The sequence below is a fragment of the Lissotriton vulgaris genome, chromosome 2_1, assembly GCF_964263255.1.
Source record: "Lissotriton vulgaris chromosome 2_1, aLisVul1.2, whole genome shotgun sequence".
Classification (NCBI taxonomy): domain Eukaryota; kingdom Metazoa; phylum Chordata; class Amphibia; order Caudata; family Salamandridae; genus Lissotriton; species Lissotriton vulgaris.
Window position 1 is genome coordinate 306,000,954 of NC_141687.1, and position 270,053 is coordinate 306,271,006.

Consider the following 270,053-nt stretch of genomic DNA (forward strand, 5'->3'; position numbering starts at 1 on the left):
AACTATATAGACACTCACAAAGAGGTGATGGCGTCCGAAATCACGGTGTACCCGACAGACATAAACAACAGACTATTCCCTTTAGCGTCACGCGAAATGGAAATAAATCAGAAATTACAAATACCGACTAGGGGAATACACAATAACAAACATTTATATTAGTGCGGCCACAAAGTATGAGAACCAGATAATCATCACCTACAAATAAATAAGAAGTTAAGGACACGTTACCGCCCAGCAGTGCAAACGGCGGCCATAATGGAGGCTTGATATAATCCAAATGAGTCCAGAAAATAAGTCCTGCTCGCCAAGTGAATAAATGAGGTGTGCAAGTTGGCGAGGGTGTAATTAGCACCAAAGACCAACAAAGAATTATAAATAATGACAATAATAAGTAAAGAGTTTAGTACCAAAAACTAACAACAACATCAGGTGCTGCGTGCAATACATGCCAACAGCATTTAATGACTCGCCTGACATGAAAAAAGAATAAGTACATAAAAAAGTGGATATATAATAGAGGAAAAGAGAGGAGGAAAGAAGGGACAGGAAACACCAACATCATATGTAAAAAAGAAGAAAAACAAAAACATTAAAAGACATGCAATTTTGTGGACATAACCTGTCACATTCATTGTTTTACATTTTAACATCGTACCACCGAAGTCCCATTCCGGGTTCTTATGGTATAGGGTATATCCCAAAAATTCAATTTGAATTTCACTAGGCTTTAACTTGACTGCATCAATTATCCTCCCATAGGTACACATTTGATATCAGAGAGGTAAACGGGGGGCAATACGTCTCATGTCTAGTTATGTCCCCTTCTATAAAGAAATGATACAATCCCCCATATTGTGCATGTACTACACATTTACTGCTTCTTACCCAAGGAAGTAATGTAGTTCCTTATCCGTGTTGTGACCCATTAGGGTGGCCTTCAAGCGACAAATCCACATGGCCTCCCTTTGTCTGACCTCAAGTTCACGATTGCCACCCCTGGTCCCAGGGGGCACGTGGTCAATTCCATGAAACCAGAAGGAATTGTCATCAGGATGGCATTCCATATAATGAGCAGTTATGGGATACCGTCCATCACCATTGAGTATAGCCCTACGATGTTCCTGAATATGAATCTTCAATGTGCGTACCGTACTGCAGACATAAATGATGTTACATTTGCAACCCACAATGTAGATTACATGAGTGGTGTTGCAGTTGATAAAGTGTAGAATCTTATACCTCTTGTTGGTATTGTAGATAAACCCAGTGCATTTGTTCCTGCCATATGGACAAATGTTGCATCTACCACAAGTATAAAAGCCTCTCGGTTTAGGAGGTAACCAGGTAGTTTTAGGAGTAGTTACACAACTTGCACAAAGGACATTACGAAGGGAAAGCCCTCTACGGTATGTAACCAAAGGGTTAGTAGGCAGGGGATATTTGAGGCTGGGGATGTCCTGCAACAAGTTCCAATTCTTCTTGAGAATCTTATATACCGAGTTACTGTTGGTGTTGTATTGGGTGATAAACCTGACTTTATTGTTTCTAGTTTTATTAACTCTTCCATATTTTGTCCAAAGAGTATCATCCCTTTTCAGAGTAGAAGCTATCTCAATGGCCTTATCCAAGACATCTGTTGTATAACCAAGTTTTAACAACCTTTTCTTTGATTCCAAAACATTACTGTGGTATGTGCTGTCCTCACTGTAATTCCTTCTTAAGCGTGTCATCTCCCCATACGGGATGTTGTTGACAACCGACCAGGAGTGAGCCCTGTCAGCGTGCACGCCGTCTCTTTTCTATATAGGGTGCTAAGTATAGTGTCACCCTTAACATAGAAATGTATATCGAGGAAATTGATCTCAGTTTTGTTGAAAGTCATTGTTAGCTTAACGTTGAAGGTATTCGCATTAAGATAACCATGATATTGGGATAGTTGTCCATAGTGACTGACCATAGCACAATGATGTCGTCAATGTACCTCCCCCAGAACACTACATTCTCCATCCAGGAGGAGGCACATCTATGCCAGGCATACTCCCTCTCGAACCACCTCATGAAAAGGCATGCGTAACAGGGAGCAAATTTTGAACCCATTGCAGTACCAAGTATCTGCTGGAACCAGTTGGTGTCATGTAAGAAGAAGTTATTGCTCAAAATGATGTCAATCATTTCTACAATCATTTCATTGAATTCATATTGTTCGGCTGACTCTTAGATAGGGTTTGCATCGTAGAAGTACACCTGATTACTGCCATGTATCGATATGCCTTCATATATATACTGTTTTAGCACCATGGTAGATTCTTTTATTTATGTCAGTGCTTGTAATCTTATATATCTGTTTCTGTCTAATGATTGTTGCAAGAAACATGTTTTATACTAGAATGACGCTGGCTCAATAAATGCTTATTGAAAATGTCCCCATCGTTTATTTTGTCTATCTCTCTGAGACTGAGTGAACACGAGTGTCTGATCGAAAGGTACTATACTGTTTCCATGATCCCCGAAGGATCCAGGGTTGTCATGTTTGATAGTTTCCAGAAACTATTTGACCCTTGGTAAGATTATGGGGCTTATGGTGTCACTGTGAGCTAGCTGGTCTAAAGGCTAACATATCCTCTGGGGGTGTCTATAATCAGTCTGGACACCTGTCCCTTAGTTTATGTTGTATAAACACGCAGATCCTATGTATTATTAGGAGCTACTTGACATGGCACCACTAACGTTGGCTTGGTTCTTCTTTAACGGTCAAATCTGAGTAGTTCAGTTGTGCTTTCTCAGAGACCCATTCTCACATTTACCCAGAGAAATCTAGAGTGGGAAGGAAAAATCAGTTGCAGTTGAGTAGGTATATCATATGTATTGGCTGTAGGTTTGTTCAAGCTTGAAGGATTATAGTTCCCTACATTGTGCATAAACTTTTTTAAAAAATATTTTTATTTGCATATTCAACCAATACAAAACAGCTAGCATGTAACAAATAGTCACAATCGCGCCAAAGCACCCAAATACCACCCAATTCAAAAGACACATCACCTCCCTCATTCCATGAACCAGGGAGACACACGGTCTCTTCGTAGGTCTCTTCGTAGGTCCCAGATCTGGCAGGTTCCTCCCCATCTTCCTTGTCTTCCCCGAAGGGCGGAGACACAGGCCCAGCTGCCCCCCAATCCGGAGCCCAGTTAGGTCCAAAAACCGTATTATGCTAGTCCGCTCCCAGGCGTCAATCCAATCCATGATATTTTCCCCATTTCCTCCATATCCTACGGAACTTCCGGGGGTTTGTGCATAAACTTTATCTCTTTTCTTAAATACTTCCTCTCATAATGTCTCAGACTGGAGCCGCTGGTACAAGTGGTACTAGTCCAGAGGAAGTTGAGCAGGAAGGTGCTCTTAGCATTTCAGAAAATTGCAGACATACACCTACTATGAAATTATTAGACTATGGGGTCACATCATTAGGTGAGACCATAACCAGTGTGGTTGAGGCACACAAGGTATTCAGAACAGAGGTATTCTATTTGTGAGTTAAATTCCCACCTGGAGATGCACACACACATACGTTTCATACTTATACTCCAGATGAACCACCAGAAGAATATTCTCCTTATGAGGACATAGAAGTCCAGTTAACTTACCACGAACAAATAAATTGGTGTAAAGTCACCAAACCCCATACCACAGATAAAGTGAGACTCAGCCCGCTCAGCAGAGACGTAGCGAGTTGGCAGTTCCTAGCTGCTTAGAGATGAGAGATTGATATATTGCCAGCAGCAGACTTACATCCACTCCACAGAGAAATAACAAAACTATACCAAAATCTTACACAATTTGTAATGCGAACATGTACCATTCAACCTTCAAAGGTCACTCAAGCTGGTCAACCACAGAGACTGCAACAAAATCACCCCATTAACGCTGAATGAGGTTATGGGAAGAATGCCCACTAGACGTGAGCAAATGCCATTCTGGATAGCACAGAAAATAGCCCAGCTTGAGGCGTTATTTCCAGATATGGGCCCAAAAGAAAAACACAGAATCCCCCGATAGAGGATTGTACCACTTGGGGTACAGTTTTCGCTGCTGTTTAAAACAGAACTCATGGTACACCCTCGATAGCGGTTATACCAGAAGTACTGAAATAAATTCAGAATGAATGTGGGGCAGAACCTGCCCTGGACTTAGGGATGAAATTACTATGGAATTTTGCCCAGGTATCAATAATTATGTTAGTATACATAAAAGGGGAGGCAGCAGCGGTGGTTATACGCCAACACATGATGGAATGCACTCCTTCACAACAGGAGCGAGAACTACCTAAGATTATCGAAGATAACTATGCTTCGCTGGGTAGAGCCAACTTGGTAGCTAAACCTGTGAAATCACAATTGACGAGTAATCCAGAAAAGGACAACTCAAAGCAAGTACCCAATTCTTCTACAAAGAAATGGGACAACACACAATCAAAAAATATTAAGCAAAATGCACCACAATCACAGGGTATGTCTCCCCAACAGGAGCCCTCTGATAGAAAATATAATCTTAGGAACCGTGATAATAATAAAAAAACGGACAGGTATCAGGATACTGCTACATGTTCCTCTCGTTCCTTTCAGGGTTCATCAAAATACTCAGAGAGGGAAAGACGGTCAGAACGCAGATCAGAAGAGCGAGTAAAGCCAAGAGACACACATCGCACTTCAGACTACATTATCAAACAAAATGATAAACCCAAAAGCTAACCTCAATTTAAAAAGAAGAAAGTAGCTGGCCTTAAAATATGAAATGCCCAGGCTACTGAGGACTCTACTACTGAACAGGGAATGGACTCTGACGATGCTAAACAGCGCAGCAGAAGTAACAATAGCTCGCCAGAACCTGATAGAATTTCTGGTGACAGCAGCGTTGAATAAGCATGTCACGGTGGAAACACATGATACTAGGGTAAGTGTCCCACATTGGTTATACGAAATAACACTCCAAATGGAAGGGGACATACAGAGAAAAGGAAAGAGTCAATCAAACATACATACGCCCAAGAGTGGGTATTAGCGCTAGCTCCCAATTTATATCACAATCACATAGGATGGGATGCTGAGTCCCCTGACCATGAAATCCCAGTTAAAACTACTCCTACACCACAGAGGCAGTACTCAATAAAACATGACACAAAGAAACAAGTCAGGAAGATATTATATCAACTTGTATACCAAGTTGTGAACGAAAATTGCACCTCCTCCATGAATAATCCTTTGTTTCCCTTAATGAAACCTGATAATTCATACCATCTAGTTTTAGAGTACAGGCAATTGAAAACATGCACAAAAACATTTGTAGTACAGAATGCACTCAGTGACACATTGATGAATAAAATTGTACAGAAGAAACACAAAACATATCTCAAATGGATTTTTGTGCTTAAATATAGCACATGAAAGCAGACATTTGACAGCATTTTCAGCCCTCAGCTCTCAACGCCAATTATGTAGACTGCTCCAAGGCTATAAGAATAGCCCCAGGGTATTCGCTGCAAGAGTAACAGAGTTACGTTACTTCGAAATTGTGAGGAGGAGGTATTGTCCTATGTAGATGATATTTATCTGACGGACGATGAATTATTGGATCACTTACACAGGGTGAACAATATAATTTTGGGGTTTGCCACTGTGCGCTTCAAATGTAACTTTAAAAAATCAAAAATTGCCCACCTCAATGTCCTTTTTTAGGATATAAACTAACGAGTGAAGGGAAAAGCCTTGCAGCTGATTTTTGAGAAAAATGCACGCTGCTCCAACCTCCAAAGACTCTGAAAGGATTATAATCCATTTTAGGATTCCTAAATTTTGGCAGAACATACACTTTGGATTACGCAGAAAAAGTCAAACATTTTTATGACCGAATCAGACCTGATTTTGCAGTTCGACATTGGACACAGGTACACATAGAAATTCTCAGTTTCATACAAACTGGCATGATAGCTTCCAAACACTTACACACACAAGTAAACATCACTGATTTGGTGATCCATGTAGTCACGGGTCAATTAGGGCACACTTACCTAACCTTCAATGAAGGCAAAACTGTACCCATTACATTCAAATCACATTTGTATACGAACTCTGAGGTGCGCTTTGCATTCACTAAAAAAATGCAGACAGCAGTACAGACTGTTGTAGTGATAGAAAGAGCACTAGCACAGGGGAAACGCATAATTGTCGTAACTCCTGTGCCAGCCTTAGAGGCTGTTACCAAAGCATTTTTTTTCAAAACGCAAAAGTTTTGTATCCCTGATGGATACAATGGGCTAATTATCTCACTGCAACAGATGTAGACTTCATATTTGATTCTACATTAAAAACACAAGCATTTCTGCAGTATGAACAAGAATATCCTCTCCCGGAATGAAATAATACCTCTAGATCAGTATGAATACATAATTTACACTGACAGGTCTGCGAGCCTGCCGTAGGTAGTAAACAGCAATACAGCGCAGCATGTGCGATTGTGAAGGGATGTATGCGGGATGACAAGTTCCGCCCTAGCAATACACAGACACAGTCTCTAAGAGACTGCACTGCACAGCTGGCAGAACTAAAAGCCCTGATACTGGCACAAAAAATACGGATCGGGAATTCCCCATACTCATTGTGTGCGATTTGTTTTTACCTTGTCCAGTCATACAATGAATATCTACATTATTGGGGACAGACTGGGTTTCGAGATTCCAAATGTTGCACAATAAAGCACAAGTTGCTTTGAGAACAAGTGGCAGAGCTGAAAAAATGCTTGCTACTGGCTCATGTAATTCACACATTGAGTCATCAGAGTGTTGGTGTGCACTTTGAAGGGAATTCGGTAGCTGATGAAGCCGTCAAGGCGACAGTGACAACTGCTGCCGTTGCTGCATTCACTCGTTCCAGTACGAGGATTGACGGACAGATAATAATAGCTGAGAATGCTACCAGCAACAACAGCTCAGCTTTGCCAAACCGTTTTTCACTCAAGTACTCCTACAAGTTAGATGCGCAAAACATTCCGTATACTCAAATTTCAGGAGTGGGGGATAGAGTAACACCAAACATGGATCCCAGATTATCATTAATTCTAGCTGCACACAAGGGTCTGGGTTCAGCACACGCAGGAATAGCTGCAACTATTTCATTAATGAAGCTGCATTATTGGTGGCCAGGTCTTACTAAACAGACCAAGGGTTATGTTCCTAAGAGCGACATATGTCAGCAGATAAAAGGTTCCACCGTTGCGCACAGTGACGGCTGGTGACATTTGAAAGTGGTGGGGTGGAAACTGATAATCATACTGCACCATAGCAAGCAAGCGTAGCGAGCATGCCCGAACCCCCTAAGGAGGGTTCGGGGGGATTGCCCCCCTAGAAAATTTTGAAAAAATAGTGGGAAAATGGTGCATTTCCAAGCAAATTTGAGGAAGCAGGAAGGGTAATAAAGCAATTGTGAAAGTGCAGGTATTACATTATTAAAGAGCTGTCATATGGATGTTTGTGGGTTAGTGCACAGCACACCCTGGCCTGCATGATGAGGCCTTAATACATGAATTGCTGTCAGTGGGCACCCTATCCAGAGCCCTGGCCCTGTGTCACGCTCGCGTTCTGCCTTTCGCACATTTCATCCTCATCCTCCCCCTCATCCCAATCTTTATGAGGCGAGTTCTGTACTTCATGGCCGGAAACTCTCTCACTGCCTACCAAACAAGCCATTCAGAACCCCCACTGTTAAAAGCCAACGTAAAAGTACCTAGAGTGCAGTTAGCGTTTGCGCTAGAGCTGGCGATTTTGAAAAAGGAGAATTGGGTTTGAGTCCCTGCGCCCTGTCACAAGATCTCTATGATGTTGTATGCTTGGCTATGGGGGTTGGTTGGGGTGTCTGAACAGTTGCGGTTTGTGGAGGATGAAAAGCTGTCCTATGTTGGGCTCTGCATGGGGGGTTGCTATTCAAGGTTCTAGGCAGTGCTGTGGGTCTGTACTATCCAAGTCTGATCTTCCTGCTGGTTTCTTCTATCCAGGCGAGGGGTGCGGGGTCTGTTTAGTTCTGGGCTCTGGGTGTGGGCAGCAGGAGGCCTGTTTGTTTCGTCCCACGCCCTGAGGGTCTCGTCTATCTCAGGTACCGTATGGGTGCCGGGGTCTGTTCTAAGCAGGGTGGTGGGTGCAGGGAGGTCTCTCCAATCCTAGGCCCTGGATACAGAGCCTGTTCTACCCCTGGCTCTGGGTTTTGATGGCAGGCTCTGGGTTCTGTGCAGTCTTATGGACTTTGGGCCCTGGGGGAGGGAGTCTGTTCTGTGTTAGACTCTGGGGGCAGGAGGCTGTTCTATGCCAGGCGCCGGCTGCTGATTATCTTCAATGCTACTAGGCCCTATTACAGGGGTGTAGAAGGCTGTTGGCCCAAGACTGTGGGTTCTAAAAGGCCTGATCGGACCCCAGGCATGATGTGTTTGATACAGCCGCGTAGCTAGGGGGGGCGGGGGGGGCGGTCCGCCCCAGGCGGCACCTTTTATGAGGCGCCACCTTTTCCGGAGGCGGGCCAGCATTCACTTTGATAATAAACCCGGCAATAATCGGCTGTTGTTGTTGTTGTTGGGCGCCCCCCAGCCCCCCCCATGGCCTCGCTCACACTAGTCCAGGGCCGTCAATCAGTGGTGCAAGCGCGGCGCACGCGAGTGGAACCAATGACGGCCCTGTATGACTTTTTTGTCCAGCCCCCTCGCCCCACCGTAGCAGTGTGAGGCGTTACGTGCTCACTGCCCCCTACGCTCGGCTCGCTCGCCCCGGCCTCGCCCCTCGCTGGAGTCGGAGTGTGTGGACGGTGGACTCGGAGCCCACCATTCTGTAGTGTGACTTGCTGGCAGTGTGCAGCTTAATTCAAGGTGAGACAGACTGTGAGAAAGAAAGAATCCGTCCATGGGGGTGGCCCAATTACAAAGATTGCACGATGGCACCAAGTTATACTCTTAGAGTCTTATTTCCAAACAACAAGCGCTGACGCATGCACCGGCGGTCCGGCGCACCCAGACTCGTTTTGCACTCTGCCGCGGCCCGCCTAGCGGCTGGCCTCCTTGTATTCAGTGAGGATGCTCATTCTTCGGGAGAAATGTAAAGACGGCACTTGTCAATAAAGTGAAATCAGGCTCTCTCTGTGAAGCAGCGAGGTTTTAAGGGGTCTCCGCGAGGGTTTTGGTGAAAGCAAACAGTTTCCCTAACCTTTTAGCAGAGGCTGTTATCTGTTGATGTGAATTAACGTGTCTCAAATGACTAATAATCACGCGGGGGGCAGCTGTCAGCTTGTAGATTGGAATAAGAGGGTCTGAGCACATTTGCATGCCTCGATGTGCCGGTGCTAAGAAGCTAATGTGATAGGGTCATACACTAGGCCTAATGTATGAAAGACTGACTAGGATGATTGCTGGCCTGATCATCATCAAAATAGTGTACCTGTTGGGGATATCTGAGATGCTCAGGGGGTAGGCAGTAAAAGGGCAATTTCTAGGTCAAAGAGTAAGAATAGAGTAGCGATTAAAAAAAATCAGAATCAGATTGAAAATGGTAGTCGGGCTGAGCCAAGGAGGGCGTCGAATCCGCACCCATAATGTGACAGTTTGGCTTATCTTAACAGTACAAGAGAGGAGGGCAGTAAGGGATACTAATGCGATAAAGGGAGGGAACTGCAAGAAAGGTTTACACAATACTGAAATTGTAAAAATAAATAAATCAATAAGTGCTGGGGATCAAAATTCTTGTTAGGAGCAACAGTTTTTTTTCTGATCCAAGATGGAGGACGTCACTTGGTATAATAAATAAAACAATACATTTTGGATAGTACTAAACCACATTTCAGCAAATGGTGCAGGCTGGCAAAAATGCAAAGCTGCCGTCCCCTTCAAGACATAATTAGAAAAATTTAAAGTTGAAGAACTGCGAGGGGTGGCCAAGCAACAGAGGCGTACGAGAGGATGTCACAGGGGAATGAACTAAAAATGAAACTAGGGTTGAGTGGGGGGGAGAAGGGATAACATTGGGAATGATTAGCATAGGCGTGAGAGAGCAAAACTGAGCGGGGGTGAATTTGATAGGAGAGAAGCATACAGGAGAGAGCAGAAAGCGAGCTACAATAAACACAGAGCGTGGGAGGGTGGGGATTTGGAGACCTGGAAAACATATGCACTGTCATGGATTTCTTAATTAAATAGAAAAAAGTACTTACCTAAAAATGATCAGCGCAAGAAAACAGGCCATCAAATCAAATGTATTGTAAAAGAGCTATGCTCCACGGGAGAGGCAAACAGAAGAGGAAGGAAATCCACTGACTTAAAAAGCAATGAAATAAGAATGACCATAAAGCCAACAAATACAAGTAATCGCTGGGCTCAAAGACTACTGTAATCTTTATGGATAACTCACAAGTGAAATATCTCAACCAGTGGTGTCTGGTAGGGGACACCTAAAAATGAATGCTAAGGCAGACTGTACATTCATGGGGGCAGATATACAAGCCTCATGCGACACTTTTGCGCCGCCATTGCGTCACTTCTGTGATGAAGCGGTGGCGTAAAGCTAGCGCCATGCTGCCGGGGATTTACAACATGACGCATCTAGGGAGATGCGTCACTTTGTAAAGCCCTGCGCCACATGAAACCTGCGTCAGGTTTCATGTGGGCGTACCAGCGCATGGTGGGCGTTCCAGCGCAGGAACGCCTCGGAAAAGTGCCTGAGTGAAATCTACAAGGGGCGGCAATCTGAAAGGTAGCCCCGGGCGCCACAAGCTCTAGCTACGCCCCTGGTTTGATAGCACCTGATTTGAGTCTTAGCATCATTCTTTACTGTGGGCGCTTGATAAGTTCTCCAATGGAGTCCTTTGAAGTTTTTTAGGTCGAGCGACCTATCTCAATGCGCATGCGCATTGAGCGGGAGCTCGATATATAGCAGCTTAAATAAGCTTTACCTAGACTGGCGATTGACTGGCGATTTGATGCTGTGCCCATGCGCTTTTATGTCAATGCGCAAGAGCATTGACCTAAAATGCGCGTGCACATCATCAAATCGCCAGTCAATCGCCAGCAGCACTCCTCCCCTGCTGCTTCACACCCTAATGCCGCTCTCCCCGCTCCGCTACCTCCCCTGCCCGCCTTGTCGCATTTCTCCTCCCCCCTCCCCACAGCAATGCCCTCCGCCGGCCGACTCCAACCATCTTCCCGTCACTTCAAACCATTCTTTCTCTTCCTCCATATCCCGCCACCCCAGTGCCCTTGTCTTTCACTTGGATAACTCGTTCTTTGAATCCTTTTCCACCTCCCTCGTGTCTCTCACTTGTGATAGGTATAGAAAGGGAGACATTGAGCGCAACCTGTAAATTTTACACAGACAGTGAACACTGTGTCAAAGAAATGCAGAATTATGTAACGACGTGACAATTGTTCGTGTGTTTCTTTAATCTGTTGTGAAAAGCTCTCCCGCCCGGGGTGTTTCAAGCAACCTGGAGAGCCTATGACTGATTCTGACTCCCCTGGGGGTGGGGGTCTATTGTGCGCGCGTCACGCCACCTGAAAAGGAAAGCTTTATTTGACCATTTTGTAAATAATTATCTTTTGTTCGCATCTCCTCTCCTGGAAGGGAAGGGCCAATGGAGCCCTATGGCGGTGTCTTGTAGATGTTTTTGTTATCGGCAGGCTGAAATCCAATCCCCCCCCCTTTCATTTTGTCTCACGCGCTCAAAAATACTTACATTCTTACTTCCCCATTGGCTTCATGGATTTGCTTTGCCTTCATTACTATAGAACGAGGGGCGTTAATTGTAATTTTAATTTTCAATCATATGCCTGCCGAAAAGTAGAAAGTGTTTTTTTTAGGGGCACATCTATCAACTGTATAGCAGGTGCAGTGGCACCGGCTTCCACAGGTGAGAGCGTCTCATTGGACCCAAATAATTCTTTATCCTGCAACTGCTGCGGGCGTGCAGACCTGTTAGCCCATGTTGTGTGTTTCCACTACGACCCACAAACTCTTGCTTCACAACTGTTTTTCAATTTCATATGGAGGGGAAAAATGCCTAAAATGCCTCTTGATGGGGCCAAGTTGTATATTTCGCCATAGCGCCCTTTGTTTGAATGACTCCGGGGACAAACACCAGTGTGCTCATGACACATCACCCTATGAACAAGAGCGCACTCTTAAGAACAATTCCCTATAGCCAGGGTCGCTTGTTCGTGTGTTTCTTTAATCTGTTGTGAAAAGCTCTCCCGCCCGGGGTGTTTTAAGCAACCTGGAGAGCCTATGACTGATTCTGACTCCCCTGGGGGTGGGGGGCTATTGTGCGCGCGTCACGCCACCTGAAAAGGAAAGCTTTAATTGACCATTTTGTAAATAATTATCTTTTGTTCGCATCTCCTCTCCTGGAAGGGAAGGGCCAAGGGAGCCCTATGGCGGTGTCTTGTAGATGTTTTTTGTTATCGGCAGGCTGAAATCCAATCTCCCCCCCCCCCTTTAATTTTGTCTCACGCGCTCAAAAATACTTACATTCTTACTTCCCCATTGGCTTCATGGATTTGCTTTGCCTTCATTACTATAGAACGAGGGGCGTTAATTGTAATTTTAATTTTCAATCATATGCCTGCCGAAAAGTAGAAAGTGTTTTTTTTTTTAGGGGCACATCTATCAACTGTACAGCAGGTGTAGTGGCACCGGCTTCCACGGGTGAGAGCGTCTCATTGGACCCAAATAATTCTTTATCCCGCAACTGCTGCGGGCATGCAGACCTGTTAGCTCATGTTGCGTGTTTCCACTACGACCCACCAACTCTTGCTTCACAACTGTTTTTCAATTTCATATGGAGGGGAAAAATGCCTAAAATGCCTCTTGATGGGGCCAAGTTGTATATTTCGGCATAGCGCCCTTTGTTTGAATGACTCCGGGGACAAACACCAGTGTGCTCATGACACATCACCGTATGAACAAGAGCGCACTCTTAAGAACAATTCCCTATAGCTAGGGTCGCTGGAATTATAAACCAAGAGAGGACCAAACTCAATGACCCCCTCACCCTCATACCCCCTCACACCCCCTCACACACTCACACCCTCTCACCCTCACAACCCCTCAGTCACACCCCCTCACCCTCACACACCATCACTCACCCTCACACCCCCTCACCCTCACACCCTCACCCACCCTAACACACCCTCACCAGCATAGCATAACAAAACATAGCATAGCATAACAAAACATAGCATAGCATAACAAAACATGGCATAGCATAACAAAAAAAGCATAGGATAGAAAAGCATAGCATAACAAAACAAAGCATAGCATAACATAAAGCATAGCAAAACAGCATAGTATAACAAAACATAGCATAGCATAACAAAACTCAACAAAAGATAGCAGAACATAACATAACAAAACATAGTGTAACAAAGCATAGCATAACAAAGCATAGCATAACAAAGCATAACAAAGCAAAGCATAGCAAAACATAGCATAACAAAACACAATACAACATAGCTTAGCATAACACAACACGGCTTAGCATAGCATAACAAAACAAAGCTTAGCATAGCATAACAAAACAAAGCTTAGCATAGCATAACAAAACATAGCATAACAAAGCATAGCATAACAAAGCATAGCATAGCACAACAAAACATAGCATAGCAAAACAAAGCATAACATATTAAAACGCAACAAAGCATAGCATAACAAAACATAGCATAACGTAGCATAGCATAACAAAACATAGCATAGCAAAACAAAGCATAGCATAACAAAACAAAGCATAGCAAAACATAGCATAGCATAACAAAACACAATACAACATAGCTTAGCATAACACAACACAGCATAGCATAACAAAACAAAGCTTAGCATAGCAAAACAAAGCTTAGCATACCATAACAAAACATAGCATAACAAAGCATAGCATAACAAAGCATAGCATAACAAAACATAGCATAGCAAAACAAAGCATAGCATACCAAAACATAGCATAGCATAGCATGACAAAACATAGCATAGCAAAACATAGCATAGCATACCAAAACATAGCATAGCATAACAAAGCATAGCATAACAAAACATAGCATAGCATAGCATGACAAAACATAGCATAGCAAAACATAGCATAGCATACCAAAACATAGCATAGCATAGCATAACAAAACATAGCATAGCAAAACAAAGTATAGCATAACAAAACATAGCATAGCATGACAAAACATAGCATAGCAAAACATAGCATAGCATACCAAAACATAGCATAGCATAACAAAGCATAGGATAGCATAACAAAGCATAGGATAGCATAACAAAGCATAACAAAACATAGCATAGCATAACAAAACAAAGCATAGGATGGCAAAACTAAACCTAGTGTAGCAAAACAAAACATAACATAAGATAACAAAACATAGCAAACCACAACAAAACATAGCATAGCAAAACACAGCACAGCATAATAAAACACAACTAAATATAGCACAGCGTAACAAAACATAGAATAGCACAACAAAGCATTGCATAGCAAAACATAGCATAGCCTAACAAAACACAGCATCGCATAACAAATCAAAGCATAGGGTAGCAAAACATAGCATAGCAAAACAAAACATAGGATAGCAAAACAAACATAGCATAGCATACAGCATCATTCAGCACCACCACAGCATCACTCATTCAAATATGTTCTCTCAATGTTTCAAGCTTTATTACAAATGTCACAAAAAATGTTAATATTTCACTTCTGTTCTTGAATTTTCATCACAATAAAATACACAAAAGTTATTTTCAAAAGTTTAAGCTATTGCCATTATAAATTACATTCACTTTCATTTAAGTATTATTTGAAAAAATTAAAAGCCATTGTTATTTGTAATATCAATACATCTAAGTCACGTAAATACAAAACATGTTGCATTACAAATGCTATAGGTGTCACATTCGCAAAAGTTATAACTATTAGCATTGTAAATGACAAAGCTATCAATTTAGCTATTTTAAAAACCAACACATAAATAAAATAATTGTCATTTACAAGACCAATAGCTCCAACTTTTCTAATGCGAGACCTATTGCATTTCCAATGCTTGTTTTATATGGCGCAAACTCGTCCCGAATGTGTTAGAGCGCCTTTACATCAGCACATGTAAGGACTGGGGTACAAGATGCCTGCAGCAGTCGAGGGTGGAGGTTTCGAGCAGGAGAGGCTGGGGGAGGTGGGAAGATCGATGGCAGGCAGGCACACACCGCGGAGCAGAAGCCTCGGGCTAATTCCAGGCAGCTCAGCTCTATTTACTGGCCTCACTTCTAGCGCGCTGTCCTTTGCAGTTTTTTTTATATGGCGCAAACTCGTCCCAAAATGTGTTAGAGCGCTTTACCAGCACGGGTTCCATGTGGGGTACAAGATGCCTGCAGCAGTCGAGGGTGGAGGTGGGGGAGGTGCTGGGCAGATGGCAGGCAGGCACACATCGCGGAGGAGAAGCCTCGGGCTAATTCCAGTTCAGCTCTATTCACGGGCCTCACTTCTAGCGCGCGCACACATTACGGGTGATTCTGATCAAGTGTCAAGTCACTTATTCGTCCCGTCGTGCTTATAAATTAAAATAGACACAAATAAAATCATCACTCATCAAATAAACTCAATGTAGTAATTTATTGGTTGCTGGTCATAACTTACGTGGGTGGGGGGGACGTGGTCTCGATGTCACACTAGGTAGGTCCAGGCAGGCGGTCCGAGTCCAGTGGCAGACACCAGTGACATACACACACGTCTGGTCACGACGAGTCCAACAACAACAGTCACGCGCCCACTGACTCTCACTAGTATGACTCATCATGAAGATCACTTCCACTTTCACTTACTAGTTGTTGTTGTTGTCGTGGCATGATTCCAGCACGCGCAGTGTGGCCAATCACCGACGACAATGGCTCAGAGCAGCCAATACCCACGCGTGGCACCATCCTTCTGGAGGAGCCAATCCTGGCGCGGCGTTAGCAGCGCCACTGCGCCAGGATTGGCTAAGAGCAGACTGCTATCTGCCCATTTTGAGACCTGGGGCCCCGGGTCCATGCCTATGTCTACACTACTGGTAGAGGGGGGGGGGAGGTCTCAAATGTGCGCGGGCCAGTCGAAATCTCGACTACTCCGGCATTTTACATGCGCAGACTGAGACTAGTCAGTCACCCCTCTGCCTGTGCGCTGCCTGCCTGCCTGGCTGTCACTCTCTGGCGCAGCCCCACCCCCCACACCGCCGGCCCACTTCCCTAATGCATTCCCGATCCTGTTGGGCGTTTCTCGGGCCTTAGTGCGCTCGGCTACGATTCTTTTTCTAATTTAAATTAAATAAAATACAAATACTTATTTATTCAACTGCAGTGTGGTCGGCGGTCGGCCAGGCTAGTGGGGAAACGCCCCAACGCCCCCAATGGACGCACCGCCACTGGTAGCGCATCCACCAGATACACCATTACTGATATCAGACAGACCTCTCGCCTGTGTCTATTTGGACACTGTGGCCTCTTACAATCTGACGGGGCTCACAGATACATACTGGTAGCAGTAGATTCATGCTCTAGATTCCTGTGGGTTTGGCCCCAGCGCACGGCTGACACTCGAACTGTTATGAAGAATTTGCGTGTCTTTATAGGGACATACGTAATTGCCACATTACATGATGACCGTGGCACTGCGTTTAGCTCATGGGCTTACAAAAAAGCCATTGAAAGTTTGGGTGTTGCATTGCAGTACTCCTCTCCATATCATACAGGGGGAAATTTGATTGTGGAGAGGAAAAACCGGGACTTAAAGCAATCCTTAACAGCATGGGTATTAGGATCAGGGGGCAGTGGGATCAATCATCTATATGGGGTCCAGAGGTCACTTAACAACATACCAAGAAGTTCCCTGGTGGGCCATACTCCATTTGAAATCCTGTTCAGGATTAGCTTTCGGGTGCCTGGCCTCGACTGTGGCAGCACAGTGGCGGATAAAAAAAACATTTGACATCAATGATCGTTTGGCTGTTTTACAGCAACTCAATGAATTCCAGGCATTACAAAGCAACATCCAAGTAAAACACACTGCCACTGGGGAAGTGAAAGCTGTACCGGCAAGATCTGCCTGGATCCCGAAGATTGGGAACCTGGTCAGAGAAAAGATTGTGGATAAAAATGGAATTTGGGCTATCTAACCTGTCCTGGCTGTCTAAAGAACAATAACAGTACTTCTTCTGTCTCTTGCCGGCAAGAAAGAAAAAAGATTTGTCTCAATTGATCAGATCAAACCACAGGCCGATACGCAATAGTAGGCCACGTGGACTCCTGGGTAGAACCATATCTCCTCTCACTACCATCTAAGAAGTTCAGACAGAAAGGTTAATAACCTTTGAAGATTCTACTCTACGAAGTAAGGGAGTTACTAACAACAGATCTCCACCATTTTGCCTAACACCGACTTCTATGTGAAAATGTCCCAAACTGAGACATCTGCCAGATTTACGAAACCTGCTGAGCTACCAAAGATAGATCGAACTCCATCTGAATATTTCATTGATTTTAATACTTTCTCATTCACTCAGTCAGTCAAGTAATCTTTATTTCGGTCATTGACCATAACAGATACATAGTAACCATTCATAACAATGCAAAAAAACACGAACCAATGACAATAAATATATATAAAATATGAAAATTGAAAACTATACAGCATTGGGAATACATGGATTACAATTCATATGTGATTTCTACAGGCTAAAAAATATTCTACAAAAAGCATCTTCTCCTGCGCCACATAGCATCAATAAAGCGTGAGACTGAGAATACAATAGGGGTAGAAGTATTACTCTTAACCCCTTTAGTGCTAAGGCATTAATATTCTTCTCATATAATTTCCATTGAAATCAATGGAAAATCCATGACGAGTTACCCTTGTCATTAGCAGCCAAGAGGATAAGTACTCTTAGGGCCTCTTTATAATGTCTAAATCCGAAGTTTTTGCACAGTTGGATGAGCCAACGTTGCCGTATATTTTTTATGAAGGGCAGAAGAAAAAAACATGGGACTCAGACTGTTCTTTGGCCCCACACACCGGACATTCAACTAACTTGTTCAGGGACCATTTGTGGGAGAAGACCCTAAACGGAAGTGTACCATATCTAAATTGTAAATAGTATTTCCTCACTGTAGTAGGTAAAATCTCATCTAAGAATGGCTCTACTAAGTAATCGTCTTTCATATTAAAAAACTTGACAGTAAGTGGGCGCAGAGAAGAATTACCAAGGGTAGCCAAAATTCTGGACCTGCGATTCAAGTTAACTTAATCAGCGCGCGACAACTGTGCGCAAACCACTGCAGGATCAGACCAAAGACCGGGTAAGTCTATTCTTATACTCTCCTTTTTTATAAAGGCGAACCACAGCAATTTCTCAATTTCTCTTCCAATGCAAGTCTAAAATGTATTAATTCAGGGGTTACCCAAAGTCTGCGCCAATAGGTAACAGGGCGTGGGCAACTTCATCTTGAATTGGTCTGATACCTATGTCCATTCTCATGGGTGTGAGAGGGGTGCTAGATGGCAAAGCCAGCAATGATCTTAAAAATTGATTTTCCGTCTTACTGACGCCATCAACCGGGCGTTGGCCCCAAAGTTCGGCCCCATATAAAATTGCTCCCCTCGCTTGTGCTTTATACATTTCTACGATGGGAGCAACTGGCTTAAAAGTGGATTCTCGATGTAATTTTAGAATACCACCCGTGATCTGGGCTATTCTAAGTTTAGCCTTTGCAAGTTGAGGCGCCCAATCCATTTTATCAGTAAGAGTGATACCTAGATATTCAAAAACAGTAACCCTGTCCAATGCTATGCCATTTAGAGAGGGATTGGGACGTATGGTCTTAGATGGATTACAGATAATAAACTTGTTTTTTTGGGTAGTTATCTCCAACCCCCTAAAGAGGCAGAAATTTGCGAAGCTGTCCAGGGCACGTTGAATACCCATGGGTGTTTTTGACAATAGAAGAGTGTCGTCGGCAAACATCAATGCCACCACCTGTTCGTTTTTCAATTTAGGGGCTTCGATGTCCTTGACCCCCTTAAGGTGGGCAATCAATGCATTGACGAAAAGACAAAATAGGGTGGGTGCCAACACACACCCCTGTCTAACTCCTCTATTGACAGGGATTTTAGATGTAAGACTACCCCATTTACCACTCCTGACTTGAGCAAAATTATCAGAGTGGAGTCTCTTGATAATGTTAAGGAGGTATGCTGGAACCCCCATATCCTCCAAAATAGCCCAAAGGGTTTTATGGGGCACCAGATCAAAGGCCGTTTTGAAGTCAACAAAGATTAAATAGAGGCTGCCACCCTCTACTCTCACAGTCTTCCAGTAAAGAAGTTGGAACCTTAGTAACTGGTCGACCGTGGAAGTCTTTTCCCTAAAACCGGCCTGAAAGGGCTGAGAATCTGATGGTCCTCCATCCAAATCTGAAGCTGATCGAGAATAATACATAAAAAACATTTTGGGCTTACGTCGATCAAACTGATCAGACGGTAATTAACCGGAAGAAGTGGAGAACCTTTTTTAAACACCGGTAAAATCTCAGCTCCTACCCAGATAGCAGGTAATTTAGAGCCCTGAAGTATAGCATTGAACAAGGTATACAAATAAGGAATCCAGATCCCTAATTGATCTTTAAAAAGATCGCCAGGGATTTTGTCAAGGCCAGGTGCCTTGCCAGGTGGGAGCCTATTTATAGCAAGTTCAAGTTCTTTCATTGTGATTTTGGTCTCTATAGGTATGTTGTTAGAAGAAACTATAGGGGAAGGTCCAGGTTACTGTTTAGTTCCAAGCCCTGTAATGATAGCTGTTCAGGAGGGCCTACTGGGAGACTTTCTTCAACCGGAGGGGCGTATAATTTCTGATAATGTTCGACCCATCTCTTCGGTGCGATTTTAGAGACATCAACCATTTGACCATCCTTACTACCAGAGCGAACTATACTCCAAAATTCCCTCATATCCCTACACCCAAGAGCATTTTTGATAGCGGACCATTTGGTATTCTCCCAGATATGTTTGGCCTCAGACTGGGCTTTTCTATACTCCAGCCTCTTTGCTTTTATTAATGGTCTATTCATGGCTTTGATTGCAGCCAGGAGAGCCACCTTTGCTTCACTGTAATCAGAATCATACCATGAACTGACCTTCCTGTTTTTCCTTAATTTACCCATAAGGGGGTTAAGTATTTGTGTGAGAGCGGTCACTAGACCTGTATGAATATTTTGGATTTGATTAGGAGATGCTTCCTGCCCCTGTTCTAATACACCACTTAGATCATCAAGTGCCCGTAGCAGGACTCGGTAGAGGGCACTCATTAATTCAGGGGATCTTTTCACCATTGGCCATTTAAGCCTTCTTCTGTCTATACTACTATTATAAAGAGAGAACTTGCATCTTTTGGCCAGGTAAACTCTGGAACCACAGCACCAATCACAACACCCAATACAGCGTTGGAAAGGGCAGTTGCAGCAGAAGGACATAGGCTATGCAGACGCCCACCATATACATTTAAAATGTAAAAGAACCGTGCCAGCAAAGTAGTCCCTTGTGGGCGTGTCTGCATTGTGCTGTGGCTGTGTGCTGGGGGCGTGACAATCGCTGGGGGCATTCCGTCACGAGTGTTGTTTTTTCTTCCCAGGTTCTATACATTCCTGCTCCCTTTAAATAGTAATTCAGTGGAGGTCCCATTCTCTTAGAACCACCCCTAGCACAGTTATGGGCAAAAATACAACTAAAAGGCCCTGCAAAGCATTATGGGAGAAGCTTAGCATAATTTTTAGCATTCATGAAAGGGTTTCAATGTTTTTGGATTTTACTCATCAGGGACATCTTGGGACGACGAGGTGAACTGCAGCTTGATGTATAATATTTTTAATGCTATTGCATTTGCCTCATCAGGGACATCTAGGGACGGCGAGGTGAACTGCAGCTTGATATATAATATTTTAAATGCTATTGCATTTGCATCATCAGGGACATCTAGGGACATGAGGTGAACTGCAGCTTGATGTGTAATATTTTAAATGCTATTGCATTTGCCTCATCAGGGGACATCTGGGGACCATGAGGTGAACTGCAGCTTGATGTATAATATTTTAAATGCTATTGCATTTGCCTCTTGGGGACAACTGGGGAGAACGAGGTGGACTGCAGCTCTTTGTAGAATTATTTGTATACTATAATATTCTCTTTCCACTGCTAATTTCATCCCATAATTGTTTGCAGGGGCTTGATCTCAAAATCATCACCTCTCTCACTGCTTGCTGGAAGCTAATTTCACTTTTGTGAAATGACTATATGCATTTTAGCATGTAGAAATACTTGTTATTTTACCTTGAATATATGAGGTTTCTGTTTTAATAATTGGAAATCTGACGGAACGAAATATTGTGGATTTATTGTACCAAGCTTGCGCCAATTCCGCCCAGCCCTACTTTAAATACCCCTGCACCCCATAATCATAACCCACCCTTACTCTATAAAATACCCCAACACCCATAAACACTAACCCATCTTAACCCTATAAATCTACCCTGTACCCCAAAACCCAAACCTATCCCTAAACCCTAAAGATACCCCTGTACCCCAAAACCAAAAACTAGCCCTGAACCCTATAAATACCCTTGTACCTCAAAACCCAAACATACCTCTGAACCCTAAAAATACCCCTGTACCCCAAAACCCAATCCTACCCCTGAACCCTAAAATACCCCTGTACCCCAAAACCCAAACCTAGCCCATAACCCTTAAAATACCTGTGTACCCCAAAACCCAAACCTACCCCTGAACGCTAAAAATACCCCTGTACCCCAAAACCCAAACCTAGCCCAGAACCCTAAAATACCCCTGTATCCCAAAACCCAAACCTAGCCCTGAACCCTAAAAATACCCCTGTACCCCAAAACCCAAACCTAGCCCTGAACCCTTAAAATACCCCTGTACCCCAAAACCCAAACCTACCCCTGAACCCTAAAAATACCCCTATACCCCAAAACCCAAACCTAGCCCTGAACCCTAAAAATACCCCTGTACCCCATAACCCAAAACTATATCTAAACCATTAAAATACCCAAACACCCGAAAACATATACCTCAGTACCCCAAAACATATACCCCTATACCCATACTTGCCTTATCCAAACATTTTTAAAAAACATGCTTTTACCATTCATGCATTTACAACGAATTTCGTTGTAAATGTATGCTTGGTAAAAGCATATAAAATGTAATGCCATGCGTTATAATGGTATTGCGGAGTCATGGTACTTTCGTAATGAAAGTATGCAGAGTGATGGTATGCGGAAAGAAATTTGCGGAATAATGGATGTTTACCCTCCCCCGTAAGTACATTGGTGGCACGGCGGCCCACATCTCCAGCAACATACTCTTATTTTTTCACCACCAATTGGAAAAATGCACAGGTCTCTCTCATTGATGCCCAGCACCGACATACACTTTTAGACACACCTCCCACCACAAGTTCTAGAATTGCGAACTTTAGAGATGGGGAGCTACGTTACAATCTCGGCATCAGCTCAACATCCTGTGATTCCAGGCAAATCGCTTTGTCTCCCCGTGCCTACCACAAATCAATGTGTTCTTCTGTAATGTAAATTGTGCTCATGCCATGTTGTCGAGTTTGCGCTATATAATATTGCAAGGAAAATAAAGTAGGGAAACTCAAGTTCACACACTACTGAACGCGCACTCTTAAGTGCATCAGCAGTGCACTGTGAATCGGAGCGTTTCACAGGCCTGTCACAGATAAGAAATGCTATCAAAAAGAAATCCTACGAAACAATATACTACTGGCTGGCAGCAGTTCATACCCGGACAACGTCGGGACGGGCTGCTAGTTATTAGATAATGATGGAGTCTCCCAGTTGTCCACTTTTTCACCCAAGTTCAAGCCCATCTCGGGAAGGCCTAAGTCGAGTACCAGGGCATTATGGTCACTATCGAGGCGTGGGAAAACCACAAAATCAATGACCTTAGACCAAGAACTAACCTCAACCAAAATGTAATCAATGAAGGAGGACTGTCCTGGGCGATTGAATGTATTGATACCCTCTAAATCAGATTGAGTACGACCATCACAGGCTCTCAAAGAGTGAGCCAAAGTAATAGAATTCATTTGAAGGGCTATAGGTGTCCATGCCCTAATCGGGGGTACTTGCAAATCTGGAATGGACCATAGAGAGTCCTCAATGCTAGAAATGGGTTCGATCATGCCCGGGAGCGGTTCATACTGACAATTAAAATCTCCTGCAACAATCAAAATACTCTCCCCCTTTACCTTAGTGATAAGATTATCTAAAATATCCAGGTAGGAGATTCTTTTCCCAGCCTAGTGGGTCGAGAGTAAACATTAATACGGATCACACTAAATTTGGGTGTAAAAGAAAGTCTAATACATTGAAGATCTGACGAGGAGGAATTTAATTGCGTCAATGTACATCCCAGATGGGAGCCGACAAGGATGGTCATTCCCCCAAATGGTCTTCCCCTCACACCAATCGAGGCCAGATTATTAACTGACAAGAATCCCAACCTATGGAAATGGGTAATGGACCCTTGCTGGATGGTACATCAGGTGACCTTGGTGGGGATATTACAGTATTTAAAACTTCCCACCCGGTCTGTCAGTCGACGTCCTCCAGTGCAGCGAACCAATTAGATACAGGGATACTAAAACAAGATAAATTTGAATACAGAGAAGTAGATGTGTTGTAAAAATTCTTAGCCGGTCTATCAAGATCATTTAGGGGCTGGGGAAAACACCCGCCCTCCATGGACCTGGGTAGAAAAAATCTAGGGTAAGGGCTCTAATGGGCGAAGGATGATTGCTGGAAAATGAGGGAAGTGACACTACTCTTTGGGTGATATCTGGATGCCTAAAGTTGATGATTACACAATCACCACCAATAGACGTCTGAGTGGGGCCCACCCATGCAAGCCTCCTAACCATCAAAATCTCTCCTGCCTTGTCATACGGAAACTACTTATTCTTCACAAGCCAAAACAGAATCTTGTTGCTCAGTTCTAGCTGGGATTCTTTGTACCCTTCCTTAAATTCCGGGATTCCCGCCAGGATAATTACATAAGGAACAGCCTCAGGGGGAGGTTAATAATAGGAAGAAGGGATTGCCAAATCATACCGCCAGCCTACATTCCCCTCAGCATATGGCAAAACGCTCCGATCACCATCAGTTATATCTTTACCAGATTGGGTTTTACTCCCAGTGTACGGCAGTTTGGGATTATCCCCCTGCGATCCTTGGGTTAACACTAGTCTGGCGGGACCTTGATCAGGAGCTGGAGACCCTCCACTGCCTGTTATATTACTAACTACAGGATTTGAAGGAATCTGGTTGTGGGACACTTTACCAGCTTTGGGTGGCTGGGATGGCAAGCTCAAAGGTGATTCCTGAGATGTAAGAGGCCCCGCATTAAATGGACTATCAGTCAAGTTAAAAGTGGCTTCCTTACTGGGATGTATTTGCAATGGATTTTTAGAGGATATAAGGTTTTGGAGATGTTGGAGGATAGGCTTAATCTCTTCCCTTACCATCATTCTGCACTGGGCCATAAAATCAACCATCATAGCCTGGGCCCAGGGGGGGTAGATCTGGTCTAGCGGGAATTGGCTAACATTCGACTGGGCTGCGCCACTTTTAATTGTCTTCTCAAGACCTCTAACAGGCCCCCCTTAATTTTTTTCCCTTGGGGCCCCGGTTACTGCACACATTTCTTTTCCTAGGTATACGGGCAGTAGGAGAGGAACCCTCAGATCTAAGATCTAAGCTTGGCATAGTGAGGTGTTCATTGCTGACTGGATCCAAATTTTGGCATGCATTTTGTTCCGGTGGACTAATTACATCAGTTAAAAGGGGTGATGCTGGTAAACAACAATCAGGTGTAATTGAGAGGTGTCTTTCAGTCAGTTCGATTTCAGAAGTTACCACTCCTATCGCCTTTTGAAGCATTAAGTCAATTGCTGTAGACTGTTGGTGATGGAGGATTGGCCTTTGATATAGAGCGCTTCAGTGCACATGCGCGTTTCCCTTGTGCACGTAGGGGAGTTATTAGTAGGGCCATCACAAGAATAATAAAATCAAATGCAACAAGAGTCAGGACTACAAGGGATTTTGATAGTGTTCACAGTACCTTATATTCCGCAAGCAGAAACAGGTCCCAAGATTCCAAGTTTTAAAGGGGGGTGGCCCAGCCCAGCCTGCTCCGGCCGATGACAGGCAAGGACGCCGCAGTTCTTTTAAAGCCCCTCCAGGGACTGTCCTCAAAGTGCTGGGTGCATTCAAGCAGGGCAGGGACTCGTGAAAAAAGTGCTCAATGCTGCTTCCTCGGTTTGCGGTCTCCCGCGAAGCGGGACCGCAGCTGTTCTTTTAAAGCCCCTCCAGGGACTGTCCTCAAAGTGCTGGGTGCATTCAGACAGCGCAGGGACTCGTGAAAAAAGTACTCTATGCTGTTTCCTCGATTTGCGGTCTACCGCGAAGCGGGACCGCCGCCGTTCTATTAAAGCCCCTCCAGGGACTGTCCTCAAAGTGCTGGGTGCATTCAGGCAGGGCAGGGACTCATGAAAAAAGTGCTCTATGCTGCTTCCTCGGTTTGAGGTCTCCCGCGAAGCGGGACCGCCGCCGTTCTTTTAAAGCCGCTCCAGGGACTGTCCTCAAAGTGCGAAGGCATTCAGGCAGGGCAGGGACTTGTAAAAAAAGTGCTCTATGCTGCTTCCTCGGTTTGCAGTACTTTCTCATTGGATCCCAGTGAACCTGAGTTACCGCCACCGCCTGTTTCCCATAAACAACAAATGTGTGATTTCTACCTTTTGTTGAAAAAGACTTAACTTGTTTCTCTCTGACTACAGCTCTGGATTGCTAAAGGTCTACAGTTCTTAATCCTCTGGATAGGTGTAGTGACTTTCTTTTTCCTGCTCCTGAAGGGACAATACCTCTGCAGTACAACATGTGAACTTGATCCTATAATCTCATACAAGCTCGCCCCCATCCGCAACCCAGACAGACAGCACAGCAGGAAGGCCACCTGGTTCACTGCTGGCCTCCAAGAATCCAGACACATGTGCAGACGTCTCGAGAAGATTTTGAGAAACATCAAAACTCCGGAAGACCGCACCACATACAAGAATGCCATGATGGAATACCACCTACTCATCAGATCCACCAAAAAGACCTCCATCTGAAACAAAATCCACGCCAATGCCAGCAATACCAAGGAACTCTTCAACATCATTCAGGAATTCACCAAACCCCTAAGCGAAGCCACGGACATCACACCGTCCTAGGACCTCTGCAACAAACTCAGTGCCTACTTCCGCCGGAAAATAAGATCCCACTACGACAACTGCAATGAACAGACTCTGAACACCAAATCCACTCCTCCCCTCAGCAACAGCAACAAGCCCACCATCTCATCCTGGACCCCAGCCACCACCGAACACACCCCATCAACCATGAAAGGCATTCACTCCTCAAGAGCCCCCACGGACTCCTGTCCTCCGCACATCTTCCACAGATCCACTGTCACCATTGCACCGGAGCTACGACGTATCATCAACGCCACCTTTGGAGCTGGAACTTTCCCCAAGGTTTGGAAACGCACAGAGGTCAAGCCCCTCCTCAAGAAGCCCTCCGCAGATCCGAAGGACCTCAAGAACTATGACCCATCTCTCTCCTCCCTTTCACGGCCAGTCACAGAGAAAAGCGTTAACGTCCAACTAACTAAATTCATCGAAGACAACTCCATCCTTGACCCCTCCCAATCCGGATTCTGCAGCAGCCACAGCACCGAGACTGCCCTACTCGCTGCCACAGATAACATCCGCACCATCCTCGAACTAGGCCACACAGGGGCTCTGATCCAACTTCACCTCTCTGCAGCCTTCAACACCGTCTCCCACTGCACTCTCACTGTAAGACTCCACAACACCGGCATATAGGGGACTGCCCTCGACTGGCTCACCAGCAGAATCCAAAGAATCAGACTTCCACCCTTCCTCTCCGAACCCACTGAGATCAACTGCGGAGTACCCCAAGGATCATCACACAGCCCCACGTTCTTCAACATCTACATGGCCCCCCTCGCTGCCATCGTCCGAGAGCACGGACTCAGCATAGTATCCTATGCTGATGACACCCAGCTCATACTCTCCCTCACCAAGGACCTGCTCAGCACCACACTCAGCTGCCAGGAAGGAATGAAGGACGTCGCATCCTGGACGAGCAGCAGCTGCCTGAAGCTGAACTCGGAGAAGACAGAATTCCTCATTCTCTGACCCTCCCCCTCTGCATGGGACAACACCTGATGGCTCACTGCCCTCTGCAGTCTCCCACCCCCACGGACCACGCCTGGAACCTCTGCATCATACTCGACTCCTCCCTCACGCTGACCCGACAGATCAGCGCTGTCACCTCCTCCGGCTTCAACACCATCCGAATCCTTTGCAAGACCTTCAAATGGATCCCCCCCTGAAACAAGAAAGACCGTCAACCACGCACTCATACCCTGCAGACTGGACTACGGAAATGCCCTTTATGCCGGGATCAACAAATCTCTGCTCCGCAGGCTCCAGACCATACAGAACACCGCAGCCAGATTTGTCCTGGGCATCTCTCGACACAAACACAACACTCAACACCTGCAAGACCTCCACTGGCTCCCCATAGAGAAAAGAGTAAACTGTAATATACTCACCCACGCCTACAAATTCCTCCACAACACCGGCTGCCAATATCTCAGCGAAAGCATCTCCTTCCACATACCCAAGAGAATGCTCTGATCCGAGGACCTCGCCCTCGCCGAAATCCCGTGCATTCGCAGAGCCAGAACTAGTGAAAGAGCCTTCTCCTACATCGCGGCTAAAACCTGGAACGAGCCCCCGATCATCATCAGACGGGCCCCAACACTTCACATCTTCAGGACGACCCTCAAGACCTGGCTCTTTGACTGACCGTAGCTGTACCCGCCACCCACACCCTCAGTGCATTGAGACCCTTTCGGGTGAGAAGCGCGCTTCACAATTCCCTGATTGATTGATCATCACACTGTGAACAGACAGTCCTGTCCTTAGTAAGCATTATAGCAGTTCCAGTTCCTGAAGGAATCCTTTTGGACAAGGTTTCATATGATGTGTATGGTCCAACTGAACTTTTAAAAATACCAAACTTATTTAAAATTTCTTTAAGTGACATCACCACCTCCAGTACTTTCTATGATGATTGGGACTTTAAAACTGTAAATATTATGCTGTCTGATTTAGAACAATCTGCTGCATTTTCGAGTGATGAATTGTTTGATGATACATCTAACTTTGATACTATGTTCTGGTACCAATACTATGGTCAGCATTTCTTGCACAAAGCAAGTATCCCACATAATGTTTTCACTTACCATCAATGGGAACATTGCCTAACACAGCCAAAAAGTAGTTCACAAGCGTTTGCACAAAACTTTGCTTATTGTTCTGCGTTTTATGCTTTAGATCTGATCTCCTAATATTATAAGCTTGCATTACACCTGCAAAGAATATGCTCACTAACACGAAACAGATAGACTCTGCTTTCTTTCTTGTCCAGCTGTCTATACAGGGTTTCGCCTTTTGGAGGGACACTATAGACACAAAATCTTACTGGAGGGCTAAAGAATGGCAAGTTCAGGGGCCTGAGTCCGTATTCAGAGCATACCTCATTCCATATCAGAGAATCTTCCCGAACAACACAGTGCAACAGACTACCTGTCTTGGGTTAGCCAAGATAAAGGACTTGAACATACCTCTGATTCCTTTGTTTACACACTTTGGGGGCTGGCAAAATTACACACAACACAGTGAGGATACATTAGATACCATACTACGAAATGGATCATACAATTCATCAGATCCCCATTGGAAAGGATGATAGGTTTGGCCTATCAGCACAAATAACTGTCAATCAAGATTCAAGGGTGACTCTAAAGGGTTTAGTGCCCATAGACCTTACCAGGTGCTATGTACAAACAAAACACTTGGGGTGGTGACATCTTACAGTGTTGGGAACTGATGCCTAGAGTAGCTAAAAACCTCAGCACTACCCCACGTGAAACAACTTGTCCTTACTCTCAGATGACATGGATCTCAAGGATTTTTTTGTTAGGAACGCTTCTTATACTCTATTTACAATGAGGTTTGGAAAATCTCAACAGAAGCTGCTGAGAGATTACGTGAAACTGAGAGGGTTAACCTATAAAAGGCTTTGGCAGTGGTGGACAATGGTATGACCACATTATCATCCAGAATCTATTCACTGGGCAACATTGTGTCTTCAGCAATAGATATAACGGAACAAGATTTGTCGATATTACAACATGAACAATCACAATTGTAATCCATTCTATTATAAAGCTGGACGCTACACTTATTGTGCTCTGGTCACGACTGTTTCCTGCGTATAATCTAACAGAAAGACAGACAACAATGGCACAAACAGAGGCAAAGTATACAATGCTGCACATTGAAAAATTGGAACAATTACCTTCTACCGTGGCTGAGTCACCTTTCACAAAATGGTTAATCAATGGCCATATTACCATCCAGTCACGACATTCCAATTTCAATACTGTCTACAGTATCACCATGTAGGCACTTATGAAGCGTTGGGATAGGGAGACTTACATGAATCTTGGGATTTACCATACAGATTTAAATGCAGGAATGGGGACACTGATTTTTTTTCAGCAGTTCAGACTGTGAGGGTTCTTTAAGTGGGTCTCTAAGTTGTCAGGATATTTTGCTTCAAGGAGCCTGTAATGCTTCGGTTGCAAATCTATTGTGTCACTTGGGATCCCTGGCTGCTGTGATTCATCCACTGTTCATACTGCTCTCGAATGGGAGCTATTTGATATTGAATGATGAAGGTTGTTGTGGGATGGAACCAGGAATCACATATCTGGTCACAGTAAGTTCAAGGGTTACTTGTATGCAAGTATTGTTTCCACTGACCCATTGTCAGGACATGCCTTTGTCTAGCCAGTTACCTGAGGAGGACGAGGGTCAACTGCCCCCTTATGTCTCACCTGTTCTTTACTTTCAGTCCCCGAAAGACCCGAAACTTATGGAAGCAGACGGTCTCTTTAAGAGCGACCGTGCTTCCGATGACGTCATGTCCCATGTGATCGCATCACATGCTTTCGGAGGGGAGGATTCTTCCAACGCGCCGGTATTTGAGCCTGAAGAGGAAGCAGAACGGCGCGCTGCTTTGTCGAGAAGACGCCTCGGAGAAGAAGGAGAAACTGGAGAAGAGCCCGACACCTACTTCATCCCAACCATTGGTCCTCCATTCCAGACCATCTGGAGCGGGAGCAGTGGATTCCGACAGGACCCCGAGGAACTGGAGGTATCGCCGCGAAAGGGATCCGAGGACGGAACCTGAAAGCCAGCGCTTTCCACCGGAAAGGGAGCTGGACCCGTTCCGGTACCGCGAAGACGCCAGCCACGTACACGGAGGTGCGTGGCTCCCTGAGGTACGTGCAACGGTATGCGGGTGGTTTAACCGACGGTCCACCGGCAATGTTCGCTTCGGGGTAGAGGGAGGAGACTGTTGATTGTTGGGTTGTCTCACTCTTCATTTAAACCAGTAGGACACACTTGGTGACGGTACGGGTGCACTCTCCCTCACACCACCACTCCCAGAAAAGAGACTCATTATAAAACGAGAGGATGAAACCCTAAAACTTTCTTTTCTTTCCGTTTTTGTTTCCAGAATTTGCGGTCCCTGAGACATTTTGGGGCATGTATTTCTTCTGTTTTAGATGGTGACGTTTTGATGTTCAGTTACTCATGTTTGCTTTATTTTATCTACTAATAGACTGTTAGATGCACACTGTTCTTTAACGTTGAATTTGAGGTTTTCTCCTGGAAAATTACAGTGTGGAACACTGATTTCACGTTTTCCAAATGAGAACCTGGGTACAATGTCACAAATAAGTATTACCTTTTGTTATAACTTTAGACTACCCCTGTTAATTAATATTCCAGCCATGAAGAAGTAGTAGGATGACTAAACCCGAAGACGAAATACGTATTGGCTGGTGTGAAATTATCTATTAAAGAGAAGATTTGATGGACTTGAAGACTACTGGAGAACTCTGATTTGGATTAACCCCTTCGAAGCTAATGACGAGCTGGGCTCGTCATGGCGCTTACCTGCCGTGCGCTGATGACAAGGCCAGCTCGTCATGAAATAAAGAGAAACAACAAATTGCAGCGCAGGACGGGAAAACGCCTAGCAGCCATGTGGTTAAAGAGTGCATGTGCTCAGAGTTGTTGTTCTGGTTAATATGCCTGCTGCAAATAATGTGTACAAGCATATCACATAACTGTATTTTATGCTGATAGTTCAGTGGGTTATTGCTTTTGTCACAGAGATCCTTTTATTATTTGTGGGTAACCCGCAGCTTGTGCTGAGGTGAGGGTTGGGTAGGGTGCTGTGCTGTGCATTTAGAAATTATAGGTTCAAAAGCACCTTCTACTGAGTTCCTTAGAGTTTCTCGTTGAACAAGTTGGAGTAATTTCTGATATTTGTCTGGTTTCAGGACCTTTATTGCATGCTTTTGCTAATGAGAAGGTTTTACTCTAAGTGTTACACGTTTAGTCGTTGAATGTCACTCATAAGTGCACTGAACCTATGAAAATGTCACAAACAAGCAATCAAATAGGCAATCTTAAACCTTGGCAGCTATGGATATGAGATCACAAAATGAATGCTAATAATCACCAAAAAACACTGCGTAATACAAAACGTAATACAGAATAGTGAGGCAGATCAATTACACAGACCTTTTCTGTTTTTCTGCTTCACCTTCCTTAATGCAAGGAATAGTGCATGTACCAAGGTTGGGATACTCCAGTCTATGTTTAAAAGCTCACACACATACACACAGCTTTTTAGATTTTGCAGCTTTCCTTGTGAAATCTATTGTTTTTTAAATAAACTTAAAAGCGGTTTACATCCCACCCCCTTGTTTTCCTGGCTTTTCATTGGTTCCTGTGTGCCACATAATTTTCCTCGATTTCTATTGGCTGTGGCATATTTTCCTGCATTTACCAATGCTTGTTATTAACCTGCTTCTCTGACCAGTTTCCCACAACCGAAATACTGTTAACATCCGCTTTGGTGGAACTACTTTTTATAAAGTTTTCCCTCTTTGCCTTTCAGAAGATTTATAGCACACTTTATCACCCATAGAGTTTTAGTGATTTGCCCAGAATCACAGCATATTTTGCTTGTGATCCCAAGCTCTTGAGTCAGCACCTTTGGCCACTGCACCATATCCTCTCCACTCCGCTTATCACACAGGAAACACCGATGCATTACCAATGCTTGTTAAACTATGTTATGGATTAGGGTGCCTGCTGCACAAATTTAATGCAGATATGAGGCACTTGAATGTTTTTAAATATTCCACGAATATATGTTCAGAGCTGCTTTAAAAACCACCTTGTTTTCTAACAAACATCTTCATTAAAATTAGCTGTTTTAAAAAATGAAAATAAAACACTGGTGGGAGAACCCCCGTATGTGAGTCTGGCTCGGTCGCCTAGCTTGCTGGTTGCGCAAAACTCATCACCTACTTCTACGCCCATCACTTGGAAATGCCACTAGCCGCCACTAGAACGCGCCACAAGTCGTCACTTCGAGGTCCCTAAAACCCTGGAATACACCAGGCACCTGCTCAAAACCAAAAACATATTACATTGGGATGTGCACCAAAGTAAAGGAATAGATGTGCCCAAATAACGCATGGAAAACTAGGAGAGATAGACACGCTTTAATAATTTCGGTTTACGCTCAAAATATAGCTATCAGCTACTGCAAAGGGTTTAGTGTAGACTCTAAACCATGGTAAGATGGCTGCCAGTTCCAACTTTAACCAGAATGTTCCCCTAAGATGGCCGTCACATCTGCGCGCAGGGTTTTCCTCAGAACGTCGCCTAGGTCTGACGCCCCACCGCGACGCTGGTACCACAGCAACAAGATGGCTGCGCTCATGCGGGGCATGTCAGTGGCACTGTTGGGTAGCTTCTGGAAAGGTGGAGCTGTACAAGCCCGACGGTCGGTGAGAGCGCTGCGAAGGCGACCAGTGGAGGTCTTACACTCTAAGAATGATGAAGCCTCAGCCACGCAGAATGCGGGAGCCTCTCATTTTAAAAGTGAGAAACAGAACCTGAAGCCAAGGAGACCGGCCCTGCAACGGGAGATGAATGACTCCCTCAGCCACCTACGATCAGGATCGTCTTCCTCAACAAGGGAGAAACCGGGCAATGGGGGTATTAGGGAGGCTGACACCCTTAAACCTATTGGAGGAAGGAAGAGTCGTGAAGGAATCCAAAAGTCGGGGACTGTTGCCTTTGCAGGTGGGAGCCAGGATTCTGGTCAGTCCATAAGGACAAGGTCCTTGGCGCGAGGAGCATCACCAGGCGTAAGCAGAGATCCAGAGTCCTCATTGGAAGGGTTACGTTACGAAAAAGCATTGCCTGACGACAGAAGACTGGGGTAAGTTTGTTTTCTACAGGCTGCACTTACCACACTGCAGCTTATCTCTTCAACATTCTTCCCATGGGAGCCATTGCCAGTCTTTAACCCTTGACCCTACGCCCACCATGGCACACGAAGACCCTGTTTGGTCCCGAGTTTTTTATTGCTTTTATACATCTCGCGAATATAAACCTGAGAAATGGTAATGACCATTTAAACGTTTTGTAACGCGTCTGTGTGAGTAGTCACTTTTTTTGTTATACATGTTTGATTACCCCTGCCTTATACTACTTTATCCAGGGATACTAAACTATGTGGCAGGGACGGACCAAATAATGCTGTGGGAAAAGGCAAATCGTGAGGCACAATGCAGAACTTTTTATGGCATTGTTTTTACACATATTGGGCAAAAAAGTTTCATCTCATTAGTAACAGTTTTAACACCAGAATATGTCAATCAGCAATTGAACGGTGATACCAGTTAACCTTTGGAAATTACCTTCTTCTGCAAAAGGCTTGGTAGCATTTTTACTAACTTTTAATCCGACTGATCTAGAAGCAATTTTTATTTAATATATTGATTGTGTCAGTTGTGGCACAGCCATAATTATTTAGTAAATATGGCAGTCGTAAAGTCACAGAATTCCAATGTTGGTGACTTTATCCTAGACTTCTGCGCTAGTTTACTACGGTGCTGTTTAGTCTGAGTCTGGTATGGGACCTCTTGCTAGAGCCATGAGCAGTAACAATAGTCTCATGACAACCTAACATGACTTAAAGGGGTTCTCTGGTGACTTCAATACAAGTGCAACACCTCCTCTTCTAATTGAATAGGCACCAGCTACCCCCCCTATTAAACCCTATTACTGTCTCATGTCAAAATCTACAAAACAGTCAGACAAGTGGCTATGTGGTTTTGAGCCCCTATGTTGCAGAGTCATGTGATGGTGAGCAGTGTATGTTCCTTGCAGTAAGTCTGTTGGCTCCTTAGATGTGAACTTGATACCATTGGCACTTATAGGGGTACTAGAAAAAACCTATTGATTGACCACATATTTTTAAAAACAGGTCTTGTAAGATCTTTCATTCCTGGTGTGCTGTAGGCTGACAAAAAATCACACCAATTAACATTAACCCGTTCCGTGCTAGTGACGGAACCACTCCGTCACAAGCCACGGGCGTGCTGTGCTCATGACGGAGTGGTTCCGTCACGCCGCGGCCGCTCCGCCCACGCTGCATCAATTCTGCGCCTGTGCGGCTGAACTAATGAGCAGGCAGGACCGTGACGGAACCACTCCGCCATGAGCGCAGCGCGCTCGTGATGGAGTGGTTCCGTCAAAAGCATGGCGACCCACCCTCCCCCCCCCAAGCTCCACAGCGGAATTACTGCCGCGGCCAAGTGGTTAATGTTAAGGTGGAACAGGCGATAAGGACTCAAAGTCAAGGGTTTTTGGGTGTTTTGGGTGTACCATGAGTAGAGAATTTTTTTTTCTACCAAAATTAATATCTCCTAGACCAATGGGTACCAAACGGTGGTCCGCGGACCCGCAGGGGTCTGTGACACATTCCCAGGGGTTCATCAGGCATCAGTTTAATAAGCACTGCAAAGGTCCTTGTATAATCAGCAGTTTTTGGGGAACAGTAAGTGTCACGATAACGCCGGTGATTAATGTACCTATCGGAGAGAGATGGGAGTTTTGTCCAGTGCCAGCTTTGACTCACCTAAAGTAGTGCAGATGATTAATATACCTGATGCAAAGATCTTGTACCATGTAGATGTGCATAGCTCAGTGGGTTACTGCTTTTGTCAGATTCTTTTGTTACTGTGCAGTTTGTAGATTACAGTCGAAATCTAGCACTGTGAGCTATGAACTGCCATCAGAGAGCTGCATGCAAACTGCCTGGGAAAAGTTAGTAAGTTATATTTTTTTCCCCAGTCTTTCAGTATCCCGATGCTGCTAAAAAAATGTTTGTTGGGTAGAAATACATTCTTATTTTTAAAGTCCGCGGAAACCACTGTTTTATGAAGCCTCAGTTTGTGCTTCTTCAGACCAAGCACTCTTAAAAAAGGCCTACCAGTATGGATGATGTGAATCCTACACCTTCCCTTTAGCTTATGTAACATTTTCTATACACAAATTTACACACGCATGATTCATTGTCTCTGTATGTGTGTGATGTTAAGTGCTCTGACACACTACACTGGTAAGAGAGCCTCCTCACAACCCCTCGCCGCTCCCATGCCACATAAGAGCCATTGCCCGACTGGAGCAAACACTCCTCCGGCCCATGAGCCCCCCTACAATCAAACAAGACAGCTCCTCCCCCAATAACCATCAGGGCTTCGACACCTTCCACTCCTTCAGCAACCGTCACAACAGGGACCCACCCTCATCCCCCAAGGGCAACGCTGCCCCAGACACCCTCCCTCCCCCCTAGGATCTACCTCCCTCCCCCCGCCCTCCACCCCCCCTTCCCCGCACCTTCATGGGCAATGCCGCCCCCAGATACTCTCCCTCCCGCCTTGGATAACACGGCGCAACGACTCCTCCTCCTGGTAACGCAGCTTGAAATCCTGATCCGAGGCCTGAATGAAACCCTATCAAACCTGGTCAGGACCCAAAGCCCATCCAGACCCCACCGCGCAACCTATTCCCACCCAACCCAATCGTGACAAGGTACCTCCCGCCAGCGAGCCTCATGTTCCCCCCCCCCAGATCCCAGAACCCTGGTCCAACAGGAAGGGGAATGATAAGCGCTATGAAAGACCCAGAAGAGCAACAACCTCACTTTCCTCTTAGGAAGTGGCACATCTAGCCTCATCTTACGACCCCCTCTGCGAATTCCTCCCCCAAATCCATGATCCAAGTAATTACGGGATTTAGAAAAGAGCACCCCCCTATGAGAAACCCTAGACCCCAGCCCACCTAGCCTGCTTACCTAGAGCACAATCCACTGAGAACAGGAACAAAGAAGGGCCCCCCATCAACTGCATGCTCCTTAACTGCAAATCTGCCTCTAAACACACAACCGAACTAGCAGAAGCCTTCCTTTTCCATGATATAGACATAGCCTTCATCAGAGACCTGGCTCAACAATCTCTCCTACCCCAGCATGGACATGCTGGTGCCTCCTGGATTCACAATGATCAACAAAGACCGGCAAGGGAAGAGGGGTGGGGGCATCGCAATCATCCACAAGATCAACATCTCCATCACGGAAGCTACCTGCTGTTTTTACAGCTCCTTTGAATGTCTCTCAGTCAACATTAAAACGCACGATACCAGGCCTACACTTGTCCTTCTATTCTACCACCCCCCAGGTAATTCCTCTGAATTCGGGGTCCACCTTTCCGACTTAATTCCTCACGGCCTGGGACCCTTGACATTATTTGTGTCATCCTGGATCAGTATCGTCGTACTATTGGGCAGTCCCAGAGTATTTGTAAAAATATGCCCTCGATCCCACACCCCCTAAGACAAAGAGCGTCCTTGGCTCGTCCCTAAAATAGACAAATGTCCTAGAGTAATACGACCTGAAACGCTATGCCTTGAGCCTGCATAGTTTCAACTTGTACACTGTACATGCCTACTTTATTTATTGGCGTCCTCGCTGCTGGTTCCTAAAACAAAATTAAACCAAATTAAAACAAGCTAGATTTAGGCAAACAAATGTATTTTAATTTCCTCCCGACAAGGTTTTTCCTGGCAAAACATAGTAGCAATCTGCCCGACAAAACCTTGATGGGCCAAGGGGCAACTCTTATCCATGTAGGTCATAGGTAAAAAGATTGTCGCTCCTGGAACAAAGCAATGACATTTTTAAATAAAAAGCCTAATTTTTCAACATGTAAGTACTAGGAACAGAAAATCAGGACGGCAATGTGGCCGAGTAAAATGAGAAGGAACAACTCACTTTTAGAGTACCTTTTGGGTTAGTGTGTTGGTGTTGTGCACATGGATTGGAACTGGAAGCAGAAGGTTAGCGAGAATGGAACTTAGCAATGAAAGGGAACAGAAAACACTACAACAGAAGACCAAGTCAAAGGATGGTTGTTCAGTTTCCCCATCTTTATTTATTACAGTATAATTGTTACTGCTCAGGTTCTTACACGAGCAGCTATTGGTGTGCGGTGTTTGCTTATTTTATTTAATTCTCATGGCTGTGGTACTTTATATGCCAAACATGGGCCCGTTATCCTACAGCTGGTAACTGCAAATGTTGCCAAACGTTACATAAATCTACATAGGTGGGGGACATACATATGTACACATATGCATAAAGATTAAGAGCAGACCTCCAACAGCTGGGAACATGAGTGTCCCAGCCTTTTAGGGCCCCCCTGATAGAGCCTGCTTCTATCTGCAGAGTCAAAGCCATGGAGCACTACCTGCAGGAAAACAAGGACTCTGTAGACTCGGCACAAACTGTTTGGGAAGCATATAAGACTGTTATCCGGGGAGGAAACTCTCTCCCTAATAGCCTGGAAAAAGAAGGAGACAGGCTGACATTGAAAGAGTGGAAGAGGATGTGGTGAAGTAAGAAGAGGAGCTGGCGCGGGCGGTTTCCCCTGAGGGCCTTCACCTTCCTAGATTGAGACAAGATGAGTTCCATTGCATAGCTAGGGATGGAGCCAGGGCGCAGAGTAGAGCAATTCAAAGCAAAATTTATGAACTTATGAACTTTATGAGACAAAACGGGAAAATTAATAGCGTGGCTGGATAGACATGAGTGGGGGGTCAAGAATAGTGCCCGAGGTTTTGGGGCAGGACTCCAGTCCGGTCACGGACCCGCAGGCCATAGTAGACACATTTGCTGTCCACTACCATACAGTATATAGTACGACCGGTAGATTTACGGAGGAAGACAATGTGGAACTGTTAAGAGATGTAATACTTCCGAATCTCTCAGACGAGAATAAAAACTATCTAGACTCTCCTCTGACCGATGACGAAGTGGCGCAGGCTATCTGTGGTTTGAATTCTGGTAAACCAACAGGGCCTAATGGTATTCCCATTGAATTGTATAAAGTAAACTCCAACAAACTTGCTCCTCATTTCCGAGCTTTGTTGACAAAGAGTAGGGAAAAAGGTCTGCTTCCTTACAATCAACGAGTGGCCAACATAGTGGTTATACACAAGGAAGGCAAACCCAGAAATAGTTGCACTTCCTATCGACCAATATCACTTCTAAATGTGGAGCCTATGGTCTTTGCCAAATTGTTGGCGACACGTCTGATTAAAGTAATCGCCACGCTGATTCACCCAGATCAGTCGGGTTTTATGCCGCATCGGAACACAGCCGTTAACTTACGCCGCTTTCATGGAGTACTGAGTAGAGCATCTACCATACTGGAGCCAGGAGTCCTAGTATCATTAGACGCCACTATGGCATTTAATATGGTGGAGTGGCCCTATATGTTTGTGGTATTAGGCAAATTGGGCTTCGGACAGGAATACATTACATGGGTTTGCCTCCTGTATTCCGCCCCAATGGCCGGGGTAGTGGTAAATAATCGCAAGTCCTCTGACTTCCAGCTTAGCAGGGGCACTAGGCAAGGTAGCCCCTTGTCTCCTCTCCTCTTTGCGCTGGCGGTTGAGCCCTTGGCGGGGTGGATCAGGCAAGATCGATCAATCAGCGGATTGAGGTGGTTCCTAGATGGGAGGACAAAATATCTCTCTACGCAGATGATGTCCTTCTGTATCTTACGAATTCCAGAGGATCACTGATCTGTCTCCTAGATGTATTGGAACTATTCGGCAGGTACTCTGGGTTTACCGTGAACTGGCTTAAATCAGTAGTTTATGTCCTTAGGGGTGAACTGCCTGTGATACCGTGTGGTTGCCCAATCCCGATTGTCTCTGAGGGATTCTGTTATCTCGGAATCTTCGAAGCACTAGATCCGAAGCTCCGTTATGCTCGTAACCTGGACCCACCAATGCAGAGACTTAAGACTGACGTAGCGCATTGGAGATCCCTCCATCTTTACATGTTAGGCAGGGCGGTCCTTTTCAAAATGATGGCCCGCGTCCCTTTCTGTATGCGCTCCAAAACACAATGGATCGGGTCCCAGCATCCTACTTTAAAGAAATTGAGAGTCTCCAGAGACAGCTTTTATGGGAGGGCAGACCTCGAATAGCATTTACTAAATTGACGCTTAATTGGTATGATGGTGGAATTAGTCTCCCAGACCTAAAGAAGTACTACTGGGCATCTCACCTGGCAGCTATCAACCACAGGATATATAGACATCCGGGTGATCCCCCGATACGCTATGGATAGATTGCAGTTCCCCGGAGGCGACTATAATAGAGCGTTATATGCTAAGCCTCGTAGGTACCCACTGACTGGACCAACTGCACACGCCGTCCAAGTATGGCACACGTCGCCAAACACCTAAAATGGAACGACCAACTCACGCTAGCCACACCACTGTGCAACTCCGAGAAACTGGGAAGCCTCTGGAAATCCAATGGTTTTGATAAATGGGATCTTATAGGGATCTCCCGCATCAAAGACATCTGGGGGGAGGGAGTGGTGCAATCATTTGCGTCACTTAAATCCCAATATGAATTGACAGACAATGAGCATTATCATTACCTTCAGATCCGCCATGCCTTGCTTACTCATGTACCTAGCGGCACAACGCTTCCTGAAGCCTCCCCACTGTACGACAGAGTCCTAGATGGGCTTCTCACAGAAAAGACCATCTCCTTAATATAAAGGAAATTGATAAACAATATGAAGGACCCGTTACTGGCCCTCGGAGGGCAGTGGACCGGGGATGGTCTAGAAATCGATGATGAAGACTGGCAAGAGGCGATCTCTTTCCCACGAATAGTAGCAATCCCAGCCAGGTTGAGACTAGTACAACTGAAAATATTGCACAGGATATATGTAACGGGTCCTGGCCTGATTTGAATGGGATGGACGGAAAGTGGCGAGTGCAGGAGGGGGTGTGGGGAGTTGGGGACGTTCATGCACATACTATGGCACTGTCAGCGGATACAACAATATTGGAGGGACATCCACCGCACAATGCGATCGGTATTGGGGTAGATCTACAGCCAGAAGCCCAATGATGCATATTAAATATCTGGGAGCCCACAGATCTCAATACATACACCAAACCGTGGGTAAGTTTAGCATATATGATTGGGAAACTTAATATTGCAGTGGGGAGCTTGTCAGCCGCCCCAATTGAAGAAATGGAAGGAGGATCTGGACTGGTGTATGTACAGGGAAAAATCAGTCTTCACAGCCAGGGTATGCCCTGGGAAATGGATTAAAATATACGGAGCATGGAACCTTTATAGAGGAGATATTTGTCTCCCACCAAGTTGTCAATTAGACATTATTGACACCCCTTGATTTGATTTATGTAACAATGGAAATATATTCTGTATTTTGTTCGATATCGCTGTGGCACCGAAGTAGCCTGCATGTAATTGATTGATGTGCTTTGTTTGAACTGTTTAATAAAAAGAAATATATATGTATATTTTTTAAAAAGGTCATTGGTAAAACTAAAAAACTGATTTATGTGCTCAAAGTGCCCTGGATTCAATCCTCATATTCAACAGAACGCTCTTACAAACTCAGATGGAAAGAGCTGGTGAAAAAAACGAAGGTGGCAAGCCACTTCAGATTATAATTCAAGGATAAAATATCCAGAAAATTTAAATATGAATTCGTTTCTATACCCACTTGTTTTTTTTTTTCTTTGCATTTCGGCGCTTAAGTCCTACACTAGCGCAGAGCAAAGGGAACAAAAACAGACAGTTTTCAGAACAGTCAGAAGCTATTATTGTACAGTTTCAAAACTAGGTACACAAACGTTTAGGTTACTGTTCATCAAAACCATCATAGCTGAAGAAAAAAAACCATTTTAGTTAAGATGACATTTTCAGTTCGAACCCTTACGGAGACATGCAGCAGGAAGCGAGTAGACTGGAAAGCCTTCATATACACACACAAATCACAGATCTCTTACGAAGTTTAAGAGGGGGTAAACTGGGGCGAAGCGGTGCAGCTTCCAACTCCATAATAAAGTACATCAATGTGATCTTCCGTTTTGTCTGTCACAGATCAGCCCTAAATAATGACAGTTTTCTTCTGCCAGTTCGAACGTCGATACCAAAAAAAGACAGTTGTTGTTTTACAACCATGCACAATGTAAAAATGTGAACGTCCAAAAACCTCAATAAAAACAAAAGAGAAAAAGTTCAGAGCACCCGGAAACGTGAACCAGACAGGCCATGTGTAAATCTGAACGCAAGGGTTTAAACAGTGTTCTTGCCACCTGCACCGTACACATAACGCTCTGAGATAGATCTCTCGCAAATAAAAGTACAACGCTCTATGTTTAAGCGATACTTAACCTCATAAGTGCTGCGCCCAGTCCAACGGCCGACGGCACTACTACCTCGGGAGTGCTGCCGTCGGCCGTTACAGCTGCACCTGCGCAATGGAACGTTCAGCACTGGAGCTGGACGTTCCATAGCAGCTAAGGTGATATACACGAAAATCAATCCATGGGAAACGAAGTAAATCTGAGGCAAGTAGCTAAATAACAGACTTATACAGGGTTGTATTGTATAAAGCTATTGGTGGATTTGTATAAATACACAAACGCATGCAACATATAGACACAATTCATATAGGTGAATATACATACACAAAGTCTACCGACAATGATGGCTCTAACAGATGTACAGCCTCACTTCCTCTAAATGCATTACTTGCTCTTATAAAAACATATATTGTATCCATTTACACGCAAGACACAGCAAGGCCCATTATGGGACAGACCGAAGATGTGCACGTGGGGACTGCATTTACTGGCGTTGAGGAGAAAAAGTCCCCAGTGTATCACGCCACCAGTAAAGCATCAAATCCCCCCATGCACATCTTCTGTCTCGTTTGTCACTCCGCGTTCACGCTGAAATCGTATCGATTCCAAAAGGCCTCTGCATTGCAGAGCCGCGCATGTGCTGCTTTCGCCAGGCCGAGACCTAAAAAGGAGACCAGTCAACCTTTGCAAGGGCCTTCTACTGTGTTGCAAAACGTGTTGCTGCATTTTTAGTAACTTTTGAACTGTTTGCGCTAGAACATTTTTTTTGTTTACATCTGCAGATTATGCAGCAAATAGATTGTGGCAAATGCGGAAACTCTATAATACTGCAAAAAATTCTGCTGCAGTGGGATCGCGTGATTCTTGTTTCCTTGAGTATAGTCTACTTCTTGTGTTTGTAATGTTGGGAAGGGTCAAGTTTTTAATGCTTGCTGGAATTAGAGGACAATGAATGAAAGGAGATAAGTACATAAACCGTTTTGGATTCGAGTAAAATTAGAAAATACTTCCGGTAGTTAATAATAGATAATAATGAGCTAATCTCCATAATTTTAATAAACTATGAAGAGTAAACGAAGTGGAAAAACAAAAATGTTTGAAAGCTGTAAATACAGGTTTTATGTGTCAGTACGGGCGTGGGTCAACTGGGAAAGCTGTCTATCCTTCTGGGGTCTTGGGAACAAGAGAAGCGACCTGCTGAGAGGAGTCCGAGGTGCGAGAGAAAAAAATCTCCAGTTAAACTTCAATTCATGGATGTGGGCTGCTGAACAGTCAGAGAAAATCTCTTCCCGCGACTGTGCTCCAGATGACTCCAGCACACTAATTATGTGGCTGAGGTGAGAGCTCAGGGGACACTGAGACTGAAGCTGGTAGGCAATTACTCCAGAGAGGCAGCAGTGAATCGGAGTTGTCTGCATTCTGGTCCCCCTGGAAACCCTGACGTTGTGGTGCACGGCGTTGCTGGGAGGTAGAGTTGTGAGGGGTGCATGTGGTGTTGGAGGCCAAAGAACCTTGAAGGCAGCACCTGTATGAGGGCTGTCTGGGTTCTGGGGAGACGGATAGGAGAGTACAGGTTGTCACCCAAGACAGACGATGGAGTTAAAGAAGGATTAAATACTTTTTAAACCTGAACACATTTTGATCTATGGGAGATACTAAGAGGTTTGATGCTAGGAGCTTGTGTGACAAAGCCCATCACGTAGCGAGACTAAAATACAAAAAAAGTTGCCGGAATCCCATCCTACCACAAGGCCCATAGACAAATATATCTCAACTGTTGAAAGGACACTTTGAAATGAATATGAGGCTGACAACCGAACACATGGAACAGAGTGCAACAAAGGTCAATGCTGTTGGGTTGACAGATGTCAATTTGTAGTCCAATAAGACCGTTCAGGATAAATTCAAGGGAGCTATTTTAAGCACAATTTTAAAACAGTAAGCCATTGTATCTTAATGCAACTTTTGATGCTTCATGACCCTATCCCCCCCTCCCCCCCCCCCCGCATATTGGTTTCCTTGTACCATGAACTGTGGGAATTCCCCCAGAAATGTCTTGTGTAAGCAGATTTGGAGACCATCATACTGCAGGGTTACTTTGGCACCTATGTTGTGATGACTCGTATATCACTGATTACATTATTTTTGGCTAAGTCATCCTTTGCTTTCAACTGCTTGTGTTAGTGGAAATTGTATTTCTGTAAAAATAAAATAAATATCTTGGGTATAATGTACATTTAACTATAAACTCTATTTCTTTGCCCTCTGGCTTTTTAAATAAATATCTCGAGTTGAAGAAATGTGTAATTGTGATATTACAGAATATCAAGTAGCTTGTGCACTCTTTCGATTTCATATTTGGGCTGGTGATGTAATTACAAGGACAACCGTCACTTGGATGTATAATGCCAATGAAGTTTTTAGTTTAACATCAAACATAAACATTTGAAGCCTGTATTTGATTCGACATGTTTAAGCCCAGAGTTGATTTGACATGTTTAGGTCTTGTTAAATAGAGGAACGGCATTTGCAAAGACCCATAATCTTGAATATTGATTAAAGCATTTCCTCTTTAATTTACCTTCCCCCCCAAAAAAAGATGTATTTTTTTTGTGTGAATTTAAACAGGAAGGTGGTTACAATTGCAAAATCCAAGAAATTTCGAGACAAGCATGGCAAAATTCTTCTGGAGGGTCGGAGATTGATAACTGATGCCTTGGAAACTGGTGCAGAGCTTCAAACCCTGTTTTTTAGCACAGTGGACCACCTGAAAGAGTTGCCATTGTCAAAACTGAAACACGTGCAACTTCTAAAAGTGAAGTTTGAAGAAATTAAGATGTGGTCGGATCTTGTAACGCCTCAAGGTGTGATCGGTAAGTGAACAGGAAATTGTCCTCGAATTTGGTGGTAACAATACCTGAAAACCAGTAACTGTGCCAGAAATTCTTCTGCAAAAGCTTACCAAGTGCTGTATAAAAGAGACCTATGACATTTTAACCATTGGAATGCCTCTGTGACAAGCGTTTGCACCACAGAGCGCTGTTTAATTGTAGTCAAACATTTGCACACATTTATGTATAAGGCTTCCATTCAATGCAGTTCATCTCGGGGCATACCAACATATACACCAGTAAATAAAGCAAAATTGTTTTCCATCATAGATGAACAAAAGTTGTCATTTTAACAACCTACTCCAGAAATAGGCACGTTTCTCTCTTAAGACGTGCTGTGGAACTATGCCTCTTTCTTTCACGTTTGTTGACTACATTTGTTCTCCCCTTTTTTCTTTCTTTCTTAAAAAGAGTTGTCAAAGCACTGTGGCTTATGAGTCAGGTTTGTGCTACCTTATCCACTTCTGTGTATGAGGCCTGATTCACAAAGATGTTTCCGTATGTGTGTCTTACTCCTGATTCATCTGTGCTTACTTTTGATTTTTCTGGTGTCAGTGATTCTCGTAGAAATAAATCTGGCCATGAGTGCCCACCATATGTGCTAGAGAACCAGGGAGCTCTAAAGTGTTCACCAGGCAAATTCGAATTTTGCAATTAATAGAAGACCTAATCATGTTGGTTTACGATTTAAGTTATAGTTGATCAGTGTTTAAAAGCGAGAATATGCTTTAAACAACAAAAGAGTGTCAAGCTAAATGTAAGCACAGGAACAGAGAAGGAATCCACCTAAATAATTCACACTGGAAATCATTAGGGATTTTTTAGAAGCCCTCACTCACCACCCTGGGTGGTGACATGCTTCATCATCGGGCCCACCAGGAGAAGCAGAGTGCCTCCCTAGTGTGCTACAACGCCAGAATACTGCAGAGCTGGTTTTTGTGACAGTGGTGTGAAAAACAGTGGTTTAAAAATGTCAAAGAGCTGTACCAGAAGAAAAACTTTATTCAGTGGTCAGCCTGACATGATTAAAATTGTATGTGTTTGGAAATCTACCAAATATTATTTTGGATATTTCCACTTAAAGTGGGGTCGACATGTTTCTGCCCTTATGTGTATAGTTTTACTGGGCTTTCTTCAGGACCGTTTAAATGTGTACCTCAGCGGTGTGGGCGCGCTAAGGCCCACCCTTACCAGAGGACGTGAAAGTTAAAATTAGGTGAAAAATAATAAGTGCAAAAAACAAACCAACAAATAGTGGGATTTACCTCAGTATTTGAGGAACCTGTATAGTCTGAAAAATAGAAAAGACATACATACAAAAAAGACAAACACATAATTAGTGCGGTCTGTCTGTAGTGTTTTCTGCAAGAAACAGATCTCTGAGTGGAAGTGCTTAAGGCTAGTCCAGTTGCGTGACCATGGTGTTCTCCAAATACATTTAGTGCAAGAAAACGCTGTTCTGGGATCAGACAGGCGTGTGAACATGCACTATGGCAAAAGATGACTGGCCGATTAAAAGTCGGCTGATATGGCATCACTCGTGGGTAGCGATCAATGGGCCAGAAATTAGGGCCAAAGGTGATGAATTCACACATAGGACCGGAAAAATGTTAAATTTACAATTAAAAAATAATAAAAACATATGGAGGATTTCTCACTTGTAAATTAAAAGATCCACACCCCATAGGTCTCGGGAGGGGGGTGGAGGCGACAATGGCACACCCTGCAGGGGGACATTAAATCAAGATATGCATAAATGAGGATAGTTTACATTGTAATGGTAGAAAGCAGATTACTTGGCTCTGTAACGGTAGAGGAAAAAGGATATTACGGCCGCAACGCCCAACACCTGTTTGCCACCTAGCGTATCCTGCAACCGGACCTCGTAGATGTGGTCTCGGAATCGGCAAACGCTAAAGTAAAGGTGTCGGTAGGGGCGGGGTTGGCCAGCGACGCGCTGCAGCCAATCTCACCTTTTTCATTGAGACGAGGCTTGGAACTCAAGCTGTCCCCTTGTGTGATGTCAGTGGAGTGAGCCTCCAAACACCTTTCAGAGTGGCAGCGAGGCTTGAAACTCAAGCCTGTATCCTTGCTTTCCGATGGAGAACAAAAACTTTACGCGATTAAAGGCTGGACAAAGACGGCACTTCAACACTCTAGGGGCAATCGTAAGGGATGTAAAGAGTAGAAATGCCCAATAAAGTAATATCAACCGGCATAGTGGTTAAATAGTATTGTGACAGATCGTCACGGGTGGGAAATAGTCTGCTTGCATAAAGTTCAGTACAAAAGGGGGGTGGTGATGGACGGAGCATCTGAATCAATCAAACACTCCCACCCAGTCAAAAGATCTGGGTTTAATCCATCACCGTTCTTTAGCCCACTCTGCCACCCCAGTTCAGACATGGCTATATGCAAATCAGTCTGACCCTGTGCCTCATGGGAACAGTCCAGCCCGAACCACCAAGCCATGTCTTCCCTGGACCGGAAACAAGCTTCCAAGGACCGGTTTCTGGCATTCCAGCCGTTTTCAGGCATTCCAGCCGGCTTGCTTGAATCCAGTGGCATAAAGTTCAGAGCACAATAGTGATCAGGTGGTCACTCAGTGATTGCTCCTAGTTAAAGTTATAGAAAGTTCTTAATAAGTACATAATCAGAGATCAAAATAAGGTTTGTCAGCACGTTGACAGATGGAGACTGTGCTTATATCGTGGGAAGGTCTATTCTTCAAGGATGACTACAAGGTTCTGCCACTATCAATTGGTATTGAAAAACGGGTCTTTCCAGTCGCACAGTTACGTGACTAGCGTTTGAGTACAGTAGACCAGGGAATATGGTCATTCAGTCCATTCAGATTCGTCCCCAGTCTATATACCCAGCGTTGTTCTTTTTCAAAAAGGACACCGGTCGTGTTCCTTTAATTGGTGATTTCCTCAATAATGGTCCAGCGAAGATCATTTGGGGTATGGTTGTGTGGGATGAAATGTTCGCTCATCTTGGTAGTTGATTTCCAGCATCTGATGTTACTGCGATGTTCGCAAATGCATTGTTTGACTTTACGGGTGGTCATTCCCACATATCTTTTTTCGCAGGGACACGTGATGAGATCGACCACATGGTGGAGTTGCAGTTAGTATGTGTTCTCTGTGTCCATGTTTTGCCAGGTTCAAGGGAAAGTTGTTTGGTGTGTAGTCAAATGGCATACACTACAGTTCGAACATGGGTAGTGTCCAATAATTGGTGGTAGACCCCATGCACTAGTAATGGATCTTTCTTTAAGTGAGTTGGACGTCTCCGGTGTTGGTCGTGTATGTACCAAGGAGTCCTTCAGGCTCCTAGCTTTCTTGAATGAGAAGAGTGGTTTTTCCCAGGTTCTTTTGTTGCTCGTGATGATCTTCCAGTGCTTATTGATTGACTTCTTCATGGCGTCTGATAGGCAGCTAGGTGGTAACGCATGTCAATGGCATGTCTTTTGGTTCCTTGATGGTCTCTTCCAGGTGTGCTTCACGCAGTTGATTTCTTGCACGTTTGTTTCCTTTATCGAGGATATGAGATGGATAACCTCTTGATTTTAATCTCAGGGTGAGGTCGGTAGCTTGGATTTTATAGTCCCTGATGTCACTACAATTCCTCCGTATCCTGAGGTATTGGCCGTAGGGTAGGTTCTCTCTGAGCGGTCTTGGATGAAAACTGGAGAACTCCAGTAGGTTGTTCTTGGCTGTAGGTTTGTAGTGTGTCTTAGTGGTTAAGACTGTGCCACTCACTTTGACAACTACATCCAGGAATACTACTGCTTCCTTGCTGGTGCAGTGGGTACATTTTAGATATGGGTCTAAGGTATTTACCCAGTTTAAGAATTGTTCTAGAGTAGTTTCATTGCCCTTCCAGATGAGGAAAATGTCATCAATATACCTCCTCCATAATCCTGAGGAAATATAAATTTTATGGTCAAGTTGTGTTCCCTAGCGTGTACCCCACCGTCTCCATGTACGAGTTAAAGTGCATGTAACTTCCCTCCTGTACCAGCTATGAAGACGCAAATACATTTGCGTCCAACGTTAACATGTCCTCTTTCAGACCCACCCTGAATGGGTTGAATGGTCCGTTCCTAAGTATGCCATGCCAACGTCTTTTTGTGGTGTACTTCCCCGTTTTTCAGCTCTAGCTGAGTAGGCCCTGAATTTCTGCCACCGAGCCTCTTTCCTGGCCTCTGACTCCAAGGGCCTCTGCCCAGGCTGCCTCTGTACCCGTGAACTCTGACTTACTTTCAGCGCGGCCCCTCGCGCTCAGCTCAGCCTGCTGCCTGCCAAGATTGACTATAACCTTCGAGTTATCTGTTCCGCTCCCCGAAAATACATTCCTGCCTGCTAGCTTCAGTAAACATCCCCCTCAGCTGCAGAGCCAAAGGGCCGGCCTGTCTCTGTGCAAATAATTCAAGTAATTCATAGCCCTTGTTGCCATGCTCCCATGGAAGGCCCGTGCCCCCACGCTTCTCATGCAGACACTTAGGCGCTTATACACGCATCCACAGTTAGTATAGAATAGTTTCTGCCCTAGAGACCTTTCCGTCCAGATAGCCCAGTTCCTAAACATCAGATATCAGATATGATAGAAGTACGAGTTGATCTGACATGCCAGACTTCTGTCTCTTTCCGTCGGTGCAAATGTCAAGTCCCCTGCACCCTCCATCGCACGTCATCACACGTCATGCAGCTGCGCGCGCATCCAAGTTTCCAATTTCTGCTGACATTGCAACATTTCTGTTAGTGCCACCCCTTTTGTGACACCTATCTGTGACGTTTCTAGTTCACGCCTAGTCCACGCCTTCTGATTACGTACTAGTAACACGTGTATACTGTTATCTTGTCTTCTCTCAGCTGTTACGCCTACTATAACTGTTTCCTATGACATGAATTAAGTATATAAGCTATGTAATGTAATAAAAGAGCGCTCTATCCCTTCTGACACCCCTGTGGTGGTCAGAACATGATATCCTGGTCTTGACCATTCCTTTTTAAGGAATAAAACCCCTAAGAACTCTAACACCACGGACTCTGTTTTCTTTCTTTCCGATTGAGTTATTATTGATTAAGTACTTACCTGCATAGAAATTAAGAGAGTAAATTAATTATTTACGTCATTTTGGCGCCCGAACAGGGACCCCTCCCCCACCTCACGCGCCGGTTGGTGCGTTGCAAGCTATGTCCCCTGCCATCCGTTAGATGGAAACTACGCGTACCGGCAGGATTTCCTGCATCTCCCTCTGACCCACGGAGGTGACGAAGACTGCGATCAGTACCCAGACGAGGCGGTGAGGAGTGCGGAGGATCCCGACCAGAGCCTAGCCGAAAGAAGCAAGGTCCGAGGTGTCAAGAGGCCCACCAGGTTCCCGAAGTTTTCCGAAGTTTCGAGTCGAGTCCAGTCGAGTTTTCCGAGGCCTTCTGTTTCCGTGCTTCCCGGTGAGTACCATTGCTGGGACGTATCTAGACGGGTTTGGGTACACAAGTCCGGTCTGCTCTGTTTTTAGGCAGTGTATCTGTACTGTTTAGCAGTATATCTAGTATTCTGAATTTCTGAATTTCTGCACTGTTACACCAGTGTATCTGTACTGTTTAGCAGTACATCCAGTATAGGGGGTAGTCATCTATGTCTCAAATGTCTTTTCATGTGATTAATGTCGTGGTATGAATGTGACCGTTTTAATGTGCATTATTGTGTTTCTTGTATAAATTAGCTGTACCCAGTATTAAGTAAACCAAGGATTGAGCATTCAGTACTAAGTAAACAAAATGCCGTTTTTTAACAAGTTAAAGCAGATCGGAACTAGGAAAGGGATACTGGAGGAAGAAATTCCTATTCCCCCTAGGGACACTCCAGGTAACTTTATGTACCATAAGCATGGCATAGACGCCATATTATATCTCGATTTATGGGCTGACTATACCAAACATCTAGACGAAAGACACAGATGGCCCGTTAACGGAACATGGGATGCCGAGTGCATCATGAAGGTAGAGGAAGCATTATGGAAAAAGAAAGCCAGACAATCTCAGAAAGACGCCATAGAATTTTGGCGTAAGGAATCACATAAACGTGCTGAAAGAGCATTACGTAGAGAAGATAGACTAAAAGAATCAGAGAAAGCCCAAGAAAACGAACTAGTTACCGAGGGGATCCGAGTAAAAACTGAACAGATAGACCGCGCACGACATAATCTCGTGAACGGTATGTATCTTGCGGCCGAGGGTACACCTGAGGCCCTATCAGAAATACCGAAAAACTTACCGCCACCATTAGTTCCAACTAAAGTAATGCATAAGACTACTAAAGATATATTCCTAAATTCTTATCTAGAGGATGTAGCACCGGCTTACACCAATCTGCCTGTTCGTGCCCTGCCTACTGACAGGGACGGGGGTGGCACCCCGCCCCCAGATCATGTTCCGCCAGTACCGCGACAGACCTCCCCCGTTCCGCCAGCCCCGCCACTTCCCGCACCCAAAATTGACCTACCGAAACAACGTTTACCTGATCCAACTAAACGACAAATTCAAGTTCAGATACAGACTCCACAGGGAGATAATGCACAAGCCTCCGCTCCAGGAGGCGCGACCGCGGGTCCTCGGACCCCGCCATTAACACACAGATTCAATCTCGGGGATATGCAGAGTCCTCTCACGTTCAGGTCACCCCGCCTTGACGCATTTAAAGAAAACATTTCAGTTTGCAGATACGATCCAGTACCCGGAAAAGACGATCTAATGATATTGGCATCACTACGGTTAAGATCTGCTACTGATATCTTGCTATGCTATGTAGGAATGAAGGACCGTCCAGATAGAATATATGAGTTTGTTCAGACAGGGAAAGACCCTGACAGTATTAAGGAGGCCATGGAGAAACAGAAAGTTGACATTCAAGCACAGATACTACGTTTTTTCATAAATTGCCTAATAAGAGAACGAGACAGGCCTGGAACAGATCAGAGTGAATTAGATGCACTGAACAAGTGGGGTCAAAATATAGCTGAAGGAAAACATGACAAGGGGACTTGCATAGCCAGTATGTGTAGAAAAATAAGAAAAGCAGTGATAGCAGTACACCAAAAAGAGAAAGAAAAAGCTTCCTCCGAGGAGGAAGAAGAACAGGAAGAACCAGAAAAGACTACAGATATTATAGCGTATGTAGGTAAGGGAACTTACCTTAGGAAGGGTATCCGTCCGGAAAACAAGAGAGTTTTTCTCTCTGCTTTAACAAATTCGAATTCTTCTGAACATCAGTTCCAGGAGACTGATAAAAGACTACGAGAAAGAATGGGGTACCATGTACTCAATTCTATGGATGAACAAGAACTAGCCCGATCAGCCATATTATGGGCCGAAAATTCAGACATATATAATGATGATACCTTAGCACAGACGTTTCTGAACCTCTCCCCAGACGAGCAGAAATTAGCAGGAGTATACATGATTCAGCACCTTCTCATAAAATACAGAAACCAACATTCTGATCCAGGTCCCTTACACGAAACATTAGAAGCACTACTTATGGATAGATGGAGAGGTTTCAGTACCAAGTTAATACAAATAATTCTAGAACAACGACATAAATATAACACTTTTGTAAGCTCTGAATATGTTCCCGCCCCGCCTCCAGAAAGGAAAATGTACCACATGCAATGCGGGAGTGGCATTGAAAGCCAGAACCCTTTACGAGAAGTACACCCAGTTATGGGTGCGGATCACCTCTTGAAACGCGTGTATGTTCACACTCCTCTGACTAAATTAGAGCTGTTAGAAATGAAGAAACTAGTCCCGTGTCATGATAAAGACCCTGCAGGTTTTCACAGAGAGCTTAAAGACATGTTACTAATGGGGGATTACACGTATGAAGATATCATGAAAATGTTGAAGGTACTGTTGCCCACGGGCATCTACGAGAAATTAAAAGAAAAAGACTGGGAGGTGGGAGACACAAAGATTGCATGGGCAGAAATAGAAGACGAAGAAAATAAACGTGTCCCAGGGGTAGGCCTTGGGGACAAAACTAAAGCATTACCAGGTTTAATAGTACAGGTTCTGCCCAGATTATTGACAACTAGAAAGGAAGATTGGGACGCGATCTCGTCCTGTAAACAGAAACATGATGAAGATACCAGTGACTTCTATTCAAGATTCGAGAAATGTTTCATTATTAATAGTGGCCTCAAACCAAGTAGCGAGTCATATCCGCATCTTTTTGTATCAAAACTAGTCGAGAACTCCCTACCATTAGTTAAAAACCGAGTGTACAAAGTTGAAAGTACTTGGCAGGCAAATACGCCATCCCAGATGTTACAGATGCTCCAATATCATCAGAACAGAATTAGAGAAGAACAAGATCAGGAACAAAAACGCATGAAAGACACGAAGATGAAAATGTTAGTAGCTCAGACGGTCCCAGCCGACGGTCAGAGAAAGGGTGGGACCCAGACAAGTCACACTACAGCTCCCGTTAAAGGGACATGTAATTACTGTAAGCAGCCAGGTCATTACGTACATGAATGCCCAGTTCTGAAACATAACATAGCAACAGGTAAAACTAAAGAAAGACCGCATCCGCCTAGACAAGACCATAACCAGCATCAGTCTTCACAGAATACACAGAATACACAGCCTATGCATGCTTCTTCACCTCCAGCACAGACCGTAGCGGTACCACAGCCACAGCCCATTGCCGCGTCTCAGCAAGTTTCACAACAGATGTACCAGTATGCCCAGTCCGCATACCCAGATTACCCCCGATATACATGAAACAGCCTAGAGAGGGAAGGTGGCTTGCCTCTTATTGAAATTCCTGTAGATCAAGAAGGTCCTTATGTACACAGTCGCGTATTGGGAAAAGATAGAAAGTTTTTAATTGACACAGGGGCAAGTCGCACCACAATCAGCCATGATGAAGTCCCAGGGGCACCCCTCTCAGGCTCACAGAATGTTTCCCTTGGTTTTTCAGGACAGCCCATTGTAAATGAAGTATCAGAACCAGTCCCCCTGGCTGTGGGTCCATTATCACGCGTTACAGACTTGTTACTTACAAAATCATGTCCAGAAAATCTGTTAGGAATTAAAACATTGAAGGCTCTAGGAGCTATAATCTGCTGTTCCCCGGAGGGAGTTAGACTCTTTCTACGGGATTTCAAGGGTCATTATGTTTTGCGAGAATTCGACGTCAGATTGAAAAATGTACCAGATCACTTGTGGGCCAAAGGCCCAACTGATGTAGGTTGTATGCATATCACACCATACCGTGTTACACTCAAGACAGGAGTTGTACTACCCCGAATCAGACAATACAAGTTACCACCTGATGCTGTAGTGGCTTTACTGGAAATCATTGAAGAGCTCATAGCACAAGGAGTGGTCGTAGAGACCGACTCCAATATCTGTAATTCACCCATTATTCCGATTCTTAAACGTACTGATCCCAATGCACCGCCAGTATATCGGCTGGTGATTGATCTTCGAGAACTGAATAAATGCATTATTCCACAGTACCCTGTGGTTCCCGACATCTCATCCTTATTGACTGCTATTGATTCAGAAGCAACGTTCTTTACTGTAATTGACCTCAAGAACGCCTTCTTCAGCGTGCCTATTGATCCAGAGAGCCAATATCTCTTCGGATTCAGTTTAAATGGACGCAGTTTCAAATTTTCACGCGCACCTCAAGGATTCACAGAAAGCCCCAGCATCTATAGCCAAGCATTGAAGAGACAACTAGATTGTATTCAAATGCCAGTTAACACCGCTTTACTGCAATACGTCGATGATCTACTGATCACCGCACGAAGTGAGCCCGAATGTGAACAAGCATCGCTGACAGTTTTACATTTTCTGGCCGACAAGGGACACAAGGTGTCTCCTTCGAAGCTACAATTCTGTGTTCAGCAAGTTGTGTACTTGGGTCACTTGCTGTCCAAAGTGGGGACGCATCGCATTCAGTTAATTGTGAATATGCCGCAACCCCAGACACAAAAGGAAGTGCGGGCCTTCATAGGCCTCACCTCGTACTGCAGACAATGGATTCCTCAATATGCATTTCTGGCCAAATCACTCATCCAGTTAACGACACAGGAGGCAGTGACTTCGACTGTCCTCCCTTGGACTCAGGAACACACACAAGCTTTTGAAGAATTAAAGAAAGCCTCATGCCAAGCACCAGTTTTAGCGACACCATGTTACAGCAAACCGTTTACACTTTTTGTTACAGAACGTGATGGTACAGCGTTGTCTGTCCTCACTCAAGATCAAGCAGGCTCACATAAGCCTTGCGCTTATTTTTCAAGTACATTGGATTCAGTAGCCCAGGCACTCCCTGCGTGCTTGAAGTCAGTAGCAGCAACAGCGTTAGCCATCAGACAGAGCGATTCAATTGTTTTAGGCCATCAATTAACAGTACAAGTTCCACACTCTGTAGAGGTTCTGTTAAACAGAACCCAGACTCAGCACTTGACTATAGCACGACTGACAGGTTATGAATTAACGCTATTCCAGCCACACATAGAAATCAGGCGCTGCAGCATTCTGAACCCCGCAACACTGTTACCTACAATTATGACAGATCCAGCCCCGCATGATTGTATAGAAATCATTAATGCAGTAACAAAGCCACGACGAGACTTAACAGATGTCCCACTGACAAATCCAGACCTGACACTTTATGTGGACGGTTCATGCATGAGAACAAGTACAGGAGAATTAGTGGCCGCATATGCAGTGACCACTGAAACTGAAGTTAAGGAAACACATCGTATTGACACACTGTCTGCTCAAGCAGCAGAGCTCATCGCTCTGACCCGAGCTTGTATACTAGCCAAGAACAGAAATGTTAACATATACACCGATTCCCGTTATGCGTTCGGAGTCGTACACGACTTCGGCATGTTATGGCAAGAACGAGGTTTCCTGACCTCTCATGGTGCCAAGATACAACACGGTCCTCTCATTCAAGCACTGTTAGAAGCAATACATTTGCCCTCGGGCATATCAGTCATGAAGTGTAAAGCACATACTAAGGTCACGGATTCTGTTTCCCAGGGTAACGACCTGGCAGACCAGACAGCAAAACATACAGCACTGACTCACACCCAGACAACCGATGTGACAAAGACAATAGTACCGACAAAGTGTATGGCAGTCAAGGATCCCGCTCTAGATGTAATTGATATTCAGGCACATGCTACCCCAGAAGAAATAAAGAGATGGATTGAACTAGGAGGGATCCAGACAGATCAAGGTTGGATGACGAAGGGAAAATCTACATGGTTTCTCCCTGACTCTATGGTTCAAGTCATGATTAATACAGCACATAGCCCAGCACATCTAGGAGAGAAAGCGATGTTAGACAGTTTACAAAATCGTTGGAACAATAAACACTTACGAGCAGCAGCGAAACAGAAAGTGCGTACTTGCCTGATCTGTTGTCAGTTCAACCCAGGTAAAAGCGTCCCTGTAGAGCAAGGTGGATTTCATCCTCCCGATCACCCTTTTGAAGTCCTCCAAATGGATTATATCCAGATGAACCGTTGTCGAGGATTCAAGTATGTCCTTGTAGTTGTTTGTGCTCTGTCCCGCTGGACCGAAGCATACCCAGTCTCAGACTATACTGCTCCGACCACTGCCAAGCAGTTGGTTCGTGAATTCTTCCCACGATACGGTTTGCCTCGTGTCGTGTACTCAGATAACGGACAACCTTTCTCGTCCGAGCTAATGAAACAAGTTTCTTTACTGTTAGGATACCAGTGGAAATTTCATTGTGTCCGACATCCTGAAGCCGCAGGCCTTGTAGAAAGGCATAACCAGACACTAAAGATCCGCCTTGCAAAGATATGTCAGGAGAAAGGGGTCGACTGGATAGTCGCCCTGCCCGTGGCACTGTTCTACATGAGGATGGTCGCCCACTCGAGATCAGGGCTATCCCCGTACGAAGTGGTTTTTGGCAGACCACCGAATATGTGGGGGACGCCCATTCCTAAAAAGATCACTGATGTTGATTGTAATATGTTGACAGATTACCTTGCCTCCTTGATGTCTGCACTCCAATCATGTCGTTCACAGGTTGCCGCAGCCTTCCCTGACAACACTGATGTAAAGCCGCACGATGTCCGTCCTGGTGACCTAGTATTGGTGCGAAATTTTGATAGGAAGAGTCCGCTGGAGCCCCGCTGGAAATCTCCGAAGACCGTCCTTCTCACCACGAGGACCGCCGTGAAGATCGAAGGGAGAAAGGGGTGGGTCCATACGAGTCATGTGAAAAAATTCCATTAACTGAAACCAGACCGAGACTCGTCCACCCCCACCAAAGACTGGTTGAGCCAAAAGACTTTACGGTTACCGAACGAGAAAAAACTCCCCAAGAGGAGTACCGGTCGAAACTCCGATCTAGCAAGTCAGACAGTTTAATTGTTTAAGTCCTCCCCTAGGTGAATCGGTTAAATAGTTTCTGACATGTATCCCCTAGATCGAGATAGAGAGAGAGAGAGAGACAAGTTAAGAAAAGTGCATATTGTAAATCACTTCGTAGTCACTGTATAGTGACACTATTAATCATGTTTATTCTGAGTATCTTAGTTATTGTTGCTAGCATTCTGCTACCTATCTACTGGCCTATTTTCAGGCGTGAACAATCTGTTTACAATGTCTCTGCTGAACACACTTTTAGTGAGTTACCTCCACACGAACTCTCTTACAGACTTGCGCTGCGCAACAACACATTCATTAGTATGTTACATCATTCCCATCAGACTAACAATGCTACAGACTGCTGGATATGTGGCCGACTCCCTCCCTACCAGAATTACAAGGGAGCTCTGCCCCTCTTTCCGTACCCGTTCACTCACAACGGCTCCTGTGGTGCATGGTTTAAAATAATTAATTCCTTAGATCCTGATATTGCTGTTTTCGATGGGGGCTGGGTTTGGGGAAACTTGAACTTAGTCCTGCTCGACGTCTGTTACCCTGATAAGGAGGGACTCCCCACTCGAATAGGAACTGATCTAGAAAATGAAGTATATGGATTAGGTAACTACACAATTAGCCTCATGATCCTTACTGTTGAATCCGAAGCTGCACCAGTCCTGCCCCATATGCTAGTATTACCAGTCACTGGTGAATTATGTGTCCGAAAGAAAGGTTCAGTACACTTAGGTCATAGTAAATGCACTACTGTGGTCGAATTCAGTGATCATGGTAAATCGTCCTTCAAAGCTATCAGTCACTCTTATTTTGTTTGTGGTCATACCGCATACATACGCTTGCCTCCAGATTGGGATGGTACCTGTTACATTGCATTCCTTCTGCCACCTGTTTTCCTAGCTCCCCCTGATTACCATAGAAATACAAATCTAGTAAAGAATAGACACAGAAGAGATATCCCACTTGTCGACTACACAGAAACGGCATGGGAACAGTACACTGATTTTAATAAGGGATTCTTTTTCTTTTTAGGACCCGTCCAAAACAGTAAATTAATACGTAGATTAACTAGAACACTTGAAGCTGTAGTACATGAAACTGCCTCCGCCTTAGGTAACCTAACAGAGGAGCAATCTGCTATGCGGGTTGTTGTCCTTCAAAATCGTCTTGTTATTGACGTCATCTTGGCAGATAGAGGTGGAGCCTGTAAGGTCATCGGGTCAAGTTGCTGCGTTTTCATCCCACAAAACGCGCCATCTGTCTATCAAGCTATTACCCGTCTGCATAAAATTGCAAATCAGATACATCAGAATCCAGGCACCTGGACTTGGTCCGGTTGGTTCTGGACAACGTTAACTGCTTGGGGATGGAAGATCCTATCCTTCCTAGGTTTTGGCCTTGTCATAGTATTCAGCTGCTGCCTGTGCCTACAGTGTGGGCCGGCGATATGTGGACTGTGTGCCACTTCGTGCCTTGAACATTCCAGTTTTTTCTCAAACAGACAACGGAAGAGAGATGAACAAATTATGTTACAAGAACAAACTGATCAATTTATGATGATCGATATATCATGAAGGGTCCGTAGGGAACAAGGAGGGAATGAGGAAATATAAATTTTATGGTCAAGTTGTGTTCCCTAGCGTGTACCCCACCGTCTCCATGTACGAGTTAAAGTGCATGTAACTTCCCTCCTGTACCAGCTATGAAGACGCAAATACATTTGCGTCCAACGTTAACATGTCCTCTTTCAGACCCACCCTGAATGGGTTGAATGGTCCGTTCCTAAGTATGCCATGCCAACGTCTTTTTGTGGTGTACTTCCCCGTTTTTCAGCTCTAGCTGAGTAGGCCCTGAATTTCTGCCACCGAGCCTCTTTCCTGGCCTCTGACTCCAAGGGCCTCTGCCCAGGCTGCCTCTGTACCCGTGAACTCTGACTTACTTTCAGCGCGGCCCCTCGCGCTCAGCTCAGCCTGCTGCCTGCCAAGATTGACTATAACCTTCGAGTTATCTGTTCCGCTCCCCGAAAATACATTCCTGCCTGCTAGCTTCAGTAAACATCCCCCTCAGCTGCAGAGCCAAAGGGCCGGCCTGTCTCTGTGCAAATAATTCAAGTAATTCATAGCCCTTGTTGCCATGCTCCCATGGAAGGCCCGTGCCCCCACGCTTCTCATGCAGACACTTAGGCGCTTATACACGCATCCACAGTTAGTATAGAATAGTTTCTGCCCTAGAGACCTTTCCGTCCAGATAGCCCAGTTCCTAAACATCAGATATCAGATATGATAGAAGTACGAGTTGATCTGACATGCCAGACTTCTGTCTCTTTCCGTCGGTGCAAATGTCAAGTCCCCTGCACCCTCCATCGCACGTCATCACACGTCATGCAGCTGCGCGCGCATCCAAGTTTCCAATTTCTGCTGACATTGCAACATTTCTGTTAGTGCCACCCCTTTTGTGACACCTATCTGTGACTTTTCTAGTTCACGCCTAGTCCACGCCTTCTGATTACGTACTAGTAACACGTGTATACTGTTATCTTGTCTTCTCTCAGCTGTTACGCCTACTATAACTGTTTCCTATGACATGAATTAAGTATATAAGCTATGTAATGTAATAAAAGAGAGCTCTATCCCTTCTGACACCCCTGTGGTGGTCAGAACATGATATCCTGGTCTTGACCATTCCTTTTTAAGGAATAAAACCCCTAAGAACTCTAACACCACGGACTCTGTTTTCTTTCTTTCCGATTGAGTTATTATTGATTAAGTACTTACCTGCATAGAAATTAAGAGAGTAAATTAATTATTTACGTCAATCCTATGGAGGAGTTGAAGGGATTATTAGAGGGTAGAATATACTTGGCCTCAAAGTCGTGGACATAGAGTCCGGCTATGCTGGGAGCAAATGTGCTCCCCATAGACGTTCCAGTGCTCTGGAGATATAGTTTGCCTTGGTATTCAAAATAATTTTCTTTTAGAGCTATCTTGGCACATTGTAGTATGAATTCCTTGGCACATTGTAGTATGAATTCCTTTGGTGTTTTGTATTCCCACACAATTGAGTCTAAGGCAGTCTCAACGACCCTGAGGGTTTCGTCCTGAGGGATGCTCGTATAAAGACTCTCAATATCAAGAGTCACTAAGATAATAGAGTCTTCCTAAAAAGTTACCTGTTCCAGTAATTGCAGGAGATTTTTGGTATCTTTCAGATATGTGTGGGTGTTCTGTATCAGAGCTTTTAGATAGTGGTCACAAAACGTCGAGAGGGGTTCTAGGAGAGAACCAATCCCCCGACACAATTGGTCTGCCTGGAGGTGGGGTTATGTTCTTGTGAGTCTTTGGTAGCGTATAGAAGTACGGTGTAGTGACTCCACCTGCCATTAGAAATGCCGCCTCATGTCTGGAGACCTGTTCATTCTCCTCTGCTTCCTTAACTAGGTTATGGATGCGTGCCTTAAGTTCTGGAGTCGGGTCTGTTGTGAGAGGGGTGTAATTGGTCCTGTTGTTGAGGAGGTTGAGACATACTCTGTCGTAATCTGATGTATTTTGGATCACTATGCCACCACCCTTGTCGGCAGGCTTGATTGTGATTCCTTTGTCGTTCTTCAGGCCCTCAAGGGCCTGGTATTCTAGGGCAGAGCAATTCTTGAAGGGTGTTGGTGCTGGTAAGGATTCCATGTCGTTGAAAACCGCCTTTTCAAATGCTGTTATTTCAGCTGAGATAGTGTGTGGAGGTGGCACAAAGGTTGACTTCAACCTTAAATTGGTGTCGAAGATAGGAGGAGGATTCAATGTGGAGTCGTCTTGTCTCAAAAAATGCTCTTAATTTCAGTTTTCTGAAGAACTCTGATAACTCGCAGTGGAGTTTAAATTTGTCTGGTCTGGCAGTAGGGACAAATCCAAGTCCTTTCTCTAAAACCTTTATTTCCGTAGGGTTTAGTATTTTGTTAGAGAGGTTCGTTATTAAACTCCCTGGGCACTTGTGCCCGGTGTCGGTGTTTTGCTGCGAGTGTGATTCCCCACTGGGTCCTCTGTTTCCCAAGATACTTGGTTGTTGCCTCGTCTCCTTCCTCTTCCCCTCCCGCCTCTCTCTAAAAAAGGCATCCTGTGTTGGTTTTGGGGAAAGTGGGACTGCATGCATGGATTCCAACCCATCATTGGGAAAGGTGGTGGGTGTTGGAAGAAAATCTCCATCTCCATCGGAAAGCAAGGATACAGGCTTGAGTTTCAAGCCTCGCTGTCACTCTGAAATGTGATTGGAGGCTCACTCCACTGACATCACACAAGGGGACAGCTTGAGTTCCAAGCCTCGTCTCAATGAAAAAGGCTCGCCCCTACCGACACCTTTACTTTAGCGTTTGCCGATTCCGAGACCACATCTACGAGGTCCGGTTGCAGGATACGCTAGGTGCCAAACGGGTGTTGGCCGTTGCGGGCGTAAGATCCTTTTTCCTCTACCGTTACAGAGCTAAGTAATCTGCTTTCTACCATTACAATGTAAACTATCCTCATGTATGCATATCTTGATCTAATGTTCCCCTGCAGGGTGTGCCATTGTCGCCTCCACCCCCCTCCCGAGACCTATGGGGTGTGGATCTTTTAATTTACAAAAGAAAAATCCTCCATATGTTTTTATTATTTTTTAATTGTTAATTTTACATTTCTCTAGTCCTATGTGTGAAGACTTCACCTTTGGCCCTATTTTCTGGCCCATTGATCGCTACCCACGAGTGATGCCATATCAGCCGACTTTTAATCGGCCAGTCATCTTTTGCCATAGTGCATGTTCACACGTTTGTCTGATCTCAGAACAGCGTTTTCTTGCATTAAACGTATTTCATCAAACGACCAGTCATCTCTTACCATAGTGCATGTTCACACGCTTGTCTGATCCCAGAACAGCGTTTTCTTGCACTAAATGTATTTGGAGAACACCATGGTCACGCAACTGGACTAGCCTTAAGAACTTCCAGATCTGTTTCTTGCAGAAAACACTACAGACAGATCGCACTAATTATGTGTTTGTGTTTTATGTATGTATGTCTTTTCTATTTTTCAGACTATACAGGTTCCTCAAACACTGAAGTAAATCCCACTACTTGTTGGTTTGTTTTTTGCACTTATTATTTTTCACCTAATTTTAACTTTCACGTCCTCTGGTAAGGGTGGGCCTTAGCGCACCCACACCGCCGAGGCACACATTTAAACGGTCCTGAAGAAAGCCCAGTAAAACTATACACATAAGGGCAGAAACATGTCGACCCCACTTTAAGTGGAAATATCCAAAATCCAAAATAATATTTGGCAGATTTCCAAACACATACAATTTTAACCATGTCAGGCTGACCACTGAATAAAGTTTTTCTTCTGGTACAGCTCTTTGACATTTTTAAACCACTGTTTTTCACACCACTGTCACAAAAACCAGCTCCGCAGTATTCTGGCGTTGTAGCACACCAGGGAGGCACTCTGCTTCTCCTGGTGGGCCCGATGATGTAGCATGTCACCACCCAGGCTTCTAAAAAATCCCTAATGATTTCCAGTGTGACTTATTTAGGTGGATTCCTTCTCTGTTCCTGTGCTTACATTTAGCTTGACACTCTTTTGTTGTTTAACGCATATTGACCTGGGGGACTGAGAGTGTCCCTGTGTTTCCCTCTCTCTCTAATTGTTACTACTGATTGAGCAGCGTGTAGCTGTGAGAGCAAGAATTGGTATTTACTGAAGAAATATACCATCAATTTTTCTTCTCCTTTTTAAAAATGGCGAACTTTGGTCTCACCTACTCCGAAGCAGAGGTGGATGCATTACTTGCAGATCCCAATCTCTTTGCGGATCCAGCAATATCACAAGCTATCTCCCACACTTCGGAATGGGAGAAAGTAACTGAACAAAAACGCGACCGAATAAGGACAATATTACTGAAACAATAACTAACACCGCACCAAGTGGTCTTCTTGTAACCAATGCCCGCGTATCTTCCTTAATGACGCCACATTCCGAAAAGAATGGACAATGATAGCATGGCACTGCACTCGAGATTGGTTGGTTTTAATTATCAAAACGTCTCTGCGCTTATCTGAGGCACTGATGGTAGAAATCCAAAAAACAGAGTCCCACTTTAAAACAACCATAACCGGCTACAAAAAGAGGTTGGAAGAAATCAATAAAGAACTAATTGAATACGAGGACTCATTGATACAATCAAAGGTCACCAAATTTCAAAAAGACCTTAAGAAATTTGAGTTTAACAAGGTATACCCTTACGCAGATCCTGATTATACTGCACCACGCAGAGAGTCGAATAAATCAGATGACTCGGATAGCAACTCTTCCAATAGTAGTGCATCTAGCAATCGCAGCCAAAATAAAAAGGACAACGAGGTGGTAGAGGCAGGTCCAATTACCATAACCAACAACCCAGATGGCCACCATATGGGACACAAAGTAACGGACCATCTCCCCCTCTTTTCTTCCAACGCCCACCACCTTTCCCAATGATGGGTTGGAATCCATACATGCAGTCCCACTTTCCCCAAAACCAACACAGGATGCCTTTTTTAGAGAGAGGCGGGAGGGTAAGAGGAAGGAGACGAGGCAACAACCAAGTATCTTTGGGAAACCGGACCCAGTGGGGAATCACACTCGCAGCAAAATACCGACACCGGGCACAAGTGCCCAGGGAGTTTAATAACAAACCTCTCTAACAAAATACTAAACCCTACGGAAATAAAGGTTTTAGAGAAAGGACTTGGATTTGTCCCTACTGCCAGACCGCACACATTTAAACTCCACTGCGAGTTATCTGAGTTCTTCAGAAAACTGAAATTAAAAGCATTTTTTTGAGTCAAAAGACGACTCCACATTGAATCCTCCTCCTATCTTCGACACCAATTTAAGGTTGAAGTCAACCTTTGTGCCACCTCCACACACTATCCCAGCTGAAATAACAGCATTTGAACAGGTGGTTTTCAACGACATGGAATCCTTACCAGCACCAACACCGTTCAAGAATTTCTCTGCCCTAGAATACCAGGCCCTTGAGAGCCTGAAGAACGACAAAGGAATCCCAATCAAGCCTGCTGACAAGGGTGGTGGCATAGTGATCCAAAATACATCAGATTACGACAGAGTATGTCTCAGCCTCCTCAACAACAGGACCAATTACACCCCGCTCACAACAGACCCGACTCCAGAACTTAAGGCACGCATCCATTTTTTTTTAAATTCAATTTTTATTGCAGAATCAGAATTGTACTGCATGCGTGCAATCTTGCCCGTCTCCGCTTATCACCCACCCCCTATAGTTACTTCAACATCACACAGCCATTCAGCCCACATCCCGAAGGCAGGGCGGCGAGAATTAAGGATCCGGGAGTAAACCAGGTGATAAGACTATAATGTTAACAGTAATTCGACATCAGTTTATGCGGGCTTGTTGAATGGATCTGCTTTTTTGAAACTTACCCCCCCCCCCCCCAAACCCCCAACCAACAACTCGCCCTCCCCGGTTAGCATTGAGGAATAATGAACAAGGCCAGCGCCCTCACTCTACCCAAGGAAACTGGACCAAATAGACCCATCTGCCTGCCGCAATCTGCCGTCCACTCACACAATAAGCATCCTCACGCCTCCCTCGGGGCCCCCCAACCTCCCGCCCACCACCCACTCCCTGAATTGTCACTGGTGTGAGCTAACTGCAGGACTGTAATCTGTCATTCAGGAGCTGAGGGAACAACACTCACGCAACCGTGCGCCACCCGGGAACCCATTATCGGCCTCACTCTGCTTGGTCCCCGTCCTGTGACAGGTACTCAATCAGCGCTTGCACCAAACTCTCCCACGCCCGTGCCACTTCCAATCCTCTCTCATCAGCAGTGCGCGTTGCCTGTCTAAGCCGGATCATACTTTCACTCCTGGCCCACTTACTCAATTCCATCGCCCAGCGCCTACTGGATGGGCCCTCCTTCGACTTCCAGCGCCAGGTGAGCTCTCTCTGAGCCAAAATTAGACCTAGATCGATAAACTTGCTGGTAACCTTCGTTTTCTTCGTATGAGGAAACCATAGCAGCAGGCAGGCTGCCTTGTCGAAGGTCACCTGTCTCTCCGTCACTTCATTCAAGAGCTCTCCCACTTCCGTCCAATATGATCCCAGTTTCGGGCATTCCCAAAACATATGGTCCAACTCCGCCCCTGGGAGGAGGCACCTCTGGCATGCCGCCCCCTCGACATGGAAATGCCTCTGTATCTTGCCTGGGGTTAGATAGGCCCTGTGAACCACAAAAAAGTGCACTTGCTGGAATCGGGCATTCCTGCATCCCTTCCCCGCCCTCTGCAAGAGCTGACCCCATGTTTTATCTGGTATGGGTTTCCCCACACTCTCCTCCCACTTCAGCTTCAACCCGGTAAGGGGTGTCAGCCCTTCATGGAGCATTCGTGAATGCAGACACGTAATCGCCTTGATCGACCCCATGGACATCACGACATATTGGCACGCCAACGTGGTCGTTGGCTCCATCTGCCCTTCTCCCCAGTGCTTCTTAATTACTGCCGTGACGGCCATATACAAGAGGAAGTTCCCAACCGGGATTCCAAACTGATCCTGCACCGCTTGGAACGGCAACAGTTCTCCCTCGGCATACAAATCGCCCACCATGTGGAGCCCCATCTCCTCCCACTCCAGAAGGGGGGACCAGTCTCCTCCATGTGGTAGCGCCGTTAACACGCCCAGAGGTATTTCCGGGGCATACGGGTGTTCTACTCCCGCTCGCTTCCGACTTCTATTCCAGCATAGCCGCAACGTTTTTTCCTCGAGCGTCAGATCCCGTACATCAAGCTGTTGGTGCATAATAATGTAAGATAAGACATGTCTCGGGATCCCCCTCCCTCGGTGCGAATCAGGTCCCCGAAATTCCCTAGCCACGTGTTGCGTAAGGATCTGTAGCTGCGCTGCCAAATAATATAATTCAAAATCTGGCACCGCCAATCCTCCCTCGAGTTTCGGCCGTCGCAACGTGTCCAACGCCACCCGTCTCCTCCCGTTTCCCCATAGGAACCCAATGGTGAGGGTCCGCAGTTCCCTAAAAAACCTAGGTGGGACCATAGTGGTAAGGTTCTAAAATAATAAAGGAGGCGCGGCAAAGCCACCATTTTGAGCAGCGCCACTCTCCCAACCACCGATAGCGGGAGCGTGGCCCAAAATGCCGTCGAGCCCCGCAGGGCTCTCATACACCTACCTATGTTCCCTTCCAGCAAATCTTCAGGACTATGGTAGATCCTCACTCCCAGGTAAATAAAACAGGAGTCCTCCCAAACCACATTTGCCGGTAATTAAGGCACGCATCCAAAACCTAGTTAAGGAAGTGGAGGAGAATGAACAGGTCTCCAGACTGAGGCAGCATTTCTAATGGCAGGTGGAGTCACTACACCGCACTTCTATATGCTACCAAAGACTCACAAGAACATAACTCCACCTCCAGGCAGACCAATTGTGTCGGGGATTGGTTGTCTCCTAGAACCCTTCTCAACGTTTTGTGACCACTATCTAAAACCTCTGATACAGAACACCCCCACGTATCTGAAAGATACCAAAAATCTCCTGCAATTACTGGAACATGTAACTTTTGAGGAAGACTCTATTATCTTAGTGACTCTTGATATTGAGAGTCTTTATACAAGCATCCCATAGGACGAAACCCTCAGGGTCGTTGAGACTGCCTTAGACTTAATTGTGTGGGAATACAAAACACCAAAGGAATTCATACTACAATGTGCCAAGATAGCTCTAAAAGAAAATTATTTTGAATACCAAGGCAAACTATATCTCCAGAGCACTGGAACGTCTATGGGGAGCACATTTGCTCCCAGCATAGCCAGACTCTATGTCCACGACTTTGAGGCCAAGTATATTCTACCCTCTAATAATCCCTTCACCTCCTCCATAGGATTATGGAGGAGGCATATTGATGACATTTTCTTCACCTGGAAGGGCGATGAAACTACTCTAGAACAATTCTTAAACTGGGTAAATACCTTAGACCCATATCTAAAATGTGCCCACTGCACCAGCAAGGAAGCAGTAGTAGTCCTGGATGTAGTTGTCAAAGTGAGTGGCACAGTCTTAACCACTAAGACACACTACAAACCTACAGCAAAGAACAACCTACTTGAGTTCTCCAGTTTTCATCCAAGACCGCTCAGAGAGAACCTATCCTACGGCCAATACCTCAGGATACGGAGGAATTGTAGTGACATCAGGGACTATAAAACCCAAGCTACCGACCTCACCCTGAGATTAAAATCAAGAGGTTATCCATCTCATATCCTCGATAAAGGGAACAAACGTGCAAGAAATCAACTGTGTGAAGCACTTCTTGAAGAGACCACCAAGGAACCAAAAGACATGCCACTGACATGCGTTACCACCTAGCTGCCTATCAGACGCCATGAAGAAGTCAATCAATAAGCACTGGAAGATCATCACGAGCAACAAAAGAACCTGGGAAAAACCACTCTTCTCATTCAAGAAAGCTAGGAGCCTGAAGGACTCCTTGGTACATACACGACCAACACCTGAGAGGGCCAACTCACTTAATGAAAGATCCATTACTAGTGCATGGGGTCTACCACCAATTATTGGACACTACCCATGTTCGAACTGTAGTGTATGCCATTTGACTACACACACCAAACAACTTTCCCTTGAACCTGGCAAAACATGGACACAGAGAACGCATACTAACTGCTGCTCCACCAATGTGGTCTATCTCATCACGTGTCCCTGCCAAAAAAGATATGTGGGAATGACCACCCGTAAAGTCAAACAACGCATCTGCGAACATCGCAGTAACATCAGATGCCGGAAATCAACTACTAAGATGAGCGAACATTTCATCCAACACAACCATACCCCAAATGATCTTCCCTTGACCATTATTGAGCAAATCACCACTGAAAGGAACACAACCAGTGTCCTTTTTGAAAAAGAACAACGCTGGGTATATGGACTGGGGACGAATCTGAAGGCCTGAATGACCAGATTCCCTGGTCTTCAGTACTCAAACGCTAGTCACGTAACTGTGCGACTGGAAAGACCCTTTTTTCAATACCAATTGATAGTGACAGAGCCCTGTAGTCATCCTTGAAGATTAGAGCTTCCCGCGATATAAGCACAGTCTCCATCTGTCAACGTGCTGACAAACCTTATTTTGATCTCTTATCATGTACTTATTAAGTACTTTCTCAACTTTAACTAGGAGCAACCACTGAGTGTCCATCTGATCACTATTGTGCTCTGAACTTTATGCAAGCAGACTATTTCCCACCTGTGACGATCTGTCACAATACTATTTAACCACTATGCCAGTTGATATTACTTTATTGGGCATTTCTACTCTTTACATCCCTTACGATTGCCCCTAGAGTGTTGAAGTGCCGTCTTTGTCCAGCCTTTAATCGCGCAAAGTTTTTGTTCTCCATCGGAAAGCAAGGATACAGGCTTGAGTTTCAAGCCTCGCTGTCACTCTGAAAGGTGATTGGAGGCTCACTCCACTGACATCACACAAGGGGACAGCTTGAGTTCCAAGCCTCGTCTCAATGAAAAAGGCTCGCCCCTACCGACACCTTTACTTTAGCGTTTGCCGATTCCGAGACCACATCTACGAGGTCCGGTTGCAGGATACGCTAGGTGCCAAACGGGTGTTGGGCGTTGCGGGCGTAAGATCCTTTTTCCTCTACCGTTACAGAGCTAAGTAATCTGCTTTCTACCATTACAATGTAAACTGTCCTCATTTAAGCATATCTTGATCTAATGTCCCCCTGCAAGGTGTGCCATTGTCGCCTCCACCCCCCTCCCGAGACCTATGGGGTGTGGATCTTTTAATTTACAAGTGAGAAATCCTCCATATGTTTTTATTATTTTTTTATTGTTAATTTTACATTTCTTTAGTCCTATGTGTGAATACATCCCTTTTGGCCCTATTTTCTGGCCGATTAATCGCTACCCACGAGTGATGCCATATCAGCCGACTTTTAATCGGCCAGTCATAGTTTGCCATAGTGCTTGTTCACACGTTTGTCTGATCTCAGAACAGCGTTTTCTTGCACTAAACGTATTTCATCAAACGACCAGTCATCTCTTACCATAGTGCATGTTCACACGCTTGTCTGATCCCAGAACAGCGTTTTCTTGCACTAAATGTATTTGGAGAACACCATGGTCACGCAACTGGACTAGCCTTAAGCACTTCCACTCAGAGATCTGTTTCTTGCAGAAAACACTACAGACAGATCGCACTAATTATGTGTTTGTCTTTTATGTATGTATGTCTTTTCTATTTTTCAGACTATACAGGTTCCTCAAATACTGAGGTAAATCTCACTACTTGTTGATTTGTATTTTGTACTTATTATTTTTCACCTAATTTTAACTTTCACGTCCACTGGTAAGGGTGGGCCTTAGCGCGCCAACACCGCTGAGGTACACATTTAAACGGTCCTGAAGAAAGCCCAGTAAAACTATACACATAAGGGCAGAAACATGTCGACCCCACTTTAAGTGGAAATATCCAAAATAATATTTGGTAGATTTCCAAACGCATACAATTTTAATCATGTCAGGCTGACCACTGAATAAAGTTTTTCTTCTGGTACAGCTCTTTGACATTTTTGAACCACTGTTTTTCACACCACTGTCGCAAAAACCAGCTCCGCAGTATTCTGGCATTGTAGCACACCAGGGAGGAACTCTGCTTCTCCTGGTGGGCCCGATGAGGAAGCATGTCACCACCCAGGGTGGTGAGTGAGGGCTTCTAAAAAATCCCTAATGGTTTCCAGTGTGAATTATTTAGGTGGATTTCTTCTCTGTTCCTGTGCTTACATTTAGCTTGACACTCTTTTGTTGTTTAACGCATATTGACCTGGGGGACCGAGTGTCCCTGTGTTTCCCTCTCTCTCTAATTGTTACTACTAAAAGCGAGAATAACCAATATATACATATAATTGAAATAGAGTGGGTGTCCAAGAATATGAATGTTTTCTAGAGAGGCCTTCCAAATGAATCCAATGACTGCAAGAGGGTTGTTTTGTCTTGGGCTCCTTAGTGATGTCACTTGGTATCTTGAGGTGGTAACCACTACTCCTTAATGCCTACCTAAAATTTTATGTTTGGTACTTTTTGGCTACTGTATATGAAAAAAGAAAATCCCCTTTTTTCGGTCTCGCATATGCAGCGCATGCGCTGTCTCTTCGAAATATGCTGATACCAACACTAGTCTGGGGCTTCAGAGCAGTAAGGCCTAGCCTCAAATAACTATCCAAACAAAATGACAGCCATTACTGCCACTCTATTTAGGGTATTTTTAGAGGAACGTATTGACCATTAAACAATATGTACCTTAGACCTCTTGTTCTGTCTGAAATAAATCAATTCTTTTTTTTTCTCTATTTCACATAGCAAAAACAATTTTTTCTTTTTGTTTATATTTATGTCATCTTAAGATATACATTTTAACCTTATAATATCCTAGAAAAACATTCTCTCTACTTCTCTCACTCTTCTCGTGCATTCCAACACTCACAGCCACACTCTATCTACAACAATTATTTCGTAAACCACATTACAATCTATACATTTCACATGAATATCAATATTAACAGCTATGGAATTGCTTTTAATAATTTTCATACTTCATAACATATATGAATAATCCTAAAGCTGTGTGAAGAACTGGTCTATGCATTTCGAACTCCCTGGGTTAGGGGGAGTTCTCTTCAGGACCGAATAGCTTATAACTAATGAGCTCAGTTGCTCTTGGAGAAGAGGTGTCTTCTAGGACTTTCTTTCTATTTCGGTTGGAGGGGTGCAGCTTTTAATCAGCAAACATTTGTGAAGTTGTTTCACTGTTTCTCCGAATTTAAACGGACCATGTACCAGTGCCTTTAGCTTTGACTCTGGTGCTGTGTAATCCTTTCGTTTCTCCTCCGCTTTTGTTTACCTGTGGCGTCTAGTTCCTCTTTTGTTCGTGTGCCACGTGGAATTGATTGATTTCAGACTGAACCAGAGGTCTATGGTACATATTGTTTAATGGTCAATACATTTTAAAAATACCCTAAATAGAGTGGCAGTACTGGCAGTCATTTTGTTTGGATTGGTATCTAGAATATGGGCATTAAGGACTGGCCATCTTTCTAATTTGTTCCTTGGGACCTGCGCACCAAATACAGGCACCTGCTGCACCAGGGGGACTTCAGCCCCCAGACTGTCCTGTTCTCACTCCTGGAAGCATTACTTCACGCGCCCTGAGGCGCATAAAGCTACTCGCGGCTCCTGCTTTGCGGGAGCGCCCGGGCGGGCCCGTCCTTGCCCGTAACTGACCGGAGGTGGCCGGGCTGGGCCACATCTCTAATATCTGGCTTTGGATATTACTACCTCTGATCCAACAAGACTTCCACTGTGAGTAAGGATCAGTTCATAATTAACTTTTGGGGACTGTGCAGGGGGCCTGGGGGTGTTGTGTAGTGGCAGCAAGAACTTTCAATTTGCCTGCTTTCGCAGCTTTAGGTAGGGGAGCAATTGGATAAGATCGTTGCACAAGTATGTCATGGGGAAAAGGAAGTGCGCTGCCACTGGCTCATCACTGGACATTACCAAGGGCACTATTGACTCTTTTTTTGTTTTTACCAAAGGCAGTGGGAGCTATCTCGAAAGAAATGTACAAAGCCAAGAGGAGGCTCTCACTGGGCAGGGCTGGTATAGCAGCATTGCCACCGGATGGGAATATGGCACTGGTAGAGGAAATGCGACCGGAAATGGAGCAGGAGACCTTTTGAATCAGGGAGATGAAGCAGAGGATAGTGGGGGCCCAAATCAGAACATTAGTACCAGTTTAAATAGTGTGTTGGCTGCCCAGGTGAAACGGAGCAAAGCCACGTTGTCTATCCCAAGTTGTAGGGATCAGAATGGTCCACCAGCCCCAAAGAGACCGCGTAAGGCACAGAACCATGCACTCTGATGTTTGTTTTATTCCTGTTTTTTCACTAATAGGAAAAGTATGTATTGTGCAATTTATAGTGCTTGCTCCCAGCTGTGGCAAACAACTGCTTAAGATCGGAACTTTTAAACTATTGTGTAGGTGTTGGTGAACCAATAATGTGATTGTTGTACTGTAAACGAATTGCAGATATGAAGTGTTCAAAGCATGGCCTAGGTGTTGAAGGATAGATTGATTTTTAACCTTCTAAAGTTCATTCTGCCCTTACTATAGTTGATTGTTCATTGTTCCTGGTAGTGAGACACTTGACGATAATATTTTTTATTTTTGCTCAGGTATTGATACTCTTCCTCCTTTGGGTTAGATGGTGACCCTGGCTGTACTGCTATGTTTGGATAATCCTGAGCACTGCTATAGTCACCTTCATTAAATGCTTGCAATAGCAGTCTTGATGTCCACAAGCCTTGGGGAGAACATGACCAGTTTTGCCATTAGCAAGAGCATTTCAGGAAGTGAAACGAATGCTCCGTACGAGAAGGATAGTGGGTTCTGTTTTCATCAAACCAGGTTTCATTTGTGTGTTTTAGGAATTTTTGCACGACCCGATCACTCAAAAATGAGCTATCCTGCATCACAGGTTGACTGCTCACTGCCACTGACACTCATCTGCGACAATATACGGGATCCAGGAAACCTGGGCACAATCCTGCGATCTGCTGCTGGGGCTGGCTGTAGCAAAGTGCTGCTTACCAAAGGTATGTTCTGATGGCAGGTTGGCCATATCCCCGTGGCAACTGCAAATATTGCACAGTAAATATGTTTCTAAATATGAAGTCTGTGGAGGCAGAATCCACAGACAAAAGTACTGACTGACAGCTGGAAAAGGAATTTCTTGAGTTGTGACTCGTGCTTCAGTGCTAACTGATTCATTTGTTGCAAGCCAGTAAGGATGTCTTGTTTACTGTTTTCTGTTAAGTACTTTGAGTCATAAGGGTCCAAATCTCACAGACTGCTTTAGAAAGCCTTAGTAAAAACAGAGGACTATATGTTGGTGTGTGTTAAAATATAACATAAGATTCCCTTAACTAGTGACGTATTTTTTTTGAAAACAAGCTGCCTTATAAAAGAGGTGACGCTTGTTTTCTCTATTAGGGGATCCTCCATTAGAGCAAGAGTAAATGTAATCATGTCACAACAATAAAGAAGCCCAAAGGGCATACCTCTGCAAACTGTGTAAGGATCAAAATCTAACAATACTTTCAGTTCTGAATATTTTCCTAATATGTACTCGCACAGGAATGGGGTTGTTTCTTGTAAACGTACTTATGCAAATAATCCAGTATGCAATTGGTTCCATTAAAATACCAAGAGTTACATTCATCAATCTATTTATAGTATTAATAGTTTATTGTTCAGTTAATTAAAAGTTACAATTTGTCTGTCACTCTTACATAACCATATGACACATCATAACGAAATATAATTTAAAAAAATTGTTTTAAAATGGTCAATCTTCGTAATATATTCAAAAAATCCAAGGTAAAACTTAAAGTTGAAACATTTCAGAAAGTCTTATTGCACTTAATACACCCATTGCCCCTTAAATATCCTATTTACACCGTTGTGGATTAATCCACAATTCCCTTATTGCAAAATAATCAAAGTGCCACGTGCCTGTCTCCGATCCTCTGTTTAAAATGCACTTTAAAACTGCTTCAAAGAATAAGAAAATTATTCCATAAATTTCCTGGCTTGTGTCTATTTTGCCCACTTTCTTCTTTAACCCCTTCTGCGCTCGCATCGGCCGCTGGCTGACGCGAGCACTACCTCCCAGGTGCTGAACACGACCAACGGCTGATGCAGCCCCACTCACTGCTTAGAACGCCCGCACCGCGGCGGAATGTCCGCCGCGATAAATGGGTTAAGAATTTTAAAGTGCTTTGTGCCCATATTTGTAAACATCATTGTACTTATTTACCTTAGAAAACGTATGGTGAAACGTAACATTTACAATGACGCACGCCTTTATCCGATGGGCAACCCTTCCTCTGTGTATCTCGTTCCCCTCAGTTCGAGCGAGTGTAAATTGTATAATCAACATCATAAATTGTTATTATACGCATTTAGCTAGTTTGCCCTCTGCTACTTCAATGAACTTTAGTAATTTACCAGTGAGTGATAAATCTTCTCCCAACAAACCAGCTTGACGATATGTGTGAACCGCATATTCGTTAAAACCCTCTCTTAGCAGGCATCTACATTCTCTTGATAGAGCCAGACCATTACACGCTATATGACAAATGTCTTCCCTGTAATAATTACAGAGGCGACATGACGTTGAATTGCCCACCCTTTTTCAAGCTGGCAAATTACTACAAAATTGAAAATTACCTAGCCGGAGACTCCCTTTACTTTAAGACCATTTAAGTCCTCCAGATAATTCTGGGGTTTTAGTTGGCCATATGATGCAATTACCATTCAAGCGTGTGATCTCTTTGCTAGGGCCTCTCTATCCATTATAGACAATACTTTTTTTTACTGGTCCCTTTAATCAAATGCGCCTTGTGAGAGGGGTAAAAACCATAGCTGTTCTGCACTAAAAGTAGTCATGGCAAGATTAAAATATTCATGGGCTACAGTATTTCTATGGTCCCTTACGGCCTGTCTTACGGTTGTTATTTGAGTGAAGTTGATATCTTTTTTTAGTTTATAACAACATTTTAAAAATGCCCGAGACTTATTTATATTTTGTCTCTTGAGGCCAAACTCTAGTCGAATATGTGCAGGCGAAGCCTGTTTTGGGAGATTACATAGGTGCCGTTAGGTCCCTGCCGTAAGGTTATCTATTATTTTATTGTCTTTCCCTCTGAGTCTAGTGATTAGCTGCCATGATTTGTAGTAGTGGTTTAGGAGACCGGCCTCTAAGGATGTTCCGAAGTGAGGCAAACGCTACAGTTAATGCTTTGTTCCTTCTTTGCATCGCCACACAGTGAGACTTGAAAGAGACTCTTGCAACAAACATAACCCCCAAATATTTGTACTCTTGTACTGACTCCAACTGTAGGCCTTCTATATACAATTCTGGTTGTATTACTAAACCGTGTGTCACTAGCATTGTTATTTATTTTTCTGTGTTGTGTTAAAAACTAGAATCTTACCACAGAATCACAAATTATTATCTCATACATATTAGGTATTTTACATTGCTATTTAAAAGCAGGATCATTGACGTGTTAAAAAAAAACATACATGCTGACCAAAAAAAACAGTATTATATTCCCCATTACATTTATCACTGATCTGCTCATTTAAACAATTAATCAATTCTTTTGAAAAATACTGTAATCCAAAATATGAAAATGTTATTTATCTTAATTTATTTTGCATCATTTCAACAGAAACCACATTTATTTCCATTGGCGCATTGTTTCAGTGGTACATGATCTTCTTCACCTACTTCAGGATAAATGCATCAAACGTTTGTTGATAGATGCATTAAAATGTGGTACCTCGCAACGTATCTATATAATTGACACCATATATTATATATAGAAAAATGTTAAACTATAAATTACCCGTAATAAATTAATATCAAGGGTGAGGAGGAATGCATTACGGAATGTGCATACATTCAAAGCCACTACTAATCTTGCATTATGCACTAATATTGTGGTATAAACGTTCTCCAATTCTGCTAGATGTATAATAACATGTATACAGTCTGACCTGTTGATATCATGGTTATACATATTTTCTGTCTCAATTGTATTGACATTTTCTGTCTTGAAAGTCTATTTTCTTTACACCGTATTTTTTAGCTGTGCTAATTATTCCCAATTCAAATGGGTTCTCAATTCTCAACATTCTCTCAAAAGGTACAATCTGTTTAAATCTGAATTTAAAAAACTTAATTAACATATAAAATATACCTCTATCACATAATCTGATTCCTAACAATTTATAGTAGTCTGGTTTATTTATCTTTATATTAAAAACTCTCAATCACTTGCAGATCTAAAAATATGGACCCTATCTGTATGTGGCTCTACTCTCTTTGCTGTGTTTCAAAAATGTTCCTGTCTCTCTTATAATAAAATATGACAATAGAAGCAATGTTAAGTGTGAAATAAAATTAAATCAACCATATTAGACCAATATAGCGAGTAAAGTACTCCAGAGCAAAAACAAGTCACCTGCCGTTAACAGTTTACCCTCGCTCCTCTCCCTTGGGCTGAGTGGTCGCTCCCCAGTGTCCTCCTGCTGTGTCACTCGGTATCGTTGCTGCTTTCATTTGTTTATATTTGTGCCTAATAATTGCTGCCTGCTGTGTGCCTAGCTGCCTAGCTGCCGCTCTGATAATTTAGCACTTTACAATTTAAAAGCGCCGCTTTTTCTGTTAGCGCGTTTCCGCTGTGCTCCCCCCTCCTCCTCCATTTTGTTGGTGTTGTTGTTGTGGTCATCGATAGCCCGCCCCGCCTCCCAGCTGAGACGCCCTTCCACTGACCATTACAGCGCTCCACCACCGGAAAGCGCTGTGACTCGCTCCTCTCCCTTGGGATGAGTGGTCGCTCCCCAGTGTCCTCCTGCTGTGTCACTCGGTATCGTTGCTGCTTTCATTTGTTTATATTTGTGCCTAATAATTGCTGCCTGCTGTGTGCCTACCTGACTAGCTGCCGCTCTGATAATTTAGCACTTTACAATTTAAAAGCGCCGCTTTTTCTGGTAGCGCGTTTCCGCTGTGCTCCCCCCTCCTCCTCCATTTTGTTGGTGTTGTTGTTGTGGTCATCGATAGCCCGCCCCGCCTCCCAGCTGAGACGCCCTCGCCCCTCCCCCTCCACTATCCATATATGACAGGAGTTCCTGCGCGCAGCGTCTACGCGCAGCGTTCGCGCCCAATCCGCGCCAAAGGTAAGCCCGTCTACGCCCGTCCGCGCCTGGACCGCGCCCAGCGCCAGACCCCCTGGCCCCCGTCCCTCCCAGCCCCCCCCCCATTACCTACGATGCCGCCACCCTCCTAGCCCTTAGCACCCAACTGCGTCCAAGCCGCCCCTGGACAAACGCATGGACGTTTCTCCTGCTTCTCCTGCAAATTCAGCGGCACCCTCAACATCTCCGCTACGACCACACCACAGATTCCCGACCCCAACCACCTACAATGCATCCTTATCAACACCCGATCAGTCCACAGGCACGCCATTGACCTATGGAACCTACCAGACACCATTTCGCCGGACATCGCCTTCCTTACGGAAACATGGATGAATGCTTCCTCCGCACCAGACATCACCATTGCCATCCCTGAAGACTATAAGATCACTCGCAAAGACCGTACCAGCCACACAGGAGGAGGAATCGCTATCGTCCATAAGAAATCAATCCGCATCTCAACCAGCTCTGACGCCAACCTCGCCAACTCCGAACACCTTCACTTCCAGATCCACATCGACCCCCAAAACCACACTCAGAGGCAGCCTCCTCTACAGACCACCAGGACCCCGCGCAAAATTCAGTGAAGACATCACGGACTTCATCACCCCACACACGCTCCCCTCCAAAGACTACATCCTTCTGGGAGAACTCAACTTTCACCTCGAAAAGATCAACGACTGCAACACCGCCATCCTCGTGGACAACCTCGCCAACCTCGGACTCAAACAACTAGTCACTTCCCCCACCCACATCGCAGGTCACACACTCGACCCCATCTTCACATCCAGCAACCATGTCTCCTTCAGCCACACCACTGACCTCCTCTGGACTGACCACAGCTGCGTTCACTTCACCTACAACAAACCAAAACCCAGCATCCACCTCCAACCTACCCTGCAAAGAAACTGGAACAAAATCACCACGAACCAAATCTCCGCATCGCTCCTTCAAAACACCCCAGCCCTCTCTTCTAACGCTAACGAAGCCGCCGCCAACCTCACCCTATGGTTATCCAACACCGCTGACACCTTAGCACCACTGAAAAAACGTCAAAACAAACCTGGCAGCAAGAAGGCCCCATGGTTCAACGATGATCTCAAGAAGTCCAAGAAACTCTGCCGCTCCCTTGAAAAGGCCTGGAAAAAAGACCCAACCACCAACACCAAGGACGCCTTCAAAAACGCCACCCGCATTCACCACCAACTAATCCGAAAAGCCAAGAAAACAGCATTCAAGGATCGACTTGACGACAACGCTCACAACAGCAAGGAACTTTTCAACATCGTCAAGGAATTTTCCAATCCCTCGGCCAACTCCAACGACATCACCCCCTCTCAAACCCTCTGCGACTCCCTAGCCTCATTTTTCCACAACAAGATTGCAGACATCCACAACAGCTTTGACAACCAACCCGGAAACCAACCCACCCTACCATTTGCTGATCATCTTCCCCCCGTGAACACCCTTAACGACTGGAACCCTATCTCCACTGAGGACACCATCCGCCTGATGAATTCCATCCACTCAGGATCCCCCACAGACCCATGTCCTCACCACATCTTCAACAAAGCAGACTCCGTCATAGCACCGCACCTCCGAGACGTTATCAACTGCTCATTCAACTCCGCCACCTTCCCGGAAGACTGGAAACACGCTGAACTCACCGCCCTTCTGAAAAAACCCACAGCGGACCCCACCGAACTCAAAAATTACCGCCCCATCTCGCGTCTTCCATTCCCGGCCAAAGTCATCGAGAAAGCTGTCAACAACCAGCTCGCCGCCTTCCTCGAAGCCAACAAATCCCTCGACCCCTCACAATCTGGCTTCCGAGCAAAACACAGCACTGAGACCGCCCTCATCGCAGCAACAGACGACATTCGAACTCTACTGGACAATGGAGACACAGTCGCCCTCATCCTCCTTGACCTCTCTGCAGCATTCGACACAGTCTGCCACAAAACCCTTTTACAACGCCTCAATAACATCGGAATCCAAGGAAAAGCACTTGAATGGATCACCTCGTTCCTCACCGGAAGAACCCAGAGAGTCCGCCTTCCACCATTCAAGTCCGAGGCCTCTGCAGTCATCTGCGGCGTACCACAAGGATCCTCACTCAGCCCCACCCTCTTCAACGTATACATGAGCCCCCTCGCGGCCATCGCACGCCAACACAACCTCAACATCATCTCTTACGCGGATGACACTCAACTGATCCTTTCACCAATGACCACAGCACCGCCAAAACTAACCTACACGAAGGAATGAAAGAAGTTGCCGAATGGATGAAACAAAGCCGTCTGAAACTGAACTCAGACAAAACAGAAGTCCTCATCTTAGGTACATCCCCCTCTGCATGGGACGACTCCTGGTGGCCGGAAGCCCTCGGAAAAGCACCCATCCCGACAGACCACACACGGAACCTAGGCGTCATCCTGGATTCTTCACTCTCAATGAACAGACAAGTCAGCGCCGTATCCTCTTCCTGCTTCAACATTCTTCGCATGCTCAGAAAAACATTTCGCTGGATCCCCTCCGACACAAGGAAAACAGTCACCCACGCTCTGGTCACGAGCCGACTGGACTACGGAAACACCCTCTACGCAGGTACTACCGCAAAACTCCAGAAGAAACTCCAACGAATCCAAAACGCCTCAGCCAGACTCATATTAGACATCCCACGCAACGAACACATCTCTGGTCACCTTAAAGACCTCCACTGGCTACCCGTCAATAAAAGGATCACTTTCCGACTGCCTACCCACGCACACAAATCACTCTACAACATCGGTCCAGAATGCCTCAACTCACGACTGTCCTTCTACACCCCCTCCCGCCAACTACGTTCTTCCAGCCAAGCCCTCGCCACTGTACCTCGCATCAACAAGACCACCATGGGAGGCAGATCCTTTTCATACCTGGCTGCTAAAACATGGAACTCACTCCCCGCTTACCTTCGCCTTACCCAGAACCACCTAGCATTCAGAAAGCAACTTAAAACGTGGATATTTGACAAGTAATCCTCCTCCCCTTCCTAAGCGCCTTGAAACCCTCTGGGTATGTAGTGCGCTATACAAATTATATGACTTGACTTGACTTGACTTGGAGAGTAATGCATAGTACTCCTCTTTTTTTTTTTTTTTTTTTTTTTTTTTTTGGTGTAAGAATTTTATTGCACTTTTTTATCACATACAAGACAAACCGATAATCACCTATAGTGCGTTCGCCTACAACCGCAATGGGCCGGCGTCCAGCCACCATGGTTATTAGCAACAGTTCTATACGTACACAGCCCATCAGCCGACATCCTGTGGACCGGCGGCGTATTATCAGATAGGATCCAGTCGCGTGTCAGTGCTATGCTCGCTGCCTGATACATCAATAATCTTACATTTTCACAGTTTTTTGATCCTTTTAACTAAAACTTAATTTAACTGTACATTCCCCAACTTGTAGTTCTCCCCCTGCATCCTCCCCTCTGCATCACAGCATCCTCCCTCCTAAGTGCCAGCACTGTACATTTGTTTGTCCCGTGTTGTCACTATCAGCTGTTCATTCACACAACTTCAGTTTCTGAATCTGACGTGCCATGTGCAAGTAAATAGTCACGTAAGTACCCCCAGTAGTCTTTGGGCCTAGAGCCGATTGGCAGTTCTTCCTCGTATGTATTGAGCGTGTCTCGGCAATATACCATGTCTTCAATCCAGCGCTTTACCTCTGGTGCTCTTTTACTATTCCAGTGGATTGACACCCTTCTCTTGGCTAACAGGAGTGCAACAGCACAGAATTTACGCTTCAAGGCTCTCAGGTGCGGAGTTATACCCAATAGACAGATCTTTGCTTCGCATGGCATGTTAACCCCCAACATTTCGTTCAAAACCTGTATGACTTGTTCCCAATATCCCGCCACCTTTCTACAGTGCCATGCTAGATGCATGAAGTCAGCATCTGCCTGTTTACACCTGCTGCAGTTTGAGTCTTCCCGTAAGCCATGCTTGTGCAGTCGCTGAGGGGTGTGGTAGACCTGATGCAAATACTTGTAATGTATTATTTTCAAATTCCCGTTAGGTGTCAGCATACCTGTAAGCATGCATGCGGAGTCCCATTCTACTTCTGTCAGGGGTTCTGCTAGCCCAGCGCTCCACCTGTCCCTGGCCTTGTGTGTGTTGTTTCCCACCGCCCCCTGTGTACTTGCATAAAGCTTGGACACCATGTGAGATGCTTTGGGTGTAGTCAAGAGTAGTTGTAGGGGTGCTAGGGTAGTCGGCTCTTCTGGATATGTTGGGTAGTGTTCTCGTACTGCTCTTTGCAGCCTGTAGAAGTTGAAATTAAACAGTGGAGATGGGTTTGTGATGTAATGTAGTTTATCTAGAGTCTGGAATTCTCCATCTCTGTATAGGTCCCCCAATGTGTCTATTCCGGCCCGCCGGAACAGATCCATGCCAACCTTTTCCTGCGTTACCGAGAGGGCTGTGTGATGTGCCAGTGGGAGTGCGGGTGCGTACAGTGGCAGGCAATTTGCCTCCTTGCCTATTAGTCTCCATGCCTCAGTGGTCGCGTTGACTGTGTTAATATCTCGGTCATGTAGCCTGGTGCGTTTGTGCGTGAGTATATTGGCCAAAGGGATCGGGTCAGTGTCGCCCGCCTCCACCGCCACATGTGTCAGGAAGGGCACCTCATGATACCAAAAGTGTGCGTATTGCGCCTGAGCGCATAAGTAATACAGGTAGAAGTCTGGTACTTTGAACCCCCCCCTGGCATATGGCAATGTCATTGTGCGCAGGTCCATCCTCGCCTGCTTGCCCGCCCACAGCAAATTTAGTACTTGCGTCCTGATATTGCGGAAGACAGCAGCGGGAGGTTTTATTGGGATGTTGTTGAATAAATATAGGAATTTCGGTAATAGCACCATTTTTACTATCGCTGCCCTGTCTGCCAACGAAAGTGGAAGTCTGTTCCATTTCTTTATTTTGTCTTCCAGGGTTGCGATCGTCCGCCCATAGTTTGTCCTAATGACCACTTCAGGGTCTCTGTGAAACCATATTCCCAGATATTTTGTGGGTTCCTCTTGCCACTCCAACGGATAGTCTAGTTTAGTCGGCTGTGTGCTGTCTGTTAGCGCCAGCACCAGGGATTTATCCCAGTTTATCTGTAAGCCGGCTTGGTGACCAAATTTTATATATTCCCTCAGGAGGGGATTTAGGTGTTGTTCCGGGTGTTTAACATACAGCACCATGTCATCCGCGTACAGTGAGATGTGTATGGGTCGGGAGGGCATTTGAATCGCTGAGTGGTGATAATGTTGCCGGATTTTGCAGGCTAGAGGCTCCAGCACTAAAGCGAAAAGCATCGGTGATAGTGGGCACCCCTGTCTAGTACCTCTACAGATTTGTATGGGTTCTGATATGTATCTGTTCACTCTGATGCGTGCCGTCAAGTTTGTGTAGAGCATCGCTATCCATCCCTGGAATATCCATGGGAATCCCATGCGCACCAGCACCGCACGGATAAAGGGCCAGCCAATAGTGTCGAACGCTTTAGCAGCGTCTAGAAGCACTGCCACAGCTTTCGTTTCTGGAGCTAGATAATGCGCTAATGCGAACAGTGTGCGGGTGTTGTGTGTGGTGGCCCTGTCTGGGATGAATCCCGACTGATCCGGTCTGATTAACATTGGCATGAGTGGCTTTAGCCTGTCTGCCAGCAAACTAGCTATGATCTTGGTGTCTACATTTAACAACGACAAAGGACGGTATGAATCGCATTTATCTGCGTCCTTGCCCGGTTTCAGCAATGTGATGAGTAAGGCTTCCCTTAGCGATGCCGGCAGTGTCTGGGCCTCATGCGCCGTCCCGTACATCTGTACTTAGTGTGGTGCGAGTAGGTCTGCGTATGCCTTATAAAATTCCGCTACAAAGCCATCTGGCCCCGTTGCTTTGTTAGGTAGGCGCCTAATGGTGTCCGTGACTTCCTCTACAGTTATGGGGCGTTCTAGGTATTTCCTATGTCCATCAGCTAACCACGCCATCTCAATATCCTCCATGTATTTCAATAATTCAGGCCGTGATGGCGAGGAGTGTGCCTCGTATAGCGTGCCATATGTTTTCATAAATTCTCGCAGTATACCCTTGGTGTCCGTGACCACCTCCCCGGTGCTGGTAGTTATGGATGTGATATTTTGTGGTGTTTTGCCTGCACATATCTTTGCGGCCAGCTCCCTGCCAGGTCTACCCCCTTCTCCATACCTCCTCGCAGTAGCTCGTTTAGTCACATATTGCAGCTCATCCGTTGCAAATTTAGCATGTTCCGTCAATAGTGACTGGATATCCCCCAAGATTTTGGTGTCTCCCGTCTGTGTGTATGACTGTTCTAGTGCGTGAATGGCTTGTTCCCGTGTGTGTAGCTGATGTCTGATATCCTTGAGGATGCCAGAGGCTGTACTTAGGCAGACTCCCCGGATTGTAGCCTTGAAGGCCTCCCAAAGCAAACCTGGGTCGTCCGTGGTTGGGCCGTTAAGATCGAAGTAATCCCCTATTGCCTTATGTATTGTGGTGGCGTACACTGGGTCTCTCAATGCTGCTGCGTTAAATCGCCAGGTGAAGGGTGGTGGGTCGTAGTGCGGGATATTTACCTCCAAAAGTACCGGACTGTGGTCCGATAGTGTACGTGGCAAGTGCGCAACATCTAACACCCATGAGAGTACATCCTGAGTGCCCAGCCAGTAATCTATCCTGGACCAACTGTTATTCGCTGCGTTTGTGTGTCGCTGTCGCCACCCCTGGGTTACGTACCCTCCACAAATCCACCAAATGTAGATCCTCCATGGCGTCTCTCACCATTGTCCTAGCATTACCATGTTGTTCCAAAGTGTGCGCTGCTCTGTCTAGAGCGTCTTGCATCGTGACATTGAAATCCCCTCCCCATAGCACATGAGGCATCTGCATGTTTGTTATGGTGTGCCATACCTTGCTAAAAAACCCCGGGTCATCCACATTAGGGCCATATGTGTTCACCAATAGAATCTGTTGCCGTCTAAGCCTGCCAGCTAGTATCACGCTCCGCCCAGCTGTGTCTCTTTGTACGTCGGTAATGACAAAGCCCGTACCCTTCCTGATTAATATGCTCACACCTCTTGAGTATGTGGAGTAGCTAGAGTGAACTACCGTTTCTGCCCATCTTGCCCCCAGTGTGGAGGTGCCATCTCGTTCTAAGTGCGTTTCCTGCAAGAAAACAATGTTAATTTGCAATCTATCAAAATAAGCAAATAGTCGCCTGATCTTCTTCGGGTTGCCTAGACCCCTCACATTCCAAGTGAGAATCTTCAGCGTGTTACTACGTGACATGTGTGCATAGTTGATGATAACCTGTCCACTTCAGACGTCTAGTCTGCCCGTCATATCGTGTGTGCATGGTGCTATACCTCACTTCATTTAAAAGTGACAACGTCATTTGCTGGTTACAAACATTATTGACATGACAGTACATTACTAAGGAGTTCGCCATGCTTCTCAGACACAGAGGTTGCTGTTGGTTAGATTCTGACTCTCCCGCTCTCCCCCCACCCACTTTAGCGCCCAAACTTTGCCAAAGCCATCCCTGAATTAACTTTAACTTTAACAGTAACTTCTGCGTCCAACATAGTTCGGGGTACACCCTCCTGGGGGTTTCACCAGGTTCACACATCTCCATCCACATAGTGGATGTGGACGGTCGCAAGCGTGTGTTGTAGTGATTAACTTGCATGTGACTTCCTCCAACCCCGTTCCCCCACTCAACATAGTTAGCTTTGCTGAAATGCCACATCTCCAGTACACCATACTCCCCTTCATCTCTAGTTCCAGTGCCTATGTGGGCGGCGCTATGTAATGTATGCAGTTTCTCTCGCTCAGTGATCAGTCAAACAACAAGGCCGGACGGGGCCGCAGCCACTTGCCCGCTGCCTCACAGTTCAGTAGCCGGCCCCCCCGTCCCTCCTCGCTTACAACTGCCTTTCACATACTTACAACTTAAGTAGTACCTCCGCGGCATCTGAGGCACAGGGACAGTACTCACAGTGAGTTCGTAAGTGTCTTTCCAGTTCAGTTGCCGTCACCCCGTAGCCATCATGGTCCATGTGATTGTCCGCAGGCAACAGTGAATATAGACAGCCGTGACTTGACCTCGTAGTCCGTAAATCCGCCTGGCCGGATAGCGTTCTACCTCACTCATTCCACGTCACTTGTTGGTTCATTCCGGTCATGCTGTTTCCTTCGCTTTCCTTGTTGCTTGACATAGTCCTGTGCCGCCTGCACCGTTTGTAGTATGACAGGTTTCCCGCCGGTGATGACTTTGAGTTTCGCCGGATATAACATGGCGTACTCCAGGCCAAGCTCTCTTAGCTTCTTTTTGACAGGAGCGAATTCTTTCCGAGCCTGTTGCACCGCCATGGTGTGGTCTGGGTAGAACTCTAGCGTGTTCCCTTGGTGAGTAATTTTCCCCAGCTCTCTTGCCAGTCTCAGGACCGTGTCTCTGTCCCTGTAATTTAGCATGCAGGCAATGACCATGCGCGGGGCAGCTCCGGGCTTCGGCACAGGCGCCAGTGACCGATGTGCGCGTTCCACTAGGAACACTGGAGACAGTTTGTCGGCTCCAAAGATTTCTCTCAGCAGGGTTTCTATATAGGTCTCCATTTTCCCCGTGTTTGTGGATTCCGGCAGGCCCGAAATCCGCACGTTGTTCCGCCTGGACCTAGCTTCCTGGTCCTCCACCCGGGCTCGTAGGCTTTCCACTGTTTTTTCTAGGCCCCCGCAGGTCTTGGTTGTGGTCTTCTGTTCATCCTCAAGCCTCGAGATTCGCTGCTCTGCTTCCGTGAGGCGCCGCCATGTTGTCGACTCGTTGCACCACGTTGTCGAGCTTTCCGTTCATCTCTTGCAGACTCTGCTGTATCGCCCTCAGTACCGACTCCATGCCCGTGCTCTCTGGTGTCTCCTGGCCCCCGTCCACCTCTGGGTCAGTCGTGTTAGTTTTACCTTGGTTCCGCTTTTCGAACTGGAGCTTAGTTTGATTCCGGTCAGGCTTCCCCATTTCAGGGTGCTGTTTGGACGTGTGCTGTTCTACCGTTTTAGGGCTGCCGCCCGATGTTGTACTGGCTGTGGAGATGGCACGAGGTGCCGTTATCGCAGCTCCCCCTCTAGCTGTCCGCGTGGTCATCAGCGGGCTACCGAGAGCTCGAATGCAGTCTGGCTTCTAACGAGGTCTTTTCCGTCAGGTGCGGCAGGTGTTGCCGTTCGCTGGTCTTCTGGGGCACTTTAAGGGCAACAGCCCATATTCTCACATTCCGCTGTGGGGGGGTGCAGTCCCCGTACAGTTGGTGGAGCCGGCGCTGTGTTGATGGCAGTGCGTGTAGATAGCAGGCGCCGTCGTGCGCGATATACCTCGTCTGCGCCCCTTCGGTACTGGATTAATCGCTGCTCCCTTCGTTATCCCATGCGGGGACCCAGCTGTCAGTGCGCCGTGTACGTACCCATGTGTGGCACGATCAACAGAAAGCGCCGGGATCCTCCCACCGCTGCCGGTCTACAGTTGCGCTCGACTCGGACTGTCAACGAAGGGGGTTTGTCCGGCGGGAACGTCCGCTGTTGCCGCCAGCCTTGTGCGTTCCACGGGCGCCGCCATCTTGCCCTCAGTGGAACGCACGCCGATTTTCCGTGGCGCCGTGTCCCGGGGACCTACATGAGCCCTGCAGAGTCCGCGATGGTGGTTAATAACCACTTACCAAGCCGCACCGGGCGTGAGCATGTGTCCCGCAGCGCTGGATGTCTCAGGAGGCTCCGTCCCTTCGAACATTCGGGGCGGCCATTTTGCGATGCTTCCGCGGGGACTCCGGGATTTAGGCTGGATCTCTCCTTCCTCGCCCAGTAAGCCGCTTATTTTTGTTGCGAGATGTCGGCCTTACATTCCGATGCCCATATTTACAATCGCCGCTGCTTTTGGTGGGGTTTCAGGGGGTTAAAGGCCGTTAGGCGCGCAACCGTCCGGCGGAGCTGACACGCTAGCCAGCCATTCCGCAGTGCGCCCTCTAGCGCCCCCCCCATAGTACTCCTCTTTAGTTGTTCCCATACAGTATTCTGGGATTCTCAGTGAAAGGTTTAAACGTGTTGATGCTCTTCCTTTATAGAACTTACTGAAATAGCCTGCACCAAAACCTTTATAAGTAAGAACTGTACATTTTAATATAGTCTACTCCCAATTGCTGCGTAGAAAGACTTTACCAGGGCTTCATTGGATTTTCCTCTTTTCTTAATGACAACAGCAATGATGTACAAAAACAACATTTCATAGTACTCCAGGGTAGTAAACGTCACAAGTCTCAAGACCAATTGTTCTCTTCCAGGGGATCCTCATCAATAGTCATAAGCACTAGAATATTACCGCCCATGGGCGGGACCCCGAAAACAAAATCATATATGTGCCCCTCATGTGTGTGTGTGTGTGTGTGTGTGTGTGTGTGTGTGTATGTATGTATGTATATATATATATATATATTATATTAGCAGCCCGCCCCGACCTTGTCCGGGAGCTTTCAGGCTTCCGCCTGCCCCGACATTGCTCTGCTCCTCACCGTTGGCTCGCCTGCCCCGTCCCCCGCCTGGCCCGACACCCGCCTGCCCCTACAGCTCTGCTCCTCACCGTTGCCTCGCCTGCCCCGACCCCCGCCTGCCCTGACCCCCACCTGCCCCGACATTGCTCTGCTCCTCACCGTTGCCTCGCCTGCCCCGTCCCCCGCCTGGGCCGACACCCACCTGCCCCTACATTGTCCTCGAGCCTTACCTCAGCCGTCGGTCCGGTCCTCGCCGCTCTGTTCCTCACCGCCTGTCCGCTGCCGCTCCTCCCTCGCGCCATGTCCGCCTCTCAGCTGCTGGTACCGCCGCTGTTCCTGACTTCACCGCTCCTCCCCCGCGCCAAGTCCACCGCTCCTCGGACGCCGCTCTGACGCCGCTCCTGACGTGACCACGCACGTCGCGGCCGGCGCTTCTTAGGACGGACTACTTTTTAAGAAATATAAATTTTTTAAATAAGGTTTATTTTTTTAATGTATATAGCCTATAACCATCTACACACCCTGCTGATTTCAACGGTGTATCGGGTGTGTAGATTTGCGCTGTGGTTCGCGAGTTTACCCGCCTCAAAGCCTGTAAGTTACTACTTTATTATAGTAGTATAGATATATATATCAACTGCAGCCTTATATACACCAGAGCTGAATAATGCTGTAAGGACTCCCCATTATATCATAAAAGCATACATTAGAAACAGGGAAAAACAGCAAAACATGTTTTGAATCTGTTTTAATGCTTATCCATCGGAATAAACTCTCCTGTAGGACTGAAAGCTTATACAGCACCCAGGCTGCATTGCAGAAACATAGTCTAAAAAGACTGAAAAGCTAACTCATAGCAACATAGAAATAAACTGGCACCGTGCCTTTAAGGCAGCCATGACCCCCAGCTTCCCATCATGCCTCAGGGGTGACAGGCCAGTTGTTCTTTTCGGCTCCTTCAGGAAGGACCCTGGTTACACCGCTCCACTTCTTTCTGATTTTAGTCAGAAATAATCTTCACTTTTTTTTTAACTCTTTTGACTTACTTCGAAGTTTCTCACCTTCTGAAGTAAGGTTCTGTCTTTTTTTGGCAGTTTTGGGCATTTTTTCCCACTCAAAATGCCTTCACTTTTTGACCCCTGCCCTTCTTGTGGTCGAAAGAAGGCCAGGTCAGACTCTCATAAAGTCTGTATCCTTTGTTTGCCTAAGGACCATGACCCTTAGGCTTGTCCTCATTGTCGGACTCTGTCCAAAAGGACTTTAAAGGACAGAGAAAGAATTAGTCTAAATGGGCTGGCAGAAAAGTCTTCAAGAGGCAGGTCACCAGTGAAGATGGGTTCCAAGAGGTCTAGATCTCCATCCAGAAGCAAGATCCCTCACCCTTCTACCTCAGTGTTGGGCTCGGCGCTGAAAAATCTTCCACCGGTAGGTCATTTGTCCAAGAAAAGGCCATTGACGGCGGGCTCACCGTCGAGAAGACCTTGACATTCAGGTACGACGCGAAGACTTGTGATCTTCTGCCGTCGTCAACCTGGCGACAATCGGCGTCGAGGAACAGAAGCCCTCCGCCATCGTCAACTCGCCGACGATCGTCATCGAGGAGTATCAGCCCCTCGCCGTTGTCAACCCGGCGACAATCGTCGTCCAGGAGTAGAAGTCCCCCGCCATCAGCACGACGTTCGGCATCGAGGGCAGGCTCCCCTCCGTCGCCGTCAGTCCATTGGTGGTCGACGTCGAGGTGCAGGAGTCCTCCGCCGTCGTCAACCCGGCGACGATTGGCGTCGAGGATGGGAAATCCTCCGCTGTCGTCTTGACGGCGGTCTGCGTCGAGGATCGACACCCCTCCGCCGTCGTCTTGACAACGATCGACGTCGAGGAAGAAGAGCCCTCCGCCGTCGTCAACAAGACGACGTTCAGCATCGAGGAGCAGAGCCATTTCATCTGGATCTGCACGACGACGTTCGCCGTCAAGTCGACGTTCGACGTCGAGACGAAGGGATGTCCAGGCGTTGTCTGCAAGGGATCCGACGTCGAGGAGTAGAGAAGCATCAAGACCGGTTCCAACATCAGACCGGAGATCTATGTCGAGGAGGAGGTCCAGTTCGACGTCGAGAGGCGCACGCCCAACGTCAAGGCCTACCTCATTGAGGTCTAGATAAGGATCGGTGGTTCTGGTGACGGAATCCGCGTCACACCATTCTTCCTTTTATTTATTTATTTATTTATTTATTTATTTATTTATTTTATTTGCTTGTATAGCGCAGGACTCGACCCCCAATGGGGTATCCCCGCGCTTGTGTTCTTCCAGAGAGCCAGGCCAAAATCATGAAAGATGCGAAATTACGCTGTCAGAAACAGGTGTGTCTTTAAAGACTTACTGAAAGCTTGGAGATTAGTATTTTGCCTAAGGGTGAGGGGCAACGTATTCCACAGAGTGGGACCCTTGTAAGACAATGCTCGACCGCCCTGCTTTACCCTCTTGACACGTGGGACCTGGAGCAGCAGTTAGTTACTAGAACCCAGGGAACTACCAGGTTTATAAAGGTTGAATTGTTCTACCAAATATTTGGGACCTGAACCAAACAGGCATTTATGGATTATGCAGCAATCTTTAAACTTGACCCGCTGGCGAATGGGTAGCCAGTGGAGTTTGTCCAAAAGGGGGCGTGAGGGGGACCTGGCTGGAGCATTAAGAACCAGTCTGGCCGCGGTATTCTGGGCCACTTGCAGTCTGCTAAGCTGTTCTTCATTGGCAGATATAAGAAGCCCGTTGCAGTAATCTAGTCTGCTAACCACAAGCGTGCTCCTTTAGTAGCAATGACTGGTCAAGCCGTACCCCTAAGTTATTCACTACCTGCTTAGGGCAGGGAGCTGGTCCTAAATCCAGTGGCCACCATTCAGGTGGCCACAGGAGAGGGGCCACCCCAAAAAGCATTACCTCCGTTTTGCCCACGTTACATTGTAGGCAATTGGAGGCCATCCAATCGGACACTGCTCTCATACCTGCGGCAAATGCAAGTTTGATTGCCGGTGTAAGAGTCTGGAAAGGAAACAAAAGCTGAGTATCGTCCGCATGTGATACTGGAGTGAACCCACATTCTCTCACAATGTCAGCCAAGGGGGCCACATACACATTAAAGAGTGTGGGGCTTAAGCATGAGCCTTGAGGGACCCCCTTGGTGAGCTCCCTAGAGATGGAATGATGGGAGCCCAATCAGACACTTTGTGAGCGGCCCGAGAGAACTCTCAAGCCAGGACAGAGCCAAACCGCCTATCCCCACCTTCTGCAAACGACCGAGAAGTATATCCTGTGATATCGTGTCGAAGGCAGCGGACAAATCCAACAGCACCAGAATCATCAAGCCCCCTCTATCCTGTGCCATCCTGATGTTATCGGTCACGGAGAGGAGGGCTGATTCGGTGCTGTGATTAGGTCTGAACCCAGATTGCGAGCGGTCCAGACCTCCCGCTGCCTCGATGAAATTAGACAGGTGGGTGTTCACATTCCTCCAGACATCCTTCCACGAGATCAGCCTCTCCAGAAGGGCTTTCCAGCAGACCTGCTCATAAGTCTCCATCACACAGAGAGGCTTCCCCTGCTGTGCACTTGTCTCCAAGATGGCTCCTCCCCCTGCATCACTGGGACAAGGATACGGGGGAAACACGGCGGATATAGGAATATGCCAGTCCCATCCATAGGCCACCTTTACAAAGGTTGGTGCAGGAGGTGGACAGATCGCGTTCCCCCAGAGGTGAGGAACACACAAGCAGGTCCTGGGAACGAAGACATAGTTCCCATCGCAGAAGGAGAAGGACACCGTCGTGGTAGTCTTCTTCCACCAGATCAACTCACCTCATCTTTCATTCCCTGTTTCCAAGATCTCCTGGCTACTCTGGCGATAAACAATTCGTCAGTTTTAGTCTTAGGGGACCTTAATTATTGGCCTAACGACCCTGCCGAAACCTCCCACTCTAAGGATTTCACTGATCTTATGATTAGTCTCCACTTTGTACCTTACATTCATAGCCCTACTCATATTCATGGTCATACACTGGACCAAATTTGGGTCCTAAATGTCCCTACAACGCCCCCCATTATCTCTCCCTGCCCTTGGTTGGACCATTCCCTCATCTCCTTTTCCTTTGCACTATCCCCTGAGATTAAGCCCCCACTCCCTAAGAACATCTTGATCAGGAAATGGGGCAAAGCCGACATGCCGGCCGTCTGCTCGTCCTTGTCCGAGACCAGCCCTGACCTCTCAAGCCTTGCAGCCCCAGTTCAACTCGAATCCATTAATAATTGGCTGACTCAATCGGGCGACGAATTCGCTCCCCTGAGGCGGATTACGGTCAAGCGGGCCCATGCAGCTAATAGGTGGTTTAACTCTGACCTTAAGGCGAAAAAACTAGCTGCACAGAGAGCTGAGCGAGCTTGGAGGAGAGCCTATTGTCCTTTACTAAAATCCGCATACCACTCTGTCTTACAGACTTATAAAAAAGGCATCCTTGAGGCTAAGACAGAATACTACTCAGGCAGGATTTTAGCGGCAGAGTCCCAATCCAAAGAGATCTTTGCTACCGTCCATGAATTGGCAGCATCTGACAGAGCTACGGCAACGATCCCTCCCGCTCAACATCTGTGTAACTCGCTAAATGAGTTTTTCATTGAGAAGGTCGCACAGATTAAAATTAATATTCCACCTCCTTCGTTAACATTTGTTAATCCGTCCCCTCCCCCTTCTACCTCCAAATTGGCTAGCATCCCCTTGCTGACCAAGGACTCACTCCTCCCTCTGCTTCGGCGGGTGAAGTCTGGCTCCCCCTTGGATTTTGGTCCCGCCTATGTCTTAAGAGATTTTTTCTGCCTGCCCCACCCCTCCCCTTACGTTCCTTAATGACTCACTAAGCAATGGTGTTGTTCCCACCCATCACAAATCAGCTGTCATCATCCCGATTTAAAAAAAAAAGCTGGCGCTGATCCCTCGTCCCCATCTAATTACCGTCCCATTTCCCTTTTGCCCTACTTGGGAAAGGTCTTAGAAACCCATGTTACGAGTACCCTGAGTGAGCACTTATGTGGAGGCAAATCATTGCCTCTCCTCCTGCCAGGCGGGCTTTCGACCTCTGCACTCCACGGAGAAGGTAGTGATCTCAGTGATGGATGGACTCCGCGAGGGTATTGACACCAACCTTTCGCAAGCCCTTGTCCTTTTGGATCTGTCCGCCGCTTTTGACACGGTGGATCATTCCATCCTTCTCACTCGTGTCAGGGCGGTGGGCATAGAGGGCTCTGCCCTCTCCTGGCTCAAATCCTTCCTGTGTGATAGGGCACAGGCTGTCCATCTCGCTGGATTTGCTGCCTCTTCACGAAAGGTGGAGTGCGGCGTCCCTCAGGGCTCTTCTTTATCCCCTCTTTTGTTCAATTTATACATCTATCACCTCATTTTTATGTTGCAGCAGCTCGAGGTCACGGTGTTTAATTACGCCGATGACCTCCAGCTTATTTTTAATCTCTCTCACTCCCCCTCTTCTGTTCAGAACTTCCAAACTGTTATATTATTCATCCAAGATTGGATGAACTGCAACCACCTCAAACTCAACCCTGACAAGAAAGTTGGTCTTGACAGGAGGTGGTTGCAGTCCCTGGTCCCCCTCGTTTTGGCCCCTATCACTTGGTGCGCCCCCCCCTCCCGGTCCCTAAAGTTAAAACCCTCGGGATTTTCCTTAACTCCCAACTCTCTGTAAACCCCCAGGTCAGTTCGGTGGTTTCTTCTTGTTTTTTCTCCCTCCGGACAATTAGGAAGATATCCCGCTTCTTCTCCCTTCCGGCACTGAAAATAATTGTGATGGCAATGGTGCTCTCGCGCCTCGATTATGGGAACATAATCTATAACGGCGCACCGGCCTATGCCATACACCGCTTGCAGCTAGTGCAAAATCAGGCTGCCCGCCTGATCCATGGGTTGCCCAAATTCCATCGAGTCACCCCATTGCTGAAATCACTGCACTGGCTGCCTGTGAGGGAGCGGGCCTTATTTAAATTAGGCGGCCTCACCGTCCAGGCCAGGATGGGCACTGCCCCTGAGTTCATACGCTCAGCCATCAAACCTTACCTGCCGGGCAGAGAACTCCGATCTACCCACATGGCACTCCTGGCCACACCCCGCTTTAAGAAAAAGAAAGCAGGCGGGGCGAAATTCGCGGCCCTTGCACCTGTCTTCTGGAACTCCCTCCCTATGACACTTAGATCCTCAACCTCCTATTTGGAGTTCCGAAAGAACCTAAAAACCTTCCTTTTTTCCAGAGCTTTTGCCGTCTAGCCTGTCTTTTTTGTTGCTGCTGCTGCTGGTCGCAGTCCTCAAAGCGCCATGCAACCGCTGGGTATAAGCGCGCTCAATAAATGTTTTTAAATTCAAATTCAAATCATCGAAGAGAGATTATTTCCCTACCCTATCGAATAGCTCTGTATCGAGAGTATTTCCGATAGATGACATCAACACCTACCATGATGTGCTTCAGGGAGGGGCTCAGAAGCTGAACATCGAGATGTCTGCCCCTCAGGTGGCAACAACGGTTATCTTTGAGACTCTGCATCAGAGGGCAGCGTCTCGTCCATTACTTCCCTTGGTTCCTGGAACCTGTGATGGACATCTTCCTGTTGCCAGCTACGATCAAGGCCGCACCGAATTCAGAAAAAATACGAGCCGGCTTCCTCAGACCCTGCCTTCTTGAAGACTGATCCGCCTGCAGACTCAGTGAGCACTGCGGAACCGTGGAAAACTCATGCTGTGGGTGCGTCTTCATTGGTTCCGTCCAATAAGGAAAGTAGGTCCCAGGACTCTTGGGAACGTAAGATGTGCAGCTAGCAGCTTCATCATTAAAGGTCTCTAGTGCAGCAGCCTTATAAGGTCGCTATGATAGGGCCTTGTGGAACTCATTGGACTGCTTTAGAGAGAAGCTGCCAATAGAGGATCAGAAGGACTTTAAAGAGATCATCCCTGAGGGTTCACCAAGTGATCAGTACGGCAGCGGGCGGCGCTACTCTATCGGCGCATTCATATGTCCATGGGGTTTGTGCCGGGAGATCCTCCTGGTTGAGGCTGACAGCACTCAAGCCAGATGCACAGCAGAGAATCCTAAATCTCCCGTTTTCCGGCTCCTCTCTATTTGGCACCCATACAGATGAGGAAATGGGCAGGATGAAGGCGGAACTCAACACCCTCAAAGCCGTGGCCTTGGAGTACAAACGTCGCTACAGGCCCAACCAGCGCAAGGGATACCAGCAGAGGGTTCAAACCTCTCAATGGTCCCAAGGAAAAAACCAAGGCAAGTCGCAGTATCAGGGCCGTAAATCTAACAGAGGTAGAGGTGGTCACCAGCAACAGTCCTCTACCACGTCTAGATCGGCAGGGAAGCAATGAGCAGGAGCTTCCTCTGGCGCAGTTGCCCACTCCAATGGGAGGAAGTGCTTCACATCATCTGGCAGAGTGGTGCAGCATTACACAAGATCGTTGTGTGCTCAATATACTGCGCAATGGATAGGCACTATGTTTTCATGTGCTTCCAAAGGACATTCCTCCAAAAAGATCTCGTCCTCACCAACTAAAGTTGCTCCGGCAGGAAGTGGCAACCCTTCTGCGAAAAAATGCCATAGAAGAGGTTCCTTCCGCGCAGCAAAGGAAGGGAGTCTACTCCAGGTACTTACTTGTGCCCAAAAGAGACCAGGAGCACAAGTTCAGACTATCCTGGACCTTCGCCTGCTGAACCAAGTCATCGTGAAGGAGAAGTTTTGCATGTTGGCCCTTCATCAAATATGTCCACATCTGCAAGCAGAAGATTGGATGTGTTCGGTGGACCTCCAAGATGCGTACTTCCATATACCCATTGCTCCACTTCATCGCAAGTATCTACGGTTTGTGGTCGGAGAGCAGCACTATCAATACTTCGGGCTGAAGTCTGCCCCACAGATCTTTTCCAAGTGCATGGCAGTGGTGGCAGCCTCCCTACACAGAAAAGGTCTATTCGTGAACCCTTACTTAGACGATTGGCTCCTCAAAGGGCCATCTCCTCAACAAGTAAGTAAGGAGCGATTTCTAAGTCTGTCTACAGAAACTACACAAACTGGGTATTCATGTCAACATGGAGACGTCTGTACAACAGCCCACCCAGACTATCCACTACCTGGGATCTACTCTGGATACAAACCAAGGAAGAGACTTTCCTCAATGCAGCAGAAGTGCAAGGCTCTGCTTCAGACAGTTCGCCCAGCAGTCAGACAAGTGACATCTCTGCTAGGGTCGATGGCCTCCAGCAAATTTCTCATCCCCAACGCCAGGCTGAGAATGTGTTAGTTGCAACAAGATCTAGAAGACAAGTGGGACCAAGCAACGGGTCGCTGGGAGGATCGGATCGTGCTCTCCCAAGCGTCGAAATCCTCTGTCAAGTGGTGGACTCAGCCACAGAATCTGTTGGTGGGAGTCCCTTTCCATCAACCAGTTCCAGTGCAATCATTGATAACAGATGCATCTCTACAAGGATGGGGAGCACACATGGGGTGCCTTCAAATGTAGGGCCGGTGGTCCACGAAAGAACAGCCCTACCACATAAACATGTTGGAGCTACGAGCAGTCCATCTTGCTCTGAAAGCTTTTCTGCCTTCGATCACGTGCAACTCGGTCCTGATCCAAACAGACAACACGACCACCATGTATTATCTAAACAAACAGGGTGGTGCGCGCTCTCGCCCTCTCTCCCTGGAGGCTAAAGCAGACGCACTCAGTCGGCACTTCGAAGATCAGCCAGACTGAGTGATGCACGACGAGGTGGTGGTAGACATTTTCCAACGGTGGGGTCGTCCATCAATAGATTTATTTGCAGACGACAAAAACAAAAAATGTCACGCCTTCACATCCAGATTCCACCTTCCAGGGACCAGGGGGAATGCGCTTTTGATGGACTGGTCAGAGACATTTGCCTACGCCTTTCCTCTGCCTCTGATCCCGAAGGTGGTGTCCTAGCTCATCAAATCCAACATGAAGTGCAGCACCTGACGTGGAAGGCTGCTTTACTGGTAGCAATAACATCAGCGCGCATAGTAAGTGAGATCCAAGCGCTGTGTGCAAAAGAACCTTATACTGTGTTTCACCACAACAGGGTAGTGTTAAGGGCTCACCCTGCCTTTTTGCCAAAGGTTATATCCGATTTCAGTCTCTCTCCCTACCGTCCTTTTTTCCAAACCCCACGATTCATGCGGAGAGGTCGCTACATTCCTTGGACCTCAAAAGAGTGCTTCAATTCTATCTGGAGGGTACCAAGGACAAAAGGAAATTGGATCAATTGTTTCTGAATTATGGTGCCATGAGAACAGGTTTCACAGCCTCCAAAAGATCCATTTCAAGGTGGATAGTGTCCTGTATAAAATTGGCTTCCCAGTTGGCACATAAACCCTTGTTGTTGTCTCCTAAAGCACACTCCACTAAGGGAACAATAACTTTCTTGCATGATGTTCCAATGTTAGAAATTTGCAGGGCTGCAACCTGAAGATCGATTCACACTTTCACAAGGCATTATTGTCTAGACTCCGATTCCAGGGCTGATACTCAAGTGGGCCAGCCCTCCTTGAGGAATCTATTCGGATAGTAATCTATCTATCCAGGCTTAGTTATCTGAGATGATTGGTTAATTTATCATTATGTTTCCTTTGCCCGCAGGTGGATGAGGTGAGGCTCGCTATTTTATTCTAATACTTATGACTATTGATGAGGATCCCCTGGAAGAGAAGAATTAGTTACTTACCTGTAATCCTAGTTCTCTTCCAGGGGTATCCTCATCAGTCATAAGCAACCCTCCCGCCTCCCCGTGCAAAAGATCATTGTGTTTTAATGAGGTAATGTCAACTCTTTGTGTCATGGCTTTTGAGTCACCGCAAAGAACTGGCCTAACTGTCACCCCTGAGGCATGATGGGAAGCTGGGGGTCATGACTGCCTTAAAGGCACGGTGCCAGTTTATTTCTATGTTGCTATGAGTTAGCTTTTCAGTCTTTTTAAACTGTTTCTGCAATGCAGCCTGGGAGCTGTATATGCTTTCAGTCCTATGTGAGAGTTTCTTCTGACTGCTAAGCCTTAAAACAGATTCAAAACATGTTTTGCTGTTGTTTTTCCCTGTTTCTAATGTATGCTTTTATGATATAATGGTGAGTCCTTACAGCATTATTCAGCTCTTGTGTATATAAGGCTGCAGTTGATATATATATATATATATATATATATATATATATATATATAATCATTTGATACATATATGTCAAGCCCATATATGATTGTGTTTCCGGGGTCCTGCGCATGGGCGGGAATATTCTAGTGCTTATGACTTTGATGAGGATACCCCTGGAAGAGAACTAGGATTACAGGTAAGTAACAAATCCTTACAGGCAAGTAAATTGTTCAGTACTTTTCACATTATGTGTGAGGTGAGGTCACACTTGTGAATTTCCTCATATTATAGTTCCCAAAACGGGAGGGTGTTCATGCGTGATCTTGTGATGTATTTAGGTAGTTAACATTGCCTTGCCTATGCCCTTTATCTGCTTTGAGCTACCTTTCTCGTCCACTGCTGTTGTGACTCCTTACCAGAAGAACATGTTTTTGAACAACCGATGGTCCACTCTAGTTGGGGAAAGAAGGGTTTCATTAAATGACAGAAAGTAAGACAAATGCACAATGCTTCAGCTATTAATTGATTGATTAGAAGATGTTGTTTTGTGTGCAAAAAGGTGGTCCCGGAGTAGCGTGCTACTCGCCGAAAAAGCGATTCGACGCCTCGTCAGGGGTAGTAAGCGCTATATAAATGCAATTACAATACATTACATACGTACTGTGCATTTATTAACTTGTAGTCCCCTTTTACCAGAGAGGCAATCCTGGCAGATGGAAATATTTGAAGAGTGAGTGAAGACCTTTATATATCATGGAATGGGGTATCTCTATATTAGAGCTGACTGTTTTGATGGTTGTGCCTAAATAAGTGACTAAACAATGTTCCTAGGTAAGTTGCCTTCAAACGTATGTATAAAATAATTTAGTCAATGTCCTCAAAGTGAAATGATATGTTCTGACAGATATGGAAAATGGTAAGTGTTGTTGGCAAACAAACTGTATGGTGGGATGTGAAGACATTTCTTATAAGAAATATGGACAAAGGTCAACATTCTATATTACTTGTTAAACCATTTAAATACATTTCTGAGAAAATATCAAGTAAGAAGAGATTGGAAATCTTGACACTGAAGTCCAAAATCTGCATTTTTACATAATTAATTCAGTATATGAAATGGAAAAAACATAATCAATGAATTTGAAATAAGTTACTTTGGTAACTTAGAAATTTAGTGGGAAAACTTTGTGTTTTATGTAAGATGCACATGCATACTATTGATGCTTCAGAACACTGGGAGGAGATGAGGACGACTGATTGCTTCTCAAGTCATTTGGGGGTGTGCTTCATGTGCAGTAGGAGCAGACGTGTGAACTCTATGCTCTGCCCAAAAACAAAAGCACTGGTTCAATCCTGCAAAAGGACATTGACCAAAATGGGGAAACGGGGACTCAAAATTAGTAGACCTGTGTGTAACACAAAATGGAGAGGAAACCAGGCCCACCAAGGGAGAGACTCCCTTGAGCTCGCTCTTAAGAACGTTCCCTTTCCCTACTTGGCCAGTGAACCCGTCATGAAGTATCTTTGGCCTCGATTACGATGTCGGCAGGATCTGAGTGCGTCCAACATAGTTTGGGAACTGGAACCGAACGACCTTCTGTTGTCAGTCCCAACAAAGCGATTAGGATGCGACCGAATACTGTTCGGTTGCATTCCTTTTCTTTACAATGGGCGCATGCATACTGACCAGAATACATGCTCTCATTACAAAGAGCTGAGGTGCAGTTCATCTGTGCACCCAGTGGCAGGCACCTCAAGGCCTGCCCCATGGATGGCCTTACACTCATGGGGCCCTACTGGGAGCCCCCAAAGTGTGATTTCCACAGCCTTTCTGTGACAGAAAGGCTGTGGGAACCTGCCATTGTAACTGAAGGTTTATTGGAGGCTTTCCAAATGGCAGAAAGGCTTTCTGAACTCGTTTGGGGCCATTCGGAAATTCTGTTCGGATTCCTTTCCGACCAACCCCATCAAAATGGGTTAGTCGGAAAGGAATCCGAACTGCCAATTACAATGCCATATGAACGGCTCTGACCATCTATCGGAGTGAGGAAATCCCCAAAAATCTTCATTCTCAGGGGTCTTACTAATATCAATGAAGAACTTGGCACAGAAGCTGAAATATGAAAAGACATCTTTATTAAACTTAATTAAGTGAGGCTACGTCACCCAGCTGCCTTAGCAACTGAATGAGGCAGTCTGAGGAATACAGAGAACAGAGGCCTTTTATATGCTTAGGGTTACAAAACTCAGCATAAAAATAAGGGGCAGTCCTAGCTTTTGCAAGCATGCAAAAAACTCAACATTCCTTCTTACACAAGCCGGACAAACCCATAATAAAAGACCACAACCCATATCGTAAACAAGCCATAAAAGGAAGGAACAGAAACAGATGAGAAGTAGGATAAGGGGTGTGTATGTGCATACCAAACTTACAATCTCCTGTGCTCTGATCCTTGATCTTGATCAGCTACTGGGCAAGGAACTGGTCTAACAAGGTCAGCTTCAGGCAACCGGGTCAGTTCACTCAGGTCATCCAGAAGTCAGTTAAAGTCATTGACCTATGTGAGGGCAACCACAAAATGGCTGCCATGCACAAAATGGAACCCAAGGGTTCAGAACGAAATCTTCAAATACACAATGAATCCATCGGTGTAACATGACGAAAACGCTCATACTTGCTGAGCTCACTGTTTACGGTTCGCCGTTACCAAAATCATAACAGAACCACGACCTATATGACCCAGGTTCAGAATTCACGGAACCTCAGACCTCCTTTTGCCCTTACATAGGCAATAACCTAAACTCGCGTCAATCTGAATTCAGGTCTATATTCATCAGGTCATCAAGATGTTGCTGGAGCATAATCCCGTTACTTAGCAACTCTCTCTGGACAGGGCTCCTTACACACGTAGTAGCACAAAGGCCACATATGGCAGGACCAAATAGCGAATACCTCTATCTGTAGTATGTGGCATAAGACCACACACCCAACAATTAGTGATGTTCACTACTAACTGTTGTTGATGCAGAAGCTGTACAAAAGAATTGTTTACGAATTCTGATCTTCTAACCTGCTCATGTTCAGGAAAAGGGTGAAAAGAATGCAAAGAAGCAGTAGTAGGAAAAGACATAGGTTGGGAAGTGGGTGCAGAAGTCAATTGAGTAGAAAAAACAACCACATCCATAAAGGACAACGTCATGTTTAAAAAAACACTAGAAAACACGTTTTTAAGAACATATAAACAACAGGAGAAAGTAATGACCTCTATTACAAACAAAATTATAATTTTTCACAACCCTAAGCAAAAAGCAAATCCTAAAATTATCTAGTAACATTTTTATGGCTCCTATGCATTTCAGTAACCCATCACATGTTCAGGTGAAACAGTGGTGATCCTCATCAATGCTCTGAGGTGAAAAAGGGGATACTCTTCCACAGAGAATGGACTTTATTCTGCTTTTACTAAACAAAATAGTGCTTTAAAACAATGCCAGCAAAATAAGAATCGGTCTCCTAACACCCATTCTATGTAATCTCACACAGGAAATACCCAGAGTCCGTCCAAGCCTCTCCGGCAGGCTTCTGTTGTCCATCAAATCTTCTTTTGTTTTCTTCCGCATGGGCCTCTTCATTCAGGCCTTTCATATAAATGGTGCTTCTCAGTCTCCGTTGGCGTGCCCTCCTGGCAAACACTCATAGCTCATTCGAAAGTCTCAATGTCTCAAGGCAGTGCACCAATATCTCTCCTCTGCGGCAGGCACTACAGGTAGTGTGCTCTCTATTGATCAAGGGCACAGATCATTTTATGCAGATCCGGGCCTACATTCTCAGGCTCCAACACTCATTACTCAGTGTCAGAGAACGCTCAGGCTGCTCTTTCATGGGCACCATAATGTAATGCCTTTTGCCAATCTCTAATCCTCCGGTGCACTGCACTTCCGTTGGAGCAAAGGAAAGGGGGGTGCGTGTGGCCAAAACTCAGGCCAAGGGGCTCAAGGGACTGCACACTGTCAGAGTTTACCAGCACATGACAGGCGCTCTTTTGCACTGAAATTCTGGTTCTGTGGCAAAACCAGCTCCTCCTTCTTTTCTGCTGTTCTACGCCTTCTGATGAAGCAAGCACAATACTCTGGAGATACCATTGATGGCACGCTGGCGATCGCTGTCTGGGTGCTGGGACTTTTCATCTGTTAGCTGTCACTAATGGGATTGTGGGTGAGTTCCGCAGGTTATTATGACTTAATCCCGCAGAACCTAGTGACGTAGGAGATGTGACACAGTTGTTAATTTCCTTCAATTAAGTACAAAAACAGTTCATTTAACAAAGGGACTGCAAACAGGTGGCCTGCAGTCTTCAAAGGAGTGGCTATACGCCATAGGAATTCTATCTGAATGGATGTCCTCACACATGGTGGCATTGTCTAATGGGGTAAACACATTTTTCTCTCAATGATTACGTATAGGTGTTCCTAAATTCCTTATCTAAAACATCTCAAAAGAAATTGAGTCAGTTAACCAGTCCATCACTACCCTGACAGTCAGACTGGGAAACATCAAAGTAGGCCTAAAGAAAATTATTTTAAAAAAACAGTCTGGTCATACAAAAGGGAATTATACATAATATGGCGGTCTCTGGTACATTACTGCAATCTGGAAGTGTGAACCTGAACAATACATCAACAATAATAAAAACTGACTAGTAAAGAAATATGGAAAAGAGAAATGGGACTAGGTCACAGCTAAAATCCCCAATAACTAGGCATGATGCGACATCAGCCAGGGGAGAAGTGACAAAAGAAAAATATATATGAAGAACAAGAAATTACTTGGGCAATAGTCAAGCATGTGACACAATACCAAGAGTGTGAGTGATACACAAAAAAAAAAATCACAATAATTTAAAAATTTAACTCTACCGCTGGCCGCTACACCATATACGGTAACCTCAGCTAATGTTCCAGTTCCTTCTTTAGGGAAAAAAATGAAACCTGGTTTCCTTTATGGTACAAAGCCATACACTACTTAGGAAGCAGAACAAAACTGACTAATGCAATATAGAAATTAGGTCACCATGTACAAGAGTCACAAATCTATAATTTATTCTTACGTCCAATCAGGATACATACATTTAGGGCTGCCTGTTTCTTTAAGGGAAGAGGCGGTTAGTGACCGTGACACACTTTGATCCTGTATATCTTTTTTTTATTTTTCTTCAAATACCATTATGGCCAAATTTGACATACACTGATGAAGTGTTGTCTGTCTATTTGTGAAATGTAGTGGCTGAGCAAATCCACCCAACTGTTGTGCAGGATACACATCGTCATGTATATCCCTTCACAACATAGGTAAACTTGTAATAGTATCAAAAGCAGCAACATAACACAGCCACCAGATATACTTGCTGTATATCAAGCACAAAAAGCATAGACAAAACAATAACATATGTGAATGAGCGGTGACACACAACACCATGTCATGTACTTTACGTTACTGTGAAATTTGGGCCTGCTTAATTTGTCAGGTTTAAAATCCTTACCCTCCTTTTGACAGTAGATCACCAGTTAGCGGACATCTGCTGTCAAATACAACTTTCTAACATACAGGACCAGCAAGAACAATTTGTGATAGGACCACATACACAAACATAAAAAACACATGAACATTTCTTTCTAAAGGAGTTACGCAAAAACACATCTCCTTTCAACCAACCAAACTCACGTGTCTTGACTTTCTTAAAATCACCCAGAACAATCCATGAATGATCTGTAGGCAGAAGCAAAAAAAAAACATAGACAACACACAAAAGAGACATTTCTCATAACAAACAAATATCAATTATAACTTTTAATCAGAAGGCAAAACCTGATACACATTAACAAACACAAAAATTAATTTCCATTACTTAACTGTTACCATCTTGTCAGTCAGCTTGCAACATCAAGTCACCTTAGTTTTGCCTTTTTAAAAGTAAAATTGTTACACTGACACCCCAGATTAATTTGGCACTTACAATTTCCCACTGTAAAAAATAATTCTTAACTGACAAATCGTTCTCACTTAGGCATGTAGCCTTCAAAATTTTAGTAAAGGGCTGTATCTTATTTTTTTGCCTAAGACTTAATGCAACTCTTCGTTTTCTGTCAAATAAAAGCAACTAGCAGACATAATTTTTTTTCAGAGCAGAGACACAAATGTATCCGTTCTGCAGAGCATTTAACATGATGTTGGGACTTTCAAAGAAACCTTTTTTTATATTTTTTCTTTGGAATTAAGTTCTTTAATTGTATTGATGCTCTTATGGAGAAACCAGAAACCCCACCTTTTAGAGGCCTGCATTCCACAGAGACAAGGCCCTAATTTAAAAGGTCACAAATGTCAACATGAGAGCCTCCTTCCATTGTTTACAGGGAAACTAAAGATAGCATCTCAGCGTGACTTGAGCTGGCCTCTGCAGCTTCTCTCAGCCCCCAGCTTCTGCTCACTGTGAGGCTGACAAAGTCAAAAAGCCTTCCTAATTTTTTTAACCTGCAATAATTCACTCTATTTAAAAAAAAAAATTCTCCTTTTTAGGCGCTAAAAAAATTATCTCTGTTCCCAGATTATTAAACCACATTTACTGTGAATAATTCACAGAACCCAGTAACACACATACCAGTTTTTAGAACAAATGCTTGTTGCAATGGTACTCATTAAATGGATCTCACCGGGCTATTTAAAAGTAAACCCAAATGGGGGCAACCTGCTAATTTGTATTATACCTAAATGTATGCATTTACTGAAGCCTAAAGCACTTTAAAGCTATTAAAAATGGCAAGAATGCTGTTTTATATGGTCTACATTACCCAAATTCGACTTTGTTATTAGGGGCACTTAAAAATAAATATTCTATAATTGTGTTACATATTAATCATCCGCAGAATATTCTTTACAAACTGCAGAGATTGGACATTAGACATATCTCATGTAAATCCTTAGAAAAAAGAGTTTTGTACGCCTGCGCTAAGTGAAATTCCATATGCTAATGTTCTTATTATGCAGTGTAACACAACTTAAATTAAATTATAATGCTAGGAGGTCACTGTATGAGCATTAAGCTTTATGAATAGTAAAAAACAAATTTTGTAGCACTTATTTTTAATAATTATTTTTCAAAATGTATTATTTTTAATATACCCAATCATTTTTGATAATTCCACATATAAAAGCGAGCTGCATCCCTTGCCTATCATTTTAGACGCATTCATTTATAAGCCTAAGCACAGAAGCCTAACTTATAACATGACAAAATGTTTGCGACAATTTTTAATTAGCAACAGACCCAAGAATATACTTACAAAATTTTGCTTAATAGACTGAAAACAAAAAAACCCACAAACACACATTTGAGCTTGTTTCAGACATAAACAGAAAAGGGGTCAAAATACTCAGGACACACAATACAGCGCGCTTTAGCCATGCATTTCGTGAATTGCGCCATCGCTATTCACGTACAGAAGTTGCACTAATGGGGAAAACCACATAGACATTTAAACACACATTTGACCCACAAATCAATACTCAGAACAAAAACAAAGAACAGCCCACAGACTGTACTTGAACCAAACCATTTGCAAATACTAGTTGTAAGTCATATTTACAAGAAACGCTTCTCAATAGTGTTCCAAAAGACTGCAAAAACAGCCCAACAGACTGATGTATGCCCAAAAAGCGAAAATACACTCAATTCACTAGCTTTGGCTAGCAGAACACCTAACAAAATCGTTCTGCATATCTTCATTCATAAAACTGCGCAGAACAAAGGATCCTTGTTTTGTATTATGTCATATTTAATTCCCTGGGGATACAAAATCACCAAGGAAGAAATATGTTTTTAAATCTAACCTATTTAGATATTCCCTTTAGGGGAAGCCAGCTAATTTACTTCACATCATACTATGGTACCTTTCAAAAAAGCAACACATTTTTCATGTGAGCTTAAAACAGGCATGCCAAAAATACTGTGGAATACGCAAGTATTATAATCAAAGTAGTGCTTAAGGTACTTTTCCTACGTGCACCGTTCCTAAGGACCAAATAGAGAAAATTCTCCTCATTACCTGTCTACACAAATTGCAATTTGCATATCCAAACCTATACAAACCAAAAGTTGGCCAACACAAATTCCAAAGTTCCAAAGCTACATTTCCAAATTTGCTAAGATCAGGCATCTTATAGCTCACTAATCTAGCTTCAAACTTCAAGGGGTTATCTCTACCAATACACTCGCAAATATACGAGCCCCTCGGCTATGGTAATTGCAATAACCAAATCTAAAACCAAGAAACCAACCCCTGGGCTTTGGTAATTGCAATAACCAAATCAAAGACCAAAAACTAAGGACTGGGAGCGACCCACTTATACTTCACTTTTACTAATCAAAAGGTTATTCAAATTCTAACTGTCCAGTTCTACATGACCTAACGGTCTTTTTAGAATACTCACGCCAAAAAGGTTCTCAGTCAGGAGTGACATCATGTGGAGGATCAAAATAAGGAAGATCAGAAATATACTGGGCTGCAGAAACAAAGAATCTCCAGAATTCCTGTGCACAGAGTACCTTCTTAGTAGAATCCTGTTCTGTCCTCCTCAGTAGATTTCAGTCTCCTGACAAGATCACTCCCACAGAAAGTCACTTCTCTGATGAGCCCCGCGTTGGCTGCGCCATTTCAGGAAATCCCAAAAAATCTTCATTCTCAGGGGTCTTACTAATATCTATCAATCAATCAGTGACACTTATATAGCGCGCTACATACCCGTAGGGTCTCAAGGCGCGGGGGGGGGGTGCCGCTACTGCTAGAACAGCCAGGTCTTCAGCTTCTTCCTGAAGGAGAGGTGGTCTTGGGTCAGGCGCAGGTCGGTCGGGAGGGAGTTCCAGGTCTTGGCGGCCAGGTAGGAGAAGGACCTTCCTCCCGTAGTCGCTCTTCGGATGCGGGGGACGGCGGCGAGGGCGTGGTTGGCTGATCGGAGGTGGCGTTTGGGAGCGTAGAAGTTGATTCGGCTGTTGAGGTAGCTCGGGCCTTGGTCGTGTAGGGCTTTGTGTGCGTGGGTGAGGAGGCGGAAGGTGATTCTTTTGTTGACAGGGAGCCAGTGAAGGTCTCTCAGATGTCCGGTGATGTGGCTGGTTCGTGGGATGTCGAGGATGAGTCTGGCTGAGGCGTTCTGGATCCGCTGGAGTCTCTTCTGGAGCTTGGCGGTGGTACCGGCGTAGAGGGCGTTGCCGTAGTCCAGTCGGCTGGTGACTAGGGCCTGGGTGACAGTCTTCCTGGTCTCGGTGGGGATCCACCAGAAGATCTTCCGTAGCATGCGTAGGATGTTGAAGCACGCCGAGGAGACGTTGTTGACTTGCCTGGTCATGGAGAGGGAGGAGTCCAGGATGAAGCCCAGGTTGCGTGCATGGTCTGTCGGTTTGGGTGCGGTGCCCAGGGCGGGAGGCCACCAGGAGTCGTCCCAGGCGGAGGGTGAAGAGCCCAGGATGAGGACCTCCGTCTTGTCAGAGTTCAGTTTCAGGCGGCTGGTCGTCATCCACTCGGCTACCTCTTTCATCCCTTCGTGCAGGTTGGCTCTGGCGGAGGCGGGGTCGTTGGTCAGGGAGAGGATCAGCTGGGTGTCGTCGGCGTAGGAGATTATGCTGAGGTTGTGTTTGCGTACGATGGCCGCGAGGGGGCTCATGTAGACGTTGAAGAGGGTGGGGCTCAGAGATGACCCTTGGGGGACGCCGCAGATGACTTCGGAGGCCTCTGACTTGTACGGTGGTAGGCGGACTCTCTGTGTTCTTCCGTCGAGGAAGGAGATGATCCATTCCAGCGCCTTGTCCTGGATTCCGACGTTGCTGAGGCGCTGTACTAGGGTGCGGTGGCAGACAGTGTCGAATGCTGCGGAGAGGTCTAGGAGGATGAGGGCCGCTGTTTCTCCATTGTCCATCAGGGCTCGGATGTCATCGGTGGCGGCGATGAGGGCGGTCTCGGTGCTGTGATTGGCTCGGAAGCCGGACTGTGAGGGGTCGAGGGATCCGTTCGTCTCGAGGGAAGGCGGCCATCTGCTTGTTGACGGTCTTCTCGATGACTTTGGCTGGAAACGGGAGGAGCGAGATGGGGCGGTAGTTCTTGAGTTCGGTGGGGTCCGCTGTTGGTTTCTTGAGTAGAGCGCTGAGTTCGGCGTGTTTCCAGCTCTCAGGGAAGGTGGCGGTGTCGAAGGATGTGTTGATGATGTCTCGCAGGTGGGGTGCGATGACAGCGTCGGCCTTGTTGAAGACGTTGTGAGGGCAGGGGTCGGTCGGTGATCCGGAGTGGATGGAGTTCATCGTGCGGATGGTGTCTTCGGTGCTGATCGGGGTCCAGGCGTGGAGGGTGGTGGTGGGGGGTGGTTGTTCGGTCATGGTGTGCGTTGGTTGGTTGTTGAAGCTGTTGTGTATGTCCGCGATCTTGTTGTGGAAGTATGAGGCGAGGGAGTTGCAGAGGTCTTGCGATGGGGTGATGTCGTTGTTTCCTGCGCTGGGGTTGGAAGGCTCTTTCACGATGTTGAAGAGCTCCTTGCAGTTGTGTGCGTTGTTGTCCAACCGGTCCTTGAATGCTGTTTTCTTGGCGGCGCGGATCAGCTGGTGGTGCTTCCGGGTGGCAAGCTTGAAGGAGGTCCTGTTGTCCGGTGTAGGTTCCCTTCTCCAGACTTTCTCGAGGGCTCGGCAGTTCTTCTTGGAGCTCTTGAGTTCGTCGGTGAACCACGGGGCTTTCTTGCTGCCGGGTCTGCTGGGCGGGGTCCTCAGCGGGGCGAGCTCGTCCGCGCAGATGCTGATCCACTTCGTGAGGTCGTCGGCGGCCTGGCTGGGGTTCGCTGAGCTGGCAGGAGGGTGCTGGCTCAGGGAGGTGGCGAGCTGGTCTGCTGTGATCTTGTTCCAGCTTCTGCGGGCGGCCTGTTGCTGGTGGTGGTGGGTCGTCGTTCTCTTGAAGGTGAAGTGGACGCAGCTGTGGTCCGTCCATTGAAGCTCTGTGGCGTGGCTGAAGTCGATGTCTGTGCTGGAAGAGAAGACTGCGTCAAGTGTGTGTCCGGCGAGGTGGGTGGGGGTGGACACCAGTTGCTTGAGTCCAAGATTGGCGAGGTTGTCGAGCAGGGTGCTGGTGTTGCGGTCGTTGTTGTTCTCCAGATGGAAGTTGAGGTCCCCCAGGAGGATGTGGTCAGCGGAGGGGAGGGCATGCGGGCTGACGAAGTCGGCGATGTCCTCGCTGAATTGTGTGCGTGGTCCAGGGGGTCGGTAGATCAGGGTGCCTCTGAGGGTGGTGTTCGGGTTGGTGTGGATCTGGAAATGCAGGTGTTCGGCGGTGGTCAGGGTGTTGTCGGTGCTGGTCGTGAGACGGATGGTGTTCCTGTGGATGATGGCGATGCCTCCTCCCATCTGGTTGGCGTTGCGGTCCCTCCGGACGATCTTGTAGCCCTCTGGGATAGCGATGGCGATGTCTGGAGCTGAAGAGGCGTTCATCCAGGTCTCCGTGAGGAAGGCAACGTCAGGGGCTGTGGCGTCTAGAAGGTTCCAGAGTTCGATGGCGTGTCTGTGGACGGAGCGGGTGTTGAGCAGGATGCACTTGAGGTGGGTGCTGCTGGTGTTCGACTTGGCGGGTGCTGGTGCGAGGCAGGTCCGGATGCAGGTGAATTTGCAGGCGTGACAGCTGAAAGGTCCGTGGGTACGTCGTGGAGTGGCTTGAAGGCATTCTGGGAGTCGGCCGGTGTTGAGTGCGATGAGGGTGGCGGCGGAGTACGTCAGGCGGGTCGGTCGGGGTCTTCGGGGGCCAGGGGTCCTGGCGCTGGTCGTGATCAAGTCGCGGACGGGCGCAGACGGGCTTACCTTTGGCGCGCCTTCGGCGCACAATCGGCGCGCCCGCTGCGCGTGACCGCTGCGCGTTCGCACGGTCGCCATTTAAGGCGAAGTGCACGGGTGGGCGGAGCAGCTGGGAGGCGGTAGCGGGGAGGGAACAGAAGAGAAAAGGGGCGGGGCAATAAAGAACTTGGCACAGAAGCTGAAATATGAAAAGACATCTTTATTAAACTTAATTAAGTGAGGCTACGTCACCCAGCTGCCTTAGCAACTGAATGAGGCAGTCTAAGGAATACAGAGAACAGAGGCCTTTTATATGCTTAGGGTTACAAAACTCAGCATAAAAATAAGGGGCAGTCCTAGCTTTTGCAAGTATGTAACAAAACCAACATTCCTTCTTACACAAGCCGGACAAACCCATAATAAAAGACCACAACCCATATCGTAAACAAGCCATAAAAGGAAGGAACAGAAACCGATGAGAAGTAGGATAAGGGGTGTGTATGTGCATACCAAACTTTACAATCTCCTGTGCTCTGATCCCTAACCCCTTCAGTGCTGATGACAAAGCCAGCTCGTCATGGGCTTTACCTGCCCTGTGCTTATGACGAGCTGGCTTTGTCACAAACAATGGGATCTCAAAGGATCCAGCACCCAGCGGGAAAACCCCTAGCAGCCAAGGTGTTAATCTTGATCAGCTACTGGGCAAGGAACTGGTCTAACAAGGTCAGCTTCAGGCAACCGGGTCAGTTCACTCAGGTCATCCAGAAGTCAGTTAAAGTCATTGGCCTATGTGAGGGCAACCACAAAATGGCTGCCATGCACAAAATGGAACCCAAGGGTTCAGAACGAAATCTTCAAATACACAATGAATCCATCGGTGTAACATGACGAAAACACTCATACTTGCTGAGCTCACTGTTAATGGTTCGCCGTTACCAAAATCATAACAGAACCACGACCTTTATGACCCAAGTTCAGAATTCACGGAACCTCAGGAGTGGTTTCCTATCGCATTGTAATCGGGCCCTATGTGTTTCACACCTTGGGGAAACCATTGGCAGAGGGGCAGCTTATAAGAAAAACTCAAATAAGAGCACGTCCTGGGACCAGACCGTCTGAGTAGGAGACACTGCATCTGGAGGGGCAAGAGGCCCATAGAGCAATATGGTGATTTTCAGACAGGACCATAAAGGAGTTGGATGCCCCGAAGAAAAGCTTTTCTCTCTCAAATAAAAGGGACCCTGAACGGAGCCATTAGCTGCTAGCTGAATTAAAGTAGACTCCATTCTGCAACTAAACACATTACAGCCCTCACTTCCACCACATAAGGTCAGGATGGATACATGGGGAAGAAATAAATTCATTCAGCAAAGACTTGCTGCAGCAAGTTGAACCCGGAAAAAATACCTTCAGGATTCGGGTGGAAGACCTATAGAACTAAATCTGGTAAGTTCTCCTTTCACTCCAATTGAATAGGATAAGACCTGCACAAAAACCTTTCTGAAACCATTCTCTAAATCTCTCGGTGAATGATGTGAATCAGTAGTACAAAGAGATCATGAAATGTGCTTTTGGGCCTAGGCGTCGGGGTGTAAATCTTGGAAGAAATAGTTGACCATAGAATGCATGAGCAAGAACAATTACTTGGAAGAGCAACACACAATTCTCCAGTGAAAACAATAATATCTTGAAGCAAGCATTTGCAATGCAATAGGTCTCGCATTTACAAGAGTTTGAGCTATTGGCATTGTAAATGACAATGCCTTTTATTTGTGGTTTTTTTTAAACCGATATTTGAAAGGCATTGTCATTTACAATGTCTTTCACAGTTTAAATTCTTGCAAATGTGAGACCTATTGAATTACAAATGCGTTTCGCGCCCGTGCTATAATTTTATTTTTTTTAAAAGCATTAGGTGAGAGCGGGTCCTGCCTGCAAAAGCAGACAGGCCAAAGATATTTGATAAAATAGTGCTCAGAGGCTGTAAGTAAAGCATACCGAGTAACAAAACACGTAACCAGGGGTGTCGCCATGTGAGGTTACAAAATGAGACAAGGTGGCACTAAGGAGGGACTACTAAACCTATTGATCGATGAAAAGCCACAGTTTACAGTGGACAATGACACAAGCCAATAAAAAATATTAGCGGAGAGTGGGCAGACCTTCAAGTCCCTACCTGAATACAGCATACCACGCAGAGCAGCACATGCAGGATAGACCTAAAAAGGAGTGCTTGTACCAGACCTGCCAACATGCAAACAAAACTCATTGTGTGAGAGGAGTTAAATGTGGATAGGACGGGGCCTTTAGCCTATTACCTCCATAGCAGTGAAAGTGCTTCTGAGGGGCGTGGCCAGTAAGAACGCTTTGTTCGCCATAAGTTGGCAAGGTATGCTCAGACGTGAGTCTCTTGCTCACTTTGCCACTGGATTCAAGCAAGCCTGGCTGAAGACGGCTGGAATGCCAGAAACCGGTCCTAGGAAGCTTGAATCCAGTCCAGGGAAGGCATGGCTTGGCAGTTCGGGCTGGACTGTTCCCATGAGGCACAGGGTCAGACTGATTTGCATATGCCATGTCTGAACTGGGGTGGCAGAGTGGGCTAAAGAACGGTGATGGATTAAACCCAGATCTGTTGACTGGGTGTGAGTGTTTGATTGGTTCAGATGCTCCGTCCATCACCACCCCTTGTTGTCCAATAAAAAACAAGCACTGCACAGTAATTAGGCTTGGAGCTAGCAAGGCAGACTTTTGGCTTGGTCAATGCATTTTGTTTTTCATGATTTTTGATAAACTTTATTGTTGGAAAAGCTGCCAGACCGTTGTCAATCTAAAAAAAAAACACGTCTATCTAAAGGCAAATATTTTTGAGGTCTCAAACAGTACACATTGCAGACGCAGCATTGGCATTTAAAGAACATTTTGTGTGTGGGTGTCCTTTCTCCCTGTGAATTAGCCAAATGTCATGAATCAAGGTAAAGTTAGCCAAAGGATAAAAGGGGTTAACCTAGTTTCCCATGTTCTGTGCTGTGGGGCTGGAAAAAAAATTGACTGACACTATCAAAGAAGAACAGCCAAAAAGAGTCAATAAGTATATTATACATATAATTTTAGTAAAAATCCAAAAGGTCCGGTATTAGCCTGTCTAGTTGACATTGGTAACAAAATTAAAAGTCTACTGTACCAAACTGAATCCAGCAGAGACTTCTATACCTGTATCAAATAAGAAAAACGAATATGCACACACAAGTTGAACCCCACAAAACAGATCTTTGCAAGTGGGTCATCTCGATGCAGCTAATAATGAAACTGCAGCAAAACGTTGAATAATATCAGACTTTACTGAAAACACCTCTAACTCCACAGCAGCGACTATTTAATTTAAAGTCTAGACTGCACATACTTGACTTAAATGCATCCTTTGACCCTGAACAATGGACCTTCTGAACCCATAGGTTGGTGAAGAGGCTTTGCACAGCACAACTGGAGTCTAAGCCCCTTTCAGATACTGGAGCTGTAAGTCTAGGCAAACAGAGCCTTAATTAAAAAAAAGCTCAAATGTGTCGAGCTCAAAGCTGCATAGGCGTGTGTATGAAATCTCTTACACGGTAACAGTAACAACTAGAAATTATTCAGAAAACCTAAGCAGTCCGTCTCTCAATACAACTCCATCCACTGACACAGTGGCCGCCTGACAAGCTCTTCTAAATACAAGATAAAACCTCTAGTAGTCATGTTGTCATTACATTACAACATAAACTGAAAGGGAATGGATAGAGTAATTAGACCATTGTCACTATGCAATTCCTCCTTTGAACTCGATGTCCCGTCTCAATGAAGGTTTGCAAAGGAAACATCAACAATGGTTGCAATAAGAGGGGAGAATGCGCTGGTAGATAGAGGGCAAAGGATGAGCAAAGGGGTAGGGTATAGAGCATTGGGAAGCAAACAGAGAGGGAAAGACTAGAAATAAATGTAAACGAATAAATAAATACACACAAAAACAAGTGATCGCGCCCGTGGCACGCTACTCACCACTGTGCTCTTCCAGGAACCGACACGCGCCGGGACAGTTGTGAGGAGACCTGGGAGGGCGGGGGCTGTCCGCGCATGCGCGCCATTCCACTTTCGTTGTGAGGAGCGAGCCAGCTAAACCGGAAGTCCCGGGTCCCAGGATGGGGCCCGGGTGAAGACCAGCGGATACCACTGCGGTCTCCCATGCCTAAGGCGAGAGCCCGCTGTGTCTGCAGAAGAAGCCCTGGGTCAGAAATGGCATCGGATGAGGCCGTCGATGCAAGTGCGGGGCTCCCAGCCCCGCGTAAGCCAGGTAATGCGTGTTTGTTCAGAACTTGCTTGGGGGCGGCGGCGGTGTGTGCTCGTGTGTCCCCGCGTATGCCAGGTAATGCGTGTGTGTTCAGAACTTGCTTGAGGGGAGGGAGGGGGGGCGGCGGCGGTGTGTGCTCGTGTGTCCTCGCGTACGCCAGGTAATCATACATGCCAATGTTTTAGGACAGGGACGTTGGAGATTCAAAATAAAAAATCGGGAGAAGGAAAATTCCCCATTGACTTCTACTGTTGAAATTGCCATTTCAGGCGGGAGACCGCTAAAATAAAGCAATTTTTGACTTGGAATCTGAATCGGGTCTATTGGCATGTATGGGTAATGCGTGTGTGTCCAGAACTTGCTGGGGGGGGGCGGCGGCGTGTGCTCGTGTGTCCCCGTGTATGCCAGGTAATGCGTGTGTGTGCAGAACTTGCTTGGGGGAGGTTCGGGGGGGGCGTGTGCTCGTGTGTTTGTGTGTGTGCGGCGGGGGGGGGGTGTTATCTATGTGTGTGTGTGTGTGTGCTTGCCTGCGCATGTGTCTGCTTAGAAGGAGCCAAGAGAGACAGGAGATGGGGAACGCGCGCACGACCTGATCCGTTTCCACGCGTGCCCATCTCTTGTCTCCCTTGGCTCCTTGTAAGCAGAACTAATCACAATAGGCCTCGTAGCAACGATCGCTTCGCGATGCGTTTGCAGGTGCGAGACCTAAAAAGGATTGTGTAGGAATAAGTGGACTCCTAAAATGGGCATAAGATAGGACATCAAGTATGTACAGGAGCTGCACAGCACAATAATGGAATAAAATGGCACCCTCACGATGAAACTTGAACTGGGAGACCTCTTTAAATGTTTGAGAACTGTGGTGTGCTCTCATTTCCACTGGCCCATCGAAGTAACGATCTCCCTGGGCTCTGTTCGCAGTCTCCAGGTGTATTTGGAATTTGTCAAATCGCGTTCTACCCAAGGGTGTCAAACTGTTAGCAGTAACTGAAGAAGCTGTAAGGTGAGAAAGTGAAGCAACCTAATCGTTACCCAAGGGAGAAAAGCCAGGATTTCAGTTTCTTACAACAAACAGTATGAGAAGTGGTTCCAGCGATGCAGAGGGTTAGCGTATTCCACAGCCTGGCTGCAGCTACCGAAAGAATCCGTCCTCTCCATCTTGCTTTCCGAAATCTTGGTGCATTCTCCTTCCTGAGCGAAGACGTCCTCAACAGTCTATTGGGATTATATCACCGGAAGGCCGTCGGGGCAAGCAGTCCTTCCAACTGCAGGGGGGAATGAAATGAGCAGAGGGCTTTGAAGGTCACACGCTTCCTGACTGGCAGCCGTTGGAGGGCCTGAATGCCATCCGTATACGAAAGGCGTTTAGGGACATCCAGAATTAAGTGAGCGGCCGCATTTTGAACAACCTGAAGCCTATTCAGAGTAGATGTATTAATGTTTAAAATCAGAGAATTGCATTAATCCAGCCGAGAAGTATAAGCGTGATAACTACTACCACTCTAAGCTCGGCAGGAATAAAAGGGAAGATATTTTTAACATTTTATTGATAAAACAACAGGCTCTCATGAACCTCTGGGCCTGGGAATCAAGATGGAGTGTACTGTCAAATATGACACCTACATTTTTAGCTTTAGTAACCAGACTGGGTAAGGGGTCGTAGGTCTTTGGCCACCACAACTCTGACCATAACAACAGTTGCTTCCCAAATATCAGGATTACCGTCTTGTCGGCATTCAGTTTTAACCAATTCACTTTCATCCAAGGGGATAGTTCAGTCATGCAGCATTTTAATCTGTCTGATGCCTCACATACGTCATTTGTAATAGAGACAACAATTTGGGTATCATCAGCATATGACATTCCTTGGAAACAAAAAAACGTTATCAGTTGAGCCAGGGAGGCAACGTACAGGTTAAACAAAGTAGGGCTGATAGAGAAGCCCTGCGGACCCCCACAGGGCGCCTGGAAGAATTCTGCAATAAAATGCCCATAGTTCAGTGTTGGTCCCATTTGTGAGGAAGGACTCAAGCAGGGCCAAAGCCTAGTCCTTTATACCCATCTGGTGCAATCTATGGACCAAACAGGAAGTGGACACCGTATCGAATGGTGGAGAGGCAGGGACCCTGTAGCCTTGGTCGTTGAGCTCACCGTGACCCTGAGATGGATGAATAGTAGATGGCAGAATAACTAGCAAGATTGTAAAAATAGGCTGCAATTCTCGAGTTGCCGGGTGCCACAGAGGTGAGCGGGAGAATCATGCTCACTGAATGTATGTAGGCAAGACTGCATTAATGACCCCCATTGAGAAACAGAGGTTAGGTAGTTTGACGTGGGTGATTGTGAAGCAGAGAGTTGGCCTAACGTGCTTGGAAGCACCTGGCCCATGGGAACCGGGAGTGCGGGGAGGGGTTCATGCAGTCTAAGGGGGTAACCTCGCAGAGAGATTAGGCCTGGGGTGGGGGTTTGTCATTGGTACCAAAAGGAAGCGTCACAAGGCATGCCTGGGGGCGGGTCCCGAAGAAACGTGGGACGTGTACGAATCAGCAGAAATATACTAAAAGCAGGGCACGCCTCTATATGGTGCTATACTTGAACAGGCAACACCTATAACAAAGGAATACAAAAGTGAGTGAACGTCCGTAGCTCCTTTGAATGTTGTGCAGTAAGTTGCACTAGCTATGTGAGCGAACAGGGACAAAAAGTGGCAAGGAGGGCACTCAGACGGCGCAGTGAAGAGCCTATACAAATGTTGACATGTATATTCTAGAGGGGCTAAAGGAATGCCCTACATGACTGCAAGCTGACTAGCCTGACATTGAACCGCATTTGGCCTCAACCTGGGTCCTGTGGCATAGGGCACCAAACCAAACTCGAGTGATGCTATCAGGCAAGTGAAAGATAAAGTACAGTCTTAAGAGATGCTATCCAGACCTGGGTCACAACAGCAAGAAGCAGCATGAAAATAGGCCACAGAACAGTGGAAACCTGCTCCCCAAGGCGCCCCCTTCCCCCCCAACTCATTCATGGAGGATCTATTTCTGGAACTGCAGGAGGCCCTAAGAGAGGCAGTGAACAGTGGTATCCAAAGCCTCAAGCAGAATACAACTGAGTTGAGAATCAGGGCCTCCTTGACTCGAGAAAAAAGAGGAGATGCAAGAGGTTCTCTCTGAAAGAGCAGCAATAGATTTGTAAACACACCTAGAGGATATTGAAAACCATGTGAGGAAGTAAAACAGAAGGATAAAAAATGTTCCAAGAAATACAGAAGGAAGAGTCCATTCCTTCTATGACTTGTAGACTAGGAAATTCTGCTGGACCATGTGCCTTGCGCAGGTATGGAAAACTACCCCCCTCCCTTCCGACTGCTGGCCCACTCCCAAACCGGCCCCAGCTTCCACAATATCCTAACCAGTGTCCACTAGTTTAAGCAAAAGGAGGACGCATTAGGAACCGGCAGAGAAATGGGTGAAATTGTTTCAAGATCACGGTTTTCCATGATTTCTCGACATCATCCTGCAAAAATGTTGAGTTTCGAATAGTCACTATCTGAGGAGCAAGGAGATCAAATACATATGGGGGAATCAATTCCACATCATATATATGGGGACCCTGGTGGAGATCTTGCTGCGTCATGGGGCGAACTACGCCCCCTACAGAGTCAAGTCACATAGCCATCTAGACAAAATAAGTGGAAGAAAATTAATTTTTAGCCTCCAATGTCAAATTCCTTCACATTTACAGAACATTTTATATTATAATTTATACTTTTTGCTTCTTTACGTATACCTTGTTAATCTGTTAAATTATTTAATTTTTTAAGCTGTCGTGTGCCCCCTGAGCAGGTGTCTCAGTCCTCCAGGGGTTCCCGGACCACGGGTTAAGAACCGCTGTCATAACACATAAAAAGCTGATGGTTACACAATGGCCTTCTTTACAGCGAATATAGGTAAGAGCAAGTTGATCGAGCCCTTACATTATGCTTTAAGGAAAATAAAACAACCCAAAGAGTGTGCAATCCCATCCCTTTTTTGCCAGAGGCGTCTATTAGGGGAACAATTATTTGCCTAGCAGCAAAGATCAATAAAGACAAAAAAAAGCAGCAAGAGCTTGAAGCAAAAGTGAAAGAACAGGAAGAGACTCACAAAGAAATAGGGTCCCAAAATATTTGACATGTTCCAGTTCAGTCTGATCGGTGAGGAGCGAAAACAAGTGAAGAGCGAAAACATCCCCTCCCCACTTTACAGCTACGTGCGAGCACAGAAAACTGAGTCTGTTACACAAGATGGAGTCAGCACAAAAAATGGAGTCAGTTATGCAAAATGGAGTCAATGGCCAATATATCATTCTTAATAGCATTACACTGGCCCAAGGAACAGTGAACACTGAAGCAGCCGTATGACCCTGCACCTCCAACCATTGAAGCAAAGGGGCCGAAGTCCGAGACAACAGATTCCTCAACAATGACTGTAGGGGATGTGGCTAGCCGCCGACCGGAATGGCCACTCGGTAGCTTTGCTCCTGAGCGCCGTTCCCAAATTATCTGCAATTCCTTGGCTCCAGCTGGTCTGATTCTCGCCCTGGTGACATCGGAATACCGCTGTGGTGCCCAGCGATCTACCAACAGAGTTTGGGGTCGTTTGGCGCCGCCGCCTTGCAGGTGATCTGCGGACCGGATCCTCGCAGGCGACTTCGCCGTCAGGAGTGCGGCGGCACACCTGGAGCGCACCACGCAAGTCTGCTGCTGCGGCCTATCCCTGTGGAGCTCCTCCAGTTTGTCGGTGAGGCCACTCTTTGCGCGACGCTCAGCTTGAGGACTTGCGGCACTGTTGGGGACCCTCCCTGAGGCCCTGGAAGTTACGGGCCGAGTGTGTGGTGCGGCGGCCCCTGCTGTAAATGTAAGAGCGGGCCAGGGACGGCTGGCGTGCGTGGGCCTGAAGCATCCCTGAGACCCAAGTACATGTGCCGGAGAACGTGCTGAGGGTGGCCTCGTGAGCGGAGGGTGTGCTGGGGGCCCCATATTTAAACACCCCAAATACATGCAGCGCTATCCTAGAGCAGACTGTTGGGACCCGGAGTAGGGACCATTAAACTACAGATCGTTGCTGGAGCGTTGCGACCTGGGCAAAGGCTGTTAATAAATGTGCAAATAAGAGAGGGCCGGAGACAGCTCGTGGGTGCTGGCTGAAAGCGGCCCGACGCTTGAGTACGGTCTCCAGGGGACACACTACTGACGGCCTACTGTTTTGAAGGGGCAATTTGGTGACCTCCGGACTCAGCAGCGCCCGGTGTGCACAACGTCTGGTCTGGGAACGAACTATTGACACCCGGATTAGGCACCAGTAGATCACCGTTCATAGCAGGCCATTTGGACTTGGAGGGGGCTTCTGGAGGGCCCCGGGTGGTCGGCAGCAAGATTGACCCCCGCAAGATAAGACGTTCTACTTCCAGATTGCTTCAGAGTTAGTGGATCTGCTTGATCATCGTTGCACCCGACACACCTTGAGGAGGCACTGTCGCCCTGGGGGTTCATGAGACTTCTGTCTCCCTCCACGACTTGCTTGATACACGGGAGGGGCGAGACGAGAAGTGGCGAAGTAGTGGTTCTGTCTGCTGAGAAGGACTGGAACTGATCCTGCACCGGCCGTCCACAGCTAAGAAACTGGTGTGCATGGTCTTCACTGTTGCAATTGCAAAGTCACAGATCTGGTCATATACCCCTCTGAGGTTACTTGCTCCTGAGGCGGAAGCCGGGAGAAACGCTCGAATATTTTAAACTTGTAAATTGTATTTGTTGTTTACTCACCCTGCTCTCTTCTACTTGGGCAATTCCCCCCGAAACCATTCGTGCCAGCTACCCCCGCGCAGCGGATCTTAGCGCTGCAGCGGGTTGAAAACATCTTTCGCCGCCATTCCCCACAAGACCACAGGCCACGCCCATGGCCGTGAGGCCACGCCCCCTTCACTTCGCAAGTACATAAGTCGCGCTGACTCCTAGTGCGCAGTAGAGGTAACTTGCTCCTGAGGCGAGGGGCGTGGCCAAGCAGCATGGCCGACAGGACGTCAGCTCCGTCCCGAAGACCGCTTAAATCCTGTTAATTATCCTGCCCGGACCCTCCCGTTCCCGGGAAAGCGTGTCGGAGGGGCAGTAGTATCCCGCCGGAACTCCTGTGCCTGGTGGGATGGACCCGTGATCGGCAATCCGCTGTGAGAGACGGACTGGCTGTTCCTGGAGGCGGCGCCGGCGTGCTCTCTCACGCTGCGCCGCGGCTTGGGCCTGCACACTGGGCCGGACGGCGAAAGAGGCGAGCGGAGACCCCAGCCTGAGTGCGCCCTCTGATGTCCGCCGGTGGCCTGCCTTAGGATCCCCGACCCGGGACCGGAGGACTGTAGTACCGGAGGCCCGGGAATCTCCTAGTGTGCGGTGAGGAGGGGAGCGGGAAGAAGGTGCCGTCCATTTTGGGCGGCCTCGCTGGGCTGGAGAGCGGAGGGCCCCCACCACCCCCTTCTTGACTACTGCTGCACGACCGATCGTCGGAGCGCCTACACTTGGGAGTGGGGGATGTGGATGCCATTTGCCCTGGCCCCCCCCTTGAGACGCTAAGGTGCGAGTGGGGCCCTGGACTGCTGTGGGCCTGCCTGGGTCCGACTGCGGAGCTTTTGCCGTACCTGCACCTCCTCCCGCCGGTCTGTATCCTGCGCCCTGAGGAGGATTGGGATCTCCGCTACCGGTGAGGCATCTCGGAGAGGTGTTGCTGGGCCTGAGGACGAACGGCGCCCCTCCCCAAACTGTCAGCCATTTTGTGGCTGGTCTCGAGCGGCCTCTTGGGGATCGGTGGCTGCCGTTAGAGGAGTGCATCTGTGCCCCGCTTTGCCCTGTTCTGTGGATTATCAGCTTAGCCCACGACCCTACGCGCCGGTGGAACCTGATCTGTGGCCTGCACTGCCGACCGTGGTCTTACCGGGGCCCTGCCTACTGGCCCTCCAGTGGGGCTTAACAGACGGGACCGGCCCCTACGCTGTATTGCCTCTTGGTTTGCTTGACCCGAACACTGCTTGTCCAATTTCCTCCGGCGCTGTGGTGTCGCATACCCTGCCTTGCTTGGGTGGCTTCTGGGGGACCCTCCTGATAGCACCGTGCGGACCCCTAAAAAAACACCTGAAATGGCGGGCCGGACTGGACGTGGCCCTAAGGCTACCCAACCCAACACGATTACGCAGTACACTACCCCTCGCCTGCAGCCCCAGAGGATCACGCGCCAAACGGGCGCTGGAGATGGGGATGGGGAGCCGCTGGAGCCGTCCAGGGCGGACCTTCTCAAGGCTATACAGGGTTCACACACTGCCCTGGAGCGCCAAATTGAGACGGTGTCCGTGGATGTGAACCTTTTGAGGACAGACCTTCGCAAAGTAGCGGATAAAGTCTCGGACGCGGAGGGCAACATCACTCAACTACAGGGGGAGGTTGCGTCCCTACAGAAGTCACTCTCCCAACTTACCTCTACTACCCGAGCACTGGAAAGGCGCGCCGACGATGCAGAAGGTAGGGCGCGCCGAAGTAACATACGGGTCCTGGGGGTACCGGAACGGCTGGAGGCGGGGAACCCTGAACGATTCCTAGAGACCTGGATCCGTGAACAGCTGTGTCCGAGTGGATTGTCCAGCGTCTTTATTGTGGAACGGGCGCACAGGGCCCTGGTGCCCCCCCACGACCTGGGGAAGCCCCTAGAGCCCTCATCGCGAAAATCCTGAACTATAAAGACCGTGACTGCATCCTCAAGGCGGCGAGGGAGTCGGGGCCCCATATGATTGAGAACAGTCGTGTCTCAATTTACTACACCCAGCAGGTGCAGGAGCAAAGAAAATCCTACTTGGGGGTCAAACAGAAGCTGCGCGACATGCAGCTACAGTATATGCTTTTATACCCTGCTAAGCTCAAGGTGCTCTCCCAGGGCCGGGCACACTTCTTTGAGACGCCAGCGGAGGTGTGGGAGGGGCTCGAGATCAGAGGAGGTGATCTGCCCCCGGGTGAGAGAGGGGGCTCGCGAGATGTCTGGGGGACCAGGCCGCAAAAACAACGGCGTGGCAGGAGAAATCGCCGTTCTGGATCCCGTGGTCCTCCTGAGACTCGGCCCACGGTGGGACCGGATGGGGCCATCCTGATGGAAGTCTCGCCTGACAGGAATGGAATAAGTTTGCACGGGGCGGCCGCACCTGATGACATTTTGGTACCAGATACTTTGCAGGAGATGCCGGTGAAGGCGGATTCTGCGGCCCCGGTGGTCCCGGAGACGGCCTTGCAGGGCCCAGACTTGGAATGATCCTTGCCCTGCCTCCATTGACTCTGCGGTGCGATTGCTGTTATTGAGTGGCTCCATGTGGCCCGGCAGCTCTTTAGATCTCTGCTGGTCCAGCCTTGATGTTGAGGACGATTGAACACTGATCGGTACCTCGTACTTGGTGTCTGGGTTGGTTGTACTCCGAGTGGTGGGAGATGTGAGTGGGAGCTGTTCCACCCGCATTGCTGACTACGGGGGGGAGGGATGACCGGGTTCGCATCGATGTGAGCATTGGGTCATGCAGGGAGCTGGGGGGAGGGTGTGTGCAGTTCATAGTTGTGTGGGTGTGTGATGTGTTGTGAGGGGTGTGTGGGGAGGCTGTGTACGTCCTGGCACCAGCAGGGGAAGGGTGGGTTGACAGGTTGGGTTGTTGTCGCTATCCTGCTCGTGGGTGGGGGAGAGGGGGAGAGTTATGCAAATGTTGCAATTTTGGGGGGGCGAGGGGGGGAAATGTTTAAGAATGTTGGTATAGGCATCATGTGTATCACTGTTCAGGCCCCTAGGAGGCGGCATATAGGCAGCAGACTGCATGGCCCGGCTGGGCGCTTACAGGAAACATGGGATACAAATTCTTAACGTGGAACGTGCGTGGGTTGGGCACATGTACCAAACGATATAGGGTCCTGTCCTTCCTTAGGAGGTATGGCATTTCGATTGCATGTTTGCAAGAAACGCATCTGAATGAAGAGGGGGCGCAAAAGCTGGCTAAAAAGTGGCGAGGTCAGATCTTTCACTCTTCCTTTTCGACGTATGCGCGTGGGGTCTTGATCTGGGTAGCGCCCGGGGTCCCCCTCGCGGTACAGTATGCGGAGGCAGACATTGAGGGCAGGTACCTGCTCCTGAGGGTGAAGTTGAATGGCAGGGACCTTACACTACTTAATACATATGCGCCTAATGTGGACGACGCGACCTTCTACTCACAAATGCAGGACGTCTTAGTGTCGGACGTGGACAGCCCTCTCCTGTGGTTCGGAGACCTTAACTGTATCTTGGACCCCGTCCTGGATAGGCATCCTTCCTGAGTGGGGACGAAACCTCGCATGCCGGCGAGACTGCGCGAGGTCATGGCGAACTTGGGGGCGGTAGATGTGTGGCGTCAGGGTCACCCGTCACAAACTGTACACCTGTTACACTCCTACACACGACACCCATAGCAGGCTGGATAGGGTCCTAGACGCTAATATGGATGCGTCGTATTCCCTAAAGGTCACCCATCTGGCCCGCTTCCTGTCTGACCACTCCCCGGTGTTGTGCGCTACGCGGGTAGTCGACCAGCCTTGTCGCCCCGCACCTGGCGGATGCCTACGGACCCGCTGGGTAGAGATCATGTGCAGACAACACTCACTAATTACGTCGAACTGAACTGGGAGGGGGACGATGTGCCCCTGTCGACGAAATGGGACGCTCTGAAGGCAGTGGTGCGGGGTGAATGTATGGCTCTTACTTATGGGGTCCGCCAACAGCTGACTCGCGACCTGCGGGACGCTGAGGACGCCCTGCGGACTCGCCAGGCCTCATCAAATCCTGGGGAACCGGAACTGGCCTTGGAGCGGGAAGCCCAGGAACAAGTACACGATATACTTACGCGCCTCGATAGATTCACGCTAGGTCAATTTAGACAGCGTCTCCACAGGGAGGGGAACAAATCCGGCCGATTATTGGCCTGGATTTTGTAGAAAGAAACAGCCCCGGTTCGGATAGTTGCCCTGAGGGGCCCTGATGGGGTCATGGTGCATTCGGAGTCCGGTATTCTGCGTGGTCTCAAATCCCAACTCCAGCAGGTGTATACGGCGGATCCGCTGGTCACGGAAACATCCTATCAGCCTTACCTCCGAGGAGTGACTCTTCCGGCCCTGTCGAGAGAAGCAGCGGAAGAATTGGATGGGGCTTTGACCCTCCATGAAGTGCGGGCGGCTATGGCCGGCCTACCGAAGGCGAAATCCCCAGGAGGAGACGGGTTTCCTTCTGAGTTTTACCACACGTTCGGAGACGTCCTCGGCCCCCTCCTCCTCCAGGTCTTCCTTACGGCGCTGGAGGATGGAGCCCTTCCGCCCACAATGTACCAGGGAGAGATCTGCATGCTTCTAAAGCCGGGTGGTGATGGTTACGACCCCGCGGCATACCGCCCTATAACCATGATTAACACGGATGTTAAGATCCTGACCAAACTCTTAGCCGCTCGGTTGGCGCCGTTCATGGCCCGGTTGGTTCACCAGGACCAGTGTGGGTTTATCCCCGGACTCAACACCGCGATGAATCTGCGGCGATTAACCCATGTCATACATGAGGTGCGCGGTAGGGAGGATCCCCAGGTCCTGGTTTCGATAGACTTGGCCAAGGCATTTGATACGGTTAGCTGGGGGTACCTGTCAGAGGTGCTTCAACAGGTGGGATTGGGGCCCGTGTTTCGCAAGTGGATCCAGATATTGTACCGGGCGCCTCGAGCCAGAGTCAAACTTGGGGCCGCACGCTCTGAAGGCTGGGCGTTGGAGAGGGGCACCCGTCAGGGATGCCCCCTCTCGCCGCTCCTGTTCGCCCTGGCGATTGAGCCTTTGGCGGTGGAAGTCCGTACCACGATGTCCCAATGGGGAATCAAAGTGGGGAGTAATGTACACACGGTGTCCTTGTATGCAGATGATGCTCTGTTTTATTTAACATCTCCGCGAGACGCACTACCGGTTTTGCTGCGGCTGCTGGACCGTTTTGGTGCAGCCTCGGGCCTGCGTATCCATGCAGGGAAGTCCCTGATCTTCCCGCTAGCGGGATGTAATGTGGACGCGCGCCGAGACTTGCCACACCTGGGACTGCGGTGGGAACTGGAAGCCTTCCGCTATCTGGGGATACAGGTGGCGTCGTCAGACGAACAATTGCTGACCCGCAATGCGGATAGGGTGGTGCACTCCCTACAACAATCGGTGTAATTCTGGAACACATTGCCTCTCTCCCTGATGGGCCGTCTGGCAGTGGCGAAAATGGTGATGCTGCCGCGAGTGCTGTATGTGTTGCAGAATTCACTGTGCCCACTTCCCCCGCGGATATTCCGCACTCTTGATACACTTCTTACGTCTTTACTCTGGGCGGGCAGGCGTAGCAGAGTTGCCTTGCGCACGGTTGTCCGGAGCTGGGAGGAAGGGGGGTTGGAAGCGCCGAGATTTGACCTTTACTACTATGCAGCTCAGCTGTTGCCAGCAGCCAGGTGGTTCGCGGATGCGGACACCTGGGAACTACGGCTCCTGGCGGGGAGTGCGGATGAGAGAACGGTACAGATGGCCCTGATGCGCTGCAGGGGCGCGGATGCGGCTCTGCCGTACATAGTGCGCCACACCGCAGCCATTTGGCAGCGTGTTGTGGAAGAAGTCCTACGGAGGGCCCCCTTTCACAGAGAGCTGCCGATATGGATCATGGCCCCAGTGGTGGACATGGAGGTACACATGCCATTCCATGACTGGAAAGCGGGTGGGTGCGAGTTATTGGCGGATCTCTACCCGGACGACACGTTTCTATCTATCGAACAGGCGACGGAGACGTTCGGACTCGGTGAGGGGCAGTTCCTACACTACAGGGGCCTCCATGCAATGGCGCGGGATACTTGGCCGCAATTCCCTGATGCGCCCCCTGTGTCCCATACCCTCAATATTATCCTTTCCTGTGGTAGGGGCAAGAGGCTGATAACCCTATTGTACTCAGCCTTGCGGCAGGACTCCGTCCCACCGGCGTGGGCGGCCTGGGAGGCTGACCTGGGGATTGTTTTGGACCCGACACAGCGCAAACGCATTGATACCCTCACCCGAAAGGTGTCGTGCAATGCACGGTTCAAACTGATACACTTTAACTTTCTACACCGCACATATGTGACACCGGTTGCCTTGAGGCGTATCGCCCCGGACAAGCGCGATGACTGCCCTAGATGTGGCGCGCCGGGTGCCTCCTTCCTTCGGTGTGGGACTGCCCGTTAGTTAACCCCTTCTGGCAGTTGGTGGTGGCGCACATTCGCAAGGTTACTGAACTCCGGATGGAGCTGACCCCCCTTCAGTGTTTGTTAGCCTTGGTCCCCAAGCCCAAGAAATGTATTTGTCCTACAAAATGTTACAACTACTTTTAGTACTGGCAAGGAGGAGGGTGGCAATCACATGGATGGGACAGAGGGCCCCAGAGATGTCGCAGTGGCTTAGAGATGTGGGGGAATGGTCCCTGGCGGAGGAAACCTTCATGCAAACCGTGCGTAGAGATGTAAAGCTACAGGACGACCTGCTTGCGTGGAGAATGATGCTAGTGGTGGGGGAGGCAGCCGAGGATTCAGATGGCACCAGTGCGGAGTTGTTCACCCCTGGGGATACAGGATCTGAGGATGAGGGTGACGGGGAGGGAGAGGGAGGGCAGTGAGTTGGGGGAGTGCCTGGCCGTACACGCACGTGTTGGATACAATTGGGAGGAATTGAGTTTTGGTATCTGGAGGTTTCATTCCTAATCTAAGTAACGATTGCTGTACTATCTGCCGATAGGAGTGCCATAATGAGGTGAACGAACTGTATACACATGTCTTAGTCCTGAATGCCGAAGTTTTGGGGGGGGGGGGGGAGGTTCCATTGGGGAGTTGGGGGGTAACCTGTTTAAAAATAAAAAATAAAAGCAGATCAGAATATCCTGCAGCGCAATTACATTGCTAGGTTCATGGCCTGGCTACCGCCGCCCGGCCTTCGGGTTGTGGGCTGATGGGCCGTGTGCACAGAAGTATGTTATTTGACGTAATGTCGTTGCTGTGTTGATGCTGTCGGCGCAACTGTTATATACTATCATTGTCTGCGACAAAAATAAAGAAAAAACTTGCTCCTGAGGCGGAAGCCGGGAGAAACGCTCGAATATTTTAAACGTGTAAATTGTATTAGTTGTTTTACTCACCCTGCTCTCTTCTACTTGGGCAATTCCCCCCTGAAACCATTCGTGCCAGCTACCCCCATGCGGCGGATCTTAGCGCTGCAGCGGGTTGAAAACATCTTTTGCCGCCATTCCCCACGAGACCACAGGCCACGCCCATGGCCGTGAGGCCACGCCCCCTCTCCCCATAGCTATGTGCATTCCCCGTGCGAGCAGCGGACGAGCGCAGCGGGCGTGCCGAAGGCATGCCCGTCTGCGCCCGTCTGCGACCGGCCGGGACCAGGGGCCACGCTCCATGCTCCTGCTCTTACTTATACCTCAGCTCAATTGCTTTCTTTTAATGCGACTCAGCCCATCGCCCCTTCCCTGCTTCAGCGCATGGACGCCCTGGGTATCTCTGTCCCTTTGCCCCCCTCGTCTGGACCTACGCTGTTCACTCCCAGGCTACACGTTCCTCCCCCTCCTCCCCTTTCTCCCCCCATCACGGCCACTGCCTACCTGCTAAACACTAGATCGGCCGGCAGGCACCAGCTCGAGCTCTTTAACTAACTGGACACCAACGCCCCTGACTTTCTGTTCCTCACAGAGACTTGGTTCTCGGCCGATTCCCTCCCTAATCTATTGTCCACCCTCCCCGACTCTTACTACGCCCTTCGGTAAAGCTGGTGGGGGCGTGGCGATAACTCGCTCCAACTTTCAGTTCCAGCCTCTTCCCCACCCTCCTATACTTGGTGTTGATTCTTTAGTTGCCCGCACAGTTAACCTTTTGGCCCCCCTCACAATAGTCCTTATGTATCGTCCCCCTCAGAACATGCCCTCTTTTGTGCCTGCTCTGCAGGAACTCCTGGCTACGCTTGTGGTCAATAATTAATCTGTGCTCCTTTTGGGGAGACTTTAATTATTGGCTGGACGACCCCAGGGAAGACCAGCCCTCCAAGGATTTCTCGGCCACTCTCCAGTGCCTCAACTTCCTCCCCCACGTCCACTCCCCTACTCACGTTCATGGTCATATCTTAGACCAAATATGGTCAGCCAGCTACACTATCCTCTCCCCTACTGTCCTCCCATGCACCTGGTCTGATCATTTTCTGATCTCCTTCTCTATTGAGCTTGGAGCACCAGAGAAACTCCCCTTACCTAAGAATATTTCGGCTCGCAACTGGAATCGGGTTGATCTCAACTCTCTCGGTGCTTCCCTCGCTTCCTCTCCCCCCGATCTTCTTAACCTTTCCCTTGATCTTCAAGCAGACGCCGTGAATCATTGGCTGTCCTCTTCTTGTGACCTGGTTGCCCCCCTCAGGAAAGTCAAGGCTTGCCGTCCCCATGATGCCCAAAAGTGGTTTACGGACGAGTTGAAAATTCTTAAACTGGACCTCAGGCGCACTGAACGCCATTGGAGGTGCAACTACTGTCCTCTCCTGCAAGCTAAATACAAGTCTCTTCTAGCTAACTGTAAGAGGGCTATCCTCTCAGCTAAAACCACTTACTTTTCTGAGAAAATCACCTCATCAGCCAATAAGCCCAAAGAGATTTTTTCCATAGTTCGCAACTTAGTTGCTCCTGACAGGGCCAACCCGAACCTCGTCCCCTCCCAAGCTCTTTGTTTGTACCTGAACGAATTCTTTTTAGAGAAGATCGAGAAGATCAAATCTAACATCCCTTCTGTATCTTCGCCACCTCTTTCCCCTGCTCTTCCTCCGTCTTCTTCTTCTCTTGACCAGTTTCCCCCCATCTCTCTGGACTCCTTTCTTGCTTTACTCCAGAAAGTGAAGTCAGGCTCCCCGGCTGACTGTGTTCCAGCTCACATTCTGAGAGAGCTCTTCACTCACTGCCCTGATCCCTCCCCCCCTTTCCCTTCTTAATGCCTCTATCTCCTCAGGCCTAGTCCCGAAATCCTTCAAATCGGCCATAGTTTTCCCCATTTAAAAAAAGCCCGGCTTAGACCCCTCCCTTCCGTCCAACTTCAGACCCATTTCCCTTCTTCCATACCTTGGGAAGATCTTGGAGAGTTATATCACAACTTGTCTCTCCACTTTTACTGAGGACAACCATCTTTTGGCCTCCCACCAAGCGGGTTTCCGCCCGGCCCACTCTGAGTCAGTGGTCCTGTCCGTTCTAGACGAGCTAAAGAGCAAGGCTGATTCCAACCTACCCCAAGCCTTGGTGCTCCTTGATTTGTCCGCTGCGTTTGACACGGTCGACCACTCCATCCTTCTCGGCCGTGTCTGCGCAGCGGGCGTTCGGGGCACTGCCCTCTCTTGGCTCGCCTCTTTTCTTAAAGAACGGACTCAGGCGGTCCATCTTTCTAGTTTCATTGCCCCCGCCCGCTTGGTTCCATGCGGGGTCCCCCAAGGTTCCTCCCTGTCCCCTCTCCTTTTTAATCTTTACATCCACCCTCTTATTCTTTCTCTTCTTGACATGGGGGTCTCCGTGTATAATTATGCGGACGACCTCCAGTTAGTATTTGAACTTTCCTCTCCTTTGGACTCCCTACCTAAATTCCACTCTACTCTAGCTTTCATCTCTGAGTGGATGAACCACAACCAACTTAAACTCAACCTGGACAAGACTGAGTTGGTCCTGACTTGCCCTACCACCTCCCCCTGGTCTACCGCCTTTTGGCCCCCCGCCCATACCAGCGGCCTCTGCAAAGACCTTGGGCATTAAAGTCAGTCTGGACCTCTCCATGCATGCCCAGATTAGCTCAGTTGTCTCCTCCTGTTTCCTTTCCCTCCGGATTATTCGGAAAGTATCCCGTTTCTTTTCTTCCGATGCTCGTAAACTTATTATTTTGGCAAAGATTCTTTCCCATCTTGATTACGGGAATAGCTTCTACGTGGGCATTCCGGCCTATGAACTACGCCGTCTTCAGGCTATCCAGAATCAGGCCGCCCGTCTTATCCTTCACCTTAACAAGTCCCTCCACATCACTCCTGTTTTGAAATCCCTTCACTGGCTCCCCATTTGCCAGAGATTCCTTTTCAAGATGGGTTGTCTGGCCTTCATGGCCCGTGCCCGCACTGCCCCGGCTTTCATTAATTCCCTCATCAGTCCCTACACTCCCAACCGTGCCCTCCGCTCCTCCAATCGGGCTCTTCTCAATGTTCTGCGTTTCCGTAGATCCAAAACTGGAGGCACTAGATTCTCTGTGTTTAGCCCCTCGCTTCTGGAACAGTCTCCCACTGTCCATTAGATCTATTCCAGTCTACTTACAATTCCGCAAGGCCCTTAAGACCTTCCTGTTCTCCCAAGCGTACTCCTGCTGATTTCCTTCTTGGCAGAATTCAATTCTTCTCAGCCCTCAACTTTAGCGCCAGGAAGCCGCCTTGGTCACAGTGCGTTCTATCAAGAACTTTTAACTTCAACTTCAACTATATAGGGTGCTCTTCGCGAAAACCCACAGGCCGAGTGAAAATCTTCACTGCAGGCAGCGGGGAGTAGCGCCCTGATTCCGAGTGGTGCCAACGTGACAGAAGAAATGACGTCCAGACGCAATAACCGGACGACGACCCAGACCAAAGTGGAGAAAGTCGCATGGCAGAAGCAGCAAGCCTAAGACCGAACTGAGACGATGACACCGGGTGACACATAGGAAACCTTGAACAAATATCTCCTCGAGGCAATCACGGCGTAAAGGACCTCCCTCGAATTGTGAATCGACACAGTGGCCACGGATGTAGTACTGATCTGAGAAGACATGAAGAAAATAGCAGAGAGAGTGGGCACAGTAGAGAACCACACAAAGGAACTGGTCACTGACACTGCCCTGCTCAAAAAACAAGTTACCGAGCTGCGCTCTTCCCACGAGGCGATAGCCCTACAGTTAGACGATTATGAAGGTAGAATGCGGTGGAACAACATCCGCATTATTGGGGTTCCGGAACGCGCAGAGGGACAGGCAGCGGACCTTGTTGTTGAGGAACTGGTCCTCAAGCAAATACAACCCAGAGGACTCTCCAAATGTTTTACGATCAAAAGAGCTCACCAAGTGCCGGGAGGCCTTCCAAAACCGGGAGCCCCCCTAGAGCGCTCCTTGCTCGGCTATTTAACTTTCAAGACTGTGATGTAATTATTTAAATTGCGAGAGCGGCCCGCCACTCACGCTTGAGAACAGCAAGATCATGTTTTTTCCGGACTTCACGTTGCGAGTGCAGAAACAGCAACGTAGCTTCCTGGAGGTGAAACGGGTTCTCTGAGACTAAGAAATTAAATATGCAATGATGTTCCCCGCCAAGCTGTGAGTGGAAGCCAATGGGAAATCGTGGTTTTTCACTCGCCCGAGGAGGCCTGGGACTGGCTGGAAGGCTGGCACACGGTTGTGAAGAAGACTAAGATTCTCGGCGGCAGATGAACACGCAGACTGGCGCCAGCAGAGGCGATCTCCGCCACATCTGACTCGGACTCCCAGGGACACTCAAGCGGGCGCTGATCTGGCGATTGGCAAGACTAGATGGGCTAAACCATGGCCCCTCGAGGCTCTCCAACACCTCTACGTGTGGACTCGGAGACACGGCTTCTGACACGTAAGATCACTGTTGGTTGGATTTGGGTGGGGATGGGGGGATCCTGATGCCTTTGTGATGTGACTGGTTCTAGTTCCGGGGATGGTCTTAGCGTTTGAATGCCTACTTGTGATTTTGGTAGATACGATCGCTCAGCATGTTGAACTGTAAGACAGTTGTTGTTGTTTTTCTTCAGAGATTCGCTGTCGCATTATTCCTAGGGCATGGGCACCACAAGAGGAATGCTGGAGGCCGCACCAGGCCTCTGTATTATACACTGTTTTTGGGGGTGGGGATCGGGCTGGGGGGCGAAGCATCTTCTGATTCATTGTGGATTGATGGGGAGTGGGGTAGCTCTCATTCCCTGGAGTTTGTTTAGGGGGGGGCGACAGGCACTCTGCATGTTGGGGGTGGCGGGTGATTCTAGTCCTGTTAAGCAGGGAGGGGGGGTGAGTTCTCAGAGCTAGGGGTAAGTTTGGGTTTGTTTTTGTTGGGGAGGTTGTAGTGTTGGGCATATTGCAGCAGGACTAAGTGACAGCTTGTATATGCATATCTTAGCTGGCATCTATATTCAGATTGCGGAAGCAAAGTTTCTATGCATTGTATTTGGCAATGAAGGCCTAGAGGTCGCCCAGACGGAAGCAGTGCAGGGTATGCTTTATTATATATCCTCCTTGACTACCATTGTATTACCATCTGAAGCTAATGGCAAAAGGTTAGAGGCTTAAACTTGCTACTTGCATATCCTGTGGGACTGCCCCCACATACAACAGTACTGGACAGACGTGACCAGACCATTAACTAGGACTTGTGACACACCTATACGTCCAACTCTCACATTATGTCTCCTCAATATCTGGGGGCAACGGACCTCACACAAGCCGAACAATCTTGGGTCACTATGGGGTGGAGTATAGCAAAATGGAACATTGCTCAGAAATAGGGCGTATACACCATACCACACGTGAGAGATTAGGCAAGGGATATGGACCATGGAATGATTGCTGAAAAAACAGTGTATAAAGGGAGAGGATGTCCACGTAAATGGGATCACAAATGGGGGCGGCGGAATAAATATAGGCGGGAGATATGTGTTTCTCCGATGGTCGAATTGAGGAGGGAGAAACTTTTCGTGCTCGAGGGGGAGGAAGAGTAGATTATGGCGCATAACGAGGGCAACCAAGATTGGGTTAGACCGATGTGGTTTCCTGTCATGAAGACGTGGATGCAACCCTCATAAAGATTGTTACGATGCTACTAGAATGTACTCCGCTGGGCTTCTGCTGGGTTGATGGCTGAAAATGTAATGCTGTTATCATATGAACCATTTGCCAAAGATGTCAATGTCATTTCATTATTGCTGTTTCTAATAAAAACTGTTTAAAAAAAACAATAACTGTAAACACAGCATCCTGAATACAGGGACTAACACCTTGCCCAGAACAGAATAGAAGTCCGCCCCTATAAAGGACCTCTGGGTGGCAGGAAGAAGATGGCACTTACGAAAATTCAGGAGAATGCAGTGGTCTTCTAGCGTATGTATGGTCAACTGCAGATGCTGAGACATGACCAGGGCAGAAGCAGCCTGCCGAAGCCAGTTACCCAGGTAGAGAAATACAGACCCTCCCAAGAGATAAAGACTGGTCACAAGAAGAGCCACTACTTTGGTGAAGACCCTGGGAGATGAACGCAGGCCGAAAGGGTGGACACAAAACTGCCATTGACGACCCTTCGGGTAAAACCTCAGAAACCGCTGGAACTCCAGGGCCACAGGAACATGTAGGTACAAATCCTGAAGATCCAAGGTAGACCTCACCCAGCCAGCCCGAATCAACGTTATCACCCGCTGCAGGGTCTCCATTTTGAAGGGAATCCTCTGGCCAAACCTATTCAGAGGTCGGAGATTAATCACGATCTGAAAGCCACCCGTGAACTTAGGCACAAGGAAGATGACCGAATAAGTCCCCTGACCCCACTCTGATCAAGGTACAGGCGCAATCGCCTTCTTCTGAAACAGGGTTTGAACCCTGTCCAACAGGGCTTCACAACACTTCTTTCAGCATCTGAGACTGCACCCTGCCCGATGCAGGCCGAGGGGATATGAACTCGATCCAGTAACCCCGTTACAGCAGATCCAGGACCCACTGTTCCGTCGTTGAGAGATTCCAAGCCGCCAGGAAATGGTGCAACCTCCTACCAACCTCTGGCATCACTCCAGCTGGAACGAGCCGGGAGGTGGCATAGTCCGAGACGCTGATTACCAGAACCTGCATTGGGAGGAGGCTTCTTCTGAAACCTGTGTTGGAAAACCTTCCCGGTGCCCTTCTGGTTCCTGAACTACTTCTGCTGCATGCGAGAAGGTTGTCGAAAAGACTTCGCATTGGAAAAGAACGACTCCTTACGGCGTAGCTGATGCCAGAAGGACAAGGAATGTTTCAGTTTTTTGAACACGTTGTGTAACTTCTCAAGGCCTTTTCCAAAAAGCCAATTACCAGGAAAAGGCAAACGCAATGCCATGGATCATTAAACCGCATCATTGTTCCATCCCTTTTAGTTATAAGTTCTCCCTGGCAGCAATGGACAAACCACAAGACATGGCCGCAGCATGAACAGAGTCAAAAGGAATTTTAGAAAGGAATTCAGCCTGATGCTTCATAGACGTCAAGGCAACTACCACCTTCCTGCATGGTGGCAAACCAGGTCTGACAACACGGACTGAGCGATATAAGACCCATACACCCCAGAACGGATGGCGAGATGCGACCCCGCATAGGCCTTCTTCAAAGAAGAGTCAATCTTCTTATCCACACCATCCTTGAGGACATTATCGTCACCCATGGAACGACGCCCTAACAGACTGTCTACAATAGAGTACGCATGAACCGACTCAGGAATGGTATCCTCCATGTCCTGCAAGGGGCATAGCTTTGACATGAAGCGAGGCATCATAATGTGGCCAGGATCATTCAATTCCTTCAAAAGCAGAGCCTTCATACCCTGCTTCCGAAACTGGGGCAACACTGTATCCCTGGATGTGCTGGCAACCTCCCCATCAGGGAAACCCATGTTATCACTGACATGGGACAGAATGTCTGGCAACATATCCTTAGAAATATATTTCCCCTTAAGGTCCACCTTACTCGAGGAACCATCTGAAGAGTCCGAGCTGGAAGTAGAGGTCAGGTCCCCGACCAAGGATCACACCAGCAGTCTTCCTGGAGGATTTTATATCAGACAAGCTCTCCAAAATCAGCTTTTTCAGACAAGTGTCATTACCCAATTTAGTCCGCTTTAAAGGAGGGGTGGAATCCACACTTACCCCCTGGAGAAGACGGAAAAGAAACAGGAGAAACATATCTGCGCTTCCGATGATTTTTCCCCATAGTGAAACAAACGCAAGTGACCATGGAAACACCATTTGTCTACTATGCAAGGAAATATTTCCCCCTATTTATGCAAATGAACCATGAACCAAATCCTCTTTTTTTTCTTTTTCAATCTGCCCTAAACCAGTTATAGTGCGCGTCGCAACAGGCAGCCCAACCCAGCTGACAGCCGACGCAAGGAATGGGAGGTATGAAGCGGTCGTGGCTTAGGACAACACACTGCAGTAGAAAAAAGAATAGGATGCAGCTGCCGAAGGCCACACCACAAGAGGAGGAGCTCCCACTACCACACAGACCCAGGCCAGAACAATCCCAAAACAGCCTCCTCCCACCGGTAAGCTGAACACATGCGTGTCTGAAGGCAACCAGCCAGGAGAGACTCGTGCAGGCTCCTGGCCAGGCACCCATGAGACCCCCCCACTGCCCTCCCCCCCCCTCACATTCTCCCTCTCACATTCCCCCTCGCTCTCGCCATACTGGAGAAAGGGACTCCACGAGGAAGGCCAGTACATGCCGACCCAGCGGGGACCAAAGTTCAACAGACGTCAATAACCTCACCGTGCCAAAGAACATCGCGGGAGGTGCTGACACATACTGGAGGTACACCACAAACTCCTGGCTAGGCACCGATGAGGTTCCCACCGCCCCCTCACATCCCCCCTCGCTCTTGCCGTACTGGAGAAGGGGTCTCAACGAGGAAGGCCAGTACATGCCGACCCTGCAGGGACCAAAGTTCAACAGACGTCAATACACTCACTGTGCCAAAGAACATTGCGGGAGGTGCCGACACATACTGGAGGTACACCACAAAGTACTCTTCACATGAATCACACAGATGGTGTCCACCAGCCTGCAACAGAACCAGTTGGGCGGGAACAGGACAGGACGCCTCCGTAACAGTGATAATACCTCACAGTAATGAATGCGACTATCCAGAAGGAAGAGAAGGAAACCGAGGCCCGACAAGACCAGCTACCCAGGCACCCGGAGCCACTCACCTAGTCCAGGAGGCCATGCGTCCCGACACCAGCTGCTCCCCCAAAGGTCCAAAGGCACCCCCAGAGCCTAGCAAAGGAGGTAACCAGAGGACATCCTCCAGCTAAGAGCCCAGCAATTACCTTACAACGTTCCCCTTCATGTCCACCGACTGGAAACAAAACATGAAGTGCTTTCTGCTGGCTACGTTGTTATGGCCCCAGGCAGGAGGGTGGGTGGAGCCTAAAAGCATTTCCTATTTTGTTTCCGGTCAGTGGAATATACCTTAATTGTTATGACTGGATCGAGGATGAGAGACGTAGAGGTAATGATCCTAGCTCTTCATTTGTTTCTGCGGGTCTCAGTCTTTGATACTTTCAGCTACTATTACTCAACTCAACTACACTATACTGAGAAGTTGCAATGAACAGAAAGCGGAAAGCTTTGGTGCTTTATTGACCATATGATTGCTTGGGTGCACATATTAAAGACTCCTTGGCTTCCCAAGAAGTACATGGCGCAGTTCCCGTACTTCTCACCAGTAATAAGAGCCACATTGGTGGCATGGGACACAGTTCTGATTAGGAATTTAGGAGGGGGCTTTCCACCATCCCAGCACCTATTACTCCTATCATCTGCAACCCAGACTTTACCCCAACATTAAAGGGAATGGAGTTTATAACCTGGCTGGAAGCTGGATGTGAGAAGATTGGCTATCTTTTTGACCATGAGGGTGTAAAGTACTTTGAACAGGTCAGGACCAACTGTGTCATGAAGGGATGAGGGGTTGAGTTACCGATATTAAAAAATTGGACACTTGGTAAACCGCTGTACGTTCAGGCCAGCCGCAAGGAGCTGAACATGGGTGTTCCGGGCAGTTACTTGAAATAATAGTTTGGATCTGTAGCCCAGGACTGTCGTAGGCTTTGTGTAGTAAGATGAGGATTTCATTTTGATCCTATGTTAGATGGTGTTCCAGTGGAATGGTTTTAATGCCTCAGGGTTATGGCAGAACCTTTCAAGCCAAACACGAGTAGGACTGCAAAGGTTTGTAGTTAATGAAGTTTCCTCAAGTTTTAAATGGGAGACCTCCATATACTTAACAGTAGTTTGTGTGGGAGGCCAACAGAATGACAAGAGCAATTTGGTTTAAGGTCATAGTTGAAGGAGTATCTCGTGGATGTGGCGGAGGTAGAGAACTAAGTTCTTGGTGACAAGGATAACATGAGTGGAGAAGGATAATTAAGTGTCCATGAACAATCATAGGGTTTCTGACCTGTTTAGAAGTGTGAGAGCAGTGTCAAGATAGGCCATATCGTATAAAGTTTCATGTGTTTTTTTCAGTGCTAATAAGGATCTCTGTTTTACTGCAGTTATGTTTTCCCTGTAATAATGTTTTTCCCCAGGTACATTGGCAAAATTCTATTGGTTTTCAGAGATAATTTTTTTAGTGACTAAGAAAGATGTCATCCTCCTTCGTACAGCCTCACTCCCAGGGCACGGACCCTGGCAATTGCCAGGCACTTATCCCCACAATTTGAAGACCACTGCCCTAGATGATTTCTCCCACAACAGGCTCTTATTGCTGTGGACTCCTGATGGATGGAAAATTCCAGTAGCAGTTTAACTATGTTTTTACGGTCCAGTTCTAGTTCTGTCTTAATTAATAATGCTAAGTTACGGCATGCCTTGATTTCCATGTTATCTGTTTAAGCAAATTAACCAGTTTTGATATATTGTTTTCCTGATGAGCATGTGACAGACTGAGTGGAAGAAAGAACAAGGTCCTCCCAAGTTTAGTTTACCCAACACATTGCAATGTAAGACATTGGGCCACGGCAAAAGACGCATGTGCTTTTTTAAAATGTAAATCCCCTTTTCGAAGCTACTATTTCCTTGTGCCTTGAATTAGTGCAATTGGTGGTACTTTTCACTTAAGTATTGTGCCAGAAATATTTCAGCAAGTGCAACTTTGAACTTTGTTGCATGCGATTCCCAGGTAAGGGTGATGGGTAAGCTTACCTTTTCTTGCATGTTGGGGGAGACGGCAGAAGTGGGGCCCTTCTAGCGCCATAGAAGGAGCGCTTTGAAGAGAGGTTTTCCTGGAGTAGAAAGCAATGTGGATAGATTAATTGTTAATATTAATTAACGTTCGTGTACCTCATAATCTTACTAGTATGGAACAGCAGCTCCTTTTATGAGTCTATGGTGTGGACAGTCCACAGCAGATCTGGTGTCTGAGTGAGTCAGATGGTTGTGTGTTGTCATATGTATGAGTCGTGAAATTGTCGCATTGAGACCTTGGGGGCTTTACCAGATTGCTTACGTATTTCCTATGTTGTTACCAGTGCCCACTGCCGAGCAAATGTAAACATGGGATAATTAGCTAAGCAAGCAAGATTTGAGCTTTACTTTTCGTCAGATTTTTGCTTCCGGCTTACATTTCGGGCCTGAGTTTCCAGGATTTTTATGAGCTAGTGCGATGCGTTCTTCATAAGGTGTAACTTACTCCTGAATTTCCAGAAGTACGTCGTGTGTACTCAAGGAAAAAATTCTGTGACCTTTGTTCCTTTCCATCATCGTGCCATTGAAGAGAAGATTGTACAGATAAACCTGGGTAATCCTTTTCTTGCAATGAAGCACTTAAACTAATTTCATTCAGTATGTGGATTTCGGGCACCATAAAAACCTTTTGCTATTTTTTTTTTTTTGTATTCCTTACCAGAAGATTTGTGACATGATGGAATGACAGAGAAGCATTGTCCGGGGTTTGGCTGCATTTCTAAATCCATTTTGTTTCCTCATTCTAGGTTGTGTTGACGCATGGGAGCCCAAGGTTCTCCGAGCCGGTATGGGCGCTCATTTTCGCATACCGGTCATCACCAGTCTTGAGTGGGACGTTCTTCGCAACTACCTTTCAGAAGACACTCGAGTCTATGTGGCAGACAACTGCAGCACAAACACCAGGCACAACATGGATAACAAGCGAGTAAACGACCAGGATTTAAACAATAGCACCGGACTCAAAGGGAACAGCCTTTCTAGAAAGGCCAGTGATTATGGCTGGGTATCCACCCACCCAAAGAAAATGAGCGCCCATGAGGATGATTATTTCTCTTCTGGTGATGAAAGCGATGAGAGTGAGGATGAAGAGATGCTGGGCAACGCCTCCCTCCCAGAGCTTAATGTACAGAGTTACCATGATTGTTGGGCGCAGGATCCAGCCGCCCTCATCATTGGTGGAGAGACCCGGGGTTTGAGTTTGGAGTCCCTTCAGCTGGCAGAAAGTATGGGTGGAGCCGTTCTCCTCATCCCTATTGTGCCGGGTGTTGAGAGCTTAAATTCCGCTATGGCAGCCAGTATTCTGTTGTTTGAAGGAAAAAGGCAACTTCAATTAAGGAATAGCCCAGAAACTAGAAGCAAAAGACATTCTGTGTTAGGATGAAACGAAACGTGCAATATTGGACTCTAAGATGTACTATCAGGTAAAGCACTGTGGTGCAGTTGTGTGTGTGTGAGCACAGATATGAAAAAATAGTGTCATGGGAATTAAGAGTCTGGGAGGACCAATCAGAAAGTCTTCTTTGTATGATACAGTCGTGCCCATGCTTCTCGTATTGCAGGCGTCCAGCTGTCTAATGGGAGGTGATCAGCTGCCCACCGGATGTCAAGTCTGACTGCTGAGACTTTTGTTTGCACTAACATTTACAACGGTTCAACTTGTGTTCTCGCACTTATAACATACTCATACTGATATTTAATTTATGTAATCCTACAAACCTCGTGCTAAAACTTGCTAACTTGAACGTGTTGGCACGCCATTAAGAAGTGCGGCAATATTTTCCGTAAAACTTTACCCCTTAAAATAGTTCAATTTTGAACTCCAGTCTAGTCAGGGAATGTTTTAATTGAATTTTCTGTTGAAGGTGGAGCTAATTCCGATTGGCTCTTGAAGTTTAAAAGTCGTACCCTAAATGATGAGAAGCATCAAATCTCCCTGTAGATTGTGATCACTCTTCTGACTAGATTTTGTAAGATGATTGGACTCTCCGATTTTGCCATTGTTGTCAATTATAAAATCGCTGCTTTTGTGAGCCATCGTCTGTAGAGCAAGGGACAGTTTACTTGTACGATTACTTTGCTTCTATCAATAACTGTAAGTATTGCTGGCATATGTGCATACACCATTTTGTAAATAAATATATTGACCCTGCAGTTCCTCCGTATATTGTAAAATTATTGTGATTTTCTTTTAGCGCGAAATATTGTAGAGTATCGGTGCTTAACCTTTTGACTTATGTGGACCCACACTGAATCACTACGGGAAGCCGAGGACAATACCATCCACCTCCTCAGCAATTTCTACGATTTGAAAATCAAAACAATACCTAAAAATTAAGAAACCAGACTATATCAAACAAATGATGAAATATTTCACATAATTTATGGACAAAAAAAGACAAACTTGAAATTTTATTGGGAAGGTTCGCACTTTTCAAAATTTAGTTCTATTTCTGAAAGCCTAGCTTATTTCTGGAAGTCACTAGCATATTACTTTATCGTTTTTTGCACCTAATGCATACTGTCTTTTTGTGGAGACATAGCAGTGCTGCTTCAAATGAGAACACCATGTGTTCATACTAGATTCTGTGTGCTATATTTGCACTGCTCTTTTGACTCAAGTTGAGGATACCAACTTAATTTGATTCCAGTTTCAAATTCCTTCACATTTACAAAACGTTTTAAAACATTCAATTTAGCTTTTTCCGTGTATGTACTTTATTAATCTTCTCATAATATTTACTTTTTCAATTATTAGTAGGACATTCCTCGAGTTGGCGTTTCACTCCCATTGGGTCTGCAGACCACAGGTTAAGAATCACTGTTGTAGAGTATACGTGTGTTTCTTTTTAATGAGAAACTCTTGCCTGACGGCATGCACCTCTCCAAAATATACTGTACTGAATGCTACAACCATTAGCTATATCTATTGAATAAACAGATGAATCGTGAAGCAGGCACAGCCATACTCGGTGACACCTTCCACTAGATGGCATACTTCTCGCAAACAAAAATATTTTCTATATTATTACTATACCATTTCATGACAGCATGAACATTTCTTGTGTTTAAAATATCAAAAACCTCAGAGCTCCAGCTCGTGTTGTCAGACGCAAACCCTATTATGAACAAATAACAGATCCGTAAAGCATTGCAATATAAATGAGACAGTATGTTACCTGGCCTCAAAACCATTCAGACTGTCAGTATGCCTTTTTGTCAGCGTTCATAGTGCCACCAAACAAGTGCTCCAGACAGTTCCTGTGAGAGAACTCTGAAATTGTTTCCATCCCTACAAATCAACATAGATGCTCCTTTCCCTCCAGGATTTAACAGATCAGCCAGTCCCCACTCTGCTTTCATCAAGTATGACATACAGAGAAGTAAAACCCTTTTCACTTCCACTGTCTATCTGATGTGACAATCCATCTTCTGAATCACTACTCAGGCCACAGTACAAATACACTTAAAGGGACGCTTGCAGCCTAGCTATGACTCAGTCTTGATACTCATAAGGGGAAGCATGTAGGTCAAGGTCTAAGTGTTGGTGTTCCATTGGGAGACAACTACCAACTCTGCCTCCACTACTCCCAGGCTTTTCGCCAAAGAAAGGGGTTGTTACACTGGGTAGTTTTGAAGGCGTGATTTTTAGGATGGCCTATCCCATTAGATATAAAAAAAAGACTATAGGTGGCGCATGTATTGTACTGTAAATGCATTTATATAGCGCTTTTTTTTACTGCTGACGAGGCGTCAAAGTGCTTTTTCAGCGAGTAGCATGCTACTCCGGAACCCATAAAGGATTAGTGGCGAATTAGTATAGTGAAATATGATAGTAATTTGAATTATGGATATCTTAGTCAATTATTTGAATTGAGAAGGATAGTGGAGGGATAGAAGAGGGGAAAAGGTTTGCATTTATATAGCGCTTGCTACCCCTGATGGGATTGTGAAGTGCTAAATCGGCTAGTAGCACCCATAAATAGGGCACAGACAAATAAGTAGTGATAAAGATGATATTGGGGGGAGAGGGTAAGGGCCAAGGAGAACATGGAAAAGCCCCATACATCATGGATAAGTTAAGGAAGTATGGTGGCATGACCTGTTTACAGTAGGACCTGAATTTCAGACAGCACACGGAAGTGGCAGACAGTAAGTTGTAGGACAAGGGAGCACCTGATGAAATCATGATTTGGTGGAGATAGTGAGTTAAAGAGTGGGGTGCGTTGGAAAGCTCAAGGTAGAAAGACCACTAGATTACTTGGTGTATTCTCAAACTTGGCAGGGTGGTCATGGTCTAGGTCAGGGGAGTGCTCTGCAACAACTCACAGCCAGCACCACATATTGGAACCCTAGAGAGCCGCAATTTCAGTTCCCTTAGTGTTTGTAGGAGTGTGCTTCATCTTTAGCCATAGTTAGGAGGGGAGGTTATCCCTCCTGTCTGTAGATACCAGTCCCCACAACAGCGCTCCCCAGTGTTCTTGTGCACCTTTTAATGCTCTCATGTAAGCAAGAAACCACTTGTCACTGTCGTGCCTCACAACAAAGAAGCCACATCTTTGTGTAAAAGGGGATGCGGGACCTCCTTGCGTTCACCTCACTGTCGCTGCCACCGTCTTCTTTGGACTGTGCTGGTTCTGAACAGGTCTTTTGCTGCCGCAAGGCCAGTGTCTACATCTCTAGTATCCTCATTTCTTCCAGGGCCATGGCCAGCCTCTCCTTCTCAGGGATCGTGGCTGGCTTCTCCTTCTCAGGAGCCTGCCTCTCCATTTCCACCAGGGCCTTATGCTCTCTCTCTACCTGCTTGTCCTTGAACTCAATTGGCAGAGTGCCAACTCGTGGGGCTCATGCTGTTGGCAGAGATCACACTGCTCCCAGTCCTGCAATGTGCACTGATGATTCATATTGAGAAAGGTTGTCGCCTACTGCCTTTTCTTCTGGTTCATTCTCATTCTCTGCTTCATTCTCCTCTTGAGTGATCTGTGCTTGGTGGGCATCTTTCCAGGGCTGTAGGGCTTTCATTTATTCCGCCTTCTGTGCCCTGTGGCTCAGCTTCTGCTCCCTCTCCTTAAGCAATGGCCTTTATCTGTCTGACACTTAGGTGAACCTGGGTTGTGAGATCCACTTCCGTGCTCATCAAGGAAAAAGATGCAAAAAGTTGTAGCCAAAAAATGTAATTTTGAAAAAAATCAAAAATGACCTGGTTCAAAATTTAAATACCAATTAAAAGTCAAAAACTAAGTTTGTGCTCTAAAAATAGGATAAGAATTTATTTATTTTGAAAGTTTTATATAGCGCGAACAAGATCTTTGCAGATAACAGAGCGCTTTACAAAGGCATCAATGAGTGGTAGGGTGGGTACACGAGGGAGCATAGTTAGGAAGGTAAGGTGAGGTAAGGTCAATGCAAGTAGTACAAAGAGGGGGATCAGGAACAGTCAGGTAGGTCAAAAATACAAGTAAAACACATGTGCATAGGAATCAAACAAATAGTACAAAACGACGCAAAGTCTTAAAAGCTCAAGAGTAGTAGTTCAAGTGTATTTAGCCATGAGGATAGCTGTAACTTCTTTTTTAAAAAGAAGAGTGGAGGAGATGAGTCTGGTTTCAGGAGGGAGTGAGTTCCAGATCCTAGGCGTCATTCCTGAGAAGGAGCGTTTGTAAGTTTTTTTCCTTCCGGAATCTTCGAGGCTTCAACAGAAGATTGTTTGTACTTCTGGTGGTTCTGGACCCGCCGGATATTGTCAACTTCTGAGTGAGGTAGCCGGGTGATTTCAGGTGAATAGCCTTGTGCGTCATGCAGGCAATTTTCAGCTGTATTTTGGCTTCAAAAGGTAGCCAGTTCAGGGATTTAAAGTCAGGGGAGATATGTGAGTGTTTTTTAGATCCACTGATGAGTCTTGCTGCCGCATTTAGTGAAGCTCTTAGGGGTGCTGTTGTAGTTAGGGGGAGACCACAGAGGGCGATGCTGCCGTAGTCTATGCGAGGGATGACTAGTGCTTGTACTGCAGTTTGGAAGTCCTTGGCTGGGAGGAAGGGTTTAAGTTTCCTGAAGGTATTTATTTGGAAGTTAGCTCCCTTAGTTGCCTTGTTGATATGCTGCTGCATGTTGAGATTTGCTTCGTGTTATGTCTAGAGATTTTGCTGAGTCCACGATGGTCGGTTGGACATTGAGTGCAGTTAGGTGCTTAAGCCAGGTTTGAGTGGTGGAGATTTTCGCGGGAAGAGAGATTAGAAGGAACTCAGTTTTCATAGCATTGAGTTTGAGGTGGTTATCGGCCAGTCAGGATTGAGTGTTTCTGATCGTTGAGTTCAGACGCATAATGTCTTTGGGGGATTGTAGTTTGAGATATAGTTGCGTGTCATCGGTGCACATGTGAAAGTGAACATTGGATGTTTGTAACAAGGTGGTGAGAGGTTCCATAACTAGGTTGAACAGGGTAGGGGGTAGGCAGGATCCTTGGGGGACACCTAACGAAACAGGTATTGGAGCGGACATCAGGTTGTTGCTCTTGAATTTTTGAGATCGGTTGTGTAGAATGGAGGTGAACCACTGAAGAACAGTCCCTGAGAGACCCAATCTTGTTTTTAGGAGTTCGAGTAAGCTCTCATGTTTCACAGTGTCGAATGCTGAAGAGAGATCAAGAAGGATGAGGAGGCATGTATCATTTTGATCTAAAATTTGGAGGGCGTCGTCAATTATGTGAGTCATAGCAGTTTCGGTGCTGTGCCCTGCTCGGAAGCCTGATTGAGGGTTGAGGAGATCAAACTGTTCTATGTGCTTTGTCAGTTGTAGTTAAACGCATTTTTCCAACAATTTGGCGAGAGTAGGAATGTTGGTAATCGGACGGTAATTGTTTAGATCAGTGGGGTCGGCTGTTGGTTTCTTTAGTAAAGGTGTAACTTGTCCAACTTTGAGGGAGTCAGGGATGGTTCCTTGTTCAAGTGAGCTATTGTAAGAATGTTTGATGGACTTTTAAAATTGTGTAGCAATGCAAAACAGAAGTGCACATCCCACCTCTGAGCATGTATGTAGGCAAGTGGATTATTATTTGAGGTGAGTAAATGTGTACATCAAAGGATATGACCCCCACCTGCTAGATCTCCACAAATTAAAAAAATAAACATGCTCAATCCCTGGTAATGTGACACGGCACAGTCCGGCTTAAATCAAAGGCAATGTATTTTAAGTAGTCCATAAACAGTAGACAAAGTCGTAAAACATAACACAACTCCACAACCAATTTAAAAATTCAGGGAAAGATGTAGTGAAAAAATTAGACCAAAATGACACAACTCCAATGAAAGGAGCCAGAGATATGATTTCTTAAAGAATTAAAGTGTAACAGCACTAAGAAAAATAAAGCGCTGGGTGTGTGCGTAGGTGTTAGAAATGGGATTTCTGGTTGGCTAGGGTATGCACCTAAGCGAGGCAGAGCCCACCACTCTAGTCAGGGCAAATCAGATACACACCAAAGATACCCTGTTCCCCCTTTGGTAGCGTGGTGCTGAGCAGTAAGGCTTATCAGAGGCAATGTAGAAAGCGTTTGCACAATACACTCTCACAGAAGAAACACAATGAACACACCACAGAAGACTCCACACATGATTATATAAAAATATAGTATATGTTATATAACCTAGAACCAAAATGAAATGAATCAAATATTGTGCATACTAGCAAATACTGAGATAGTACTCGTTATCCAAGACAGTGCAAGAATCAAAACATGTAACATAACATCCGTGCATGTAGTGCCTTATAGGTTAGAGCAGGGTTCTTCAAACTGTGGGGCGCGCCCACTGTGGAGCGCGCACCATCCCAGGGGGGGGCGCGCGCTCCACTCCGATCTTCCCTTTGTGCCCGTTCCTTTGTCTGGGTGATTCTCCCAGGAGGGGGCCAATTCATGGAGTCGACAGCTTCGGCTGCAGTGCAGGCAAGGAGTCTCCTCTGCTAAAAACGAAAGCAAACAAATAGACACGCTTTCAGCTTTAGCAGAGGAGACCCCTTGCCTCCCACTGCAGCTGAAGGTGAGGTCTGGAGCCGCGTTACACATCTCTAATAGCCCATTAACCTGTCAACCGTATATAAGCTGACGCATCCTTCGTCCTTATGCATAACTTCCTGCGCCTGCCACTGCAGAGGCTAGAAAGATTGAAATAAATAAATCTACACAAGGTTTGGAATCCTGGCTTGACAGGGTCCTCTGCAGGTGGGGGCACAGCCCACTTACGCTTAGCACACAAGCGTTTGAGTTCTAAAAGGGCAGGGCACGTGATGTGCTAAAATGTGATGCAAACAGGACGGGGATCACACGGTTTATGAGGCTGCTCGCAGAGAATAGCTGTGAATGTGTGTCCCTTCTGGGCTCAGCACTGCCGCTGTTGCTGGTTCTCTAGGCACTGATAGGGCCACTGGAATTAAGCAATTGTGCGACAGCTGTGATTTTTGCATAATTGTAGATTACCACATTTGACACAAAATCCATCATCTGCTGCATAATCTGCAGAATTTAACAACAAAAACAAAATATTTTTTCGAGCTCAAACGGTTTAAACGCTACTAGGAAACACAGCAGCCCGTGCTACCCGGCAGTGGAACGCCTGATAGTTACCAGGAGTCCAGTGACTGATAGTTACCAGGGGTCCAGTGACTGATAGTTACCAGGGGTTCAGTGACTGATAGTTAACAGGGGTTCAGTGACTGGTAGTTACCAGGGGTTCAGTGGCTGATAGTTACCAGGGGTTCAGTGGCTGATAGTTACCAGGGGTTCAGTGACTGATGGTTACCAGGGGTTCAGTGACTAATAGTTACCAGGGGTTCAGTGACTGATCGTTACCAGGGGTCCAGTGACTGAAGATGTCGACTCCGTGAATTGGCCCCCTCCTGGGAGAGTTAGCTCTTCCCAGAAGGGAGAGAAGGTTTCCGGAGAGGGTTTGAGGCACGGGCGGGGTGGGTTCTGGCCCAGGGCCCCACCCTTTCAAGGGGGGTGGGAGTGAGGGGGAGGCGGGAGTCCTTCAGTTATTTTGGGAAGGGAGGGAGAGGTTGCAATCCGGGTTTGGGCCATGAATCGGGACAGTGGGCTCTGGTCTGCGGTCATCAACTCATGAGGATCTTTGTGTGGGGCACCGAAGTGTCTGTGTTCAGGGATGTTGGTCTGCAGATTCGAATTTGAATCATCAAATGTGTGAGGGATGTCGGGTGGAGCCGGCCACCAGACGTCCGTTATGTTGCCATGTGGGTGAATAGATGTATGGGTGGAGTGGTGGATGTATGGGTGGAGTGATGGGTGGAATGGTGGATGTGTGGGTGTGGGGGTGGATGGATGAGTGAGGGGGTGGATGGATGGGTGAAGGGGTGGATGGATGGGTGAAGGGGTGGATGGATGGTGGGAGAGAGGATGGATGCATGAGTGGAGGGATGGATGGGAGTGGATGGATGTGTGTATGGTTGGCAGGGTAGGATGAGTGGGTGGATGGGTGAAGGGTGGATGGAGGGATGGTTGGCTGGGTGAGAGGGGAATGGAGAGAGAGGGGGGGGATGGATGGATGGATGAGTGAGGACATGGATGAATGATTGGCAGAGTGGATGGGCAGGTGTGTGCATGGATGGGTGAGGAGAGGAGCATGGAGATGGATGGGTGCAGTGCATGCATGAGTGGGGGGAGGGTGGAGAGCGGGAGGGATGGATGGGTGGGTGGGTGGATGGATGGATGAGTGGGGGTTGAGTGGGTGGACGGATGAGTGGGGGGTTGAGTGGGTGGACGGATGAGTGACTGCGTGGATGGATAAGTGGGTGGGGGGATGGCTGGATGGGTAAGTGGGTGGTTGGATGGATGAGTGAGTGGATGGATGGGTGGAGGAGTGGATGGATGGGTGGAAGAGTGGATGGATGGGTGGAAGAGTGGATGGATGAATGGAGGAGTGGATGGATGAGTGGGAGGATAGCTTGGGTGAAGGGGTGAGTGGTTGGTTGGATGGATGAGTGGGTGGATGGATGAGTGGGTGGGTGGATAGATGGGTGGAAGAGTGGATGGATTGGTGAGGGGATGGATGGATGATGGGTGGACGGATGAGTGGGGGGTTGAGTGGGTGGACGGATGAGTGACTGCGTGGATGGATAAGTGGGTGGGGGGATGGCTGGATGGGTAAGTGGGTGGTTGGATGGATGAGTGAGTGGATGGATGGGTGGAGGAGTGGATGGATGGGTGGAAGAGTGGATGGATGGGTGGAAGAGTGGATGGATGAATGGAGGAGTGGATGGATGAGTGGGAGGATAGCTTGGGTGAAGGGGTGAGTGGTTGGTTGGATGGATGAGTGGGTGGATGGATGAGTGGGTGGGTGGATAGATGGGTGGAAGAGTGGATGGATTGGTGAGGGGATGGATGGATGATGGATGGATGGGTGAGGGGGTGGATGGAGGGATGGATGGGTGAGATGATGGATGGAGGGATGGATGGTCGATGGGTTTGCAAGTGGTTGAATGGGTTTGGATGTGGATGGGGCACAGATGGAGGGACGGAATGAATGGTGGGGGAGTTGGTGGATGACAAGGTGTACATGATGGATGGGGAGGGTTTTGATGACTTCCTTTGCCTTGGAGGATTGTGTTTTGAGCTGTGTGGTACGCCTCTGTCGTTTCGCCACACCCACTCACAGGCCTGCGGTTTGCTAGGCACTCTTGTTGTGTTGAGCATTGTTTGCCGGATATGGCCCGTGGTGTGTGCGTTGCAGTCGATCATGTGGTGTGCCGGATTCCCGAGGTTTCGGTCGGGTGGTGGGGGGCCCAACATCTGGGGGAATTCATCTGGGGGAATTCAGCTGGGGGGATCAACCTGGAAAAGTTTGAATACCTCTGGGTTAGAGGATCAAACCATAAATCCCCAATATCGCCATGAGTACATGGATCACAAAATATCGCCATTAGTAAAAGGTGCAGCGTACCTGCACTCCTCCTACCCTTTATAGGGTCATCAGGCATCCCATGAAGGGCAAAGGAGCACCTGCACGCCTACTATATGTACTACAGTAATTCTGCTCGAGTCCTCAAGTCATTTGGTTTTCAGGTACTGCCCTGCGCCGTTCTCGGGGTCCTCTCCAGAGGTTTCCCCCACTATTAAATAGAGACAGCAATGCTCTTGTGATTCATTCCCCAGGGGAGAAGCACAACTACAGGGCCACGTCGGGAGACCTTGTCCAGCTCCCCCTTGTACAATTTACTAATGCAGCTGTCTGCAGGCGTGCAGTGCAGCAGCTGAAACAAGTGCAGCCTTTTTCTTTGGAATGGACTGGGTGATCACAGCGGACTCTGCAGGGCCCATTTGCAAGGCACAATACCTTCTTTCTTGCCAGTCGAGGTCGTAGGCGAGTGGCCACTGGGGAGAGAGTTGCTGACACAAACTGTACGAGCAGAGTCCTCTCCTCGGTGCTGCGGCTCTCAGTAAGAGGGACGTTCCCTTGGGGCAATGGCAATTGTAGAGCGCGGGTGCCTCGACACAGCACTTAGCTCAGAGGTCGGGCCGTGCTGGAGAAGATACATGCCGCCCTCTTTAAGAAGTGGAAATCACTCGAAAGGCGATCCCAGGGCTTCCCTCAGTGCTACATCCCGCACGGGATACAGAAACCTCTGCTGTTCTCTGCACCCTAAGAGGTGCTCCATATGTGCCGTTCTCCCCAGAAACGAGGCGCTCCTTGTCAAAAGGAGCAAAGCGCTTAACACGGGCTGTCCTTCGAACCAAAGAGCAGTAAACGGCACTCACCACGAACTGGGATAGAAGTGGCAAAGAGCAGAAAACAGCACTTGCCACGCGCTGTGCTCCTTGGAGAACACTTTTTTAAAATAAAGTTTTATTAAAGTTATAACAAGAAAAGAAAAAGAGAGCATGGCATTACAGTGCAGCATTCAGCAACACAATTAAAGCAAAATCTTACATAGTCATATGTCCAATTATACGCATAGCTAGACCCATATATCATTAGACACAGAATCTGTACTGTATTGAAATGAGGCACAGCCTCCAGTTATGTACACCGCGATCTCTACAATGGTACGTTTACCCCACATCACCCTTTTTACCTTGGTTCCAATGGGTGTAGCCTGCACCTGTGTGGGGGTGTCGTTCCCATCCTGCATTTCTAGTAAATAGGATTGGAATGGTTGCCATATATCTACGGGCCTGGCAGCAGGTGGCAGCAGTTGTTCATAGGTATCCCTGGTGGTGTTACAGTATGTCATACTGTGGAGCCATGCATGCAATGTGGGGGCATTCTATTCTATTCTATTCTATGGTTTGGTAGAGCGCGACAGCTGCCCCAGCAATGAGGCGTCCCGGCGCTAAGAACCCAGAACCTGGTCTGAGGGAGGGGACAGGACAGAGGGAGGGTTACAGGCAAGGGAATAGGAACGTTTTCACAGCTTTCCGGAATGCTGGTAGATTGTCTATTGAACGGATATGTTGTGGCAAGTCGTTCCACATCTTGGCTCCGAGGAACCTAAAGGAGCGGCCGCCCATGCGGCTGAGTTTTATGCGAGTGACGCATAAAAAATTTTGGTTGGAGGATCTTAGGTTCCGTGTCGGGGCGTAGGGAGTGAGAAGGGGTCAAAGCAGAGGGGGGTTGTTGAGTTTGAGAATTTTGAAGGACATAATGAGGGTCTTGAATTTGATTCTAGAATCAACGGGTAGCCAGTGTAATTTTTTGATGGTCGCTCTGGCTGAGCATCTGCGGGGGAGGCCGACCAGAGTTCTAGCCGCAGAGTTCTGCACACGTTGGAGTCGTGCTATCTCACATTTATTGGCACCAAGAAGGAGCACATTGGCGTAGTCTAGACGCGAGAGGATGGTGGCTTGGATAATTAGTTGGCGGGTTTTGGCGTCAAAAAAACCTAGTATGTGGCTGAGGCTTCTCAGCAGGCCAATGCAGGTGCCGGCAACTTTCTTGGTGTGGGCCCGAAAGTTGAGTGAGTCATCCATCCAAACACCTAGGTTTTTCACTAGGGATTTGGGGGGGGGATGGTGCCCAGGGAAGATGGCCACCAATGTTCATTCCAGAGGCTGGTGTTTTTGCCCAGGAGAAGTACCTCTGTCTTTCCGCCGTTAAGTTGTAGACAGTTCATTGTCATCCATCGGGCAACTGCAGAGAGTCCGTTTTTGAAATTGGAGGATAGGTTGGAAGGACCTTCTGAGAGAGCGATGGCCAGCTGTGTATCATCGGCGTATGATACTAATGTCAATCCCCACTCTTTGGCCACTGCCGCCAAAGGCTGGACGTAGAGATTAAAAAGGGATGGGCTCAGCGCGGAACCCTGCGGAACTCCCTGTGCAATGGGGTGAGGTTTAGATAGGAAGGGGGGGGGCAGAAACTCGAAAAGACCTGTTTTCGAGGAAAGATCGGAACCAGTCCAAGGCGTGACCAGCCACTCCAAAGGTCTCCAGACGGTTGAGAAGGATGGCATGAGATACCGTATCAAAGGCCGCGCTAAGATCCAGAAGGATCAGCGCGGCACTTTGACCGGCATCTAAGATCGCTCGGAGGTGCTCTGTGGTGGCTAAGAGAGCAGACTCAGTGCTATGGCCTGGTCTAAACCCGTTTTGTGATGGGTCAAGGATGTTGTTTTCGACCATGTGCTGGGATAGAGTGATGTTGACATGCGCTTCAGCGAGTTTAGACAGCCATGGGAGCAGGGAGATAGGACGAAAGTTCTCCGGTTTGGATGGGTCTAGGGTGGGTTTCTTGATGATAGGCGAAACCCACGCTTGCTTCCAGGCTGATGGTACACATGCTGAAGTGAAGGAGAGGTTCAGAGTGGCGGTGAGTGCTGGTAGAAAGAAGTTGAGTGACTCTAAGAATTGAGCCGGGCGCATAGGGTCTGCGGGGGAGCCAGATTTGACCTTTTTGCATAGTCTGGAGAGGATATCATCAGTGATTTCTGGGATGCACGTCATGTTCGAGTAGCTGGGGGAAGAGGAGGAATTGCTGGTAGTGCTAGGGACGAGCTGAGGGAAGGAGGTGTAAATTTTCCGTACCTTGTCGACGAAGAACTTGGCAAGGTCTTCGCACTGCTGCTCGGAGGAGATAGTAGGGAGGGGGGCTTTACTGCTCTGCAGTTCTTGTACGAGTTTGAAGATTTCTTTAGCAGGGGTGGGGCTAGATTCGATCTTGTCGGCGTAGAAGGCGGACCGTGCCGCACGGATGGCTTTGTGGTACGTTTTCTGTAGGAGTAGATATTTTGATTTCTCTTCTTTGTTGTAATCCCTACGCCAGAGGCGTTCTGCCTTTTTGCATTCTTTGCGTAAGTTTTTGAGGGTATCGTTGTACCAGGGGTTGGATGGGGAATTGCGACCTTTAGCCCATTTAGCCGGAATGAGGCTGTCTAGTCCGCCCGTGATCCACTCATGAAACGCGCTGTAATTGGCGTTGATATCAGAGTTGGTGTCAAGGTGGAAGTCCCCTAAGGTCGTATGCAGATCGTTATGAGATAGTTTATGCCATGGTCTTTTTAATCGGCAGGTAGAAGCCGTATTGTGTCTGCTTTTGTTGACCGGAATGGCCAATTTAATAAGGGAGTGATCCGTCCATCCCATTGGTAGGGGAGGCTCTGAGGTAAGTTTGTCTAGGTTTGAGAAAACTGGGTCTAGGATATGACCAGCTGAGTGGGTTGGAGTGGAAATGAAGGAGTTGAGTTGCAGTGCGAAGAAGTCTGCAAGGAGCGTTTTGATCGTAGGGTCATTTAACTGGTCGAAATGAAGATTAAGATCTCCCAGAATTGTGAAATTAGAGTTTTTGGTTATTAAGGAAGTTGTTGACTCAAGGAGGGCCTCGATGAATTTAGAAGTGGGGCCAGGTGGGCGATAGATGTAGAGACCCGACACTGTGAAGTTAGGATTTATGGTGATTTTAAAGTGGGCGCATTCACAGTTTGGCAGTTCTTCCTTAACAAATGCACAAGAATATATTTTTTGATAGATTACAGCGATGCCGCCTCCTCTTCCATCTCTGTTGATGGTCGACATCAGATAGTCGTCTGGTAGCGTGAGGTTGGGAATGGTAGAAGTACCATCCCATAGCCATGTTTCACAGAGGAAGAGGATGTCTGGATTTTCATCCAGGATGAGGGTATTAACCTCAAGGTGGTGTTTGGCAAGTGATCTCACGTTGAGGTGAAGTATTGAAATGGAGGTGGTTTTTTCCGGGGTTATGGGCTGTCGGATGGAGTGGGGTTCAGCAGTAGTAAAATTGCAGGTTTGACATTGTAGGCAGGTAAAGCCGGGCCTACCTGTAATGTTAGCACAAGACCGTCCCGGGTTCAGGCTAAGTAGTAACTCTCTGTCATAGGAGAGGGGGGGTGACGGAGTTAGGCCAGGGGGACTGGCGAGAGGCGATGACTTGGCGATGACGGGCGCAGACGGGCTTGCCTTAGGCGCGCAAACGGCGCTCCCGCTGCGCTCGTCCGCTGCGCTCGTCCGCTGCGCGTCCTGTGTATGCACATTTACAGGGCGAGGAAGGGGGCGTGGCCTCAAGTGGGCGGGGTCAACGCGCACGCCGCAGGTGATGGCGGCTGCGAGCGAGGAGCTGGGGACAGCGAGCAGCTATTGATGTCAGCTGAGCGCTGAGCGCTGAAAGGTAGGAGCGAGTGAGCGCTGATTAGTGCTTCGTTTTGTTATTTTAAAATACAATTTCAAGAAGTGACACCACACAGGAGCAAGTGCAGTGAAAAGTACAAGTTAAAACAATTGAGTACCTCCAGCCCCGGCTTCCGCCTCAGGACTGGGTCAAGGGTTGCTACCGACCGCTAGGAGTCAGCGGTTTAAGTAGGGCGAGGAAGGGGGCGTGGCCTCAAGTGGACGGGGTCAACGCGCACGCCGCAGGTGATGGCGGCTGCGAGCGAGGAGCTTGGGACAGCGAGCAGCTATTGATGTCAGCTGAGCGCTGAGCGCTGAAAGGTAGGAGCGAGTGAGCGCTGATTAGTGCTTCGTTTTGTTATTTTAAAATACAATTTCAAGAAGTGACACCACACAGGAGCAAGTGCAGTGAAAAGTACAAGTTAAAACAATTGAGTACCTCCAGCCCCGGCTTCCGCCTCAGGACTGGGTCAAGGGTTGCATGCTTGCATGCATGCTTACAAGCCCATTTTATAGCACTTCGCCTTTAGCGATAAGGAGTGCAATTGCAACAAATCGACGCATGGATTTGGGGAGATCTTGCACGTACCCCAGAAGCGCCATCAGGGGCGAGGTTGTAACCTCTATTTCTACCATATGGGAGATTTCCCCAAAGAACGACCTCCAATAGTGCTCTATCCTAATGCAGGTCCATGTCATATGTGCAAAGTTGGCCTCTGGGGAGAGACATTTCGGGCACTCAGGGAAGACCCGGTGTGTGCGTGCAGCACCGACCCCACTGCGCATCCGCAAGTGGGCAACCAAGGTCGCGTTCCCAAGCCGCCAGCACACCCACATCATGATACAGAAGCAGCGCCACTGCTGCCTTTTACATTTGAGCCATCAAGAGATTCCCATCCCCATCCTTAATTACCCCTCAGGCTTGAAAAGTCACGAGGCTCCAAAGGGTAACTTTACATGCTCACACGCATTGCTCTCTGCAACCTCTGCAGCACAAAGTGATCCATTATAGTGGCATCTCTAAAGCGAGGATCCTCTGTGCGTGAGACAATGTGCCCGCCTGGGAACAAGTCGCCAATGTTATCAGCTGATATTTGGCCAGTGCGTGCTTCCCTAAAGTCTCTTGCAAAATGGGAACCCAGCCATTACCTGCGAGTGGCAGTGCGGATGAATATAATATACGGGATCCCGTTACTCGTAATAACTTTTGCCATGCCAAACTGGTTGTGGACAGTGTCTGGTGACGTGGGAACCCATATGGCAGCAGATGGTAAGTGGTGCTGGAAGCGCCAAATCGGTCTCTGGTCTGTAATAAGGGATCCCAATATATGCATGATACCAGTGCCGGGCAAAGCTCACCTGTGCTACCAGATTGTAAATCTGAAAGTTTGGTACCCCAAACTGACCCTTCTCGTACGGCAGCATTAAGGTGTACAAACCAATGCTGCATATAAAAAAGGCCACTCAAGTGAATCAAAAGCTTTCTCTGCATTAAGGAGGACAGAAGCCACCGGAACTGTTGGCGATATCCTGTGCAGTGTGGCAAATAATGTGCAGAGATTAAGGGCTGTTGACTTGTGGGGAATAAAACACTATTGCGCTGGAGAGATCAGTTATTCCTCAATGAATGCAAGCCTTGTTGCCAAAATTTTAGCTAGAATCTTATTGTCGAAGTTTAAGAGAGAAAGTGGTCGGTATGAGTTACATTTCGGCACTTCCTTCTCGGGCTTAAGTAGCAAGATTATAACCCCTTCTCTCTAGGTGGGTGGGAGAACCCTTGCCTTATTTGCCTCCTGAAACATACCAATAAGATGGGGTGTAATGAAGCTTTTATATTTTTTATAAAAACAGCCTGTAAACCCGTCTACTCCTGGCGCTTTGGAGCCGTCCAGGGCATTAATAGCCTCGGTTACTTCAACCTACGAAAAGGGCTCGGCCAGAAACTCCTGGTGTGCTTTTCCATCCAGTGAGACCTCATTGTGGTAGTCACTGCAGCCTGGAGGCAGTTCGGTAGCTCTGGAGGTGTATAATGCTGTATAATATTTAAGTACCTCTTCTAAGATCCCAACATTCAAAGTTATCGGCTCATATAAGTCGGTCTGCGGGACTGTTGCATCAGTCTAGTTAACGTTCTACCCGGCCTCTCGCCTTCCCCGTACCGCCTAGCCACTGCATGTTTGCCTAGGAAGTGTGCCTCATGTTCTGCTGCTTCCCTGAATTCTGTCCTCACGCTGCACGTCTTTGCTGATCGGGGGGCCTAATGTGTTTGATTCTATACGGTATAGCTCTTTGAGCTGTGAATCTATCTGTGCAAGCGTTCGGTGCAGGTCCCTGAGCACCCCTGCGCTTTTTGAGGTACACACCCTTCTTGTATAGGCCTTGAAGGCTTCCCATAGTTTGGCCTTGAATTCCACTGACCCTACATTTATTGCAAAATATTTGGTGATCCCCTCCCCCAGTTCGGTTGCAAAAACGGGCATCTCTCAGAGCCATATCGGGGAATCTCCATGGACGCTCTACCCCCCTGCTCTATGGACCCTTAGTTTTACCAGTACTGGAGAATGATCAGGTAGTGTGCGGGGCAGGTGGGTAACTCTGTCTATCCATATTGCCAAACAAGCGGACAGGCACCAGTAATCCAAGGACGTCCAGGTGTTGTGGGGTGCAGAGTAATGGGTGTACCCCTCACAGTCCGCACAGTGGTATCTCCATGCGTCTACTAGCCCAAACTTTTCTATAGTGTTTAATTCCTCCCGCCTTGCCCTGAATTTTGTGCCTATCGTGTGTGCTGTGCTATCGCGCTCTGGATCGAGTAGTAAGTTAAAATCCCTCCCATGTATGCGTAATCTGCCCCCATGCGTTCCATGTGGGGATGAATAGTGTCAAAGAAATCGGGGTCATCAACATTTGGCGGATATACATTAACAAGACAGAATGCTCAAGCAGACTGCCCCTCACCAATAAATAGCGCCCCCGGCATCCCGACAGATCTCAGTTTATGTATCAACACTGCAACACCTCTGGCATATGAACTGTACCCTTCAAAATATGTATGTGCCCCCCAGCTTGAGGCCAGTGACGTCTTGGCATTAGTTGCCAAATGAGTCTGTTGTAAAAGAGCAATGTCCACCTGATAGCTTTGCATGTAATTAGTCACTTGTTTACACTTGCCGGTATTGTTAAGGCCCCTGACATTCCAGGACATCTTTTTTACCACACTTGCCTCTGCCATCACCTTATTAACCACAATCTATATCTTGCATTTCCAACTCACTGGCACCTGGACCATTATTGTTGTACTGCAAATGACGACTTTAAGAAAACCATACTACAAACATTTGCCCACAAACCCAGTACCCCACTCTCCACTCACCACCTAGCCCCCTTTCCCTAACCCTAGGGCGGATCCCCATCCCTAATAACCATGGTTAAATGATAGTGCAAACAAAAAAAATGAAACTGTAAACCTGCATAGATTTAAACAGGTGCATCCGCACTTGAGGGGCGGTAACACCCATCCGCTTACCCTAGTCTTGGCACCAAGTGCCTGCATATGTGCATCTTATTAGTCCCTAGCAGTGCCCCAGCGTGGCACTTGTGCGGAAACAAGGCGATGCAGCTTAAGTGTCATAAAACGCATCCTCACCAGACCACTGCCCTTGAATAGTAAAACTCTCTATAACTAGCTGGAAGAGCAGAGATTGGCACTTGCACCAGAGTCTGGTTTGTCCTTTGACCGCTGCAGGGATGTTGTGCCATGCTTCTTCCCCACATTTGAATATTTCTGGCAGAACTTCTGGACTTTATGAGGGGAGTTGAAGATGCAAGACCGTCCGTCAATATTCACCTTTTAACTGTGCTTCGTATAACATTCCGTACTGTAACCCCATCTTCCGTAGGGTCGCCTTCACCCCGGTGTACTTTCTGCGTGCTTCCTTTACCATGGGGGCGAAGTCCGGGTACATAGATGTGGTTGATCCCTGCCATTCAAGTTAGCCCTTTTCACACACCATCTGTAGGGCTGTATCCCTATCTCTAAAATTCAATAAGCGGGCTATGATCGGTCTTGGCGGGCACCCTGGGTTAGGTTGTGGTCCCAGAATGCGATGTGCATGTTCAACTATGAATGTAATAGTGAAGAACTCACCACCAAATATATCTGTAAGGAGTGTTTCCACAAATTCATCCAGGTGCCCGGTATTGGTAGATTCGGGCACCCCCAAAATACGAATGTTATTCCGCCGCCCAGGAGCCTCTAAAACCTCATTCTTAATGGCGACCGCTTTGAGGAGCTTCTCCATTGATTCATATTTCTTGGTGGTCTGGGCAGGGCCATCTTCCAGGTCGGAGATTCTGTCTTCTGCCGTGGTCAAATGCCCTTCCAGCCGGGCCCCCATAGATTCCAACCTCTTGTCAAGGGCATCAATTTATTTATTTTATTTATAGCATTTGTAAAGCGCTTCTGCAACCCTACGGGCATCCTGGCGCTGTGTTCAGCGGGTCAAAGCGGGTGTCCAGGATCCTGATGCCCGCCCTCAATTCCAACAACAAATTGTCAGGCCCAGCTGCCTCAGTTGTGTGCGACACTCCTCCCTCTGCCATGCTGTTCTGTTGCGTCGCAGTACAGGTACCAGGTGTTGGTCAAGGTGCTTTGCTTAGGGTCTTTATGCCCCATACCCCAAGCTTTTGAGGTGCGGTGGCCCAATCCGTGAAGACAGCCCCTTTATATTAGACCAACTGGGCAGTGTCAGGTGGGCCACGGTCGTGGGAAGGATTTGCTCCGAGGTGAGTTTCTACACAGGGTCATGGTTCACCCATTTCACCAAAGTCGCCTCAGTTGAAACCGTATGGTATCACTACTGCACCTGGTGTTCACGCTGTTGAAAATGCTGCCTGTAATCCCCTGATGTGATCCAATCTGAAATAGGCCATGCTGCCAGCACGATAAATGTAAAGAGGCCAGGGCTGGAGTTGGACTATCAACTCTGTCACTGCAGCAGTCGGGCCTCTCCAGCCACCCTCACAGTGCCCCAGGAAACACCCACAATGCTGTGCAGGGCGTGTGAAGGTGGCCCACGCGCCAAGTCGTCGTTACTTGTGGATTGACGCAGTGTGGCCCATCTCAGCCCAGACTGACATCTGGCCAGTAATGGAGGGCAGAAAGGAATGGGGGGCTCACCGCCGCATCTGGTGAAAGGGTTGCGGTCACGGGGGAGCAGCCCATGCGGGTACTTCAGTTCCCATCCGGGCTGCCGGTCCCCAGGCTCACCCGTGGCCCCTGACACCGCGGGGCCTCCGGGGAGCGTCTGTGTCCCACTTCCGGATTCTTGCCAGTTTCTAGTCCCCACTTCAATCGCTCACCTCAAAATGTTGCTGCACGTTCTAGGCTTGCAGCAGCCCCCACAGTCCACGCCCTGACTCCAGCTAATGCACTACTCGAGTCCCATGCAGCACTCAAGGCTGCAGGCCGCACCACGCCCAGTCTCCGTAGTTTGGTGCCGATCTGTGCCACGATCTGCAATCGGGCCAATTTTCATGTCGGCAGCCACCACCACTTCCTACATCCAAGACATCGTTTTGCAGCCCAGGAAGACTATCAGCATGCAGATGTGTTCCATCACACCCAGCCCTTCCTGTGTTGTGGCTGTCTGGAAAGTGAGCACCAAATCTAGCTGTCACCCTAGCTCAGGTAGGTTGTATAGCTTATTTGAATACCCTAACACCGGTGGTTAGCTCGTGCATGGCTTCCTATTGTTGATTTTCTGGGTGGATGAAAAGGGCATGGCCATTCTGCAGCACAGTTAATATAATTGTTGAATTTTTTGTATTTAATCTTAAATCCAATAAAAAGAGTTCCCAAAAAATATAAAAAGCGCCTTATGTAAGTCAATGGTCACTTTAGACTGGACTTAAGGTGCAGTTACAGGCCGACCATGATGCAGCCGTTGTCGGATTAGCCAAGTGAATTGGTCACTATGAAAGTCTGGAAGTCAAAATGTTTGAAAATGTTTCTAAGTCCCACTTCGGAAAAGAACTTTGTCAGTTTTGTTTTTGAAGCAAAATGTTGACATTTCTTCTAAGTCCCAATGCAAAAAAAGGGACATTGTCACTTTTTGAGGAAAAAATGCTTTCCGTTCATGACACCGCTGTACTGTAGCTGCTGACATGAAACCGATGGCCGGATACTTTAAGCAGGTTGGTCCTGGAGGAACTCGGGAGCTTTTGAGATTCATTGCTGAAAAATGTCAACGTCCCAACTACGAATGGCACATAGTTGTTTTTTCCAGAGCTGTGGTAATCTCTGTGTGGAACAAAGATAAAATCCAATTCGACTGCGGAAATCTGGACTCTGATACTTTTTCTCACAGGTTTCTCTGGAGTTCTGGAGTTTCCAGGCTTTCTCCAGGTGCCCAAACAACCACTGGAATACATTTCAAAAGCCCCCAGGGCCTCAGGGGAAGGCACTACAGGAATCTCAGGGTGTCATGCAGAGCCCAACAGTAAAGTCTATTTGCCACTGGTACACTGTGGTTGATCAAAATGCAACGAAGGAGATCAGCCTAATGATCTTTGGAGATCTTTATTTATGTCCTTGAAATTCATGTGGGCGGAGTTCCAATCCCCTCAGGTTCTACTCACAGATGCCAGTGCAGCTTGTTCAGTCTGCCTGTTATCCTTTCACAAGTTCAGCCTTGGTCTGAGGGTAGAGTTCACCAGCCTGTGGCCGCAGGACATACTAAGGCACTCCTAATCCCTTTTTGACCAATGGAGTAAATGTTCCCAGACCCTGACCTACGTATTGTTTTCATAGTTCGTGTTTGGCCTACTGCAAACGGGCCCAAAATGCAATGAGTCAGGGAAAATCGAAGTTGGCTAAAGTATTCAGCCACACTAAACTTGAACTTTAAGAGCCGAGGGTGTGTCTGAGAGGGTATAGTGAAAATTACTAGTGTCCTCCCACGTCAAACGCCAAAAGCCAGTTGGAACAGGCCCTGGATCCACAACCTAAATTGAAACTGAAGTCTACTAAAACAGTGAAGGTCCGTCAGTTGACCAGCCATGGGATACACAAGAATTGTGATTTGGGCCTGTTTGATCCTTTTCAAAGGCACATGAGGTTCCTTTTGCCTCAGACAGTCCTGTCATGAATTTGATACTGTTGCACCAACGGGAAAGACAGCAGCCCCATAGTGAATATTCTCTTTCTTCTAAGCTCAGATGGGTCGTCCCTACCCATTCATACCGACCTGCAAATCCAAATGGTGTATTGTGTGGCTCCTGGAAGGAATTCCATACCTCATTACAAGTAAGAGCAACAGCTGCAGACTAGCTAATTAGCCCACCGTTGCTCAGGCAAGTAAATATAATGTTTCTTAATGTTTTATTTCCTCACTAGTTAGAAAATAATCTGCCTTACCAATTAAATGGATTTTAAAAACAGGAAAACAGGAAAAGTTCTTGAACTTTTTTGTGAAGCTGTAATACTAGGTAATGCAGAAATACATATTTAATCTGCTTAGTTAGTATTTTCTATGAGAACAGCCAAACCAATATAGTGAAAATAGCCTTTGATGATTATGCCACAGTACATACGTGCTAGCATACATTTAGACATGTACCACTACCATGCACCCTACCTTATGGCCAATTTGGTAATTTTAGGAGTAACCTATTTAGAGCTTAGAAGTGGGATTTTAGGCCTGTAAAAGTTTTTCTTTTTACAGGTCTATCTGCAACCATGGGAGCATACAGGCTGCAGGCGATCAGGCCTCAGTGGAGGTCTGTATTATGTTCTGTTTTAAAGTGTCTAGCACATTGTAGTGCTTTGGTTCACATGTGATATTTGCTTTTACATGCCATAAGGGTCGTTTGTACACTACATACAATGGCCTTGTAGTAGAATTTGATATGCCAAATGGGGGGCGGGGTTAAGCCAATTTCGACTTTAAGGGATCAGGGGACATACACTGAGAACTGGATAGCAGTGTCCCAGTTTTAAAGTTCTGAGGGGCATATTATCAAGAACGGCGTTAAAATTATCGCTGCTTTAGAAAGCGGCGATAATGGGCTTGATAATATGCCCTTGTGAATTCCCATAGAAGCCCAGGTTCACACCAGAACATGGACTTCTAATGGAATTCACAAGGGCATATTATCAAGCCCATTATCGACGCTTTAGATAATTTTAACGCCGTTCTTGATAATATGCCCCTAAATTACAGGTGAGTCCAAAAATTTGGTTCCCATTGCGCATTGTGGATCTACTGGTTACTCCTTCAAATTTTGCAACAGACTTATTCAGCATCACCCTCTTATTTTACTTTTCACGAGCATGTTGGAAATGTTCTCAGGTGGTAGTTTGTTGTGCCTGTGTGTTAGTTAACCTGTGGCGGACATTCTGCCGCAGTGCGGGCGTTCTACTGAGTGGGCGGGGCTGCGTGGGTTAACGGTCATGCACAGCACCCAGAAGGTAGTGCTCACGTTGGCCAACACGAGCACGGAACGGGTTAAAGAGAAGTTGTTTGTCTGCATTTGCTTACTGTTTGCATTGGAACTAGCAGTGCCTAACTCTTTAGATACTTGTTTTGTGGCAGGAAAGCGCACTCAGGTTGGGTTCCTCTTTTACCATCTCTTGTAACAGATTGCCAAAAACTGCCAAATGAGGGTTCCATCCTGCCACTCTAACTTGACTCTCTTTTCTTTCTTTTGATTGCTCTATTTTATTATGTTGATTAAGAGATCCCTTGACCCTCATTGGCTTAGCTGTGAAGTCACCATTAATGTATGCTTCTCTACTATCAGCTCCGGGTACAAATTCTATTTTTCTGGGTTGCATCCAGGTGAGGCCAGGGGATACTCTGGTCCCTCATGTCTTGCCTGTATGTTGTGAAGGTTTCAACAGTGCTAGAAGGTTGACTGGCCACAGCCTCTCTGAAAATCTTGGGCATAGCTCTTGTGGGGTTGCCACTTTTCCAAGTCAGAAAGCACTGTGAATATGTCATTATTTTTTACTTGCATTACACCCAGTAAAAGATAGGCTGCTAGAAAACGCCCAAAAGGTTGAAGATTTAAAGGTGCTTCCACAATATAGATTTTAGTAATACCCAGCCTGTATATAGTGCATTTATTTTTATATAACTGTCCCTTAGAAGCACTCACTTCACAGCTCAGCTGGTAACTCCTTGCACTACCCCTCAAAAAGAATAAATCTGTGTTATCAGGGAGTGATTCCGGGGGCGTGGCTTGGGCGCCGATGGCGATGGTCGCCTGAAAGCTCGGCTCCGGGACTAAGCCCGAAATTATCCTGAACATCGGAGGCTGAGGGGCGCCCCAGACCCCGCATTCGGTTGAGCGAGGCGACAACACCCTGCCGGGGGCCTTGGTGGAGTTTGGACGGGGGTGGCCACGAAGAAATGCCGAAGTTTGCGAGGTTGCGGAGTGCGACCCAACATGGCGCCCGGCCCCGTTTGTCCCCTTGATCGATACTACGGAGTTGAAGAGGTCTCGCGGGTGTCGACTGGCACCCGGCTTCACCATCCTCGGTTGTCTTAGACATTGGACATTGGCAGGCTCGGACCTTCTGCAACGGGTTCATACTCGATTAGACGACCGAGCGGGTGCCCACGCACTAGAGGGCCCCGGGTGCGGGTGCCCTCTGTTCCAGGCGGCGGTCTGCACCGCGACTCCGCAACTAGCTACGATTTCCTGACCAGCCCAACTACATGGGTGGCGCGACACTCTGGCGCCATGGATCAACCGAGGGAGTTGGTGGTCCTCGCCCCGGAGCTATAGTGGGTGAAAGGCTCTACCCGACTCGGCGACGGTTGTCTCCGCCCCCTCATCGGTACCCTCGGACGCCGTGGCGGTGGCGTGAGCCGAAGCGGCGGAGTCTACACAGGCTCTGGAGAAGGAGATCGCCCATACCCGACTTGAGAACGAACTCCCGGGAAGGTCGTGCTGGACACCTGTACACGGAGACGCCTACTCCGGGACCCTCACGGGGAGCCCCTGGCAGCATGGGGAAACCTAGAGGAGCCAAGGGATCCAGCCAGACCACCTCGGACTCTGAAGCCCAGGACAAGGAAGAGCATGGAGACCCTAAAAGACCTGGTGGCGCACCACTGCAGCAACAATTCGACCGTGTACTGGAAGCGATAGAGGCAACTCGGTCGGCTCTCCAACAAGACATTGCCCAGGTGGCGACTGGCCTGGGCCTCCTTAGGGCAGACCATGGTAAACTCTCAGACCGGGTCAAGGAGGTGGAGGGCACGGTGAAAACTTTAGAACCGGCGCAGAGAACCCTGGCTGCGACGATTAAGGATGCCATGTCCCGAATTGAGACCCTCGAACGGAGGGCGGAGGATGCGGAAGGCCGCAACAGGAGGAATAACATTCGGGTGGTGGGCCTGCCGGAAAAAATCGAGGATGGCGATATGGTGCGATACTTGGAGACCTGGCTCCGAGACACAGTGGTCCCGGAGGGCCTGTCCTCCTTTTACACTCTAGAACGGGCCCACAGAGTCCCAGCACGGCCCCCACAACTGGGACGTGCCCCAAGGCCGGTGGTGGCGCGGTTGCTACATTTCCGGGACAGAGACCTGATCCTAAATGCCGCCAGACACAACGGCCCGTTCCAGGTTGCAAACAGTCAGGTGAACATCTTCCCTGACTACACCTACGAGACGCAGCGCAAGCGGTTCTCCTTCCTGGCGGTTAAGCGTGAACTCAGAAGTGAGGGCATCCAATATTCACTCCTATTTCCCGCAAGGCTCCGCGTCATTGTCGACGACAAGACCCAGTTCTTCGACACCCCAGAGGAGGTCTGTGACTGGCTCGAACTGTACCGGACAGGGAAAGATGGTCACAGCGCCTCGACCCATCGGGCGGAGGAGCCGGAACAAAGGAGGCGATCTAAGAGGGTCAGGAACCGCCGCGGCCGCACGGGAGGGCCCTCGACTGCGGAGACATCATCGGAGCGGAGGGGAGTGTTGGAAGTCCTGTCGGGAGCAGGAGGCGAAGTCATCGAGGAGGAGGAAGAAAACCCGGGTGCTCAGGGGGCACCTTCGGACTCGGAAGATTCGGTGGCAGACAGTACCCATACACCGGTGATCACACCGAAATCGGTGGAGGACCTGTTGGACGGACAAGGGTAACGGGGTATGCTGCCTTGTTTTGGGTGGGGGCCCGGCAGGGGGGAGGCGGTTGCCGTTCTTTATTGCTGACAACGGAGGAGAGAGGGTTGGGGGGCTTCTGCTATTGCCCCGGAAGGTTGTGACACCGGAGGGGGTTTACTATAGTCCTGGTAGCCTGGGCGACGAGGGCCCACTGCCTCCGCCCAGCCCGCACCTGGCCCATAAGGCCTTCCTACGGTGGCGACCGTAGGACTAGTGGGGATTTTGGGGTTGATCTCCGTAGAGGTTTGGATGGGATCTAGATGGTGCAGTTTGGGTCCTGTTCTGGGGTGGTTGGGGGGGGGCTTTGTTGGTTTTTGGGTGATTTGGTTCTGGTTGGGGAAAATGGCCGCCGTCAGCGCTGGGAGGATTGATGCTTTTTCTTTGTGGGGACCCGAACGGGGAGACTGTGCAAGTACACTCTGGGACAATGGCTGATGTTGCTAACTTGAAATGTGTTACATGGAACGTGAGGGGGCTTCACACTATGTCCAGGCGTCACAAGGTCCATGCTTATTTAGTGCGTAGGGGAGTGCAAATGGCGCTGCTGCAGGAAACGCATCTGAACAAGGCGGAAGGGGCGGCGCTTCAGCGTAGGTGGCGAGGGCAGGTCTTTTGCACGGCGTACTCTGCTTATGCCAGGGGGGGCGCTAATATGGATTAGGGCGGGAGTCCCCTTCCAGGTCACGAGGACAGTGTTGGACCCAGAGGGGCGTTTCGTGGCCATCTCAGGCACTCTAGGAGGGAGGGACCTGAACGTTTGCTGTGTATATGCCCCTAACGTGGACCAGACTGCCTTCCTTTCCAGGTTATCGGGCTCGCTGGCCCACTTTTTCGCCGGGCCCCTCCTGCTGGGGGGAGACTTTAACTCCGTAGTGGATGTAGACATAGACCGCTCACATCCCCCGCTCCCTGATTCCCCGGTCCGGCGGACGGCCAAGGGTCGTCAAGATTGCCAGACCCGCTGGGGTTTGACGGACATTTGGAGGGCGCATCACCCCACGTCTAGAGATTATTCATACTTTTCGAGCCTTCATGAGCTGCATGTCAGACTGGATGGCTTTCTTGGTTCGTCCGAATTAGTTTCGGCAGCGGTCCGATCGGAGTACTTATCGCGGACCATCTCGGACCACAACCCCCTCCTGCTGGACATTCGCTGGTTCCCTGGGACGCCGGCAGTACCCACCTGGAAGATGCGCCCCGAGATCCTCGAGGACAGTGTCTTCAAGGCGGACCTAGGGGAGAGGATCACGGATTACTTTGCGTCCAACGGCGGCTCCGCGAGTACTAGGGCGTTCGAATGGGACGCTTTCAAGGTGGTGGTGAGGGGCTACTGTATCTCTAAGAAGGTGGGCATGCGGCGCGTTATCCTGGCTGAATTAGACACAGCGGACCGAGCACTCCGCGAGCTCGAAATTAGCCGCCCCGGACACCCGGAATTGCAAACACAAACGATGGAGGCGAGGGAGAAGGTAGCGGTGGAGGTCGAACGGCTCCGCTGTTTCGATTATAAGGCCTATACGGTCCGGTCTATTGCGGAGGGCGACAGGTCGAGCGCGTTGCTGGCGTGGTTGGCCAACCCTACGCGCCAGTCCCAAACGACGACAAGTATGCGTAGGGCAGATGGGACCGAGGTGTGCACCCAACCGGAGATTCTTAGTTGCTTCCGGCATTACTACGAAAGTTTATACCGCAGCCGCTCCGCGCGAGATCTGGACCGGCTTGATAACTATCTTAGCCCACTGGAACTCCGCACAGTAGGACAGGAAGTGGCGGAAACCCTGGGTTCTGATATTGACTTGGGGGAGATTCGCGGGGCCATCAAACGGATGGCGAGAAACAAGACCCCGGGCCTAGATGGCCTTCCAGTGGAGTTCTACGCAGCTTACGCTGACCTCTTGGCCCCTCGATTACTGGTGGTCTACAGGGAGGCGAAGAGGTTGGGTCGTCTCCCTGGTTCGATGTGTGAGGCATTGGTGGTTCCTCTCCTCAAACCAGGCCGAGACTCGTCTGACCCGGGGTCCTACCGCCCCCTTTCAATGCTGACGGTGGACTACAAAATATTGAGCAGCATCTTGGCCTCGAGGCTGCTGGGACATATGAGTTCCCTAGTGCATGAGGACCAAGCCGGTTTCATTCCACGGCGGAATACGACTATGAACATCCGAAGGTTGTTCCGCTTGCTCGGGGAACCATTCGTGGATGCCCCGTCCCCGGTAGTCTTGTCGGTGGACCTGGAGAAGGCTTTTGATAGCCTGGAGTGGGACTACCTATGCACGGTGTTGCGGAAATTCGGCCTCGGGGAGGGATTTATTAAATGGACAGCAGTCCTCTACGCTTCCGCTTCGGCCAGGGTTAGGTCGGGCCCTTTGATTTCATCGCGATATCCGGTGGAGCGTGGCACGCGGCAGGGGTGCTCCTTATCCCCGCTTCTTTTTGCACTAGCGGTGGAGCCACTGGCGATGCATCTGCGCTCGGGAGCCCACTATACGGGCTTATGGACAGCGGCGGGCCCGCATTACGTCTCGCTCTATGCGGACGACCTGTTGCTCTTCCTGGAGGATCCGATCGACGCGTTGCGGGGAGCGGAATTAGCGCTAACGGAGTTCGGTGCGGTCTCAGGCCTCCAAGTGAATTGGTCTAAGACCTGCCTCTTCCCGATGCGTAGGGGTACCCCCACTCCTGCGCTAAGTAAGGAGATCAGATGGGAGCCCGACTGCTTTAAATACCTTGGGGTATTTGTGTACCACGACCAACCCGACCTCCTAGATGGAAACATTGCCCGTTGCATACGAGCACTCCGAGGTAGCATGGACTTTTGGGCCACGCTACCGCTCTCCGTGGCGGGACGCATCGCCCTGCTCAAAATGGTGGCGCTCCCACGGCTATTGTATTACTTTCGGACTTTGCCGATCTGGGTCCCACCGGCCACGTTTCGTCGCTTGCGTTCTATGGTGGTTGGGTTCCTCTGGGGAACGGGCCGGCGGCGGGTGGCCCTCAATACCCTGATGAGGCCGAAGGACGAGGGGGGGCTCGCTGTGCCGGACTTCGAGAAGTATTACCTAGCGGCGCAGCTCCAGACCTACACCCAGGAGATAGCCAGGGAATTCAGAGGCCCGGAAGACGGTAGAGGAACGGGTATGGCCAGGCACGTCCTCGCCTTTATCGCGCTGCGACAGCGCTTGGTCCTACGGGACCTGTCGATGGAGGAGCGGACTATCCGACTCTGTTGGAATCGGGCTCATAACAGAGGCCGCCTACGGACGCCATATGCGCCTGAAATACCGTTGGGGATGCTGACGGCCCTCCCCCACGGAGGAGATTGGTCACGACTGGCGGACTGGGAGGATTCCGGGTTACAACTCGTCGGGGACCTGTACGAGGACGGAGCGCTCTTGTCCTTTCAGGATCTCATTGACCGCTTTGGGATCCCCCGGGGCGACTTTCTGCTGCACTCGGCCATTGTGCGAGGGATCCAGGCGCACTGGCAAAACGGGCTAGAGGAACCTCAATTGTCTCAGGTGTGCCAGTACGTAATGATGTCGGCGGGCACGGTGAAGGCGGTCACTTGCCTCTACGGCAGGTTGATTACCGAGGGGTTGGTCCCTCTCACCACACTGAAGTCCCGCTGGGAAGAGGACATTGGTAGGGAGATCCCGGAGACGACCTGGTCCCAGCTGGTGAGGCGTGCCTGGAAGGGTACACGTAGCGCCCGTTTCCAACTGGTCCACTATTATGTTCTCCATAGAGCGTACCTGACCCCGGTAAAGATCAGGCGTTATTTTGCCACGGCTTCGGCGGAATGCCCTAGGTGTCCGGCTCAGGAGGCGGACCTCCTACACATGCTATGGGCCTGTCCAGGACTGACGTCCTACTGGCAAGAGGTGGCGACGACTTTGGAAGAGGTGACGGGGAGGCACTTGTCATTCGATGTGGCGGTAGGGCTCTTGCACTGGTTCCCCCATACCCCCCGGAATAAAATCACCAGTAAATTTATCGACCTGGGGCTCCTACTTGCTAAGCGAGAGGTGACCAGGAACTGGAAGGCACGAGCTGGTCCTACAGGCAGCAGATGGCACAGTGAGCTTTTGAAATGGGCGGCGGGTGAGAGCGCGCTAAAATATCAGTTGGCTTGGAGGCAGGGCAATGAGAAGGCGCAGGAGGCCGCGTTGGAATGGGAAACGCTGGTGCAGGCCCTCAGAGATTATTGTACCCACAGCGACTCTGAAAGTGAAGAAGCAACTCGACCCGAGTCCCGTTAAACATTAGCATTGACAGCACTATTCCCTTCCCCGTGGGTCAAGCAGTGGATCCTATGTAGATGAGCTCCCTGACGCTGATGGTGGGGGGGGGGGGGGAGGGGGGGGGTTTCACAGTTACTGGGAATTTTGAGGGGGGGGGTTTCTTTTTGGGGTTTTGGGTTTGTTTAGAAAAGCAGATGACGGACAGTGTGTTATCCGGACCAGCTCCAGCATCCTACTGACCCCAGCTGCATTTGCCGCCCAACCCCAGGCATATGGGCTGATTGGCTGTATAACAACGGTATGGGAGGGGGTCAGTGGGCTATACTTTGTATAAGTTGTTTATACTTCGATACTGGTCGCTACTGTATTGTTTTACTGATTCCTGCAATAAAAATATATTTAAAAAAAAAAAATATCAGGGAGTGATTCCATCAATTAAAGCCAATAATCGTCCAAGCACCCTTTATATTTATAGATTAACAAGTTGCAACCATTTTAATTTCTTTCATGAAAGCAAGCACCCTAGCAGGAAGACTTATTTAGCTCTCTGCCCGGCTTCGCTTTCACATCACAGGAGACTCAACGAGTGACACTTCAGCGGGCGCATTTAAACTATTGTAATTAACTGTCCCGGGACGGTGGTCTTTTCACAATAAGTATGGGACCTGTTTATCATTAATTCAAAAAGTATGGGCACGTTGGGCCCCTACAATCCCGCCCACTTCGATCTCTAGTGCTGTATCATAATTATATACATGACACCGTAAATAATCTGCACAGTTAAAATGTTTATCTTTTATTAATATTTCCATCCTTTTGATTAGGTAAATTACTGCTTTTTTTATGCCTGTGTTTTTTTAGTTTATAATTGTATTGTATTTTTGTCATACATAGTAAGCAGCGCAATGTATGCGCATAAGATAAAGCTGAAACAATGTTTTCAGACAACACGTATATATATTACGACAATAGGCTTGTCATAAGTTGGTCCTGAAACAAAACCGAGCTCACGGTCAGTCATGAACAGCCCTTCTTCAAAATCTGTGAATAGGATTTGCAACATAGTGCCCTAAAAAAGCACGAGCCTCCTAACGACCCTGCGCAAGAGCACACAAGGTAGTTTGAGGGCAGGGGTGGCTCGTCGGCAATGGTGGAGGAGCGTCGCCCTTCTGGCGTGGCCTGCAGCTAACAAATAAAACGATATTTGATTATTGTTTTATTTTTAAGCAGTTGGATCAGCCGGAGGGGCAGAGGTGGGGCATGGGAATACGTAGGAGTGCCATGTGCACTCTTAAGTTCACATGTGTGTTTTTCGTGACGTCTCAGGCCAACCAAAACTAGGGTGACCAACTGGCATTGGTGCAAATTCAGGACGGTGAGTGTAAAAATTCAGGACAAAGGGTCGAAATTCAGGACACAAATTCAGGACAGGAGGTCAAAATTCAGGACAAAACTACAGGACAATTGGATACGTTTTACAGACACATCAGAGGTCGCGCAATAGTATAGAAGTAAGCCCAGCCATATCCAAACATATTCAACAATTTGCAAACCTATCCATCATGTATCCTTCCTTCTATTATTTCACTCACCCATCCCCTCATCCATCCCTTCACTCATCCATCCATTATCCATCCATCCACCCTTTCACCCTTTCCATCTGTACACTCATCCATCCACTCTTCTACCCATCCATCCATCCATTCACTCATCCATCCCGCCATTTACCCTTTCACCCATCCAGCCATCCTTTCACTTACTCATCCATCCACCCAGTCACTCATCCTTCCACCCTTCCACTCTTCCACTCTATCAGTCATCCATCCATCCTCCCTTTCTCTCCCCATCGACCCTTTCACTTAGCAATCCTTCCTTCCATCCCTCCACCCACCCATCTACTAATCCACTCATGAATCCATCCATTGACCCTATCACTCATCCATTCTCTCATCCATTTATCCTTTCACTCCTTCACTCATCTATTCATCATTTTGTCCATCTACCCTCCCTTTCACTCACTCATCCATCCTTACATCCACCCTTTCACTTTTCGTCCATCCATTCACCCTTGCATTTATCAATCCATCAATCCATCTATCATTTCACTTATCCATCCACCCACTCACTCATCATCCACCTTTTCACTCATCTATCCTTTCACTCATCCATCCACCCTTTTACCCATCCAGCTACCCTTCTACCCATACATCCAGCCATTTACCTTTTCTCTCTTCCATCCTTCCACTCACTCATCAATCCATCCATCCTCTCTCACTATCCATCTATTCAATCTTTCATTCATTCATTCACCCTTTCACTAATTCATCCAGCCATCCACTCATATAAATTTTGAACGGAGCCTTTTTGACAAGAGGCCCATCAAGAACTTCACCCTCGCTGCATGAGCCACTCCAGGACTGGGACAGAAGCCACCCAGGGCAGAGACAGGATCCACCACAGGAGGGGGACAGGAGCCATCACAGGCGGGGGGGGGGGCAGGTGGGGGGGGGGCAGGAGCTATCACTGGGGCGGGGCAGAAGCCATCACAGGAGGGGGAACAGGATCCACCAGAGTGGGCACAGGGGTGGCCATGCAGTATTCTACTATAATCTTGGTCTCTTCCAGGGTGGGGTAGGGCTCTTTCCAAAATGTTAGTTTTGCCATCCCCCCCTGTGATGTACAGTACTTACAGGAGATGCTCCAAGAGAACTGATTTAACTGATTGTCCTCCATACTTTTTTAATCAGTGTGGGTGCGATTATGCCATTTCTTAATGTTATTACATTAAGACTGCATGTTAGAAGAACCCAGGTTTGTTTAAAATTTAGTGACAGTATTTAAGCTCTGTGAAGCGAACCAGTGCTGCGCAGTGTAATCAGGGCCGGTTCTAGTATTTTTGGGCCCCTGGGCAGAAATGGAATGTGTGAAGCCCTCCTTAATCACAGAGACATGGCACATTCAGGGCTGTTTACCCTGAAGCTGCCGCCCCTCCCTCTCCGTCCCCTTCAAGCACCTCTTAACAGCTCATCAAGGGCTGGAGGTGTGAGGGTTGCCATCCCGCTGGGCCTCTCCAATGCTGCGGGGTCTCTGAGCTTTGCATCATAGTCAAGAAGGGAGGAGGGTGGAAGCTGTGCCGGCTTTAGGGTGAGGCGACCGGTGCCCGGGGTTAAAATTACGGACAAATGGCGTCCGTTAAAGAATCCATCACGGACAACGGACAGACGGCCGAAATTACGGACTGTCCGTGAAATTTACGGACGGTTAGTCACCCTAACCAAAACACACATGCGCACTTGGATTTCTCCAGCCCAGCTGCATTGAGCAGACGGGCTGGAGAAACCCCACATACTCTCTGGTCTGAGCAGGGCGTCTTTCTAACCTACTCAGGCCAGTCAACGCGGGGATTGGACAGGGAGTCTGATGCAGTCCCATTGCCTGCTGGGACACGTAAGAGGGAGCACCCGGCACAACGCCGGACCAAGGTGTCAACTTAAGGTGAGATTTATTTATTTTTGTATTCTCCTCCCCTGCACCTCACTATTTTTTGTATGTGGCAGCCGCCACTGTTTGGGGGTCACAGTAGAGTCACAGCTATTTATTCGTCACAGCTGTCAGGGCTGACCTTTCTATTGTCAGCGCTCTGGTCGAAACTAAGGGACTTATTTATAAGCCCCTTGTGCCACCAGTCTCTTATGTTTAATATGATAAAAAGTGATACACTGGCAGGGCGCAAGGGGCTTGTAAATAAGTCCCTAAATGTGGCTCCCCTCCTGATCCTCCTCCATCTCTTCCCCATCACCCCACTACCAATGGTGATGTAGGGGGCCTGTTTGTGCTAACAGGACATGTCCTGGCTGAATACCTTAGAACAGTCTCTGGCCTGTGAACACACATTTACACCTTTCCCCTTTAATTGAATCACCCATTATGTTGTTTCTATAGAGGTGAGAGTCCATAGGAGTGGGCAAGGGTGAGAGGAAGAAAGAGGAGGACAGGGAAAAAGGCACAGGCTAAGGAAAGTAAAGAGAAGAGAAGAAAATATTATAGCCCGCCTGGAGGTAATGAACTGAACCGGTGGACTGGAATGAAAGCATTACTTAAGGCAAATCGACCTGGAATAAAAGCATTATTTAAATAAACTTGCAAGGTCAGCTGCGTTTGCGCCCCTCTAAATCTAGGTAGGCTCAGCTAGTCCATGCACAAAGTCAGCTCTGACAATAGTGTAGATTATTCCAAGTGAGATTGTCACTACTGATTGGTTTTTTTTTGTGTTATTATTTTTTATTGACATTTTGAAAAAATTTCATCGTAAGTACAATAAGATTAATAGTAAATTACAATTTGAATGATATGAATAAACATATTGAATATATGGAAGAGAAAATTCATATATGATAAATACTATGCACCAATTAATAACACTTACAACTATAAAGATAAATTGTATGATAAATAATGCAATCTACAGATATAAGAAATCTAAACGTCTTAAAGAATAAATCATAGGTTAACTCAATAGATATATATATATTAAGTATATAGATTAAATATTATATATAAATATATCTATAAATATAGAACATAGCAATATGACCCATCTCTTCATCCCTTTTGGCTAAAATCAAGTGTTAGTACTGATTGTTGATGGGACCTAGGACTTAATATACTTTTGCATTCACAATTAAATACATGGTAGTGTGATACTCGTTGAAGAGCAGGTCAGGGTGGGCCCTGCAAACGTGATTTATGCAATATTACTGCACACTAATAATGTGTACGAGAGACAACAAAACAGGAATGTCACATGTGGAGTAACATTTGAAAAGTTCACTGGATGCAGACTGTTCTTATGTTTACATCTCATCTAAGGCAGCGCTTGCGAAAGATTCTGTTTACAACAAGGGGCTTGGGGCCCGCCCGTTACTTACCATTTGTTGGCTTCATTGTCACTCTTAATTGCTGCTTTCGAATTGTCCATTGTGTGCCAGTTTCTCTTCTTTCATATGGAGCATGAACCAAGTACTGTTTGCTACATTTTGATTAGTGTCCCTCCACTGCTCGCTCTGAGTGAGGTTCTATTTTTAAGTCTCGCCTAGACAAAGCACGTGCTGTCTCTTCCAGACATTTTGTTTACTGTTAATGGGCTTAGAGCCCTCACATTACTAACCATTGGTAAACTTCAAAACCACTCTCAATAGTTTGCTTCCTGGTGTTCAGGTCTGCGATCAGCACTTCCCTCTTCTTTCATGTGACCCTCCCCTAGAGCATGGCCTAAGTACTTGTGTCCTTACACTGCTCGCACTATTGGGACCTATATTTTGAGCCACTCTACAGAGTGCATCTTTCCTAGCTGGTTCTGCCATCTGCTCCATCATATTGTCTGTCTGTGTGTGCTTGTGCCCCCATCCTTGTTTATTTAGCTTTCACTACTGTTTGCAACTGCATCTCGGCCACATCCTTACTGTGTTTTTATTTGAATTTTTCTATTTGCCTGAGTTTGTGTTTAAGGCACGACTGTGAGGGGACCTTGCATATGAGTGTTTGTTTATTCTTAGCTCAAGCACACGTTATCACAGTAAGGGGACTGCTTGCCTGTTAGGCACACATTGTGTTGCATTCCATTTCCTTTGAGATAAGAAAATGTGCTTCCAACGCTCTCTTCACTTGCAGTGTTACAGGGAAATTGCTGATTCATCTTTTTTACCAGACTTTTATGAGTGCCCCAGCTTCAAAGGCCACTGAGCTACATATAACAAGACCCCGCATTGCTGTGTGTTTTGTTATGTGCAGACCTGTGGCTTTTGAAGCTGAGGAACCCCATTCATGTCCCAGCAGAGCCACAACGTCTTGTGATTGTGGTGCAAATTGGCTAATGTGGACATGTAAAAAGGAGAATAATTCAGCCCCCTGCTCCTCCCTTAACATTGTAAGTGGAAGCAGCTTGGAAACACATTTTCTTATCTCAAACGAAAGGGCCCTTGCATGTGAGGGCTTATTTAGTTATATTTATTCTGCCTCAGACAATGGTTCCTTTCACTTGTTAAGTTAGACCGCTTTAAACAATATTTGTGACTCAATCGCAACCACGACCTAAGTTTTTTCCCCCTTGAACAATACTGCCTTTCAATTCTTTTATTAGACTGTTTTAAGCAATAGGTGTGACTACAAAAACACAAAATGTGTGCAAGGTACACAGGAAAATGTTACCCTTCACTTATTTTAGTTTGTGTGTCCAAAAAGCATCCGAGAGGGCATCATTTACATTTAGCTTTAAATTTACCTTAATTCCCCCTCGAACAATTTTGCCTTTCATTTATGTTAGACAACTTTACACAATATTTTCGACTGCACTTCAACCACGACCTAAGTTGTATTCCCCATGAACAATGCTGCCTTTCAATTCTTTTGTTAGACACCTTTGAATAATAGTTGTGACTGCAAAAACATAGGATGTGTGCAAAGTACACAGGAACATTTTACCCTTTACTTATTTAGCATATCGGTGTCCAAAAAACAACCAAGAGGGCAATATTTACATTCACCTTTAAATTTACATTTAGTCCATCTTGGTCATTGCAGCCTTTTATTCGTTAAGTTAGACCGCTTTAAACAATATTTTCAAATGCACCTCACACACAACCAAAGTTTTATTATAAACTTTACTGTGCCAGAAACCTCATGGACACACTTTTGCTGTGTTTTAAAATAAAATAGCATTCATTCTTAGCTCAAGCACATATATCACATTTGGGAAACTGCGCGCCTGTTATAAACACACACTGTTTCCTTTGAGGTAAGAAAATGTGCTTCCCACTTCCCTTCACTTGCAATCTTACAGAAATATTTTCTTCATCTTTTTTTTTACAGGTGTATGTTCATTAATTTGCTCCATTTCCATCAATTTAAATGTTTATTTCATGCATTTAAATTAAACAGTCCTTTCCACTAACATTATCCACTTTACTTATTACCTACCACTACCCATCCCATTCTTTTTATTAAGCATAGCCAACCCCTTCATAAAAAGGTCAGTTTTTACTATATCATAATACTTTTTAAGACAGCTATTGTTCGTGTTGCTACTTTCCCTTCATTTCCAATTTTAATTCAAAAGTCATGCCAACCTCTCGCATTAATAAATAACAAAAGAATAATGGCTGTTTCATATCAATTTAGAATAAAGCTTTAAACATTCTGTAAAACCACAGTGCTGTACAAGACAGCTAAATTATTAGCTTTGTCATTGCTGGCTCGTTCTTCTGCCCCTGTTGTCATGCTTTTCACCTCCTACCCTCATTGTCCGTTTTATTTCTTCCCTCCATCTCCCTTGTCCATGTTGCTTTTTACCCTCCCCTCAAACCTCTTTGTGAATGGTGTTTCTTAATTGCTTACATGCCAACCCTTCCGATTCAGATGAGAGACTACCGATTTCAAGGCTTGTTTCGTGCCTCCCAGTTCCTGCATGCAAATATCCGATTCCTCTGTGGGCAACAGCTGACAGGGAGTAGTCTTGTGTGATTCAGAGGTTGCACTGCCAGTAGCCTGCGCCTGCAGGCCAGTTCACAACTGGCCTGCAGCAGCACACTTGCAAGTTCCATACATTGCAATAACATGATTCAGACCTTAATAGAAGTCAATAGGAGAATAACAATCTCCCTAATATTTTTCTAAAATCTCCCATGTATGCCATTGTCCTGTCTCGCCCCAATCTGATTTCTGTGGTGCACCCACTGCCAAAAGAAAAAACAAACAAGCAAGCATTGGTAAAATATTTCTCACTCCATAGCAACTTCTAGTGCTACTGAAATTAATTTTAAATAAAATTAAACAAGTTGAAAATGTTGGCTCCTTAAAAAAGAGAAACAAAGATCTGTTAATACTAGAGTGTAAACTAACGGTTGCCCTTCCTCTGTAGAATGAAACTTGTTTTTATTCTGGTGTCTTCAACTGGTGATAAGATACTCAGAAGGGAGTGTGCTCAGACTTCATACAAATTGAATGGAATTATTTCTATAACAATCCAAAAACAACAAATGAATCACATAGAAATGACACAACGTTCACTTAAGTCTCAAGAGTATATATGCAGGTTTTTTTTGTTGAAGCCGTGCCCTTTTTGGGACCATTTGCGTCAACCCAATATCTGAGTTTGTTGATCAAGGCTGTTTCAAACACAGGATCATGATGCTGAATGACCTTGTTGAAAGGGGAGTAGTGATTCAATGTCTCATTGGTTTTTTTCACGAGAGAGTGAACATTGAATATAGTAAGAACAGTGTGCCGAAATAGTGCCTTATTTGCCAACAAGAGGTTTGCAAGCCTATGTATGTTTTTGAGCTGTATTGAATTTACTATTCGTGATGTTTTTCTCTGATGCCTGAGGCACCTTGGATGATAACTGCAATGAATGCTGCATAAGAGTTTGGTCATTATGGGGCATGTTTATAAAAATCATGCAGGACAGCAAGTCTTCTTGCTGCTCTTCATGATAGGGAAAGGGCAGGAATGCGCCATAGCTAACAGCACCCTTGCAACATAGTGTAAAGGGACGACTGAGGGATGAGCCTTGGGGGACGCCACAGATGATGTCGGTGGCTTCGGATCGGAAGGGTGGGAGGCGGACGCTCCTCATTGTGTGGCGCAAGGGCGACTCAACTCTTTCATGAATTTGTCCTTTTGTTGTTAGTGTGTGTAGAACTCATGTATTCCCTCCCATCACATACTTTTCCAAAAATGTTTTTATGTTTGGCATTCATGAAAACAGATGCTTTCTATGCAGAACTAAAACAAACAACTGTGCTATATGAGGCTGTGATCAGGAGAGGAAGGGGCCTGTGGGCATGATTCGCGTGACAAGACCATGGATATATAGTATTGCGATAACTACCCCATGTTTTAGAGACGAAACAGTGCTTTTCCAGCTGTCAATAAAAAGATGATAAGCAAATTATATTTTAATGAACATAGTCAGTGCTGGACTCCCTCACTTATCTGTGTCTAGAAGTGCATTCCCACCAGCTGAGTGAGGTAGCTGAGGAGCTTGAGGTGTTCTTCAGCACTGCTCATCGCTCAAATGTGAAAACACAACTATGGAGTGTGCAGCTACCAGACACATGCATTCAGAGGCAAGTTTGGAGTCAATACAAATTATACCTGCTGCACAGATAATGGCGAATGCAGCGCACAGATGGGTAATCCTCTGCAGCTAGGAGAAACGTTTCCCGGATCCTGCATCCCTGCATGTGAACCTTTTGTTTTCTGCACTTGCCGTGCTGTGGATCAGCCTGGCACCGGAACAATCATGATTTTCAAGGATTCACATTGCTATGTGTGACATTTTCATAATTATAGTGTAATTATGAGTGACACTTTCTCGCGATCAAAATCAAGCAATGAAGATGAGGGAAACAGAAATTACACCCATTTGAGCAACAAGAAACTGTAGGAAGATTTTGGAACTGCTGTAAAGCATGAGAAAAGAAAGGGCACTCACCTATTGTCCTTGTAACCAGGTCGTACTATAAAACAAATATCTAACCATGACATTAAAACTTCAACAATGACCTTACCTCGGCAGGAACTTTCATAATGTCAGCAGATTTCATTTTTGACAGTTACCAAGTCTCTGAGTCACAGTGTTGCTGCTGGGGATAGAAAGACTGCTGGTCATGGGTCCCCCTAGTCTCTTGGAGGCTGTCACACTCCTTGACTGCAGACAGCTGCTGGGAATCTGGAATCATTTCCTGTAGTGACTGACGAGGGTGAGACAAGCTGCAGAATGCTGTGGGTGAATGTCTCAATTACTTACCGGTAATTGCATTACTCTGAGTCCTACTCCCTCGCTTCCATTACTTACGTAGTCGAAGCAACCCTGCCTCACCAGACACCCATACCACATGATTTTATCACGCGGGGCTATAAGTAGCCCCCACCCCCCTCAAACCTCCTGTATTACCACAGAGACCGAAACCATACCAATTAGTTGGCCCGGACTACCAGGGAGGGAGGGAGGGATGTAAGTAATGGAAGCGAGGGAGTAGGACTCAGAGTAATACAATTACCGGTAAGTAATTGAGACATTACCTCATCGTCCTTCCCTCGCTTCCATTCCTTACGTAGTCGAGAAGTACAAAGCCAAACGGGGCAACCAATAAGGTATGCACAAAAACAGGTTTATTAAAAAACAGGGAAAAAAACACTAAACAGGAACCATAGTGGAAAGAACCCTGAACCCAAAAACGTCAGCACGGTCAACCTCCTGGCCAATCCGGTAATGAGAGGCAAAGGTCAACAGTGAAGCCCAGGTGGCAGCCCGACAAATCTCTGAAATGGAATTCCGTGCAGGATGCCGCCATGGACCGAGTGGAACGACCCTGAACCCCCAAAAGAGAAAGGTGCCCAGACGCCCTGTACGCCAAAGAAATCAGAGACCGAACCCAACGACTCAAGGAAGGAGTAGAAGGACGCAAACCCCGATTCACAGGCCCAAAATTAACAAAAAGTGAATCAGACAAACTGAAAGGAGAAACCCGCTCCAAATAGATCAGAAGAGCCCGCCGAACATCCAAAGAGTGCAGCCGCACCTCAGACTCAGACACAGGAGAATCAAAAAAGGAAGGCAGAACCAACTCCTGATCCCGGTGGAACTGAAAATCCACTTTAGGACGAAAGGAAAGGAGAGGCCTCAAAATAATCCTGTCCTCAAAAATCCGACAAAAAGGATGCTTGGAAGAGAGAGCGCCCAGCTCACTCAGGCGGCGAGCAGAGGAAATGGCCACCAAAAAGAAGGTCTTGAAGGACAAATGGCGCAGATCCACAGAAAGCAAGGGCTCAAAGGGAGGGGACATCAGAGCATCCAAGACCAAAGACAGATCCCAGGTGGGAAAATGCCGCAGAGGGACAGGGAGAACATTACACAAACCCTTAAAAAGGCAACCACCCAATTTATCAGGATCAGAGAGATTGCACCAAGAGCTCCGGAACGCCCTAATCGCACCTCACTGCAAACGAAGGGAAGAAACCTTCAAGCCCAAAGCAGCACCCTCCTGGAGAAAAAGCATCATCTCAAACAAAGAAGAGGAAGTAGGGTCCTGAAGTACTAAAAATTATACCATAGGACTATACTTACCAATAGCCCATATACCTTATTTACCAAGAATAAGTCAGTCGGCAATGGAGAAGGTTCAATCGTTTATTTTGCGAAAGCACCCTATATAGAAGAGCCTCCCTCTCGCCACAGCTCTCAAAGGTGTGCAGCGGAGACTGCTGGATCACATTCAAAACAGTGCATATATACTTTCGGCATACCTCATAGAAACCCCGTACATGGAAAAGTACCAGTTCTCAAGAAACCAACAGGAAACCCCATATAAGGCACAATTGATTGATTCGAAACTCAGCTCAAGTTATTCCGGGGGTAGGTCAGTAAAGGTGCCTCCCTTTCGTTCTGGTGCACGGGAGTACAGGCATGGCGCCTGCAAGAATGTGCTCATCCTACAAGAAAGACCAATGCGACCTTGAGTTTCCTAAGTTAGAATGAATGGTCTGTTCATAGCCCAGGCCGAGGGGGTTCTATCAAAGTAACATTGATGTATTGGATACATCAAGACAACATTATATAGTATCGATTTTATATTCCTTCAGACCGCCCTTTTGGCGTGATGTAGCCAATATATAATGCAACAGTTCTCCTAATCTAAGAACACACCTTCATCTATCTGTATGATGTCGGTAACCTCCTTTTGCACTAACTGCTTCTCAATTTTCACCTGCCGTGAAACGGTCAATGAAGAAGTGAGCTTGGTAGCACAATAGGAGCAGCATGCTGGCCCACAATGAAGGCACAGGCAAGAAAAAACCACCACTCCCAGTGCTCCAGCCAGTATCATGAAAATTTTCCAGCCCCAAGTGGAGAGGAGGTCCCAAAACCACCCGGTAAAAGACCAAGTACCAGTGTCAGCATGGACTTCCGCAGCTAAGCGATGTAGTTTCTGAATGGCCAAGTGTATGGTTGGAGCAGAATCTGGGATATATACACAGCAGGAGCTGCCGATCACACGGCATGCTCCTCCTTGATCAGCTAGGATGACGTCAAGTATCATCCGATTTTGAAGCGATACAAGCCTCGTAGCCTGAAGCTCTACAGTTAGGTTAGTCAGAATCCCAGTAGTGGTTTGAACTACATTTTCCACTACTCTAGAGAGACGTCTAACATCTCTGCTAGTAAAAATAGGACCCCATATTGGAAAGAGACCCTTTGCTATATCTACAAACTGCTGAGAAGCAGTGTCAGTCTGATCAGTGCTTTCAGTATCAATACTTCTACTAACTCGGTAAGGATCTGAGCTTCGTTTAGTCAGTTGGTGTGTCTTGTGATAATTAGAAGGAGCTATATACACTGGAGGATACAGGAAAAACAGATAACATTGCCCTGCCCATCCTCTGGGAAGCCAAGTGTAGGCGTTCTCACCACAGACAAAATACACATTTGGCGGGGTTATCAAGGGTGGGGTGCTGTTAGTATGCAAAGTGTACGTATAGTTACATCTACTATTCCCTACTTTAACATGACCTTTCACTTGTATACAAAAGGACACAGTACTATTCAGGATAGGAACTGCCATTGCCTTATCATTAGTAACATTACGATCCTGGAAATGCTGAAAGTATTGCGTGGAGTTAAATTGTTCAAAATCTAACATTTCTTCCTTTAGCCAAGTAGCATTTTCATAAGTGGTATACATATTCATACAGGCATCCGGATCTAAAGATCCCTCCCCTTCATTCCCCTGAGCATCAAATCCCTGATGTTGTTCTATATACTTTAAAACAGCTTCGTAATCCTTCTCAGTATATCTTTTAGGGTCAGCTACATAATGCAGGTACATAAGAGATAACAACTGAAACCAGGCTTCACAGCTCGCTAAATGTGATAATGGCAAAGAAATTAACAAATCATGGCGATGCATTACAGATGGCAAAAGGCCACATACCCAACAGTTTGTCTTATTCATAGTGCTATGAGCTTCATGCAACATTTCTATGAGCACATTTTTAGCATAGGTTTCTCGATGTCGCTCTTTGTGGGGAGGCAAGGTGTAAAAGAAATGCTCAGGTGGGGCTGTGGTGGTACCTAATACATTATGCATAGGGTATTGAAATTTGAAATACACAAACACGCTCATTAATATTATCATAAGTACGGTAATAGTTATCACAAAGGCTATCTTCATTCTGGTAGCCCAACCGGAAAACATGAGGACATTTTCAAGAAAAGGTCTGGGAGCAAATCGGGCAAAGGGATACATTCTAACTAAAAGTCCAAAGTAAACTCAGAAAAAGGGTGCAAGCCAACTGCCAGAGGGTTTCTTCTCCCTGTGTCCGTCTAGAGCCTCACAGGCAGGCTCTTGTTAATCATCCAAAAAAACAATCTTCCCTGTAATTTCACTGTTGCAATTTAGGCCCTTTATGTAACACAGTCTTTCTTTCTGAACAGAGCAATGTGTCAGTTCCAAGCTCTCAACCCCAGAGAAGAACTAACTTCAACCCTACAACTCAAGTCTTTCCCTGTCTCCTACAATCCGAAACTGGGATATTGCGTTGTTTTCGGGGCCGTAAATTGTATCGAAGATGGCCAGGTTGCTCCTGGTCACGGAACAACACAGCAGCAGGGACATTTGGTGCATCACATTTTTCAGAAGCCTCAGGGGGATCAGCCTTATCTCGAGTTTCAGAAACTGAGGCTGATTCGTCTCCTTGCGGCATCAACAATCCTTCCTCTTGCCCAATTTCAATGGCATCCGAGAAAGGCACGAAACTCAATCTTCGTTCTCCCTCTTGTGTCAGAACTCTGTCTCAGTTCTGCTGATCAGAAAGAAGCGGTAGGTGTAGCTTCTTTACATGCGAAACGTGTATCCAATGCTTTTTTCCATCCACTTTCACTGCTGTTCGGGTGGCCAGAAGAATTTGGTAGGGATGGCTCCACCTGGGTTCCAGACTCTATTTCTGTTGGTAATTTCGCACGAGGACCCACTGTCCTGGTTCCAAGCAATGTCCGGGACCCTACGGCAGCGGCTGCAGTACTGCTGACACCTGTTGATGAATGGAACGCAGATCTTTAGTTAAAGTGTACAGATAATCTGTCATCATAGGATAATCAAGATCACGGAAGGATCTAGGCCTTGAGACGCCCCACACATTGGCTGGTCGACTGAAAACAACCTCATAAGGTGACAGCCCAACCCGAGGATGGGGTGTTACTCTTATTGACATTAATGCTAGGGGCATCGCATCAGGCCAACTCAAACCCGTACTCTCCTGTATCTTTGCCATCTTCAATTTCAATATGCCATTATATAACCAGTCCTGCAGATTGCGGGTGTCGTGCTGCATGAAATTTCTGTTTTATTTGCAACCCTTTACAAATATATTTAACCAGTTCTGCATTGAAATGTACCCCAAGTGTCTGTCCATATAATTCAGGGCAAACCAAATCGAGGCGGAAACTCCTTAATTAGAGCTTTTGCAGTGGCTAGAGCAGTATTCTCTTTGGTGGGGTATGCTTCAACCCATTTACTAAACGCACAAACCACCACCAGCACATACTTGAGATTGTTTGCTCTGTCAAATTGAATATAATCCATCTGTAGTACTTCAAACGGTAAAGAAAGGGGGGCAAAATTTCCACTAAGAACTGTCTCTCTCCCACCGGGATTATGCTGTAAACAGACCATGCAGTATTTAACCACATGGGCAGCAGTCTTGGGGATATTCAAGTTATTCCACACTGGGTCCAATAATGCACAAATACCTTTTGCTCCAATGTGGGCAGTACATGGGCCATCACTACTACTGCGTACACCAGGGCATTAGGCAATAGCCATCTCTGTCTGTCAGTCAAGTCAATCCAGCAATCATTTTTGTCTAACTGTCCTGTTTCCTGTTCCCATTTCAATAATTCATCAGGAGTGGCTTCTTTCTGCAATTCTCTAACACTTTTAATAGTATTATCAAATACTGTAGTCTCCGCCACCCACCGAGTTGCTACACTGGGGAACATTGTGGACGTTTTAGTTTGTGCTGGTTCCTTCGCTACTTGATCGGCAAAGGCATTTCCCTCTCCTGTAGTGCCAATGATTCTCTTGTGGGCACTACACTTAATGATAGCCACCTTCTCTGGTAAAGTTAGGGCATTTAACAATCTTTCAATCAAAGGGCCATGTTGTATTCTTTGACCATGGGAGGTAAGAAATCCTCGTTCCTTCCACAGCCGCCCAAAACTATGGGCTACGCCAAAAGCGTACTGGCTGTCCGTAAAAATATTTACTCTCAAACCTTCGCTCAGTTCACATGCTCTTAATAATGCTATTAGTTCAGCTGCTTGCGCTGAATGCTGAGAAACCCGAGCCGTTTCTACTACTGATCTAAGGGTAGTGATAGCATAAGCAGCTGTTGTTGTGCCATCTGGTAACTTGAAACAAGAGCCATCCACATACAACTCCCCTTGTGGGTCAGATAAAGGGGAGTCAGTGAGGTCTACACGTCCCTTCGTTTCTTCTTCAGTCCGAAATATACAATCATGGACATTGTCCTTTTGATCACTCGAAGGGGGGGTAGTACGTGGCTGGATTCAGAGTGGCACATCTTTTGATTTTAATGTGGGGTACAAACAGAGTTAATTCATAACCAGTCAATCATGCACTTGTGAGGTGCTGGGTTTCTGTTCGATTCAATAAGATGTCCACAGCGTGCGTTACTATCATTGTGAGATCAGTATTTAAAACGATCCCAAGGGTTCATGCACATCTTTGGTAACCAGATGCAACAAGGGTTTAAACAGAAGAGAAAAATTAGGGATCCATTGGCGACAGTAAGAGGTTATGCCTAGAAAAGCACGAACATCACGCTGAGTACGAGGCACGGACATGTTAGTAATAACAGTTATCCATTCAGGGGTTAATCTTCTCCCCGCTTTGGACAGTAAATGACCATGGTAGGTCACTTTCTGTCGACAATACTTACATTTGGACAAGGACACTTTATTACCATTAGTTGCCAGAATGTGCAACAGTTTAACAGTAGCCTCCTTACAGCCAGCTGCCGTATCTGATGCCACCAGAATGTCATCCACATATTGGACGAGAACATTACCAGGAGGGAGGACTAACTCATCTAATACTGCCTTTAGAGCTTGGCTATAAATGCTAGGGCTTTCAGTATAGCCTTGAGATGCGCGACAAAATCTGAAACTGCAGCCAGATAATGAGAATCCAAAAATATGACGACTGTCAGGATGAATTGGGATACTAAAGAAAGCGTTCTTCAAATCTATCACTGAAAAATACTGTGCAGTAGGGGGAATCATAGTCAGGATTGCAGTGATATCCGGGACCACAGGGTATTGAGGATTCATTATTTTATTAACCTCTCTAAGGTCAATCACAAAACGATAAGTTTCTTTATAATCAGGGTCACCATCTAGAGGGGCCTTTTTCAAAATCGGTAAAATGGGGCTGTTGCAAATGTTTGCAGCTGTTTCTTTTACCACTCCTTTCTTAATTAAATCACGAATGACATGCAATAAAGCCTGTTCACCTTCAGGCGAAATTTGATATTGGGGAATACGTGGTAGATACGCGTTTGGTTTTAACGTTATAGATACAGGGGGTATTTTCAACAATCCGACATCCGTGTCCCCCTTTGCCCAAAGAGTGTTGGGTATATCTGAAAACTCAGGAGGGAGAGGTGCATCTTTGACTAAACATTGAGACATACGTTCAATAGGAGGCTGCAATGTTAGATACACACCATCAGGAGAACAATAAATACGAGCATGCAACTTTTTTAGTATATCCAATCCTAGCAAATTTTTGCCACAACTAGAAGTAAGCAAGAATGGTGAGTCCACAGTAACAGGGCCAATAGTAAAGGGAAGTGGTTTTGAAACAGGACTTATCATGGGGATTCCTGAAAATCCCACTGATACGTTATTTTTCCCAGACAGAGCAGCCCCCGGGACCAATGTATGAGCAACAGAACTATTCATTGCTCCAGTATCCACCAACATTTTCTCAGATGTCCCCATCAATTGCCCCTGTACATAAGGCCCCTGTTGGTCAACTGGTACTGCTATATGGCCCCTGCTCTGTCCTTGGCTGTCTTATGCATAATTGTTTCCATCATAGCCATCTTCCCGATAATCCTCAATATAATATTGCCTTCCCTGAAAATCATCGAAATAGTTATTTCCTGACTCATCGCCTGACCTGTCACTACGTCTCATACTATTCCGATCAGTACCTCCTCTTCCTCGATTAAAACCACCCCGTCCGCATTATAATGGACACTGGGCTTGCCAGTGTCCCGCCTGTCTACATTTGGAACACTAGTTAATCCCTATATTAGGACCCTGACCTCCCCTCCTCTCATCATTGGTCCTCTTGGGAAGGAGCCTCTTCCTCCCCTTCTACCGTTTTGCCCTCTGCTGACTTGCTGCAGCAGTACTCGGGTTTTCAACTCCTTAACCTTTCTATCCAACTTATCCTTACTCTTGTTTTCTCCATGTTCATAATACTGGGCCATGCTAAAAATAACTGAGGGGGTTGAAGTGGTCCAAGTACTTTCCGTAGCCTGTAAAAGTGTCTTCATTTCTGGTAACAAATTAGTGACAAATCTATTTACGAATAGCCGTATGCCACCTTCTGTGGACAAATCTTGTCCACTGAAGTCAATAAATACTTTCTCAAACCGAGTAAAGAAATCAGACACATTTTCATCCTTCTTTTGGTTACAGGCTATTAGCTTATCCCAATCCACCTTTCGTGGTGCAATAAGGGTTTGCATACATGTAATAATTCGAGCAGGTATAGCTAAAATCTCATCTTTAGGCTTGTCGCCCGGTTTTCGATCTTTGTCCCACTCCTTAATTTGATCCCAGGTCCGTCCAAGTTCGGCAGCATGATCTGAATCATGCACCTGTCTCCATATATCTACTGGGATCAGAAGACCGAAAAATAACTCGATATCGGCTAAAGTCATAACGGCTGAATTTGCGGCTTCTGTCTATTCTTTGTAATAAGCCGTGGGATTTTTTCGAGGGTCAGGAAGTTGGGCTTTTAAGGTAAGAACTTCACTCCGCTTCCAAGGGGTATAGACCCACTGTTCTTGGAAACGTGCCTCTACACGTGCTCTGGTCACTTGGCCCCCTCCATCTAACACTTCAGGAATCTCTGGATGGAAAAGAGGGTGCACTTCTCTCATAGGATACTGTGCCCCTACATCTGGACATTTCCTATTCATTCTGTCCCGATATTGTACCAAAGTTTCGACATTTTGAAATACTTCTTCGACCTGTAATTCAAATTTAAAAGCTCGATCTTTAATATCACATAATATCTGGGGGGCCAGCCCTTCCTGATAACATTGCTCCCATAAGGAAATCCGTCTTATTACCATATGTTCCAATGCTAGTTGTTGCGTAACTGGTTCAAAATCTTTCATAGTACTCCAAATGTCTTCTAGAGTATAAATCGGATTCCGCATCCATTGGGATGCCTGAATCACTATAGCCCGTCTTTCTTCAGTTCCTAAGGATGACCGAGTGAAAACTCGACGACCTTCCGTCCATCCCATAGGGCGTCGTGGCGTGACATCTAAAGAGGCAGTGGTCATCCCCATAGGGGTGACCGTCGTTCCTCTAGCTGGGGGTGTTAAAAATACTGGGGACAGGGGTTAGGCAGCAACCGACCCAGGTAACAAAGTAATCAAATCTGAGGTAGTTGAACAAAGGGTAGGAGGGGCGGACAACGGAGCAGGAGGGTGTACGGCTACCGGTGCAGTAGCGACTGTAGGCACCGCTGCTCCCGCCTTTCCGGTCCGGTCCACTGGGACTGCTGGGTACAAACCTTGGGGGGCATAGGGAGGCGGAGGGCGAACCTCTAATAGTTCCTCTATCTCGTCCTCTGCCTCGGTTCGGGTCACATAACTTTTATCTGTTTGTAATCGAAACTGTCTACCTAATTGCTCAATATTCTTCTCTACTTTTTCCTTTTCATACACCACTGCTTTCTGGGTTACAGTCTGTCCTGCTTTAATCTTTCCCAATTTTTCTTCTCGTATTCGTCGTCGCTTCGCCTCCTTTAACCATAAGGTCATGGAGTCAAACATAGTCTGACGGCTCCTTCTTAAAACCAATTTATTCTGTAAGTAGTTAATTTTCCTTTCATCAAAAGACCCTGTTAAAGGCCATTGTAATTCTGCATTATCTTTAGTATATTTATTCCACAGTGTATTAAACAAAATGGGTCAAAATATCATGTTTAAAGTACATGTCAAAGCTAGGACTGCCTTCCGGAGAAGCAGGCTGTCTTTCTTCCAGCCGTCCACTTCTCTGACGGCAGCATCCAAAACATAATTTACTAAAACAAGAAATTTTTATGAATTCAACAATTCATACCATTCCAACTGCAGTTACACTCATGGACCCGTCCACTCACCACATACTCTTTCGCCTTTTCAATTTGAAACAATTCCATTCACATAACGTACCTAAAGTGCATAATTTTCGATCGAGAGAGAAAAAATAAATACTCCGGTCATGACTTCACAATTCCATTCGACATGTCTTATACTCGAACAGAGAATGTCGACTCCTGTTCAGGAAATCGATCACCCTGGATTCCAGACCACCAAAAGAATTCACAAAAGAGACAGTCCTGGGATCATCAGACAGGCGCACAACGAACCCTCTTACAGACTATCCCCTAGGCCTGTACTGGTTGGGCCGGGCGTTATGGGCGCAACCCCAGACCCCGCGTTTACCCAGTTGCTCCTAGGGGCTTTTCCGAAGAGGATTCGGCCGAGTGAGCACCCTCCGTGCAACACTAAGGCGTCCGGCGTTGTCCCAACTAATCACTGAACAAGTCTGTGGGGCAATTGCCCATGCAGTCACACCACTGCAACGTCAGACCCCCAGATTCCCTGTGGTTCACTAACCACTACATTACATACTCAGTTAACTGTTCTTCTGAGCCACTTCTCAAAAGTAATCGTTCCAAAGTCAACAAAGGATTTACAATACAATTCACTCACCTGGTGCACTCAGGTCTGATTGCGCGTTCTGCACTGCCGACTTCTTTTATAGACCAACACGGTCAGCTGTTCCCGGGTTAAGCCCGAAGGACTCCGGCAAAGGGTTATTTAGCAGCTGGGAAGGTCACTGGGCCGAAAAGTGGAATTTTCCTTTTCTACCACAAACTGGTTTCTCAATTAGGATCCTTTTCCAGTCCACCCACTCGACCAGAACCCCTCCCCGTCCCTCTTCTCCTGCTTACAGGAGGGGACAAACCTATTGCGGAGTCCCGGCGGAGTCGCCAACTGAAGTACTAAAAATTATACCATAGGGCTATACTTACCAATAGCCCATATACCTTATTTACCAAGAATAAGTCAGTCGGCAATGGAGAAGGTTCAATCGTTTATTTTGCAAAAGCGCCCTGTATAGGGAGCCTCCCTCTCGCCACTGCTCTCAAAGGTGTGCAGAGGAGACTGCTGGATCACATTCAAAACAGTGCATATATACTTTCGGCATACCTCATAGAAACCCCATACGTGGAAAAGTACCAGTTCTCAAGAAACCAACAGGAAAACCCATATAAGGCACAATTGATTGATTCGAAACTCAGCTCAAGTTATTCCGGGGGTAGGTCACTAAAGGTGGCCTCCCTTTCGTTCTGGTGCACGGGAGTACAGGCATGGCGCCTGCAAGAATGTGCTCATCCTACAAGAAAGACAGATGCGACCTTGAGTTTCCTAAGTTAGAATCAATGGTCTGTTCATAGCCCAGGCCGACCTTTCAGGCTCTCCTCTCAGTAGCATGTCACGTGTTCTCCTAACTAATGAAAGAGGCCCGAGAACTGAAACCAAGAGGGTGTTTGTTCAGTTCGGGCACGATTCTTAGTATGTACATGGGTCGAGTGTATTTACAAGGGGGTTCTATCAAAGTAACATTGATATATTGGATACATCAAGACAATATTATATAGTATTGTGACCACATTCAAGATTTCCCAACCCAACCCCCAACCCCTCTTCCCCAACACCAGCCCCCCCAACTCCCCCCTTTGCTCCCCCAACTCCCCCCTCCAGACCCCCCTCCCTGCCCCCCTGCTCAGTAGCCTCAGAACTACCCACATCCCCAATTAGCAGGGCATCTTTCGACTCACCCTAAAGGAGAAGAAACTAGTAGAGAACTCCCCCTACCCTTCTCCTAATGGTACTTTCCTTGAAAGGAGCGCGGGGGCCGGCCCCAACTCAGGCCCCCCCCACCCTTACCAACATATTACACTGCATAGTAAAATGTCATCATATCTCAAATTTTCCCCCCACATTCCACTAGGATTCAGATCAAGCCGTTCAGTGCCCAGTCCTCAGCACGGGCAGCCAGCTTCTCCGCCCGCAAGGGCCCGCGCGGATCCCCATGGCGTCAATGAGAGGAGGGGACCGGCGCCAAAGCTGTCAGCCTAGTCAAGGTTCTCCTACAATATGGTAGGGAGTAGAGTTCCACCCAACTGACAGAAGGATCAAAAAGAGAGACGCGCCCCGCCAGTCCCTCTTGCACACAGCACACGGTACGTTACAGTAAGTAGTGGTACTCAGCAGCAGTCCTGTCGCCATCAATGTTCAGCCGCCTCTTGAGGGGATCCCAAGCAAGGGCTCACAGACCTCGACCTCCAGGAGCGTTGACTCTGTGCATCCATGTCCGGCCTCTCCATTGTCGAAGTTGGTGACGTTGCCAGAGCATCCTTCCAAATCCCGCCACTCGCTCGATCGCGGGCCCTCGAGGACTCCTGATCAATCCAGTCTTGTACTTCCGCTGGCGAGGAGAAGAACAAAGATTTGCCACCAGTGATGACCTTGAGCTTGGCCGGAAAGAACATCATGTACTTAACTACCGCAACGCAGCCTTGACCCCCACGAAGGAGCGCCTCTCCCTTTGTACCTGCAGAGTGAAATCCGGCAAAAACTGTATCGTGGCATTTTCATATTGCAGATCCCCAGTCTGCCTTGCCGCCTGGAGAATAGCGTCTCTGTCCCTGTAGTTCAGGAGTTTTGCAATTATAGTCCTGGACGGAGCCCCTGGCTTGGGTTTGGGGATAGGCGCGCGGTGGGCCCTTTCGATAGTGAAGAGTTTCGACAGCCGCTTGGGTTTCAAATGATTAAGGATTAAACCTTCCAAGAAAAGTTCCCCGCTGGGCCCTTCCAGTTCCTCCGGGACCCCCACCATGCGGATTTTGCTCCTTCGGGCCCTCCCTTCCTGGTCCTCCAGTCGCAGGGACATCTGTCGGTGTTGGTGCACCAGGTCATTAACGCGTTGCTCAAGAGACTTGGCCGAAGACTGGAGATCCCGGATATCTTAGGAGGTTTTGTAAGGTCCGCACGGAGCAGATTGACCTCAATTGCAACCTTGTCAATCTTCGTTTCTAGGTTCGCGCCAAGTGTCTGAATGGCCGTTATAATAGAGGCTAGCGACCGTTCTTTTTGTGCTGCAGGGTCTCCGGTAGCACCCTCCGTCTGTTGTGCCCCCATCTGCTCCGTGTATTTGTCAAGCTTGTTGGACTGCGAGGCTGTGCCCGATTTAGGCCTCATTATGGCCGTGTCAAGCCGCCTCTTTCGAGGGAATTGCCCTGTAAGCACTCCTATGGTCCGACACACCTCCCGGGCGGCAAGGCTGTTTCTTTGCGGTGCCGTAGAAAGCGTGCAGCAGGCCCCTCTATCTCAATGCAGGGCCCAGATGATGATGTCCTTCCAAAGAGCCTCTGCGTTGTGCTATGACGGTCTCCCCCGGTGTCGCCAGCACCAGCGCTGACTGTAGGTTGCGCAGCTCAGGGAGGAAAGGCCCGATCTGTATGGTGTGCCCACGATGAGCCTCCGTCCCCGGTAGTACTCCCAGCTTGCCCACCAGCACACGTCCCAATCGCCAGCCACTCCTGATTAATGATGGCTCTCCGTCCTGGTAGGTTCAATATGGCACCACAGCCCGCTCAGCTCGCCCCATTCCAGGAGGGCCCGGCGCCCATGGCAAGGGGAAGGCTCCTGCCACTCTCACCCCAAGGCTGCTGTCTAAGCCGGTTCTGGAGGCCCCGTCTAGGCCTCCCCCTCCCTCGGGCACGTCTCGAGCTGTGTAGTGGCCAGCCTCCTCACCAGTGTGCTCAGCCGCTAACCGGGGCCCGCAGTATGTCCTCCTCTCACCAGCAGCCTCCGCGCCACAGCGCAACACCCGTGGAGCCACGCGTCCACCTCACAGGCCGCGATGACGTCACACCCCGATCAGGCCTCAAGCCGGGGTCTCTGGTAGCGCCCACGCCGCACACACGGGCATCAGTGAGGAGAGGCGGCGCTCGGCTCCAAGCAGCGGGTCCACAGAACAGCGCCCGATGCAGGCAGAGAGACCGGAGTGGGCTCTCCGCGTGCCGCTACACCTCCCCGAGGCAGCGACGCAGGTGGAGTGTGGAAGTAACAGATCCTGCCGGATTTTTAAGGGATGGAGGGTGTAGGTTCCCAGGAGCTCCGGGCTAAGCGGCCATTTTATTCGGCGCCTGGCCTAGAATCAATATTAAGTGGTACAGATCATAGGAGGATTTTTTTTTCATAGCGTTCTTAGGCGGGAGCTGTGATCTGGCAATGAATAAACATGTCTCTTTGTCTAAGTCTAGGAGCTGGAGAAGTTGAGTGATTAACAATGCTACACAAGATGCTCTTTCAAATGTTGTTTTCATTATTTATCCTAAATTTCAGAAATAATAGTCGATGCTCAATGTGCGCTGGAATGCAATTCTAAATTATGTATGCAATTATGATGTATTTCCATATTTTCTTTATAGCACACATGTTCTTGTTTGTCCCTATTATGCTATTATTCCGAACAATTCATCCAAGTGCTGTGTCTAATTAAATTTCACTTAGGATTCCCTGCCACTCCTTCTAGAACAGTTTTCCTCCCTTATGATGCTATATTCTTTAAATGTGTCCCCTATTTGTGCTGAGGCTTGAGGCATGCGCCTGTTATATAAATTTGACATATTTGAAAAGGCCCAAAGACATTGACAAAGACTATGCCAATAGCTCTCGGGTTGCCGAGACCTATTGGCTTTGCCAATGCTTGTTTTTTACTTCCAGTCATGCTCCACAGTAGCCCCTCTGCTATACAACGTAGCTAAAAAACTTTGACAAAGCAAATAGACCCATCTTCTTAGACAATGTTTGTTTTATTGAAAGAAAGAAAAGAGGCAGAGAGTCACTCTTGTCTGGTAGGTGTCAATGTGGGGGTGAGGGAAGAGTTCCAAATAACCCTCAACGTCCCTCACACTATAGATACTTTTAGGGAGACCGGGCAGCCGATAGCATATATTGACAATTAAATATTTGATTACATTTTTAAATGGAATACTTAAACATTACTGCAGTGCCTGACTTTTTAAATATGCGCAAACAAAGAGAGACCTGGCTACCATTTTATATTGCTGCTATTTATTTAAGCAGACTGACAACCTAGACTCAATAGTTCGTAGGCTTAATATGATATACTCACAATTAATTTGTATTTTTTGGTATTATTACAAACATTTTGCTCATGTCTGAGTAGAATACACAACCAATTAACTTGATAAGAAAAACATGGAATTGTGAACACAAACAAGAATAACATTCATACAGTATGTGCAAATATTAAAGAATATTCGAGATTTACACCAGCAGACATAATTTACATAAAGCAATCTCTGTGGCCCTACGCCTTAGCGCTAGTTGAGGGATTGCTGCCACAATGGTAGCATACTTTTACTCTGTGGGGTTAGTTTATATAAATAAAGCCTCCTCAGAGAAATGTAACATTTTTTGGAGAACCCTTTGTGGAAAAAAGAGGAAAAGCCGACGCGTTTCCAATCCCGTTGATGAGTCACAGGATTCTCATCAGGGCTGGAGCCCGATGTAACCTGTTGATTAAAATCAGTGAAAAAACTGATTATCTAAAATTACAAGCCTTTCTCGTTTTTTTGACATGGTAATCATGTGTGTTAACTTACGAGCTTCTTATTGCTGCTGGGTTCTTTAATTTTAGGACATGAAAAAGCGCGAACATCTAGTGCTAGTATCACATGACGTGTGTGTCACACTTCATGTACTAGAGTCAAATAAGAATTTTTGACTTAGTGTTTTGACGAGGAGGGGGCTGAATGTTTTTGCAGTTGTGTATCTTCCAACTCTATGGCTTTGTGACTTCTTAAATATGGCATTTGTGCATGCAGCGCATGTAAACAGCATTTGTGAATGCCTCTGTTTACATACTTTGCTACATTAAATCCAGCCCTGTTGGATTTGGGGGTACTTGATTTCATTGTGGTGGTTACTGAGTGCATACAGCACAGAAATTCCATATGAAGGAGGTCATTTTGAGTGATGGGAGATGGCTACCGCTGTTGGTCACGTGACATCCCCCAGTAATGGTGTAATGGAATCGCAAACCGAAAGGATTGAAAGCCTACATTTTTTGTAGCAAATAAACTGGTGTTCCAGGCCCAGTGATTTATGGAAGCAGTCTAAGGAGTGGTAGCTGTGAGGTGTGCTGGATAGCAGGTCTAAATACGTCACCAGGTGAACTCGATACTTCCAATATACCGTCAACATTAAGAGTGAAACGCACACCATTTTGGCATGAATGCCTCGCTAGTGTCACCTGGCTTTGTGCTGTGTCACAGTAGGGAGATTTATGGTGGGAAAACAAAGGCTTGGAAACATGAGTGATGGGCAGAGCAGTAAGGTAAGCAGAGATTAAAGCAAGAGGAAAAAATGACGAATTTGCCCAACAGAGACTCGCCCCCCACTTGAAAGTTTCTTCAGTGAGGGAATAGCATCTCATATTGCCAAACCTTTGCTGGGACTCTGGTTTTGCATGCACAGATGTCTCATGACTGACTTGTTACAATCGACATTCATCATTGTTCTTGATATACTGTTTTTTAAAGTAAAAAAAACCGGAGCTGCAGTCTGGGAGCAGCTTCAATTGTTAAGAGTCACCAGGCCTCGGTTTAGTGCCTTGTCACTATTTCAGAAAGGGAATCTCAACACAAGAGCAGGCTGCATGCAGTTTAACTCTTTAAGATTCGACAAACGATGATGAGGGAGTGATGAAAAGAAAATTAAGATACTTTGGGCACATTTACTAATATTTCACGCAATGCGGCGCGGCAAAGGAGCTCGCTGTGATTGGGAGACTGCAGAAATGTTCCATATTTACAAAGCTAAGGAGCTTTTTTGCTCTCTCTTTGTGCTAGCGCACTGTGGGCTGCCTAGAGCCAATGGAAGCACCCTTGCATAGTGCAAGCTTTCTGGCATTAAGAGCAGAATTGGTTGGTGCAGGAAGCGATACCTATTGTCACAAAAAACAATCCATTCAGGCATGTTTTCTCTTTCCATGTGTGCTGCAGAATGTGGCACACATGGAAACAGGAAGTAAAGGTATTTCTCCCTGTTAACCTTTTTGCAGGTATGTGCTCCATTTTGGTGCCAACCAAGGTTTACAGTTCTTTGCAAATCTGGGTTTGCGTCAAAATATATGGGTGGATTCGTGGGAACATGTCCCACCCATGCAATGCCTACCTGATGCAAAATAATGCAAGGCAATGCTATGCGCTGCATTGCATCACTTTGAATTTACTAAACCAAGCAAAGCCATGCAAGTGACTTATTTATTTATTTATTTCAAAGGTTTTATATAGCGCTGCTGGACCCAAGAGTATCAGAGCGCTTTACATGGAGATGAAAATCAACGAATGCTTGTGCGGGAAACAGAAAAACAAAAAGCAAATATACAAAATGAAAGCAAATATACATAATAAAGCAAAAATACATAATGAAAGTGTAATCTGCAGAGCTTGCATTAGCTTCCCCAGTATTTGTTGAGAAGAAGTACTTTGAGTTCTTTTTTGAAGAGAGAGTAAGAGGGGTTGCAGCGAAGATCTTTGGGGAGAGAGTTCCAAATTGTAGGAGCGTTGCCAGAGAATGCACATGATTGAGTCTTTTGACATTTGAGTCTAGGAGGGATAAGGCCAAGGGAGTTAGTGCTTCTCAGGGACCTGGAGCATCCTGCTTTGTGTAGCTTGGTTGAAAGGTTAGAAGGTGTGTTTTGGTGGAGAGCTTTGTGTGTGATGCAAGCGATCTTATAGGTGGATCTTCCTTCTATTGGGAGCTAATTGAGGTTCTTGATGGCGGGGGAGATGTGATCAAATTTTTTACAGTCGGAGATGAGTCTCGCAGCTAGATTGAGGACAGATTTGATTGAAGCAAGATGGATTTTAGGTGTGCCGGCCAGAGTTGCGTTACCATAGTCGATCCTAGAAAGGACGATTAGACAACAAGCTTGAAGTCGACTGCTGGAATAAATGTTTTAATTTTCTTAAGGTGTAGAAGGGTGAAAAGAGCACGTTTTGCTGCATTTTTAATGTGGGGTATGAGATTAAGGTTTTGGTCAATACTGATGCCTAGGGATTTAACGGAATTGGAAGTGGAGAGTGAACAGTTAAGAGCTTTGATGTCATTGATCCAGAGTTGGATGGGAAGGGAATTGTTTTTGGGGGAGAACAGTATGATTTCAGTTTTTTTCGGGTTAAGTTTGAGATGGTTCAGATGGAATCAGGTGTGAACTTTAGTCAAGGTGTCATTGAGGTGAAGTATGTCTTTGTGGGATTTGATCTTGTAGTATAGTTGGGTGTCATCAGCATAGAGGTGGTAACTGATATTGGCTTCTTTGAGGATGAGAGTGAGTGGTTCCATGAACAGATAGAATGGGGTTGGGGAGAGGATGGATCTTTGAGAGACGCCGAGTGAGGTGGGTTGGTGTTTAGAGAGGAAGTTGGTTGAGCTTGATTTGTTGTGATCTATTCTGAAGGAATGAGGAGAACCAATTTAAAACATTACCTTCAAGGCCAAATCGAGCTTTTAGAATGTTGAGAAGGGTGGGGTGGTGTAAAGTATCAAAAGCGGAAGAGAGGTCAAAGAGGATTAGTATTGAGGATTCCCCCTTGTCTAGTGAGCGATGGATGTCGTCAGTAATGTTTAGCATAGCAGTTTCTGTACTACATCCCTTTCTGAAGCCAGATTGGAAAGCATCATGTAGATTGTAGGTGATGATGTGTTTATCTAATTGTAATAGGACACATTTCTCTAGGGCTTTAGAGAGGAATGGAAGGTTAGAGATAGGGCGAAGGTTATTGAGGTCATTGGGGTCGGTCGTGGGATTTTTTAGAATGGGTGTTATTTGACCAAGTTGAAGAGAGGCGAGGACGCAGCCAGTGGAAAGAGAGGAGTTGATGATTTTGGTCCATATAGGTGCGATGATAGAATTAAGTTCTTGAACCAGATGGGCGGGAAGAGGATCTTTGGAGTGGGAGGAAGGTTTGAGTTTGGTAATGATATTAGTGATCGTAGAGGTGGTGGAGAGGGTGTGTTGGATGGGGGGAGGTTGGAGTGAGAGCGGGAGGGAAGAGAAGGATAGTTTGATCAAGTTGATTTTGTTAGTAAAGAAGCTTGCAATTTCTTCACATCTGTTGGTAAAGGCTAAAATTTTGGGAGGGCCAGTGGAAGTTTGTTTTTTAACAATGTTAAAGAGTTCTCTAGGGCGGTTTCTCGCCTGATCAAGCCGAGTGCGAAGAAAGGAGGCTTTTTCATTGAAGATGTTTTTTGTATTGGGCTCTAGTAGCTCTAAGTAGAGCCAGATTCTCAACGGTCGGATGCTTCCTCCAGACCCGTTCAGAATGTCTAAGGGTCTGTCTTTGATTATTTAGATCGGTATTGAACCAAGACTTAGGAGGGATATTTTTTTGTTGCTTGAATTTGATTGGAGCAATTTGGTCGAGGGCTTCATGAATAGAGTTATTATAGTGGTTAGTTAGATCGGTGGTGCTGTCAGAGAGTGGGGAAGAAGTAAGTGGTTCTTAATTGTCAATTCTAAATGTCCAGGGGGAATGAGGTGAAGGTTGTGTGTGGGTTTATTTGGTAAAGTGCTGATGGGGGTGAGGCGAGGAAAGGATCTATTCATGGTAAAAAGGATTAGGTAGTGGTCAGACCAGTCAACCGGAAGTATGTTGGATAGGGAGGCCAGATCACAGCTGGTCATAATAGCATCACGGGTGGCACCTTTGTTATTGGTAGGAGAGTGGCAGATTTGGGTCATATTGGTGATGTCCATGTCCATGGTGTCATTAAATGTGATGACCGCAGGGTCATCCTTTTTGTTCCAATGGACGTTGTAGTCACAGAGGAAGAGATTGTTAGGGTGTGAGAGTGACGCTTGGATAATAAGATCAGTCATCTCTTCCGTAAAGGGGATGTTATTACCCGTGGGGTGGTAGATCGTGTGCAGCCGGGTGGAGGGGGGGTCGGGTATAGTGAGATCGGCGCAGAGGTATTCAAAGGTTGACAGATCTTGAAGAGGGACAAGTGAGATGTTGAGTTCAGCTTTAAAAATTAAGGTGAGTCCTCCTCCTGTGTGTTCGATTCTATCTTTCCTAATGATAGAATAGCCAGGGGGAATAAGTAAGTCGAGGATGGAGGTGGAGAGGGCGGTGAGCCAGGTTTCAGTTAAGAATGCAATGTCAATGTCTTCGCTGAGAATGGTTTCTGCAATCTCAGTGGCATGGCATGAGGCGGAGCGGCAATTGATCAGCATGCAATGGTCGGGTGGTTGGGAGGGGGGACAGGGGGGGATATGTCTAAGTTGTTGGGGAGGTCTCGGGGAGGTCGGAGGAAGGGGGAGTCTGCTAGTTCCTAAGAGGAACGGGATATTAGACTGATGAATATGGGGAGAGGTGGGCAGGGCGAGATTGGAGAGTTTGTAGATATGTTAATTTCTGGGGTTGTCGGGTGAGTACCAGGATGCTACGGTGAGGGCGTTTTGTCTATGTCGGGCGGGACAATTAAGGAAGGATGAGTGTGTAAGGAATTGGTTGTGTCATTATTAAAGTGGGGAGGCGTGTTGCTGTAGGTATTTGTGTTAAGTGGACAGAAAGTGGATGGGTTGCGGAGAGTGTCGTCGTGTGTGGAGATAGTTTTGGTAAGGAGGGAGATGTCATTTCTGAGGGAGGAGAGTTCTAAAACTAGGGATGTGAGAACCAGTTCAATATTGGGGGATGCCAAAGTGTGGTTAGGTAGGAGAGGTGGGTCAGAATTTATTGGGAAGTTGATAATGTTGGGGTTGGGTGGTGTAGGGGGACGTAGAGGAGGATGGGGGGGAGGGGGGAGGGGGTGGGATTAAAATGTGGGGGGGTAATTTTTGTGTGGCAGAAGTGAACAAGAGGAGAATGTAGTAAAGTTATACTTTTCAGGCTGACAGATTGGAGAAGGTGGCACGGGGGAAGTAGGAAGAGGTGAATCTGTAGAATTGAGGGTTGTCGAAGATAATAGGGAAGAGAGAGGAGGAGGTTGTGGAGGGTAAATGGTGGCTGCTAAGGGGGTGCGGGGATGTGAGCCAGAGGGAGGGAAGGTATGAGAGTCGTGGGGAGGGGAGAGTGAAGGAGAGGGTGTGTAAGGAGGGGGGTAGAATCGAGGGGTATGTGGCAGCGGGAGAAGTGAGGAGTGAGTCAAGGGGGGGGAGGTGCATAGAAGGGAGATAATTAATGGAGCGTGGGGGCACCAGGAGGTAAGAGGCAGAGGGAGAGTTGGTAAGGCAGTCAAGGGGTGGGAGGAGTGTGGAAGAGAGTTTGTAGTTAGAAGCGGGGGGGACCAGGGGGTGAGTGAGGGATGTTGGAAGTGTCGTTGAGGGAATGAGTGGTGAGGTGCCTGGGGGAGGGATGTGCAAGAGGGGGGCAAGAGGAGAGACATGTGAGACAGAGCCTAGTGCATTAGGTATTGATCGGGGAGCAAGGGGAGGAGTGTGGGTGGCCAGGGGATTAGAGGAGGTGAAGGACTCGAAGAGGGGGGAGGGAGAGTCGGAGGCAGAGAAGGGGAGCGGGGCATGTACACTAGAAGATTGTGAGAGAAGGGAGTCATAGCAAGTTATAATGTTAAGAGCGAGAGAGGTAAGTAGAGATTGAGAATAGTCAGTTTGATTGAGGGGGGAGGGGGAGAAAGAGAGAGGGGTTACAATGGGGTGTGAATTGTCATTATGAGTGGGTTGGGGAGATAGTTAGAGGGGATAGAATGGGGTGAGGGAGTGGTGGATCTGAGCTCATACTGGAGATGTAAGTGGGGGATGTCATTTGAGGTTGGGAAAGGGAAACGTTGAGAGTAAGAGAGGGAGAGGGATGGTTAGGAAGAGGAGATAGGAGGGAGGGAGAAATTACGGGTGAAGAAGACAAAATGAGTTGGGATAAATCAGGGAGATGAAGTGAGGGGATCTGGGATGTGATGGGAGGAGATGAAGAGGGTAGAGAGGGTGAGATGGCAGGGTTCAGGGATTGGGTGAGGGTTTGGGATAAATTACAAAAGTGTTGTTCAAAGGTGTTGAGATGGTTTTCAGACGCTTGGATGAGTATGGTTCCGGATTTGAAGATGGAGATATCTACTTCGCCAGGGAAGGATGAGGATGGTGTTGTGGAGAGTTTTAGACTGTAAGGGATATTACGTGAATTAGAGATAGTGAGGTGGCATAAGAATATGCTTTTCCATTTAGATGGACTTTAGTGAAAAAGACTAAGTTGGTGGTAAGTGAGGAATTAAGGCTGTTATGGTGATCAGCAAATAAGGTTTCTGGGTGTAGACAGAGCAGTTTATGTTTGAAATTCTTCTTACCATGTTTGGAGAGATGGGGGGGTAGATGATGGACCAAGATTTTGGGCCGAGTTTAGAAATGGGAGGGGTTGAGATTGAGGGTGGCAAAAAGGATATTAAACCTGGGCCTGTATTTTAAAAAGCTCTGCAACCTTTGTGGCCTTTCATCTGCAATACAGACATCTTGTGTGCACATCTGGCTGTTGAATGAAGAGAAATACAGGCATGACAATACAATACAGCATATCAGTTTAGTTTTCTACGTATTTATTCTGGGGAAGTTTCTTCATATGGGCACAAGGGCATTGACCCCCTGCCCGATGTGATCCGACACATACGCCTGAAGAGGGAGGTCGGGCTAGAGCTTCAAGAACCAGCAGATTACAGTGAAGCAGCCTGAAAATGAAGTGCGCATGTAAGGTTGGACTGGTGGCTTGTTCTGACCAGCCTGACATGCATACTTTGAGGCTCACCTACCTGTGCCTTTTTAAAGATCTTGTGGAAACGCAGCCACAGATACCACTCTCCTAAGGAGCACTGGGTTTGCCAATCCTGGTGCTGCTCTCATGCTGTTTACCAACATAAACAGCAAGTAAGCAGTGTCTTTAGCCACTTCGCCGCGCCGGACATTCCGCAGTGGAAAAAATGATGCGTGTGCAGTCACCGTGACGTCAGGAAAAAGATATTGGCTTGGTCAGGAGTCAGGCAGTAAGCCTGTCCCACGTGGGCCTGCACAGAAGAGCTAGCGCTGGGGTGGGAGGTTCACAAACAATTTCCAATCAAGGTATAGCTTTATTGTGAAGCCATGCAATGATTAGCCATGCTTTTCCCCTTCCATTGACGTAATGGTCTCATCCCCCTCATGAGTAGCATCAGTGATGGCACTACACGTGAAGGAGAGAGAAGTATTGTCCTATAATCACTCTGGCATGTCCTTCCACAGGCCTCCAGAGTAAGATGAAAAGACTTTTATGGAAGTTGTGGGTTAAGAACTGAGAAGCTCCAGGGACTGAGGCTTTAAAATTCAATAGATGTATTCAATAGATGTATCATGTCCTTCTCGGTCCGCTGAGCAGAATTCATTGGGAGTGATGCTGACGCGATCGCTAATCAAAATCATAGTTAGCCTGGGCGTGTTTGCTTTTGTGTGTGGTGTGTGTCTGTGTGTGCGCAGGCATGGGGGGGTGGGTGCCTGTCTGCTTGTGTGTCTGTAGGCATGTGTGTTTAGGCATGTTTGTGTTTGTGACTCTCTGTGCTTGTAGGTGTGTGTTTTTGGTGTGCCCTATCATTGGTGTTATATTTTCTGTTGCTTTCTTTTTACTACGTGTCTCAAGTAACACGCTTTTGTTTGTCCCTTCTCTTTTTTCAGGTCACAGGCAATGTGCAAACATTAGCTATGCTGGAGAGTCAGAGTTAAATACATTAGGCCTCATAAATAAGGTCTCATAAATAAGGCCCATTGTGGCACTTTTGCGCCAGCGAAACGTCACACTCCGGTGCTGCAGGATATTTACAAGGCCATGTAAAGCCACTTTACGTGGCGTTTCATGGTCTTGTAAATATGTGCCCCTTTCACTCCGAACACTGTGTGAAAGGGGCATTCCATGGGTGTTGCTCTGGGTGTTCCCACAAAACACCCATAGAATCTGAAACATTTCCAGATTTATGAGAAATCGTAAACCTGGGAGTGCCTCAGAATCCAGCACCACCACAGGGGTGGCATTAGGAAGGCACAACGAGAAGAAATGTTTTTTCCTTTATCTGTGTGTGTGGAAAGCCATTTTACACCAGCGCAGGGGAAAAGGACCGGAATGTGCAGTATGTCATAGATAAAGTGCATTCCTGCCCTTTTGTGTTAATGTAGAGCAGTGCATCAAGATTCCTTGTGGTGCTGCCCTGCGCCAAATCTCCATAAATGAGGCCTTTTGTTTTGGGAATTTTGGTGGGTCAGCATACAGTGGAAGCTCTGTTTGTCGTATGTTTCAAAGACAAGTTCATTTTCTCTATGGGCCTTTAGTAATCATTAGAAGATGGGTGAATTGATTTTAAACTTATTTGCAACACAGTATTTATTCCTATTTTGTAATAAAGTTTACTAAGAAAATTATTGAAGGAGTAATTGTATTACTAGATTTACCTAATATTACATGCAACGCACAGCAGTTCCTGGTTGCTTGATTATGAAAACAAAAAAAATACAACTATAATTTCTTGTCAACTCACTTCATGTTAAACATAAAGCAGGTAGAAATTAAAACAGCGCTGTACATATTTTGGCAGGTGTGATCTCCTTGATTTTCTTTCCCAAATATGCCACGTTACCATTTTCAAGGAGCTCTGCAGAGACGCCAAGGATTGAAAATGCCTGTAGTGTCAACACCTCTATGACGCACCGACAGGCACTCTGCTTTGGAGTTCTCAATACTGTTCTGTCTTAAACACCCTCAACAACCTGAACTCACCCAGATAGTCATTTTGAGGCAAGAACTGTTGAACATATTGAATATGGTAAATTATGGGGGGCATTCTTTAATCATTAAAAACATTTGAGGACCACATGTTCGAAGTGGAGCAGTATTTGCTATTGCTTAGTGGGAGCGTTGCTCTTGCCAAGCCATAGCATACTACAATGTCCCAGGAGATTGCAGGAGCTGGCCCTGGTGGGTTGCGGTTCCCAGACTAATATAGGGCTGCAGGAGGGGGGGGCCGCGCGGCCCCCCTCCAATTTTCTAATTTGCCCCGTGGAGGTGGTGGTCCACGGGGCTGCTGGCCCTCCCCCCACTGAATGAAAGTTGTGCCCCGGGGAGGGAACTCTGTGTGGTCCCCCACATTTTTTTAAATTAAAGATCCAAGGAGGTAGCGGTCTCCAGGGCTGGTGGGGGGGGGGGGGGGGCAGGTTCCACCCTGGAGCTTAAAAAGATGTTAGCTCCAAGGAGGTGGTGGTCCCCCATACAGGCCTTGACCTGCATTAATAATCAAAGAAGCCCTGGGGAGGTGGTGGTCCCTAGGGCAAATAGGCCCCAGAGGGAGGGCCGCGAGTGCGGGAGCCCTAGATTAGTTTTTTAAAATATTTAGCCGGATCCGTGGATCCCCCAGAAATGTTTTTAATAAAATGCTTTTTTTTGGCCTTGCAGGGTCCCAGTGGGACCCCTCCCCCCAAAGACACCTAGGGTCAGGATGTTTCTACGCTAACCCCTTTTCTTTTCTTTACATTATTTGTGGGACTCGGTTCAACTGAGTCCCAAGATGGCTTCGAATACTTACTGGTTGAAGTGTTGGCAGCCAATCAAATTTCAGTAGGGTTTCAGTAGGAATTTGGGCTGCCAGATATGAATTTGTTTTACTTAAATATCTTTGAAACTACTGAACGGATTTACACCAAATCACAAAAAAGCTTTCCAGACTAACATCTAGCTTTCTGCCAAATTTGGTCTAATTCAGTTCAGTAGTTCGAGCTATAGTCTTGTTCAAAAAAAGGGAAAAACTCCAGAGACATAACATGTGGAAAACGCTTTTTGGGACCCTCCTTTTTTTCTTGGCCCCCACTAGACGGATCACCCCAAAACTTTCAATACAGCTGCTCAACCAAAAATGGGTTGTTTTTTGAAAATTTTGTGTGATTTGTGAAGTTGCGCCAAAGTTTTTGTCTAAAACAAAAACACTTTTTCTATGGCAACTTTGGTCCTAACTATAACTACCTAGTGGTGACCGCCAGTAGGTAATGTGTGTATATATATATATATATATATATATATATATATATATATATATATATATGTTACACAAAGACACCTCGATTTGGATCAGCACTCAAAACATGATTCAGTGAAGGCAAAAGAGCATTCCAACAGCCGGAGATTCTTTGACGCCCTACGCGTTTCGGAGTGTCAAACTCCTTGTTCACGGGTACAAGTATCAGCGCAGTCATTTTTTAAGAAAGGCAATGTTCCAGCTTGTTTTTATTTCAAGTTCTTTAATTGGCAGCAGATGGTTCAGTAGGTACTGCATGCTGGGAAATGAAGTTCGTATGATTCTTTCGTGAAACTCTGATAGGTTTCGTTTTTTGCAGTGCCTCTTAATATTGTTCCCTTAGTAGGTGCTGTGCTGTATACCACAATGATGTATATTTAAAACTTATAGTAAGCCTCCAAAATCAGAAATGCTCAAATGACGTGCCATCTGGTTTTCCATGCGGAGATTTTAAACAGTTCATACCTCCATGGCCCCCTGCTCCTCTCTGGGGTGGTGCAGCTCCACGGCTGGTATAGCCGTTAATGTTTGTTACACAAAGACACCTCGATTTGGATCAGCACTCAAAACCTGATTCAGTGAAGGCAAAAGAGCATTCCAACAGCCGGAGATTCTTTGACGCCCTACGCGTTTCGGAGTGTCAAAATCCTTGTTCACGGGCACAAGTATCAGCGCAGTCATTTTTTAAGAAAGGCAATGTTCCAGCTTGTTTTTATTTCAAGTTCTTTAATTGGCAGCAGATGGTTCAGTAGGTACTGCATGCTGGGAAATGAAGTTCGTATGATTCTTTCGTGAAACTCTGATAGGTTTCGTTTTTTGCAGTGCCTCTTAATATTGTTCCCTTAGTAGGTGCTGTGCTGTATACCACAATGATGTATATTTAAAACTTATAGTAAGCCTCCAAAAGCAGAGATGCTCAAATTACGTGCCATCTGGTTTTCCATGCGGAGATTTTGAACAGTTCATACCTCCATGGCCCCCTGCTCCTCTCTGGGGTGGTGCAGCTCCACGGCTGGTATAGCCGTTAATGTTTGTTACACAAAGACACCTCGATTTGGATCAGCACTCAAAACATGATTCAGTGAAGGCAAAAGAGCATTCCAACAGCCGGAGATTCTTTGACGCCCTACGCGTTTCGGAGTGTCAAACTCCTTGTTCACGGGCACAAGTATCAGCGCAGTCATTTTTTAAGAAAGGCAATGTTCCAGCTTGTTTTTATTTCAAGTTCTTTAATTGGCAGCAGATGGTTCAGTAGGTACTGCATGCTGGGAAATGAAGTTCGTATGATTCTTTCGTGAAACTCTGATAGGTTTCGTTTTTTGCAGTGCCTCTTAATATTGTTCCCTTAGTAGGTGCTGTGCTGTATACCACAATGATGTATATTTAAAACTTATAGTAAGCCTCCAAAATCAGAAATGCTCAAATGACGTGCCATCTGGTTTTCCATGCGGAGATTTTAAACAGTTCATACCTCCATGGCCCCCTGCTCCTCTCTGGGGTGGTGCAGCTCCACGGCTGGTATAGCCGTTAATGTTTGTTACACAAAGACACCTCGATTTGGATCAGCACTCAAAACCTGATTCAGTGAAGGCAAAAGAGCATTCCAACAGCCGGAGATTCTTTGACGCCCTACGCGTTTCGGAGTGTCAAAATCCTTGTTCACGGGCACAAGTATCAGCGCAGTCATTTTTTAAGAAAGGCAATGTTCCAGCTTGTTTTTATTTCAAGTTCTTTAATTGGCAGCAGATGGTTCAATAGGTACTGCATGCTGGGAAATGAAGTGCGTATGATTCTTTCGTGAAACTCTGATAGGTTTCGTTTTTTGCAGTGCCTCTTAATATTGTTCCCTTAGTAGGTGCTGTGCTGTATACCACAATGATGTATATTTAAAACTTATAGTAAGCCTCCAAAAGCAGAGATGCTCAAATTACGTGCCATCTGGTTTTCCATGCGGAGATTTTGAACAGTTCATACCTCCATGGCCCCCTGCTCCTCTCTGGGGTGGTGCAGCTCCACGGCTGGTATAGCCGTTAATGTTTGTTACACAAAGACACCTCGATTTGGATCAGCACTCAAAACATGATTCAGTGAAGGCAAAAGAGCATTCCAACAGCCGGAGATTCTTTGACGCCCTACGCGTTTCGGAGTGTCAAACTCCTTGTTCACGGGTACAAGTATCAGCGCAGTCATTTTTTAAGAAAGGCAATGTTCCAGCTTGTTTTTATTTCAAGTTCTTTAATTGGCAGCAGATGGTTCAGTAGGTACTGCATGCTGGGAAATGAAGTTCGTATGATTCTTTCGTGAAACTCTGATAGGTTTCGTTTTTTGCAGTGCCTCTTAATATTGTTCCCTTAGTAGGTGCTGTGCTGTATACCACAATGATGTATATTTAAAACTTATAGTAAGCCTCCAAAATCAGAGATGCTCAAATTACGTGCCATCTGGTTTTCCATGCAGAGATTTTGAACAGTTCATACCTCCATGGCCCCCTGCTCCTCTCTGGGGTGGTGCAGCTCCACGGCTGGTATAGCCGTTAATGTTTGTTACACAAAGACACCTCGATTTGGATCAGCACTCAAAACATGATTCAGTGAAGGCAAAAGAGCATTCCAACAGCCGGAGATTCTTTGACGCCCTACGCGTTTCGGAGTGTCAAACTCCTTGTTCACGGGTACAAGTATCAGCGCAGTCATTTTTTAAGAAAGGCAATGTTCCAGCTTGTTTTTATTTCAAGTTCTTTAATTGGCAGCAGATGGTTCAGTAGGTACTGCATGCTGGGAAATGAAGTTCGTATGATTCTTTCGTGAAACTCTGATAGGTTTCGTTTTTTGCAGTGCCTCTTAATATTGTTCCCTTAGTAGGTGCTGTGCTGTATACCACAATGATGTATATTTAAAACTTATAGTAAGCCTCCAAAATCAGAGATGCTCAAATTACGTGCCATCTGGTTTTCCATGCAGAGATTTTGAACAGTTCATACCTCCATGGCCCCCTGCTCCTCTCTGGGGTGGTGCAGCTCCACGGCTGGTATAGCCGTTAATGTTTGTTACACAAAGACACCTCGATTTGGATCAGCACTCAAAACCTGATTCAGTGAAGGTAAAAGAGCATTCCAACAGCCGGAGATTCTTTGACGCCCTACGCGTTTCGGAGTGTCAAACTCCTTGTTCACGGGCACAAGTATCAGCGCAGTCATTTTTTAAGAAAGGCAATGTTCCAGCTTGTTTTTATTTCAAGTTCTTTAATTGGCAGCAGATGGTTCAGTAGGTACTGCATGCTGGGAAATGAAGTTCGTATGATTCTTTCGTGAAACTCTGATAGGTTTCGTTTTTTGCAGTGCCTCTTAATATTGTTCCCTTAGTAGGTGCTGTGCTGTATACCACAATGATGTATATTTAAAACTTATAGTAAGCCTCCAAAATCAGAGATGCTCAAATTACGTGCCATCTGGTTTTCCATGCGGAGATTTTGAACAGTTCATACCTCCATGGCCCCCTGCTCCTCTCTGGGGTGGTGCAGCTCCACGGCTGGTATAGCCGTTAATGTTTGTTACACAAAGACACCTCGATTTGGATCAGCACTCAAAACCTGATTCAGTGAAGGCAAAAGAGCATTCCAACAGCCGGAGATTCTTTGACGCCCTACGCGTGTCGGAGTGTTCAATAAAAACAAGCTGGAACATTGCCTTTTTTGAAAAATGACTGCGCTGATACTTGTGCCCGTGAACAAGGAGTTTGACACTCCGAATCGCGTAGGGCGTCAAAGAATCTCCGGCTGTTGGAATGCTCTTTTGCCTTCACTGAATCAGGTTTTGAGTGCTGATCCAAATCGAGGTGTCTTTGTGTAACAAACATTAACGGCCATACCAGCCGTGGAGCTGCACCACCCCAGAGAGGAGCAGGGGGCCATGGAGGTATGAACTGTTCAAAATCTCCGCATGGAAAACCAGATGGCACGTAATTTGAGCATCTCTGATTTTGGAGGCTTACTATAAGTTTTAAATATACATCATTGTGGTATACAGCACAGCACCTACTAAGGGAACAATATTAAGAGGCACTGCAAAAAACGAAACCTATCAGAGTTTCACAAAAGAATCATACGAACTTCATTTCCCAGCATGCAGTACCTACTGAACCATCTGCTGCCAATTAAAGAACTTGAAATAAAAACAAGCTGGAACATTGCCTTTCTTAAAAAATGACTGCGCTGATACTTGTGCCCGTGAACAAGGAGTTTGACACTCCGAAACGCGTAGGGCGTCAAAGAATCTCCGGCTTTTGGAATGCTCTTTTGCCTTCACTGAATCAGGTTTTGAGTGCTGATCCAAATCGAGGTGTCTTTGTGTAACAAACATTAACGGCCATACCAGCCGTGGAGCTGCACCACCCCAGAGAGGAGCAGGGGGCCATGGAGGTATGAACTGTTCAAAATCTCCGCATGGAAAACCAGATGGCACGTAATTTGAGCATCTCTGATTTTGGAGGCTTACTATAAGTTTTAAATATACATCATTGTGGTATACAGCACAGCACCTACTAAGGGAACAATATTAAGAGGCACTGCAAAAAACGAAACCTATCAGAGTTTCACGAAAGAATCATACAAACTTCATTTCCCAGCATGCAGTACCTACTGAACCATCTGCTGCCAATTAAAAAACTTGAAATAAAAACAAGCTGGAACATTGCCTTTCTTAAAAAATGACTGCGCTGATACTTGTGCCCGTGAACAAGGAGTTTGACACTCCGAAACGCGTAGGGCGTCAAAGAATCTCCGGCTGTTGGAATGCTCTTTTGCCTTCACTGAATCAGGTTTTGAGTGCTGATCCAAATCGAAGTGTCTTTGTGTAACAAACATTAACGGCCATACCAGCCGTGGAGCTGCACCACCCCAGAGAGGAGCAGGGGGCCATGCAGGTATGAACTGTTCAAAATCTCCGCATGGAAAACCAGATGGCACGTAATTTGAGCATCTCTGCTTTTGGAGGCTTACTATAAGTTTTAAATATACATCATTGTGGTATACAGCACAGCACCTACTAAGGGGACAATATTAAGAGGCACTGCAAAAAACAAAACCTATCGGAGTTTCACGAAAGAATCATACGAACTTCATTTCCCAGCATGCAGTACCTACTGAACCATCTGCTGCCAATTAAAGAACTTGAAATAAAAACAAGCTGGAACATTGCCTTTCTTAAAAAATGACTGCGCTGATACTTGTGCCCGTGAACAAGGAGTTTGACACTCCGAAACGCGTAGGGCGTCAAAGAATCTCCGGCTTTTGGAATGCTCTTTTGCCTTCACTGAATCAGGTTTTGAGTGCTGATCCAAATCGAGGTGTCTTTGTGTAACAAACATTAACGGCCATACCAGCCGTGGAGCTGCACCACCCCAGAGAGGAGCAGGGGGCCATGGAGGTATGAACTGTTCAAAATCTCCGCATGGAAAACCAGATGGCACGTAATTTGAGCATCTCTGATTTTGGAGGCTTACTATAAGTTTTAAATATACATCATTGTGGTCTACAGCACAGCACCTACTAAGGGAACAATATTAAGAGGCACTGCAAAAAACGAAACCTATCAGAGTTTCACAAAAGAATCATACAAACTTCATTTCCCAGCATGCAGTACCTACTGAACCATCTGCTGCCAATTAAAGAACTTGAAATAAAAACAAGCTGGAACATTGCCTTTCTTAAAAAATGTCTGCGCTGATACTTGTTCCCGTGAACAAGGAGTTTGACACTCCGAAACGCGTAGGGCGTCAAAGAATCTCCGGCTGTTGGAATGCTCTTTTGCCTTCACTGAATCAGGTTTTGAGTGCTGATCCAAATCGAGGTGTCTTTGTGTAACAAACATTAACAGCCATACCAGCCGTGGAGCTGCACCACCCCAGAGAGGAGCAGGGGGCCATGGAGGTATGAACTGTTCAAAATCTCCGCATGGAAAACCAGATGGCACGTAATTTGAGCATCTCTGATTTTGGAGGCTTACTATAAGTTTTAAATATACATCATTGTGGTATACAGCACAGCACCTACTAAGGGAACAATATTAAGAGGCACTGCAAAAAACGAAACCTATCAGAGTTTCACGAAAGAATCATACAAACTTCATTTCCCAGCATGCAGTACCTACTGAACCATCTGCTGCCAATTAAAGAACTTGAAATAAAAACAAGCTGGAACATTGCCTTTATTAAAAAATGACTGCGCTGATACTTGTGCCCGTGAACAAGGAGTTTGACACTCCGAAACGCGTAGGGCGTCAAAGAATCTCCGGCTGTTGGAATGCTCTTTTGCCTTCACTGAATCAGGTTTTGAGTGCTGATCCAAATCGAGGTGTCTTTGTGTAACAAACATTAACGGCCATACCAGCCGTGGAGCTACACCACCCCAGAGAGGAGCAGGGGGCCATGGAGGTATGAACTGTTCAAAATCTCCGCATGGAAAACCAGATGGCACGTAATTTGAGCATCTCTGATTTTGGAGGCTTACTATAAGTTTTAAATATACATCATTGTGGTATACAGCACAGCACCTACTAAGTGAACAATATTAAGAGGCACTGCAAAAAACGAAACCTATCAGAGTTTCACGAAAGAATCATACGAACTTCATTTCCCAGCATGCAGTACCTACTGAACCATCTGCTGCCAATTAAAGAACTTGAAATAAAAACAAGCTGGAACATTGCCTTTCTTAAAAAATGACTGCGCTGATACTTGTACCCGTGAACAAGGAGTTTGACACTCCGAAACGCGTAGGGCGTCAAAGAATTTCCGGCTGTTGGAATGCTCTTTTGCCTTCACTGAATCAGGTTTTGAGTGCTGATCCAAATCGAGGTGTCTTTGTGTAACATATATGTAACATATATATATATATTCATTCCTGGGGACCAGCCAGGAATTGATGAGCGATATATATATATATATATATATATATATATATATGTATATATATGTATATATATATATATATGTATATATATATGTATATATATTACCTACTGGCTATCGCCAGTAGGTATATATAGTTAGAATTTTTTCTCTATGGGACTTTTGAAAATTCTATGTCTAATAACTTTGGCGTTTGTGGACGGAATCGGCTGAAATTTACAGGAAAATGGCACATTTTGATTCTGAGCAGCCCCTGAAAATTTAGGGGGGTTTCGTCAAGGGGGGGCTGAGAAAAAAGGGGGTCCCAAAACGCGTTTTTTCCATTCATTTTTCCATAGGGCGGTTGGACTCACTTTTAGCTCGAACGGCTGAATGGATTTGCACGAAACTTGGCAAAATTGTAGGGACTGTTAGCCCGATGTGCCTTTGCTAGGTCTCAATATATGTGCTCCAGTAGTTTTTGAGAAATTAACGTTCAAACCAAGATATATATCTGTAACAGCGCTCTGGGCAGCGATCCGGTCCGCTTACTTTTCGCTTATCGGAACTTTGCGCGCAGAAAGCTGATTGGCTCTCCGGTGTCTGTCAACATTCTAAACAGTCCGGAGCGGACGCCATCTTGTCTCTCGGTAGGATCGAGAGAGAAGAAGAGGTGGAAAACGAAAGGGGAATTTAATGAAAGGGGGCAAGGTATCCCCCTCTTGACCCCCTAGGAATGTTGTTGGGGTTATTAAAGGGTCCCGTGGGGAAAATAAAAAAAAAATGATTTTTCACGGTAGAAGCGCGGCCGCGAACTGGTAGCGAAACGGGAATTCGCCATTTTGTGCTTCGTTAATTAAATTACTAGTTATAAGTGGGTGCGGGAGACGTATCCTAATCCCCTATGTTTCCTGAGGGTGGCTGAGGAGGCTGATATATGTTGATACATCTCTTCCAGCGGCTGTGCGTGAGCTTTTTTTTTTTTTTGCTGCGTGACAGTCCGGAGCGGCCGCCATCTTGTCTCTCGGTAGGATCGAGAGAGAAGAAAAGGTGAAAAACTAAGGGGGAATTTAATGAAAGGGGGCAAGGTATCCCCCTCTTGACCCCCTAGGAATGTTGTTGGGGTTATTAAAGGGTCCCGTGGGGAAAATAAAAAAAAAATGATTTTTCACGGTAGAAGCGCTTCACGGGCCGCAAACTGGTAGCGAAACGGGAATTCACCATTTTGTGCTTCGTTAATTAAAGTACTAGGTATAAGGGGGTGCGGGAGACGTATCCTAATCCCCTAATTTTCCTGAGGGTGGCTGAGGAGGCTGATATATGTTGATACATCTCTTCCAGCGGCTGCGCCATCTTGCCTTTTTTCGAATGCCACAATTTTGTCGTGCACGGCAGCCATTTTAGATGCCAGGCTGGTCCCAGGCTATCACCTAACCCTGCGGATGTAGTTTATGGCCCCAGCTGTAGAGAATTCAGACATGCCAATCCTCCTGATTCAGGCGTGTGAGTACTGATTTCAGTGCTAGTCTCCCGCCTCCCGATTTCTGCAAGCAAAAACCCGGGGGCATATTACGAACAACTAGCGATAATTTTTGTCTCTAACTTGTTTAGAGACAAAAATTATCGCCGCACATCGGCGATTTTTATCGCAGATAAACCTTGCTATTATCGCAGAAAAGTCAGCGATATTCATGTATTATCGATCTAATGCTCTTAGCCATGTTATTCACCTCCCATTGGATAACATGGCTAAGAACTGCTCAGGGCAGGTGAAAAGTCAGCGATATTCATGTATTATCGATCTAATGCTCTTAGCCATGTTATCCACCTCCCATTGGATAACATGGCTAAGAACTGCTCAGGGCAGGTGTTAGATTTTGGAGATATTCGCGCTTAGCGCGAATATCTCCAAAAGTTGGTAATAGAAGGTAGCGATGTTAGGGACTGTTTCCAGTCGCTAACATCTTGGCACGCCACTTTGCATGTCATTAGTGATAAGTATCACTGACATGCAAAGCGGGGCCCAAGATGGTCGCTATCTCCTTTTAGCTGTCACTAACTGGTGTTAGCGACAGCTTGGTAATAGGGAAATAATTTTATCTCCGCTTTCATGGCTTTTAAAGCCAAAAAAGCGGAGATAAACCCCCTTGATAATATGCCCCACGATTCCTTGGGGGTTTCAGCTGACAGGGCTTGGTATTGTGTTACATGGTAATTTTTCCATGAAACGTCAGAGGGTCGATGCAGGGGTTCTAGAAGAGGTGATAAACCATTTAAGCCTCATGAACAAGCGCATGGTCTTTTAAAGATTTGTGAAGTACTCGGGGCGGCGGTGTGTGTGTGCCCTCTTTCAGGAGCGGGCGGGGGGGCACTGCCAGCAACTTGCCAGGTCAGGTAGTGTTCAACACGTGCATCACCCTTTCTCTGCCTGCTATTGCGCTCCATGCTTCGGAAAGGTAAGAAAAAGAACGTGCATTTGAGTTTGAAATGTCCGATCCTGCAGCAGCACACTTCCAAAGCCCACACATGACAATAACCCGATTCAAGGCCCCATTCACCCGTTTTAAAAAAAATAGATAACACTCCAACAAAGTAAGGTTATAAAACTTTATTAACTACTAACTTTAACGAACGGAACAAAAACTAAAAACATTTAAACATTTCTCAACACAAAAAGCAACAATGGTTAGAAGCTGTCTTTTGTGCGAATAGTCCCAAGGCAGCACAACGTGCAGAGTTCTGGACGGCACCCAGGTGATGTCGCCTGGGTGCCGCACTGGTTTAGGGATCCTACAATGCTGCTCCGAAAATTGGCGTGGGGCGTCCCGGGTGGGGCGGGGGGAGGCCTCGTCAGTAGCGGTCTGTTGTGCGAATAGTCCCAAGGCAGCACAACGTGCAGAGTTCTGGACGGCACCCAGGTGATGTCGCCTGGGTGCCGCACTGGTTTAGGGATCCTACAATGCAGCACAGAAAAACAGCGTGGGGCGTCCCGGGTGGTGCGGGGGGAGGCCTCGTCAGTAGCGGTCTGTGTCCAGTGTCACATGGCTGACACAACATGTACGACAGGCACCCAGGTGATGTCCAGTAAACTGCCGCACTGGTTTTGGTATCCTACAATGCTGCTCCGAAAATTGGCGTGCGGCGGCCCGGGGGGGGGGGCGTGGGGGAGCCGGCGTGAACGGGCCTCCCCAGGTGGCGGCCATCTAGCTGAGTTGCGCTCGCTCTTGCGGCCACAGCGTCTCGCTCACCATGTTGTTGAGTTGCTCCCACTCTTGCAGTGCAGCGATAGGCGGCTGCCACATGGCTCTTAAAATGGCGGACAGCTCCTCGGTTTTAGGCCTGGTCCACTGAAATGGTCCTGGGACACTTTGGAACTCGGACGCTTGCCTGCTAGGGCTTGGGCTCCATTCTCGAAAAGCGTCCCCTCAGCCGTGTAGATTGTATAAAAGTCTTGGGGGCCCCCGACTCCCGCAGGCTTCCGGTGGGGAGCGGCTGCCATGATTGCTCGCGGAATGACCACGACGGAGCCACGAGATGGTGGTGCTCTCATGCTGACGCCAGCTTCAGTCTGAATGATCCAGAAACAAGGTGGGGCTTTCATCGTTTGGGAAAAAAAAATGTTCTAAACCAATGAAAAGTGTTATTTTTAGGTCATATGACCAAGCCTTCCATCTTTAGGAAACCAAAAGTAAAATGAACCAATGAAAAGTTTTATAAACAAGTCACATGACCTGTTATGCGGCATAGGGCTACAAAAAGCGTAGAAAATCCGTTGGCACGTGAGGCGGCGTCAGTAGCGGACCGATGTGCGAATAGGCCGAAGGCAGCACAACGGGCCGAGATCCGGATGGTACCGAGGTGGTGGCCAGCAAATTGCCGCACTGGTGTGGCCATCCTACAATGCTGCGCCGAAAGACGGCGTGTCCAGCTGAGTTGCGGTCACTGTTGCGGTACAGTGACTCGAACGCGCCGAGATCCGGATGGCACCGAGGTGGTGTCCAGCAAATTGCCGCACTGGTGTGGCCATCCTACAATGCTGCGCCGAAAGACGGCGTGTCCAGCTGAATTGCGGTCACTGTTGCGGTACAGTGACTCGAACGCGCCGAGATCCGGATGGCACCAAGGTGGTGTCCAGCAAATTGCCGCACTGGTGTGGCCATCCTACAATGCTACGCCGAAAGACGGCGTGTCCAGCTGAATTGCGGTCACTGTTGCGGTACAGTGACTCGAACGCGCCGAGATCCGGATGGCACCGAGGTGGTGTCCAGCAAATTGCCGCACTGGTGTGGCCATCCTACAATGCTGCGCCGAAAGACGGCGTGTCCAGCTGAGTTGCGGTCACTGTTGCGGTACAGTGAGTCGAACGCGCCGAGATCTGGATGGCCCCAATGTTGTGTCCAGCAAGTTGCCGCACTGGTGTGGCCATCCTACAATGCTGCGCCGAAAGTCGGCGTGGGGTGCCCCGTTGGCTTATGAGGTGATGTCAGTAGTGGACCGATGTGTGAATAGGTCGGAACCAGCACAAGGCACCAAGATCCGAATGGCAAGTCCTGGATGTTGAGTGCCTCAGTTGAGAGTTCTGAGCAGTGCTTGTAAGACTGTCTGAAGCTTATTTGCACCTGCTGCAGCTTCACTAGGTCCGGCGGAACTTTTTTCCTTTTCCTTTCTGCTTCTTTTCCTACAATGCGTTTCATCTGAAGACACGACCAGGTCCCTGAATGTGTGCAGGGGAACGCTATTGATTGAATGAAAATGGCGGCTTGACACAAAGCTGACTCAAGCGTTACTGTTGGTGCTATACAGACAAAAAATGGTTTTCAGTTTGTACATTCTTCAGGTTTTTTTTTTCCATCCAAGTCTGATTGAGAGTTTGTAGAAAAATGGCTTCAGATTTTCCACATACTACTCTTCAACATTCTTCCTAAATGTAACAATGTGAAACTCACTAGGAGAACGGCTGTTTCTGTTTCCTTTCAAAATGCTGCCACCAATATTTTCTGAATGGAAGACACCATCTTGTAGCATAAAGGGCCGAAAGGGGTTCTGGTCTGGCCGATGGTTGGTGGAGACATTTTGACTATATCTTGGACCTGCCCGGCCTCGCCCAAAATTGCGCCGGTATAAATGGGACTCGTAACTCCTTGCCCGCAAATGTATATCTAGAAAATGTTATTGTAAGTGGCCCTGTCGTATTTTAATTACAAAATGTACGTCCACCGATTCCGCAACTGTTAGACACCTTTGTTCTTGTCACCTAATGGCCCGCTCGTTACGTTCTTCTACAATGTAAATGTCTCCTCATCATATACGATTTCAGTTTGCTCCGTGGCCGGCCCACGTGGTTATAGGCCCGTATTTCTATACTGACATTTTCACAATAAAGGTTTTTAAAACAAAACACGGTAGTAGTATTTACATTTGTAAAGTTTTTACTTTTAGTGACTGTTTTCGAATCAGTAAAAGGCAAGTGAAATAAAGCAGTCCAATTACATGACGGATAAAAGGTATAATATGTAGGAACGCAGTAAAGATAAATGGTCAAGGGCAGTTGTGTTTTTCATGTCTGCAACATAAAGTGATCGATAAGAATCTGATAATCAGGCGTATCGGCGACTAAGACAGCAGGCCGAATCTCTTTTACTCAACGGCTCCGTCATGGAAGGAAGAAACGCCCTTTTTCTCGAAAAAGGAATATATTTTACTTGCAAGACAGTTGTAAATTTTCCGGGAAAGTACATTAGCCTGGAATATTATAACATATGTTTGAAAAAAAAATATTGTTCGAAAATAATAAAAAGCGTAATTTTTAGGTCATATGACCAAGCTTTTCATCATTAAATTAACAAAAGTAAAATGAACCAATGAAAAGTTTTATTAACAAGTCACATGACCTGTTATGCTTACGTTACGCGCTGCGCGCCGCGCCTCGGATCACTTCCGGGTGCGCTAACGCGGCGTGTCATAAAACGCATTACGCGACAACGTAGGTCAACAATATAGTCTAAATGTCTCCACCAACCAGCGTTCAGAACACAACCCCTTTCAGCAGTCCAAAAAGTTCTGTTAAATGACAACAGAGGGGACAGGCAACAAGAACCATCAGTCAAAGAGGGGAGGGCAAGTTCTTCTCTTCCGGGTCATGTTGGGGCGCTACCGGAACTGATCGAATTGGTAGTCTATAGTGTTTCTGGATGTTTCAGACTAAAGCTGGCGTCAGCATGAGACCACTACCATCTCGTAGCTCCGTCGTGGCCATTCCACGAGCAATCATGGCAGCCGCTCCCCACCAGAAGCCTGCGGGAGTCGGAGGCCCCCAAGACTTTTGTAGAATCTTCACGGCTGAGGGGACGCTTTTCGAGAATGGGACCCAAGCCCTAGCAGACAAGCGTCCGAGTTCCAAGGTGTCCCAGGGCCATTTTAGTGGACCAGGCCCAAAACCGAAGAGCCGGCCGCCATTTTGAGAGTCCTGTGGCAGCCGCCTATCGCTGCAGCGCAAGAGCGGGCGCATCTCAACTACATGGTGAGCGAGACGCTGTAGTCGCAAGAGCGGGCGGTAAACAGCTGAATGGCGGAAGAGGCACAGTGTAGCAAAAGCGGGCGGAATGGCAACTAAAACGATAAAGGGGCGCCCCACTACAGCTTGTCTTCAGGTCAAACGGATTGTGGGACAAGGTCCAGAATTGAAGAGTCATCAAAAGGCAAAAAGTTCCGCCGGACCCCGGGAGCCGGCCGCCTATGTCGGGGGCGATCTCAGGCTACACCAGTGCTATAAGACTTGGGGAGGGTGTCGGAGCCAAGCGTCTTCTCCGAGTCCATGGCCATCACACCGCCCCTCAGGGGCCTCCGTCAAGCTGTTTAGGAAGGTAACATATCACATTGTTTTCTAATGCAGTCAGGTCCACAAACGACACTCACTTACTTTGAGAATAGTGAAGCTGCAGTAGGTGGAAATAAGCTTCAGACAGTGTTACAAGCACTGCTCAGAACTCTTAACTATGGCACCCAACATCCAGAACTTATGCTATTTGAGAATGGTAGTGACATCGAAGCATCTCAGGGACCAAAACCATTAACGTACTTTCACGTATGAAAATCTTACTTGGGGAGGGGGCAGGAGCGAAGCGCCCCCTCCCAGTCAGCGCCACCACACCGTATGTTGAAAATCTGAAGCCATCGTTCTACAAAGTCAACCAAACTTGGATTGAAAAATCTAGAAAAATGTACAAACTGAAAACCAGTTTTGGTCTGCATAGCATCAGTAGCAACGCTTGAGTCAGCTTTGTGTCAAGCCGCCATTTTGATTCAACAAAGCACAGGCATTGAAAAAGGCTGAAATTCAGAACTCTAAACTATGGCACCCAACATCCAGGAGCTTGCCATCCGGATCTTGGAGCCTTGTGCTGTTTTCGATCTATTCACACATCGGTCCACTACTGACATCATCTTATAAACCAACGTTATGTAAATAGTTTTTTAATAAAATGTTTTACCCTGTTTCTTTGCTGGTGTGTTGTCTATATTTTTAATATTTGCATAGGGTTTGTCGTTATTTTGTGCGGGATGGGTGATGGAGCCGAGCTGTCTTGCAGCCCTCATGGTGTGGAGCTCAGTTCATCTCACTATTTTCGTATTTCTCATGAAGGGTTGTTCCTAATATTTCTATTTTAGCGAGGTCAAAAAGAGATCCAATTAGTGGCCTACTGATTTTGCTCGATTACTTTTATTTTTTTACACGATTTTTCACTATCTGCAAAGACTAAACAGAGTATTGCGACTTTGTGCTTGTTTGTAAATAGAGAATGATCCAAAGAGAACCAATTCTAAAACAGTAAATGCTTGGACAACAATCAATCAAATGGAGAGACAAGGAGGCACGACGGATTACAACGGTGGTAAAGGCCTGCGTTAACTACCCTTCAGTATCTGCAAAGAGAGAGTACTACTAAGACAAAAGAGGGGAGGGGGGGGGGGTGCAGCGTTCAAAGCACATCAGCGTGCATAAATACGAAAATGTTTTTATCTATCACGTACTTGACATTTTAAAGCTTTTCATATTTGCTATTAAAAAACCAATGAAATTCACAGAAAAAACCATAGGTTATAGTGGATATATAGTTAGGAATTTGCATTTAGAAAACCTTGAAAATTCAATGAAAAAACCATTGGTTTTAGGCCATATATAGTTAGGAATTAGCATTTACAAAACCTTATTTTACTCGCATAAAACCATTGAAATTCCATATATAGTTAGAAGCGCTAACTATATATCGCGCACCCGCAATCCACTGCTGATGATGTCACATATTACATCATTCATGACATGGTCAGTGACATCACTGATGACATCACTGATGACATCTCAAATGACATCACTGATGACAACTCAAATGACATCACTGATGACATCTCAAATGACATCACTGATGACATCACTGATGACAACTCAAATGACATCACTGATGACATCTCATTTGTCATCACTGATCACATCACTTATGTGATAATACAATGAACCTCTTCAGACTCTAATATAACCTTACATACACTCAGTATAAACAGACACTCACAGACTGTCACTCATCCATGGAGTTACTCACACACCTAGTCAGTCATGCAAAGAATCAATCACACCTCCATTTCCTCAACTATAAAGTTATACACATCTTACTTATTCAAACATATAATAACACATATTTATTCTCTTATATAATCCCTGATACAAGCTCACAGTGATCGATACAGCCACTCACACATTCACTGGCTCTTATGTTCAGTTATTTATATATCTCAACTCTCACATGTATTGTGTTTTACATACGTACTTACTTGCACATGTAGCAATGAGAAATCCATTCACTCACCAACACACCCATGCATAGTCAACCGCCCATATAGCTGTTTCCACATGCACTCTTGAACTCATACTCCTAGTGAATCAACTGCTTACACATCTATGCACAGAGTCACGCACCTCCCAGCCACCCACACACACACTCAGCCTCCCATTCAAATACTTGGGCAACCAATCAATAACCCATATGGCCACTCTTATAGCTACTGATCAACACATGCAGCAGCTTACACAACAACAAACATACTGATGCACAAATTAAGACAGTTTAGTCACTAACCCATGCACTCAGTGAGACACATTTAATCACTCACTCATACAGTCAGTCATGCACCTACTAAATTCTTCATCCAGACACTTATACATCCACTCATTCTTCAATATGTGAAACATATTTAAACTTTACAGACACATACAATCACTGGATGTTGTGATCAGTGATGTCATCAGTGATGTCATTTGAGATGTCATCAGTGATGTCATCAGTGATGTCACTGACCATGTCATGAATGATGTAATATGTGACATCATCAGCAGTGGATTGCTGGTGCGCGATATATAGTTAGCGCTTCTAACTATATATGGAATTTCAATGGTTTTATGCGAGTAAAATAAGGTTTTGTAAATGCTAATTCCTAACTATATATGGCCTAAAACCAATGGTTTTTTCATTGAATTTTCAAGGTTTTCTAAATGCAAATTCCTAACTATATATCCACTATAACCTATGGTTTTTTCTGTGAATATATATATGTATATATGTATATATATATGTATATATGTATATATATACATATATATATATATACATATGTATGTATATATATATATATATATATATATTTATTTACCACAACTTCCCAGCAGAATGAGGCCGCACAACACACAAGTAAGGAGGCTCCTTTATTTCTGTCAACAGGCAGCTTGCGATCCCGTGTTGGTTTTTTCTTTTTGCCTGACGCGTTTCAGAGGGTGTCTCCCTCCTTCCTCAGAGGCTCTTGAACAGTCCGTAACTTGCTTGCGTCCCCACAGGATACCAGGCGTGTCTATGAAACAAACAAATTGCTCTCAGGTGTGCCTTTTTATTGTAAAGTTCTTTTGCAATGCACGCTGGTCCCTGCATATATATATAATCAATTCCTAGCTGGTCCCCAGGAATGATAAACAGCACTCGGGAGGTTCCTCGTCACAGAGTTTGTTGATTTTTCAAGAGCTACACCACAGACGCGTTTCGGCGGTCTGCCTTCTTCAGTGTGTGTGTCCACACGCACAACCCAGGTACATATATATAAACATATGATTCGTGTAAGGGTGACATCTCAATAGTGAGCATAGAAAGAGGACTATAACCCTCCCAACAACTGCGTGCTCCATTTTGTAGTGGTTATTATAGACCATATACACAAAACTCAAAACACTATGCAGTGTGACATTATGCAACCTACAAATAGGTACAGACGCTATAGTGGAAGGTATAATTGATCACCATGCAAGAAATGCACATAACGTACAGCCGTGGATCGGCGTTTGTCCTCTAATATATTGCAGCCCACAAGAGCCAAATATGACTACATATTCTTAAAGGTTAATAATGAGTGAATCCAACCCATGCACGAAACGGGATATATGCCCGAAATTAAAGAAAAGGGTATCTGTATGAGCATAGACAAACTAAAAAGAGAACCAACAGGAAATCAGTGCAAATCTCTATCGCATATATATATATCGGCATTGTTGTTCCTCACAGGTATTGGATTGTCCGGGTCCGCCACGGTGTGCAAAGAGAGAAGAAGCTGTTGTCAGGATATTATCCTGGCATTGGGCGGCGTGCATTGTGCCGTAGCCCCCGCAGAGTATTAGATTTGGACATCGCGGCTGAAGCGGTTTGGGGGCACAAGGAGACATTTCCGTTTTCACTACAAGTGAGACTGGGCACAATCTGCGCAATTTTGCTTCACCGTCCGACCCTTGGGTCTGCACTTCACTCCACCACTTACCTGGATGCAAGGCCTTGCATTCTGGGATTTGCAGTTCTGGACTACGCCCGGATCGACAACAGGTGGGGTCAGCAACATCGGAGGCGGAGCTTCAGCCAATCAGCTATAGAAGGTAGCAGAACAAACATTTGGCGTAAGATGGAGGGTTCCAAGACACTTGTGGCGCTGAGGAAGGCAATCAATTGCCGAAATGCATTCGCCTGTAACCTGTGAAAATAAATGCCTCCAATCCTGTCCCCAGTTGTGGCCTTCGCTCTTTCTTGTGGAGGAGTTCTCTTGGATTTTGTCTGCGCATGTCAGAGGCGCAGTACGGAGGTCCACGCTTCATCCTGTGGCCCGGACATACTCTGGCAACGCTTCGGCATTGTTGTTCCTCCAAGGCATTGGATTGTCCAGGTCCGCCACGGTGTGCAAAGAGAGAAGAAGCGGTTGTCAGGATATTATCCTGGCATTGGGCGGCGTGCATTGTGCCGTAGCCCCCGCGGAGTATTAGACTTGGACATCGCGGCTGAAGCGGTTTGGGGGCACAAGGAGACATTTCGGTTTTCACTACAAGTGAGACTGGGCACAATCTGCGCAATTTTGCTTCTCCGTGTGACCCTTGGGTCTGCACTTCACTCCACCACTTACCTGGATGCAAGGCCTTGCATTCTGGGATTTGCAGTACTGGATTACGCCCGGATCGACAACAGGTGGAGTCAGCAACATCAGAGGCGGAGGTTCAGCCAATCGGCTATAGAAGGTAGCAGAACAAACATTTGGTGTAAGAACGAGGGTTCCAAGATACTTGTGGCGCTGAGGAAGGTAATCAATTGCCGAAATGCATTCGCCTGTAACCTGTGAAAATGAATGCCTCCAATCTTGTCCCCAGTTGTGGCTTTCGCGCTTTCTTGTGGAGGAGTTCTCTTGGATTTTGTCTGCACATGTTAGAGGCGCAGTACGGAGGTCCAAGCTTTATCCTGTGACGCGGACATTCTCTTGCAACGCTTCGGCATTGTTGTTCCTCCAAGGTATTGGATTGTCCAGGTCCGCCACGTTGTGCAAAGAGAGAAGAAGCGGTTGTCAGGATATTATCCTGGCATTGGGCGGCGTGCATTGTGCCGTAGCCCCCGCGGAGTATTAGACTTGGACATCGCGGCTGAAGCGGTTTGGGGGCAAAAGGAGACATTTCCGTTTTCACTACAAGTGAGACTGGGCACAATCTGCGCAATTTTGCTTCTCCGTCCGACCCTTGGGTCTGCACTTCACTCCACCACTTACCTGGATGCAAGTCCTTGCATTCTGGGATTTGCAGTTCTGGACTACGCCCGGATCGACAACAGGTGGGGTCAGCAACATCGGAGGCGGAGCTTCAGCCAATCGGCTATAGAAGGTAGCAGAACAAACATTTGGCATAAGATGGAGGGTTCCAAGACACTTGTGGCGCTGAGGAAGGCAATCAATTGCCGAAATGCATTCGCCTGTAACCTGTGAAAATAAATGCCTCCAATCCTGTCCCCAGTTGTGGCCTTCTCTCTTTCTTGTGGAGGAGTTCTCTTGGATTTTGTCTGCGCATGTCAGAGGCGCAGTACGGAGGTCCACGCTTCATCGTGTGGCCCGGACATACTCTGGCAACGCTTAGGAATTGTTGTTCCTCCAAGGTATTGGATTGTCCGGGTCCGCCACGGTGTGCAAAGAGAGAAGAAGCAGTTGTCAGGATATTATCCTGGCATTGGGCGGCGTGCATTGTGCCATAGCCCCCACGGAGTATTAGACTTGGACATCGCGGCTGAAGCGGTTTGGGGGCACAAGGAGACATTTCCGTTTTCACTACAAGTGAGACTGGGCACAATCTGCGCAATTTTGCTTCTCCGTGTGACTCTTGGGTCTGCACTTCACTCCACCACTTACCTGGATGCAAGGCCTTGCATTCTGGGATTTGCAGTTCTGGACTACGCCCGGATCGACAACAGGTGGGGTCAACAATATCGGAGGCGGAGCTTCAGCCAATCGGCTTTAGAAGGTAGCAGAACAAACATTTGGCGTACGATGGAGGGTTCCAAGACACTTGTGGCGCTGAGGAAGGCAATCAATTGCCGAAATGTATTCGCCTGTAACCTGTGAAAATAAATGCCTCCAATCCGGTCCCCAGTTGTGGCCTTCGCTCTTTCTTGTGGAGGAGTTCTCTTGGATATATATATATATATATATATATAACAAACACGAAGATTGCCTGGGATGGATGGAGCCCACAAACAGGTACGTTTTTGCTGATAAATCTTTAATGAAGGTACCGTGTGGGAAGGACAACTGGCAGCCACAGACGCCGATGGAAGTCTCCACTGTGATGCCACAATCCACTTGGATTTCTTAATATTTGCAAAACTTTGTGAAGGCAGCACAACCCACTGGGGTAATACCACGACACTCCAAGATACTACGACTTCCAGCAGGCCACGGGCGTGGCCACGCCCACAGGGGCGGGGGACTGTTAAGTGCGTGTAACTTCGCCTATGCCTCCACGCTGCATTCTAAAGCCACAGCCCATGATGAAGTGCTACAGGAGCACGAAACGCGCCGGGCAGGACTTTCTTCAACCTGTGTGGCTGCCAGTTGTCCTTCCCACACGGTACCTTCATTAAAGATTTATCAGCAAAAACTTACCTGTTTGTGGGCTCCATCCATCCCAGGCAATCTTCGTGTTTGTGATGTTAGCGGTGCCGCCTGACCCGCGGATGGAGTCCCGCTGTTTTCAACAGTCCTGCCTCTCTGTCAACCGGCAGGGAAGCAAAGGAGAACAGGTGCTGTTTAATGGGGGAGAAAGACGCCGATGGAAGTCTCCACTGTGATGCCACAATCCACTTGGATTTCTTAATATTTGCAAAACTTCGTGAAGGCAGCACAACCCACTGGGGTAATACCACGACACTCCAAGATACTACGAGTTCCAGCAGGCCACGGGCGTGGCCACGCCCACAGGGGCGGGGGACTGTTAAGTGCGTGTAACTTCGCCTATGCCTCCACGCTGCATTCTAAAGCCACAGCCCATGATGAAGTGCTACAGGAGCACGAAACGCGTCGGGCAGGACTTTCTTCAACCTGTGTGGCTGCCAGTTGTCCTTCCCACACGGTACCTTCATTAAAGATTTATCAGCAAAAACTTACCTGTTTGTGGGCTCCATCCATCCCAGGCAATCTTCGTGTTTGTGATGTTAGCGGTGCCGCCTGACCCGCGGATGGAGTCCCGCTGTTTTCAACAGTCCTGCCTCTCTGTCAACCGGCAGGGAAGCAAAGGAGAACAGGTGCTGTTTAATGGGGGAGAAAGACGCCGATGGAAGTCTCCACTGTGATGCCACAATCCTCTTGGATTTCTTAATATTTGCAAAACTTCGTGAAGGCAGCACAACCCACTGGGGTAATACCACGACACTCCAAGATACTACGAGTTCCAGCAGGCCACGGGCGTGGCCACGCCCACAGGGGCGGGGGACTGTTAAGTGCGTGTAACTTCGCCTATGCCTCCACGCTGCATTCTAAAGCCACAGCCCATGATGAAGTGCTACAGGAGCACGAAACGCGTCGGGCAGGACTTTCTTCAACCTGTGTGGCTGCCAGTTGTCCTTCCCACACGGTACCTTCATTAAAGATTTATCAGCAAAAACTTACCTGTTTGTGGGCTCCATCCATCCCCGGCAATCTTCGTCTTTGTGATGTTAGCGGTGCCGCCTGACCCGCGGATGGAGTCCCGCTGTTTTCAACAGTCCTGCCTCTCTGTCAACCGGCAGGGAAGCAAAGGAGAACAGGTGCTGTTTAATGGGGGAGAAAGACGCCGATGGAAGTCTCCACTGTGATGCCACAATCCACTTGGATTTCTTAATATTTGCAAAACTTCGTGAAGGCAGCACAACCCACTGGGGTTATACCACGACACTCCAAGATACTACGAGTTCCAGCAGGCCACGGGCGTGGCCACGCCCACAGGGGCGGGGGACTGTTAAGTGCGTGTAACTTCGCCTATGCCTCCACGCTGCATTCTAAAGCCACAGCCCATGATGAAGTGCTACAGGAGCACGAAACGCGTCGGGCAGGACTTTCTTCAACCTCTGTGGCTGCCAGTTGTCCTTCCCACACGGTACCTTCATTAAAGATTTATCAGCAAAAACTTACCTGTTTGTGGGCTCCATCCATCCCAGGCAATCTTCGTGTTTGTGATGTTAGCGGTGCCGCCTGACCCGCGGATGGAGTCCCGCTGTTTTCAACAGTCCTGCCTCTCTGTCAACCGGCAGGGAAGCAAAGGAGAACAGGTGCTGTTTAATGGGGGAGAAAGACGCCGATGGAAGTCTCCACTGTGATGCCACAATCCACTTGGATTTCTTAATATTTGCAAAACTTCGTGAAGGCAGCACAACCCACTGGGGTAATACCACGACACTCCAAGATACTACGAGTTCCAGCAGGCCACGGGCGTGGCCACGCCCACAAGGGCGGGGGACTGTTAAGTGCGTGTAACTTCGCCTATGCCTCCACGCTGCATTCTAAAGCCACAGCCCATGATGAAGTGCTACAGGAGCACGAAACGCGTCGGGCAGGACTTTCTTCAACCTGTGTGGCTGCCAGTTGTCCTTCCCACACGGTACCTTCATTAAAGATTTATCAGCAAAAACGTACCTGTTTGTGGGCTCCATCCATCCCAGGCAATCTTCGTCTTTGTGATGTTAGCGGTGCCGCCTGACCCGCGGATGGAGTCCCGCTGTTTTCAACAGTCCTGCCTCTCTGTCAACCGGCAGGGAAGCAAAGGAGAACAGGTGCTGTTTAATGGGGGAGAAAGACGCCGATGGAAGTCTCCACTGTGATGCCACAATCCACTTGGATTTCTTAATATTTGCAAAACTTCGTGAAGGCAGCACAACCCACTGGGGTAATACCACGACACTCCAAGATACTACGAGTTCCAGCAGGCCACGGGCGTGGCCACGCCCACAGGGGCGGGGGACTGTTAAGTGCGTGTAACTTCGCCTATGCCTCCACGCTGCATTCTAAAGCCACAGCCCATGATGAAGTGCTACAGGAGCACGAAACGCGTCGGGCAGGACTTTCTTCAACCTGTGTGGCTGCCAGTTGTCCTTCCCACACGGTACCTTCATTAAAGATTTATCAGCAAAAACTTACCTGTTTGTGGGCTCCATCCATCCCAGGCAATCTTCGTGTTTGTGATGTTAGCGGTGCCGCCTGACCCGCGGATGGAGTCCCGCTGTTTTCAACAGTCCTGCCTCTCTGTCAACCGGCAGGGAAGCAAAGGAGAACAGGTGCTGTTTAATGGGGGAGAAAGACGCCGATGGAAGTCTCCACTGTGATGCCACAATCCACTTGGATTTCTTAATATTTGCAAAACTTCGTGAAGGCAGCACAACCCACTGGGGTAATACCACGACACTCCAAGATACTACGAGTTCCAGCAGGCCACGGGCGTGGCCACGCCCACAGGGGCGGGGGACTGTTAAGTGCGTGTAACTTCGCCTATGCCTCCACGCTGCATTCTAAAGCCACAGCCCATGATGAAGTGCTACAGGAGCACGAAACGCGTCGGGCAGGACTTTCTTCAACCTGTGTGGCTGCCAGTTGTCCTTCCCACACGGTACCTTCATTAAAGATTTATCAGCAAAAACTTACCTGTTTGTGGGCTCCATCCATCCCAGGCAATCTTCGTGTTTGTGATGTTAGCGGTGCCGCCTGACCCGCGGATGGAGTCCCGCTGTTTTCAACAGTCCTGCCTCTCTGTCAACCGGCAGGGAAGCAAAGGAGAACAGGTGCTGTTTAATGGGGGAGAAAGACGCCGATGGAAGTCTCCACTGTGATGCCACAATCCACTTGGATTTCTTAATATTTGCAAAACTTCGTGAAGGCAGCACAACCCACTGGGGTAATACCACGACACTCCAAGATACTACGAGTTCCAGCAGGCCACGGGCGTGGCCACGCCCACAGGGGCGGGGGACTGTTAAGTGCGTGTAACTTCGCCTATGCCTCCACGCTGCATTCTAAAGCCACAGCCCATGATGAAGTGCTACAGGAGCACGAAACGCGTCGGGCAGGACTTTCTTCAACCTGTGTGGCTGCCAGTTGTCCTTCCCACACGGTACCTTCATTAAAGATTTATCAGCAAAAACTTACCTGTTTGTGGGCTCCATCCATCCCAGGCAATCTTCGTGTTTGTGATGTTAGCGGTGCCGCCTGACCCGCGGATGGAGTCCCGCTGTTTTCAACAGTCCTGCCTCTCTGTCAACCGGCAGGGAAGCAAAGGAGAACAGGTGCTGTTTAATGGGGGAGAAAGACGCCGATGGAAGTCTCCACTGTGATGCCACAATCCACTTGGATTTCTTAATATTTGCAAAACTTCGTGAAGGCAGCACAACCCACTGGGGTAATACCACGACACTCCAAGATACTACGAGTTTCAGCAGGCCACGGGCGTGGCCACGCCCACAGGGGCGGGGGACTGTTAAGTGCGTGTAACTTCGCCTATGCCTCCACGCTGCATTCTAAAGCCACAGCCCATGATGAAGTGCTACAGGAGCACGAAACGCGTCGGGCAGGACTTTCTTCAACCTGTGTGGCTGCCAGTTGTCCTTCCCACACGGTACCTTCATTAAAGATTTATCAGCAAAAACTTACCTGTTTGTGGGCTCCATCCATCCCAGGCAATCTTCGTGTTTGTGATGTTAGCGGTGCCGCCTGACCCGCGGATGGAGTCCCGCTGTTTTCAACAGTCCTGCCTCTCTGTCAACCGGCAGGGAAGCAAAGGAGAACAGGTGCTGTTTAATGGGGGAGAAAGACGCCGATGGAAGTCTCCACTGTGATGCCACAATCCACTTGGATTTCTTAATATTTGCAAAACTTCGTGAAGGCAGCACAACCCACTGGGGTAATACCACGACACTCCAAGATACTACGAGTTCCAGCAGGCCACGGGCGTGGCCACGCCCACAGGGGCGGGGGACTGTTAAGTGCGTGTAACTTCGCCTATGCCTCCACGCTGCATTCTAAAGCCACAGCCCATGATGAAGTGCTACAGGAGCACGAAACGCGTCGGGCAGGACTTTCTTCAACCTGTGTGGCTGCCAGTTGTCCTTCCCACACGGTACCTTCATTAAAGATTTATCAGCAAAAACTTACCTGTTTGTGGGCTCCATCCATCCCAGGCAATCTTCGTGTTTGTGATATATATATATATATATATATATATATATATATATATATATATATATATACTAACGCTCTCAAGGCGCACCGCACACGACAGCACTCTCCCTATATATGGAGAAGTGTGGCTCACTGTGTAGAGCAGGCAGACCCGGAAGCTGAGGTCAGACCCAGGACCAGGGTTCAATTCCCGACGCGGCAGGGTCTTGAGCTCAAATGTCCACGGACTCGATAATTCTCGCTTCGGTGCCTGCTCTAATCATGGGTTCTCACTCTGCAACTCTGGGCATTAAGCTTGGTTAATCTCCACAACGGCCCCCCTGCGGCGGGATGCCTGGCTTTCACCTTGGGGCTGCCCTGTAGGGGCTATCTCACAGGGAAAAGCCAGGACGGGTTCCCAAGGCAAGCGCCGGGAAACCTCCGGGTAGCTGTGCGCTCAATAAATGCAATAATAATAATAATAATAATATATATATAATCTACTGGCGGTTAGCAGTAGATAGTTATAGTTAGGACCTAGTTTCCATAGGAAACTCATTTTTTGTTTTCCCAATAACTTTGGTGGCGGTTGACAAATCTCGCAAAAGTTTCAAAAGGTATGGCCCACTCCGGTCAGCTCCTATCTTGAAACGTCCAAAACGTGTTTTCTCCATGTTAATTCCCGTAGGAAACTTTAGACACGGCTACAGCCCGAACTGCTAAACGAAATTACACCAAAGTTGGCAAAAAGGTAGCCCTTGTTTCAGAAAGAACTCTTTTTGTTAAATGGTGTAAATCCGTTCAGTAGTTCCTGAGAAATTTAAAAAAAAGAGGTCAAAAAATGCATTTTCAATAGGAAACTTTAGACACAGGGCTACAGCTGGAACGACTGAACGGAATTACAACAAATTTGGCAAAAAGGTAGTGCTTGCTTCAGAAAGCATCCTTTTTTTAAATGGTGTTAATCCAATCAGTCGTTGCTGAGAAAATCCCAAAATAAAAGTTTTGATATTTAGAGGCATGGAGGATCCGCGCACCCTCCCGATCACAAGCTTTATTCTAATTGGCTGTCAACACTCCAAACCAGGATTTGTTGGCAGCCATCTTGCGCCTAGGTAACCGAGGCACAAGAAAAAAGGGAAACAAATGCAAAAAACAAGAAAAGGGGGCAGGGTAGAAACACCCTGACCCCCTAGTCCTGCTCAGGGGGTCCCACAAGAACCCCCAGGCCCCAAAAAAGCATTAAAAAAAAAATTATCCTAATTCGCGCTGGGTTCGCGAATCCGGCCGAAAATTAAAAAAACGAAGCGCAGGCTTCGTTATTATTTAGACCCCGGGTGGGCCAAGTCCCGAGGGCATTCAATAATGTAATTGCGCAGGCCCAGGGAGGCCCCCGCAGCCCCGGGGACCGCCACCCCCTGGGGCTACTTATTTTTAATGAGAGGGGGGCCTCCAGGGCCCCCTCAAGCCCCGGGGACCGCCGACCCGGGGCTTTCATTAATTATAATCGCGGGGGCACACGGCCCCCTCATTGCCCCGGGGAGCGCCACCCCCTGGGGCTTTCCATAAATATTTGCGGTGGGGCACATGGCCCCCCGCAGCCCTGGGGACCGCCACCCCCTCGGGGCTTCTTATTTTTAATGTGAGGGGGGCCTCCAGGGCCCCCTCAAGCCCTAGGGACCACCACCCGGGGCTTTTATTAATTATAATCGCTGGGGCACACGGGGACCGCTACCACCTGGGGCTTTTATTTTTTAAATATACACCTGTGTTGGGGGGGCTCGAGCCCCCGCCCCCACACGCCCCAGGGACCGCTACCTCCCCATGGCACTAATAATCAAATCGGGGGTCTGTAATGGACCCCCAAGTCCCGGGGACCACCACCTCCCCGGGGCTTTGCCAATGTTGGGAGGGGGCAGGCCCCCAGGGCTGGCTCCTGCAGTGTCCCGGGGTGCCCACCCCAGGACACTGCTGTTTGCAATGACAGGGCGGGAGCCGTGCGGGTCCCACCCTGCTTTGCAAACTGCTTTGCTTCATTTAAGCGAGAGCAGGGAAACCTGCTCTCACTTCAATGAAGCAAAGCAGATTGTTTTTCCACACAGGGATCTGCATATTAGCAGCTCCCTATGTGGAAAAGCAATGTCGGCTCCTGCAGGACGTGGAGAGCCGGTGGGGGCATTGGGGCTCCCTCCATGGTCCCCAACGGATAGGGGGCCACAGGTACCTCCAGTAAGCGCCACAGGGCTGCGTTTGTAGAGAGATGGTCCAGGCCACGCCCCTTTTTACACCTCTATACAACGCAGCTCTGTGGCTCTTACTGGAGGTACCTGGTGGACTAGTTGGACCCCATGGACCCTCAGGATTCAAGGGGACTTAATCCCCCAACTTAAAACGCGCCACAGGCACGTTTGCACAGTGGTGAAGAGCGGGGGGCAGGGCCTGAGGTGACATGTGCAAACACATCCTGTGGCGCGTTTTAAGTTAGGGAATTAATTCCCCTTCAATCCTGAGGGCCCCTGGGGGCCATCTAGCCTACCAGGTATCTCCAGTAAGCGCCACAGGGCTGCGTTGCAGAGAGGCGGTCCAGGCCACGCCCCTTTTTACACCTCCCTGCAACGCAGCTCTGTGGCGCTTACTGGAGGTACTTGGTGGGCTAGTTGGACCCTAGGGACCTTCAGGATTCAAGGGGACTTAATCCTACCAGCTTAAAATGCGCCATGGGCGTGTTTGCACACTGGTGAACCGAGGGGGCCGGGCCTGAGGTGACATATGTGCAAACACGCCCTGTGGCGTGTTTTAAGTTAGGGCATTAATTCCTTTTCAATCATGAGGGCTTACTAGCCCACCAGGTGCCTCCAGTAAGCGCCATAGCCCTGCGTTGCAGAGAGGTGGTCCATGCCAGGCCCCGTTTTACACCTCTTTGCAATGCAGCACTGTGGCGCTTACTGGAGGTACCTAGTGGGCTCGTTGGACCCCAGGGACCCTCAGTATTCAAGGGGACTTAATCCCCCAACTTACAACGCGCCAGGGGGCGTGTTTGTTTTCAGAGTGGTGGAGAAAGGGACATGGCCTTTGTCTACCTCTCGCCAATCCCACTGTGTGGGGCTTACTGGAGGTAAAAGGTAGGCTAGTTGGCCCCTAAAGGACCCCCAGCAGTGAAGGGGACTTTATTCCCCATCCAAGAGCGTGCCAGGGAGCGCGTTTGTAGAGTGGTGGGTAACGTGGGCGTGGCCTGGTACGAGTACTTACCAATGCTGCTGTGTGGGACTGACTGGAGGTAATAGTTTGGGAAGTTGTCCCCAAGGATGTCTTTGGGGGCAAACTACCCCTCTTGTTACCTCCAGTAAGTCCCACACTGTGGGATTGCTAAGACGTGTTTGGAGGCCATGGCCTCCTTTCTCTACCACTCTGCAAACGTGCCTTGTGGCAGAATACGGGATGGGGGATGAAGTCCAATTTAGTCCTGAGGGAGTTTGGAGGCAGAGAATCCCTCCTGGTACCTCCTGTAAGTCCTACGCAGTGGAATTCCTGAGCATTGGTTGGACGCCCAGCACCCTTTCTCCACCACTCTGCAAACATGACTACTAGTTAAAGTAGCATATTTCTGCACCTCTGACTTAGAGGTAGTTTTAATCCCCTTATGTACCAGGGCCTTACAGATGAGGTCATGCTAATAACAGGGGTATCCCAACGCATAGTGTTCCCTAATGTATGTCGGTGTTTTCACTGTATTGTAAGTGTCTTTTAGCATAACACTGGCTCTAGGCCTGGTTAGTCAGAGTCAGTTACCACCCGTACCCGTCTGAAAAAGGTGTGGGTACAGGATGATTTTGCAACAAGGCCTCTCTCTGCTCCTCTGTTGGTTCTTTCTGCACGTCATGCTTCTTCATGCACCTTTATTCGTCTTTGTGGTCTTCTGTTGCTTCTTTCTGCATTTCCTTTGCTTCTTTCTGTGCGTTTTTTTTTCTTTCTTCACATGTCCTATCTCTGTAGGCATAGTTAGAAACTAGCATTTAAAAAACCTTTAAAATTCACTTAAAAAACCATAGGTTTCAGGCACGTTATAGTTAGAAATTAGCATTTACAAAAACCTTAGAAATACACTGAAAAAAACGTACGTTTTAGGGAAATTTATAGTTAGTTGGACATTTCACTCGTACAAAACCATAGAAATTCCCCCGTTCTAGTTAGTTCAGCTAACTATATCTCGCGCCCCCGCAGTGCACTGCCGATGACGTCACATATTACATCACTCATGACCTGGTCAGTGACATCACTCATGACATCTCAAATGACCTCACTGATGACATCACTGATGACATCATCCATGTGATAATTTGATGCATCTTTTCACACCCTAATATAACCTTTAGACGGTTAGACCCTTTGCATGTGCCCCCTCTGTCACACCAGCCTGTCACCCCCTATCGTTCTCAACAATCACACTGGCATATAATTGCAAAATACATTATACGACAACCGGGGCACATGAGAGGGGCTAAAGAGGCAGTGGAAAGGGCAACAAATGTGGATTGATAGGGGGTACCAAGTGAGAGAAAATAAAAAATAGCCAATATTTTTGAAGACTTTTAAAATAGAGAGGGAGAACGTGTGTGTGTGTATTTTTGTCTGTGTGTATGTAAAAATTCCTGGTGAAATCAAGACATTCACATACCGATACAGACACTCTAACATCCACAATTACACCCTGGCAGACACTCTCGCATCCACTCACATATCTATACAGACACTTTCACATACACACTCATACAGGCACTCTCACACCTACTCACATACACATATAGACACTCTCATACCCACACGTACACCCATACGGACACTCTCAAACCTACTCACATACAGATACAAACACTCTCACACCCACTCTCATACCCAGAGACACTCTTCCATCTACTCGCATACTCACACACTCACTCTCGCATCCACTGACATACACATACAGATACTTTCACACCCACTCACTTGCCCAGACACTCTCTCACCCATACTTAACACACTCTCTCACACCCATTTACATACCCATACAGTTTCACACCCATACTTACATCTATACACACTTTCACACCCACACTTACACCCATACACTCTCACACCCACTATTACACCCATACATACACTCTTACATCTACTCACATACTCATACACTCATTCTTACACCCACTGACATATATATACAGACACTCTCTCACTCTCACTTATACCCATACACACTCTGACACCCACTTACATACCCATACAGATACTCTAAAACCCATACAGACACTTTCACACTCACACTTACACTCATTCAGACATTCTCAACCCACTCACATACCCATCCAGACACTCTCATGCCAATACTTACATCCATACAGACACACTCTTCTCAGAGACCCATGCAGCCACTCACACACCCACTCACAGATCCATACACCCACTCACTGACCTATACAGCCACTCATACACCCATTCTCAAAGTTTACAGGTTACAGTAATATGAAATATAATTAACAAAGCCATAGAAATTCACTGAAAAAACAAAGTTAACAGGGAGATTATAATTTGGAAATAACATTAAAAAACCCTAGAATTGCACTAAAAGAACCAAAGGTTACAGGGACTGTAGGAAGCTGGATCTGTATATACTATACCAAAAAGAGGTATAGTGTGGACAGAGTCCAGTGAGCACCCAATGGTATGGCAGAGGTTAAAGTTGATAATGCCTTACTCTCAATTTAGTGGTAGCTGGGTTGAGCAGTTAGGCTTATCATAGGGTAGTGTGAATGCTTTTGGTGTACATACTCGTACAAGGTAGGAACACACACCCAATAACTGACTCCGGGCCAATGTTTATTAGAAAAATATTACTTTTGTTACTTTTATTTCTAGGAACTAAGTTAAACTCAGTTACAGGTAAGTAGACTTTTATGCAATGAAATGTAGAATGTGCATGAAATGCTTTTCAATACAGAAGGAGATACTTTGCATGCAGGATCACACTTAGTACAATACAGTGAGAGACTAATGCAATCATATGGGAAAAAGACAGGTGAGTAACTTACAGTAAGCAGTTCTCAAGTTCAGTCTCCAGGGATTTGGATCAACACTGGGCCAGAGTCTGACCAAGGTAGGTACTGCACCACCAGGGGAACTGGGCAGCTGGTTGCAGAGGTCACTGGGCCCAGTGTTATCCTATGAAGGATGGGGGCACCTTGAAGAGGGGCTGGTTACAGGTAAGTACCTGCGGCTCAGGGACACAGGCCCTGGGGGTTAAGATCAGCACTGGAAGGGCCACCAAAGAGCACCGAGACTGCAACACCAGCAGCACCTGGGCGGCTGGGTGCAGAGTGCAAATTAGGCTAAATTATGCTTTGGGGCCCCGTTGAAATCAATGGAGATCCTCAGTTGGGGAAAACAGCTGCTGGCTCGGTTTTGGAGGTTGGCTGAAGGGATCCCACGACTGGAGAGGTAAGTTGGATAGTAGGGGGATACCAGACACTGTCAGTTGGGCTCTCCAAGGCTGGGGGCTGCGGGTGCAGGGGTGCCTTTTGCCATCTGGTTTTCTCACTTGATCCGGTTGCGGTTTGGGGGGGACCCTTGAGGTTGAGGCTAAAGGCATCGAGCGGGAGCTCAGGAGAGGTTGTCCAACGCTAGATCTCAGGTCTGGATCAGCGGGGAGACTTCACTCGGTCAGTGGGCCACCTGGACTCGGGCATCGGGTGCAGTGTCCTTGTGTTGGTTTCTTGGTTGGGCAAATCCGGTGTCCACAGGAGACGATAGTCTTAGCTTAGCTTAGCTTAGCTTAGCTTAGCTTAGCTTTCAAGCTCCTCACCCACGCACACAAGGCACTCCACAACGCCGGACCAGCCTACCTGAACAGCAGACTCAGCTTCTACACCCCCACACGCCATCTCCGCTCCGCGAGCCTTGCCCTCGCAGAAGTCCCCCGCATCCAACGCACGACCGCCGGCGGCAGATCCTTCTCTTACCTCGCCGCCAAAACCTGGAACACCCTCCCCACCCACCTACGTCAGACCCAAGACCTACTCGCCTTCAGAAGACTCAAGACCTGGCTCTTCGAGCAGTAGCGGCACCCCCCTCGGACCCCCACCCCTCAGCGCCTTGAGACCCTCACAGGTAAGTAGCGCGCTTTACAAGTACCTTGATTGATGGAAGACAGCAGAGGTCCTCTGGGGTTCTTGAGGTTGCTGGCTGCGGCGAATGCCGGTTTATTAGAGCAGGCCCGCTGGTGGAGGAGACAGGCTGGTAGGGCTGGTGCCAAGCCAGTTGTCTTCTTCTCCACTGCAGCACAGCTCTTCGGTCCTTTTTCTACTTAGGTCATCAAATCTGAGGAATAAGGGTCAGGGGAGAACTTAAATACTTAGGTTTTGGGTGTTACTGATGTCGGGTGACTGCACCCTTTGGGGAGAGGGGCACATCCCTCGTCCTATTGGGTTTAATTCTTCAATTCAAGATGAAGAATTTCTAAGAGAGGGGTTCTCCTCAGCTCCTGGCGACCCTAGGAGTGTGAGTTGCACCGCCACTAAATGTGAGGGTGCCTCCTAGGCACTGACGTGGGTGCTGTGTATCCAGCTACACGTTATTCAATAAAGTTTTTTTTATGAGTATTCAAAGTTTTGTTTCCAAAGTATTTTATTCATATTTGGTTTGCATATGAATATATTTTCAAATCTTCATTTGCATCATCATAAATCCCATCAATCCTTCCAATGCATTTCGGCGTTAAGCCTTCATCAGGGAAGTCTAAAAAGAATAAATAATATAAGTGTAACTATTGGGACCTCCTCTATACAATCATCACGTTGTACCTAACAAATGAATAAATAAATAAATACACATATACAAAATTCATAGTATACAAAATATCTTGATTCCCTTGATGTAAAAACGCTCTTTAAACAAACATATATACGCACTATGTATTGCTCAAGGGTTAATAATCATCACGTTGTACCAAACAAATAAATAAACATATGCAAAATTCATAGTATGCAAAATGTCTTAATTCCCATGATATAAAGACACTCCTTAAACAGTGAAACAAGAAAGCCCTGTTAAGACGTGAAAACCATTAGATATATTACCTGCAAACCCTTAAACCAAATGGGATGAATGAACGAACAGAATTTAGCTGTTATTTATGAAAAATGACTTTCTTTTGACATATGATTATATTACCCTAGTGTTGGACAATCGCTGATAAATTATGTATTCATTTTTATTTGTATGCAAGGTTCAACGTATGATGATAACCGCATTTAATCTTGAGCCCCATCAAGTTAATAATGATTACTGCTATTTGCTTAGACTCCATATAATATAAGACGACAAGCGTACAATGCCTTCACACAACCGATCTTTATTAACAACGTTCATGCGTTCAACGTATGATGATAACCGCATTTAATCTTGAGCCCCAGCGAGTTATTAATGATTACAACTATTTGCTTAGACTCCACATAATATAAGACGCCTTGTGTACCATGCCTTCACACAATCGATCTTTATTAACAACTTCCATGCACAACAAACGCACATGCGAGGCTCCTTTAAACCATGAGCAAGCAGCTGCATTCCTATACCACACCCCCAATATATGTCACACGGCAACGAAACCGCGCGGTTAGACATGGCGGCAGCTTCGATAGAAGAGGGAACTTTTTAAACAAGTCACGGTAAGGACGATAGTTACACTCTGTTAGCAACATTTTCCTGTGCGGTGATAGCTAGTTGTTCGGATACTATTAGTTTTAAAAGACCAGGCGCGTGAATCGTTACATGACACACTGTTTGTATCTGATATTACTTCCATTCATGTTAGTACCGAGAAGCTTAGTTTGATACAGAGAGTTGAGCGCTGTTAAGAGAAATTGCTTGAATAATGGAAAAAGGGCTACCCGTAGTGATCGGATTCACATAGCATGGTTTATTAACCCTTGAGTAACTCAGTGCGCATATATGTTTGTTTAAAGAGCGTCTTTATATCATGGGAATCAAGACATTTTGCATACTATGAATTTTGCATATGTTTATTTATTTGTTTGGTACAACGTGATGATTATTAACCCTTGAGCAATACATAGTGCGTATATATGTTTGTTTAAAGAGCATTTTTACATCATGGGAATCAAGATATTTTGTATACTATGAATTTTGCATATGTCTATTTATTTATTTATTCATTTGTTAGGTACAACGTGATGATTGTATAGAGGAGGTCCCAATAGTTACACTTATATTATTTATTCTTTTTAGACTTCCCTGATGAAGGCTTAACGCCGAAATGCATTGGAAGGATTGATGTGATTTATGATGATGCAAATGAAGATTTGAAAATATATTCATATGAAAACCAAATATGAATAAAATACTTTGGAAACAAAACTTTGAATACTCATAAAAAACTTTATTGAATAACGTGTAGCTGGATACACAGCACCCACGTCAGTGCCTAGGAGACACCCTCACATTTAGTGGCGGTGCAACTCACTCTGATTTTCAAATACTCCTGAGCGGGGAGTAGTCCTGGAGCACGACTCACAGCCTTAATTTTTTATTTAACTCAGCAGTGCACAGTCGCTATTTCATAGAGCCTAGGAGTGTGCCAGGCTGAGGTGGACACTCCTACTCTGCTCACTAATTTTCCCACTTGTCCTGCAACCAAAAGTGGCACAATTTATAGCTACTTGCGATAAGTATAACTGATAACCTGAAGTGGTTTTTGTTAGATGAAAATGGTATGTTTTAACTGACATTTTTACCTAACTAGAAAGCCCCTTCAACCTTTGTTTTTTTCTGTGAATGTCTAAGTGTTTTTTGTGTAAAGTAGCATATTATTACAATTTCCAACTAAAAAGTTTCTTTAACCTTTGTCTTTTTCATTGCTTTCTGTGTTTTTTTTATGTAAAGTAGGGTGTGGATTTCTGTGCGTGGTGTGGGATTGGGCACAAGGCCTGGCCTTAAGCCAGGCCCTGTTCACAACCCCAGAGCACAACCCCTGCAGGTGCCTAACCCCCTCGTTATTCATAGCCTTTGGGTTTCGCCTTGTGCAGCTTGGGACAGGGTGCTAAACCCCGGCGGGCACCCACGGCTGACTGTGTGGTGTTGCAATATTAAGAGTATCATTTTAAGTAAAGCAGAGGTACCAACTTTGCCAAAGGGTGAGAACACCAAATATAACAATCATTGGCAAAGTCAATCTATTGGCGTTGTCAATGTTTTTGTACATGTTGCACAGCAGTTAAGCTTCAGTGCAACATGGCTTCAAGTAAAAAAAAAAAGCGTTAGAATGCAGACAGTGATGACTGCACCAGTGCTTTTTTTTAAACTTTAAGCCATGTTGCACATTAGCTCAACTGTTGTGCATGCTTAGTCACATGCTGACACCCGTTGCTTTAGGACCCCTGAAATGTTAAGCCTTAAAGTACATCCCCCTAATAACAATGGTGCAAGACAGCACCAACAGCATACACGCGCCAAGAGGCCATTTTAGTAGGTATGCATTATGGAAAACACTAAGACGGCTCTAAAATGCAATTAAAAAGATTAGAAAGCAAAAATTATTAAGCAGAAATCCACTTTAAGCTTAAAATGGTACTTTGTTTTAGAGTAGCTGTAGTCGGAACTGCCAGTGCATACACCAGCACCAGCAGAGTAGGAACAGGAGTAAGAATAGTTTCCTGCACCACCACCACAAGTTCAAGTTCGGAATTTGTATAGCGCACTACTCATCCAGAGGGTCTCAAGGCGCTTGAGGGAGGGTGCGTGCATTATATATCGAATAGCCAGGTTTTTAGCTGTTTTCTGAAGGAGAGGTGGTTCTGTGTAAGGTGGAGGTGAGAGGGGAGAGAATTCCAGGTTTTGGCCGCTAAATAGGAGAAGGATCTTCCTCCCATGGTGGATCTATGGATGCGTGGAATTGCGGCGAGGGCTTGATTGGATGAACGTAGTTGGCGGGTGTGTAGAAGGACTGTCGTGTGTTGAGGCATTCAGGGCCTAGGTGGTAGAGGGCCTTGTGTGCGTGGGTGAGGAGACGGAACGTTATTCTCTTGTTGACTGGGAGCCAGTGGAGGTCTTTCAGGTGACCGGAAATGTGAGCTTGACGGGGGATGTCCAATATCAGTCTGGCTGAGGCGTTTTGGATGCGTTGGAGTTTTTTTTGTAGTTTGGCTGCGGTTCCGGCGTAGAGGGTGTTTCCATAATCCAGACGGCTAGTGACTAATGCGTGGGTGACTGTCTTTCTTGTTTCGGTGGGGATCCAACGGAAGATTATTTTGAGCATGCGAAGGACGTTGAAGCATGAAGATGAGACGGCGTTGACTTGTCTGGTCATCGAGAGGGAGGAGTCTAGGATGAAGCCCAGGTTACGTGCATGATCTGTGGGTATGGGTGCTGTACCCAGGGCCGGTGGCCACCACGAGTCGTCCAAGGCAAAGGGGGATGATCCTAAGATGAGGACTTCTGTTTTGTCAGAGTTTAGTTTTAAACGGCTGTTCTTCATCCATTCTGCTACTTCTTTCATTCCTTCGTGTAGATTGGTTTTGGCGGTGTTTGGGTCTTTGGTGAGGGATAGGATCAGCTGGGTGTCTTCTGCGTAGGAGATGATGTTGAGGTTGTGTTGTCACGCGATGGATGCGAGGGGACTCATGTAAACGTTGAAGAGGGTGGGGCTGAGTGAAGATCCTTGTGGTACGCCGCAGATGACTTCGGTGGCCTCTGATTTGAATGGGGGGAGGCGGACTCTTTGAGTTCTCCCGGCGAGGAACGAGATGATCCAGTCCAAGGCCTTTCCTTGTATACTGATGTTGTCGAGGCGTTGTATGAGGGTGTTATGGCAGACTGTCGAAGGCGGCGGAGAGGTCAAGTAGGATGAGGGCAACTGTTTCTCCGTTGTCCAAAAGAGTTCGAATGTCGTCTGTTGCTGCGATGAGGGCGGTCTCAGTGCTGTGTTTGGCTCGGAAGCCGGATTGTGAGGGGTCGAGGGAATTGTTGGATTCAAGGAAGGCGGCAAGCTGACTATTGACGGCTTTTTCAATGACTTTCGCAGGGAATGGGAGCAGTGAGATGGGGCGGTAGTTCTTAAGTGCGGAGGGGTCTGCTGTGGGTTTCTTTAGAAGGGCGCTGAGTTCGGCATGTTTCCAGCTTTCTGGGAAGGTAGCGGAGTTAAAGGAACAGTTGATGACATCGCGGAGGTGGGGTACGATGATAGAGTCTGCTTTGTTGAAAATGTGGTGGGGACATGGGTCGGTTGGCGATCCTGAGTGGATGGAGTTCATCAGGCGGATGGTGTCTTCGGTGGTGATTAGGTTCCAAGCGCAAAGGTTGTGAGATTGCGGATTTGGTTCGGAGGTGGGTGGGGTGGACTGTTCTTCGGATTGGTTTCCAAAGCTGTTATGTATGTCGGCGATTTTGTTGTGGAAGAAAGAGGATAAAGAGTCGCAGAGTTCTTGGGAGGGAGTGATGTTGTTTGTGCCGGCGGTGGGGTTGGTGAATTCTTTGACGATGTTGAATAGTTCCTTGCTGTTGTGGGCGTTGTTGTCGAGTCGATCCTTGAATGCTGATTTCTTGGTGGATCGGATCAATTGGTGGTGTTTGCGGGTGGCGTCCTTGAAGGTGGTCAAGTTGTCGGTGGTTGGGTGTTTTCTCCAGGATTTCTCGAGAGTACGGCATAACTTCTTGGATTTCTTAAGGTCATCGTTGAACCAGGGGCCTTCTTGCTACCTAGTTTGATCTGCTGTTTTTTCAGGGGTGCTAATTCGTCTGCGCTGTGGGCGATCCATTGTGTGAGTTTGGTGGCAGCTTGGTTTGGGTCCGATGATATGGCAGGAGGGTTTTGGTTAAGCGATGTGAAGAGTTGGTCGGTGGTGATTTTGTTCCAGTTTCTACGAGGAATTGGTTGTGGGGGGTTGTGGGTTGAGGTCTTTTTGTAGCTGAATTGAACGCAGCTGTGGTCTGTCCAATGGAGAGCTGTTGCGTGGTCGAAGGAGATGTGTTTGCTGGAGGTGAAGATAAGGTCGAACGTTTGTCCGGCGAGGTGGGTGGGGGTGTCGACAAGTTGTTTGAGTCCGAGATTTGCCATGTTGTCCAGAAGAGTGGTGGTGTTGCAGTCGTTTTTATTTTCCAGGTGGAAGTTGAGGTGTTCCAGTAGAATGTTATTCTCAGAGGTGAGGGCATGAGGGCTGATGAAGTCAGTGATGTCTTCGTTGAATTGTGTGCGGGTACCTGGTGGTCTGTAGATGAGGGTGCCTTTAAGTGTAGTCCTGGGGTCGGTGTGGATCTGGAAGTGAAGGTGTTCGGCGGTCACGAGGTTGTTGTCGGAGCTGGTCGTGATTCTGATTGTGTTCTTATGGATGATGGCGATGCCTCCTCCTGTTTGGTTGGTGCGGTCTTTGCGGATGATCTTGTAAGTATCAGGAATGGCTATGGCGATGTCGGGTGCTGATGAGGCGTTCATCCAGGTTTCTCTAAGGAAGGCGACGTCTCGAGATGTAGTGTCCAGTAGGTACCAGAGTTCAATGGAGTGTCTGTGGACCGAGCGGGTGTTCAGCGGATGCACTTCAGGTGGTTGGAGTCGGGGCTGTGTTTGGAGTATGTGGATTTGGTGTGGGTCCTGATGCAGGCGAATTTGCAGGAGTGGCAGGCGAAGGGTCCATGGGTGCGACCTGGGGCAGCTTCGCAGCATTGTGGGGTGCATCCGGGATTAAGGGCAAAGAGGGTAGCGGCGTCGTACGTTATACGGCAGAAGTAGGATTCGCAAGGACCAGGGGGTCTGGCGCTGGGAGCGGTCCAGACGCGGACGGGCGTAGACGGGATTACCTTTGGCGCACCTTCGGCGCGCATGGGGCGCGATCGCTGCGCGTGAACGCTGCGCGCAAAAGCATCTGTCATATGTGGATGGTGGAGGGGGAGGGGCGAGGGAGGGTCAGCTGGGAGGCGGGAGCGGGGTGGAGATCAGGGCAGGGAGGCACACACAACAACAAACAAAATGGCATCAAGCCAATAACGAAACAGGACTGGGGACCTCTTCCACCTTGGTTGAAGCTTTTCTGTTTTGAATAGGATGACCCATATGCATCCCTCTGTTATGCAATGTTCTGCACCTATGTACGTAAAGCGCTCTGATACCCCCGGGTGTAGCTAGCCCTATATAAAACGTATAAAATAAATAAATAATTGTTGTACTGATTCTGGTTGTAGAAGGGTGGCTGGCTCTGGTGTGCTCTGTAGCCTTGATTGTAACAGGCTTTTTATGATGGCTACTCAGTCAAGTGTTGTTTGGAGGCGCTGCTGTGCTGTAGCTGTCATTGTAGTCGTAGCCGTACCCACCAGCAGATCCACCAGATTAGTAACTACTGCCAGATCCATTGACACCAGCACCTCCAGAGCCTGCACCTCCGTCGTTGCTGTAGATCTGGCCTTAAGAGAAGGAGGAAGTTCAGTTCTGCTCAACACCTTTGTTCTGACGAGGTCGTTCCTTCACTTAACAGCTTTTTGTTATCTGGACTGCTTCTAAGGAGTGAAACTATTTCTGACAGACCATTTAGATCGTTAGAATTTGGTTTGTATCTTTAACCCCTTCACTGCGGCGGCAATTCCACCGCAGTGCTAGGGGGGAGGGAGGGCTGCGCGGCGCTCCCATGCTCCGTCACGAGCCTCGGGCGCGCTGTGCTTGTGACGGAGCGGTTCCGTCACAGCCCCGCCCACTCAATAGAACGTCCAGCGCAACTTTTCTGCAGCAGTAACTTTCCGTCAAGTGGGCAAACAGCGGGGGCATCGGATTTGAATATATAAATGCAAATAAAGGGTAAAACTAAAAATGATTTAAAAACACTGAAATTACTTAAAATCATTCCCATAAAAAGCTGGCCATTGAAGTCAACGAAGAGGGCGTTTTCAGTGCACCACAGCACTACGCACTCTTGCCTTCATCGCACACATCAGTGAGGTCAGAGGAAATGACAAATGGCAGAAAAATAAAAGTCTGCAGGTTCAAAGTTAAGGTGAACGGAAAGTCAAAATTGAGCCACTCAGTGAAGCAGAGACAGTGCAATGGTTTTTGGAGGTCATGAGAATTGGAGCAAAAAGTAACTTTTATATGTGCAACACTCAAGCCCCTTCCCCGTGTCCCCGAATAGAAATGCACTTGTGAGACACAATGTTAGAACTGGCTATTTCTGGTTGGCTAAGGCTGACGCCAAAGCCAGGCAGAAACCACCATTCTAGTCAGGGCAAGGAAGTCACACGCCAAGATAACCCCTGCTCACCCCCTTGGTAGCTTGGCTCAAGCAGTAAGGCTAAACTCGGAGGCAATGTGTAAAGCATTTGCGCCAGCGCACAACAGAAACAACATACTAGGCACACCACAAAAAAGACTCCACACAAGGTTATTATAAAAATAACTTTTGTATTGTAAAAACACATCAGATAAAATCACACATATACATTGTGCCAACTGGCACGGGCAATATTCACATGGGATTATTCACAAGACAGGGCCACATGGGCCACTGTCATAATCAGATATAGCACTTTTAGAATAAGGAATAATAAACATAAAAATGGTAATCAAAAGGATCACAACCAGTATCCACTGGTAACAGGAACCAGGACCTTACTAGGACCACCTGTACTAAAAAGGACAACCACCTAAGAATAAAATACATTTAGGGGTATACTAGAACACATTACCCATGATGCATGAACCACATTCAGAGGAGTAATAAAGAGAAACACATGATGCATAGACCTACACATTCAGCGGTGTTAAGAACAGAGCAAATGATGCAATAAAAATACATTCAGTGGTGCAGCGCAAGAAGACACATGATGACTAAACATTCAGAGGTGCAGCGCATGGAAAGGAAGACACATGATGCATAAACCTACACATTCAGAGGTGCCAGAACATAAGTCAATAGCGCAAAAACACACAGTAGGTAATTACTATTAAAAACATAGGAATCACATTGCGCATAACTTACATAAGCCACCACCTGTGGCAGTCTCTAGGCCAACTGGCCTTGTTGGGGCTCAGACGCCCTGAGTCTCAATGTCAGGGTGCGCTGCCATGCAGCGCCAGTCTCAAAGTACAAAATGCCTAAACGTGGCAGCTGCCCACAAAGTGCTGGGCAGCTGGGGAATCACAAACTGTGGCAGGGGCTCTGAGATAAAGGGGTGCCCCTTGAGCACAAACTGCGCCACATTGAGCCACACAGGCTCTGAAACTACTGTGCACCCAGCGTTGGAGCCTCTCAGGGCTCTAAATACAATGGTGCCCCCATGAGCCTCACCGGACTCTAACCCTAACACTCGGAGGCAGGAGGGGGCGGGCACCGGCAATGTGCCCCGACGCCCCCTCGTAACTAAAATGGCCCCCAAGAGCCAAACAGGCTCTTAAACAAAATAGGGCCCCTCTGAGCCTCTCTGTGTTCCTACACGTTGGGGCGACCCACTGCCAACCGGGGCCGCCCTTGAAGCCTTCATGGCTTCATACTGTCAAAGAGCGCGGGCTCGCGCTACTGGGGGGGGGGGCGGACACCGACAATGTGTCCCGGCGCCCCTCCCCTTTGTCTGCCCCACTCACCGGCAGCTCCCTTTGCTCTCGCCGGTCTTCGGTGTGGCGGGGGCGGCTCGGCAGCATCTGAGGAGCTTAATTGTATCATTATTTCAAGAATGCTTATATATGTGTGGTGATGTACCTCTAAGGTGTTTTTTCTTTTTTGGACATTATAAGATACTTTAAGTTTATTCTTGACAATAAAAATCATTAAAAAAAATAGACTTACTGGAGGATTTCGAAAATGAGGTACACCGCTAGCTGCAATGGCCCTGGCAGCGAGAAAGTGTACGCGGGGCTTACGTGAGGGTCTCAGGTTCTTATTTTATGGGTCAGTTCTGTTTAGTGAATGGAACACAAGGAAATCCGTTGAATTCCACAGCTGTCCACATGCAACCTTGGGACCGGCGTCATAGTAAATGCAAAATCAAAATTATAACTTATAAAACCCTCAAGGTAACTTCTCCCCCACCCCATCTCCTTCCAATATTATAGATTTGGTGATCCACATCTGCTGTATGGTAGTTTGAGTTGTGGACCTATGTGAGAGAGGGCAGCACTCCGCTTTCAGGTCAGAACTGGTTCAGTGGGAGTCTGCACTGCACGGAGTAGGCCTAGTAGTTCAAGGTAATTCGGGCCAGTAACTTAATTAAATTTGGTGGACAGGATAGTGATAAAGGGTGCCCACAATTCAAAGTAAGAGTTGCGCCTTGGGTCTATAGCTAGGGATAACTTTTCCAACCCGAGGTATACCACAATTTATGTAGCCACGCTATGTAGTTGGGTATTCTGTCAGTACTCCAGGCAGAGAGTATGACCTGATGGGTAATCCCAAGAGCCAGGTCAGTTTGTTTTCCCCTCATGGAGTGCTGTGGATATGTCAGAGAGTTAAGGATAGGGTAGCGTAAGCTAGGAACCTTAGGATAGTAGTAGTGAAGCCCCATATATATATATAGGAGTAGTTCCCAATAACGAACCAGTTTAGGACAGTGCCAGAGTGGATGTACTGAGGTGTGAAGAGAGATGGAGGGTTGTGCCCTCTTGGTCAACGTCGGTATGGAATAAATGTCAGACGTTTTGCTGATCACACGCTTGGTTTTATGTGCAGTGTGTTGGGCTTGATAGGAAATGTCCTCCCATTCTTTGGAGGCAAGTGCTCTGCCCAACTCTGTCTTCCATCGTCTTTTACCTGTCATCTTTTCTGGTGTTGTTGCACCTCCCCACCACCCTCCCACCCCCAAGAGTGCACAGAGCTCAGTGATATCCCTCTTGAGGAAGTCTCATTTCTCAAAGGGCTTTAGTGGGTGCTCTGTGTACTGCCTGACAGCCGGCCGAAACACCCAATGGCAGATTTGTAAGTATTGAATGAGGTCGGCCTCCTCTAAGCCATAGTACGTTTTCAGGTAGTTGAATGGGATAATCCCCTGGGTGTCAAACATGCAACCTATGCGCTTCCAACCTTTCTCCCGCCATCGTCTAAACCTCTCCTGCTGCATGCCTAGAGGGAAGTCAGGGTTAGCTAGTATGGGAGTAATGGGGAAGTCAATCCAGCCCGCAGCGCCACACGTTCCAACCCCTGAAGGTGGAGCTGGTCACAGGGGATGAGTAGAGATCCCTTGCTCTAAGTCTGCAGGGCAGCCACAGTTTCTTCCAGATATGGGACCCCACCACTGCCTGGTCCATAAAACACCAGTGTTTCTCAGAAGCAAAGCGGCTCCATTGCACTAAGAAGCGTTGGAAGGCTTGGAAATATCTGGCTACCAAGGGGATGGGAAATCCCCCTTCCAAAACGAGTGGAAAAGTAGGTGCCCGTGAAGCTGGGGCGTCTTCCTATCCCAAATAAATGTATTGATCCCCAGCTGTAGGGTCTTTACAATGTGTTTTGTGGGCATGAGTGGCAGGGCTTGGAAGATAAAGAATCCGCAGGAGTACTGTTATTTTGACAGTCACTATCCGTCCTCGGACAGCTGCAACCGGTACCAGTTTACTGGGTCGAACAATACCTGGGAGGTATGGGCAGTATTACTGTCTGTGACCTATCGGGCCAGTTTAATACCGAGGTAGGGTATAAACTTTCCTGCCCATTCAAAAGTTTAATACCGAGGTATGGTATAAACTTTCCTGCCCATTCAAACGGAAAACGGGAGCGGAGATATACTTCATGCTGGGGTGAAAGAGACAGGCTACATATTTGGGACTTTTGTATGTTAACCATGAACCAGGAGGATTCTCCGAATAAGGATAGTCCCATCACTAGGGCAGGGAAAGAGAACATCAGGTTAGAGCGAGCAATAATAACTTCATCAACATAGAGGATAATAATGTGCTGATCTCCTTCAAATGGGATCCCCAGGATTCCGCTCTCATCCGTTGGGCATGGAGTTCCATGAATAAAGCAAAATGCAGAGGGGAGAGCGGACCCCATTGCAGAGTGTCCCTTTGGATTGGGAAGGGTTGAGATGCAACTCCATTGACTCTTACTGATACCCATGGCGAGCTAGACGCTCTGGATCCAGCTTTGGAATTTCCCTTCAAAACCAAACTGTTGCAAGATCGCAAAGAGATAGAGGCCAATGTACCTTATCGAACGCGTTTTCGTTGTTGACTGAAAGGAGGGGAGCTTTGGGACCTGTGGATCTTGTCCGTAAGGCAGAAGATACGCTCTGTGTTGTCCCTGCATTGGCGGTTGGGAATGAAACCAGCCGGGCATGAGAGGGTTAAGGTGGTGGGCGAGGATGCTGGTAGCAGCTTGGCATCGACATTAAGAAGGGAGATAGGTTAATAGGATCCCCGTACTCACTGTGCATGTTGCGCTGTCTTTCCCAGGTTTAAGGATGACTGAGATGGATGCCTTAATCATGGTGTCTGTCATGGTCCCCATGTTGACAAAGGAGTTAAAAAGCTGAGTAAGCAAGTGAGCAAGAGCATGACAAAACATTTTATAACACTGAGGTAAGTAGCTGTGCGGTCCAGGAGCTTTCAGCGGTTTCAATCGGGCAATACCCAAGATCAGGTCCTCAACCCTGATAAGCTTCTCCAAGTCATCGGCATTGTATAGTGTTCTGTAGAAGTCTTGAAAGATGTTGACTATTTCCGTGTATTCTCGAATCTCAGATCCCTGATTTTTATGGATCATGTTAACAGTATCCCTGCGCGTTTTAGACCAAAGCCGGTGGGCCAGCATCTGGCCACACTGGTTACTCCAGACTTCAAATTTATGCTTCAAACGGGACAGAGCACATTCCACGCTGTTGAGGTCCAGGTGCTCAAGCTGTAGGCACACTTTTTTCAACTCCCTCCAAACCCTCAGGTCCCATGCCTTTGTGGATGACGTCTAACTCTTGATTCTTTTGCTCCAAACCCTCTGTTTCTCCTTCTCACAGACTCTGACTGTATGAGGCTATCCTGGAGCCTCAAATGAGAAGTCCTAATGGAGCTACGGTCCACTCGAATAATTATCTAGAGGAAGGCATGATCGGGCACCGGCATGCGAGCAATGTGCAGGGTCTGTATCGCAGGAGAGGATACATAGTAATCAATGTGGGCATATATTTTATGGGCTGCAGAATAGTACGTGTAATTTCCGGTAGTGGGGTGGCAGAGTCGGCAAAAGTACCCTAAGCCCCAGTCGCCCAACCATTGGAATCCCCGAGTCAAGAATGCGCTAGATTGGCCGAAACATTGACTGGAATGGTCCAGGTCTGCATTCATAAGGAGGTTCAGGTGGCCCCCCCTATCCAAGATGGCAGCGTCAGGGGATTCCAGTACCGATGTGAGGGCACCAACAATAAATTCCTTCTGCTGGTTGTTGGGTGCATACCTTCACTTCCACTCCCCCCCTCTGAAAGCTACAGGTTGACTGTCAGCGCTGGGACGCCCTAGGGTAGCTACGCGCTTTACAAATCTGCATTCAATTCAATTCAATTCAAGCAAGCGTGATATGGAAGAGGCCCACTTGTAGCCAGTAGGCAAGCAGCGGCTCTTTAATCTCAGCTACTTTATTCCAGACCCCGACCCTGAGAACGCTAGAGAGGAGAATCGCCACCTCATCATTTTTCACAGGCCCAGAGGACCAGTACTGGTGCAGGAGCCAGCGGGATTTCATCCTACGCTCATCCTTGGGGATAAGGTGGGTCTCCTAAAGGAGGCAGATGGATAAGGTGGGTCTCCTGAAGGAGGCAGATGTCGCTTCCAGACCGTTCTAGGAGTGACCGAACAGCAGTCTGCTTTATAGGGTTATTAAGGCCTTGGACATGGACGCTGGTAAATTTGATCTCAATAGGCAGGGGAGGATAGACGCCAAGTACCCACCCTCTAGGGAGGCATCCTTAATGCTGGGAAAGCAGCTGAGCCTTGGAGCAGGTGTGAACATGTGGTCAGGCTTTGAGAAGTGACGGCTTAAGGTAAAACAAACCCCCAACATTAACAACAAAACCATAAAACTAGCAAGTCCATTACAAATGGATAACAGGAAGCCGAGAATGGTGCAGCCGAGGAAGTAGTGCACGTCGTCACTTAGTGGAGGTGTATAGACAGTCCTCCGCCACGTCACCAGGTAGGAAGGTGTAGTCCCAGGGAGAAAGCACATTCCAAAGTCCCCAGAAACAAGAAATGTCATGGTCAGGCAGGCACAGTCCCAGACTGTCCAGCACCACTTGACGTTCCTCAGCCGGTTCTTTCAGACTTGTTTCTTTTGTTTGCCAGTTTACTGCCACAGCTGTGCACATGGGGTGTGGAAGCCCTTAGGGGATCAGGATGCAGATCAGGTAAGTGAAGCCCCAGGTAAATCCAGGATGTGGTGAGCCTCTCCCAACAGTTGGACGTTCCAGCAGAAGACTAGTCTGAAAGGGTGACCTCAACCGTAGGACACTTCTTTGGAGCGTAGGAACTCAGTGATCGGCATGAAGTCTCTCTGACGCTGAAGGGTGATCACAGAGATATTCTGGAAGATCCCTATTTGGTGCCCACAGAAATGGATAGGTTTTGAGGCGCTTGCTTTTTTCATGACATCTTCTTTGGTCTGAAAGTCATGTACACAAGCCAGGATGTCCAGTGGCTTGGTGTTAGTCCCCTGAGAGCGACCAACCCTATGGAACCTGTCAAGCACAATGTGGCGTCGTCACAACCCAGGACAAAGTGGAACAGTGCTTGGACGTAGGCCTGTATGTCGGAGCCCACTGGTATACCCCAAAGGCAGAGGCTGTTGTGATGGGATCAATTCTCCAGGTCCCATGCCTGAGCTCATGCCTGAGCTCAGAGCTCGTTGTGTTGTTCATGCAGGCGGATAACCTCTTGCCGCAGCATCTAAAACTACTCGCCCTTGCCAGTTCGTTGTCTTCCAGGGATGAAATCCACTTTCCCATGGAGTTAGGTCCTGCTTCACGCCACAAAGCTCTTAAGAGAGGTTCCGCTTGAGGAGGTCTTTGCGAGCCTGGTACTGGATCCTTGGAGGCAGCTGGGGCACTGAGTGTTCGTGCTTGCCTTTTGCTGCTGCCATATTTGAGGTGGGTGTAAGCTGTTGATTTCTGGCCTTAATACTGCAGAGCCACGCTCAGATCACTCCTCAACAGATCACTCCAATTCCCAGGCGCTGCCTCAGACGGACAATGTGAAGAGGAGGGGTGCCGGCTGTGGTGCGTCTTGGGCACAGATAGGCAGACCAGCATGTGGGGGTGCGACTGGTGGGAGACTCTGGGTAGGCGAGCCATGGAACACCCTCTGGGCCAGTGTCAGATGTGTGCAGCCCTAAGCACACCGTACCGCCCTCCTGATCACTGTACTCATTGTGTTCTGAGCGTCAAGCTAGAGTCCACCAAGGAGAAACGGAGTGGAACCCCATTTCAGTTCCAGTGGGCACTAGCTATACTCTTCTGGCAGAGGTCATGCCCCAATTTTATAGCGGTAGGCCAGCCGGGCAGTGTAGGGGTCTTCGGTGCAAAGTACTATTCAGACGTTGGCTCGAGCATTCTGTCTGAGCTCACAACTCGTGTAATCCTAGGGGCACACCATTGCCCCCCCCCCAGCCTTGGTGCGGTTGACAGGATTTCTCTGAGGTTCTGGTCGTGCTGTAGTCACAAGGGCCATCGAATGTGCTGTTAGACTGCGTGGAGCACCCCCCATCTCCTCTGTGTCGCAACGCCTCGACGCTGACCTCTCATGGAGGTGAAATCGGGCACTGTGTCATCAGGTCAGCTGGCCTTATGTGCGGGAGACTGCCATTTTGTTCCCCTCTGGCCGCACCAGCAACACCCAGTGAGCGAAAGCGGGAAACCTCTAGCAGCGATGCAGGCCCTTGGCAGGCTCTAAGGGACTCAGTTGTGTCCGTATGTCAGCAGCCACCCGTTGCGTACAACAGGAGGTAGTGGGCAGTATCCCTTCCGGCTACTGCCATCTTGCCTGGGTCTCAGTCAGGCGCCCAGGCCACCGCTCTGCATTTGAAGCTCCTTCAGGTCAGAGATATACCCCCCACCGGTGGCCCAGCTATTACTGCACCATCTGGGGTAAATGAAGATGCAGCAGCATTCCCCGGGACCGCATTATCAGTTGCAAATGAAGGTCTGGGTAGTGGAGGTGCAATCCTCATGTCTCACTCCGCCGTAATCTTTTAAAAAAAAAAATCTATTTATTGCAAACAGAGAAGGACTTACATCATAGCATATTGAATCATATCGCACATACATGACATTTGAATGACAAAAAGCTGAATGACAAGCAGTAAACCATTGGATCCGCGAAGTTGCTTTTACAGTCCATCTGTAATATTGAACCTCTCCGCCTGCCCCCATCTTGCCCCAAAGCAAGTCTGACTCATGCCAAATATGTTTCATCAGAACCCCCTGTATGTCCGCTATGGTCCCCAAATCTTCCTCCACCTCTTTGGACAGCCCCTGCTCTGGTAGGTAGGGAAAATGCTACTTACCAGTATGCATGGCTTCTCCCCTAGAGTTCACTTAAGCGGTGGCTGGGGTATTGAATCTAAAGATCCCCATGGATGCAAAGTGGCTTTTATTGATAGTCTCTGAGGAGGAGGCTCAATATCGAAAAATGTGGCTGACACTGGCGGCCGGGGTGGCAAAAAGGAATATAGCACGGGCCTGGATTTCCATTAATTCCTCAAGACTACAGGACTGGGAAACAGACCTAGACTGGTGTAAGAGAGCTGAAAAAACAGTGTCCGAGGCATATGAGCTGCAGATACTACACTTAGCATTAGATCGCCACCTGGTGTTGGGCTTGGATGATCGCATGTTGTTGTCTTCTTGGAAGAAGTCTTTGTAGTCACGAGATAGGTGACTCCTCCCTTGGACAATAGTGCGCATGGGCATCGGCTCCATCCTTAGATTGTTTTTCGACATGATGGGAAATGATGGAGTTAGTAGAAGTAAAGAAAAAAAGATGTCCATGCGTGTGCATCTAAGTAAGATACAACTGGAACAGATACAAGTCCTGGGGAGGTGGGAGGGTGTGTAGTGATCTGCAGCTCTACATTTTCCTGTCGAGGCATATGAGCTGCAGATACCACACTTAACATCGATTGTGCAGCAGTGCCTCCCCAAGCGGTGGTCAACTGTATCTGTTGCAGTAGTATGAAAGAGAGTTTTAAGGACAGGTTGGCCTACTGCAGCTTGCTGCTTGGCTTGCACATCAACACAGTAGTGTTTAGTGAAGGTGTGTGTTGTAGACCATGTTGCTGCTTTGCATATGTCCTCTAGGGGGATGTTTCCTAAGAAAGCCATAGAGGCTCCTAGTTTGCGTGTTGAGTGCGCTCTAGGAGGAACTGTTAATGTACGTTTTGCTTTTTGATAGCATATTTGTATACATTTTACAATCCACCCTGCAATGCCAACTTTAGAGATGGGGTTGCCTTTATGAGGTGGAGAGAAAGACACATACATTTGTTTTGTTTTTCGAAAAGATTTAGTCCTATCTATATAGTAGAGAAGAGCTCTTTTAACATCGAATGTGTGTAGAGCTCTTTCTGCCACAGAGTCTGGGTCTTGGAAAAACACAGATAACTCTACAGATTGGTTTAAATGAAAAGAACTAATGACTTATGGAAGGAATTTTGGATTAGTTCTTAGAACCACTTTATTACGGTGTAGTTGTAAAAATGGTTCTTGTATTGTGAAAGCTTGTATCTCACTTACTCTCCTAAGAGAAGTGATAGCAATAAGGAAAGCTGTTTTCCACATGTGGAATTGCAGTTCACATTTATGTAAAGGCTCAAAAGAGGGTCCCATTAGCCTTTTAAGAACAACGTTTAGGTTCCATACTGGAGAAGGTGGCAACCTGGGTGGTATGATTCTTTTTAATCCTTCCATAAAAGCTTTAATTGCAGGTACTCTGAAAAGAGACAGATGTTGTCTGTTTTGTAAATATGCTGCAATTGCTTCAAGGTGCAGGCATAGGGATGAATATGCCAAGTTACACCTTTGTAAATGTAAAAGGTAACAAATGATATTCTGGATGGAAGCATCTAGGGGGTCAATTTGGTTATTGTTGCAATAAATGCCAAATCTCTTCCATTTAGCTGCATAACAAGCTCTTGTAGTAGGTCTCCTGGCCTCCTTAATAATGTTCATACAGTCTGGTGGTAGGTTAAGATAACCAAACTCTAAGACCTCAGGAGCCAGATCGCCAAATTCAGTCGATTTGGGTCTGGATGTCGGATGTCTCCATGGTTCTGCATGAGCAGGGATGGAGTTAGTCGTAGCTTTTGGTGTGGAACTAGAGATAGTTCTAGCAGTGTGGTGAACCACGGTTGGCGTGCCCATGTGGGAGCTACTAGGATTAGTGTGAGAGACTGTTGTCTGAGCTTGCGCACTACTAATGGTATTAGTGGTAGTGGCGGAAAAGCGTACGCAAATCTGCCTGACCAGTTCATCTATATCGCATTGCCCTTGGACAGCGGGTGTGGAAACTTGGCAGCGAAGGTTGGGCATTTTGCGTTTTTGTGTGTAACAAACAGATCTGTGTCTGGATGACCCCACTTGTGAAAGACTGGTTGAAGAACCTGAGGATGTAGTTCCCATTCGTGAATTTGTTGTGACTGCCGACTCAACAGATCTGCTATCTGATTGTGAACTCCTGGAAGGTGCTCTGCCAGCAGATATATATTTTGTGGAATGGCCCATCTCCAAATGTTCTGTGCGAGCTGGGACAGTTGTAGAGAGTGTGTCCCCCCCTGTTTTTGTATATAATGCATGGCTGTCATGTTGTCCGTCCGGATCAAGACAGCTTTGTTCTGTACTTGTAATGTTTTGAGTGCTAAGAATATTGCTAGCAGCTCTTGATGTTTGATATGGAACAATTTTTGTTGACTGTTCCATTGTCCTTGAGTTGTATGATGTAGGAGATGGGCTCCCCATCCTGTGAGAGATGCGTCTGCTCTGAGCACTAGTTGTGGAACAGGTTCGAGGAACAGCCGCCCTTTTGTCAAGTTTTTGGTGTTCCACCACTGCAGAGAACGATGTGTGCGGCTGTCTACCAACACCAGGTCTGTTAGTTGACCTTGAGCCTGGTTCCACTGCTGTGCTAGGCATTCCTGTAACGGACGCATCTGCAGTCTTGCATGTGGTACTATGAAGATGCAAAATGCCGTCATGCCTATTAGTCTCATGAACACTCTGGCTTGCAGAGCTTGTTGCTGTTGAAAGACTATGACTAAGGTTTGAATGCTCTGTATCCTTGCTGGACTGGGATACGCTAGAGATGTAGACTTATTTATTGTAGCCCCTAGATATTGATGTATGTGAGAGGGTTGCAGGTGCGACTTGGTGTAGTTCATGGTGAACCCTAAGTTGTGCAACGTTTGAATTGTTTGATGTGTGTGTTGGACACACTGATTGAATGACTCTATAGAAGGAACGACGAAAGGAACCTCTAGTTTGTGTGGACTGTAAAGCTCCCATAGATTTTGCAGTGTCCGTATCCTTTTTCATCTTCTCAAGTGCTGTGTCTACTTCTGGACCAAACAATTGGTTTTGATTAAATGGCTGATTCAAAATGGTAGTTTGCACTTCCTATTTAAATCCTGTGAAGGTGTGTGTTGTAGACCATGTTGCTGCTTTGCATATGTCCTCTAGGGGGATGTTTCCTAAGAAAGCCATAGAGGCTCCTAGTTTGCGTGTTGAGTGCGCTCTAGGAGGAACTGTTAATGTACGTTTTGCTTTTTGATAGCATATTTGTATACATTTTACAATCCACCCTGCAATGCCAACTTTAGAGATGGGGTTGCCTTTATGAGGTGGAGAGAAAGACACATACATTTGTTTTGTTTTTCGAAAAGATTTAGTCCTATCTATATAGTAGAGAAGAGCTCTTTTAACATCGAATGTGTGTAGAGCTCTTTCTGCCACAGAGTCTGGGTCTTGGAAAAACACAGATAACTCTACAGATTGGTTTAAATGAAAAGAACTAATGACTTATGGAAGGAATTTTGGATTAGTTCTTAGAACCACTTTATTACGGTGTAGTTGTAAAAATGGTTCTTGTATTGTGAAAGCTTGTATCTCACTTACTCTCCTAAGAGAAGTGATAGCAATAAGGAAAGCTGTTTTCCACATGTGGAATTGCAGTTCACATTTATGTAAAGGCTCAAAAGAGGGTCCCATTAGCCTTTTAAGAACAACGTTTAGGTTCCATACTGGAGAAGGTGGCAACCTGGGTGGTATGATTCTTTTTAATCCTTCCATAAAAGCTTTAATTGCAGGTACTCTGAAAAGAGACAGATGTTGTCTGTTTTGTAAATATGCTGCAATTGCTTCAAGGTGCAGGCATAGGGATGAATATGCCAAGTTACACCTTTGTAAATGTAAAAGGTAACAAATGATATTCTGGATGGAAGCATCTAGGGGGTCAATTTGGTTATTGTTGCAATAAATGCCAAATCTCTTCCATTTAGCTGCATAACAAGCTCTTGTAGTAGGTCTCCTGGCCTCCTTAATAATGTTCATACAGTCTGGTGGTAGGTTAAGATAACCAAACTCTAAGACCTCAGGAGCCAGATCGCCAAATTCAGTCGATTTGGGTCTGGATGTCGGATGTCTCCATGGTTCTGCATGAGCAGGGATGGAGTTAGTCGTAGCTTTTGGTGTGGAACTAGAGATAGTTCTAGCAGTGTGGTGAACCACGGTTGGCGTGCCCATGTGGGAGCTACTAGGATTAGTGTGAGAGACTGTTGTCTGAGCTTGCGCACTACTAATGGTATTAGTGGTAGTGGCGGAAAAGCGTACGCAAATCTGCCTGACCAGTTCATCTATATCGCATTGCCCTTGGACAGCGGGTGTGGAAACTTGGCAGCGAAGGTTGGGCATTTTGCGTTTTTGTGTGTAACAAACAGATCTGTGTCTGGATGACCCCACTTGTGAAAGACTGGTTGAAGAACCTGAGGATGTAGTTCCCATTCGTGAATTTGTTTTGATTAAATGGCTGATTCAAAATGGTAGTTTGCACTTCCTATTTAAATCCTGAAATGCGTAGCCACGCATGTCTTCTAAGTATGACACTGGTATTTACAGCCCTAGATGCAGTATCCGCTACATCTAGTGCGCACTTGATTGAGGCATTAGAAATAAGCTTGCCTTCCTGTATGAGGTCAGTTGCTTGTGCCTTATATTGGTCAGGTCAGGTAGATGTTCTAGCAGTTTTTCTAACTGATCATAATGAGCCCTATCATATCGTGAAAGGAGTGCTTGTGTATTAGCTATGCACCATATGTTGGTAGCTTGCGCAGCTATTTTTTTGCCCGAGGCATCAATGACCTTGGATTCCTTGTCAGGTGTGGGTGCCTCACCTGAAGTTGGTGAGTTTGCTCTCTTCCTAGCATTTGACACAACTAGTGAGTCTAATGATAGTTGTACTTTAATGTAGGTTGGATCTGCAGGTGCAGGCCTATATTTTTTCTCAATTCTAGTATTTAAAATTCTAGTACGTACGAGGTCTTTAAAAATTTCAGGCGCATGTTTGATGACCTCTTTTATCATCGTAAGAATTTGGACAGATCTCTGAGATTGTTCAAATGTATCTAAGAGGAAGTCTTCCTCTGCCTCATCAGAATGCATTGTGACCCCATGGTAAATGGTAGCTCTGTTCAATAGGTGCCCAAAGCCGATGTTATCTTCTGGGGGAGAAGGTTTTGATGGGTATGACTGTGGGTCAGGAATATCTGGTATATCCTGTGGGTTTGGGCACTCTCAGACTGTCACCTGTAGGGTATGGGAAAGGCTCATCTGTGTCTATCCCTACTCCTAAACTATACTCATCATCTTTTTGGGATGAGTGTGGTGATAAGAGAGGAGAATGTGAAGGAGACATCTGAGGGGAATTGTTAAGAGGAGCAGGAGATTAAGGAGAAGGAAGTGTAGGTGGAGAAGGGTGCATAGGGGATGTGGCAGAGTCCTTCTTGGCAGGAACCACAGGTGTGGATGTTTCATCTGCCTTTCTTTTCTTCTGAGGTGTAGTGGACACCTGACCTGTTTTTGGGTCAATGTAGATCTTCTTTTGCAGAGGATCTGGCTGGAAAAGTTCTTCTCCTTGTGGAACCTTTGTCGGTGCCGATTTTTTGGGTACCGGGTGAGGTTGTTGCTTGTCTTTAGCCTTAGGAGTTGTTACAGTGTCTTTTGGCGTAGTTTTCAACGCCGAATGTGTTTTCTATGTCGTAGGCTGTTTTGAGGTCTTGGACGCGTCGGAATCAGGCCTTGTTGTTTTCCATGTCGTAGGCTGTTTCGAGGTCTTGGACGCGTCGGAATCAGGCCTTGTCGGTTTCGGCACCGAAGACTGTGTCTTCGGTGTGTGGAAGCTGGTCTCGTCGGCTTCGAGGCATCGGATGCTAGCTTCGTACTCTTGTCTTTAGAAGTCGACTGTTTCGGAGCCGAGACTTCTTTCGGTGCCGAGGGAGCTGGTGGGATCGGCATGTGCGGTATGCTCGGTACCGAGCTACCGGAAGGCTTAGTTACTTTCTTCGGAGCCGGGCTCGATGGCGGATCTGTCGAACCGTTTTTTCGGTCACGACTGGTCTCCGGAGGCGGAGTGTTGACCTTCGATCTGGGTGCTATGTGTGGTGCAGGGGCAGTAGTCCTCACGCGCTGACCCGATGGTATGGAGTCATCTGAGTCGTCTGCCTCTGATACGATCTAGAGATCATCTGAATCTTCTTCGGGAACGAGCGGAACCTACTCGTCGAAGATATCCACTGGTTCCGGAGCTGATCTCTGCATGTCGTGTCGACGGGCCCTCCGATCTCTGATGGTTTTCTTGGATCGAAAGGGCGCGCAGGCTGTACAGCTGGATTCGTCGTGTTCTAGCGATAAGCACAGTTTGCAGAGCTCGTGTTGGTCACTGCGTGGAAACTTTGCTCCACACCCGGGGCATCTCTTGAATGGTGTCCTTTCCATGAGGTGTAGGCCTCACGGCGTGGATAGGCTCAACAGCCCGCGTCGACGACCGGAATCAAGCTGATGGATTCGAAATATTAGTCGGTATCGAAGTTAGTTTGAAGGGTTTTTGGATGTTTTTGCGCTTCAAAGTGCTTGAAAAGTCTATTCCTAGCCGGAGCGGAAAAAGTTCATCCGAACCCAGTGGCAGAAAAAAACAATCTAAGGATGGAGCCGATGCCCATGCGCACTATTGTCCAAGGAAGGAGTCCCCTATCTTGTGACTACAAAGACTTCTTCCAAGAAGACAACAACATGCAATCATCCGAGCCCAACACCAGGTGGCGATCTAATGCTAAGTGTAGTATCTGCAGCTCATATGCCTCGGACACTGTTTTTTCAGCTCTCTTACACCAGTCTAGGTCTGTTTCCCAGTCCTGTAGTCTTGAGGAATTAATGGAAATCCAGGCCCGTGCTATATTCCTTTTTGCCACCCCGGCCGCCAGTGTCAGCCACATTTTTCGATATTGAGCCTCCTCCTCAGAGACTATCAATAAAAGCCACTTTGCATCCATGGGGATCTTTAGATTCAATACCCCAGCCACCGCTTAAGTGAACTCTAGGGGAGAAGCCTTACTCCACCGCAATCTTAGCCACCATTCTTTCTATTTTAGGTGACATGTAGATTCACTTCTTGGTCCAAGATCGCCTTTAGATGCCGGAGGGCAAACTAATCACATGACTGCGAGTCATATCCCGAGCTAAACCCCAGAGAAACACCTTGTGAGTGCCTGTAACCTGCATCTGTTTTCTACAGTAACAGAATGGTTTTAAACCTGTAGCTTTAGGAGGGGGACATTGTTCCCGAGCACACTGGATTTCATTTTTAGGAGTCCTCATTAGGCCGAGGAATTTCGGAGCAGAGCACCAGACCTGGGTCGGAAGGTGTGGTAAGAGAGGAGTTAAAAAACGTACAGCTACCTCCGGAGAGGTGTTCCGGCGCTGGGGGCTGTCGGGAAGATTAAGCAAGCTATTGTCTAGAGTCACATGGTGATGGGCTAACTTGCTGCCGGAGCCGGGGGTCGAACCGTGAACCCTGTGGTCCAGAGTCAGGCACACTTGCTGCTGTGCCACACCTCTTCCACCTTAGTGTAGAGGGATAACGCTTATATGTGGCTTCACTCCACCACTTGCGAGGCTGCACAGTGCCCCACTGTGCTACCTAGCAGCATGTAGGAGCATTGCTGAAAACAGTTTCCAGGTACAGTCTGGTGCCTGGATAGTATTCCAAGGTGAGAAATCTATAGTTAGAAATCGCCATCAAAAATATCTTTCGTGCCCCTGGACTGTTCTCTTCTAGTTCCCCAAATCTGCCTCACCGCTATCATCTCCACTGAATTCCTATGAGAAAGAGCTCCCCTCCCTACCGGTCAGTTCCTTGTGACACTCGTTATGCCTCTAATAGGTTTTTAAAGGTGCGTGAGATCAGAAGGCTGCAGTGGCACCTGATCTGTGTAGCTCACAATCATTAAGTCACAGCTTTGCAATCCTAGCATTTACAGAATACATATGTGGACACATCTTGGAAAACTGTCACCAGGGAGCCTTGCCATCAGTTTCTGGCCTCTGAGCTTAGACAGGAGCTCTACCCCCACTCGGAGGAATCAATCAGCAATAATCACTCTCAGACTTTTTATTATATTTGCTCCCCTATGTAAGTAAGTAAGTAAACTGTATTGTATTAGGTTAATTAAAACCATTACAAAACTAAGTTTGGAAGCACCTGTCCACAGATAAAAGTTTTAAGAAGAAGTTTTAAAAACAGAATATATAGTTATAAAAATAGTTGTGCTAAAAACAGTGTAATATAGGGGGTAAGCATTGTTCATTGCTTCAAGTCTTGGCCATGGTTCCTATAGTCGGGTCTGGGCCAAATTCATGGCTAGTTAGTTTCTGCTCAGCTAGTTTCAGGAATTTCACCAACTTCCCATTTAATGGCGGAAGACCTGGATCGAAACAAGCTTTCGGATTCTTTGTTCGTTGAAGGCAGTTTTTAGCAGGGCAACTCTTTCCTCTTTCAGCCTCGGGCAGGTGCATAGCAGGTGTTCAAGGTCCTCGTTCTCTGCGCCGCACAGCCTACATTTTGACCCACAGTCCCTTCTCAGCCAAGGTTGGAGATGTGGTATAGATGGTAGAATACCTAGCCTATGTTTTAAAAAGGCTTCTTTAGTTTTCCTGCCATACCCCAAACCAAAGTATGCTTGACGGCCGGATGATTTATATGTGGACAGAGTCATCCAGGCGTGGCGCCTATGGGAAAAGGTTGCTTTGTCTTCCACATGCGAGAGTCTATTTATGCACTTGTTTACTACATGCTTGAATTGTGCATGCGATATTGAAGTTTCCCATAGTTCTTTCAGGCTTGTAACAGTCAGGGACTCCTCTAAGTATGTTTTGGCCAGCGATTTGGAGGAGCTGCTTAAGTCTTCCCAGAGCTGGTGGTTCAGAGTGTTTTCTGGTGAATTCTTTATTTTGTGCCAGCACTTTATATATGACCCCCTTCTTGCAAGCATTTGGCAGGTCAGTCCAAGTTCTAACCAGATCTGGGCTTGTGAGGTGTAGGTTGGAAGGTTAAACAGAAGTCTGTAGGCTTTTGCAATGGTTGTATCCAGCGGTTTTGCGTCAATACCTCTTAAAGCCTCACTGCCATACATAATAGATGACTCTATTTTGACTTGCGTCACACAAAGCAGTGGAAGAAGGGTGGGACCATTCAGGTTTGACTTTAGCTGTTTAAGTGTCGTAGCTATCAGCATACCTCTCCTCTTGACGGCCTCCAGTTGGTTTGCGAAGCGACATCCTTTGTCGACCAAGATTCCAAGATATTTGTATTCTGAGCAGTTTGCGACAACCTTTGTTCCGAGGAACCAAGTGTGCTGCTTTTTTTTCCCCGTTATGGACAGGACTTTGGTCTTGTCGATATTCACTTCTAGTAGGTTTACTTCGGCGTATCTATACAGCGTGTTGATAAGGTTTTGGAGACCTACTTTCATGTGGATAACCAGGACCACGTCGTCTGCATAGGATATGCTGGGCAGCGCTTTGCCTCCCAGATGTGGTGCGTGCGTGTTGCAGGCTTCTAGTGCGGGTGGCAGGTCAGCTGTGAATAAGTTGAAAAGGGTGGGCGCTAAAACGCACCCTTGCTTTAAGCCTTTTGTAGTCGCGATGCGCCTAGAGAGGTGTGTGCCATTCCCGAGCTTTATCTGGACCCACGTGTCTGTATGCAGTTCAATTAAAAGGTTTAGTAGAGGAGCGGGGATGCCCCAATAAGCCAGTTTTCTCCAAAGGTTACCCCGGTTGACATTGTCAAATGCCGCCTTGAAGTCCACAAAGCAAAGGTGGAGAGCCTGTTTAGTCATCCTTGCCTTGTCGATCAGTAACGATATTGCCAGCAGATTTGTTGTGGTTCCAAAGGTGGCTTCTTCCTGAGATGTTATTATCCGTGGGGTTGGCTCTCTCGAGCAACCTGGAGTTTGCTTGTTATGGCGACCTGTTGGTTAAAATGTATTCCTAAGAAAGATTCCCACGAGGATTTAGTTATGTGGGATGATATTCCACTATTCATCGGGTTTAGCAGTCTGTTTATTGTGGACCAGAACTGGGCACTGTTGTTTCCCTTAGAATCGTGGTGAAGTTTGGCCCAGAGGTCATCTTCGTTTGATCTCTTGACTGCCCATTTCAATTTTTTGAGGTCCGCCCGGTGATTATGAAGCTGTGCAAGAAGAGTCCCCTCCCCCGGGCTTTTCCTCAGCAGTCTTAGGGATTTATTGATCACCTTTTTGTGGGTTTTTAAGGCTAGTTTCTGGTAGCTTGAGGTCTTCATTGGAACGTCGGAGCCAGAAGATGGAAAATGCCGTACAGTTGTTGAATATTTGTTTGCAAAATCAGCTGTGAATTTTTCCCAGCCTGCTACAGGGTTGCCTAAAGGATAGTTTAGGTTGTTTAATTGAAGTTTTGCTGCTTGAAGTACCTCCACCGTGTTGGCGACCGAGGTTTTGATTCATTTGAGGTTTATGGTGTGACTGGCGTGTGGTCCTATTGGGTTAGGAAGAATTAAGTCTGGAAGGGCACAAAAAGGAGACTTCTTGAGGGCGGTGGTCACTGTCTCCCATGTCCCTGAGTTTAAAGCCCATCACGTGATGAAAAAGTGGAAGTCGATTGTAGAGGTTGCATTGCCGGAGTTGAACGAGGCCACGGAGGGAGAATCTTCAGGAAATCTTCCATGTAGAGCCCTTAGGCCCATGTGTTCCAGGTCTTCCAGCAGCTCCTTTGCAGGCTTGGGGATTTTGCTTTGACTGATGAATGATTGGTTTGGGATATTCCAGTGGTAAGACTGGGCCTGAATGTCACTGTTCAAGGATGACCCTAAGATACATTGGTTAAAGTCTCCGGAAAGGATTAAATTGGGTGAGGTTTATGGTGGTCATAACATGGTGTAGGTGGTCCGTTAGACGTTTTGCCTCTTGTTTCTTCTTTTTAGGGTTAACATAGGTGTTGATCAACTGAACCTCCTTCTTCTTTCCCCCAAGGTTTAATGTGATCCCAACTGTGATTATGGCTGGAGAGTTGGTGGTGAGTGCCTGAACATTACCAACTGTTGAAATTTTGATATAAGTTGCTAGGCCGCCTGCCATCCGACGAACTTGCTTTTCCTTGTAGCTGGAGAATGGTAGCAGATGTAGCCCTCAATGTGAACCGGCTCCTCCAGCCATGTTTCCTGGAGGAGAAGGATGTCAAATGATTTAACATAGTGTAGGAAATCAGTGTCAGCTACTTTATTGTTAAGGCCATTTAGGTTCCACGAGCATAGTTCCAGGTGTGGTGCGGCCGAGCACGTGCCTGACTCCGTTAGATTTCCTTGTCAATGAGGATGGCTTGGTGTATTGCTTATTCTGAAAAGCCGGTGTTCAACCGTACTATACGGGTTGGCGGACATTGAGATTTTTAAACCCTGTCGTTTGAACGGTTGTCGGAGATCGACCCAGTGCGCCTCTCAGCACCGACCTTGTCTTCAGAGTTGTTGTAAGTTGTTGCTGCTTAGGTCTCTCGAGCAGGGGCAGCGGGTAACCTATGTTGTGGTATAAGGCAGATTGAATCCCCCAAGTTTTAAGGAGATTTTGCTCTTCTAAGATTTTATTTGCAATTCCAGGCGATATCCATGTTGCTTTTGTCGCTTCGTTGCCGTTAGTCCTATCAGATTTAAAAAATTCTATTGAAAGAAGATCGGCTGAGGATATATCATTTAGCGCTGGTATGGTGGTAAGCAGCCGTAGTAAGTTGCCTCTATTCAGTATATCGAATGGGCCCTTTGATTCGTACTCTGGAGTGAAAAGAATGATGGTAGGAATCGTATTTGGGTCATTCGGCTGAGCTTTTGGCACTTGGGTAAGGACTTGGGGCCTGAAGTTGCTGTTATCAGACTGAAATACATTTCCTGTGAGAGTGATCCCGGAGGAGAGATTATTTGAAACTGGTACAGATGGAACTGCAGAGACACTCGCTACGGTGCTCCCCTATGTCCTCTAAAATGGTGTTTAGTCCCCCCTATTGAACTCAAGTAACACGGTCTTTAACCATTAGTTTCACCTCCCTCAGGGTCTCCCCACATCTCATACACTGCAAAAAACATATGCTGCATCCCCTTTCGCACTTCTCAATATCGTTCAGTTTACACAACATTTCTTGTTCTCTCCTCTCAAATCCAAATGCTCTGTCATCCAATCAAGAAACCTCAAAACGTTATGCTTGTTGAGCCCCTTCAAGACCGCAGATTCCTTCTTCCACAGCATCCAGTCGAATCTTTAATACTGGAAGGGAACAGGTCACTTTTTCTTGCATCGGACCAGTATTACTAAAACAAATTTCTTAGTAACGTTTCCTTCAGGTCAAGTGCCATTCTTTACGTTCACTTGTGTATTCTCTAGCAGAGACACATTTCTAGATTTTGGATTTATTTCATTTTTCTCTAAAAATCAACAAAAATAATAGCTTCTTCTTCCTTTTCATGTAGAGCCTCAGAATCACACCTAAACCTCTCTTCGCAAATAATGAGATCTTTCAGGCATTTCAGCTTTTGCACATAACCTTACTTAATTTCGATCAGGGTGTCACAGTATCAAAGTCACTAGACCTTTCCCCCAGCTTAGTTTGCCGCTATTTTTTCCAGAATGAGGAGCACCCTTTGACCAGTTCTTTTTATAGGAAGCTCCCCTTTTAAATAAGCACTTAGAACGTTTTAGTCTCAATGGGAGTGCAGGCTTCAAATGGCTCTAAAATTAGAGGCCCTTTCCCGTTAGCCTTATTTCCCATATTAAAGTAATATCAATATTAAGGCCCCAGCGTTACAGCCCAACCCCTTGCACTGACAGTACACTGGTGCAGGCTTCCAGCACACAGCTCCCATTGACATTTCTGGTCTATCCGTCTCTGCTCCGCAAAGGGTGGTTCTTAGGAGGGAACTGCCATGAGACAAGAGGATGACAATTTGTGCCTTCACTGGCCCCGAAGTCAGGTCAGTATGATCTGGACTCCTTTGCTTCACTTTTGTGCCAAGACACTTCAGTGACACAACAGGATCAGCCACACTGCTCTGCCACAGTACCAGAGGACAGCACTGTCATCACAATCAGGCGCCCTCGTGTTCTTTCTTCTGCCTGCTTGGAAAAGCCACACAGTAGGAAATCTTGGCTCTGAACTTCCATTTGAATGGAGGAAACACATATAGAGTGTACTGGCATTAGTGGTCCTTCTCAACAGAGACTTAAGGACCAACAAGACGCCCGTCCTCAGATTTAAGAGCTGAGCGTGGTGATCAATGTCCAGGCACCAGAAGAAAGCATTTGTACATACCTCAATTGGAGGTCAATTAAGCCAAGACCCAAGGCACAAGTTTCAGGGGTGCTGGATTCTTTTAAATTATTTTTTTAAATGGTGTAGGGCAGGCTATTAAAAGACTAGATGCAATGCTGAAATTACTAAAAGAGGAAGCCAACGTGACCCCCATTTCTATAGGGTAGATTACTGATGAGCTAGAATGCATGAAAACCATGCTTTCACAGAACAGAGCGGTTTTAGATTACCTCCTGTCAGCCAAATGGAGGAGCGGTGGGATATTTCTGCAGAATACTAGGTTCAGAGTGATGTACATAGCCCCCCCACCCGCCACCTAAAACAACCCACTTTGCATATTTGACATGATAGGCCATATTGTGGATAGTGTTAAAAAACACAACATGAAAGCCAAAAAAAGGGTGCCTGATCAAATGGATTTACCTAGATCTGTGCCTTAATACATATATGTGTACTACGAAAACGCCAATACTTGTGTGTGCCTTAACACTGTTGCGTTCTAATCTAGGACCCCGATCAATACTGTGACCTTATGCCCCTATACGGCTATAATCCATTTGTATCCCTATAATGGCATAAACGATCAAGAGTGATATTTCAGAAACTCGTCTCTGGCCTAACACGATCAGAGCCACATTTCAGAATCTCTTCCTCTGCAGATTCCTCTGCAGCTCATTAGAGCAAATGACACAGCAGAAGCCACTATCTAAGATTCCTAGATTACACTCCGAGTTCTTCAACAAGATAAAACTCAGCAACGCTTGCTATGTTTTGATTAGTAATAGAACTCTAATGAGCACTGAGAGACGATCACTTCCTAGTGACATCTTTATTGACGTCTTATGTCCAAAAACTTACGTCAAACAAGGCACCTGTCAGGTATAAATATTACCAACGTTGCCTTAAGCAAACGCTGCTGCCTCAACAACATCGATGATAGCGATGGTGTGGTGAACACAGGAGCAGAAAAGCTGTCCCCCTGCAAAGCCCAGCAGGTACAAGCTGCCCACGGACGCTGCCCCTCCTCCTCCTCGACGCGCTGAGAGAGACGCTGTCTTTTCTCCTGCCGAGAAAATCCAGCTCCGGCGTTTCCAGCCTACTCTTGCGAGTGACTGGGATATCGAGTCCTGGAAGGAGATACAAGACCTCCAACATTCTATTTCAGAGGTATGGTGTTGACTAAACCCTTAGAGAGAATTCTTGAAGCAAACCTTGGCAAAACCAACTTAACTTAAACTGCTACTTACTCCCTTCCACGTATTAGGCTTAGGCCAGGCACACTGGGGTAGGTGTAGTTAGAAGCACCAGTTGAGTACGTTAGCTAAATGTATATATGAATGTATATATTTTATTCATTTTAAACCATTGTATGGCTAAGAAACCATATCAATGCTTTTACGGTATTATTTCGCAATCCTCATTTTACTGTACACACTTTTTATAATAACTAGTCTTGCAATTGTGGCAATTCATTTCTCTTGTATGAGAAGAAAGACTGTTCAATAAATAATACCTTTTTATTGAAAACGCCCGTCTCTCTATTCTCTGCATATTGGTGAAAGTAATCTGCACAAAACTGACTGAGTAAAATAACTGTCTATTGTTTCACACGACTCTAGAGATTGACTCTTATTCTAAGGAGCAAAGTTGTCATGTTTATGCGGTTGTTGGAAAACTGAATCCCTTCTTGTCTGTACCAGGGAAGCTGATCACTTCCTATTCAGTCAAGAAAGTTTCCAGTGACCTCTGAGCTAGTTGGTAACAAACCCAATTAAGTTTAGCATAGTCAGTGGAGACCTGGAAGATCCGCACTTCTACGTCTATACTACTGTTTATGTTATTCCAATGCGCAGGGCTTATTGGGAAAATAGGAACTACACTACATGGCGCCCAACGTTTGGTAAGGCGATAAAACTAACGCAAGACGTTAGAGTAACTCAGTCGTGCATTTTTCACACAGACCCCTTTCTCCCGTAAATACTCCAATAGACTTCTGAAGTGGGTGAAAGGTTAAAATCCGCCCGACCTTAGTAGGAAGAGATTCCTATGTAAAGCTCTGGTTTATTCAACGTTGAAGGATACAGTGTTCCAAAATATTGTGCACCTAATCTTTGTCTCCTTGGAGACCTGCTCTGCAAAAAACCTGCATTTCATAAAATGTCAGACTTAGAAAACGGAACCGCTGCACCCGTAGTAAATGCGACTGAGCAGGGTCCCGACGGTATTAATGAACCGGGTGCGATAATCATCCCGGTCAACATAAGAAAATCTATAACGTCAAAACTTATAGAAAATGGACTGACCACACAAGGTGGCACAGTCGTCTTCGTGATAGAGGCACACAAATATCGGCAGACAGAGGTATTCTATTCATGGATAAAATTTCCAGCGGCAAACACCGCAACACACGAGTTCCACTATTACAAAATAGGGAATCCACCGGAAGAGTACGCTCCTTTCGAGGAGATTGAAATTCCATTAAAATTCCAAGAGCACCTGCTCTGGTTTAAAGGCGCCCTAAAACACAATGATCATATTACCAGGCTCGGTCCACTAGATAGACCAGGAGCAACGTGGCCGGCTCTAGCCAGCTACACACCACATCCGGACATTGATAAAATGTCAAGTGAAGAACTCTTAGTTAAAATAAGAGAATTAATAAAGGCATATAGAGAGTTAGTAAAATTATTTATTAAAAATAATTCAAACACTCCTAAAAAGAGCTGGGATGGAAATAAACAATCCACTCCCAAGGAAAAAGTTTTCCAGTCCAGACGAAGGTCTCCTTGACGGAGGGAAAGAACTCCGACTCGAGAACACCAGTCTCCCCAGAGGGAGCCCTCTGAGAAAAGATATAACCTTAGAAATAGGGATAATTTGAAAAAGCCTGATAGATATCAAAGTATTGATACACGTCCCTCTCGATCTTTTTCGCAGAAATCGGAAATAAGAGGACGGTCAGACCCAGGAGAGCACACCAAGTCCAAAGACAAGGAACCTGCTCAAAGTAAAAAGTTACAATTTCCAAAAAAGAAGGTAGCCAGTATTAGAGTAATCGAACATGCCGAGAATACTGAGGACACAGCTGAAAAACGGGGAGTGGGCACAGACAATGCTAGACAGTGCAGCAGAAATCACCATAGCCCGCAAGATCCTGATGAGTCATCTGGAGACAGTGGACACGAATGAATACATTCAAGTAGAAACTGCCGACACCAGAGTTAGCGAGCCCCATAAGATATACGAAATAACATTGCGTATAGAGGGTGATAAGACTAGGAAAATAAGGGGTCTATTTTGGGATAAACTCTCAAAAGGCTATGATATTCTGTTAGCTGAAAAAGATTGGCCCCCAGAGTTTGTCAGGGAGTGCCCTCGTGGCGAAGAAATGATTATGCCTGCCTTCTCGAATCACATTCCAATTCACAAAAAATAT

General features: G+C 46.9%; 1 protein-coding gene across 1 annotated transcript; it reads left to right on the forward strand.

Moving 5' to 3' along the window:
- Positions 1 to 33,092: 33,092 nt before the first annotated feature.
- Positions 33,093 to 140,484, forward strand: MRM3 (mitochondrial rRNA methyltransferase 3). The gene is made up of 4 exons (XM_086954999.1): positions 33,093 to 33,637; positions 44,601 to 44,845; positions 72,892 to 73,059; positions 139,077 to 140,484. The coding sequence occupies exons 1-4, from the start codon at positions 33,120 to 33,122 to the stop codon at positions 139,709 to 139,711; spliced, it is 1,566 nt and encodes a 521-aa protein (XP_086811125.1). The 5' UTR covers positions 33,093 to 33,119; the 3' UTR covers positions 139,712 to 140,484.
- The last annotated feature ends 129,569 nt before the right edge of the window (positions 140,485 to 270,053 follow it).

Coding starts and splice junctions, on each gene's coding strand:
- MRM3 (XM_086954999.1), top strand. CDS start 33,120: ATGGCTGCGCTCATGCGGGGCATGTCAGTGGCACTGTTGGGTAGCTTC. Junction 33,638..44,600: donor CCTGACGACAGAAGACTGGG/GTAAGTTTGTTT, acceptor GAATTTAAACAG/GAAGGTGGTTACAATTGCAA. Junction 73,060..139,076: donor CAAAGTGCTGCTTACCAAAG/GTATGTTCTGAT, acceptor TCCTCATTCTAG/GTTGTGTTGACGCATGGGAG.